We start from the raw sequence: 258,327 nt of genomic DNA, 5'->3' as shown, positions 1-258,327 counted from the left end.
CTTACGTCATCAAGACGTTTTTGAAATTGAAGTTGAGAAGGATATTCAAACGTACATCATTCAAGAGGTGCATTTTTATTTGAATTTTTTAATAAAATAACAGGACTGAGTGACCCATATAGAACCACAGAGACATTTATTTCTTTTATAAAACATTTGTATAATTTTCTTGTATTCTCTGTCAGTGGACTTTAAGTGCGGTGTTTATCCTTGCGGGACATGAGCTACTGGCTGTGTAGTTTCCTCTTAAAGGTCAACACACATAGCCACACTCAAACACACATACTCTCGAAATGCTTCACACTCTCCCTTGTCCAATCGACATGCAAAAGAGGCATATTCTAACATCTCTAGAAGGTAAAAATAGCGACCTTATGATAATGTTTGGCTCAACATGGTAAGCATTAAAGGTAGCTTGGCAGCTGGTTGCTAAGGTTACATTCTTTTTCACTTCACTTTTGCCTGATTAGATTGGAGGATTGTAGCCGGGAAGATAAGACGCTCCTGAGAATGGATTTCCGGCCAGGTGCAGTGGTGCCAATCCTAGTGTTGATAAGCCATCTTTTCAAAAACTGAGGTGTCATTCAACAAGATGAGGCTGCCGACAGAGTCGTGTTCGTCAGCGGCCCTCGCTTTTCTACCATGTGCCCTTGGCCTTCAAAATGCTCAATATTAAAAACTTAATAACACATATCCATTATGAGGGTTAGATCTAAATCGTTTTTTTTTTTTTCTGTTCCATCTTTTGTTCATTCGGTGTGCGTGAATCACCCACTTATGAGTAACTGTCAAAAGTCATTTCCATAGAGAGCTGAAAACAGATTTTCTCTCTAAGAGAGAGTGGCGGGCAAGCATGCCGAAGTGTCGGGCCTTGACGGAGAAGATGGACAGATAAAATTAGATGAGTTCCTCAGAACGGGAAGCAGAAACACTTCATCAGATTTGCTTATCACCATCTTCCTCTCATTTCAGCTCTCTCTTCTTTTCTCTCTCTCCGATGGCATTAGTTCACAGATCCAGCTGATGATGTCAGACGCCCGTGAATGAATCCTTTCATCACTGAAAGCCACTGTTGAAGACAAAATACCTGCTCTTGCGAGAGGAGATGGCTATGATCTTGACTGCCCACGTCCCATTATATTACATTCATTTTTGTTTTTGAGTCTTGTAAACTAGGAAGAAGACAGGGTTATATATTTAGCTTTTAAGATTGTCACAGTTTAAGGAGTCCAGAGATGAAGATGAATAGTCCAGAGATGAAGATGAGTCAAAAGTTCCAATCTAAAGGTATATATATGTATATATATATCCAATCTAAAGGTATACAATTATAAAAGAATAAACTCATATAATCCAACACAGTGTAACAACATGTCTACACACAAACAATAGCCGACAAAGAACAGAGAAAATCAAGGAACTTAAACAATGATAATGAACTAAAAGACTAACAGGTGTGATGATCAAATGAAAGGCCATTATAAATTAGAGCGGGAAAAGTGAACAAAGACAACAGGAAGTAATGAAAAGCAAACTAAAAGTCTGTGAAGATGATTAAATATATGATAGATAAAATCGTCATATCAAAGTAAAGCCTGTTCAGTTTTTGTGAACTACGCATCAGATTATATACCATGTGACTGAGTTCTAAACTATACCAAAATAATCTATACCATCAATTCTTACACATTGTTATATTTCTATACAAAAGTGTGTTATGTTGATAAAAGTCGACATGAAATAAAAATGTACCCTATTTACTTTGTTAGCGCATATTACTAGTCTTGTGGTGAACAATTAATCCGTGCAAGTTAATACACAGAAAAAAATTCTTTGCCCTGGTAATCTTTAATAAAAATCTGAAAAGTTACTTCCAGTCTGGAATGGCGTTCCTTTTCTGATGACGTCAGTTTGACGGCTTGGGTTGAAAACGCTTAACCACTCACCACAAACCGTTAGTCTCATAGACATCATAGAGAGTAGACACCGCATCAACCGCTACTGCCTACTGGCGCTGACAAGCCGTGGGGCCACCATCTTGGACCGGTCACCCGCTCCACTGAGTGTAAGGTGCAATGAGCTGTCAGTGCATTTAATTAATACCCAACTGATTTTCACACCTTTTTTTTTTTTCTGCAAAAGTCATACATGTAGACATGACACATGGTTCGGCATATTTTAATATTCATAGTGGGCTTAACAGCAATAGAATATTCTGATATATTATGTAAAGTGACCAGACGTCCGAGATCAAAACTGGGAACATCCCCGAAAAGGGGGAAAAAACGGGGACATTTCCAGTTTGACTATCAATCTGATTGAAAAACCTTATGTTGTGTCTTTTTTTCTGTATTTAGCCATGCAGGGACAGGCAACCAAAAACGGGGACATTTCCAGTTTGACTATCAATCTGATTGAAAAACCTTATGTTGTGTCTTTTTTTCTGTATTTAGCCATGCAGGGACAGGCAACCAAAAACGGGGACTGTCCCCTGAAACCGGGGACGTCTGGTCACCCTATCATATGTGATGTAGGCTATGATAGGTATTATTCATATTCATTATTTCATACATTTAGTGTAATTTCAGGCAATTAGTTTTAAATGGGCAATTTGTCTGTTCAATTGCACTAAGGAGGTGAGAAAAAGAGCCTGTCATCCTTTATATAAAAATTACAATAAAGATATTTTTGGACTGACTTTTTTTTTTTTTTTAGCAGTACAGTCATATTTTATATTTTTTATTAGAATAATGAATTTTCACAAACCTACGTGAAAAATCGTTTCATCTTGCAAAACAATTATCACTTATTTACTGCAAATTAAGAACTTAATATTCACTGCCAGTCAAATAGATGAATCGTGTTGTTGTTGTTTTTTAATAATCTTGTCCCACTGTGCTGAAATATCATTATATAATGAGGAAGAAGAAGCTAATGTTTTAGTGGTCTTACACTTGCCGAATGAAAGTGTGCTTGCTTTTATATACAGTTCAATAAACAAAATGTTAGCACAATATTGTCAATTTCCATTGAACCGATATCGAAATAGATCCAAACAAAGCCACAACAACATAATGTCATCTTTGAATCAATTTTTAAATGAATAGGTTGAGTGAATGATTCACCACTATTACAAGACTGACAAACAATGCTCAGTAGACTCATAATCATAACAAGACATTAGACTAATCAGAACTTCCCTAAAGATATTCATGAGAAATAAAAGTGACATTTGCAGCTTTCGAAACATTGCTGCCCTTTTCAAAAACGACTCACAGTTTTACATCACAGCAAGACTGATAACCTATATTTTTTCTTTGTCTAGCAGTCAGAAACATAAGGAAAGAGCCCAAGAAAAATGAAATCTATGATTTTGTTTTGATGGTGCTCTTTCAAAGAAACCATATCTGCAGACTGGAGTATCACATGTTCTTGCTCTCACTAAAGTCTTTGCCCTGTCAGATTGCTCGTATCTTTTGGTAGAAAAGCTCAGGATTTGGTGGAAGATCAGACTGTGAGGATAAGCTCTCTGCTAACCATGACACAGATGAAATGATCAAATCTTAGCAAAGGGATAAAGGAGTGAAAGAGACATGTTGAGCTAAAAGTGTCACACACAGAGACATCACACACACACAAAAAAAAAAGGATTTAATCTCAGTCCAAAAAAGGTTCAATTACTACAGTGAACTGTCGTTACTTCATCTAACGGCAAACGTAACCTTTCCTTTCTTTTTTACCTTCCATATGTCCAGTGATTTAAATATCTGAACGCCACACTGATTAACTTTGAGTACTTTATAATTAACATTTTCCTTTCAGCAACATACTTCGTGTATTCAATTTATATCAATAAGTTCAAAAGTCTAGGACCACTGCTTATTTAGCATTTTACTAATTTCCTAAACGTAAAGGAATTTTTATTTAAATATTCTTAGATATTTCTTATTCATTTTGTCAGGTTGTCTTTGTCCTAGTGAAAATGCTTCTATTTTGCAGTTTTGCTCGTTATAATATTTTTCATTGCAAATTCAAATTCAAATTCTAAAACATGAATTCACCCCAAAATGAATTAACATGAACTTCAGAATGCCTTAAATATTCTTAATTCTTAAATGTTCAGTTTTACATATTTTTTGTGATAACACTTCACAATAAGGTTCCATGTGTTAACATTAGTTTAACTGTAACTGCATTACAACGAAAAACACTCCTAAAGCATTTTTCAATCTTAGTTTTTGTTCATTATTTACTAATACATAAAACAAATAAAAATCAAAAGGTGTATCTGTTAATATTATTTCATGAACTTGAGTTTGTATTTTTATTAAATAACTTTAACAAAGATGAATAAATACTATAACGAATAGCTTATTTATTGTTGCATTAACTAACATCAATTGGACCTTATTGTAAAGCATTACCATTTTTCCTTCGTTTTAAATATTTCCAAATAATCGGTATGGGACCTTATTCTCCAGTGTTACCATTGTTTCTTTGTTTATATATTTCAATATCCTAAAACTTTTATTTCCAGTTTAAAGTGAAAAAAGAAAAGAAAAGCATCCCCATTTTCATTTTGGACCCCTATGTATGTAAGTTTCTTAGACCAATTACAGCAGAGTTGATGTCTGTAGTGTATAGGATTCTAAGGAACTTTATATTCCGAGTATTTTTCCTACTGTTCTCATTAGCTCCGAAGGCATTCCTGCCCTCCGTTAACACCGTGTTTCATGTGTGTCAGTGTGAACAGGCTCTACACGCCGCTGCTTAATTTGTCTTTTCCAGCCTCCGCAGGGTGCCGAAAGCCAAATCTGCTTGGCCATGATACTACACCGATCACACAGTGACTGTGTTTCCTCTATATCCGGTGTGTGTGGAGGCGTGTGGGTGTGTTGTTGTGTTTAAACATATGTTCCTTCTTCTGCGAAAAAACATCTACAACCTTTTAGACACTGATCATTTAACCCATCTGAGGAGTTTGGCATGAAGTGTGATGTGTTGCTTTATAGGGAATGTGGAGGGTGATTGATTACCTCTCCTGTTGTTTAGTGCTTGAGGCGGGGCAAAACTAATTTGATAAAAGAAATGCTAGTCAGTCTTGTCTAATCAGTAATATTGATCAGTACCCATAATTACAATCCCGGCCTAGTCAATGGGAAAGCAAATGACCATAAAGGTGTTCCATTCCCTAAGGCTCAAAATGATTCATACATTCCAAGAAGCAAATTGCAATGCAGCATTTGCTTAGCAATTGTTCATTGTTAATAAGACAGATTGCACCTCAGATTGCAGAGGGTAAATAATGCTAACAATAGTATTTACATTTTGCATGCAATTCTCAACAAAGAAAGTTCTTTTACAGTAATTCACACACATGTGTTTACAGATTTTCTTTTGTGGGAACTTTGACTAATTGATGCATTTCATTCGCAAAGAAGTGAATGTTTATCGTTAGCTGTGTATCATTAGTTGTGTATCATTATCATTATCTCTCTGGGTGCCACAGTGGTTGTGTGATGTCAAACCCCCGCATCTCTTGAAATCGGGCATGTGGATTCACAAGTTGCCGTTCAATAGGAACTTTCCATGTTGAATGTATAAGTTGCAGAAACAATACAATCTAAAGAGGAAATACACACTACCATTCAAGTCAGTGAATGGGTCAGTAAGATATTTGCTCACCAAGGTTGTGAATATTCTGTATCTAAAATATAAAGTATATTATTGAGAAGTATTAAAGGGGTCATATAATGGTAAATGCACTTTTACAAGTTGATTGTACTGAAATGTGTGTTGGCAGTGCCTGTACACAACCATCATGAAATGATAAAAATCCATCCAGTGTTTTTTTTAAATCTTCTTATATGTTTTTCCCCATCTCAAATCAAGCCGTTCGATTTTGCGACGCCACACGGTCGGACGCCCCTCCCACGATTGTTGATTGACAGCAGCGTTTCAACACAGACCCGCCCTGGCTCGTGAGCGAGCTGTCAATCATAGTCCGCGTGGACCGGCGCGGTCATTGTTGATACGCTGGAGCACTGTCTATGAGCAGAATGGCGTCTAAGCGATTGTGGTGTTCTGTTCTTGGGTGTAATAACAAACATAGCAGTCATTTTGATGTTCCTAAATCCGAACCGCTGAAGACGCAGTGGCTGAGTTTGTTTTCGAAGGGAATATTCCCCACGATCAACGTCAATGCTTTCATGTTTGCGAGAATCATTTCACACACCAGACTGCTTTACAAACAAGGTTAATATAAAGCTGGTTTTGCTAAGAAGCTGCTCCTGAAAAAAGGATCGGTACCAACTATTCGTGTTCCTGCTGCACCTCCAGAAGAAGAAGTGAGTGTAACGTTTTATTAACCTTTATATTAATATTTATATTAATCTTTGCAAATCGCTTGCTGCACGCTTCACGATGAATGCGGCTGTTGTACATTACGGCATGTTTTCTATGTACGACGTTCTCAATATAATTCATAATCCCACGTTTATAATGAACAACGCGTTATGGTTATTGTGTTATCGCACAGAACAGAGGGGCGGGGTGAGCAAAGCTCATTATCATTTAAAGACACATGCACTTAAACGGCGTGCAGGTAAAATGAGTGTTTTCTTACAATACTAATGAGAATTTTTAATTAAAGTATATTACAAACTTTTAATTTAGACCCTAAAGAATCATATTAGCTTGTACAAAAATGCCATTATATGACCCCTGTAAAACTAAATACATTTAAAAAAGTTCTTTATTCCTGTGATGGCAAAGCTGATTTTTCGACAGCCATTAGTCTTCAGTGTAATCCTTCAGAAATTATTCTAATATGCTGATTTGGCGCTCAAGAAACATTTCTTATTTTCCTCAAACAGCTGTGCTGCTTAATATTTTTGTGGAACCTGCGATAAGTTTTTCAGGATTCTTTTATGAACTTTTTTTTTTTTACAATGTAAAAGTACTTACTGTCAGTTTCGATCAATTTAATGTATCCTTGCTGAATGAAAGTATTTTCCTTTCCTTCTCACTGACCCCAAACATTTGACCGACAGTGTATTTCAATGCTTATCTGCTTAGTTGGATGCTCCACTATAAGGCCACAGCTGCTCCCATGGCCATTTTTAGAAAAAGAATCCAAACTTGTTATTGTGAACATCTTGTACATGTGCACTTGTCTTGCGCACTTGTACAGAGGTCAGAAAATAACATGACCTCTCTTTTCATGGCAAACACAAGTGCACCTGTTTCTCTCTCTAAAGGCAGTCAGTAATGAAATAGCAATTGTTAAAGCTGCTCACCTGTTCTTGAGCTCAAGGTACACTCGTTTGATGTCCACACTTGAATGATCTGTTTTGGATTCCAGTGTTGATTACGCTGCTTGGATCACAATAACCACGTTGATGGCAAGACAATGAGTTGTATGGTAATTTTAAATAAAGTGTAGGAAGAATAAAGGACTGTGAGGGTGAGCTGAGAGCCTGTGTTTTTAAATGTGGAGGACACAAGCTTAGGGGATACATGTGCTTTGTTAGGCAACAGACGGAGGATGGCACTTCAAACACACGGGCGATGTGCTTTAGGGAAAGCGTACACACACAAACCCAGTACAGACAAACAAAAAGAGCACTTCACGTGCTTGCATCAGTCGTATGATCTCATACTGTCTGATTATACAGATGTATTCTTGGTACATTTGCAATAAAGAAATAAGGTATTGAAAGGAATTATTAAGCCTATAGCAATTAAATAACAATGTAGAATATACCCGTCTCCAGCAGACTAGCCCTGAGAGCCCATGTAAAGCAAAAGCATTAAAGATTAAAAGCATGCCGCCTTTCAGCTTCACAGATAGATATTACAGCAAAATGGATCTGGATGAATTTGAAAAGGCCTTCTAGAAGGAATAAAAACTTAGAAGACTATTTCCAAGCAGGAGTTTTTTTTAGGCGTGTGGCAGAGAAATATTTAAAATATGAGATCAACTCTCACAACCTAAAAAACAAGGAAGTGACATTAAATATTAAACTGCTGACAGACAAACAAGAAGGGCATTCAATGCTTCCAACAAACCAACCAAGTGATTGCACACAAATGACAAAATAATTTGCAGTTGTTTAAAAGTAGCCTAATCTAAACAAAAATCATATTCAGGATGTAGGCTACTAAAAAATAATAATTATAAAAAACGTATAAACAGATCATTTTTTTAAGCAGCACTGAGCAAACTATTGTGTGGAAAGCTGCATGACTTATTCATTAGGTTGTTTTTGTCAAAGTAAGTTAGATGTGATTTCTGTCTACCTTCTGTTCCACACTGATTTAGCCACACGTTGACAAACGCAAGGAGCGGACAGGCTGTGGGGGTGTTTATCGTCATGGCGATGGACAAGGTTACTTTAGTCACGGATTGTGTGCAGGTTGAGAAAACCCCATGTGACATTCTTCTACATGGAGTGACTTGAATGTCAGACGAAGCCTACTGGGTAGGCAGGATTTTTCTAAAAAACTTTTCCCCACATTTGTTTAAACTGTCTTTATATACCAATACATAATTAAAATGTAAGTACTCTGAAAAAGAGAGTATAAAAATCGAGTGTCTCTAGTCCTCTCAGGACTGCAATAAACACAGCTACTTATTCCATTCACTCCACCCCCTCCCTTCTGGGCTCCTTCCAAAGCCACGCCCCCAAAACATATGAACGCGCGATGCCGACCGCTCAGCTGAAGGGACGCGTTTGCCAGCCCTGAGCGGAGAGGACATCATGTCAGAATCACATGTAATAAAATACCTAACTTTATCATTATGAATATAAACAACTACCATGGCTGTTAGTACTCACTGTCAAGCTAGCATATCGATACTGGTCAAGTTTAAAATATATTGAGTTTGATTCGGTAACGAGCTAGTAACTTAAGGCAAAGCTAAAAACAGGTTGCATTGATACACGTTTTGCCATTACCATCAGTTACACTGTGATGAAGGTGAATTTCGTGTAAGATTCATAACATATACGGTGTTTTGCATGTAAGAGCTTCCACGATGAAACCACTGTTGGCTCTGATGAGGACTAACGTTACACTCTGGTGACAAGTAGCCTACCTTTCTACCTTACTAGTTCCTTTTTTTGCATTGTTTGCCTTCGCTGACTGTATATGCAGGTACTGGGGATTTTGACTGCTCTTGTGATTGTGATTCTTCCTAGCTTCCGTGCCTCTTCCTCTCCGCGAGTCAAACAGGTGCGCGCATGTGGGCAGCTCCTGTAGCGGCAGGGGTGGTAGCCATGGTAGCGAGGGAGAGTGACAGTCGCCCAGCCAATCATTTCATTCGTTCTGAATGGAAATAAGTAGCTGTGTTTATTGCGCCCTGAGAGGACTACAGACACTTGATTTTTATACTCTCTTTTTCAGAGTACTTACATTTTAATTATGTATTGGTATATAAAGAAAGTTTAAACAAATTTGGCGGGCGCGAGCAGCTACAGTTGGTCTGGGAACGCCCCCGGGAACGCCCCGTCACGTGATGTGAATTTAGCCCGTGGGGGAAAACATTGCCTTGGGGCTAATTGAAATACACAGGACAATCATGCCGAAGAGTTGCTGTGTCGTTTTCTGTCCCAAGCCAGATTTGTCTACATCTCTTATGAAAAAGAACTATAGTAATCCTATAAGATTTCTATAGTAGTGTAAAATACTTCTGTGATGTTCTGTAATACCTCTATAGTACTTCTATAATATGTCCCAAAATACTATAGTATTCCTATAGGATTACTATAATATTTTGTCCCAAAATACTACAAGATTCCTATAGTTGTTTTTCATAAGGGATGTCTCATTCACATTAGCGTTATCAGCTGAAGGCTTGCTTGATAGGCCAATCGCTACGTAATGACGCGAGCCTTGAACCTATAGTTCGAGGTCTGAGATAACTGTCAGCACAGTCCCTCGGCAACTTCGTACTACTGATCACCGTTTTACAAAAGGATTAATAGTTTGGAGTGAAGCATACGTACAATTGGTAAGTGACAAGATTTTATGGAGTTATAATATGCAACGTTACCGCGATGTCTTACCTGGAGATTCAACCAGATAACAAAATATGTCTGGAAACGACACCTCCGGTAGGGGTGTGCATTGGCACTGCCCTCACGATTCGATTCGATTACGATTCACCAGGTAACGATTCGATTCAATTCGATTCTACGATGCATTGCGATGCATCAAAATTCTACTGCACACAACAAGGCAACATTTTCATCAGTCATGAGGCAATACAAGCAGTCAGATATTGAACAACAGATTTTATTGGCTGCTATGTGTGTATTATCACTCTCCTGTATCTTTGACATAAATGTCATTAAATAAAATAAAATTGAATGGTACAGGGTATTGGATATGGCATTTTCAAACCTGAAAAAGAAAGCATAAATCACTGCTTTCAGTGCTTTAAATGAGAAATGTTTCTCTTCTCTCTGCTTGAGAACCATTTGAAATTAAATTTCAACTTTATTGTCCAACTCAAGGCCAGAAAATAAACAGTGTAGGGTGTAACAGTTCACAAAATTCATGGTTCGGTTCAATACGATACACTTGTGTCACGGTTCGGTACGTTTTCGATACAGCAAAAAGAAAGAAATGCCAGAGAAATTTCCTTGATTTTTTTTTTTTATTCTTTTTTTATTAGAACTAACATCATAAAGTATGACTTTTTTTTTTCTTTGAGCAATGATGGAGCTATAATTGACTCTTCTTAGGAGCATATAAAACAAAACAGCTCCTTGGAAAAAATTAAATGTAATATTTTGTGCTTATAAACAAATGTTTATTTTAGTTCAGATTAACATTTGAGGGCAGCAATGTTATTCATAATGTCGAAATAAATCCGACATAACGTTACTTGAAAGCATTATAGCCTACTATTCCTGCCAAACTTCCAAAGTTGCAGTTAGTGTTACTACAGTAAATCCATGGTGAATATTGCAGATCTGTGGACACTGGATAGTTCATTCATGTCACAATGTTTCTTCCTGGTTTCCACGTCAGCGCTGTTTGATCCGTTAATAACGGAGAAATGTGAATGTTTCTCACTAGATCTCGCAGCGATGTTATTACTTTAGTGGCAAGTTCAAATGCTTTCTTCACTGGATCTCTTAGCGTTGTGTAGTAGCCTATAAGATTGGCTCGCGCTGCGTTGGTCCAAACTGATAAACAGTCCGTCACGAGTAGCTCAGTTTCGTTCCGCTTACATTGCGTTTGCCATTTGATGTGGTCGCGCCAGCGTCTACATTATGAGCGCGCTCGCGACGCGCTTACATTTGAAATAACCGTTGAAAATGTGTGCCTTGTACCAAACGGTTTAGTACGAATACGCGTACCGTTACACCCCTAAAACAGTGACATAATCGATTATGGCACTTTGCCGCATCGATGCTGAATCGTGCATGCCCCGCATTGCGATGCATCGCCGAATCGATTATTGTTGACACCACTAACCTCCGGCCATTTGGTTGGGTCATTGACCCAGTTTTTAATTAAATAAGGGCAATCATAACCTATTGCAGTTAATTTTGCAATGTACCGTTGCCGGTCGGCAGGCGTCAATGACTCGCAATATGACATTTTTGTCATTCAAATACACACGATGTTCGCAGTGTTTTCCCCCGTGCCGACTCCACCCTCGCCATGCCCCCAGCTATGACTAGATGCCGAGCCTATATTAAAGCAGCACTAGGAACTTTTCTTCTTCGGTCGCCCTACAGGTTGGAAGCGGAATTGTCCATTACCGCTGTCGTAAATAATATCGCCGCCCACAGCCTACTGTCGCACGCACACTCGCTGTTTTTCTAGCACCTGCTTTGGAATGAAAGATGTCCACTGACAAGGTAGAGTATGTTGCTTGATTTCATGAAAGTATGATGTATTGCGACATCAGAAACGAAGGAAAACTAAATAATGACTATTGTAACGCTTGACGTAAAGCAAGTCAAATTTGTAGTTTTCTTATGTCTCATTCGAACTACAGAAACGCAAACTTTGTTTGGCAAAAAACCCAGTTTGGCAAACTTGCATGGTGTGGTTAAAGCAGATATAGGTCTGCAAAGCGAATACAGAAGTGCCTTTCACCCTGTTACGACTTGATGAACCACTGATACGATTTTGGGAACATTATTTTAAGGTAAAAAAATTTCCTTAGTGTTGCTTTAAGTAAAAACGAGCGTACGATTGAATCTGGAAATAAATATTTTATCATTTACAGCTCAACATCTAGCATTAATTCGATCTCAAACGGATTCATTAAAATAAGTTATATTACTCATTGACATCATAGCCAACGTGGTTGAACAAACAACAAATTTGCGATGATATGGTTTCGGGAAAGAGTCGTGACAAGCAAGTTGATTCCTTCAACGATGCTATGTTCGTACTATGGTTATTAAGCAGCAAGTTACATCGTTCGTAGGCTACGCACCCCAGATCAGAAGCGAACACTAAACACTAAAACACTTTAAACCTGCACAGTGCATAGGGCTTTGTGAAAAGTTGCCATGTGAAAAGTAGCCATGGAAACAAGTCTAACCTATTTCCTCTTTTTTCACATTTTATCTTTCAGATTGGAACATTTTGCTGCTCCTGACAAAATAAATCATAATCAAATTCCTTTAGAGAAGAAGCTCATTTTTTTTTGATCAACTCATAAAGAATGAATTGAGCAAATAAAATGACTCACTTAAATCATTACTAATGTTAATTATTAAATTAGCCTATAAAAACAATGCACGTATTATAATATTCATACTTAATATATTCATATGCCACAATTAATTTTTAATCAGCAGCAAAGAAAATTAATCTTGCGAAGCAGTGTAGAAAAGAATGGGTTTAGTGAATGAGGACACCCCTTTGAGAGATGATGAAAATATCAGAACAAGTCAAGTGAGAGTAGCCTATAGTAGTGCATTGAGGAGGCTTGCTGGAGAGCTTCAGGGTTTGGAGTTGTGTGTAACTAAAGGCAGTCACATGCCAGACTGGCTCTATGAATTAAACATGGCAGAAACACTGGCACAAAGACAGCTGCATGCCCGTGGAGTGGTGATAACCATGTTTTGAGTAGGAGAACGACCTCCAGAGCCCTTTAGCAGAGCCAGACAGAGGAAAACATCCATCAGAGGCAGGAAGGCTTCATGACAGTACATCAGCAGCTCCTGTTGAGCATTTCCTTCTGACCGAGTCTATAAAGGTGTAGCTGATGGAATTATATAAAAATAAATCATACTGATATACTTATGATAAAAATAAAATGTCCAAAACTTGTAAACTACTAAAATTGTTTATTAGTCAACGTTTTTATTTATAATAATTTCAGATGTCCGTCAATTTCATTTTTAAAATAGGCTAATTTAGTGCGGTGGAGTGTAAATGAGTTTGTCACACCTATGCATGTGCATAAATACACTGTACACTGTAAAAAAAAAAAAAGGCGCCAGAAAATTCCTGTTAAAAAACAGAAAAATACTGTAAAAAAAATGGTCTTTCTACAGTGTATTGGATTTCGGTAATATGATATAATGTTAATTTGCCGTCCTATTGAAGTATTAATATCTGTTTTTTACACTGATAACCACCAATCACTGCAGTGATGAGAGTCACATGATCAATCAAAGCTCAACATAAGCAGTTCTTCCACAAGAGAGTTAATACTAATATATATAGAAGCTGCACAGTGTCATTCACACAAACATTAAACACCATCATGGTAACACATGAAATTTTAAAAATGCAATAAACATTAATTTAACAACATTAAATGTAACATAAACCCCTAATGTACATAACTGATTAGAAAAAACGAAGAAAACTATGAAGAAACAAACATAGTTATTTCAACAAAAATACATCAAATGTGAAGTGTCACAGGGAATTGTGGGAATGTCAATTTACGGTTTTTCACTGTAAATGATACAATGAGTTGTTTTTTTCACTTTCAAAAACTGTAAATTTAACGGTATGTTACAGTAAAATTACATTAAATGTACCGTTAGATCTATCACAGTTATTTACCGTATATAGTACGGAAACTTTCTGTTAACCAATTAACAGTTTTTCACTGTAGCATTTTTACAGTCTTTTACCGTTAAAATTACGATAATTTTTTACAGTGTATATACAGTCAACACTGAACTGCTGTATAAAGGCATTGGCTTGTTAGAGCTGCTTTACAGCAGAATTTAAATTTGTTACAATTGTGAATCTGTATTGTATAAAGGGCTATAAATAAAGGTGATGACTTTATGTATATGCTGTAGCCTATATATTTACAAAATAAACAGAAATGCAGGGGTAAAATCTTTATTTGTTTCTCAAAACATTGAGTTTTGATTTCTAAGTGAGCAAATTATGTTTTCACACATGATGGTAATCGGAAAATGAGTGTGGCATTTGGCAGTGTTTCCCAAATTAAACTAAAAAGATGTTAGTTTTGCGTGATGTATCTAATGTAGGGATTTATTTTTTTTCCAATTGCAAACTGAGTGTTAAGCATATAATGTGCTTGCAGTTTTGCGTTTTGCAGGCTTGGTCTGAAGATTAAGTCATGAGTGAATGGTTTTGTGGGTCTCAAGTACCATTTTTAGTATATAAACAATTAAAAAAACTTTAATATCACTTTATTGTTGCAGAGTGTTGTTCATCTTTTTGCTAGGCCAATTATTTTGTATATTGTAATGGACTATTTTTTGTGAAAGCCTTAATATAATGATTTCAGATTAAATTATTTTATAATTTTACGTAAAAAAAAATCATGTCCATTTGGTGAGTACTTAATCAAATGAATGGATAAAAACTTCACAAGTCCACAAATGAAGATCATTTAAAGACATTACAAAATGCCAGATGTAAACATTGAATAGATATAAAAATTCTTTAGAAGTCAATAGCTAGGCTATATGTTTTATTTTCAGATTTAACCTAAACCTAATCCATTTGCCTACACATCGATTTGATCTGTCCGTGATGTTAATGATGTTTAGTAACAAAAACTTGATGAAAAATCATAGCTGCGTATTGCATTCACTTGAGGAAAAAAAAATCTACTCTGTTTTTCTGAATTAATGACTTAATTATCTCAGAATTACGAGATAATTTTCATGAAAAAAAATTTTTTGCTCTGTTTTTCTGAATTAATGACTTAATTATCTCAGAATTATGAGATAATTTTCATGAAAAAAAATTTTTTTGCTCTGTTTTTCTGAATTAATGACTTAATTATCTCAGAATTCTGAGATAATTTTTTCTTGAAATAAAAATATTTGCTCTGTTTTTCTGAATTAATGACTTAATTATCTCAGAATTCTGAGATCATTTTTCATAAAAAAATATTTTGTTCTGTTTTTCTGAATTAACGACTTAATTATCTCAGAATTATGAGATAATTTTTCATTTAAAAAAAATTTGCTCTGTTTTTCTGAATTAATGACTTAATTATCTCAGAATTCTGAGATAATTAAGTCATTAATTCAGAAAAACAGAGCAAATATTTTTATTTCAAGAAAAAATTATCTCAGAATTCTGAGATAATTAAGTCATTAATTCAGAAAAACAGAGCAAAAAAAATTTTTTTCATGAAAATTATCTCATAATTCTGAGATAATTAAGTCATTAATTCAGAAAAACAGAGCAAAATTTTTTTTTCATGAAAATTATCTCGTAATTCTGAGATAATTAAGTCATTAATTCAGAAAAACAGAGTAGATTTTTTTTCCTCAAGTGAATGCAATACGCTTCCGTAGTACGGCCTTAAAATTAGGGCTTAATTACATTTGTAGCTTGGTCTGCCTCGGATGGCCAATCAAATCCAACTATAGGAGGGGTTTACTGTTTACAGAAGCAGAGTGTGAATTTCCAGCGAGCGAGTCAGTTTAACGTTGGAAGAGACTGGGGCAAGATCGTAAATAGCGAAATATTTAATACATGTAAAATGTTATACGATAGAAATGTTAAACGACCGACAGTAACATCCAGTGATGCAAACTTCTCGACTTTGTTTTTTTCTCAAATATGACCGTTTTGAATTGAAAATATGGTAGGCTATCTTTTAGGCTATACGTAATTCAACTGAGTGTGACGAGGCAAGAAAGGTTGAACGTTTTCGACATATTATTAGGCATACAGTGAACTAGTGAATGGTTTCGTGCCTACACGTGTGCACGTTTTAATGCAAATTAATGCAAATATTATTTGAAAATAGTTCAAAATTATTATTTCCCACTAGAACCGAATTTCCCCTTCTCGAATTTCCTGCACTGCTCAGTTTCTTTATGCTTGTCAGTCTTGGCTGAATGTTTTATTTATGGATGAAATAGAATTGACCTGGCAAATTATTATGAAATTTTATGCAGTTAGTTTAGCAAGTAAAGTTCTGTCTTATACTAAGAAGTCCTTCCCATTTTTATATTATATTCTATATTTTGTTTTATAATTATGCATAACGCATAATTAGGATCCAAACAGAGATGAAGCTAGAAGCGACCAAACACCTCCACGTTTTCCCTATTTAAATACAGTTACACGAGTAGTTACACGACCAAGTATGGTGACACAAAATAAAACGTGGCGCTTTTCTAAGCGGGTAAAAAGGATAACTATAATGTATGGCGGAATAGCACTTGGGAGCACTTCGACTCGGCATTTCTAGCTTCATCTCTGTTTGGATCCTAATGAATGAACTGGGCTAAGCTAAGTGCTATCAAAGTGTCGCAGCATGCCAGAGCGATTGAGTGCACGCACTGAGACGAGAGAGGTATGTATCAACTCGTCTTAGTTAAGGGAATAACAGTTTAATATGAAAAAACGGTGGAGTGTTCCTTTAAACAGGTGTATAATAATTTGGGTAAATGTGTAAGCTAGATTTATGCCTATTTCAACAGATCTGATATGCCTATCTTCATGGACACAACAATGATTTCCCTCGTGTGTTAATATTTTTCCTTGTAATAATGTATGGTTTTCTAAAAATGAGAGCTGCTGCGTCTGTGTGTAGATGAGATAAGCAAAGTGTATGCGCGTTGTGCACACGCTACATTGATTATGGCCAAGCATGCGCCCTTAAAATAGCATATGAATAACATGCGCAACGCACCACTGACTTTAAACTAGGTGGAATTGTTTTCTAAACCTGCAAAATAGCACCAGGGAACGTTTGCGCCGCAACACACCTCCTCTTTGCGCTGAACCGCCCCCGGGAGCGTAAGTTCATTTCCTAATTTAATGTAAGTTTTACTTCTAAAGATGTGTTGTAATACTGTCTGCCTAGCTTGACTTTAAAACAAATCAGTTTGCGACATGCTTTTTCCTGAGACACACTAAACCCAGTATTTTTTAGTAAGAGAGAGATGAGGTATGACTCACTGTTGTGAATCAAAATAAATTAATCTATAAGATCTATATGACTCAGATCTGTGGGCAGCACAGGTGTACAGTAGTTTTGTGTTCTTTCTGAAACAAATGTTACACACTCCTGGCGATTCCTGATGGGAAATGGATGAGCCTTTCCGCTGTGGCGGCAGGGAAATTGTCACACTCAATCTCACGGTTCAGCTCTGCTTTTGAGGAAATCCTCCTTCTGGCCCCCAGGATATGCTGAGGTGAGAGGGTGAGATTGACGGCTGTTGGGGAGTAAGTAATCGTAGATCAATGACACCTGCTGTCAGTCAGCGTAATGTGGGTTTTTGTCTGCCTCTGTTTAGGTAGGAAAATACCTAATGTTGTTTTAATGTTGTTTATATGTCTATGTGGTGTTTTTAATATGCTCTAAGACAAACGATGTGCAAATTCATCAGTCAACACCATTGCTGAGTCTCCACCATCTCCTTAAAACTGCAGTGAACCAAAGACAGCCTCAAAAACAGAGTTTGATATCACCCCTGTTCTCTATGTCACAAATATGTTGGAACCAATCACGTTAGGGTGACCAATGCAGGACAGTCCCGAAATTTGAAGCTTTGTCCTTCGTCCCGCAAGTCATAAGTCACAGGTGACCCTAAGAAAGGAGATTGCAGTGTATGCCACCGAAGTTTCACCATCATGCATGGAGGTGAGGGGGATATGCACAACAAAGAAATGCTAACGCTAGCATGACAAGTTTTTTCTCTCCACCGAAAGATAGCAACCAAAATAAAATCACAGCAGCTGAAGTGACAAGTGTCTACCATAATGTGCAGCATGGTTTATCGTATAGGTCAGGCGACTGTACTAAACTAGCCCCAGTCATTTTCCCCAATTCAGAAATAGCAAAGAAGCTGGCTTGTGGAAGAACGAAGAGTGCATCCATTGTTACGGGTGTGCTTGCACCAGCATCTTTAGAAACATGCTTGAAACAGTTAAATACACCAGATTGCAGATAGACCGGATTCTCTTCCACACCTCTCCATTGCGTCTGATGCATCAAACCATGGAAAAACCAAGTTATTCCCGTTAACATAAAGATATTACACACCCGACCTAGGAGTGCAGAACAAACTGTTGGACTTTTATAATGATTGCAATGAAAACTCTGATGCGATTTTCAACCAGGTCGTTTCAAGGCTTGAGGAGAGAAACCTGGGGTTAGAACGGATCTCTGCATACTCGGCTGATAACGCTAGTGTCAATTATGGTGTGCATAACTCTGTGTGTAAAAAACTGACGGACAAGAATGCATCAATTATCAAGGCCAACTGGCCCATATTCTGCACAACTGTGGGAGGCATGCAGGCGATAAGCTGAGAATTGACATTGAGAACATAGTCACAAAAGTTTACAACCACTTTTTGTCTCACGCTAAACGTGTGCAAGAGTTAAAGGAAGTGTTTGAGTTTGTGGACGAGGAGTGCACGGCTCTTTACAAGAATGTGCCAACACGGGTGGTGGCTAAGTTTGTGGCCTGCTGTCAAACGTCTGCACGACTCCTGGCCAGATGTCAAAAGCTATTTTTTATCTCTTGGAGAAGAGCGCTGTCCATCAGCACTTTGGAAATTGCTCGCAAATTGTGAGGATGGAGAAGAAGTGCCCTGTGAACTCCAGGCATACTTGTTGTTTTTGAAAAATAGCCTCAACATTTTTTTCTACGCAGTGCTTAAAGGGATACTCCACTTTTTTCGGAAATATGCTCATTTTACAACTCCCCCAGAGTTAAACAGATGAGTTTTACCGTTTTAGAATCCATTCAGCTGAACTCCGGGTCTGACGGTACCACTTTTAGCATAGCTTAGCATAGATCATTGATTCAGACGAGTCCAGTAGCATTTCTTTCAAAATGACCAAAGAGTTTCAATATTTTTCCTATTTAAAACTTGACTCTTCTGTAGTTAAACCGTGTACTAAGATCGACGGAAAATGAAAAGTTGCGATTTTCTAAGCCTATATGGCTAGGAACTATACTCTCATTCCGGCGTAATAATCAAGGAACTGTGCGGCCGTACCATGGGTGCAGCAGGCGTAATGATATGACGCAGCGCCTGAAAATAGTCCCCAGCTCGGTAACTTCTTCCAACGTGACCGGGACTAAGTTTGTCTAACCTATTAGACCTATTTTCAGGCGCTGCGTCATATCACTACGCCTGCTGCACGGTTTAACTACAGAAGAGTCAAGTTTTAAATAGGAAAAATATTGAAACTCTTTGGTCATTTTGAAAGAAATGCTACTGGACTCGTCTGAATCAATGATCTATGCTAAGCTATGCTAAAAGTGGTACCGTCAGACCCGGAGTTCGGCTGAATGGATTCTAAAACGGTAAAACTCATCTGTTTAACTCTGGGGGAGTTGTAAAATGAGCATATTTCCGAAAAAAGTGGAGTATCCCTTTAAAGTTGAAGGAGACGATACAACTGTGTGTGAACTTTTCGAGTTGATGACCAATCTCAATTTGAAACTAGCGCAAAGGGAAAAGGATCGAGACCAGTACTCTCCTGCAACAGTTTCCCACCGCACAGGTTGCTGTTGTAGAGCAGGACTTTCTTATGTTCTATGAAAGAGTGCTTGCTTACCTACACAAGTGGTTTGATTTCACTGATGGCAACTACCTACACTCTTAAAAGAAATGGTTCTATCACCCGCTTCATATATGGAACTCCAAAATGGTTCTATATAGAACCATTTAAAAGGGTTCCATAAAAAGAACCCCAAATGGTTCTTTGAATCCTATTCTAAATAGAACCATTTAAGGGTTCTTTATTATTAAACGAGTTATTATTAAATAAGAAAATATAAACAATCCAGAACGCAACGCATGTACGCCACCAGGGAGCATTTTTACGATTATTTGTTTTAATGTTCCCTTCGATAGATTAAAACCATCACAATATGGTATACAAAATAAAGAAAACTCCTGGTTAGTTTATTTTTTTCTTCACAAAATGATTTGTCAAAAAGTTAAACTATAATATATTAGGAAATATAAGTTTCATGCTAATGTACAGCTCATATTAATATTTGTTTACTCTTGTTTTTGACTACAGCAGTCATTCTCATGGGTCTTGACTCAAAAAGCTTTGTGAATGGGTTGTGTAATCTTTAGTTTACACTTCAGTCATAAAACATGAATTATAGAACCATTTTAATAAAAAAAGGTTCTTTGCTATGCAAGGGTTCTACATAGAACCATTTTTTTGGTAAAAGGTTCTATTGGTCAAGCACTGAACCCCAGGGTTCTATATAGAACCTTGAGGAACCCTTTTTTTTAAGAGTGTAAAGCACATCTCATGCCTGGCTATCAAGAGGGAATTTAGCTTCCAAGACCTCCATGGAGCAGCTGAAGCATTAAAAATGAGCTTTAAACTGGACATGAACCAGTTGCATGATGAATTCTGTGTTCTTATGCCGCACGTAAAGGAAATCGCAACAACAAATCCTGTTGCATCTAAGAGGACAGCTCTGTTGAAGCACGTCTGTGCCCCAAACGTAATAGCTCTGGTATCTTTGGCTTTGAGCATTCCTGTCACCAACATGTTCGTGGAGAGGGTGTTTTCTCTGATGACTGCTGCATGGACAGAGACAAGGAACCGCGCAACTGTGGACCTCATAAAAAGTGAACTACAGTTCTACAGGCACATAATGAATGAGAAGGCCCTACTCGAAGCTGCCAGTTCAAGATGCACTGAATCCGGTAAAAATGCATTTAATCTTTCTAGTCTTTCCTAATGGAATTTATGAGCTTATTTGGAAATGTGCTTTTTAGCAATTGGATTATTATTTTCACTTAATTATTTAGATTGAATAGACACCTGCTATTATTTGTGACGTTCACAGCGCCGGTCAGCACCGTCATTAACATTTTTATAAAGTCTATTAGCAATTTAAAACATGTTAACATCACTGCAAAAAGACATCTAATATAAAATCAATATTTATTCACCTAGTATAATAATAGTAAGTTCTGTCCCGCATTGTCCCGCAAAATCAGGTCTGCTGACCTGCAACAGAGCAATAGCCAGGTGGTCACCCTAAATCACGTCAACATGGGGGCGGGCTTTAGCATATCATCGACTATGCTGCGAAGCAGGGGAGTCTCAAGAGAAGCCAGGCTATCCCTGTATATTTTTCTGTTGATATGAAAAATCAGGTACATTTAGCAATATAGTGAGTGAATTATGTATATGATGTATATTACGATGTTATGATGAACTATATGCCAGTTGTTCAAAGCATTTCTAAGGATACTCATTTTTAGTACCATTCTGATACATCGACTTGTAGACGAGCTTGCATAATTCACTCTTCCACTTCTTCTGAATCAGTTTCTGGTTCAAACATATTTGGCTGAATTAAACCAGTATTTCCACTTGCCATCGTGTAGCGTTTACTACAGTAAAGTTGACAAAGTGGATCTCTGAGCTTGTGTGATTGAGTGGAGGTAGGGACTCATTACATATTCATGGTTCCGCATACTAAATGAAACAAGGGTGTAGAGTTACATTCAAGCTGTTTTAAGGCATGAATAAATTATTTTCACAAGAAAAAAAACGTTAACATATGTCATTTTGGTGATCAAAGATGAGTTTTACGGGATAAAATGATTGACTACAGAGAGACTTAAATAGATCAATTTCGATGCAAAGACCCACACAATCTCATTCCTAAATGACAACGATTCGACTGTGTCCATTAAACCTGTCAAAATCACACTACGGGACAAAATAATTTACGCTGCTGCTGAGCCAGAGAGAGGAGTTATCATGTAGCGTACAGTATAGGTATGAAAACAGCTTCAGAAACTCTTTTCAACCACACAGTTAGTAATATTATCACAGAAGTACTGGGATAAAAGTTTATAGTTCGGATATAAACACTGATGTCTATATGACAGTGATCAAAATAGAGCAAATCCAACTTTTGAAAGTAACAGTGCTTCAAATAACGATTGTATCAACTACATCGACAAGTTACTTAAAATGTATATCACTGAATCATTCATTCAAGAGATTTGTTCAAAAACGCTGATTCATCCAGAAATTAAACGAGTGAAATATTTATGAGTGAGTCATTGAATCATTCATTCAAACATAGATATACATAAATAGACTGCAGCAATTAACATTTTGTCAGAACCTCTAGTAAATTACATGATATTTTGTTTAGTTTCTGTCCAGAATCGTGGGAGAATCGTGATCCCTGTTTGAAAAAAAAAAAAAAATCATGATTCTCAATTCATAATGCAGAATTGTGCAGCTCTAAAAACTATTAAATTCAAGTTGCCATAAATTAAGGTTTAAACATCTGCTGACAGTTATGAGGGGCAGAAACACATCAGCTGGGCTCTGTCGCCATTTATGTGTGCACCAGAAACGGGTGTGATAAAATGATGGCTCAGTGCCAGAGTCTGATGTTATTACCATTGTTTATGTGCTCTGGTTGTTTTTATGTCTGTATCGAGTGGTCAATCTGGCGCAGGTTTCGTTTGAATATTTAGAGACACGTCTATACCCTCCCTCCTACAGTTCCTCCTGAACCAAAACAACTAGCCTATGCTACTTTCATGCTATATCCACTGTCATTTGGAAGAGATGGAAACCCGTGCGTTATACTCGGAGCGGTTCTTGACTCAGATTTATGCGTATCATTGGCAATTCTATCAATGTCTAAATCTGCAGCACTGGTGATACAAGTCAGCTCTTTAAATTTGTTTATGTTTATTATTATTGTAATGGTATGTGCTTTCAGACATGAGGTAGTTTAACACCGTCTCTCCTGATGCTTGTGTTTGCTCCCTGCTGTTTTGAAGGAGGCGTGCCTTTGTAGAGCGCTCTGAAGGGAGGGTGGGATCTTATGCTTTCAAAGCTAGCTCGCTATTGCTAGCCTCTCCGAAAATTGCCTACCCTAATGTGTATAGTGAGCTACTGAGCTAACATTAATTTTTAGTTTGTGCGGAGGCCTCTATGACTTTAAATATAATGCATGCATTCAAAAATCCATTTTGTAAATGAAAATACAAAAATGTTAAATTGCCTGTCGTGTGAACCTCAAAACATCACCTACTTCTTGAGTTAACTCTCCCCAGCAGCGTGTAATGCATTGTGCTCGTGAGTGGTTGTCATGCCAGCAGGTAGATGCCTTGTGGGAGATCATCAACTCTGTGGTGGGGCCGACCTCTCGCTGCTTCATACTGATCTTTAATTGCCCTGTAATTAAATTAAGCCCTGTCAGAGAGTCTACCCAGATTATCTGGGTCATGTGCAATTTTCTCTGTCTCTTTTGCTGTGTGCAATTGGCTTCACTGAGCACTCGAGCGTGGATAAATATGATGACAACCCCTTCCACGTGAGCAGAATGTCCTGCATCTACAACACCTGCTTTTTATGGACTCAAGCTGCCTGGGATAAAGTGGGCCAATGAATAAAATAGTAAGACATGGCTGGGAGAAAGAGAAAGGGAGTGTAAATATATCAAATACATGGTACATATATAAAGACAGTTTGTTATGTATGTAAACTTGGGGGTGGACTAATACCAACCACATAGCAACAACTCGGCAACCCCTTAATCACCCAGAACGTGACAATTCCCGGGTAACAACCTAGCAACTATTAAAAACACTCTAACATGGTTTTAAAAATCTAGTTATATTTACAAATGCCTTTGGTGCAGCTAATAGTGCGGAAATTATACGTGGCACATATGAGCCGTTTAGTGCAATAGTTTTAAATAGTGTCCATCATTGTGTGCAATATGCTTCTTTGCTTCTGCCAGGGGAACAGACTGTTAAAGTGACCTTTGCCATCAGATTTATGTTCCAGAAGGGTCTCTCTCATAGACCTCTGACCTCTACCCTTATGTTCGGGTCGTTTTGACCCAGAGAGGATTTTCTTTTCCCTGAAAATGTTAGTTAATCTTATCGCATTGAATTAAAACTTACTGACTTCTCTCATACAGTGTATAACTACTTCCCTAACTACTTTTTTTTACTTTTTGGGGATTTTTCCCCACCTTGTTTACACTTGTGTTCCCATTCAAACATGACCGGCCTCCAAAAAATAGCTTGTAACTCTAGTTATCTTTTGTATTTTGTACTAGGTTTTGTATTTATTTTTTGTGACTGACTGATCATACGCCTCATTAATCTGAGTTTAGGCACCTCTGTTTTTTGAATGAAAAAAGCAGTATTTCTAGATAATTTTGACAATATTCAATAAAATATATATATATATAATAAATTGCACTGTGCTTTAATAATGTTTAACCAGGAAGTTTGTTTTGAAATGCTTTTATTTTGTACAAAATGGCACAAAGTCACACTTGTTGTGAATGACCGAAATAGCTTAGAAATCTCTCGTTATGCAATATTATCACCAAACATTGGATTTGATCTTTTTGTCAACTTGTTTTCTTTCAATTAGGACAGGTTTTGTATTTATTCTTGTAACTGACTGATTGTAAGCCTCATTGACCGGGAACCAAAGGTGTTCCAGGGTTTTCAACGCACATAAGGACTTAGCAACCACAAATTTCTTCTGATACCGTGCTTTCAGAGCTCTTGTTTGTGTGTACTGTTGCATTTGTTCATAATGGCTTAATGCTTTCTGATCTGTAGAAAATAACTGATTTATTTACTTGTATGCCCATGCAATTCTTCATGGTAGGTAACTATTCAGAGTTTAAAATGTGTGTCACACCACTCTCTCAAACAGCGCAGACAAGAAAACAGCAATAAGAGCGAGAAAACCAGCAGTTTTCTGACTGCTCTATTTTTGAATTGGACTCCAATTATGTTTCTCGCTCTCCACAGAAGATGACTCTCTCACTCTTTTTTTCTTTTCTGCATGGCCCTCGACATCCAACACCCCTTTCTGGCTCCATCAAATGGCTCAAAGAGATGCATGCAAAAAACAAATTCCCTGCATTTGAAAGAATAGAGAGGACATTGATTTGGGGATTGAGCTGCTTCAACTGAAAAGAGGAGAGACAAAGCATGTGAATTGACTCTGAGTAACTGAAAAGATGGAGGGAAATCGGGGACAAAGACAGCATACTGATCGATGGATGGGAGAAAGAGAGAGAAAGTGCCTATGATTAAGGGGAAAACAGCAGGTAGAAGGGGTGCCATTCTTTAGTTATCTGAGTGTCAGGGTCACAGTGGCTTTGAAAAATAACCGCACAATGCACTCATACTGTAGCCCATAGTGAGGTGAAAGAGGCAATATAAACCAAATCATTCCTGAAAAATAAGCCTCATTGGGTCCTCCAACCCTAAGAAGTGTTCACCTTTCTCAATATCTTGGAAAAGACAACCCCAAATCAGACCGAAAACATAGCTGTTAGCACTTGAGAACGTCTCAATTTCCAAACGTCTGATATGTCTGCCAAAGTCTGCCTGTCTGCTTATGCTGAGAAAATTGCTGTTTTTAGAGCTTTAAATGTACAGTGAGTTCCACGCTGAAAATCTAAATCTAATTTAAATGTGAAAATAAATAAAGTTTTGGGATTTTAAGCCATTTTAAACAAAAAAAAACATTGTGATGGAAAGCGAGTGAGAAATGTTTAATATTCTGCACTATTTTTAGGTCACTAGCCTAAATAAAACTTTGAGCTACTTTGTACAAAAGTGTGTGCTTGCTTCCACTGAAGCTCTTTGGATCATTTGTGAACCATTCTGAGAACACGAGCAGGTTTTACACTAACTTGTGGAGCTGAGGGAAAGGGAAAGAGGGAATTATGTATTACAATTTAAATGAGTTGTTTTCTATTTTATAATATTTATAAATATATTTTATAAATCATTTGTATTATTATTATTATTATTATTAATTTATTCCTGTGATAGCAAAGCTGAATTTTCAGCAGCCTATACTCAAATCTTCAGTATCACATGATCCTTCATAAATCATTTTAATATGCTGATTTGGTGAACATTTTTTAAATGTTTAGGAAAAATTTATCATTATTTTCAGGATCCTTTAATGAATAGAAAGTTCAAAAGAACAGCATTGATTTGAATATTATATTTTGTAACAATGTAAATGTCACTTTTGAACAATTTAAATCATTCTTTCTGAATAAAAGTACTAATTTCTTTCAAGAATACAACATAATGACCCTAAACTGTTGAATGGCATTGTATATTAAGACATTGTATAAAATAATATAAAATTTAGTGAAGAAGTGTATTACACTATAAAAATGCAAAACGGAAGCATTTTCACTTCTGGTTTCAGACATTTTGGACCACATTGTATATCACATTTTATACTGTAAGTGATGATCACTTTTCAAATGTTCAAATGCTTATCATTATCAGTTTAGAATGAAGACAAAACCAGACTTTTCACATGTTTATATCGTGCACACACAAGATCCGGAAAAAGGTAAAAAGTTGTGATTTGATGAGAGACAAGGTTAGTTTGGTTGGAGGAGATAAAGTCTGAAAAAAGTGTTAAATGACATGAGGTAAACTGATCATGTTGTGATAGGCAGGATTATACAGTATGTCCCTCCCATTTCTGTCATTTAGTCACTCTAGTCTAAAGCATCAGATAAACAATTGTCTACAAAATAGGAAACGTTTCTGATATGATTGACTCCATAAATGGAAAAAGAACTGAGTGAGGGAAAAAGAGAAGCTCATATTGGTATGCTAGACAGGGATGTTTGGATTTACCATGTCCACAACCAATGTCTCATGTTTTCCATTGCTGAGTTCCCAAACTTGCCTACTAAAATTTACTGTCTCATAGGGTTACATTAAAAATCCTAAACTATAACTCAGAGCTCTAGTCAGCTTGTATTCTGCAGTCTGCGTAGTGAATGTAAAAAAATACACTACCGTTCAAAAATGTGAGGTCAGTAAGATTTTTTTTTTATATTCTTGAAAGAACTCTTATGCTGACCAAGGCTGCATTTGTTTGAAAAATACAATAAAAACAGTAATACTGTGAAATATGATTCAAATTTCTATTTGAATATATTTTACAATGCAATTTATTTCCTGTCACCTTGACAGTAAAGCATTGTTCAGGAAGCAGACACTCTGTCAGTTAAAATCTAGATTCAAGACCAAGATCTCTTTAACCTGGCATACATAATATCACATTTCAATAATTTAAATCCCTTAAGGATTGTTAGGCTGCATAAATCAGGTCAAGCGGAACCGGGAACACTTCCCATAACATCCAATGTACTTGTTACATTGTAAGAGGAAAGGGATCTACGCTGATATTAGTCTCTCTGTCTCATTCTTAGCCCGAGGTTATCGTAGTCAGCCGGGAACTGGTCCGTATCCAGACCAGATGGTGGACCTGCACCTAGACACAACCACAACAACCCTGAATGTCAGCTGAGACCATGACAACTAGACGAGCCCTAGAGACAGACCTCCTGTGAAGACCTCATTGACTCGGCAGCCATTGGTACAAACCCTCAGCAAAGACCAAAGGAACCAGACATGTCCTCTGCACAGACCCCTATGGCCAGCTTCAACTCCTCCTCCCATCGGCATACGGTGTACCCCAATAATGTATCCCGATCTTCAAGCAGAAGGAAACTGGTTGATATCGATCTACAATCTGACTTGTGATGCAGCCTGGAATCATAACCACACCATGTTTGTTCGTCTGGCCAGAGGAGAACTGGCCCACCCAAATGAGCCTGCTTTCTCCCAAGATTTTTTTTCCCCTCCATTTCTGTCATCTGATGGAGTCAGTTCCTTGCCACTGTCGCCTTTTGATCAATGATTAATTCTTTAATACAAATCTTTCTAACCCAAAAATTTTGAATACAGCATGAACAGTATTTACATCTGTGTTCCCTTTGCTCAGCTAAAATATATACAGGTAAAGCTGAATTTGAACAATGTCTGAAAATAATGAAGAAAGTCATTAAAAACCTAATGGTACAACATCATCCCTGTAGATATAAAGACTCCCTGAAAAATCCTCACTGACAGAATAACGGGTCCAAGACTCCTGAGGGATCATAAGTCAAACTCAGTATAGAAAGGATGTTCTTGAAACTTAAAATGTCAGAGCGAACACAAGCAAACTTGAAGAGCTCGCTCCAAGAGGAAATCCTTGACCCTCCCGAGCGCTTTGCACTATTGCAGACAGAAAAACGGCTCTAATACTTATCGATTTAGAAAATCTGAACCCTCCTCTTCCACAGACACTTTCAGATTGTGAAATACTGTACCACACGTAATATTGTCATTTTTATGAATTGACTGTCATGTGTTTTGTTGCAAGTTTCTCAGTCATTCATGCCAACCAGCTGACTCTTTTCCATACAATTAAACTGAGTGGTGACCAGGGCCCAGTTGTTCAAAAGTAATATGATCGGTTTTCAGCTATCGGATTGGATCAGATATTAAAAAAATGTGTTGTTCAAAAGAATTCTTCTGATATCAGATTAGATTACAAAATCAAATCTTGGTTTTGATCTGGATCAAATAATCAGTTTGTGTTGCTCAAAACTTTTTAGTAAGACTGGGATACCTTTGATCCAAAAAAAATTGCAGCAGAAGAGGGGCTACGGAGCCCCTAAAGGGACAAAAAAATATGAGATGGGAGGAAAAATGTATTATAATGTTTGCAATGTCTCTGTAACGGTCACCAGCTGAAGTGCCCTTGAGAGCCACCAGCGGGTAACTCCACATCAGAATATTGTCATTCCCTCACAAACTACATCTCCCATCATTCTCTGCCTGGACTCATCAGCACTCTCTAGCCTGGTTTTCACATTCATTCCCTGCGAAGTCTTGTTTAGTGTTACACTGCAATTCCAAGCATTCTGTCTGGTTTCATGTCTCTTGGTTTTTGGATTTCTTGCCTGTTCTGTGGATTACTCTTTTGCCCGTGTTCCCTGCTTTGTGTTTGTTTGTATGGACTGCCTGCCAGTGTTTGACCTTGCCTGTACTTTGGATTATGTCTTTGGATTAACCTGTTCAATAAATACTGCATTTGGATCCTCAACCTTCATGTCTCAGAGCAGTACGTGACAGTCTCTCGCAAATGTTTTGCATTCCCCGAGAAACTGCGTTGACAACTTTTGAGTTATTTGCGAATGAACGTAAAGTTTCTTGGATGAATGCAAAACTTTTGTGAGAATGCAAAAGCATTAAAAAAAAACAATCTCCCATTTCTCATATATATGCAATTGAATGCAAAAGAGCAGCATCAACATCCAAATGAATATCTGATTTTGTTGTACAAGTCAACATGAATGTAAGTAAAAAATGTCATTTTTGATTGCACTATCCCTTCAAATCAGCATCCATTGTTTATATGCATATTAAAAAAGGTTGCAATTTCATGTGGCTTAACATCATGGACTAGCTGTGACCTGTTTCAAAATTTCAAAAGCATAAATGCACTTACCTGCTTCTGATTGATGTTGTAAAAGGCATTTGGAAACATATTTGAGGAGAAAAGGGAAACAGCAGAAGAAATGTGATAGAATCAGAATGGGTCCTCTGTAGAGCACATGAATGGGCAATAGTTTCTAAAACAGTGGCCTGTTGGGAGTCTAAAAAGCGTTTAAATGGCCCCCAATTTTAGAAAATTTGACCACTGTGTGGCAAGATGTTTTTATGCCATGTTGGTCCATCACTTAGGGCCAGTTGTTCAAAGGTAAACTGATCGGATTTTGGTTATTGGATTGGATCAAATCTTGAAAATGTTGTTCAAAAGGGAAAGAAGGAATCTGAAATCAGATTAGATCACGGAATCCAATCCTAGTTTTAATCTGGATCAAACCTTCAGTTTGTGTTGTTCAAAACTTGTCAGTAGGATTTGGATAACTTTGATAAAAAAAAAAAAAAACAGGATTATTCTGATCCCAGGATTTCAAGGTGGATTCTAGGAAGAAAATGTAGTAAACCTTTAAAATTGGCCAAAAATACAACATTTGTATCATGTAATATACACACACACTCATATTTTTATTTTGCTTTTGATTAGCTTAACTGTTAAAGTAATACATTAGAAGTAGACATTAGGCTACATATTAAGCCTTTCGGTAGCCTACTGTAAAGTAAAAAAGAGATTTTGGCGCCATTAAATAATCCCCAAACAGCTGTAAAAATCAAACAAAAATATTATATTTAATTCAAAGTGTTTTATCACTATTTCTAAACTACACTGGCACAATCATAAGAGATGAACCAGTCAAAAGATCTTTGCAAGCGAACACAACGTTTTTTTGGTGAACGCAATACAAAACTTTTCTCATATTTTTTACATGACCATGTCCCTTTGGGGGTTCCGTAGAGCACCAGTAATCCAGATTTGGTAATCGGAAAAAGTTTACATCCAGATCAGGGTGATCCAATCCAATTTTGCTTTGAAAAGCCGGCACAAAAGTAAGATGGATTACCTGATCCTGGATAGCAAAACATGGGATTTCCAAATCCAGATCATTCTGATCCAGATTAAACTTTTTGAACAACTATTGGGATAGTTGGCCCAAAAAAATTTAATTTTGTCATCATTCACTCACCATCATGTTGTTCCAAACCTGCATTCTTCTGAGAAACACAAAAGAGACATTTTTAATAATTGTGGAATTTATATCTATTTTCAGTTACACTGATTGGGAACCAATGCGCCTTTTTGGAAGTAGTGGTTGACCAATATATCGCCAAGGCCGAAAAATCATTTGTCGATATTTGGCATTGTTAAAATATCGGCCAGTAAGTTTTTCTCTTTGGACGATGTGTTAGAAGTGGGACTTTTATTTTGATGGTGTGCCAGACTTTTATTTTGATGGCGCTCAGATCAGTCGACCACTATTCGGAAAACTCACGATGACCATTTTCAATGGAAAATTGCGACTGAAACAATTCACAATTTCTTTTTTTGTGGTTACGTAAATTTAAATGACTGAATTTTTTCTTTACTGTTCTTTAAGCCTCCTATCAGCAAGAGACCAGCAAAAACATATTCATGACTGCTCAATTGTCTGAGGATGACAAGATATGAGAGTTTTTGGTCCCTTTATTCTCATAAACACTTTTGGACTGACAGTCAGAAAAAAAAGACACTTGACTACTTGTATAACACATAAACTTAAATTGACCTTTAGAGTTCAGATAGTGGTAGCCAAGGTAGTGAAGTGTGACAGACAAAATGGCCAGTCAGTGGCAGCTGCCTGCTGCGCCATTGAGCCGTTACCACACGCTGAGTCACTGGGGAAATAGTGGATGGAAAATATCATTTCAAAATATGATAACAAAACCTGACACACGTCCAGATGACAACTATCAAGAATACAAAAGCGAAACAGAAGCAGGCAATGGCCAGCTGATTGACAAGCAGGTCCGCAGAGAGACAAGTAATTTCAATAAAAGGAAGTAGCCTATACACAAAATGCACAGACTTTATTTAGTCTAAATTATTTTTTATCAAGAGAAATCAGGAGAATGTTGCGGCGAATCTTTTGAGCCTTTGAGGAGCGGGCTTCCGTAATTACAAGCCAGATAATAACCTGTGTGATATTCTCAAATCGTCTTTAATAATGTCTCATGAGGGAGCGTTGATGAGCTGCAAATGTGCAGAAAACTGATGGAGAAATTCCAGAGATGGAAACAGGGATGAAACGAAGCGACTATCAGTGAACTTTTCACACGAGGCCGTTCCCAGATTGCATGTCACTCTGTGCCTAATGAAAATTAGTTTTTATCTGTAAGAGCCTGGTTGTCATGGCCTCTTTTTTCTCTTCTCCTTTATGTTGTTAATTAGATATTCCACCGACAGACTGCAGAGATGTCATTCCTAACGCCCCACGTAACATGCTGGCGAGATATTGGTCATGATTGTGACTCAATATATCGCAACTGTAAGGCTGCAGAATTAGACAGAAAAACATTAATTATGATACGAGTCTTTTTTAGTGAAATTCACAGCCACTGATAAAATGTATTATCTGAACTCCTGGCTTGTCAGTGAGTTATAAATTCTGTATTTTAAAATAAAACATATTATTTTAAAATATACATATTATTTTATACAAATTTCCATTCATTATTAATATATATACATGCATAATTTTTTTTTTACATTGCAGCACGTAATATTGCTTTAAATGATGCTTTAAATTGACCATAAAAGAAATGTATAATTTTACAAAAGATTTCTATAAAAAAATCCCTTTAAATAAAAATAAAATAAAATAATAATAATAATAATAATAATAATAATAAATAAATAAATAAATGTATGTGTATATGTGTGTGTGTGTGTGTATATACACTCACCTAAAGGATTATTAGGAACACCTGTTCAATTTATCATTAATGCAATTATCTAATCAACCAATCACATGGCAGTTGCTTCAATGCATTTAGGGGTGTGGTCCTGGTCAAGACAATCTTCTGAACTCCAAACTGAATGTCAGAATGGGAAAGAAAGGTGATTTAAGCAATTTTGAGCGTGGCATGGTTGTTGGTGCCAGACGGGCCGGTCTGAGTATTTCACAATCTGCTCAGTTACTGGGATTTTCACGCACAACCATTTCTAGGGTTTACAAAGAATGGTGTGAAAAGGGAAAAACATCCAGTATGCGGCAGTCCTGTGGGCGAAAATGCCTTGTTGATGCTAGAGGTCAGAGGAGAATGGGCCGACTGATTCAAGCTGATAGAAGAGCAACTTTGACTGAAATAACCACTCGTTACAACCGAGGTATGCAGCAAAGCATTTGTGAAGCCACAACACGCACAACCTTGAGGCGGATGGGCTACAACAGCAGAAGACCCCACCGGGTACCACTCATCTCCACTACAAATAGGAAAAAGAGGCTACAATTTGCACGAGCTCACCAAAATTGGACAGTTGAAGACTGGAAAAATGTTGCCTGGTCTGATGAGTCTCGATTTCTGTTGAGACATTCAGATGGGAGAGTCAGAATTTGGCGTTTAACAGAATGAGAACATGGATCCATCATGCCTTGTTACCACTGTGCAGGCTGGTGGTGGTGGTGTAATGGTGTGGGGGATGTTTTCTTGGCATACTTTAGGCCCCTTAGTGCCAATTGGGCATCGTTTAAATGCCACGGCCTACCTGAGCATTGTTTCTGACCATGTCCATCCCTTTATGACCACCATGTACCCATCCTCTGATGGCTACTTCCAGCAGGATAATGCACCACGTCACAAAGCTCGAATCATTTCAAATTGGTTTCTTGAACATGACAATGAGTTCACTGTACTAAAATGGCCCCCACAGTCACCAGATCTCAACCCAATAGAGTATCTTTGGGATGTGGTGGAACGGGAGCTTCGTGCCCTGGATGTGCATCCCACAAATCTCCATCAACTGCAAGATGCTATCCTATCAATATGGGCCAACATTTCTAAAGAATGCTTTCAGCACCTTGTTGAATCAATGCCACGTAGAATTAAGGCAGTTCTGAAGGCGAAAGGGGGTCAAACATAGTATTAGTATGGTGTTCCTAATAATCCTTTAGGTAAGTGTATACACTGTATATATATCTTAAGCAGCATTTCAACATTGGTAAGTGTGTGTGTGTTTATTAAAAGGAAAGTAGCATATTAGAATGATTTCTGAAGGATCATGTCACACTGAAGACTGGAGAAATTATGCTGAAAATTCTGCTTTGCCATCACAGGAATAAATTACATTTAAAAAAATATTAAAATAGAAATCAACTGAAATAATATTTTACAGTATTACTGTTTCATTGTATTTTTTTACCAAATGAATGTAGGCTTTGCTCAGTGAATGACTCGGTGACTCGTTCATAAAGACTGTCACTTGTATCTTCATGAGATGCTGTGTCTCATTGTGAAGGATGCATCCTAGACAATGAGGATCCTAGACAATGCATTTGTCGGCTGCATACATCATTGAGGTTCTCTAATTTCAGAAAAGTAACCATTACATTCCAATGGAAGACAGAAATTACAATAATTCACACCTCACAAGGAAAAACAATTTCATAATGGTTACTTTTCTGAGACGGGATATCCTCGATGGCGCATCTTTCAAATTGAGACAACTACTCAGTGTTTTTGAAGGAATCGGTTAAATGAATGATTCAATGACTCATTCATAAAGACAGTCATTTGCCGCCACCTACTGGCTACCAATGTAGCCTACAGAAAGATTCACTAAAATCCCCAGTGGACAGACAGGATTCTGTGCAGATTCAAAGTGTGGAACTGTTATGTATAATAAAATAAAAATATAAAAATGTAGTGATCATGTACAGTATTTAGCAGTATTGCTGTACAATTACAAACAATTATAAACTCTTTATTTTATATTGTGTATCTTTTTTTCACAGCTACTACAACTGATCTGTTCTCTGTCATACAAACAGAGCCAAGGAACAGCATGGTGAAATCATTCCTGCCAGCATTCAGCTTCTGGATGTGACCTCGGGTCTCTGAACAAATATAACTCGGAGGGGGCGAGAGATAGAGAGGAGGGGGAAAATGAAAGAAAGTGTGCAAGAAAGAGAGAGGAAGCATCTGTCATCTCTTTAGCCAAGAATTTCTTTTAATTCAAAACTGAGTTCTCAGGATTCCTGTTGAATTGCTCACTCATCTAGAAGTGAAAGCGTATGGTTTTAGAGCGTCATCATTCTTGAAGGCCAATGCAGTTTACCATCAGCTAAATCTACACTTGAAGTGCTGATGATTCTCAGATTTGTGGTTCATGGCTGACTCATCTCCCCTCAATCAGTCTTCACAGATCTACTCTCATCCTCCATCTTTAAGCCAATTTCAGACTATAAGGGTCCTCATGGTACAATTTAGTAGTGATTTATGTCAAATTCACACTGCATTCAGCATTTTTCAACTGGTGCACATAATTTAGATCCAGAATAAAACGGGCAAAATCGAGTCAGCAAGTGGATGAGAGTTTTATAGTGTTTTGATGTCCAAAAAGGGCAATGGCCATTTGGCAATCTTGAAAAGACTTTGTTTTAGGTAGCCTACTTCATGCCTGAATCATAAAAAACAGAGTAATAGTTGATTATAGCTACTATACAACACATTTGAAAGCACAACTGAGCTTAATGACAAGTATAAAAAGTATAAAATCAGTAATCTTCAGTATTAAAAAAAATCTATAATAAAAAAAGAAGAAAAAAATCACTTATTTTGTTATTTTTTTCTCCCACCAATGAGCACTAAATGGCCAAAACCATCAGGTTGAGTTCCACCAAGAAATACACAGTCTGAAAGCCTTTAGCCTAATAAACATAAAGTTGGGAATAAATTATGTATTACCTCTCTGTTTAATGCGTTTACAATCACTCACTTAAAAGCACTCTCAAGCCATTCTGGCTTGTTCAGTTCCAGCTCATTAGTCACTGTTTTAGGACCGTTCACACCAAGGACCAACATAACTAAAGATATAACGATAAAGAAATAGTTCTAAAAATCGTTCACAATATTAAAGAATAGCAGAGTTCACACCAACGATTACGGCACAGAGAAACAATATCGTTGGAATCACTTTCAGAATGATTTTATCCAGTGGATGAACCAAAGTGAACTTTAAAGTGACAGACAAGCACACGCTAATATATCTTTATAGTTATCGTTCTTGGTGTGAACCGGCCTTTAGGGTAGCCTACATTTACACAAAAACGATGTACTAAAAACTGAAACGTTTTTCCTTTGCGTTTTTCACTTATACAGGCGACAAGATTATCAAAACAATCCCGTTCACATGGACTTGTGAAAACAGATAAAAAACGCTACATGCTGCCAGGCAGTTGGCGAAGTCACTTTGTAAAGAAACACTAGGCACCTAATAGACTGAACACATAATACGCATGCGCATGACGTCACCATTTTCACAAATGCGTTTGCATGTTATACGGAGACGATAAAGTATTCAAAAACTTCCTTTAAAACTGTCCTTTAAAACCAATTTTCAAAAGTTTGCATTTTCAGGCCCCCAAAGCGCAGTTGTCGTGTAAATGAACAACTAAAATGAAAAAAATAATCATTTTACGGTGTCGTCCCAGCGCCCCTAAAAAGAACGCGCTCCCAGAGAATGTCTAATAAGGCGAGAAGTTTCACTCTCAGTAAACTTCCGGCTTCTGAAATGGTTGCAGTTCCACTCTGGCCCCATATGAGGGCGCTCACAGGACGAGTGCAGAATGAATGGAGGTCTATGGCAGTATACCCATCAAAATCCACTTTTCTCAGTATATAATTTTTTGTCTAGTAATTTGAATATTGTATTCGAAAGGAGATGCAAAGAAATTACACATTGCTGGGTTTTTTAGAGTCACTTGTTTGCTTTAAAAAGTCTTTTAAAGTGTCAATGACGTCATACACATCGTACGCCCAGAGCTACTGCTTTACGGCAATCCTTCAGTCACTCTGGTGCTTTCGCGCTCTGCACTTTCTTTTCTCTCCAGGCATCGACAACACAGCTGACACAGGTAAATACACGTGCTAGAAGAGCTTTTGTTTTGTTTGTTTCTGGTCCCGCTTCGGATGCCACGATGCCATCAGCGGTATCTCTGGTCGTAATCAGTCCTTCACTGACCAATCAGCGTTCATTAGCAGAATGCTAGCGTGTTATGGGCAACAACAACTCAACCTGTAAGAAATCGAAAGGACATAAGTACTCGTTCATTCAACTTTCGACCTATAACCCATGTTGAACTTGCAAAACCTACTATCGAATCTGAGATTTCTCAACGGCAATCGGGTGAAAGAGACAAATTTAGCCGTCTAGCCCCATAGACTCCCATTCATTCTGCACTCATGGGCGATCGCCCCCAGTGGAACTCTGGTGGAACTACAACCAAAATTCGGTACAATAGGACTTAATAGGGAGTGGGCAGGCTCTCCGTAGACGGGCTCTGGCGCTCCTCACTGCAGTCAGTTTCAGGGGCCATTTACATTCAGTGCTATTACTTCAAATGCACTAGCCCACAATGCATTGCGTACTACAGTACAAAACCGTAATCCATAAATACAGTATATTAGCGTTGAAAATGGGCTGTAATTAACAGCAGTTGCTTTCTGTGCAAAATATTGCCCAAAATGCATTGTTTTCCACAATACATTACTGTTTTAATGGAAAACACTAGCTATGTTACTGTCAGAATTTGGCAGTTTTTTTAGTGTTGGCATGACTCACTGCCATGGCAACCACATGGGAAAGAGAGAGAGGGGGGAGGGAGGTTCCGACTGGTTCTGCAATTTCCGTGTGAGAAAAGGGCAACTTACTGACATCAACACTGATGATTTCATCAATTTCAGCACTGAAGGGATTAAAACAGGTACTGGTTAATGAAAACACAGTGTAGGAGTGAGGGTTTATACCACTGTACACACAATCATGAGACAAGCCATGATTATCACAGATTGAGTCATAGTTGTCAGAGAACGTACATGAGAGCTGAATTCACGTTGTCATATGAAACTCAAGTAATATGGCTAAAGCACTTTTTGAAAGTCCTCCCAATAGTGTCCTCAGAAAAGTGGGCATCTGTTCATTTATTCACATAGTTTGGAATATCTTATAATGCGTCACAGTTTTAACATTAGCAGAAATCATTTAGCAGGCACTTTTACCTATAGCCTACATTTGTTTATTCATTTTTTACCATTCAGGAATACTTTTATATTGTAACAAAAACAAACAAAGGTAGATAGACCCATTCAACTTTGTGAGATTGGTGTTCCCAATGTCTAAGTGAAGACTGAACAAAGATGGATGGATGGTTGGATGGATAGACAGATATAGATAGGTGGTGATGATACAGCATCAAAATGTGCATTTCTAAGTGAAGACTGAACAAAGAATTCAAAGACTACAATCATTATCATCCTTCTAACTAATCTATTGCTAAATAAAGCATCAGCAGCAGATGTAATATAAAGCATTGTTCATGTGAGTTAATTGTATCATTCATTTTCAATCACAGCCAGAAGTATTTAAGTGGCAACACAGTCTCTCCAGCCTGTGAGTTCACGTTTGACCCTGAAGAAGAGACTTCCTCGCAGAAAGACGCTCTCATGTAACGTGAAGACCCCGAGGTCTTCAGAGCCCAGGGAACTCAACGGGCCTTGCTTATGGCTGATAATTTTCCAATCAAGCAGTTCAAAGTAAAGCATCTCCTGTAGCTCTCAACTCAATTTGGCTCAGGCCATTATAACAGTTCAGAGCTTTTTCTATCTCTTCCCTCATTTTCCCACGTTTCTATGGAGACATTTAACAACCAACACTACTGTAATTGCTTTAAACATGTTTTCCTTCCTTCCACAACATTATAAACACATTTAAGCAATAATTTGATTAACAATATTTGTTTAGAAAATCCAGTGAAATACCGTTTTCCCAGGCTTTACAGACATCTGTCACTCTACTAGCTCTCACTGGAACGTCTGCCATGACAATTTATGTGCAATAATTAATCACTAATGATATTCATGAATGAAAAGAATAAGAACTGTGAATAATTAGTTAACCTTTCGAAAATCATCCAGCCATCCGTTATAGGTTTTGGTAGGAACATGCACGGCAGATCTGCATATTATATTGCTAATTAGCAGTGCAGAACCCTGTAACATTACCACCAAAAGTCTCTGTTTACTTACGAGTAATCAAATAATCCAAGGAAAACATAAATAAATAAATAAAAAATATTTTCTAAATACTTCTAGTAACAGTATAAATTGGGTTTTTATCCATAACAGCCTTTTATATTTGAAGTCTCTCAAAGATCATTTGAAAGGTGATCATCATATTTAGTGGCATGAAAAAAGTTTGAAAACCATTGAAATAGGCCTACTATTTGATAGATAAGCCTGAAAGAAGATCTAATTTGAGAATTATAGAGCAAATTAGCACATTTTAGCTATGACGCAGCGCCTGAAAATAGTCCCCAGCTCAGTAGCCTATTATCAGGCGGCATGCGCTGCGTCATATCATTACGCCTGCTTCACCCATGGTACTGCAGCAAAGTTTCTTGATTATTACGCAGGAATGAGAGTATAGTTCCTAGCCATATCATTTACATTTACATTACATTTACATTTAGTCATTTAGCAGACGCTTTTATCCAAAGCGACTTACAAATTAGGACTAAAGTTAAGCGAGACATCATGAAGAGGCAAAAAACAACAACAACGCAAGAAGTGCTCAGAATACGAGGTTCAGGCATTATTCAGAGTAGCATAAGCCCGATAAGGGAATTTTTTTAATTATTTTTTTATGAAGGTAAGTGCTCACGGAAGAGATGGGTTTTCAGCTGTTTTTTGAATGTTGTCAGGGATTCTGCATTCCGGATGAGGGTGGGGAGAGTGTTCCACCAGCATGGAACTGTGAATGAGAATGTTCTGGAAAGTGATTTTGTGGCTTTCTGTGATGGAACCACGAGACGTCGTTCGTTCAGCCTAGAAATATCAGCCTAGAAAATCGCAACTTTTCATTTTCCGTCGGTCTTAGTACATGATGTAACTACAGAAGAGTCAAGTTTTAAATAGGAAAAATATCGAAACTCTTTGTTCATTTTTTTGAGAGAGATGCTAATGGTCTTGTCCGGTTCAATTCATTACGCTAAGCTATGCTAAAAGTGGGACCCCCAGACCCGAAGATCGGCTGAATGGATTCGAAAACGGTAAAACTCAACTGTTTAACTCCAAAAAAAGTGGAGTATCCCTTTAAGACAAAACAATAACATTAAAATATTTTAAGATATGTAAGTGCAAGTTGCTTTCAGTTAAAACAGCTCAAGCATGCATTTTAGTCTAGGACTAGGCTTTAGGCTTGTCCTTGAAACCGGGGCTTAAAGTTTGAAAGAGCTGTGCATTTTAAGCAGAAAAGGGAAGTACTGTCAAAGTCTCACACCCGATTTACATGCTTATCGGCTGTAGGAACATTCAACCCAAATTTAACAAGAATTTTACATATTCTGTTAATCCTTATTAGTCGTATAACCATGAACTCTGAGGGCAAGTTTAAGCCATATTTATGACTGGCACCCACTCATCCTTTCGGAGGTGAGATCAGTGCTCTGTGATCTGACAAATATAGCAACCCGGTGTCTCTAATTGCTCCATCATTTTGAGATTCAAACCTGCTCAGTATAAATCTCTGGACCAACCTTTTCTTCAAATGGCAGAAGGCAGATTTGTGTCTAGTGGGTTGTCTGATACAGGTCTAACTCTAGTTTACATTTCAAACAAATTCATTCATAATTCACATTACTCTAATCAGCAATACACCAAGCACTCAACAAAAGGCAATCTTAGGATTTTGTAGCACTTACCACCACTCATGATCACTTAATGTCCATTTAAGTGCAATACTGAGTGAGCGCATCATAACATCTCCAGTCACAGAGCAACTTGTTTCTGTCTGCTCTAGTTTAGCATCCTTTTCTGATTTGTCAAATGTTCTCATGCAGCATGAAGTCTACGGTAAAGCTAGTAAAAAATCATCAGTAGAAAAACCAATCAGAGCCAATCGCCTCCTGCAGGCTCAGCGGATTTTGATACTCATTGGAGACCTTTTATAAAATAAACTAAGGTCTGTAGTAGGCCCTGCTGAAAAAAACAACAACCATCTTTGCTGGTTTAGTTGGTCTGGTTTGAGGAGTTTTTGGCACTTTACCTGCTGCTCAAGCTGGTAGAGAAGCCGGCTGCAGCTAAACACCATCAAAAATGGATGGATGGATGGATGGATGGATGGATGGATGGATGGATGGATGGATGGATGGATGGATGGATGGATGGATGGATGGATGGATGGATGGATGGATGGATGGATGGATGGATGGATGGATGGATGGATGGATGGATGGATGGATGGATGGATGGATGGATGGATGGATGGATGGATGGATGGATGGATGGATGGATGGATGGATGGATGGATGGATGGATGGATGGATGGATGGATGGATGGATGGATGGATGGATGGATGGATGGATGGATGGATGGATGGATGGATGGATGGATGGATGGATGGATGGATGGATTTAAATGATTCTGCTAACGCTAAAAACATGCTCCACTAACAGCCAAGTGGAGTTTGCTCATGACATTTCTCTTTCAAAACAAGTTCTGTGAAAGCCCTTTTTTCCAAATATTTTGAGATTGAATGTTACAGGGTTGAAAGTCACTGGATAAATGCCCGATGACATCCAACTAGCAGACATAATTGCACAACCCTTGTGCCACATTCTTGTACTTTGTGCCAAGAACAATATGTTTTCTGCAAAAAAAAAAAAAAAAAAAGAGAAACCAGTGGCCAAAAATAGTTTGAACAATAATATCACTCCTTAAAATGTGATGTCAAAAAGGTGCTTAGAAGATATGATATAATATTGGGGAAGTATAACAGTAAGGTTTGAACAGAAAGTGAGAGCAAACAAATGTGTAAAGCATTTAAGGAGCTACATTAGAGTGAAAGCATGATGTTTTAATGTCTGTACATATACAAAAAAAATCTTTTACAGTCTTTTCTCAGTACTTCGCAAAAAAATCGCAAGTCGCTTTGGATAAAAGCATCTGCTAAAAGCATAATTGTAAACATAAATTGTACTTAAACTTTTTTTCAAATTTATTTTTATAGTTTTACAATAACACAACAATGGTACAGGTATCTCATGGCAACATATCCAAGGGTATAGTGAAGGGCGATTGCACCAAAATGGGCAGAAATCACGAGATAAGGACATTCAACATACATTCTCAAGAAAATTCCAAAGAGGAGACCATAAATCATAAGTTAGTTTTTCTAATGGTAAAAGGGAGGCAACAACTTAAACTTAAGCTGTTAACTTAGCACACATCTCCAGTACAGTACGTAGAGACATCATCACATGCCGATAAAGGACTGGAACGATAATAGTGTAAAGATCTCTGGCTGAATGTGAGAGTCAGAGGTGTTCTTAAAAGTGTGTGTTGGACTAATGAGGGATGCTGTGAGGAAAGAGTGACTCACAAACGCCCCAGATGGTGGTCAGACACCTTGACCTTGCCAGCATCTGTTTGAACACAACATTTCTTGTATAAATGCACCTGATTTTACCTCTTCTTTTTCACTTTGTCTATTGCTGTGAGACCAAGGTTTGGCCTTTCAAATCGTGCACTTCTGGGGGCCTACACATGATTGGTTGTATATTTTTCTAAGCAATGAATCATCTGGTCAGGATGGTGGCTACTGAAGAGCCCATCATTAAAGCCAACATTGCAAGATGTTTGAAAGAAAGGCCTACTCACCTCTCCTGCAGACTGTGCAGTCTCTCATCTTAATAAAGCATACCTCTGCATCACTAATAGACATGGACTTTAATGCCTGCCTGCAGAGAATACATCTAGTACAGAAGAAAGATGAGATAACAAGGGGAGAGGTCAGAACTATGTAGACAGTACATTCAGATCACTCCTGGCGTGATGCTCTGATCATTAGTTTATCAATTTCGAGTGGTAAGACACCTGAGGAGATGATAGCACTTTTGTAGTATAACATATTCATCCATAATGTTCAGAACCTGGGCATCTCGTTATAACAGCTCTTTGAACGTTGTGGGAATGCTGCTTCGAAGCATTCATAAGAAAGGATGTGACTCTGATAAAGAACAGCTCATTAGAAATGCTGACAATTGGTTGTTAAGGAGCTGATTGTCTTGACACTTTAGTGTGGCGTGTGTGTGTGTGTATCTATCTTAAAACCATAACTATTAGCCTCTCACGACAGTCTTTAGTGCTAACTCTCTATCATCTCATAATAACAAATAGTCATCTCAGCAATGATTAACAAACTTTTCAGAGTTCTACATCTCTGATGATTCATTGTTACAAATAAAACCACCCTCTGCACACACATACCACATAGTACTTCTGCACACACATGCCATAATTTAAAATAGAAACTCCACATAATTCAAACTAGTTCTACAGTGGGTACGGAAAGTATTCAGACCCCCTTAAATTTTTCACTCTTTGTTATATTGCAGCCATTTGCTAAAATCATTTAAGGTCTTTTTTTTCCCCTCATGATTGTACACACAGCACCCCATATTGACAGAAAAACACAGAATTGTTGACATTTTTGCACATTTATTAAAAAAGAAAAACTGAAATATCACATGGTCCTCAGTATTCAGACCCTTTGCTGTGACACTCATATATTTAACTCAGGTGCTGTCCATTTCTTCTGATCATCCTTGAGATGGTTCTACACCTTCATTTGAGTCCAGCTGTGTTTGATTATACTGATTGGACTTGATTAGGAAAGCCACACACCTGTCTATATAAGACCTTACAGCTCACAGTGCATGTCAGAGCAAATGAGAATCATGAGGTCAAAGGAACTGCCTGAACAGCTCAGAGACAGAATTGTGGCAAGGCACAGATCTGGCCAAGGTTACAAAAAAATATCTGCTGCACTTAAGGTTCCTAAGAGCACAGTGGCCTCCATAATCCTTAAATGGAAGACGTTTGGGACGACCAGAACCCTTCCTAGAGCTGGCCGTCCGGCCAAAATGAGCTATCGGGGGGAAGAGCCTTGGTGAGAGAGGTAAAGAAGAACCCAAAGATCACTGTGGCTGAGCTCCAGAGATGCAGTCGGGAGATGGGAGAAAGTTGTAGTAAGTCAACCATCACTGCAGCCATCCACCAGTCGGGGCTTTATGGCAGAGTGGCCCGACGGAAGCCTCTCCTCAGTGCAAGACACATGAAAGCACACCTGAAGGACTCCAAGATGGTGATAAATAAGATTCTCTGGTCTGATGAGACCAAGATAGAACTTTTTGGCCTTAATTCTAAGCGGTATGTGTGGAGAAAACCAGGCACTGCTCATCACCTGTCCAATACAGTCTCAACAGTGAAGCATGGTGGTGGCAGCATCATGCTGTGGGGGTGTTTTTCAGCTGCAGGGACAAGATGACTGGTTGCAATTGAGGGAAAGATGAATGCGGCCAAGTACAGGGATATCCTGGACAAAAACCTTCTCCAGAGTGCTCTGGACCTCAGACTGGGCCGAAGGTTCACCTTCCAACAAGACAATGACCCTAAGCACACAGCTAAAATAATGAAGGAGTGGCTTCACAACAACTCCATGACTGTTCTTGAATGGCCCAGCCAGAGCCCTGACTTAAACCCAATTGAGCATCTCTGGAGAGACCTGAAAATGGCTGTCCACCAACGTTTACCATCCAACCTGACAGAACTGGAGAGGATCTGCAAGGAGGAATGGCAGAGGATACCCAAATCCAGGTGTGAAAAACTTGTTGCATCTTTCCCAAAAAGACTCATGGCTGTATTAGATCACAAGGGTGCTTCTACTAAATACTGAGCAAAGGGTCTGAATACCTAGGACCATGTGATATTTCAGTTTTTCTTTTTTAATAAATGTGCAAAAATGTCAACAATTCTGTTTTTCTGTCAATATGGGGTGCTGTGTGTACAATAATGAGGGAAAAAAATGAGCTACAAAGTAGCTAATATTTACAATTCTTTACAATCAGGGCATTGCACTGGATATCTATCTGGGAAACAAAAATGATCTCCATTAGGCTCATCAGTTTACACCAATGATCCTAAGGACTTTGTTAGAAAATAATTTTAGGTGCTATTAATTAACCAGCCCCATTTAATGAAATATTATATTGATTTTTAAAACGATTCTCTAATAGTATAATTTGGCATACTGTTTTAGTCAAGCGTGTTTTAAATATTAGGTTACTTCAGTACACTCGACGTGTACAATATAAAGTAACAAATGACAACGATGTCATGCTAGACATACAATCAGCTGGAAAGCTTGTTGCTGACAACGCAACGCTACTGCATTTTCAGTGCAGCTGACCAACTGTCACACTGCTGATAAATGTGGTTCCCTTTCAATACGGTTCACTCGCATTGCGTTAGTTGCTAACGCTTTGGGGAAACCTCTGTTTCTTGAACAGCTTGAACAGTGCACAAGTGAGTTGCACAACCTCTATTCAGTGAAGGTGGTGCAAGTGCCGGGCGGATTTGAACCAAGGGATGGACATGCTGTCCTAGAACAGAGTATCTCCAGGGGAATGAAGATCCCACCCCCAGATGGTTCAGATGATCTGGAGTGTCTTCAGGCAAGCGGAGGTTGAGAAGAGAACTCTCACTGCCCAATATTCTTCTCAAGGGAGAAGTATGCACAATCCCACAAGTGGCCCAGCTCACACTTGTATGCTTCCCCCTGGTAGCTCTGCTCCCTCAGGTCATCAGACGAATCAGGGAGGACAGACGCTTGGTTTTTCTAGTGGCCCCACTCTGGCAGAACCAACATTGGTTCCCCGAGATGGTGCAGCTGCTATCAGCAGCCCCTTAGTCAATCCCAGTGAGGAGGAACTTGCAGGTAAAGGGACAATTTGGCACCCTCAACCCAAGTTGTGGAGCCTCCATCTATAGCCTCTTGTCGGGAGCCTTTGTGCCTTCCCCAGTTTCATGAACACCATTTCAGAGGCAAGAGCGCTATCTACTAGGCGTCTCTATGCCCTTAAGTAGTCGGTCTGACGTTTAGTCGATCCTGACATTTTTACAAGAATTGCTGGATGCGGGACGCACCCCATCCATGTTCCAAGTATATGTGGTGACTATCACGGCCTACTATACCACGCTAGCCAGCCAATCGGTCAGAAAGGCTGACTCAAAAGTCAAGATCCTGAGGGGGGCTGGAAGGATGAACCCGCTATAGTTGATGCAATAGCGTTGGCCTATGCCTCCTTGGGTCTGCAATGCCCTATCGGTGTGAGGGCCCACCCCACCAGGGGTATGGCCTCTTGGGCATGGTAAAGGTCACTGACCCTATCACTAAACTTCCTGCCCAGAAGGATTGGAGAATGAGTGAGAATATAAAATGTAAGAAGTGCAAGAAAGGCTGGATTATGATCTTTTGTTGTTTTTATTGTTAAACATGCTGAAACAACATTTGAAGAGCATTTCCATGTGCATAGATTTGATTGTTCATCTCCACTATTCCTGTCAGCCCTAGATTATGAAAATGAAAAAAACACTGATGAAATAAAGTGGTGCCAAAGCATATTCAGAGATGAGCTCAGCCAAGGTCAGGGGAGGTTGCAGAAAATGATCTGTCACTTGATGTGTATTGGGGATGCCAAAGTGGACAGCTATCTGCTTTGGGGTACTTCAGGTACAGCAACATCACGACATGATTGAAAAGCCATTCAGAAAATTCAAAACCGACTCGAGAATACACAGCATCTGAAATTGCATTCATTGACTTTATCTGCATTTCCAGCTGTCACACTAAAGGCTGTGCCATTTTACAGCATTCAAACAACTAAAAAGAAAAAGAAAATTACCCAAACAAGCACCGCTAGATATTAAAAGCATGAATTATGACCACCTAAAGATAATCTGACCTTCATAAACATGCACTTGATTACATGTGCCACTTGATTAGAATCATCACTGTCTGTAACATGCTGTGCTAAATTGCATTCTTGCACGACAGGTGTCTCTTTGTTTTCATATTTTTTTTTATTGATTGCTGTATTTTGCACTGACAGACTATTTTCACTCTTTGTCTCCTTTCCAAAGGAGATCCATATGCGCCAGAACTACGATAAATGGTGAATACGTAAACTGAATGTTAAATGAGATTTAAAAGCACTGCTACAAGGAAAAACATGTCAGGTTCTTTGTAATTGTCCCTAAAGAGGAGACCTCTGACTCATTCTCTAATCTCATTTTTTAATTCTGTTTTATTGGACATGCTTGACTACAGATTAATCAAGTCAGTATATTTTATATAAGGTTGCATGCTCATACATGCATCACTTCATGAAATGGAATTAGTAAACAATGGCTACCCTTGGCTTCAGTAGGTGAAAACATGTTAACCCTTTAAGAATGTGTGATTAAGAGTATACCTCTAAAATGCTAAATAATACTAATTAACTAAATTCCTACAGGAACTGTGTATGCAGAAAGGGAACATTTACGAACCCAACCCCACAATTTGTGATGTATTATGTCCATTAACATACGAAATGGAATTTAACTATTCAACAAAACCTTTTCATTAAATATCATTCATTATGACCATGAAAACTGAAAAGGTAAAATTGAGCTTGGCTCCCTCAGGACACAAGTTAAAGAAACCGTTTATTCCCTAAACCTCATTTTGATGTGACTCAGTTTGTGAAACATGTCTTTCCTTTTCCACACAGCTTCACCATCAAGTGAGGCTCAATAGATGACAAAATAAAAGCACAGAGCCTTGAAATGATATAAGATGTCAAGAGGACACAGAGAGTCTCTCTCTCTCTCTCTCTAAAGTCTTTTTAAAGAGCAGGGCGGAATAGCCTTGATACTCAAGGCAAGAAAGCTTCACTTTATTCAGATAATTACAGCTTGGTTTTAACACGTGTGCTGTAAAAGCATGTTGCTTCTGGAATGGCTGTGTGAGCAATACTTTTATATATATTCAAGAAGGCTTGACCAAACCACCACAATAATAAAAAAGTGTGTGTGTGTGGGGGGGGGGGTATAAATAATGAGAAATAATTTACCTTGTACAACAACTCTCAGACTGTGAATGTAAACATTGATGTGAACTTGTTTGTAGGCTAGTGTAGAACAGAAGACTGTTAGCAAGAACAAAGACTATATTAGAAAGTTACGTCAAAGATGTTCAAGCATTCCTTTGAGTATAAAAAAGCACTAATTTCAACATTTTACCCAAACTGATTTTTTAAATGTTCATGATTTTTATTTTCGATGCCCAAACTGCCATTTTTCTACTGCCAAGTTCTAAAAATCCCCCAAAAAAAGGAAAAAAAGAAAAGAAAAAAAGCACAGCAAAAGGCGAGATAGTCAGTTGATGGCCTGGTTTCACAGACAGGGCTTAGATGAAGCCAGGGTTAGGCCTTAGTTCAATTAGGACATTTAAAGGGTTAGTTCACCCAAAAATGAAAATTCTGTCAGTAATTACTCACCCTCATGTTGTTCCAACCATGTAAGTCTTTCGTTCATCTTCGGAACACAAATTAAGATATTTTTGATGAAATCTGACAGAATTTTGACTCCTCCATAGACTCTTCCATTGACTCTTCCAGTGTGACCGAAACTCACCGGCCCAGAATAGTTATTAAAACATCGTTAAAATAGTCCAAGTAACTACAGTGGCACTACATTAAGTTTATCATGCGACGAGAATACTTTTTGTGCACAAAAACAAACAAAAATAACGACTTTATTCCACTTTTCATTTCCTTCTCTCTGGGCCTCGTAGTGTTTTTGCGCTGCGCGTCTGTGTTGCACGTCATCACGCAACACACACATGACCGGCGTCGACCAATAGTGAGCCTACGTGGTGACGTGTAACACAGACGCGCTGCGCAAAAACACTACGCGAACCAACTAGAGGTCGAGAGAGAAGGAAATGAATAGTGGAATAAAGTCGTTATTTTTGTTTGTTTTTGCGCACAAAAAGTATTCTCGTCGCTTGATATACTTAAGATTGAGCCACTGGAGTCACTTGGACTATATTAACGATCTCTTTAATAACTTTTCTGGGCCAGCAAGTTTCGGTCACATAGAAGCCTATGGAGGAGTGAAACATGGCTCAGATTTCATCAAAAATAGCTTAATTTGTGTTCCGAAGATGAACGAAGGTCTTACGCGGTTGGAACAACATGAGGGTGAGTAATTACTGACAGAATTTTAATTTTTGGGTGAACTAACCCTTTAAGTAGCTTTTATAAACATGCCTTAGAAAAAATATGACTGGTGTGCAAGACTTGGAATTGGGCTTTTATCTTCTTTTGTAGAGCTCGACAGTAGAAAACACCACTCAGAAAACAAAGCAGTCTGGATGTTCTTCTAAATAAATATTTTCTTTAGTGTTTCACTAAACAACAAAAAACATACAGTGCTTGAATGACATGAGGACATTTTTTACAAAGAACTATCCCTTTGATTATTGTTCTCACACACATAAAAGTAAAATGTGCCTCCAATATAAACATCGTGTGTCAAACGGTTAAGCCGAAGGGAAAAATAAACAAGTCTCGTCATTAAAAATTGCTATGCAAAGTTCCCAAAATGCAGAACGCGTGTTGCATCACAGTCTAGAAACCACTTGGAGAGAGAAGAGTACGACAAGTTCTCTTGCACTTTGAATGTCCTTCTGGACTCTTTATTTCCCATGCATAGTTTGGACAAGTGTGTAGTGGAACTTTTTGTAGCTGAAATTAAAATCAAAACAAACAAACAAAAAAACAAAGAAAAAGGTTGACATTCATTATTTTTCCATCAACATTTTTAATTATTCACAAAGTATTTTAATTACCTTTCACTTGTGTTAAAATGTTCTAAATTCACGAGTAAGTCCTTCGGGGATAGGTTTGGACAAGAAAAAGTGCTGTAAAAACATAAATACATACAAAAAAGCTTCTATAACTAAAACATTCAGTATTTTTGTACAACACAGTGCAATAGAAAAGGGATCTGGAAAGGTCAAAGGTTTTCAGCACTGGTCTTTTGGACTTGTGACAGTCGCTAAATGATAAAACAATGGAATTGTAAACGCCCCTGTATGTGTTGATGACGGTTGCAGCACCGTTTCAAACCACAACAGCAGAGAGAAATTTAAACTTTTCTCATTTGCACGCAGTTTTGCGCGTTCCTGTTCTTACCGCAGAGATGACTGAGGTTGTTTTTTTGTAACACAGGAAATGGGAAAACACCACTTGTAACATACACAAAGTCCACTTAGTGGGGGAGAGTGACGAGCATTGTGGACATAAGTGACCCGTTGTTTCAGACATAGTGACGAGAGTCTTTGTTAAGGCTTTGCCAAGGTAGCCTGCACAGGAGAATAGATTGCATGACGCTGTTCTTTTCAACATACACGCACATGTAGAGGAGCATAAAACGTCACTGAGTCAACATTGAGAATGAGAGAAACAGAGCAAACGAGAGAAGGACAAGAGTGACGCTGCGTTGCCAGTTTAAGAAAGAAGCAATACGAGCAATGAGTCAGTTTCCAATTCTCTTGCTTTCAGTGGCCTTCAACATTATTCAACAGTGTGAAAGACATTGATATGAATCTTCTATGCTATACTTCATTTCAAGGTTAAAAAAAAAAAAGAAAAAGAAAAAAAGACCAAACAAACACGCCTTTCTTTGCATGTCCATGACAGTTTGTCAGATTACAGATGGCACTTTTCAGCAGGTCAAAAGGGTTTTGGATTTGAAGCAGTGAAGGTTTTTTGTTGGGGACAAAGACAAGGTGAGCTGGTGACTAGAGACAGAACAAACATCTTACACTGTTTGAAATCCAAACCCTAAAACCCTACGACAGTCCTTAGATCCGAAATGTACATCCATCTGATGGAAAACGTCTGTCTGGGAGCCAAGACCAAATACTGAGACAGAATAGTTTGTGCCGTCTTCTCCCGTGCTAGACCAACACTTACAGAATTACATCTCAAGTCCCATTGATCAATGCAAAAAAAAGTCAAATATGACATTCAAGAACCAAGAAAATACACCACGCTGAAGATTGAAATGGTTCCTTTTGACAGTATTAAAACAAAAAAGTATTTCTTTAAAAAGAAACTAGGTAGTATTTAACTCTCATGAAATGCATTAGGAATCAAATGATAAATAGTTTCTTCACATTTTTTCTTTCATCTTGAACTGGTAACCAGGCGACATTTCAACTGGGTTACTCAGTTTTTTACAATTTTTTTTTGAGTCAGTGTATTGACAAAAATCTGCAGACTGGGTTCTATAGAGACCTCCACTAGGGGTCAGAATTTACCTCAAATCAGCAATTTAGAAAAAAAAACAAAAAAAAAAAACATGGCTCAGAGAAACTTTGAAATCTTTTACAAATATACAATGCCATCATTGATTAGAAGGAACATAAAAACATAGGAGTGATTAAAACACCATTTTCAAAAGCTAATTAAAGGGTTACTTTCCATCAGCAGATTTCTAAACTTAGAAGTGAAATGAGAAGTCTGCAGGAATGTGGGAATAGGTCAGTGGGGCACATTCTGTGTGCAGGTAGTCTCATCTCTTAGTGTGATAAAAACTTGACCCATAACATGTAATAAGTTACCATAGTAACAACTCCAGATAACATGGTCGGCATGAAGACCTCTGTATCTGGCTAGTAACAGTCCTGCTATCATGCTCTGTCCAGATCAGGTCGGGCAGTGCCGTGATTGGCACTTCTATGCATTAGAGGAATGGCAGAATTGACTAGGTAGAGGGCTCACTTGACATGTTCGGCACTGTGAGAGGAACAGTAGTATTTTTTGTGTGCAATGAAAGTGGAAAGGCTGCTGAATTTGATGTTACACAAACGGCAGTAGCGCGTGTTCCCATTCTGCACGGGTGAGGCGAGGGGTGTTTTAGGCATGGCCGGAGTTGTGTGGGCGTGGTTTATAGCAATGACCGCCTTTTCAGGGAGGAGTGTGGGCAATGGGGTGTGGCCTAGCTGCCCAACCTCTCTTAGCGCTTCAGGCACAGGTGATACAGTTACTCCTGTAGGGGAGAGGGCAGGGGGTACGGCTTTTGGAGAACCAGACCCCACAGACTGGGGTTCTACTGGACTTCCATTAAGTACAGGTAAGGAAGGAGAGGTTGCTTCCAACTTGATGCTCCGGCCATTCACACTGTCCTTATGGGGCCGAGGGCTTGGTTTAGGAGGGGTGAGAGGAGCTCCTTCCCTAGGGCTTAGGCTAGAACTGGGACTGACTCCAGCGGACTGCGCCTCGAGATGTTGCTGTAGTGTGAGCACCAGACCATGAGTTGTTTTAAAATGCTCCATCAGATCACAGGTCAGCAGTTTGTTGGGAGGGCAGTAGGGACACATCACTGGGGAGGTGCTTGGAGTCTTTGCTCCCTGCACATGTGGAGGGGTGGATTCAGACCCAAGCAAGGTGGATGGATGCGCAACCACTGCAGTTTTACCTGTCTGAAGTACTTTGGCATCAGAGTGCAGGTCCACAGCTCGGTTCTTCGGTGAGGTGGAAGCGGGTCTCTTTAGCCGGTTAAGCTGCTCCATAGTTTGCGGTTGCAGGGTAGTTGCCCGGCAGTAGTAGGTCTTGTGGGCCAGGTAGTTCTCAATGCTGTTGAAGCTAATGCTGCAGGCGGTGCACTTGTGGTAGTCAGTAAGGGGGAGAGCGGGAATGCTGCCCCCACTTTGGCTTTCTCTTAGTCGGGGTCTTTTACTTAAGTCGATGGGTCCGTCGCCCTCAGGACTTGAGCTTTGTGTTGGTGTGGACATTTGGGGCAATGGAGGAATGGAAGGGCCCTCTTGTTTCACCCCCAGACTTGTTGCTGCCGGCAAAGCAGTGGCATTAGCCAAAGCCTCCGTTTGAGCCATGTGGATCTCGTACATCTTCTTGCGCTTGCGTGTGCGGATAGGTTGGGGAAGGAAGGCAGTCTTGCCAGAATGGGGTCGCTGGTTGGAGGGATCATGTCTCGAGGCGCAGTAGAATCTCTTGTGGACAATGTAGTTATCATGACGACTGAAGCGAATGTTGCAGGCCTGGCAGAAGGTGCGAGTGGGATCGTCGTCTGCATCTTCTGCGGAGCCACTAGGACTTTGGCTACCCTCGCTGGCCTGCCCACCCCCAGGTCCCTCTCCCTCCGAGGACGACGAGCAGGTGAGATCTTTCATCCCTGAATCCTCACTTTTCACCTCCACTAACTTGGGCTCAGAGGCTGTGCCTCCTGTTGCAGGGTCGGGGTAGCTAGGAGATGCCGAAGCTGCACGACTGACCGGTCTGGCCTGGGGTGAAGCAGCGTGGGCAGCAGGAGGAGCAGCTGCAGTGACCGCCCCTTCCTTCGTCAGACCTGCTGCCTCTCCTTGCTGATGCCTGCTGGAGCAGTAAAGCCTCTTGTGGACGTAGAAGTTGTTGATGTTGTTGAAGGTGATGTCACATTCAAAGCAAGTGGCTCCCTTTTGAACGCTGGCAGGAGAGCCTGGTGGATAGAAGGTCTGCTGTCCGGCTGCAGGTCCTTGTCCCTGTTTAAGCCTACTGTGAACCATTTCAGACATCTTTGCCAATATCTCAGACGCTTGTGGCATTATGGCAGCCTCAGAATTAAACATGTACTGTGGTAAGAACAACGCCCCTCCAGATAGAACTGAACCCCCTGTTCCAGAGTGTGCGGGACTGGAACCTGGGGTGGGACTGGCCGGCTCGGTCTTAACCGCCACCGCGGTGGGGCTCTTAGGGGAATTAGACTGAGATGAGCTTGCCTCCACAGCATTTACTTGAGGACTGCCCACCTGTTCTTCTTCCTTTGCATCGGTTTCATAGTCTGAACATGGCTCCTCTTTGATGATGAGTTGGTTGAGGGGACTACAGCCTTGAGAGGCCGAGCTGCCATTGGCTCCTGGGCTCGAAGAGTCGGGTCGGGGCACGCAGGCAACAAGCTCCCTGTCTTGCAGGTCTGGGAGCTCAGAGGAAGGAGGACTGCTCTGGCGAGGAGTGGGGCTCCTCTCAGCTGGAACCCTCACTTCCAGGTGTGTGTGGACATGCTGCTGAAGTAGGGCAGGTGTGTCAGCAGAATAGCCACACACTTGACATTTCAGAACAATGCCAGAGTCTCCTGGACTCAAGCCTGTCACAAAGAAATAAATGACAGACATTCAGATACAGGAAGACTCCTTTAAGTCTTATGATTAAGAATACTTTATACTTCAATATATTTAAAGGTCACGAGATATCTGATGAATAGTTCTGCAATCTATTATACATTTTTTGTATGTATACACATTTTTGTATATAAACATATACACATTTAACAAAATATATAATAATAATATATATATAAAAAAGAGATATTAGATATTAGAGCTGTTACCTCCAGCCAGTGCTGGTTTGGGTGAGTACACCTCACTTTGAGAGCCAGGCTGGCAAACCATGTGACTAGTGACCAGGTGGCTATACAGGATGTCTCGCGTTGTGGAGATGAAACCACAGCCATGACACAAACCATTCTGAGAGTCTGTGTGAACCTTCAAGTGTCGCTCACAGTTCGCCTTAGTGGTGAAAGCTGACAGGCAAATCAAACACACAAATGGACGCTCTCCTGGAAACACAACACACACGCACATAATTACTTACAAATCAGACATAAATGACACTTTACTAAAACATTGTTAATACTCAAGAAGTAAAAAAAAAAAAGAAACTGTCAGGAAAGTGTCTCACCGCTGTGTGTTCTCATGTGTATCTCCAGAGAGCTGGCACTGGGGCAGCTTTTGTTGCACTGCGGGAAGGGACACAGCCTCTCGTTAGGGTATGAATCTTTAGGCTTGTCCTGTGGAGGAGAGGCAGCGCTCTGCTGCTTCTGGCGGCTTGCGCAGTAGTACATAAGATGGGCCTGAAGATTCCGCTCACTTCTGTACCAGATCCCACAGTCTTTGCAAGGGAAAATGTCCTCTGCACACACAAACACACAAAATACAACTAGTAAGAACAAAGGTAACAAATGATTATCCTTTCAAGATAGTTTATCACAAATGATGTTAAGTGAAGGTTATCCATTCATTTCATGATGTTGGATTTTTTTCTGCTTTGTGTGTACATTATAAAAGGACAGAACATGGATTATGGAAATAAAAACTTCAATTAGAATTGCATAATAGCAATAATGTTTTTCTGACATGATATTTATCCCATTTATTTTGCAAGCCTACTTTTAACTGATATCCTCTATTTATTTAACCATATGTGAGATATTCAATGTTTAGTAATGCACCCACTGTATATATAATCGCACACAAACATAATACACTCAAATTTCTAAATCAGAGAAAGCAATCAGAAGTGTTCCATCATCTCCACGGCAACGGGCACATAGAGTATGTGATGTGCGCAAAAGTGTGTGCACGTAATCGGGCTGATCTGGTGTCAGGCCACATGTTGAACAGGCTATATTTGATAATGACCGTCACATCCCAATTATCCATCTACCTGCAGCCCAGCTAATGCAGTGGGAAGCGCAAAGTTGGGCTGATCATGTTTTACCCTTAAGCCTTATTTACAGTGATTCATGTCTTCATCATGGCATGTCCGTGTGCACTCCCACTCCTCATGCAGTTTAGCTGATGTTGCAGATAGGACTGTGAGTAACAGCCAATTAACTCCTCCGCTGTCGGAACTGACACAACACTGCCACCTACTGTCGATGGGCATGAATGACAAGCAACTTATAGGTGAATTCTTGTCCTTTTTCAATGGTAAAATAAGTTGCCATTGTGAACTTGTATGAAAATTATCATTATTTTTGCAGTTTTGTTTGATGGCTGAACTAATGTCTTCTCGGTTGTCAATTCATTTTGCAACATCCAGAAACTTAAAAAAATGCAAAAAAATATGTATTTGTCTCATTTTCAAAGTAAATGCACAATGACTTTTTATTCACCATTATTTACCATTGAGGTAAAATACAAAACTGAACAAGTCAGTGATGATATAACAAAATGTATTCAATGAGTCTCTCATGTTCACCAAGGCTGCATTTATTTGATTAAAAACAAAGTAGAAAGTTAGAAACGGTAAAATATTTTTTTTCAATTTAAAATAAATGTTTTCTGTTAAATTTTAGAAAATGCTGAACACAGTTCTAATGCTTATTATTTTTGTGGAAAGTTTTCAGGATTATTTTTTATGAATAGAAAGCTCATAAAGGACAGCATTTATTTGAAATAGTAAAGACTTTTACATTTAGTTCATCCTTGCTGAATAAAAGCATTAATTTCTTTCAAAGCAAAAATATATCACATATACTGTGCTACTGAATGATTACCACATTTATATACCATTGTATTTACATGGTATATATTAAAAAAATATTATATATGATATGATCAGTATTAAATCAGTATTAAAATAATATTGCCATGTTATATTGTCTAAAAAAAACCCCAGGTACTTCCAGTGGAAGTAGAACTAAATAAAACTGACAATTAATTTCAATCTATTACGCATTATGTGTCATGATTTACGCACATATGCAAAAACACGGCCCACCATCCCTAATCACAGATGTAAACACACTCATAAAAATGCAAGAAACTGTGAAGACATGTTGTGTTTATCAGCAAGCAGTGACTCACTATTAACGACAGCAGTTGCTAAGATGGCAGCCATGCCAGCCTGTTGTGGGAGGAGCTGGATCTCAGTGTGCAGAGCAGCGGGATACACAGGCTCCTCCTTCACTCGCACGCCGTGGGTCTGAGTCGCTGCCGAATGATCCGCTGTGGAGCAGGACAGCGTTGCCAGAAGAGCATCTCCACTGGACAGCTCCCGTGTCAGCTTACAGAATAACGCTCCTCCTGGAAAACAAGCTGTCGCTGTTAGACTCTCCATCTAATGCGGTAGTGAATGTGAGAGGTGTATGCGTTTTTTTTTTGTCATACCCTGACTGTAGATGGTGCAGTTTGACACAGTGAGGCTTGAGGTCACAGGAATTCTTCTGAGCCAGCAGTCTGGCTCCTCACACTCCAGAGACATTACAGGGCTCTAAAACACACAAAGGGAAAGAAAAAATCAGTCAGCCTGCAATTTTAAAAGAACAGAGATAGAGGTAGAGGAGGATTCAGTGGGACACTTACAGCAGATCCAACGGAGAGGTTATAAAAAAAGACCCTATTATACTAAGATGAAAGATATTTCTGCTTATGATTTCTCATTTCCTTTCGAAAATTTTAAATGGGTTTCCTTTGCATCCTTTATAAACATGAAATGACTTTGTAATCATGCAATTATCAGTCAATATGCTGGAATATATAATACAGCACTTTCCTAAGATGATTTGCTTTAAAAACTTTAAACTGAATCCTGAAATGAAGTCAAATCAAGTATATGTAAAATACACAAATATCAAAGTAATTAGTACTTATTGTATTTAACTAGTTTGCCTTTATTCTAAAGCATAGCACAGCCGTAAGGTTGAACCACTACTAATTCCTATATTACACTACTGTTCCTACATTTTTCAGCTGTCTATTCACTACAAAACCGCTTTTGAATAGCACTTTCCAAAGAGAAAACCACCTGTTTATCTGTGAGAGACACTGTGACTTTTTTTTTCAGCTTAAGAAATGGTTTTTAAGGAATGTTCAAAGAAATACAAAAAGCACATGCACGTTTAATCCCTTCTTCCTGATACTGTGTCATTAAAATTCAGCATCCAGCATACCTCTTTTACCTTCAATATCATACAAGCAGACCAACACTTCCAGACCAATAAACAGCTTTTTAATAATTAAACTTCTGACCATAGGGGACTGGGCACACAGGGATGCCCTGAGTGAGAAAAGAAGGGGGAAAACCCCCAGAAAATCACAAGAGCGGTTGGAAAGGGGATCTCACGCGGGTATACTGGATCCATTTCAACTGAACATTTTTAGTAAACTAAACAGAGTATACAAAGGTGTGTATTGGCACTGGCAGCTGGCATATATCCTAATAAACACACCTGGACTCTCCCACACAATCATTTCATTGTTCAGCTCAAGCACGCGTTAATAGGTTTAATGGGAAATTGGCGGGTAATTTTTAATGTCAGATTTAACAGGTATTCACAATGAGCAGCAGAACGACTGACAAAGTCTATCCCAATCCAACCACAATAAAGCCATTATATGGTGCTGATAACATGCTGTACATGAACTGAAGGGTTGATTTAAGGCTGAAATTCACAAAATTGCACGTCTCATTTAAGAGCAGATTATTTGAGTGTGACTGATCCATTCCACTAGGTGGCAGCATTTCTGCAGGCCAAGTTCATTAATAGCCTAATATGTAAGAAAAGATTCCCATTCCTTCATTCACTCGGCTACACTAAGTTAAAGACATGCCCTTGGGGAGACTAGTCCTTATATCCCTGACATGCTACCAAATCAACTTTAAAGACGGGAGAAAATGAAAAAGACATTAGTTCAACTGTGTAAAGGAGGATAAAAAAGCCACCAGTCGAGAGGATGAGGAAAAGAGATGGGCCGCAGAGGAGGACAGCTGAAGGGTTTCTTTCTAATTCTGTCTGTTCTTGCCTGAAGATACAGTCCGTATTGTATTTCATGGGGAACTAGTGCTGATAAGGAGATAGGGCTCCTTTTGTTTTAATTTGAAACCCAATGCTGGAGCCGTCTGTGGCATAAGTGCTGCGTGCTTCTGCTAATTTGTTTCAGACTCATTTAACACGACTCGACTTTAAGCTTCACAAAAGGAGAGGGCAGCCTGGTCAGCCCTCGCCTTTGACAAAACACTTCCAGACAAACGCGCTCTCTAATTAAACACACACACACACACACACACATATTGACACACAGACAGATCTGCACACGCAGATGCACACGGAGAGTAAGTGAAGATGTAAATGGTTATGACCCATTGTGAATAGCGAACAAGAACCGGTTCAAATCGATCAAGACAAACACAGCGGGTCCTCATTTGTATTTGGAAGTGGCGAGGTGAACAGACATCATTCGGGCAGAAAATTAACACAAGACTAAGTAGAAAATGACCAATATTTCATAAAGATCATCTGACGCGCACTGAAATATGTTGCATAGGCAAGTCTACTAAAATAAGTCTACTTAAAGTAACATCTGTTGTGACTTGCTAATTAAACATTTATTTAGATGTTATTTTTGCAGTGCAATGATCATTTCTAAAAAAAAAATATCCAGTTAATGTATCTGAACAACTTTATAAACCATGTTTAAGTTGAAACCAAATGTTAAAGACTGGGCAGACAGTGTTCACACTGTTTGGTTCGATAAATGTGAACGCTGCCATCCAAACCCTGGTGCACACCAAACAAGCAAAGAGACCACTAAGGTCCACTTCCAAACGAACTCTGGTGCGGTTCGAATGATATACGAACGCAACACGGACCAAAGACACGTGAACCAACCAAAAACTGGAAGATGAGACCCTAAAAAGGACAGAATGCTCAAGCACACCTGTTTTATCTTGTCATAGTCGCGATGTTGCCCATCACAGTTCAGGACAGGCATCAGAACAGTGTCTTCTCGCAGCATATCTTCGTTTATGTGTGTGACGGAGGGATTCCTGCCACTGTTTTGACTCCTTTACACATTTTACAAGCTCTTCACGAGTTCTCAGCTGGTCAAAATACCATCATATGTAGCTACACACATACAACGAGCGCATTTATCCCAGCACACAGCATTGTTTTGGATGTTCGGTAAGTTCTGTCAAAAAATACGCAATATGTCATAAAAGCCGACCATTTGTGAACATATCCCTATGCCTTTAGGTTCGGTGATAAAAAATGCCAATCTGAACGCTAAGCGGACCAGGACTAAATCCGGACCAAAATCCGTGAAAACACCCTAAATGTTAAAGGCAATAAATAAGGCTCCACTTTGAAAGAGGAAACGTTCTTGCTGTGACAGGCCTAAAAACGCAGGTGACATGTAGTCCTGCCACTTCTGTTCAGCATGGGTGGCTGAAAGACAGTGTGGAGAAATCAGAAAGTCGACTATTGTGAAGGAGGAACGGCACATGTTTTAGTGCGTAACCCTGGTGTTGCTGAATATGCCCCCCACCCCCTCACACACAAGGAACTAGGGTACTTTGAGAACGGCTCTTTAAGCCCCGCCGAGTGCGGAGCTTTGAGGAACAGTCTAAGCCCCCTCGTCCGAGCCCTTCTCCCTCATGAATATTAATGACGACGGCCGTGCTTTAATCTGCCTGATCCCCGCACTGCTGCCGCCGCCCTGATAGCGAATCTAATTATTTGGTCTGATATTAACCAGCCCCCTCCCTCCCTCTCTCCTCCTTACACACGCACGCCATCAGGAAAAGAGGTAGATGCACCTTTCCACACAAACACACACTTGTGCACCACCATCACAACACAACACCTTTAACACACTCACACAGTCAAGCCTGGTGCGTGCCACTCGCGGCGTTATCGTTCTAAAAAACGTCCTCCTCTCGCTCTGATAAAAGTTGAATGCAAATGATTCTTGGACGATTTTCATTTCGCATTTTTTCTCCTTCCGGTGGGGGAAAAAAATACTTCGCCGTCTCCTTTAAAGAGAGAGAAACAAGGCCGTATCTCCCCCCAAACCCATCAAACTGACTGAACTCATCTTCCAGCAGCCAAAAGGAAAGGCCGGTCTTTCTGACATTCTTAGAAATAATGTATGCGTGTCTCTGGAACGCACACTCCATATGCTTCGCATGTAAATGTTTAACGCATTAAACAGTGTGCAAATACACTAAAACCGATGCTCATTATGATAGTGTGGAACAAGGTTTTAAAAGGTGTTTGCTCAAGATATGACAGTATGTATCTCACAATGTGTAATCCTGCAGTGGTCTGTGATGTAACACTTGCCAGTGAAAAAAAAAAAAAAAGAAGCCCTGGTGTGGACCAGCACAAGTCATAAAAGAGCCATTGTTAAATGAGGCGTCTACTCAAGTGTTAATTGTCTCAATTTAGCGATAATAAATATAAGAGGGAAAAGATTAATCAAAACTATAGTTCAACGAAAATTACCCAAAAAAATTTAAATCGAGAAGAAAATGATAAAAAGACCTGATTCAATTAATCCAATCATAGTATGTTGGGGATTGATTTGCTGTAACTGAAAGAGCGAAGACTGGGGTCGGTTTTTGAAAGAAGTCATCACCAAAGCTGCATTTATATGATAAAAAAAATACAGTAACATTGTGAAATATTGTTACAATTTAAAATATGAATATATTTTACGGTAAACGTGAATTTTCAGCATCATTACTCCAGTCTTCAGTGTCACATGATCCTTCAGAAATCATTCTAATATGTTGTTATGGTGCTCAACAAACATTTCTTCTTATTATTATTATCAATGTTCAAAACAGTCGCACTGCTTAATATTTTTGTGGAAACAGCGATATATTTTTATAGAAAGTTATTTTATAACATTTTAAACTGTAGTGTATGTGAGAATAATCACTGATATCGTTAATATTACAACTTGTAAAACATTTTTTTGAAACAAGCTAGTCAGAGTGTGTAATTAATACGTACATTATTAAGTGCAATGTACTAAACAGTATCTAAAACCGAAAATTCGTAAAACATGATCATAACCAGGCATTCTGGGCATTCCTACATTTCACACCATCAGTCACAGCCCTGATAGAACTAAAATTTCATTTTTGTGGATTAAAATTATATGTCACTTCAGATTACAATGGACTAAAATTGATACAATACAATGAAATATGAACAAAATTGAACAGATATGTTAAACGAAAAACTATGACTAAAATGAAAACCAACTCTTCTCCCACTGTATGTTTTTTCAGTACCGGTCCTCTCTACCTCTCTTTCTCATTTTTCTGCTTTTTACTCCAGCGTTATCTTCTTCTGTTCCTGTTTCTCTACTATCTCCACCTTTATCCCTCTCCTCATCTGTCCATATCCCTCTTTTCATGCTCCGCCACACTCTTTGTCTCCATCTCCTTCTCGCTATCTATTCCTCTCCATATCTCTCCACACATCCCTTTCTCACTTTTCCAACCCCTTCTCCCAATCCTATCCCTCTGTCTATCCCTCTCTCAATCTCCTTTCCACAGGAAATGGTTTCTTTCCCAAAAAGGGGGGTGGGGGGGGTGAAAAAGGGGTTCATACTGTCCCAAACAAAGAGGTCAGTGTGTGAATCCTCCAAAAATACAGAGAAGAAAAGGAAGGGCGATAACAATCGGAAACCTTCTCTCATCCGCCTCTCTCACACACATATCCTTTTTTCCCCTCTCCTTTTCTCCATCTTTCCCTTTTTTCAGGCCTCGTTCGCACACATACAACCGAAAGCACTTACGCACATGTATTCCTATGTATGAACCCAAAGCAAACAGCAGCACACCTCCGCCTACACATCCCTCCAAGAAAACAGCATCCAGGTGAGATGAGCAGCATGCAAATGACATGTAAAAATGGGAAACTGTGATACTTAAAAAGGTGCGATAAGAGATTTGAAAATGAGGCACTCTTGGAAAGCGGGCTCCTGATCTGCCGGTGATCGGGCTCGGAGATAGAGGAAGGTTTCCTCTCTCCACTCCCCACCCATCCTATCTCTCTCTGTCGCTTTCTCCACCGTAAAGCCTGCAAAGCCAAGTACATGACGATGCAAACTGTACGTCTTTACACATATCTGAAGTGATGAGTGTTGTTGCTTCCCACAAAAAAAATCTTTTATTAATCAGTATTTTTGTGTATGTGCATGTATATGTATATATTAGTGTTGTCAAGCTACTGGAATTTCCACCTTCGATATGACACCTTGAAAAATATTCTATTACCATTTTTGATACCACATAATTTTTTGATAATGCTCTCAATTAAAGTTACAAAAGTTATTCAGTCAAGATCAGAGATTGATTTTCTTTGTCTTTTGTTCTTTGATTAACCTGACAGACAGCACTAGGAATATTAGGCTGCTGTCACTTTAAGAGCTTATGCACAGATCCAATATGCTGTTACACAATATGTGTTTTCTCTCAACTATTTTTGTTCCAAAACGAACTGTATTTACCTAAATACTCGGCAAGATAGGCATTGTGACATGATTTTGTACGTATATGACCATTTAAGCGCAATAAGCCACGAAAAAGAAGTCAATTTGGTTCTCGCAAGCGGTTTGACTGGCGGCTTTGAGAGCTCCACTAATATAGATCAGTGGTGCACACGTTTTAGGTGTGAGCGCGAAACCTGCGGGAATGAGTAAAATAATGCGCAATACAATCACTATTTAACCAGAGTGAATGAGACGAGTGAGTGAGAGGAGGCGGGTGTCTGTCAATTCGCCGTCGGAGAGAAGAGAGCGAGAACGTGCAGCTGGTGTATCAATACTGCAGAAAAGGAGTATATCTATATCTATATCTATATCTATCTATCTATCTATCTATATATTTATTCACATACACACAGTATATATGTATAAATATACACATACACAAATTGGAGTAATTTTTTAAAAGAAAGAAATTAATTTTATTTATTGTAAATTCATTTAGTTATTGTAAATTGTAAGATTATTTCACTTTTTTTATATATTTTTGATTTTCTTTTTAAAGAAGAGACTTAAATGAAAAAAATCTTATCAACCCCAAACTTTTGAACAGTCGTGCATTCAATTGAGAAAAAAAAAAAAAAACTTTTTAAATTGTTCTATATTTGTTTTTAATTGAAAAAAAGTGAGGTTTATGTTTAAAATAAAAAAGAAGATTTTCTAAAAAGATGAATCTAATAGAATTCTTTTTTTAAACTAATTTTATTAATATTTACATTTTTATTAAACAACAACACAAAAACACAAAATCATTTTGTCGTAAAATCTCTTTACACTTTATGCCTGTTTTGTTAAATTCTCATTTTTATTTTTTGCGAGTGTTCCATTTAAACATCTCCTTTTGATGTTCCAACCTATTCCGCTACATTTCTGCACTTCTGTGAGTGGAGAGCAGAGAAGTCCACAGGTGCCAATGTGCGATGCTCTCAATTGGACTCCCATTTGAAGCTTGACTTGCTTTCCCTTTTATCATTATGCAGATAATTGAGAGAGCCAATAATTAAGGGTATTCATGCATTCCTTTCAGGGAAAAGCATGTGTAGCGAGGGGTAACTCTCTGAGATCACTCTACTGACAGATGTAGATAAACCAGAGATTGGGATGAGGGTAAACAAACCCTATTGGTGCGAGAAAGAAGGGTGGGCGCGAGAGGAAAAAGAGAAAGATGAAGAGCGCTCACCTTCACGTGTCCTTTGTGGGGTGGCAGAGGGGGTGGGGGAGTGGGGCTCCCCCCAAAAAAGTGGGCTGGAGAGCAGTGGGTGGCGGGGCTTATCTGAGCAGTTCTCCTGGAGAGATTATTGGGGGATTAGTTGGGACGCTTGTTTCTAAAACATGATGAAAAGGCGCTCGGTGCATGATAACGCTTTGAACTCCCTACCCGCTACCATCGTGCCTTCGGGCGGCGTTCCACGAAATAACAGGAGAGGCGAAGTGGAAAGAACAATGGCGACGTGGTAGTGGAAGTCGTGCTGCACTTGTTTGCAACTATAGCGAACGTTTTTTTTTTAACCACCAAAAGTCTGACTGACAGTTCTGCTCATGTCAACATCAATAGTAGGCTAATCACAGCATCAATCATGTCCTTACATGTTTACAGTATATGAATACATTAAGCTATGCAAAATATTGTTATAATATCAAATCTAATACTTTACCCTTCATAAATGTGTTTTTTTTAAAAGAAATGTATACTTTTATTCAACAAGGATGCATTACTGATCAAAGACTTTTGTTACAAACGATTTCGATTTTAAATAAATGGTGTTCTTTTGAACTTTCTATTCATCAAAAAAATCCAGATTTTTTTTTTTTATCATGATTTCCATAAACATATTAAGCAGCACAACGGTTTTCAACATTAATAATATTAAGAAAATACGTTTCTTGAGCACTAAATCAGCATATTATAATGATTTCTGAAGAATCATGTGACACTGAAGACTGAGTAATGCCTGAGGAAAATTCAGCTTTAGTAATTTTAAAAGACATTAAAATTGACAGTTATTTTAAATTGTAATAATATTTCACAATATGCCCCTGTTTACACTGTTAAAATAACACTGTAATAACACTGATTAAAAAAATCTTACTAACCCCAAACCTTTGAATGGTAGTGTATATTATAACACTATATAATATGCATAATTTGTATAAAAGTACATATTATATTTATATTATCCATAAATATGATAATATTTAGTAAAGATGTTTTGATCAAATAAAATAAACACCAAATGTCCTGCCATTACATGTCTATTAAAACACAGGTGTGTGCATAACTGCTATTTAAAAAAAAAAAAAACGGATCTGTATGGAAACTGTCCCTTATCCAAAACAACTCTTGTTAAAACAACTCATAAAACTTTATGAAATCAGGAAATTGAATGAAGACACCTGAACAACAAAGAGACAATCGTTCATATAAGCTTTTTCAGTCTTTGAGACATATTCAAATAGATACAATGTTATGTCTGTTTTGTAAATATGCAAATTAAAGATTTACATTAAACAGACAGATCAAAGTGATAAAACCTGTTAAAACAGGACGTTTTACACAAAATGTTAAGAGAAGCTTCTCTAAACATCTTAACGCCTATGAATTCCTCATGGACACAGTCAAAATAAACAAATTAGATGTGAATTAGATGTACTCTTGAATGACCAAAACCAATACAATTCAGTGTGAAATAGGGGTGTGCGATATATATCGTCTTCCGTAATATCGTAATTGTTGTTTTAACGATGTGTGATCTGACATTATTGAGTATTTCCATCACTTTACAAAAACACACCTAGAGAGCGCACGCATACACTATACATCTAGTTAGACTAGTGCACTTGTGCATTTACAGTCCACGCTTTCACTACGTGATTTAGTCTATTAAAATGCATTAAAGGTATAGCAGAGGATTTTCCCGAATTTTAGAAAAGAACCGCCCTCTCCACTTTTTAAAAAAATGCACATGCGCAACACTCTACCTGTTCCCGAGAGGGAACGCCTATTAAACGTGTGCACGAGAGAGCATGCACGAGCTAATCATAGCTTACATTAACTTTTACTAGCAGTGATTTTAAATGGATTTCTCCAAATAGCATGCCAAACTTTACCTGTCAAGTAGAAACTTCGCGACTGAGGCATCAGTGGGAAGCCCAACCTGTGTTTTGAGCGCACGCCATCGTGTGAATCGTGTGCACGAGCACGTACGACGGCCTTACGTAAACATATCACCAGAATGATTGACACTTAGGAGGACCAATAGTCTTGATGATCCACCCGGAAAAAGAAAATCCTCCGCTATACCTTTAAGAATGCCCTCAATATTCAAGATAAGGGAGCAAAAATAACTGTATGTCTTTTATATTTATATCACACGAAGAGTGCAATTTAAGCTTATTGCAAAAGTTAGTTTCTGTCCACTGCATTTCTGCGAACTGACCACCACACAGAATATGAAGAATATCAAAAACTTAGTCTACAGCAGTCCTAAACCTGCCAAGGTACCAAGTTAAAGGGATAGTTCGGCCAAAAATGATATTTAACCCATGATTTACTCACCCTCAAGCCGTTCGAGATGCATATGTCAATCTTTTTTCAGACGAACACATTTTCAGTTATTTTAGAAAATTTCTTAGATCTTTCAGTGGTTATAATGTGAAGCAATGGGGTCCACCTCCTTCAAGTCCCAAAATGTGCATGCATCCTCACAGAAGTAATCCATCCGGCTCCAGGGGGATAAACGAAGGCCTTCTGAGGGTAATCCGTGCGGTTTTGTCGTAAAAATATACATATTTAAAACTTTATAAACGAAAATAACGAAAGTAGGACGTAGCGTAAGAAGCGTCGTGACGTAGAACGAACGTGACAGCGCAGCCAGAGAGCAGAGCAAAACAAAACTCTACGTTCGTTCTACGTCACAACGCTTCCTACGCTACGTCCTACGTCATACGCCAGCATCCATCTCCGTGAACGTGCGTCGACCGCTACCGGAAGCCAGTTATTTTCGTTTATAAAGTTTTAAATATGTATATTTTTACGATAAAACCGCACGGATTACCCTCAGAAGGCCTTCGTTTATCCCCCTGGAGCCGGATGGATTACTTTTGTGAAGGATGCATGCACATTTTGGGACTTGAAGGAGGTGGACCCCATAGCTTCACATTATAACCACTGAAAGATCTAAGACATTTTCTAAAATAACTGAAAATGTGTTCGTCTGAAACCCTTTCTGCCTATCCCTTTAACAATAAACACTCAGCAAAATATTGTCTAATTATCATTATTGATAAAATTGATATCATCTTATGTCAATATCGCATGCCCCTAGTATGATAGTGTATCTTGTAAGAAATACAAATAGCACACTTTGCTGTAACCCAACCCATTTCATGTCTCACAGTGTCTCAGATTAAACTCTAGGACAGGGAGACGGAGAAATACACAAGTACAGTCGTGACAGGACGGACCCTGACACCCAGTGACCCCAGCAGCTCCAGACTCAGGAGGATGTGGAGGGACGGCGAGAGATGCCGTAGGAATGTGAGATTCGACACACTATCTCTTGCCAGATACACACTCCTTCAACGAAGTGATAGCGGAGCGAGAGCAAACGCGATAGAATGCGAATGTGAAAGTTCTGAGCCGAAAATCATCAACAAAGCCCTGCCTCGATAACGAGATTTTTTTTTTGTAAAAAGAGAGAGAGCGAAAAAAAAGAGGAAGGGAGAGAGATTAGGAGGAGGTGAAGGAAAGGTGCAGGGAGGGGAGGGAGCGCGGGGTGCACGGCCTTAGAAATTCTCATAATAAATGAAATCTTAGAAATGAGAGCCTATCAAGTAGAAATCAATCACTGGGGTTTGTTGTCCAAGAGGATGGCGCCATACTGAGATAAAAGAGAAGCGTCCGTCTGGGGGGTGGGGTGGGGGGGTCTAGCCAATCACGTGCAGGGGCGGCCGAGCGCAGTTCAGGGGAATAAAGATGACACTCGCTCAAAACCTGCACTTCCATTTGCATACACCCATACTCCCGTGGATTACTCCTCACTTTGAATCAGTGCAAAGCAGCCGTCTGCTCATTCATCCTCAATTTAATAGGTTAGCGCCAAGGGGGGTGAATGATAAATTCATTCCTGTTTTACTTAATACACAATACATTTCACTGACTACCTACTCTTGAATCAAACCAGTTTGGAAAACATGCAACATTTTGTATGCATCCATCTTTTATGGAAATCAGCCAAGCGAGGAACTTTGCCTGTGTGTAAGTGTGTACGGGTCTGTGTTATCTTTCAAATGTTTGAGAACACAGCATGAGCCAGGAAACCTCTCCCAGAGCTCACATCACATGATCATCAGATGGACCTACAGCACATGACTGATACTCTAATACAACACAAGGCTACAGTATATGGTAACGTGTCCAAAAACACTGATATTACCAACTCCAATATGGTAATAACATGTTATTTGTTTCTAACTGTAATGTTAGAGTTATGATAGAACAGAGGTGGGATAGGAATCTTAACCAAATATCCTCATGACACGATCGCTGACCCCTCAACCCTTACCTCACTGGCAGGTCCGTCTGCGGTCTCTCCTGATTGGATGCTGCCAGAAAACGGACCCCACACGGTGTCACCTGACAGGTCCCTGAGGGCCAGGACCTTGAAGTCATCAGCACTGCCGCTTAGCATAAGATCATCTGTTTACACACAGTGGGAGAAAGAGTGTAAATATATCAGCACAACAATTAAAAAGAGGAGTGTTCGTTTGTTTTTTGTTGATCGCTAAGGTGATAGCTATTGCTCATACTTAAAAGAATAGTTCACCCAAAAATGAAAATTCTGTTATCATTTACGGAAGTCAATTGGACCCATAAACTGTGTGGCTAATTTTTTTTTTTTTTTTTTTCAGCAGAAGAAAGAAATTCATACAGGTTTAGGGACGAGTAAATGATGAGAACATTTTCACTTTTGAGTGAACTATCCCTTTAAATAGGGAAGCATCGATATTAAAATTCCAGCTGATAAGCTGATAATTATTTTCATGTTATGGACGATAACCGACAAATGGTCACCGTTCAAATTTTGTCTAAATAAATAACAAATAAAACACTAAAAACCAATAGGCATCACAAATGTATAATGTACAGCATGAAATCATGCGGAGATAACATTTAACAGTGTTATTCAATTTGAAGTGTTTCTAAAGATTAACTTTCAGTGAGAATTAGATCAAAATTCAATAACATAATATGATAAATAATAATACAGGTGAAAAAGATCCCACAGGAGGGATCTGAGCCATATCTAGGAACCAGAATACCAGAGACATGGAGGCACTTTTGACTTTGTTGAGCCAGCAAGCAACAACCTAGCAATCACATAGCAATGTGCAAAAAGAACACCTTAGCAAACCAGTCATTATCCTTAGTATCATTTCAAAAACAGACTACCAAGTCTAGTACCACTAGGGGGAGTTTGGCGCTCACTGAGCAGTGACACTGGCCCAAAACAGGGACAACTTCTGTACTTCCTATTAGAGATAAGTGCAGTGTGATGGGAGTCAAGGCTTTGGTGAGTCACAAACACAGGCCTAACACAGGAACAAACACAGGCTCCACAAATAGAGATAGCCCACGACAAAGCTGACACAACACCCAACCGTTCACTCGACCTAGCATTTATGTTTTACAATATACATTTATTAGAAAAGCTTTTCCGCGCACGTCCCCTCTACAGTTGGTAACTTTAAAAGTAGAGTCGCTGGAGAGGCCGACCTGTGGTGGTGCTACAGTCCATTCCAGCATCTTCATCCCAGTACAGCTCTGTTTAACTACCCCCCCTCCCTTTAGCAGCCTCGCTTTTGGGGGTCGGGCTAAAGTGCTGGGACCGATAAGAGTGTTTGTCTAACACTCTCCATGTCAAAACACTCATCTATCTTCTCTGTATCTATCCCCACCAGAGAACAACAGACAGACGCTGATAAAATGGCTTTCCCACAGCCAAGACGTGGAGCGGGGGAGGGCGTGAGGGAGAGAGAGGGCAACAGGAGCGAGAGAGAGGGGTACATAGGTGGAACGGGACGGATGCTGGACAGAAACACGTCACTGAGTGAGAGAGAGACTTACCAGAAAATAGGGTTTTTCCTGAGTCAAAAACGGTCATCCACACACACGTGTTCTCTAGTTTGTAATATTTGCAATATGTTTATTCATAAAATAAAATATGTTCACTGTCAGGACTGATCATAAAACAAAATGCCTAGAACTGTTTTATACTTAAAAATCTGTAAATTTAGATGTAAAAAGTCACTGTGACAGATTGGTTATCACTGTCAATCGGTGTCAATCGCACATTTGAATACAGTTGTTAATACTTTGCTATGTATAGTTAGCAGCATGAAAATAAAGTGAGCAAAGATCGCTGCCATTACAATCACTGAAGCTGTGAGGTACACAAAGCTGCACTCTTGCGAAAACTCTCGTCATAATCAATGAAGCGGTCTATTCTGCGCACTGACATTTCACATCATGCTTATACTTTGTTGGTTATAATGAAAAGATTTGTGAGCGCGCAGATCTCATCCTGAACAAAAAACTCAGCCGTTTTGAGTGGTGTTCTGACTAACTTAAACACATCTGATTTGCCATTGCGTTCACGCACTCAACAGATATGTCTGTGTGTAATTTTCTTTAATGCTCAATGCTGCAAAAACTCAACGCTGAATCGAAAACACTCACGGGACCGTTTAATAAGCAGCCGGCTATCAGAGGGTACCAGTACAGCAGAACAGCAGGTTAAAATGATCAAATATATCTATTAATTTTAGGTGCCGTCAAAATATTTTCAATGCAGGAAAAAGCCTTGTCTAAAAGGTAGTATTAAATGATTAGTTATAAATCAGTCAGTGGTGGGTTTGGTTCATTATTAATGAGAGGCTGGGCCTCTATCAGCGGTCTGAAGTCCAGTGTCATACATCCGCAGCACAGAGTCAATGACTCCTATCTACTGCATGTCTTCTAATCTAAACCCAGCATCAGTACCCACCCTGACCTCTCACATGACCCAATCTTATCACTGCAGCAGACCTTATTACCAATATATCACTGGCATAATTCCTACATAAGCAATTCCTACACCATCTGTGCTCAGCAGATGGTGACTGCCAACAGGTAGATTGTCAAGAGTAAAATCTCAAAATTCTCAGTCTGAATTAGTGAATCAAACGGAAAAAGGTCCAGGGTGACAAAATAAACAAAAAAAAAAAAAATACGATTTTAAGACCCTTTAAATTCTTGCTTTTTTAAAGTGGCAATTAAGCCCGTTTTACAGAAAATTCTCAACCCCAGATGTTTTTGCCATTTCTCAATAGAATCTATACAAAATTCCTGTAAGGCAATGGCAAAAAAAAAAAAAAAAAAATTGACAAAACTTTAACAAAAAGTGTAAAAATTAAGACAAATAATATATCAAATTAATTAATTAATTAATTAATTAATTCATTCATTAATAATACATACCGGTACTACTTCTACTGATAATAATAATAATAATATAATTTGACATTAATAATAAGTATTATAAGTTTTAACAATACATGAAAATTATTAATGGTAATATTAAATGCTATACATAAAATAATATATAAATAAATATATATCGTTTTTTGTTGGAATAATTCAGTATTTATTGTAAATGATTTATTCGTAAACATCATTGTCTTCAAAAAAGTGTGCCCTCTTTATCTTTAATCCAATCCCCCTTTCAGCGATATCGCTTCTCTTCTCTGATGACGTGGCATGAGGGCGGGACAACCTGTCAGTCACATGAGATTGACCAATAGCAAACCACAACAATTCAACCATCCAATCAATTCCCGATGGACAAAATCAAGTCCCGCCCTACACTCTTTCTTGTACAAGAAGCCATTTAAAATGGCTTCTTGTAAATAAATACTAAATTATTCCAAAATATGAATTGTCTATTTTTATTTCATGGTGACTTTAAGGTAAACAGTTCTGTTGAACTTTAACTTTAACTTGTGTTGAACTTTCCATCAAGCTAATTGTTCTCAGGGCCTCTGCTGGACAATTTATGAGAACAACCCTTTACGAGAAACGGCTTCTCTCGAGTCTAGACCAAGAAGTCTTATCTTTAAAACCCTACCATTTTCCCACACAATACACTGACACAATTGTGACGCTGCCCTTGTGTTAGGCCATAGCAACTTCCCTACAATAACCCCCATCAACCTTATCGATAGCTCTGCGTGACTGGTTCCCAAAAATATACGCCACTCTTATCGATAGCGATGAGTCCACACAGCTCTTATCAATAGCTCTACACACTGGCAGTGTCCACACAGCGCCTTATCAATATGACTGCCTCCGCAGACACCAAAGCGGCCAGTGTGCAATATAAAAAAGAAAATCACCCCGTCATTAACACAACACCATCAGACAAAACACAGACATAAAGAAAGAAAGAAAGCAAAAGAAAGAAAGAACAAACGAAAGAAATAAAAAAGGATGAATTCAGTTGCATCACATACAAGAGGGAAACATCCCACAAAAGAGCAGTTCTCGAGCAGCAGTGTGGTAAACACCCTGAAGGCAACACAAATCACTCAATGGTGGGAGTTGAGCAACTAGTCGTACTCACAGTTATCACAGCCACGCGCTTCCTTTTAAAGGGGATTCACCTTAGCTTAAAAGGATAGTTCACCCAAAAATACCCCAAAATCACCCTCATGTCGTACCAAACCTGTATGATTTCGTAAATCTTCGGAACACAAATGAAGGTCTTTATGAAGTCTGAGAGCTTTCTGTCCCTCCGTTGAAAGCTACGCAACCACCACTTCAACGCTTCAAAAAGTTCATAAAGAAATCATAAAACTAATCCATATAAATTGAGTGGTTAAGTCGCTTTATATGATGAACAGATTGAACGTCGGCTTAATATTCACATATAAAAACATTCATCATCTCACATATCAGTCATGATAAACAGAAGCTCAAGCACGTTCGCTTGACGTGCGAGAACCAATGAGGTTTGTTCTCGTGTTGAGCAGCCGTCTGAGCTTCCGCAAGAACCAATGCAAGTTTATGTTCACTGATCAATGTTTATATGTGGACAAAAGCCTAAATTAAATCTGTTCACCATAAAGCGATTGAGTCTCTTCAGAAAATTTGGACTAAGCCAATTCGTATGGATTAGTCTGACGATCTCTTTATGAACTTTTTGAAGCGTCAAAGTGGTTGTTGTGTAGCTGTCAACGGAGGGACAGAAAGCTCTCAGATTTCATCAAAAAGATCATTTGTGTTCCTAAGATGAATGAAAGTCTTACGGTTCATGAATTTACATTTTTGGGTGAACTAACCCTTTAAGGAAACCCAACCAAAATGTCCTTCTTAAAACAAACTATTCTAAATGAAGCCGTTTGTGTTTTACTTCTTACATCATTTGCATGACGGGGTTGTTAATCCCAGATATTTTGAGTGAAGCTGGCAGTCAGGGTTAGGGTGAGTCATGTTTAGAACAATACTGATCATAAAAAAGCTCAAACTGCCATAAAAGAGACAGAAACAGAATTCAATGGAAAACGGTTACTGATGGGCTGTGTCTTTAGCTTTTTCCTCTTGGAGTATTATGTATAAAACCCAGACACACACACACACACACACATAGAGGGGAATTGAATAAACAGTTGCAGAATTACATCACGCAAACATCCCAGATTTTCCAATCATGTTGCAATCATTACCTGCGGCATTATTACTACCATTATGCCAAAACAACTAGGAATGCATAGTACACCGGGGCCATTTTGGTAAAGGACAATATTCAATATATTTAGTCTAAATTGTGCATGTGTCATTTCCCTGTTTTTACATTTCGGTCGCCCTTGCCGTCATCTAAGCACTTAAATCTTTAAAAATCACTACTAAATTAATCATTTTAAATGTAATGTTTAGAAAATCTGAACATGAATATTCATTTTTCGAGGTGTACATTATAATGTTGTGCTACCTTAGTAGCATTTAAAATGATTGATTTAAGTTATTTTATTTTTTATTTAGACAAAACCGTATAGAATTTTAATATCAGCCAATTATCAGTAATTAGACATGACATGATAAATTATTGTCAGCTATTTAATATTGATGGTATCCACCAGGATTTAAACATCAATGCATCCCTAAAAACAATGCATGGGATTAACCAACACTATTCATTCTTAGTGAATTCTCCTCTCAATATATTTTGATATTTGACAGGTAACGGCCTCATACTTAATTTTCCTATTGGCTTTAACGTTATCAGACATGTTCCTGAAAAACACAAACAATATTCTCATAACAGCATCATTGAGTGAGTTCATCTTTTAAAGCTCCAGTGACTCCTCTTTATTGGCTAAAAAGAGCATGTAGTTATCCAGTCGGGCCCTATTCAGGTTTTCCGTAGCTCTTTGGGCTTCTCTATCAGGACTAATTGATTTTTAAAAAGACTATTGTTGATATCAAATGAGCAGATCGCTCCACAGCCATTGATTTTTTGACACAGTACAACAGGAAATCTTTATCGGAGCCACACTCCGACCCTACGCTAATAGGTGGGGTTTAACCTCTGCTGAATGACAAATCCCACACTTTCCTAACCCATAAAGAGTGAAAATAGAGTGTGTAAGCGTGTTTGTCAGCGAGCATGAGTGTAACACTAGTAGAGGAGTGGCTATTCAGCAGTGATCAACACACACACACACTCACACACAGTCCCTGATAACTCACCCAAGCGTCCGTCGGTCAAAGAGTTCAGTTGAGAAGATACAAATTTCTGGGATAGGCATCGTATATTCAGCACGGCATCATTTCCATTTTACCCTTATTTTGCTGGGTAGAGATAAGACACCTGCGTTCGCCACTCTCATCAGATGAGCTTCAACAGAACTTTATCATTGACATTTACTACTGTTTACACAACTAATTTCTCTTAACTGTACTTCTGAACTTTTATCTGACCAACACAAGGCCTGGAGAAGAGCTGATGCCAAACAGCAAATATGCAAAGGAGTAGGGAAGATGAACTATGCTCAAATAGAAAGCGTTGCACACTGCTGCAAATATGTGGCTTTGAAGACACACGCCTGGAGAGACAAATAAAGACTTTAAGTAGCATCTTAAATTCCACTGTGGAGAAAAACTTGAAGTGCTGGAAAGGGTTTATAATAGAAATGAGGAAAAAATGCAGGTCTGCACAATGAGAAATATATTTAAATCTAATGTTTGACCAAGATCATTTAACCAGATGCAAGGAACCAAGAGGATAACTACTGTAAGTGACAGCAGAACAAACCGTTGTGTAATGAATCGTGCTAGATAATTCAACTTTAGCCTACCTAAAGCAGGCTAAAGTGGAACAAATTGAAAGTTTAGGTGGGAGTCAGGGGGTTAGTCACTTCACAGTCATAAACTATGATTCGCTACAGAGACAGAGCTTTAGATTGGACAAAAATCTGGTCCATTTTCCTTCACGTGGAACAATGTAAATTTTATATGTGTATTTATCTGCTAAAAAGGATTTTAGCTTAGAAAAGCATTTAGATTTGCTTCATAGCTAATAGACACATAACTCTATTAACTCACATAATTTTGATTTCATGGGGTTTTTAAACTGACGCTTAAACAGGTAATACGTTGCTTTAGGAGAATAGTTTTGTGTTCAATTCTCACCCTTAACGCTGCTATGTTAATTAATTTACACATTTGACTGTCCTCTGGTTAAGAGACCATATAGATGCTCTATAATCTTCTGTATGACTGCAGGCCTGATCTTGTGTGTGTGCGCGTTTTCAACTGCTTTTCCTTGTCTTCCACCACCGTTACCCTTTCACAAATTGAAAGTGAGGACCTTCCAGAAACTCGTCCTGATAATCACACATAAATTAATTAGAAAATGTTTCTTGACATTCTCGCTGCATAGACAGGGGAAAAGACTCCGGGAAAAGCCATCAAATTAATTGTACGGTATGTGACTTTGATAATTAATTCAATAATTATTTCATGTCTACTTTAGCAACTCCTTCTGGCTGGAAAAAAAGGACAATTTGACGATAGCGGCGTAAGGCTTTAGATTCTGAAAGAAAAGTGTTGGAAATAACACTGAAATACAGAGGTGAGAGAATTTAAACACTAAAAACATGACTTCGGTGAGTGCATACACACATTGTGAACATTTAAAATGCATGAATATCACTGCATTCAATAAAATATCTAAATAAACAAGTGGAATCTGCAAACAAATGATGCTAAATGAACATTTTTCAAGCCATTTTAACTAATTGCAACAGCTTTAAAAGTGTGCTTGTGCTATCTTTCATTACAAAAATGCCATTTGCCTTAATACTTTACTATTTGAGGACACTGTGTGTGTTGTAACAAATTCACATACAATGGAATTAAAAAACTGTCTATGACTAAAAGTCTGAAGGAAATAAACTTTAAACTAAACTAAACAAATATTTAATCTAATTGGATTTTATCCAACCCTTAATCTAATATCAATGCAAAACAGCAAAGCAGCCCTTTGCTGCCCGTTTCTTCACAAGCGGCTATAAAATATTTCTCGCGCACTTAAACATGGCACAAATGACAGATGCAAGTGGCACATAGAAAAAGCAAGGCCTGGCGGAGGAAAGATATAGGGCAGGAGGGAGGAAGGACAAACTGAAATGCGGGGCAGTGAAAGAGAGACAGGAAGCGGCAGGAAAGCGCAGGCATCTGATAGGGCTGGTAATCGGCGTGGCAGTGTCCCGTCTGCAGCCGCCAGTTCGTGGGCCACATGGAGCAGCTGGGCGAGATAGCAGCAGGGGACGGCAGTGAGAAATGTTCCTCTAGATTAAAGCCCACACCTCTCAATCATCAACAGGGTAAGAGAGTGACAGACAGAAAGGGAAGAGTATGTTCTTAATTACAGATAAATGCCCCTTCCTACAGTCAATCATCATTGCGTGAGACACACGACACAGGGAAATGCTCACTTATTCACACGGACGGTTGTTCTAAACAGTCTAAACAGTTTTCATGTGACGTGTATTAGGCTGCCGTTGAGCTCCGTTTAACCACAAGCGTGGGACGATTGTCCCGCAGTCTACTGTGCGCAATTGAGTTCCAGCAGGTGTGTGGGATGTACGCCAAGAGCAATAATACAACAAATGAAATTCAAACAGTGAGAAAAAAAAGAAGAAAAAAAACTGCCAAACTTAAGACACATTTGTTACTGTTAATTTATGAAATAAGCTTTAACTGAATCGATTATAGCCCATCAGATATTTTAATTCTTGAAAAAACAACAATAAAAAAAAGCATGCATCAATTTTTTTTTTTTTTTCAGTTTGTCAATCTGGTTCGCCATGACCAAAGTGAGGAAGAAAACGTTTCTTAACAATTTAAAGACATGTTAGTCCAGTAGTAGGGATGCATTTACAGCATAACCTTTATGAGTTTGTTTCTTCTGCTGAACACAAAAGATGATGTTTTGAAGAATGTTGGTAACCAAACAGTTGATGGACCCTGTTGACTTCCACAGTATGGGGGGGAAAAAAATACTATGGAAGTCAATTGGGAACATCAACTGTTCTTCAATAATTCTTAAAATATCTTCTTTTGTGTTCAGCAGAAGAAAGAAATTCTTGAAACGTGAGGTTGAGTAAATAATGACAGAATTTTCATTTTTTGGGTGAATTATCCCTTTAAATTTCAGGCTGATACACATAAGCCAATTATTATTTTCATGTAATGACTAATAGCCAATAAATTGGCGATATTAAAATCTGGTAACACTTTACAATAAGGTCCCATTAGTTAAAGTCAACATGAAACAGAAGTTGCAAAAGTCTTTTCTTCTCTGTTGTGATGTATATCCAAATGAAACGGCTTCACGTACAAGAAAAAACGTAGGGCGGGACTTTTGTCCACTGGGAATTGCTGTGATCTCATGTGAGTGACAGGTTTTCCCGCCCCTCACGCCAGTAAACACGTCATCAGAGAAGAGAAGAGATGTCGCTAAGTGGGGAGGAAAGTTATTTTGATTAAAGATTACAAGAGCATAAGCTTTTCTTTCTTTTTTTTTTTTAAACAACAATATGAATAAATCAAATGTAAATTTTGATTTCATGATGACTTAAACGTTAATATATCAATTAACATTAACTAACAATGAACATTTGTTACAATATTTATTAATCTTTGTAAATGTTAGTTATTAAAAATACCACTGTTCGCTGTTAGTTCATGATAGATCCGGCCCATTAAATAATTTAACAGATGCAATGTATTAATTTAGTACATGTCAAAATTAGCATTAATTAAGACGGATAAATGCTTCAGAAGTATTTTTTATTGTTAGTTCATGTTAAATGATATTGTAAAGTATTACCTAAAATGCTATAGGCAAATTCGAAATAAATCACTCAAGTAAATGCTAAAAGTCGTCATATAATTATAATTCGCCGTATAAAAAAATGGATAATGATGTGATTTTAAGATGTTATTGAATTATAAGTGTTGTTAAAGATAAACTTAAAGGGAAAGCGAGATGACAGCAATGTAAAATGTTACAACATTTTACAGCAACATTTAATTGTAAAAACAGAAACTGAGCATGCAGATAAATATCCAATATATAATCAATATAAACAGATCATTTACAACTCCAACATGTCAGGTCAGGAATCTGGGGAACACGCTGTGCTGGGATAAGAGGGTAACGTGGGGAAGTGAGAGCGATTGAGAATGGATGTTAACGGTCTGACGCTGGTCCCGCTCTGCTCAGCCTCAGATAACAGCTTCGCCCGAGTCCCTCATAGTGCAGCACAACCACAGCCGGATCTCAGGAAGAAATAATTTAAGATTGCAAAAGAAGGCAAGATAATCAGAATAACTGAAAACCATCGAGCTCACAGGCGGTCTTTCTGATATATCTACACTGCCAATACATTCTCGCCGACACAGGAATGAAGAAGAAAAAAAAACACATTAAGTTTGGTACACTGGCAAAATACCAGGTGCTGTTGTACAATGTACTGTCACTCTCTTAAAACACCTGCTATCATGCTCCTTTTTTACCATTAACCTGTTACATCATTAAACTTGTAACATTATACAGCACTCTCTCCCTATTGCATATTTTTGCAGCATTACTTCTACAGCATGCAGAAGATTAATAGTCAGTAATACACAATTACAGATCCGCTTTAAGTTTATGTACTGGAGACGTTTTATGATTAGTGTTTATTTTGCATTTGTATGTGTAACCCAAATCAGCTTAACCACACTAACCACATAACTGACAGCACGTCAAGATTATTAGCATGTTAGTCTGAGCTGAATTTGTCTGGACAGATACCAGCAAAGTGGTTTCAGGTTTCCACTAAATTTCGCTCCCAAAACACATTCAAGAAATTATGAGAAAGACACAAATCAAGAAATTATTTCTTGCACAGCAGGATATAGATCATTAAAGGTCTAGCAAAGCATCAGTGCCACCAATGCCCTTCCATTGAGAGTGACAGCAGATCAAAATAAAACTTGTGAATGAATCTTTTGAATTAACTTTGAAATGCTGAGCACAATTGGATATTATATCCATACACTGCAGCGGCTCTGATCTAAGCTTCCTCATTCAGCAGCGAAACAATGGGTCCAGGGATGAGATTGAATGACTCGCCAGTGAATTTCACTCTTGCAGTCGGGTGTTGTAGACACGTCTGATAAAACCTCAGACTCCAGGCGCTTTTGTCTCCCTGAGAACAATATAAATATGTTTAACAAGGACTACCACACGCTACTCTGTATAACAATTAAATTCAACTCACTTGTTTGAACAGTAATATTCAGTTTTCTACTTCTAGGTTCATCTGATTTAAAGCTGATGTGCGAGTATTTTACCGTGAAAAAAAATAACGGCACTGTGGCACTATCAAAACACGGATACCCAGACTTAAGGTCCAGTCACACTATTAACGATAACTATAAAAATAACTAAAGATAACTATATTAGCATCCACACCAGCGGACAATAGTTTTGTTTATTCTAAGCGTGTGCTCGTCTGTCACTTTAAAAGGCTTGAGCTTGTTACAGCAGGATGGATTCTGATTGGCTGTCAATGTTTTTAGCGTTCATCAGCTGGATGAAATCATTTTGAAAGTGATTCCAACGATATTGTTTCTCTGTGCCGTTATCGTCTGCTATTCTTTAATATTGAGAACGCTTTATAGAACTATATCTTTATTGTTATCGTCCTTGGTGTGAACCTTTTTTCCCAGAGGTTAGCGTATTTTTGTTTTCAATGTAAGGGGGTCGTTTTTAAAACACCAGCAGCGTGACAAGGCGCTGAGCATCTATTTCAAGCTGGTGCTCTGCGTTTTCTACCAGTCGCCGAGAGTTGTAAATGTTCAACTTTGGGTAAAACGAAGCTCTCATAACTGTCACTTTTTACCCAGTCGTCCAATCACAGTGGATAAGGGGTGGGACAAATACCACACCGACCAACCGTCACATTCTGCTAGTACAACGATAACAAACGACGACAACAAGCACTTCTCGTCTGCGTCTTCAGTAATACGTTACATTGTCTCGACAGAAACAAACTATTTGCGAAATCAGATACTAGTAACAGTTCCGCGAATATTCCATATCATAGCACATATAGAGCTGGTAAGTCCCGCCCCCTTCGCTAACCCCACTGGACCTCTAGGTTGAAAAATCGTCAATGCAAGTGAATGGGAGAAAATAATTATTTTCTGGTCCCGTTTGAATTGTGCAATGAATGTGAACATATGTTGTCTGTGAATTTTTTATATAATCTTTCACGTTACGAGTTTGACAGTATATGGTATGATTCTTCGGCTAACAGTTATTCGGGAGATTATTTTCTCCCATTCACTTGCATTGATTTTTCAACCTAGCGGTCCAGCGGGGTTTTACGGAAGGGGCGGGACTTACCAACTGAAAAGAAACCCGCAACCAGAGAATGTCTAATATGGCGAGAAGTTTCACTCTCACTACACTTCCGGCTTCTGAACTGGTTGCAGTTCCACTCTGATTCCATATGAGGGCGCTCACAGGACGAGTGCAGAATGAATGGAGGTCAATGGCGATATACCCCTCAAAATCCACTTTTCTCAGGATATAATTTTTTGTCTAGTAATTTGAATGTTGTATTCGAAAGGAGATGCAAAGAAATTACACATTGCTGGGTGTTAGATTTTTTAGAGTCACTTATTTGCTTTAAAAAGTCTTTCAAAATGTCAATGACGTCAGAATGCTGACGTCATTAGCAGAATGCTAGCGTGTTATGGGCAACAACAACTCAACCTGTAAGAAATCGAAAGGACATAAGTACTCGTTCATTCAACTTTCGACCTAAAACCCATGTTGAACTTGCAAAATCTACAATCAGATCTGAGATTTCTCAACGGCAATCGGGTGAAAGAGACAAATTTAGCCGTCTAGCCCCATTCATTTTGACTCCCATTCATTTTGCACTCATGGCGATCGCCCCCCAGTGGAACTCTGGTGGAACTACAACCAAAATTCGGTACAATAGGGCTTAATAGGGAGTGGGCAGGCTCTCCGTAGACGGGCTCTGCCCGCAACACTCTCAAGATCCCACAGCAAGGCGTTTTCAGAAGAGTGTTGGAAACAGCCAGCTGAAAACAATTTGGTCGACACACGGCCTAATACAGCTACACTGGTTTGGGGCGAGGCTATATCTTTATCCAACCAATGGAAGAAAGGGAGTGTAGCCTACGCAGGGAAACCTGTTTAAAAACAATCACTATTTTGTAAGAATTTATATTAATATATATGCAAAAGCCTCTAAGTGATATCTGAATTTTTTTTTCAAGCTTGTATATTTAAGTTCAGTAATTTCACTTAAATGACAATTAATAGGTAATTTTCATTGCCATTTAATTGAAATTACTGAACTATACGAGCTTGATAAAAATGATCATTCTAGAAGAAAATTTCAGATGGCACTTAGAGGCTTTTGCATCTTAACTCTTCATATATATATATATATATATATATATAGAGAGAGAGAGAGAGAGAGAGAGAGAGAGAGAGAGAGAGACACACACATATACATATATGTAAATAATATTTGCAGCAACACGTCCAATATGTGTATGTATTTGCACAAACATTTCATGACATTGGACTGACATCCGCAAATACACTTCTATTTCAATTTAGTTCCACTCTCTCACTCTTTCTGAGCTGTGCTGATATGTTTTTAATTTTCCAGCGCTCAGGACTCTTCAGGAGGTCTATGCAGATTTTCCTGCTTCTCTGCTGACGCTGTAAAACCTGGCCAACACCTCCGCACCTATCAGCATCCCTGCAGCCCTCTCATCAATGCCAGTTCCAGCACCCGCAAATAATTTATCAGCATTTAAATGCCACTGATAATATGCACACGCTGCTCCCTCCGATCCCTTATAATTAAATATGATAAAATCCCACCGCACCAGGTAAATAATAATAATCATTATTATCGTTGCCATTATAATGCTTTATTGGAGTAATTTGAATAACTTGTGTGGATAAGGAATGCTGGTGGGGAGGGAATGCTGGCCAAGCAGGAACGTTATATGCGGAGCTAGTTTAGTCAAGGTCCTATTCCATCCTGTGAAACTCTAAAAGAGCAAGCGAGATGGAGAGAGAGAGAGAGAGAGAGAAAGGAAGAAAGAGGGGGAGAAGGGGAAAAGGAGCAACAGTCCGCCAGCTAGAAGGGATTACTGTGACGGCCATTTGCATATCAAGAATTTTAAGCAGAGAGGAAAATATCAAACCCTCCAGCCAGCAAGGTCATTTTGAAGATAATTTTTTTCTTCATAATTTATTTTGCATATCATGCAGCAGGACACGTTATAGATTAAAAAGCTGCTTTGCCATATCAACCCATTCCTGACACTTCTGCCTCACCACTGCCTATCAATTCATTCAACAGAACCCCACCCTGAAAAATATTCTATAAAGATACAGAAGCAATTAACAAATAACAAGCAAGAATATTCCACGGATGTTACGTATGGATGCTTTAAAGGACGGATAGACCACCCGTGCAAATTCAAATGTGGAAGGTGTCGAAAAGCGATATGCGCTATCCTTTGATGATATGGTGAATTTTCCAAAAAAATAATAATACCCATATTTTTGAGTGACAATTCTAAATGGATGTATAATACGCTAAAAGGCTCATATCCATTCGATTTTTTGTTCACTTTTAGACAGATTTCAAAGTAAATTGCACCCAGTGTAAAATCATACACAGATGTGAGTTTTACAGCTTCAAAACTGATAAGGAATATATAAATAAGCATACTTGTTTATTTATGGCCCATGTTCTCTCTATCTCTTTATCTATGAGTTTTATGTATGCGTATACAATAAAGCTTTATACAAACTGATAAGAATGACATTGGATGGGAATCTGCCAGCTGAGAACTTTCAGAAACATTAGGTCAATATATGAAAGGTCAAACAGAGATAGAAAACAAGAGAAACTGTCAGCACAGAATGACAAAACACTACATAATGACTGAAGAATATGCAGAAATCATGGGTTTGGCTGCCACTGCATACCCAATTCCATCCCCTAACGCCCACAAGAAAGAGTAAAACAGGATGTGACATCATCAGAAATGGCCCAGTCCTCTCAAAAAGAAGTCAGTCTGGTCGTTAACACCAGAACTCTGCTAATGACAACAATGCAAAAAAATTTTTACCTCAGAACTGAACATTCAGCTCCCAGAGGATTATGAGGAAAAAGAGGCAACATACACCAAATGAACGCATGGATAAACACCCTGCCACTCCACTCCTGATGCGGAGGGGCCAAAACAACAAGAAACAAGGAAAGAAGTCTGCATTCTGCAGGGGGGTGTTAGTGGGGATGGAGAGACCAGTGGTGGGATGTGGGGTGGTGTGTGTGTGGGGGGGGGTCATGATGATAAGGGAAAAATTCAGACCGGTCAAAGTTTCCCTTTTGCCAATCGTGCTCCTGATAAAGGCAGCGCCTGCTCCAGTACTGATAGAAGGCCTATCTCTCTCCTGCTCCCCCTTCTTTATTTCTCTCTCTCTCGCTGTTTCTCCCCCCCTCTTCCTCTCTTTCTCATTCTCCTGGCAGTTAGTTTGCAAAGGGAGGCGGGGGGGGGGAAGCCTATCGCACTCACATCGCCAGCGCTGTCATCAAGCGGCAACCGCACAGCAATTAATATCACTCCAATTACTGTTAAAAGGACAGGCTGGAACAGGACGATAATAAACACATCCTTGACGTGAAAAATTAAAACACACACATGCACACGGGGAGACACACATATTTAGGCGATTTCTAAATATTCGAGATAAAGAAAATGCCTTGCATATTGAATCATGTCATACTCTACTAGATCCCCACTATCGTTATAAGCTGCACTGCTCAGCTGTGTGGTCCTGAGAGAAAAAGATGGAGAAAAATGATAGAAAAAGCCTTATTACGCTAAATATTAAAGACTACTAATTTGTTTTTACAGTCAGTGCAGTGCAAAATGTTCTTAGGATGTTTTCGATTTTAGGCAACCAGTTTGAAGGCAAGAAAACAACACAAAAACAAAGGTTGATGAATACCTTTTTTCATACTTGTCTTTACCAGAGTGATTGATGGATCTCTGCTGAAAAACCTGTTTAAACTAGCCTAAACTAAGCTGGTCTTCATCCGTTTTACTGGTCTCCAGCTGAAAGAGGGCCAAAACGCCTTTAAAACCAGCTAAGACCAGCATATCCACTTAGGCTGGTCTTTTTCTTCCAGCAGGAATGGCTGTGGTTCTCAAATGGTTTTGCTTTGGGACCCAGTTTGAACATGAAGTGGCAAACCCAATAGAGGACCAAAATTATTTATCATAAAAAATTTAATAAATATGCCCTTGAATTCAAACATTTTAGCTAAGTTATTAATAACTTATCAAACCTGAAATTGCATTTTGCACTCCTCGTAAACTTTTTTATTTATTTATTTAATATACAACTATATTATACAACTACTATAAATAATTATGAATATGATATATTATATATTTGCATAATATTATGAAATAATAAAAAATAACATTAATGTTAAATATTATATTTATAATGTTATTAATATTATTTTTATATAACATAATATTTATCATATAAATACAGCAAAATTCTTAATATTTACATGCATGTCAAGTTGAACTATTTAAATTCTGTCCTTTACATGTAAGCGACGGATTAACCTGCATGTTCTCTTCTGTTGTTAGCTCCTTTGTACCACAAATAACCAAGAACATAAAAAGATCAATGGTAAAAATGCTTATGAATTCATTTGCACTAGTCATATTACTTCAAATCAGGGCCGTCTGCCTGAGAGAGACAAGTCCCGACTCTCACAGAGACTATTAGAACATTTCTGAGACATTGTGTGGAGATTTTTCTGAGCTAACAGTCATGCATTTACATGACAACTTTGACCCTGGAGTTAAAGCATCGTTTAATGAGGCTCCATTGGATACAGATTTGAAAGTGTATCTGAATTCTCAGACGTGCCACAAGTGTGATGTCACGGGGTTGTTGAAAAGTTTACAGTAGGTTTCCCCCGCAAAGTGGTATGGGAATGACAGTACTTTCTCTGAAATTTACAGGCAGATCAGACTGAATCATTTCTGGTTTGAACGCATATCTTGATAAAGTCGTGGCCTACATTGTTTCATGGCTGCCAGGCTGACAGTATGACTACGGCTGGCCCTTCCTGAGGAGCCAGTGACTCATGCATCAGTAAAACACTCCTGGAAGAGGGACAGATAGAGACTGACCTGGGCCGTTCCACTGGGGTTCCCCTTCCCCATCTGCCTCTTCCTCCTCCTCATCTTCTGTACAGCGTTTCAGTCCTTTCTCATCTTCCTCACCCTCATCCGGCACCGCCAGGGACTCGTGCGTTCTTGGCTCTGTGGCAAAACAAGTGGAACAATTTGATGACAGGGAATTAATACTCAAAAATCACACATATTCTGAAAACAATCAGAGTTTATGTTTGTGCGATATTTTAATTTTTGTGCAATATAATTTTTTTTTACATGACCAGCTAATTGCATGTTATTCCTTACTTATGTAATTGGTACCATAAGTACACTGAGAGGTACATTTTTATTGTATTCCAAAATTTTAATAAATATAATATTTATTATATACAAAAACACACTACTGTTCAAAAGATTGGGATCTCTTATGTTCACCAAGGCTGCATTTATCTGATCAAAAACAGTAAAAACTAATATTGTGAGATATTATTAAAATAACTCTTTTCTATTTAATATATTTTAAAATATAATCTATTCATGTGATGCAAAGCTGAATTTTCAGCATCATTACTCTAATCTTCAGTGTCACATGATCCTTCAGAAATCATTTTAATGTGATGATTTGCTGCTCAAGGAACATTTCTTTCTTATTATCAATGTTGGCATAGTTGTGCTACTTAATATTTTTGTGGAAACCATGACAATTTTTTAAAGGATTTTTTGATGAACAGAACATTTAAAAGGGCAGCATTTATTAAAAAAAAAAAATTAAAAAAAAAAATAAAAATTAAAGTGACTTTTGTACAATAGTGTATATTTTTACATAATATAAGATTAAATAAATATTAAACATATTATAATTTTTTTTTTTTTTTTATAATATTAACTTGCATTTAGCATGTGATGGTTACACCGAATCCTGAGTCCCATGTTTAATTCTTAACGTTCTACCATTCTCTTTAATGCTCAACAAATGAGTGTGATGGTCTCGCACTGATGATCAAAAGTGGTCAACAGAGAGGCCTGTGTGATTCGGCAACACGACATCTTAGGATAAACCCGACCCATACGCTTTTGATTTACCAAGCGAGAATTGGAAACCCCAGCCAACAGACGGCCAGCGTCTTCCTTTTATTAAGGCCGATCTTTTTCATCAGTGTGAAAGACAGAGTACAGATCTCCCAGACATTGATGCCAATGATTACCAATTCTCTTTGATCAACGTGATCACCTTGCCGATAGCGATCTCTCTCTTTCGGTTGGTTGAGTGCCAGTGTAACATGTATGAGTAAATTGACATGACTTCTTGTCCTCTTCTCTCCCCTTCCCCAACTCCCTCCCCTTCACCCCACCTCGATTACAGCTCATCTGTGGTGCACAAAGGGCATGTTTACCCTTGCATTCCCGTGGCGATAAACAGAGATAGCTACCGATCGATACGGGCCATAAATGTGACGTGGTGAGAGCATGCTGTTATTAATGCAACAGGTTGGAGATTAGATCTTCATCATCAAATAAATGACACACGCACACGCCCTTCTCGTCAGCCCCGACAATTCCACCCAGGCCCAACCGCCATTCTCAGCCCGTCCCAGCGCATGCCGTCCCATGACGCGCCTCCCTCCCTGCCTAAGAAGCCCTATTATTTTCAGCGATAAATCACATTGAATGGCACATTGATTTTATCCTGCAGCGCTCAGCGTGGGGAGAGGAGCTGGAGCCACAGTTATTGCATTTAATATTATCAATATAATCTCCCATATCATCTGAGCAGAGACGACAGGTATCAGGAAAAGAGGGCGGGGTGGATGGGTGCTGCCACCATCCTGGCTCCCCGGCAGTCTCCTTAGTCAACCAGCACATGCAAACACACATACTGACGCACACACACACACACCCCGTCGCCAACCCAACAACCTCCTTTCATCTGATAACAGCAACTTCCCTTGTCACACCTGGAGGGCAAAGTCACCCAACTTGCTCCATTCTTCCTGGCTGGCCTCATTTTTTAGAGTCAATTTTCTCCAAGTTCTTTCTCCCAAACAGATCATCATGGCAGGGTCAAGTTCTTTTCTTGTAAGGCTCAACTATACCAACTCTGAGTCCAACATGGCGCCCGAAGTGGGGCTAGCTGGTTGTGCAGGCTAAGATGTTTCCCATCCAGTTAAATACTGCAGCCTTGGTGAAACCATAAGCCAGATCAAGCCCACGATCAGACCTCCTCACCGGGTTTGAGATAACAAAAGGTGTTCTGGAACACAGAGTCATCTTTGCTTAAGGTTTATCAGCTTCTCTGCTGATATGGATGACGACTTCACCATCAGATCTTCCTTCGGATCACTTCAGACTGACCCTTTCACGTGGAAACCAGCGGCCGCTTTGCCATTAATGATTATTAAAAGGTGGTACTTTCATTTATATTTATTTTTTACAGGTGGTTATCGACACTGTGTGTCCTGTGACTGGTTGAGTGTTTTTCTGAGGCAGTTATCAGTTGGTTATCGCCTGTCTTTTTCTCTCCCAGATGGTGGATAAGGGAGCTTGCCTTTATTAGCCACTGCTGGCCTGATAAAGACCTGGTATTGATCGCAGGTTGAAAGAGCAGGTTCGTCAAACACGGCTGATTTACAGAGGCTGATAATAGCAGCACCGGGCAACAGTGGAGCCCCGAGGGGTGGGGGCGAGATTGGTAGAGGGGAAAAAAAGAGCTAAAGAAACACCGTTAACGCAGACCCTCTTTTCACACCGGAAAAGAGGAGGATGACAAACATCACCTCAAACTCAAACTTGCGAATGCCACATACTTACATGTCTAAACGCACACACAAACAAAACAGGACAATCTCTAAACTATTCACGATTAGCACCTGACAGAATTTCCATGCGTTTATCAAACGCAGCCAACAAACCAGCTCTTATCTTCTCAGTCCCCAATTTCACAAGAACAGGAATTTTCCAGATTAAAAAAAAAAAAAAAAGAAGAGGAAAAACAGAAATCTCAACTAAGAATGTGACTTAAATATCTTACGGCTGGAAAATCTGACAGAAAGTGCAACAAGGCAACCATATCCATCCGTGTCTGCAAAAATTACATATTACCTCATTTAAAATGAAATAAAAAATAAATAAAAAAAATCACATAATTTGTTTATTTAAGTCTATAAAAGATATTGTATAACACTTTCAGGAACTAAACGAGGTATTAAAACAATCTAATCTTAAATTGTGATGAACTCTCTTCTGATTAAACAAAGCTTTGTATCTCATTCAGCAAGAGTTTCCTTTTCCTGAACAGAACCGTTATTTCATAAAGTAATAGTTCTGTCACTATTTACACTCTTTTGTCTTTCCCAACCAGTATGGCGTTATTTTTTTCAATAAAACCTAAAAACTGAATTTAAGAATCTTCACATTGCTTTTTCATACAATGACCACATCAATCAAAAAACTAAACAAAAAAACACTAAGTCTAAAACTATAACAAATACCATATATATATATATATATATAAAAAGTTAAGTAAAAATAACCAAAATAATGATAAATTCTTACTAAAATCTCTTTAGCTCTCAAGCCAAATATGGCAGCTTTAGATGCATGGTGTCAGGTTGGACATCAGCGGCGGAAAACATCAATGTCTTGCATGTTCAATAACATTTATTAGAAAGCTCCAGTGGATTTTCATTGAAAAATTTCAGTCTATACTTCAAACAAGCTATCACATGGCGCCAGAAGTTCACAGATTTATGGTTCTTTGATTGTTTTGTGGGGGTTTTTTGGTCCTTTTTTGAGCTTGATGTGAATGTTCTGTAAAATATGATTAAAAAAAATCTCCTTTTGTGTTCCACCAAAAAAAATGGCAAATAAGTTTAGAACGACACGAGAGTGAATTTCAATTATATCCTTTAACTATCCATTAAAGTCATATGGCAAAAGGAAGCTGTTTTACGAAATCCAGACGATCAGATGTGAGTGAGATGTCTAATACTGTTATCAATATTAGTATCAGTTTCATCACAAAACAACACAGGTTATGTTAGAGGAACATTCAGGTGGTTTTGACTCTATTTGCATGAAAGCCGTTTTAGCACGCGCCGTTTCACCTTCGTTATAAAGTGGTGTAAATGAAGGTGGACTTGAACCGTCACACTCTGCAGAGTCCTCCTGGTCTGAAGCTCCGCCCTCCTCTCCTGACATGCTTACATCATCAGATGGATCCTCACCTCCATTAAGATCCCCAATAGAACCTGCAGAGAGAAAGAGAGAGCGCGGTCATAAAAAGAGGAGCAATACAAAATAAAAGTCATCTGACACTGAAAGGCCTTTGAAAAGATATCATATCATGCCAAAGCCTCAGTTGAGAGGCTTAAGATAATGTGAATATACCCTGTTAATATCTTCAAGGAAGTAGGGTGTTCTGTAAATAAAAAGTGATAAAGTACATGATTAAGCAAGAAAATTCAGATTCATTTCAAACCTTCTTGCTACAAGCCTTTTACAGTTTTAATTGGTTGGAAATCCCAGAGCTTCAGACCACAAGGAAGTAAATGAACAACGGTGTGTGTGTGTTGTATCACTGGCCAGGGTGATTAACTCATTTGTATAACTCAATACATTCCCAGTTGGCAGACGTTTGAACAAAACCTTACACTTTTCAACCATGATGAGATAACCAACCATTGGTGTTTAAAAATACCAATTTAATTAGTTGATATTTAAAATAAAAAAAACCTTTCCAGAAGCAGTAGTAGTAAAACTATTTTTTGACATAAAATCAGTTTTAATTCATAATATTCTCTGAGAGCACGTTTATTGTATGGCTTGTTCCCTCTAAAATAAACTAATGCAATGCGTGACAGACAAGGGCTTCTGTAGTGGACGCCACAGCGGTTTGCATGTTAATTCAACCTCCGTCGACCGCATTGTTATTCTAATGAGGTTTAAGATGAGCAAAACTACAGTTTTCACATAAATTCATCAAACACATTTTCACTATGCTAAACTCAACCAGAACACCCACTATTTTATGCATCTGCATCTAAGCAAAATTACCAGGGGTTGGAAAATCGGATTTTACCACAGGTTTTTCATAAATTAATTTTCATTAAGTTGTGATGAACAGAGAGGGGATTGTTAGGAGCTAAAGCCGTGACTGGAGGCGTATATATTTACACTTCCTAGAACAAAGAGGCCTATAATCTATACAAAGCACACAACAATACCCGTGAATAAAGAGCCTTGTAGAAAAAGGCAAAGGCAATTTTTCTAATTCTGTTAATTTCACTTCCAAAGCAATTAAAACGAGGCGGAGATAATGCTTGGAAACAATCGCTCCCTGACAAAGTGTTTCTGTCTTTGTAAATGAAACATCTTTAGGCTAATTTCGACTTCCACGCCTGCATGGTTCACTGTAATTTCAGATAAAATTAACACACTTAGATTTGGACCTTAGTAATAAAGGACGCGAGAGAGAAAAGTAAAAAAAGATCGATCCCATACGCCATATTTTTAGAATGTAGTCTGGGCATTGCTAGATCTAATTTTCTATATCTGTGGCGACATTTTCATACAATTAATTTTCCTTTAATCATAATTGTACAAAGGGGCTCCCTCTGTTTAAAATTCCAATTACATTTTGTGTTTAAATGTAAGTCTGAATTATGATTTTCTTTCCTATTACCGCTCTGGTTAAATGAATAAATCGCCGCATCACTGCTTACAGACATCAAATGGCGCGGAAAAAAGTCTCTGCTCTCCCTCTTCATCTTATACAAGGAATAATATGCATTTTACACGGAACCGACGACAGAAAAAGGGTTGTCTACATTCAGAATGTCAGCAGACAACTTTGTTTGCCATAAATTTTATGAAAAAAGGAGGAGAAAAATGCATAAAAGTGATTTTCACATTGAAATATAACTTAAACCTGTAAATTTATAATAAAATAAAAACAAATTAGGATTTAAAACAAATGACATAAAATATAAATTACAATTATATTGTTTAAATGATAAAAATGACAACTTTTCCCAATCCACGTTTAAGGACTAAAATGTCAATTGTAAAAGCCCCTATTTTGTCTATTATACAAAGCAAAAGAAAGGAGATCAACTGAAAGAAATACACTTTTGAGTTCTAACTGGCACTCGAACAGACAGAACAAAGTGAGAAAGCTGATGAAGGCGGAGGAGATAGGGCTTTATTAAGCAGCCCCCGTCCACATCAAACCAGTGTGCTTAGCGGCAGTGATTAAACCAAGAGACAACACATCAAACCTGAGCCCTGATTAAACGAACAAACTTCCTCACCATCACGTTAATCACCACATTACCAAACAGCCCAAACACAGTGAAAAAAAAAAAAAAGAACACTGCTTGTATCGGGAAATCAGGGACTTGTGAAGAAAGATACTTCGAGGAGAACAGTGAGCCTTTGGTGAGAGTCTACGTGTGTGTGTGTGTGTGTGCCAGCGTTCAAGGAAGAACTGCGGTACCTGCAGTACTTGTAATTTCAAGCACAAGTGGCTACACACATTGATCAGAGCCAAGGGCATTAACACGCTCTTAGTAATTAGATGGATCCAAGGGTTAGACCGGATCCCGGGCACTTGAAAGCACAGCGGCCCACATAAATCAAAAAGGAGACTTCAAGTCCCCCTGTAGTCAATAATCTTATCCCTTAAAACTCATCTTTGATCACCAAAATGACATATTTAAACATTTATTTCCTGTGAAACAATTTTATTTATACCTTAAAACAGCTTGAATGTAAGTCTACACCCTTCTTTCATTTAGTATGCACGGAATCATGAATATGCAAATGAGTCCCCGCCTCCACTCAATCACACGAGCTCAGAGGTCCACTTGGTCGACTTTACTGTAGTAAACGCTACACGATGGCAAGTGGATTAATTCAGCCATATATGTTTGAACCAGAAACTGATTTAGAAGAAGAAGAAGTGGAAGAGTGAATTATACAGGCTCGTATACAAGTCGATGTATCAGAATGGTAATGTATCGTTCTCTACAACGCCAGACACATAACAGTAATTAATATGATTAGCCTTTGGCTTGACTACGTTATCAAACAGATGTGTGTTGCTAATGTTACGCCATCTCAGTCATGCCTTCTAAAAAATCATCATCCTTAGAAACGCTTTGAACAACTTAGAATGTCAGTGGAGAAAGGCACATGGTTCATCATAACATCGTAATATACATCATATACATAATTCACTCGCTATATTGCTAAATGTACCAGATTTTTCATATCAACGGAAAAATATACCGGGATAACCTGGCTTCTCTTGTCTTGAGAATCCCCTGATTCGCAGCAAAGTTAATGATATGCTAAAGCCCGCCCCCACGTTGACGTGATTGGTTACAAGGTAGTTTATGACGTAGGAAACACCAATGATTTCAAACTGCGTCTTTTTCACTTCAGTTTTAAGGAGAAAAATCTCAGCAATGGTGCTGACTTATGAATTTGCACATGGTTTGTCTTAAAGACACCCCATAGACATATAAACAACATTAAAAACTTGACGGGACTCGTGTCACCAGCGTCGCCGAAGATAAGCTGGGAGCCTCTGGGCTTGCGCACCACTGGCAGGACCTCTGCGGACACACTGCCGTACAGGAGTGGACTTTCAACTGCTTTGCCAAAGACCCGCTCATTCTCGGGTTCTGCCAACACAGCATGCGGTGTGAAATGAGGTAGTGAATAGCACTCTTGTTTTCATTCAGTAAAACAGAGTAACTTCATCCACACAAGGCCAAAGAGTCTTGTCATTGACAAGACACCATTCACAATTAAAACAGGCATCGGTGTAATAATATTAATCATTGTACTAAATTAACATCTTCATTTCATAGTGTCTAGGCCGCAATAAATGTGCTTTAATACATGGCATATTGTTCATTTTCACAGTTATACAGTTGAAGGCCATAAAGCAAGCTTGTCCCAAAGACTTCCATTGCATTTCTGTACACGGGTGGTAATCATTAAATTGTAAAACAAAATGACCAGAGGTGTGACATGCTATATTCCATCTTTTTCTTTTTTTATATCTTTAATTAAATCACGGACGGAAGACTTTTACTTTGTCACATTGCAGGACTGTTTAAAAAGGTCTATTAAAGGTAATTCATTTATTTATTTTTTTAAATAAAAATAAATAAATCTTGAGCTTCACCCAAAAATGAAAATGTTGTCATCACTTGTATGAGTTTCTTTCTTCTGTTGAACACAAAAGAAGATATTTTGAAGCATGTTGGTAACCAGACAGTTGATGGTAGCCATTGACTTCCATTCTTTAAAATATCTTCTTTCAGAAGAAAGAAACTCATACAGGTTTGGAACAACTTGAGGGTGAGTAAATTATGACAAAATGTTCATTTTTGGGTGAACTATCCCTTTAACTTCTTTTTAAAAGGACAGTTCTATCATCATTTATTCATTTTCATGTTGTTCGAAAGCCATATGACTTGTTCTTCTGTGCAGCACAAAGAGAAGATGTTTCAATGAACGTTCACGCTGCTCTTCTCTATATAATGGAAGTGAATGGCTGCTTCCATTACATTCGATTGTATTTTGAAGCCATACCACAGTTTTATGTGCGATATAGACCGATATTTAAAGGGATAGTTCACCCAAAAATGAAAATTCTATCATTGTTTACTCACCCTCAAGTTGTTCCAAACCTGTATGAGTTTCTTTGTTCTGCTGAACACAAAGAAAGATATTTGGAAGAATGTTTGTAACCAAACAGATCTCGGTCCCCATTGACTACCATAGTATATTTTTTTCCTACTATGGAAGTCAATGGGGACCAAGATCTGTTGATTACAAACGTTCTTCCAAATATCTTCCTTTGTGTTCAGCAGAACAAAGAAACTCATACAGGTTTGGAACAACTTGAGGGTGAGTAAATGATGACAGAATTTTCATTTTTGGGTGAACTATCCCTTTAAGTCAAACTCAAAATATTGCCAAACAGTTATGGTCACCATCCATTTTTATTGGAGAAGAGCAGCTTGGCCATTCTTCTGTAAATAACTTGTGTCGCATTCCACGGAGGAAGTTGTACAGGTTTCAAAAGACATGTAACATTCCTTTAAACTCTTAACTGAAATATTAAAGAGAGAGAGAGAGAGAGAGAGAGAGAGAGAGAGAGAGAGGGGCTTAAAAATAAACACCACAGTATATTTACTTAATATCTTTTGTATTTGCCAAAGCATGAACATAAAGAGTAAGAACGCCAGCCAAACAAAGAAGAATAATTATCAAAATTCTTAAGACAGAGCACGAACACAGAACAAATAACATAGCTATACTTGACGAGGCTCGTTAATAATGAAATAAAAAGAGTAAACAGCGCAGGAAGATACTGTTCTCATTTCCATCAGTCAAATCACACGAGTGAGTGATTATAATACTTATGATAATGAGTGATTATTGTAAAGTGATAATGTGTGGTGATGGTATTCATGTGCGCTGGGCATCGGAGCACTTCAAACGGGCCTGACTGATCCTCGCCGCGGATTTGTCAGCAGGTTGTCAAACATCAAACAGCCGTGAGCCCGGGACACTGCAAAGAGGCACATTTTAAAGACATCCCTCGATTTCCTTATCTTCTTTTCTCACTCTACGCTTCCTTTTCTGCTTTTTACATCCCTCCATCATGTTACTGTCTGCACCTTTTCTCTGCCTCTCTCTCTCGCCTGTGCAAGCTCTTTCCTTTCCCTATTACTCTCTCCTTTCTTTCACTCTTCATCTCTCTCTCTCTCTCTCAGAGAGTGACTGGGAGCGTCACTCTGTGTGGATAGCTGCGAGCCGTTCCCGGTTATCGCCTCCTGCAGACTCTACCGGTCTGATCTGTCTCCTCTTCATTAAGCAAATACGCCGACGTGGAAATGAAAACATAATAGCTATTTGATTTCCAGCGAGATATTTTGCATATTGGTTCAGAGCTGATAGTGGAATTTCATCAAGTCATTTTTTTTTTTTTTTTTTTTTTCATGCTTTAAAAACTGAATTACTGAGCTGGGCGGCTTCGGCAGGATTTCTTTACATTGCTGGGAAGAGGGAGGGGAAAAAAAACTGAAACGGCAGAAGCAGTTCCCCAGGAAGACTACTTAAACGATTAAATATCCCCCCCCCATTCCCCTTTTTCTCCTTTTGATAACAGGGAGGGAAAATTTAAAGAATTCACAGTGCTTTAGGTTCAACTATACTAATCAGAGATAGAGAGGAGAAAATTAACTCCTTAATGAGCAGGAGCTGTCTGCCAGATAATGGTCAAGGAGAGGCGATAGGGCTGGAGACTGAATGAGAGAGAAAGAAAAGGAGGAATAAAAACCGAGATGGATTCACCGAACAGGGGAGAAATCAGATTTTACCCCTGCTCTGGAAATTGTTCTTTGTGTCCACAGAGGGCAGGTGCGATTGTCGGCAACGATATCTCTAAGGTTACAAGCCGGTCTAGTCGCTACAGAGATGAATGGTGCGTCTGAGGGTATTTCTCATGCCCCTTTGAGAGAAAAACTACCCCTGCAAGTACAGATCAACAAACTTGCTTTCACCAATTTATCAGACCCTTCCTGTAGAGGGGAAAAAAGCCCAGCCAAAATACGTCTGACGTCTATTTTCTGTGTTGGAACAATTACACTGATACCGTTCTCGTACAACACATAGCCTATATGCCATATCTAGGGGGAACAGTGCAAAACATTTCAAGTTATTACATAATATTGAGGCTCAAAAATCCACATGAAAGGAGTGATGCTTTCAGGGTTCTCACACCTTTTGACCAACCAATTTCCATTTTTCTAGCCATTAAAGGGATAGTTCACCCAAAAACGTTATTACCACTTTTAAGGCCCAGAAAGGTAGTAAAGACATCGTTAAAATAGTCCATGTGACTATAGTTAAACCTTAATGTTATGAAGCGACGAGAATATGTTTTGTGCAGTATTTATTCAACAGTTTCTTCTCTTCCGTGTCAGTCTCTGACGCTATTCACGTGAGCATCACGACACATGTGATGCTGATGCAGGAGCCAGCCAATCTTGAGCCGGCGTTCTGACGTAGAACCAGGAAGCGCCGCACTGTTTACAACGTGAACAGCGTCAGAGACTGACAGAAGAGAAGAAAAATTTGATATTTTTTATATTAGTTTTTTAATTATTAAAAGCATAACACATTCATTATAGAAATGACCATGATTTATTTTGATTTTATTACATTTACATGGCTTTTCCAGGCCAGTTTTAATATCCCGTGTTGGTTTTGCATAACAATGGGAACCCGGTACAAGACAAAGTCCTTTTTTTTTTTTTTTTTTTACTGGAAATGTAATGGACGGACGGAATCAGAAAAACATCTATTTGTTGGCAATTTGTCAGAATATGTACAATACCACTCAGTATGTCATGTTTTTGTTTTGGTTTGGTTTTTGAAGAAGGAGAAATGAAACCTTTTACTCTGCAAGATACATTTAATTGATCAAAAGTGACAGTAAATACATTTATAATGCTACAAAAGATTTCCATTTCAAATAAATGCTGTTCTTTTCAACTTTCTATTCATTAAAGAATCCTAAAAAAAAGTTTCCACTAAAATATTAAACAGTACAACCGCTTTCGACATTGATAATGATGATAAATGTCAGCATATTAGAATGATTTCCAAAGGATCATGTGACTTAAGTCAGGAGTAATGGCTGCTGAAAATTCAGGAATAAATAGCATTTTAAACTATATTTCAACAGAAAACAGTTCTTTAAAATATTTAGTGTTTTTAAACAAATACGCAGCCTTGTTGAGAATAAGAGACATATTTCAAAAAACCTTACCGACCCCAAACGTTTTAATGATAATGTATGTCTACTACATAATTCTCAATAATCTAGAAATATGACAAGAAAGGTCAGAACACTCTCTGAGAAATAGAAGCACTCTTTGGCCCCTTTTTCTGGAGAGGTGAGAAGGCGCATTTTCCCTCTTGAGAGAGAGTGCTAAACACCCTCTAACTGGTGCTTCATCACACACACTTCTTACCAAGCCACATCTCTACTTCACCCCTCCAACCTTCCTCCCATCGCTACAACAGCAGAAATAGACTAAACAGATCATATGTGTGGGTAAACAGACTCATATCCGAGCATGTGCGCCTGTGTTTGTTTGCAGAGTGAGAAAGACACGATAGGAAAGAGGGGGCGTGTACGAGTATTTATGTGAGAGAATGATTGAAAAGAAAAGCTAGGGGTAAGTGAGTGCATAGTGCATACACACACAAAAATCCTATTGTTTTTACAGAAAAGAGCTGGCAGCTGTGGTTGCCAGAATAGCGATGTAAAAATAGAAACAAATGTAAAGATATTTACAGAACTAGAAAAAAATAATGTAATTTGCTAAAAATCCAACATTTTCAACTGTTTCATACTTTCACTGTACTGGCATCCACCATAATAACACACTATACTGGCATCCACCATAATAGCATAGAAAAAAATGCATTAAACATTTATTTACCAACGTAAGATGCAACATAAAACCATAATGTACATAACTGACAACAAAGAAACTAAGAAACATGATTATTTAAATTAAAAACCATCAAAAGTGAAGTGTCACTGGGAATTATGGGAATGTTTCGGGCTTATCACTGTAAATAATAAGATGATTTGGTTGCTCTTTATTTTACAGTATGTACTTACAGTGTACTTACCTAAGAAGATACTGCGTAATATAGGGTAACTACAGGGGTTAAAGGGATAGTTCGGCCAAAAATGATATTTAACCCATGATTTACTCACCCTCAAGCCGTTCGAGATGCATATGTCAATCTTTTTTCAGACGAACACATTTTCAGTTATTTTAGAAAATGTCTTCGATCTTTCAGTGGTTATAATGTGAAGCAATGGGGTCCACCTCCTTCAAGTCCCAAAATGTGCATGCATCCTTCACAAAAGTAATCCATCCGGCTCCAGGGGGATAAACGAAGGCGTTCTGAGGGTAATCCGTGCGGTTTTGTCGTAAAAATGTACATATTTAAAACTTTATAAATGAAAATAACTAAAGTAGGACGTGACGTAGAACGAACGTGACAGCGCAGCCAGAGAGCAGAGCAAAACAAAACTCTACGTTCGTTCTACGTCACGACGCTTCCTACGCTACGTCCTACGTCATACGCCAGCATCCATCTCCGTGAACGCGCGTCGACCGCTACCGGAAGCCAGTTATTTTCGTTTATAAAGTTTTAAATATGTATATTTTTACGACAAAACCGCACGGATTACCCTCAGAAGGCCTTCGTTTATCCCCCTGGAGCCGGATGGATTACTTCTGTGAGGATGCATGCACATTTTGGGACTTGAAGGAGGTGGACCCCATTGCTTCACATTATAACCACTGAAAGATCGAAGACATTTTCTAAAATAACTGAAAATGTGTTCGTCTGAAAAAAGATTGACATATACATCTCGAACGGCTTGAGGGTGAGTAAATCATGGGTTAAGTATCATTTTTGGCCGAACTATCCCTTAAAGGTCAGGTTTATGAGTAGGTTCAGGGTTAGTAATTACTGTAATAAGTACATCATATGTGCATGAGGAAAAGGACTATATACTTTTTGAAGTAATAACAATAACTGGATAAACCTAATCTTAATCCATGTGGTTACCTTATATTACTCAGTACTTTCTTAGTAAGTACACTGCAAGTACACTGAAAGTGCACATTCTGTAAAATAAAGTGCAACCTTTGTACCTTTTACTTGTCTTCCAAAAAACGGTACATTTAATAGCATTTTACTGTAAAATTACATGAAACTTAAGATTAGATCTTTCACAGTTTTCCCCCAGTACTTATTAAGGGAATTTACCGTTAACCAATTAACAGCTTTTTGCGGTCACATTTTTAAGATTGAACGTGTGTGTGTGTGTGTGTGTGTGTGTCCGCCTTCTCAATAGCCTTGCAAGTTTTTCGTGGGGAAAGACAGATACGGATGGATGAAATAAGTAGTTGATTCAGCCGCCCCTCCTCCCCGAGAATCTTGGATGGTGGGAAAGTTGAAATCTGCTGCTATTTTCTATCTTTTATCAGGCGGCTTATCTTCTGGCTCTTGTCTGCGTGCCTGGCTTCGATAGTCCAGGGTCTCCACTCCGGCTGCCTGGCAACTTCACTCCCCCCCCAGTTCGATCTCTCCTCCTCTCTCACGCCACGCTCACCCCACCTTACAGCAAGTGCAAAACTTCTGTTTATGATTAAAAGCGGAAACGTTCATAAGATCTGAGGATGGACAAAGAGGTTCTAAATCCTAGATAGTTGACTAACAAAACAAGATGGCCGGATATCGATTCATCGATTTCTAATCAATCTTCATTTTGATGAACCGATAACAATTCTTGAATTCCAAAACTGATCTTTTAGTCCATGCTGTTTTCTGCTGATGCGTGAACAAAACTTCACCAAACATTTTTTGTGGCATGCCTCCCATCCAGTAATCGCAATAAGCTTGTGCTTGGTTACTTTTGATATAAAAGTAACAAACAGCTTTCAAATTCTGAAACTCAAACAATAAATGTTGTTTCAACAACAAATTTGAGCGAAAACTTAATTATATCATTAAGTAGTAGAACAATGTAGCCTATACAATGTTTTTATTTGAGTGTGATCATTATATCTAAAACTAAATAGCAATTGAATATGGGCAAAATTATAGTAATGTACCAACTGATATGTTGAGAGATTGTTTTCTGAGAGAAAGTAAAATGTATATGTACTGTACATGATATATATCCAAATAAATTGATACTGAACTGAAATTTAATTGAATCAGGAGCTTGTGAATCGATTTGTCAAATCCGTTTCAATACCAAGCCCTAATGAAGCAAACTTAACCTTTGAGGGCAAACTCTGAAAGTATGCATAGTGTGGTTTAAAAAAGTACATACAGTACACCCATACCATGCTGATGATGAAATCTACATCACATGCACTGGATGCTTACCTTTGCGTACATGCAAAAACCAGTTAGACCTAATTCAAGGCTCCAAGTATAATTCAGGCTTTAAAATTCCACATAAAAAATTTTTTACTATTTGAACCCATTATGTGTGCTGTGTAGTTTTATCACTTATTAGCAGAGCAACATGCAGTTAACAGTAGGCAGATCAGAGAGTAACAGAGTGTGAAATCAGCATAAAAAGAATCTGACAAGCATATGGACAGCATTATCATGCTTATTTATCTGACACAGATTTTGACACTTCTTTTGTATAAAAGTACCCCTCCCCCCACGGAGGTTCAGATCAATACGCAAACGTGCGTGTGTTAAGCAAAAGAGTCTCCAAGCCACATCAAGCTCTGTCTATTCAAAAGGGGTCAGGGCAACAGCTGCCAAGACGCATCTAATGGAATAATGAGCATCGGTGCAAACAGTTCCGTAGGGTTACGCAGGGGTCACAACCTGTTAACACACATACAAGTGTATTACAGCCAGGCACGCACACTGCTCTCGGTTTGCTTACATTCATGTTTTGGCAAAAGAATGCTTCCAAATTGTGCAATAAATAGAAGTTAAGCTCTATCTTGACTTGTCTGTCAGCAGTGTTTGCAATTATGCACTTACAATGGAAGTCTATTGGGCAATATAATCCTTAAACTGCCTTGTAGACTTCTATTACAAGTGCATTTCTGTTAGTGTTGGGGCGATATACCGGTAGGCACTGTTAACCAGTATTCCTGAACCGGAAAAGATTTTTGACTATTGTCTCTGTCGCGGTTATGCACTCGCGTGACTTTGAAGTGCTGCGCCGTCGCAAAAGCGTATCATTTGCATGCATTTTTAAGCATTGCTATTTAAAAACAAGTGATTTTAAACTGTTGAAGAGCAATTTGCAGAAAAAGAGAACTCATTTCATTATGTGCGCATGCTGTGGTTGTTTCTGAGCGCTGTCTGAGAGACGGTTGAGAAAGAAACAGTTGAGAAAGAAAGCGCATGTGTATCAGTATGTTAGATCAGTGCATTAGGTCTTAAAGTGACAGCAGCATATACCGGTGTTAATGTTAATGTTAATATAACAACAAAAGACAAAGAGAAAAATCACTCAATGCTTCTGATTGAATCACTTTTGTAACTTTAATAAGAATAAATTTATATTTAATTTATATTTAATTTGAAGTTTTTCGGGTAGGTCTATTTCATTCGTGCCTTTGTTCTATCATATTTTTGTCCAATTGCTTGTGATTTGTTTCCTTGTTCTCATTTTTCACTGACTTTTTACTATTATTTTTTTGTGATATTGAAATTAGTGACAAGAATTATGAAAATCATAATCAAATCATATCAAAAATGTATTTATGAAAACCTTATTTACTATTAAATAACTTTATTATGATATACATTATCATGAAATAAAATTACTCATATCTTGGTATAAGATTTTGGTCGTATCGCCCACCACTAATTTATGTAATTCTATATTTTTCCCCTATAAGCATAACTAAAGCCAAATAAAAGACCTTGACATTGCTTTATTTAATGACACTCACCTCATCAAATACTGAACAAGGTAAAAGAGACTCCCATAGTACTAGCGACCGGCCTCTCAAAGACATTGTTGCATTTGTTATCAGACCCTAACTTGATTGATATAAGCTGTCCTTGGATAAGCCTGAGGCAATATTCAGACACATTCTTTTCCCATGAAAACTCCTTCAATTAAAGCAGCGCGAGCCAACAAAAGAAACGATCGCAGATTAAATGAATATCAAAAGTATACATTAATATCAGACGCCGTAACCTTCAAGACACTATGCACGTTTTGCACAAACTCAGTGTTTGCGTGTGTGTTATATACTAAATCTTACAACGAATGAGTCAGCGAGAGAATGCAAGGCAGAAGAGTTGAAAGAGTAGAGGGAGGATGAGAGCCATCCCTCTTAAGACACATCTTCACCCAGAACGCTTCTGAGACTCTTCAGAGGAAAAGGGAGAGGCAGCCGTCCCGACGGTATGTGGAGGAGATGCCTCTCATCCTCTTCTCCCTCCCTCTTTTCACCGTTCCATCACTTTCTGCTCTGACACAACGCAGCAGATTCATCGTCATCCCCTTACTAGAGACGATTCTCATTCTTCACACACATATTCTCACACACACAGACGTGCACACGGCCTTCACAGTTTATCCAGACTCTGACCCTGAGATCTGAGCATCAAGAAGACATAAGTTGTACAGATCTTTCAGCTCCCCCCGTCCAGACACATCCCCAGCTGTTCCAGTCCAGAGTAAAGACTAAACATGGCAGATCACACAAACACACTGCGGTTAGACCACAAGATGCCCTAAAGAAGAGCATTTCGACAACATTTTACTTACGCAATCAAAGAATTACAATTGCTTGAATTGTTTGATGGCAGTTCTATACTAGGTTGAACCCATCCAATATCCTGCACAGCTTAAGTGATGTCAGTGGAAAGGGAAAGTTAACAGGTTCTGATGAATTATTTCAAAGATTTGAAAATGTGCACTGATGAAATGTTCAAAATACGACCAGGAATACGCATTAGGAATGTAAACACGGTCCGTTTGAATTTCATGTTATAATATAATACAACAGATTCCGGGGACGGTAACTGACAGAGGCGAAAGGAAATTGTTGCACACAAGTGACACGATTTGGACATTGTTATATTTTTTCTCTTTTTTTGAAAGAAATTTATTTATTCATTCAGCAAGGACACATTAAATGGATCAAAAGTGACACTAAACCCATTTATAATGTCACAAATCACTAATGATTTCAAATAAACGCTGTTCCTTTGAACTTTCTGTTCATCCAAGAAACCTGAAAAAAATTGATCATGGTTTTCACAAAAATATTAAGCAGAACAGTTGTTCTCAACATTAATAATAATCAGAAATGTCAGCATATCAGAATGACATATTAAAATTGCTGAAAATTCATTGTCACCAACACAGGAATAAATACTTTATATAAAAATATAAACTTAGTAATAATATTTCAGTTTTACTGTTTTTACTGTATTTTTTATCAAATAAATCCAAATTCAAAAAAAACTTACGACCCCAATCTTACGACTTTTGAAAGGTAGTGTACATTTAAACTAATACACGCGTTTTATATATGAATATTTTGTAGAGTGAGTGTGTGAATGTGTATATTTCTTCAAGAAGCAGAGAAAATCCCTTTATGGCTCTTGTATAATTGTTATGACTTAATCACCATAAAAGCACATAAAAACAGACAACACAGTGAGCTACTGGCCAGGAGCTGAAGCAGACAGACAGAGGTTAACCGTTACACACACACATACTAAAACACTTCAGCGGCCAGCACTGCTCCCAAACAATTCGCTCCTCTCACTGATGTCATGTAAACCATTAATCGATACTTAATGGTTTAAATATCTTCTTGATATTCTTTATATAAGACTATGAGGGACATCAAATTATTTTTTTACTTTCCCACTCTCAGAAAAAAAGGTACAAAAGCTGTCACTGGGACAGTACCCTTCAAAAGGGTTCTAATATGTACCATTTAGGTACTAATATGCACTCTTTAGGTACAAAGGTGTACCTTTTGAAAAGGTACCGCCACAGTGACAGCTTTTGTACCTTTTTTTCTGAGAGTGAGAGAAAGAGAAAATCGAGAAAACTTCTGCCTAATCATAACACCATCCTTGCAAGCTTGCAGAAAAAAGACGATATTTTGAGGGGTTTTTTTTTTTTCCATAGAGAGGAAATCAATGGTAACCAGAAATGTTTGGTTAATAACATTATTCAAAATATATTTCTTCACATTCTGCAGAAGAGAGACAGGTTTGGTATGACATGTGAGTGAGTCAATGATGACAGAATGTTCATTTTTGGATGAACGAATGATAAAAGGCAGTCACCTCAGGCTGCTCAAACCCACCAGAACAGTTGCACAGGAACCTAATCAGAAAGAATTCACAAGCTAGACAAAAGACTTTTGTTCACTTGCATTCACATTGTTCAGCTGTGGTCAGATGTATGCATGTGCCACATCTAAGGTAGAGGCACACAAAAACGTATCTGCATGATAGTAGAGAAGGAAAGAGGCAGGATTTGCTGTTGAAATGTTATCTTTCACCATTGTCGCACAGGCAGAAAATCAAAAAAATAAATAAAAATACAGCGATGTGTGAGGGTGGCAAAGATAAGTATGGCGAATGTAGAGTGGGGGCGGTGAGGGCAGATGAAGTAGGTACGTTAAATATAAACCAGCTCACAGCTGGCAGCAGGAAAGAAAGGGGGTATTTTCAAGAGGCAGGGCATCACTGGAGCCCTCAGTGCCTCCGATAACATCCACGTTGAGAAAGAAAGAGAGAGCGGTACAGAAGGGGGGAAGCGGAGATGGGGGAGAACGCAGGGAACGCAGCCCGGGAAAGATACGCACAGAGATGCCGTTTGTGAAAGGAAGTATCACCACCCCTCGAACGCAAAAGTCACAACGGGATTTCTGATGGGAAAAATGTGTTCTTTTCAGATGAGAGGAAGATAGAAGGAGCACAGCCAAATGTCAACGATGATAAATGAAGGAGTGCATCAGCATACTCTGATGTGCATGTCTAAGACGCGAACAAACAGAACATGTCTGTTTGCTCTCTTTAACCAAAACGTACAACGATAAAAAGTTGTGTGCAAAGAACAGAAAATGTAAAGGGATGGTTTAACTTAAAATGAACATGTACTCACCCCAAGTCATTGCATGCAGACCTGCATTACTTTCTTGAGGTGAAAGCAACAAAATTTTAAATTAAAAAACTTTCCATGCAATTGCAATAAATGGTAGCTTTCAGGTATTTAAATAAAAGTAGTCGATACCACTAATAAATATATAGAGTATTTTGAAATCATATGATAGCTTTGAATGACAAACAGACCATAATTTAAGCCTGCAATTTATGCATTATTCAAAAAGAATCAATTACAACTGAACCAGAGTCAGTGATTGATGAACAAATCACTCAGACCAGTTTTGTGAACGGGATCAACAGTAGGGAACTCAAGTACTCGGACGTGACCGCGACGATCGGTCACGAAAACGATGATCACTGTGACTTTAAAAATAATTGTCTGATTGGTTAATACGGTATTTTGCCGGTAGTGATGCCTGGAATCACTTTGATCATGAAAATACATAAAGTGTTATGTGCAGCGCCAATCTACAAAGAAAAAAATCAACAGATTCATCCAAAGAATCCTACTCACACGAACAATTCATTTCCTAATCAGTCCTAATTTCCCTTCATTATATTAACGTTGTCCATGATTCACTTCTAGTACTCTAGATTTACAGTTTTTGACACAATGAGTAAATAATGACAGAATCTTCCCCTCTAGCGAGCTGTTAACAGTAAAAGCTGAATCATTGAGTCAGTGATTCATAAACAAATCATTCTGACTAGTTCTGTAGACTGGATCAACAGACTCATCAAAAATATACTCTCAGTTCTAAACTGGTAGAAAGAAATTCATGCAGTTGTGAAATAATGTCAGATTCTTCATTTTTGGGTGAGCTAGCTTTAGCATTATGTGTGCGGATGCACGTACACAAACACCTACCATTAATTAGCGTCGTTATCTCCACAGCCTCACTAAATCTAATTACAACTGGTTTGTCATTAACCGCGAATGATGGTAAGGAAACATTAATGAGTGCGACTCGCTTCAGAAGAACACTGGTAGGCCGACTAAATGAAACAGTCACTTTAGTTTGGGTCAATAGTTCAGTCAGTGGTTACAAAGCCAGGTCAGAACGTCTTCTCGCCTCCGAACAGGATTCTGTTGTCAGGATGTTAGGTATTGGTTTCACGACAATTACACTAATACAGCAAATATTTGATGATGATTTACTTGAACTGATAAAGGTTGCACCATTAGTGTGAAGCATTAATGCTATTTACGCTAGGTCTTGTCATAAATCAAAACTAGCAAGTACAAGCTTTTCTAACTAGCTAGCTAGCACAAACGTTGTTTATCAGTAGTATTAAGTGCAATTTGTGAATTAACAGGGTTAATGGACATTACAGAAAGCCGAGGCCCATCTCATCAGATGTGTGCCAGGATGAGGTGTGTCTGCGTGTGTATGTGGATGACTATAGATAATTTTAATATCTGGCTGGTGTGGATTGCTGATAGTGTTCTAAGGCAGGGCCCTGTGGACTGAGCACTGGTAGTACCTATCTGTAATTAGTAACCATTCTCTATCGCTGATAAGATAAACTCACCCTGACCTTTTCCATTTGGTCGCCATGGTAACGGGCCCTCTACCCCCCCCTCTTGATATTATTTTAGTGATTAAACAGCAAATAGCAGGGAGATGGAAGAAACCGATAGGGATGATTAATAATGGTGTTTGGTTGAAGTGAATGTATGTGAGCGTGTGTGTGAAGGGGGCCGCCGGTGTCAGAGAGGAGTGTGAATGGGCTTGGCTTGGCTTTTCATGGTGAATAATGGAAATTTAAGATGAGGCAATAGGAAATAAAAGCATGGGGTGAGAGCGATAGATGTCTCATTTCTTTCTTTTCCCTTTTTTTCCTGCGAAACACTTTCACTGGGAAGAGAATATTAATGTGTCTGTCTGTCTCCTCCCTACCTAGAAAAGCCCTTTACCCACAATTCCCTCGTTCTCATCATTCAACTCTTAAGACATGTCGCTATTCTGATTAATAAGAACTCCTGGCCTTTTTCTTTTTTTAACTCCCATTGACTGTTATGGTTTTTCCTGTTAATGTGAGAACATGGCACAATCCTTAACAGCAGTTTGGATCATAAGAATGAAATTTAATAGATTTTGCATGACGGCGGGGTGAGGGCCTTGCATTCCTTTCCAAAGACTTCGTAACCATTACATATACATTTTAAGGATGCACTGATAAATATTCTGGCCAATAATGATAAGCCAGTAATTATTTACTAGTTATGATGACCAATGAAAGATAAATGGCTGAATAAATTAATATAATTAAATGTAAAAAAAAAAAAATCTTTTAAATAATACAAGTAAATTTAGGCATCACATTATAATATACAGATTGAAATATGCATAATACTGAGATTTGCTTATACACTATCATAACAAAAGAAAAAAATTAAATACATTTACAACTATATAAGCTATATTGTGCATGTCTAATTAAATAATATATAAAATATTCAATAATGAAAAGTAAATAGAGTTTGTTTTGTAGTAAAAGATGATGCAAATATTCATTTTCTGGTCAGTTAGAAGATAGTGATCAAAAACCAACTTCATTAAAAGTGAAGATTTGATATAGATATGTATATCGACAGATAAAATAAATAAAGTATGTTATATAGTTTAAATATTATTTAAATACATATACATACACACACACACACACATATAGAAATATTCAAGAATAAAATGTAAATTGTTTGTTTTGCAGTAAATGACAATATAGAAAATAAAAATAACCTAGAACAATTTCATATATATTTGAATTGTTAGTGATTTTCTGGTCAGTTAAAATATTAACTTTATTAAAAGGATTAAAAAAAATATATATTTTTAAGAATAAATCTGGAAACCTGAAATATAATAGAAACAAAAAACAACTTTAAGTCATCACTAAACCTAATATACAAACTTCAGTTTCTAGGCAGGGCCGAGGCTTCTCTCAGCAACCTCTGAGAGCGCATTTGCATAAAAAGGAAAGAGCAACTGTGCATGCAAACCGGGACCAGTTGACTGAAAGGTCACAGGGCGAACAAGAGCAGGGCATGACAGCTCGTATCAGGCTGATCTCTGTTCTGATAGGCACTAAGGGACACCTTCCCGAACTACGGCCAGGGGAGAGAACATGGACCTCACACAAACTGACGACACTGCCGTAGATTCGTACGATAGCACGCCTTCTCTCAGACGCAAGCCTGTGTGACTACACTGACATCTCTGCAACCACTGACCCGAGCGGCCCTCTGGAATGTGGCTGTCATCAAGGATTTTGGGCAATCTGATGAAGGTTAGCCATTCCGAGATATTATAGAGATAGACTTTCCGCCATATCTGCAGAAAGGAATGCCTGGCCTCTCGGAATGGATAATGGATCCCATACTTCTTCAAGTGATTATGAGATCTGACAGAAGAACGCCCACGTCCAAAAGAAGATCCCCAATAAAACCTGGCACTTTACGAAAATGACAGAAACAGACTCCCGTATTGAACACCTTTAGCGTAAAGTCAGATGTCATGCTGTAGTGCTAGAGTAAGCGTTCTTAAAACAGGGCCACAAGACACACACACTTGCACTGTAAGTCTGCTCTATTGCTTGAGTAAGCGAATTAGCCTCGGCGACGGCTGAGGAGGCAGTAAGGCGACAAAAAAAAAAAAAAAAGGGATAATCTTTTATCTCTCAACCCTCCCCAATGATTTTTATAGTCCATATCACTTCCCTGACAGTTGATGTTCCACTTTTCTTTTTCATTATTTATTTATCTATTTTTGCTTTGTGTGAATTCAGCTAAAATACTTCTAAAGCCCTTAATGGTGCTATCGGGAGCCGAGATCTGCTGCCATGCGCTGCTTTTCATTGGAGATATTTGCCAGGCCGACCCTAAAGAAACGGGACATTATCAAATGTCTAACGAGACTGACACGGCCAATTATTGACAAATTATTCCTTCAGAGCGCGCCCGACTCCCTTGATGAGCAAAGACTTCCTTGATGAGCGCGCAGTCCCCCCTCTGTCCTCTGGGCCCGGGGACTGACGCCTATCAGATTCTATTAAACGCTCTGCACTTCTGCGAACAAAGCTGCTCGCGCCCTGCGTCACATTAGCTTCCATTATACGCTCATGAACTTTGTCGTGATCACAATGGTGTACCCGTCTTTTAAGAGCTTTTAAGACCGAGAACTCTTTTCTATTTATCAGAAGACTCAAATATGACTTTGCACGAGGAGGGAACGAGAGGCGTGCTTTTATTGAGGTCCGTCGTGGTCTAATTCAGCAGACAGTCGGAGAATTCACCAAGAACTAATTGTTCTTACTATTAGCGCAGTTTATCTGCACACACTTTTGGCGCGGTTTAAGTGCTTGATTCACTAGAAAAACGAATGAATGAAAAAACACAGCCAAAAAAATTCATCACTGCAATCCAAGCACATAGTTTTCATAGAAATGAGGTGTGTTTGCAATGAAAAGAATGACACTTCATTCATTTATATTATATTATATTATATTATATTATATTATATTATATTATATTATATTATATTATATTATATTATATTATATTATAATTCACCGATATTAAAATTCTGGCCAAACGTAAAAAAGAAATTTCATGTTATGGCAGATAACTGATAAAATGGTCAAAATTCTATACTACTTTATCTAAATAAAATGGATTAAAACTAAAACCAATTTTAGTGGATTTAGGCATCACATTATTTGCAACATTATATGAGATTTGCTAAAGATTACATTTAAAGGCCTTGCATTTTCGAGTCCGAAATTCGCGCCCGAAATTTTCGCACGTTAAAAAATAAATACGACCTCGCGTTATGTCAATCACGTTCGAATCAGGTTCGATTTTCTGCGTTTTTCGCATCGGTAGCAAGCATTTTGAATGGTGTTTTGACAATTCAGAACCACCGAATCACGAAAGCAAAAAAACGCATGCGATAATTTGTGTGTGCAAATTATCTCAGTGTGCAAGGGACTCAAGACTCAGTGTGCAAGGGCCTCAAGTCTTAAGACTCAGTGTGCAAGGGCCTCAAGTCTTAAGGCCCTTGCACACTGAGTCCGAAATTTTCGTATGCATCATTCGGCGGCTCTGAATTGTCAAAACACCTCTCAAAATGCTTGCTACAGATGCGAAAAACGCAGAAAACCGAACCAGATCCGATTTTTTTTTTTATGCCGGACGAAAGTTTTGGAGGCAGTGTGTAAACGTGAGGTCGTATTTATTTTTTAATGTGCGAAAATTTCGGACGAGTGTGCAAGGACCTTTATGGTCTTAAGGCCCTTGCACACTGAGTCCGAAATTCGCGTCTGAAATTTTCGCACGTTAAAAAATAAATACGACCTCACGTTATGTCAATCACGCTTGTACACTGCCTCCGAAACTTTTGTCCGTCAAAAAAAAAAAATCTAATCAGGTTCGATTTTCTGCGTTTTTCGCATCGGTAGCAAGCATTTTGAATGGTGTTTTGACAATTCAGAGCCACCGAATCACGAAAGCGAAAAAACGCATTGCGATAATTTCGGACTCAGTGTGCAAGGGCCTTTAGTGTTTTTAAATATTAATTTTACGTGTTAGATGACAGCAAAGGTCATCCAAATGTAAAAACTTAGGAAATATGCATGTACACAGTTAAATATTAAACATTGATAAGTAAATAAATAAAAAATCCAATATAGGCCAAAAACCCGTGGTACTAATGTATCGTTAGTGTTTTTAAGTAAGTGTTAGATGGCAACAAAGATAATCTAAATTTAAAAATAGAGGAAATGAGCATCACAATTTAATTTCCAACATCAATAAATTAACAAATAAAACCTATATATAGGCTGTTAACCAATATGGGACTATTACCACCTAGTTAAACTGGACTGAAGGCGATTAGTGAATAACACGCAGGTTTCTACGTTGCCGAAGCGTCGCACATCTCCTCCCGAGAGCAGAGCTATTTCTGTTACACCACAACAAATCTTGAGTAAAGACTCAGAAAAGCTATTAGCCTGAAATTTGAACTCTAAGCACTTAATATCTGTCAGGAAAATAATGCTTTATCGGCTATTTGCACTGTGCACTTCTAAGTACTGCGCTCTTATCAAATGCATCGTCATCAGGGGACTTTGAGGCATGATACGGACTGATAGATGGGAGCAGTTGATGTGCTGGCTTTAGGCAGAGAGGTCACTGGAAAGATGGGCCAGAGGACATTACTAGGGCAGGACAAGCTGTGCACTTGGTCTGGGTCCAGTTCTGCAGTTCTTCTCGGGATTGGAGTCTGGATATGAGAAGCTGGTTCTTCACAAGCTCAAAATAATTAGTTAGTTAATGACAACAAAGCAGTCACTCCAGAAGACATCCAGCTGTCCTCTGTAAACTTTCTCATGAGGGAAGCGACTGTACTAGTTTATTAGAGGCAGAGATAAGCACTTTCAATCTTCAGCTAAGACAGCAATGCTAAGGCAGCAACTTTATCATCAAGATATCGTGATATAGGAGAAATTTAAATTAGGGCTCAGTGATATTGCAAAAACAATTAATAATAAAAAAAAAAAATTCAACCTTCAGTTGAGATTGAAAGTATATCGCAATATTAATATATGCTCTGAATTAATTAAAAATTAATTTTTTTTTATCAATCAAAGGAACAATTTCAATTAAATATGTTTGCCAAGTAGATTTAGAAAGTTTAATGTAAGTAGTAACAACAATAAAAAACAAATCTCGACAAAAATAACCAATAAATGTTTTCTGCTATATTCTTCAAATGAACAAAATTAATATTTTTATTTTTCATGCCCCAACATATCAGCAAATAAAATATTTATTAGCCCTACACATATTTTACTAAAACATTTTAAAATATTTTAAATTCAGCACCTCAAAAAGTATTTAAATTCAAACACTTTAAAAATGATTTAAATTAGAATCAATAACAAAACATTTGACCAACTATTTAGTGCCACTTTCCTTAAAATAAATGAAATTTGGTAATATAAAGCAACAAAAAAAAAGTGGCTTAGGTGTCCAAAAACTTTTTGAAACCACCGTATAAATATTTGTGCATTAAAACGTCAGAATGTTTGAACTGAAAGAAGGAAGGGGAAAAATAAAAGACGAACGAGAGAACGTCTGTGCAATAACAGGGTTTTGACCTCTAACCTGACGACTAGTGCGGGGTGCCAACATTTTCCTTTCTCTCTCTGCTTTCATGTGCGGCCCCCTTCATGGTCCCTGCCAAGTCCACATCCTCTCTAACGAGGGTGTAGTTTCTTAACATTCATCATCGCTGAACTCTGAAACTTTATCAGCTCCGGAGCACGGCGCCATGGCCCCGGCCCGGCTCGCTCCAGCTCTCAGATAGGACCGATAACACACTGATAGATTACAGCAGATTGTTTTACTTCAGGGGACACTGCTGCCTCTAATACTAATACTTAGACAAGACTCACCGCTTATGGAGGGAGAACAGAAAGAGGGAGGGATAGACACAGCACAAAGAGGAAAGGGCAAAGGAGCCAAGTGTGTGCGTGCGCGAGTAAGGGATATTCACAAGGAGATTGTGATCAAAATGGGCTCTAACAGTAGCACAGGTTTAAAATGACAGTTTTCGTAGAGATTATACATTCCTTTCACTCCGCAATCTGATTTAATAATGCTCAATATCACAGAAACTCAAATGCTGCATATTGCCTTTGTGTGCGACTGGGAAATCTTAACATTAAAAAGTGCTGAAGTATGTTTCAGACTAGTATGCATGTACACGACGACACAATAAGTCAAATATTAAGCAAAGACATTGACTGAAGTTATACAGTTATGCAGTTGAACATCTCCAGCTAAGCAAAGTCGAAAATGAGAAATAAAGATATAAATAGCTTTATTCGACATGCCTACAGGCCATTCATAGTCCATCCGGCATGTATTGCACATAAAAAAATGGCAATCACTGCCTGAAATGGCCAGATCCAAACCTGTCTGTCACATTATCACATTCTGTCTTTTTTCCCCATAATGCGCTATTTCACCCATTCATAAAAACAAAACTGCGGTCACTTAGCATGTCATTTACATCATCTCTACCTAAAGTAGGTGGTTCTTAGACAGGAGAAGCTGCAAAAAGATCTAAAAGTAATATGAAAAACAATCATGCTAATAGTTTACTTTGTTAAAACTATCTTTTGTTGCATAAAAATGGAGGACCAATCATCCAAGGAAAAATGCTATTTAATGTATATATGTACATATCAAATTTTTAACGCGTGCACATTTTATTATACACGTACGTGTACAAAAATATACACATGAATCTTCTCACACAGAGGCCGCTCTCACACACAACACAGCCTGAGGCACAAAGGCAAGAGGAAATCTGAAGCGTCCGGGCGAGCGCAGGACTGGAGTACCACCTGACCTTCAGCTAAAAAAACAGGGTCAAGTGTAAATCACAAGGATTCCACAGAAAGACTCCTGACTGGACCATAGTCAGATGTGAGAGAACAACATTGTACCCAAAGGGATAAACGCAGAAGATATATTGTCATATATTGAAACAACATCAGCATATTGGAATGATTTCTGAAGGATCATGTGACACTGAAGACTGGAATAATGATGCTGAAAATACCGCTTTGCCATCACAAGAATAAATACAATTTTAAAAAACATTATATCAATATAAAAACAGTTATTTTTAATTGTAATAATATTTCACAGTATTACTTTTTACTGTATTTTTTATCAAATAAATGCAGCTACAGTGAGCATAAGAGATCTTACCAACCCCAAACTTTTGAATGGCAGTGTAGTGTATTCACTTTTTGTTTGTTTTTTTGCAACACAATGGTAGAAATATTTTGTTAGGTAATTAATTAGTGGTTCAACGGGTCACAAAACTCATAGTTTGGATCATATTACGTTTTTTGAGTCACAAATCACTTTTGAGATCAGCATGAAAAAAATATATATCGCTAAAAATATTTTTAATACATTGATTACCCCAAACTTTTGAATGGTAGTGTAGTGTATTCACTTTTTGTTTGTTTGTTTGTTTGTTTTTTTGCAACACAATGGTAGAAATATTTTGTTAGGTAATTAATTAGTGGTTCAACGGATAACAAAACTCACAGTTCGGATCATATTACATTTTTTGAGTCACAAATCAGATCACTTTTGAGATCAGCACGGAAAAAAATATATCGCTAAAAATATATTTAATACATTAATTACAAGCATGCATATATATATAATTCAATATAACAAAGTTACAAATAAAGAAAGGGCTATAACTGTAATATTCAGGTACAGAAATGTAATAATTAGGCCTAAATGTAAAATAAATTAAATCTAGATTAATCTTTGTTAAAGCTGTGTTCTGTTGTTTGATTAACATTATGACATAGACAGCAACAAGTATTTATAAGCTGCTCTGCACGGATCCAGTATGATGATACAAATCAGATTTCTTTCTCAACCGTTTACGTTCACTTAAGACATAACCGACTGTGTTTGAGAATACTTGCAGAGACGGGTATTTTGACATAATTTTGTGCGTGTGTCTCCGTTCAAGCGCAAGGAGATGTGAAAGAGAAATCATTTCGGTCTGAAACGCGCCTCTCTGCGCGAGCACTCCGGGTGTGTGTGGCTGTGCCCACAGATAACACTACTAAATTGGGCGACCACCATCAAACAAACCAAATGTGGGACGATTATAAGTTTGTGTGGGACAATGTGGGACAGATTACCAACACTAAACCATAACCTTAAACTGTTACATAATGTCTTTCTAACTTAATAAAAATATTTGTATTCTGCCTTTCAGCTGATAAAAATTCTTTAGTCCCTTCCAGAAAATAACATTACATCACGTCTTTATTTTACATGTCATTTAAATTCAACATCACTGAGCCCAAAGGCAGCAAGCATCATGCAGATAACTATTTTTGAAACAGTTCTGACCAAGTCCAACTAAAATCCAACAAAATAAACAATGAACAAATAAAATATAAAATAACATGAAATTAGATCATTGACAATCTTATATATTAAGAATATATTAAACCAAAAACTTTCAGATTTTTAGAAAGGATGTGAATTGCCAACCACAGCAGGCAACAATTTGATCAATTCTGTAAAATAAACATTTTAATTGACCGAATTATCCAGTTGTTTTCTGACAGGGAACACATGGAACGAATCACCGGTCCACATTTTGATTGACAGCCGTCACAACCTACTAGTGACTGTGTTAAGTCCTTTATTTTCAACCATTGGAAAGGATTTTAAAAAAGGCTGTTGTATTTGTACGAAAAACGTTGTCGCAAAAATAATAAATAAAATGCTTTCTTAAAAAGGCAAAAGAACGCATGCACGTTTTCTTAATATGATCATTAAAAACCAATAGACTGATGAAAATGCGGGACATTTTCTCAATATGCGACGTGCGGGACAAGGGGTGAAAAGTGGGACGGGTGGTCACCCTAACTCTATGATGGTTAAACTTTGCAATTAATCACGTGTGCCGAACCTACGATTGGTTAAACCCCTACTTGCCATACACATTTATGTTGTTGCCGCCATTTTGTTTTGTGCTGCTTTCAGGAGCTTGAAACCCTCTGGCCACTATGAACTATAGCTGTATGGTAAAGGCTGCATGACAATTATTTAGAAATTTCATCCTATAAAAAAAATAACAACAGCATACAGGTTTGGAAGCAAGTAATCAATTAAACAACATTTAGATTTTTTGATGAACTGTCTCTTTAAGACACACACATTTTTAGAAGCTCTGAGTCATAATACAACTTTCAAAATGAAAAGATTAATAAATTACTAAGCCGTTGAACTGAGCCCGCCAGAATGGATTTAGAAATCACACTACGTGTAACAGCCAGTTCATTCTCTTTTTGCTGGAAGTGAACTCGACTGTCCTCAACAACAGTTCGATTTTTGGATGAACTGTCCCTTTAAGACACACACGTTTAGAAGCTCTGAGTCATAAAACAACCGTCAAAGTGAATGAAAAGATTATTAGCCAGGTAATAAATTACTAAGCCGTTGATCTGAGCCTGTCAAAATGGCTTTAGAAATGTAAAGCAAAGTCAATTACATGTAACGCCCCGTTCCTTGTCTTTTTGCTGGAAGTGAACTCAACTGTCCTCAACAACATCAGACGCCCGTCTCCCACTGCAACACGCCTGTCCACTGTGTCCAGCCTCTTTATTTGGGTCAGACTGAGGTTAGCCTTATCAGAGGCCAGCAGCTCTAAAAATGCTGAGGTGTGTGTGTGTGTTTTGAAGGTGTGTGCGTCAGTCTAGAAACAGACCAGAAATGGTTAACACTGGCCAAATCACTCACTCTTTGACAGATATAGAGATACAGCCACACAAACTGATCTTTTCCCTCATAAATCAAATCAAACAAATAATTATAATCCTTCAAAACAACTGCCATCTGAAAAAGCCAAATAGCCCCGTCGTATATTCTTAATTTTTGCATCACCCGCTTTATCAGCAGGCCCCATGAATAATCCGTACGGTAATTTCTTTTCTTTCTCCCTTTTTGTTCCTGGCATTTAGGTAGAGAGAGATAAGGCATAAAAAACAACAGAAGGGCTAAGAGAGTGAAAAAGACAGATAGATAACATTGATATCAACTCCTACACAACACAGTCATTCCGTTATCAGAGCTTTTTATCATGCTTTCGTTATTTTTTCTTCTTCTTCTTCTTCTTCGCCTCCACTCCCTGTTCTTTGTAGCCCAACTGAAAAAAAGGTCTACTGCCCTTAAAAATCTAGGCAAGGTTTTGGTATCAAATTAACCTTATGCAGGCTTTTTACAGGCTCGCTAATGTGAATAATTCAGCACGCAGGGACACGCGGCTGAAGAGATTGTGCGAGCGCAGCCATGTCAGAGGGAACGTCAAGATTTGGGGAGCAAAAGCCAACTCGCGAACTTTTTTTTTTTATGTCCCATTTATATAAAACCTTGTTTCCTAGACCAAACGATGTGGGGAAAAACGGACATGTTTAAGACGCAAACTAATAATTTCGGTCTAACGTGCTCAAACTCTCACAGAAAGTAAAAAAGGTCTCTCTAATCTATCAAGGTCAGTTACAGTGCCCTGAACAAATACTGCATTGTTTAAGAGAGCAGTTTAAGTGAGCTCTCTATGTAAGCAGAGAACGGACGCTTGGACAGAAAGACAGGAAGATAGAAGGACAGATAGTCGGTTAGACGGTACAACAGACAGAATTTTAATGCCAATCACCCCAAACTTCCGGTATTAAGTGATTGAAAAGCTACTGAAAAACATTCTTTTGGGATAATGCTTTGCTAAATTTGTTCATATGTTTTATATAGAGGTCAATGAAGATTTTCAGTAAGGTTTCAACAGGAGGACAAATTCATTTCTGTGAAGATAATTATGATACGACATCACAAACTTAATTTCACGTTAACGATATATATTACGATAGTTATTTTTACTTTACATAAGGATTTTATGATATCAAAAAATTTCATAATTCTCATCACCGATTTCACTATCACCAAAAAAAAACGAATAGGCTACTAGCATAACAAAAAAAAAAATTAAAAAAAAAAAAAATCAAGCTAGAACAAAGAAACTAAACAACAAACTACAAAAAAGACAAAGAACGAATAAAATAGACCTACCTGAAAACCTTAAAACAACAGAAATAAGAAACACTATATAACAACAAAAAAACACTAAATAGTCTTCACGGTGTAAATTAAATATATATTTATTCTTATTAAACTTACAAAAGTGATTCAGTCGAAGCAGTGAGAGATTTTTCTCAGATTTCTCATATTCAGGTTTAATACGCTGCTGTCACTTTAAGACCGAATGCACGGATCCAATATACTAAATCACAAGTGTTTTCTTTCTCAACTGTTTACATTCGCTGCGTTTTCGAGGACACTTAAAAATGCATGCAAATGATAAGCTTTCGTCACAAATTTCTACCAGTTTATCATGTCTACACTACTGTTCAAAGGTTTGGAGTTTTTTCAAAAGAAATAAATACTTTCATTCAGCAAGGATGCATTAAATTGATAAAAAGTGAATTTTTACATTGTTACAAAAGATTTAATTTCAAACAAATGCTTTTTTTTTTTTTTACTTTTCCACAAAAATATTCGTTTTTATTAATAATATTAATATTAGTTATTTCCACAGGTTTCTTGAGCAGAAAATTAGAATTTCCAAAGGATCATGTGACTCTGAAAACTGGAGTAATGATGCTGAAAATTCAGCTTTGCCATCACAAGAATAAATTACATATATTAATACCAAATATACTAAATAACAAATATACTAAATAGAAAACAGTTATTTTGAATTGCAATAATATTGACAATATTACAGTTTATTATTGGATTTTTTTTTATCAAATAAATACAGCCTAGGTAAGCATAAGAGACTTAATTCAAAAACATTAAAAAAAATAGTTTCATTACCATTTTAACCTTGATATTATTATTAAAAAATATTGATTTATTGATAAAATTTTGAATTAATTTTTTACCAAACTTTTCTGCAAACCACAGTTTGAAAATCTACTGTATAATTCATCTAGAAAGATCAACTAAAGATAATCAGATGGTGTACAGAAAATGCATAACAAAGATCAAATTACTAAAAAGAGGCCTAAATCACCAAAAACAACATCCCTCATCTCCATCAGCAAAAATATTGCAAGTCATATTAGACATCCTTGATTGCATCCATATAAAAACACATGTGAATGACATCATCACTTGTGGGCAGAGCAAGAGGAACCCTTAGATTTGAGGTGTGCCACTAGATTGCATCATTAATGACACACTAGTCCCTCTGACATCAGCAATGTGAGACGAAAATCCAGTTTACAACTGGATGGGTGGAAAACACAGATGAGAACTAAAAAGGAAGTGACAGAGCGGACAAGGTTTACTGTACACAAAAGGACGTAATCGGTTTGATCAGCACGGTATCTCTGTGGAGCAATCGTTGATAAAAAAAAGCACCCTGGAAGAGCGTGTTATTAAAGATCATGAGGTCATCAGCACAGATAGGGCTACCCACGCGCTACCTGGCTACTTCCTCCGGTCGCCGTGGGAAATCAGCGATCGGCCCGGACGGCCACTAGCCCGTTCCCATGAATATTCACAGCGGTTGGGTGACCCAGTGTTTCAGAGCGAGAGAGAGAGGAACGAGAGCGTTTAGGCAGTGCTTGTTTATGCAGATGGCGATGTGATTGCGCGTCGTAGAGTGTCAGTCGACAAGATTCCAAATGTAATAGTCCCTGAGAGGCACTTGAATGGAGTCATTCCCCCATCACACCCCGAGTGCTCCCCCCGCCCTCCAAAACTTTCTTATTAACCGCACCATCTCGCCATCTCTCCCACATACCCCTCCTTCCCCATTCCTCCTCTCTCCTTCTCAAATAAACCTACAAAGAAAGAGAAATTAACAGAGGAGACGTTTTTCTCCCTGCCGCCCCTCTCCTTTCTAGAGAGTGAGAAAAACAGAGGGAGAGAGAGAGAGAGAGAGAGAAAGCGATAGAGACAGAGGAAAGGAGCAAAAGAGAAAGAGGGAGAGAGAAAAAAAACATAATTTATCTGTGTATTATCAAGAAAGGCAGACACTTTAATCAGTCAGCTATGAAGTCAGTATTTCCATTCTTATCTGTTGCAGGAGTGGAAATGGAGAGCAGATAGTGTGCTGGGAGCCCATCGGTGGGCAGGAATGATAATGGGAGAGAGAGGGCTGGCTATTGGACCGCTGTGTCAGCTCTATCTGCACCCATTATCAAGGGCCTTATCGGCGCTGCCATCAGCCAAGCTGTAATGGGGCCAGTTCAACTTTCCACATTATCATACCGCTAAGACCTGGTTCAGTGAGGCTAGAGGTCTGACTGGAGACAGGGGGAGAAGGGGGCGGGAGGGGGGTTACAGAGAGACAGTTGTTGGGGGGGGGGGGGCGGGTCGGGGGAGAAAGAGTGAGATAGCGGTAGATATCGAGGACGAGAGAGAGGCGAGTAATGGAAAGCGGCCCAGAAATGAAGGGGGAGAGATGGAGGAGGGGCTTACTTGAAAGGGTTGGGAAGTCAGGACTATGATTGACAGAATGAAACTCCGGGTAAAAAGTAAGGTGAGGTCAGGAAGGCCTAGAGGAGTAAAGTCCGTTGATTGATGATTTTATACCACCGGTCTGATCATATAATCATCTCTGTTATGATAATATTTTCATTGTGATTGTCTGCAGAGATAACGCACTGAGGGGGGAGGGCGTACGTACCGGGCAGGACTTTGATTGACAGGTTGAGAAGTACTCTTGACTTTCAGAATGCATTCTGGGTAAACAAGAGAACGGGTAACGTCCAAAAGTCCACAATCATGAAATCGCAATGATTACCGCCTATAATGTACTACCGAGTCTTATCATTTAATAATCATGATAATGATCATATTTTCATTGTGATTGTTTGAAAAGATTAAGACCCTTTGACAGGCAAGATTTCATTTTAGATACTGCTGCTCATTGGAATTGGTGCAAGTTTACACAATAAATGGATTCAATGAAAGTCATAGACCAGACAATAAATTCCTAAACAGCACTGTGGAGTCCTAACTGAATAATTTTAACACTGCAGGTTTATAAAACACAATCTTTCTGATCCCCTACTATGCCAATGCTTGCATGTAAGCAATGCTATTAGATGATTACGTTAAAATAAAAAGCTAATATTAAAATGATATACCGTTTTTTTCTATTTAAAAGAAAAAGAAAACAACAGAAACTGAAATCAATTATTTAAATGCTACAAATGAATTAGTGAATAGTGAATATATCATTAGCATTAATTAGAGTTGCGTGATTCTGGATAAACTGAGAATCATGATTCTTTGTTTCAAATAGAGATCACGATCAGACAACTAAATAAAATAACATGTAAATTACTAGAGGTTCTGACAAAATATTAATTGCTGCAATCTATTTGAAAAAAAAATTTTTTTAATGGTTTGAAAGATTGATTCAATGACTTACTCAAAGACTTCACTTCACTCTAAAAAATGCTGGGTTGTTTTAACCCAATGTTGGGTCAAATATGGACTAACCCAACGTTGGGTTAGTCCATATTTGACCCAACATTGGGTTAAAACAACCCAGCATTTTTTAGAGTAATTGTTTCATTACTGGATGAATCAGTGATTTTGAAAGAATCTCTTGAATTAATTATTCAATGGCATACCTTTTTTACCAAGTGGCGTAACAATGTAATCGATATAGTTATTTGAAGCGCCATGTTACTTTCAAAAGGGGATTTGCTCTATTTTAATCGCTATCATAGACATCAGTGTTTATATCGGAAACTATATCCTTTGAATTATTGTAAGACAGATAATAACAATACTGTGTGGTTGAAAAGACTGTTTGTGAAGCTGTTTAATACCCAAACATCAGCGCGAACACAGATTTGAATGCTCCGTTAGAATTTTGTCAAAAGTTTGATAGACACATGCAAATCGGTGTCATTTAGGAATAAGATTGCGTGGTTATTTGAATCAAGATTGCTGTCTTTTAACGATTAATCGTAGAGCAAATAACCAATACGGTACAAATACATCATGCGAACCTGGCTATTTGACTGGTTATGCTGTAAGAAATGCTGAGTATTATAAAACATATAAAGAACATGCTAGCACCTGTTGCAATAGAGATATTCCTATATGGCCTTGCAGAAAGGAACAAATAATCTAATGAGATACGTGTTTGCAACTTGATAAAGGGGTCATATAAGTCAATGAAGGGGCAAAAGTAAAAAAAGAGGAAGTGAGAAACCAATGACCAGAAAAAGCACAGAAGAAGAAACAAGATAGGTGGCAAAGGCAAACTATCTATCGCCTCAAGACAACCTCAATGTAGTCTTCCATGTCACTGATGTAGTCTAGATTTGCTAATTAAAAGGATCAAAAAGGCAAAAACGCATTGTACACTGTTAAACAGGAGTTTCGGCTATGTGTCTAAAATAATTTGCAATGAGATTAGCCTACATGTGGCAATTATTAGCAACATGCAACATGTCTGAGCATCTGCAACATTTTATGTGGCTAATAACACGATGTGATTCACACTTCACACACATATATGTATACCCCTCTCAGACAGAAGCTGAAAGAGGTTGGATGCTGATCTCTGGCAGTCTCCCTTCTCTTTCTAGAGCAGGCCAAGTGGAGTGTGTGAGAGCAGAAAGAGGAGCCACTCTGGTCTAGACCACCTCTGTTCAGGGGTGGCTCCCTGGAGGCGGTCTAACCTCTCCTCTTTCTGGGGCCTTTGTCCCAGCTGCCCTTCTGTGCTTATCTCCTCTCTTTCCGCCTCTCCTTATGAAACATGCCCGGTGTTCCCTTCCCACAAGAGCCTCCTGCCTGGCATATAACACCCAAGCCTGAGCTCTCTGCACCGTGAGCAATAGGGATACTCAGGGCAGCATTTTTTTTTTTTTGTAACATTGTACCTATAGGTCAGTGGTAGTTTATAGTAGAGATGTGCTAACTACATATTTTAAAAACTGACCACTCAATGGGTTGTTTGATCAAATAATTGACCATTCTGTATATAATTAGACTGATTAAAGGTCCAGAAACCAATCAGATGCGTTTCATATTTTATATATATATACACACACTTATAAAATTATATTGTTATATGTAAATATATTATTAAATTATATTTATATGCTGTCAAATTGATAAATCGCAGCTAACACAAAAAAAAAACCATTATAAAAATATAATTATATATATCTAATTATATTTTTATGATTTTTTTTACATCTTTTTTTTTTACACATACATGATACATATATATATATATGTGTGTGTGTGTGTGTGTGTGTGTGTGTGTGTGTGTGTGTGTGTGTGTGTGTGTGTATATACTGTAGCCTATATATATATATATATATATATTTATGTTAGATGCGATTAATTGTGATTAATCGATTTGATAGCACTAATTTATAGTTAAATACATAAGAGTTACGCATAAAATGTTACATATTCGAAATATATTAAAATGGAAAATTGTTATTTTAAATTGTAATGATTTCATAATATTACTGTTTTCACTGTATTTTTCCTGAAAGAAATGCACAGGAGACTTCTTTAAAAAACATGCGAACTGAACATCCAAACTGAACTGGCTAAACAATTCAACCGTTTTAAAGACTATCAGCTAAATCTAAAACAAGTTAACCTCTGGTCAGTTTTTGAACTATTCAACCTTTGTGACCCATCCCAGCTCACTATCAAACTCATTAATCCCCTAGTCTAGCTTATTTTGAAGTCTGCGGTGCTACGTTTATAAGTGTAAAATGAAGCACAAACATTATATAAGTAGTAAAAAACCTGGCCTTGTGCATTTGATTACACTTAGCAAAAAATTCAGCTCTTGGCAGCCATAACAAGTAAGCCAGTGAGAACTGTTTCTGTCCCAGAGTGTATTTTTTACACTCTGAGACAGAAACTCACCTGAATGCCGTTGGGATGTGACCAGTAGATGTAATCTACGGCCTTATGGTTCAGACAAATACACCCAGATGAAATGTTTGCATAAAGCACCCCTTGAGATATGTGCACTGCAGCGATCCTTCTAAAGGAGTGAGCAGTATACAGTGTCACTCTTGAACTTTATGTCCTTAGCGCTACATCAAATTGATGGCCCACACCCCCTACCGTGCCAATTAAGCACATCAAATAAAAGAACATGACATCAAACCTCAGCGTGGAAATCAGTCAATCTAATCAACCCTGTTAGCCGTGATCCACATCAAATACGGCTCCTCCACATCGGACAAATTATCATATCTCCATTCTCCTTAAGACGCAACTCATTAACTCCAACCAAAAAGCACAGAAAACTCTATTACACCAACCTTCTGGAGAAAAAAATATATCTCCCTCCTGCGATGGCAAATCTCACCTCGGCCGTTCCTATCAAAACGGCACATAAAAATAAGTCCTCTTCATAAGATGCTATGTGATAACGGTGCATTAAAAGATTACTGCCCTGTTCCCATCTTGTTTTTAATTGCATTGGGGCCAGAGGCTACGGGATCCTTAATAACACATTAATATTTTATTCTCATCCACCGCTCCACAATCACATGCAACTGCAGCTGTGTTTAAGACTTTTTATGCTTGTCTTTACATTTAGCAGGGCTGTGGTCGGTGGGGTTGAGGAGGAGATTCACAACTTTTATGGCATCCGTCTGAGTTGTGCTGTTATAAGAAAGATGGCGCACTGAGTGCTGGAACTCTGAGGTGACATAATTGACATCAAGTGTCATTTACATATATTTACATAATATAAATGTGGTTGACTTGATAGTTGTTCTGTTGCACTTGCAAATATTAGATTGTATGAAAGATAAAGACAGTTTAAATATACTCGCTGGGACGTTAAGTTTCTGCTTTACGCAATCATCTTAGATGAAACTTTAGTATTTCTTTTCTTTTCTACGTTTTTTTATGAGCCTACACCACAAAAGAAGTGAGGATTTAGGAGTGCTAATGGGTCAATGAGGGATCAGTTATCATAACTCACTCGACTTCCTCTGGCGTAAACATTAGGAAAGAGCAATAATTCATCAAAACACCTAAAAGCTTTTCCTTTCACTGTGGCAACCAACAGACACTTCCTAAACAGTAAATTCTAATCTACAGTTACAGCTTTTTGACATCACTTTCAGCCCACATATTGCAAGCTCTCTCATCCAATCAGGAGAGCTCATGGGCTGAACCAATCAGAACATCACCCAGCTGTATGAATCAACATACTACACAAACCTCTAATAAATGAGCAGTGAAAGATATAATAGGATACATTTTGAATAAATACACCATTTTCTATATTGAAAAAAGTGTATTTAAGGACTTGGGTTTTAGATTAAAATTTGAGGTTTCAGCAAGTTGGTGATTGAGTGAGATCTGTCTGCAGAAAACAACACAGAGATACATAAAAATCCTTACATCAACAGATTATGTCTATCAGTTTACAAGAATGTGGTCAACCTAGATACACAGCATCATATACTAACATAAAACAACATATGTCACAGCCATTAGAGTAATCTGTAAGAATCATTAATCAGAAGTCTTTATGCCCATTTCTGAAAAATAAGAAATGTTTCCATATTAGAATGATTTCTGAAAGATCATGTGACACTGAAGACTGGATTAATGATGCTGAAAATTTAGGAATACATTTTGAAATAAATAAATAGTGTCAGACTGTGTGTATAATATTAATTATAAATATAAATAATTGGCTTAGTCTTCATTCTACCATCATTTTAATACCAATAAGCACAGTTAGAAAGATGCATTATTAAATAATAATCATTAAAAGCAGGACTTTGAAGACTTTAATAACAACCTTGCTTTAAATATTATCAGATACTAGAAACACTGATTATCAAATTCACTAAAGTCGTCCTTGGTTTTGCAACTCATTATAAAAACTTTATGACTTTCTCACACTGCACACACTATCACTCAGTATCTAATATCTCACTGCAAATCAACATTTCAGCCATACTGCTGACGCCACATTCTTGTTTCCTTTTGCAAGGCCTAGCGCTGAATACTTTTTTTTTTTCACTGTTTTTCACCAAAACGAACCCCACACAGATTAACATCGATGAACAAAAAAAACAACCTGCATCTCAATGCTATCTAACACAAGATCTACAGTGAGTAATATGCGGAATTAGTTTTAATTAAATTAATCAACTACAATGGTTGTTAGGAGAAAACACAAGTGTGGGAACCGAGAGAAGGTGGGGAGTAACTAAAGGGGGGGGAATGCATTCACACCTATCATCTAATTATACAACAACATTAATCACATTAAGGCTGGAACTGATTGCCAGGGTCCGGGGCCCTGCTGCTCTTATGTGTAGCTTTGTTATTGCAGCAAAGCCTCAGCTCCTGCCTGCTCTGTGCTGATAACAACTCTTATCGCACTTGGCGATCTCTATCTGTACCGGAGATCAGGCCCCAGGCTTTATCAAAAGTTCACATCGAGCTAAAAGCAGAACAAAGAAGGAAAACACACAAGCAAAACCACCGCGACGCAACTGCGTGTGCGCGTACGTGTGAAAATATGTGAGCGAAAGCCTGTGATCTCTCATTCTTTTCAATATTTTTGGCCTGAGCATTAAACTAGCCCTCGGGTCAAATGACCCCCGAGACTCGCTGAACCTGACAGCGGCGAAAGCTCTGAGAACCGTTTCAACAAAAACAGGAAGAGATCCCATCAGTTGTCCACACTTTCAAAAGTGCAAGCCCAAGGTACAGGAGGTGGTAACTCAAACAAGTGCATTGTCTGGCCCCAGCTTCTCAAACATCCTCCGGCCGCTGACGCCAAATTCTGGGAGCTCGTGAATAATTCACGCCGACCTCTGAGCCGTTTGAATGATGTCACTCGGCCGTTATCTGTGAGAATCTCCTCTGTTATCTCCCAATCATCTCAACGGCTCTCTTATCGGCCCCTGCCATCTAACCGAGGCAGCTGCTTTTAAAACGCGGCGTACACCCATCTACCATTTCTGTATTCCTGCCTCTCTCCCCCAGCCCTTATCAGCCCTGCCATCCTACTCTCCCCTTATCTGCTTTTCTCCTCTCTCTTTTTTTTAAAACTTATCTAGAGATACACCCAGCCAGTCCCAAACAACAACACAAACATGACAAAGATGAGAATGCTTCAGCCAAATGTAATTATAATCCCAATTTCCCCCCAACCCCCCTCGACGTTGGCTCTATCTCCACAGAGATCGCCGTCTCACCTATCTTGTCTCTCATCTCAACTGCCAAAATATAAGCCCTGGGATGTGGCCCCGCTAGGCCGCGAGCTAATCTCGCCATCAGGGAGGGATGGATAATCTATCAGCACGATCTTTACCATTGGGAGAGTGACGCACAAAAGACACACAAAAATATTTCCTCTCAACACAGACTTCCATGATACCGGATACCTTCTTTTAGAGGGGCAGGGATTGTAATCCTTCCAGTAAGAGTGTAACAAAACAATGCAATCGCGCATTTATTACATTATTCGCCATTGTCTTGACGGTTACATATGCAAAAAAGGGAAGATAAGAGGGGCGACGTGATGTTCACATGCGTTCCAGAGTTTTTTCGTGGTGGGGGAACTCACCTTTAGGGAAATCTCTAGCCAAATCTGAGATGCTTTCCCACCATCTTCATCACTGGACTAATGAGACGTCAATGGGGGGCTCGTGGAGTTGGCGATCCGTACTTTAAAAGCCACCAGATATGAAATCTAGATAAGGAATGTTTATTCCGAATTGTTCAAAACATCAGCTACGACTGGCTTGAAGTAGTAAAGCTGGTTCCACCATTCGCAGCTGCCTCTAGGTAGGAATATGAGTTCTCCGGAAACCAACCAGAGATAGCTTTATATCAGATAAGACATCTCAATTAAGAGAGCGACTTCATGGGTCAGCGGGTCACTGGCATTGTCACTGGCCAACGTGCTCGTATAACTCTCCAGTCACTTAAACAAAACCTTGATACCGCCCCGTTTACACTCAGTGGTATATGCTAATGTTGCCTTATCAGACCATTTTTTCTTTCCTATTCAAGAGTCGCTTTCTGCCTTTGAATCGCATTAATATTTATTTTTTTTGAGCAGCCCTTTCAAACTCAACCTCCAAGATATTGCTACTGTGCTTATCGCCTGAAAGCATCTCTTCTGGATGAAGAACTGAAACAGCGCCTGGCACCAGAGCAAAACGACTTTTCAGCACTGTTGGTTCTTTTCAGAGAAAGAGAGGGAGAGGCAGGGGTCAATGAATTTGATTTTTACCTTATGATTTTATTGACCGCAAAATGTTAAAGGTTACTTTGACCAAAAACTTCGATGACCCTCATGTTGTTCCAAACCTTTATGACTTTCCTTCACCAGTGGATGTCAAAAAAATGCTCTTTTTTAATCACAATGAATGGTGACTGAAGATGTCAAGCCTCAAAAAATATAATAAAAGACTAGCACACTATAGTCCAAGTCTTAAGTCTGAGGCCCTAATTATTGCTTTGTGTGAGAAACAGTTATTCCCAATTAATATTCCCGTCCAGTGAGCTGTTAAACGGATCAATGAGCCAGCTATAGTCAGGTTGATTCATGAACAAATCATTCTGACTGGTTTAATGACGTGTATCAACGATTTCATAGATACTCAAACATTGCTACTTTTCTCAGTAAAGTGCCAACAGTTCATATTGAATATTCAGCTTGAGTCACATAAATTGCTTTCATGATTATTTTGTGTCGTTCTAGAGGTTTTACATCTTCAGCCACCATTCATTGTCATTGTATGGAAAAGAGCAACCAAGATATTCTTCAAAATGTATCATTTTGTTTTCCACAAAAAAAAAAAAAAGTCAGTCACAGGTTTGGATCAACATGAGGAAGTGCAAATAATATAATATCTTGCATTCAATCATAAAAATTCCATTTTAAGTCCAATTAATGTGTGCCTGAACATTAGAGTTAAAATGGATAGATGAAAAAAAAAAGATCCAATTGTAGTCCACTATCATGTGGAGAGATCAGCTGGGCGCGCTATCTGACGTCTCATCTCTGGAAAGAGAACTGAAAAGCCGAAGGAAAATGCAACAGCAGCGTCGTTGCAGCCACAGACAGAAAACAAATAAAAGATCCAATTTTAATCCTTATCTCGACTGGGATCGGATCACTGTTTATCTGAACTCATATCGTCTTTTTCAGAGAACAGTGACGTTTCCACAACAGTATTAAACAGGAAGCCACGGTTACACTTCGGTTGGAGCAGACGAAAGCACTTTTGCAAATGAAAAAGTAAAATAAAACGGATTTAAACACAATTATGTCGACTGGGTTTGAAAAATGAAGCGCGAGTTTGTTCAGCGCCGTTCACGTGCCGTGCGCTTTTACGAAAACAGCTGCGCGTCTTAAAAGCTATTGGGGTTACTATGGCAATTGTAACTAAATGTTGCCATTTCAAATTTTCTGCTGTCTTGAAACCATAACAACACAAGGATTATTTGAACAGACCGGTCACACATCTGAAGTGTAGCCTACCATTCGTCTCGTGTTATTGGAAATATCTTGTCAGTTTCCACGAAATTGTTGAGCTGCGCTCAAAAAAAACCATTGATATCCCGTCATATGAATAATGCCACACACTTTTTACAATGAACCACCATTCGCAACAACAGCACTGGTACTAGTGAAACTTTAAACGCTTACGTTTGATCTGCCGGGGTTTGCTCTGCTTTCTTCGAGACATCCTTATTCCGTCGTTCCTGCTCAGCTTGCGGCAAAAGCGATCAGTCCACCGGGGAGACTAGCAGTAACAGCAGCACTGGATCACAGCTCTCTGCCCGGCCGGAGACACCCGCATGACCTGTACTTTGATATTCAGAGCCGAAAGAGCTACCTGTGGCCGAGTGAGCCTTAGTTACTTTTCGACGTCTTCCCAGATTCGCGATCTATCCTCTTCGTTAACCAAAACAAACTCTGCCGGTACAGCCCTGACAGCGCATACGCTGCTGGAGGGAACTAAACCTGTAGCTTTTAATGATTTGTTTATGTCTACTCCGGTGAAGCACAGAGAGAGCGCAGTTCTCAACGGGGCTCGATCGACACATGAAACAGTGGCGCTGTAATGTTATGACACGCCTCCGTCACGCCCCTTGCGTATGATGCCATGCCGCACGCTCCTCACTGCGCCCGCGCTCTCAAGCAACTCGATCCCCCGAACATCACACTTCCATGAATGCAAGGCATGAAATGTATGCCTCGTGTCGTTTGCATGCAAAACTGTTTTCTTAGTTATTATGAGCATGTACGGAAAATTTTAAATGGGCTATTCAAAATATAATAAAGTATTAAAACTACTCATTTTAATAACAACAGTAGGCATAATTATTATAATTGTGTATTACTTCAATAAACGATTATATATTCATAATAATGATGATGAATTAATTATAAAATATTGTTAATAATATATTATAATACTATCCTAATTATAAATAATAATTCTTACTATTATTATAACAATTTGTTACCATTGTTATTATTTTACTCATAAAATGTGTGTATATATATATATATATATAGGCCTAATATATATTTTATAATATTTTATAATATAATGTTTTTATAAAATATATTACAAATAAAATTCTATATTATTATTAAATTGTTAGTATTATAAAATATATGATAATATAGGCATAGTCATATTATTATTATGAATATGACTAATTATTATATGTAAGTATTATTATTACATGAATAATATTATTATTTAATGTATATTATTATTATTATTATTAATAATAATATTAAATAATAATACAACATTTTATATTATTAGTGTTATTATTATTATTATTATTATTTCTGCCCTTTTGTAATTTCTTAGATTAAGATCATAAATATTTTTCTTACAAATATATTTTTTTAGTTTTATTTAGGTTTTATTATTTTGCCTTGTCTATTGTATAATCTGAACACTTAATATTTTTGATTATTTTGTATTGTTTTATTGCCCTTTTCCCTCACACAGGGATCAAAAATCCTATTCTATTCTACTTGTCTACTTTAAATGGGATCGTGACTAGAATCTCCACGTAAAATGCTCAGTGGTAGTTACTGAAATGCAAAAAGTCATACAATTATAGCTGTCATTCATGTTATAATTACCAAAAAAGTGAGAATGGTGCTAGCAGCACATATGCTGACACTGTGGCCTCCTCAAAAACTCACTGCTTCCATCTAGTGACCAACAAAAAAGCTTATCTTATCCTTCACGTTCACAGTAGAAGCCACCATGGTTGTGGTGAGATGACTTAATACACACATTCCTTGCAGACCCCAGCATTTGAACATAAGTCAAGTTCATATGCAGCTAACCTGAAAGTTGTGGAGCAACCATAAATCCAAGTCACACACAAAAAAAAAACACTACCCTGCATTTCTGTGTTGTCAATCATGATTTATTAAGATTTGTTATAAGGACTATTAACTAGGCTATTAATAAGATCAATGCTGGTTTTGTTATCTTGATAATGGAGAGTCTTTGTTAATCTTGTCTTTCATGATTAAACATGATGAAATCAAGACATAGAAAAGAATTCCGCACTCATAATGACAATAAATGATGACATAATACAATAAAAATAGAGACGTTGAACACAAACACGCTGTTCCTAAATCAACATCTTTGTTGATCCTGGAACAACATTCCAATCAACGAATCAGATTTTAATGACAAGTTTACAGTTTATGTCAAGTTAGGCTTACAACCAGGGTTAGGTGCTTCTACATCCGTGTTATTCACCTATCATTTCCATCTCGTTTTAGGGATAACTTATGGCTAGGTTTATGTTTAGGGGTAGGGATATGGTTAGGATTACATTGTTGGACAGGAGTGTTGTTCCAGGAACAACAAAATATGTTGACCCAGGAATGTGTCTAATAACTCAGGACGTGCAACAAGATGAAGCCACTAGAGTGCGCTCTGCCTCTATAGAAGGTTATACAGTAGTTTTAACTAAGAAAACTTGATAGCAATAAATGAATACTGGACATAGACAAACCCATGCATACCTCAAATTATATTTAGTAGGTGAGTAAAATATAAAAAGACACTCTTCAAACATGTTTTATAAAAAAGTATAATAACCAATTAAACATTTAGAAAGGAAAATAAACAAATTGATTTACCTGTAAAGTATGGCCATGTCCACAGCAGATTCATTACAAGCCCACTCAAAAAAAGACAGTCATGTAGAATAACAAAATAAAGACAACTAGAATAAAAAAATAATTTAAAATGAAGTATTTGACTAAATAATAAACAGTGTATAGGCTATGTATACTCCACGAAGGCCCTTTAATATCTACTATGAATTTTTGTTCATAGCCATAGTTCATTGAATGTTCATAGCCTATTGGAAAATAATTCTTCAGATTATTACAATATTCTTCACACTAAGAAAAAAAAATTCTTTTAAGAATTGTTTGCTACAAGATTCTTAAGGTAACATAATATGGTTCTTATATAAATGGCATCATTATGAAAACCTCCTTTTGTTTTTAAGAATGTAGCTTTGAAAAAACACAGTAGCACCTCACTGCAGTACACGGGATCCAGGGGGCGGAGTTGGATCCAGATATAAGGGGTGGAGATTGGTAGGTTTAGGGGTGGGTTTAGGGATCAGGGGGTGGAGATGGGTAGGTTTAGGTATATGTAAGGTGGGAGGAGTTGGATCTGGATCCAACTCCTCCCCCTGGATTTCGTGTTCTGCAGTGAGGACCATCTCAAAAAAACAAGAAAATTAAGAGTTATTTCAAAAGCTGCAGCCACATTTTTCCTTCTTTGTCATTTTTGTAATCACTTCTTGTTGTTTTGTTTTGTTTTTTGGAATGGAGGAGTAGGACTAGAGAATAATTTTAAATCACTATTATAGTGACCAAAATGATCATGGTTATCAGGGTATTGTTAAATGTGATGGACATGTTCAAAAAGTACTGATACCCTAACGAAAAATATGTTTTTTCAAGTGTGCTATTAGTAATATTCTTACTATTAGTATACTACTTTTAAACTAAAAATAAGAAAGTCTACTTTCAGTCTACTTTTTATGTTATTCTCAAAAGTATCCTTAAAATTGAACTTAAGTGTACTTGACTTATACTGACAGAAAGTATATTTGGCCTATACGTGTACTCAATATTTTGATCGAGATATACTTAAAAGTATAATTAAGTATTCTAAGTGTACTTGGCTTGTGGTTGTGTTTAACCTTCTGATTGAGTAGCCTATTAAATACTTTTTTTTTTACATAGTTTTACATCCTGTGTTATAAACTTACGTATTTCAAGTATAAATATTTTATACTAAATAGGAACATAGTAGTATACTTAAAGAGCAAAAATAACATATAAATAGCAAACTATATGATATAAGTATCAGTATAAAACTCCTAAACTAGAACTTTACTGAGAGTATACTTCAAAGTGTACTTTCATAAACAAAAAAATGTGCTACAAGTATTAAAATAGTATACCACTATATTTATAAGTTCACTTGTAGTACAGATGCAGTACAAATGAGAAATGTGGTTGTGTGCTCAAAGTTTCCTACTGTTTGTAACGGAGGCCAGCTAGTAGTCGCTGTGCGAGTAAACCTCACTCCTCTGATCTCAATAGGCGCTCTAGCAACAGATGCGAAAATGCGTCTTTAGCCTCCTTGTTAGAGCGCCTGACTCTCACGCTGGAAACCCAGGTTCGAGGCCTGCACAGAGCGGGGCGAGTAGTACCCGGATGGAGGGGTTACATGTTACACTTAAAGTATACTTAAAAGCAGTGTTGGGGAAAGTTACTTTGAAAAGTAATGCATTACAATATTGCATTACTTTTTATAACAGAAAAGTTATATTTTTGGGCAAATGTAAAGACCCTATCACACCAAAGGTGAAATAATAAGCCTCAGGCTGAAGGAAATGCAGATGAACTCCTGTACAGTAGTGGGCGCCGCTCAAACAAATCGTTCAGCTTCTGCTGTTCTGGATAACGGAAGAATAGGATGCTTATTTGAAAAAGTAACTCAGATATTTTGTGGTAAATTTTGTGGTTTAAAAGTAATGCGTTACTTGAATAGTTACTTGAAAAAGAAATCTGATTACGTAACTCAAATTACTTGTAATGAGTTGCCCCCAACACTGCTTAAAAGTGTACTTTTATATACTAAAAAGTGGGCCAATTTAGTCCCAAGAAGTTTTGAAATATACACTACCAAAAATACTTCTAGTACATAGAAATATTACTACATAAAGTATACTTACAAATTTACTTGAACATTACTATATACTTAATGAAATTAACTTGAAGTATACTTGAAATCAAACCAACAAATAAAATAAATAGCACTATGCACTGCTGGTTTGCAAAAACATTAAAATAATAACAATAGCAACAATGACCGGATTTTAAATTAACATAAAATGTTGGTTAAGTGACTTACAACATAACCTAAACCTCACATTTTAGCCTTTAAACCATTTTAAACCAGTCAAAATGACAAATGATTATTCTACTACTATTCTATTTGTTTCCTTAAATAATTCTAGATGCCTTATTAACTGAAAAGTTGACATTTTTAGAATGCACTTTGGCTGGTTAAAATTTACACCATAAAATTTCAGTTTGATTTTCATGGAAACTTCATACTAACCAGTTCATCCCTATGTAGGATTGAGCTCTCGATACCTCCCGTTTCTAGACCAATGCCTCTCGAGCTTGAACTTGTAGTCTTTATGTTACCAACCCAGACCTTGGACCGTTAAGCCAGTTAGTCAAACAAATGTTTATAAAAAAGGGGGAAAAAAGACACAGACTAAGTGATTGTCACTGGAAACAGCTTTTAACTTTGTAACCTTCAAGCTTTCCTGGAAGCTTTGTTCAATAAAACCAGCATAAGACATGAATTATTCATCTATACCTGTGAAGAATCTGAGCCTCTGTGACACTTTTTTATTATCGGCATGAAGATTTTGACAGAAGAATTTACTGTGGTGGCAAATAAATGATCCATATTGGAGAATAGCTGAAAATAAAAATGTTTGAGGTGTCAATTTATGACTTTTCTTTGATATGTTGATTCATTTTATATATTTGGTTCACTTTACACATACATTTAATATTTCAGAAATCTTTATTCTAACAAACACATCAGGAGAGATATTGTCACGATCTGGTCAAGATGAAGATAATGAAAAACAGGTTTCATTAAACAAACTCAGGTCATTCAAATGCAAGAAGGCAACGTGACATAATATTTCACACTAACAAAACAATACCAGACAATAACTGAATCATTGAAAAGGAGGAACTTAAATTCACAAGGTGATTTAACTCAAATGAGGAACAGGTGATGACTCATTATTCAGAAACCATAACAAGGAGCAGAAACTGGAACAAATGAAAACAGGTATTTACACGACACCATTTTCAACTAAAAACGTAAAACTTTTTATGCGATTTGGCCGTTCGTTTACACGACAATGGTGTTTTGGATGCCTGAAATCGCAAAGTTTTGAAAAAGCAAAGTGCAAGTAAAAAAAAAAAAACCGGTCTCCGTGTAAACAACAAAAACGCGAATCTCTGAATACGATGACGTCAAGCACATGTATTACGTCGTGTTCAGTCTATTCATCGCCATGACGCCATCTAATGGCCTGGCAGCAGAATACAGGGTTGTTGTTTTTTCGCGGATCCGTGTGAATGGTGATCGTTTTGACAATAGTGTCATCTTTACGCGGAAAACTCAAAGGAAAAACTTCTCCGTTTTAAGCATATCGTTGTCGTGTAAACGTAACAGGAAGTTTGTGAAATACAATTCTAAACTAGCCATTATTATTTACAGGGAATAGATTTTTTTTTCTCCTCAGTCCAGGGATTCCACTGTGTACACAGGTAACAGTTGATTTGTTTTACTTAGGGGGTAAAGTAGGAACAGGTTAAAGGGCAGTATTTTGTAACTGAGCCTGTTTTGTGAGGTCTTCATTAGCCATTAACGACAGAACAGCTATGAGGAAAGAAGTTTTGCTCTGCCTGTGCTTGGCCATGGCCCCTGTTTGGACAACCCCTGTCCAGACAGGCAAGTATTTCATCTTATTATATTGCTTTTTAAATAATATTGGAAAATATACATTGAATTAATATTTAACTTGTGGGAGTATCGTCAATGTGTGTGTGTGTGTGTGTGTGTGTGTATAGGATATATATATATATATATATATATATATATATATATATATATATATATATATATATATATATATATATATATATATATAGGGCCTATATATATACACAGTACAGGCCAAAAGTTTGGAAACATTACTATTTTAATGTTTTTGAAAGAAGTTTCTTCTGCTCATCAAGCCTGCATTTATTTGATCAAAAATACAGAAAAAAAAGTAATATTGTGATATATTATTACAATTTAAAATAATTGGTTTTCAATTTATTATACTTTAAATTATCATTTATTTCTGTGATGCAAAGCTGAATTGTCAAGATCATTACTCCAGTCTATCACATGATCCTTTAGAAATCATTCTAATATGATGATTCATTATCAAAGTTGGAAACTTAATATTAATATTTTTTCATAACCTGTGATACTTTTTTAGGATACTTTGATGAATAAAAAGTAAAAAAAAAGAAGCAAATGTTTTAAAAATAGAAATCTTTTGTAACAACAATATACACTAGCCTACTGGTCAGTATTTTTTTTTTTTGTTTTTTTTAATAAATCAATACTTTTATTCAGCAAGGATGTGTTAAATTGATAAAAAGTGATAGTAAAGAAGATTTATATTATTAGAAAATATTTTTTTATTTTGAATAAATGCAGTTCTTTTTAACCTTTTATTCATCAAATATATTAGGCAGCAGAACTGTTTCCAACACTCATAATAAATCAGAATATTAGAATGATTTCTAAAGGATCATGTGATAGACTGGATGTCACATGTGACACTGAAGACTGGAGTAATGATCCTGAAAATTCAGCTTTGCATCACAGAAATAAATTATAATTTAAAGTATAATAAATTGAAAACCAATTATTTTAAATTGTAATAATATATCACAATATTACTTTTTTTTTCTGTATTTTTGATCAAATAAATGCAGGCTTGATGAGCAGAAGAAACTTCTTTCAAAAACATTAAAAATAGTAATGTTTCCAAACTTTTGGCCTGTACATGTAGGCCTATATTATTTTTTCAGGACATATCTTTGTACATGTATTAAAGAATTTGTGTTTATGTCAGATTTCTGTTTGCGTGTGTGCAGACTCTGGGCCGGTGGTTGTCCTGAAGCATGGCAGTGTCCGTGGGCAATATATGAAGGTTAAAGGCTCCGAAAAGGTGGTGGAGCAATATTTGGGGATTCCTTTTGCACAGCCACCTGTTGGTCCTCTCCGCCTCGCTGCACCTGATCCTGTACAAGGATGGGAAGGCATAAGAAATGCCACTCAGCCCCCTCCCATGTGAGTACTGCTATATAGTCATAACAGTATCTTAAAAAAGATATGCCATATATCTGTACTACTAGGCTTTATAAGTGACAAACGAGTTAGATCAAAAGTAATCTAAAAGTAGTCTGATTTTAATGTATAATGTAGCCTAATAGATTATGTTAGTAAATTCAACTTTCATCACATAATTTTTATTCAGTAATTGACTACAGTTATATATAAATTCCTTATTTACCACTATATCTGGGGTCTGCAAGACGTGTGTCAACGTTGAAACGCAGAGGGATAATCACAGGCACATGACAATAGCTAAAGATATGCATCTATTTAACTTAAATCACCATAAATTGCGTACGGATGTACATTTAAGGTAATTTTTCCTCATAGTCACACAGCCTGTTTTATTAAATTAGGAGGATCTATAAATACTATTAAACAATGAGATTATAACAGATCCTACAACACATTAACACGACCAGAGGTGCGCGCTTCTGTGTTTATCCCTCCGCGAGCCATAGGTTGCCGACCGCTGCACTATATTAAAGTGATGTAAACCATTTCTGAGCTCAGATGTCCTTTTACCCCGTCAACTATCTTCTCTTGCTGCATTGTAGGTGCCTTCAAAACCCAGATATTGTGCCTATAGTAGGAGAGGCCATGAAGTTGAATATCACCGCCACAGGCTTCTCAGAAGACTGTTTGTATCTTGACGTTTACACTCCTTCTCAAAGATTAAAATCAGAAAAACATTCAGTGAGTACTGAATTATGGCTACTCTCATCTAAACTAGAGGACAGCTCTTGTGAATTCACAGTAGAAATTTCCTATAGTTTATTTATAATTTCCCTAACCCCTCTGACAAAAGTAATGCATGCCAACCAACAGGTAATGGTTTGGATTCATGGAGGAAGCCTGGTTTTTGGCGGAGCTGCCATGTTTGACGGATCCCCGTTGGCGGCCTATGAGAGCATAGTTGTGGTTGTCATTCAGTACCGACTTGGAATGTTAGGATACTTCAGGTATTCGTTTATGGATCAAAGTGTCCCTTTAAGAATGACATACTTACTACTTCTTACTGAAGACACTGATTCTGCTGGGTGGGTTATAATCATATATGCTTCTGGTTTTAGCACAGGCGATAAGCTTGCACAAGGAAACTGGGGCTTCCTAGACCAGATTGCAGCTTTACAGTGGGTGCAGGAAAACATCGAGAGTTTTGGAGGAGACCCCCAGTCTGTCACCGTAGCAGGAGAGTCGGCAGGAGGAATTAGTTCCTCTTTTCTAGTCAGTCAATGTTTGTAATGCAACATTATCATACCTATTTTTAAGTATGTTCCTGTCTGGTATATTGTAATTAATCTTATGATTTCTGACCAGTGTTTAGAAAGCATAATAAAACAGTAAGTAAGTTCTTTGGGGTCCTTCGGGCTTCCTCTGGGCCCCACTCTTCAATGTGAAGACAAGATGTTAAAACAATATAAGATATTACCCAACAATAGATTCTTTGTAAAGTTAAATGTATTCTAAAGATGTATTCTTATGGATTTTTAGACATTGTCACCCATGACCAAGGGTCTGTTCCACAGAGCCATCTTTCAGAGTGGAATAGCAACCACGATTGGTTACACCATCAAAGACCCATTGATGTTTGCCAAGGTATTTAACCCAAATGCAACAATCAATGTGTACTGCTCAATAGTTCCTCAAAGGGATAGTTCACCCAAAAATTTAAATTGTCATCACTTACTCGCCCTCAAGTTGTTCCACACCTGAATGAATTTCTTTCTTCTGCTGAACACAAAAGACGATATTTTGAAGAATATACCAAACAGTTGATGGGCCCCATAGCTGGGGGAAAAAATACTATGGAAGTCAATAGGGTCCATCAACTGTTTGGTTCCCAGCATTCTTCAGAATATCTTCTTTGTGTTCAGCAGAAGAAAGAAATTCATACGGTTTGGAACAAGTGTGTAAATGATGACAGAATTAAACATTTTGGGTGAATCATCCCTTTAAGGGAGTCTGTAATTATGTCAGATATAAAAAATGTTAGAGCCTTGTTAAGTTCAGTTTAGTTAATTTCCCTGAAGGCAGTTTGGTTTCAGACACATAAACAATACATAAATGCATCAAAAAAAGTAAAAAAACCCAGAACAATACCCAAATTCAATAACAGGAAATGTTCTCTGAACTTTGGCTAATGTTCTGGCAGGGTTCTCTCAAAGTTATGAAACATTCTTTCATTAACATTAATACAATATTCGTTCAAAGTTATCTGGTATTATGACAAAAACATAATTTAGCCTATATATTGTTCATGGAACTTTCTTTTTTTTTTTTTTTTTTCGTCCATCCAATTCTTTTTAAATGTTAGTTCAAAGAACATTCAAAAGTAACGTTTCCATAATGTTTTCAAAATGATACAATGGAATGTTCACAACGTTTACATAACAAAAAGTTTTGAACATTCAGAGAACATCGAGAAATAACGTTTTCATAACTTAATGGGAACATTAGCAATATGTTCTTGGAATATATTTTTGTTAACTGGATCAGTTGAAAATGCATATTGAAATGACATTATGTTGGATCATTTTAAATATTTTTGGAAGAAAGCTGATTGTCTGTAATCTGTTTGACCAGGTGGTAGCAAATGTTACTGAGTGTGACTTCAGCTCTTCTGAAGTGCTGGTCAAATGCATAAAAGAACTGACCGAGGAACAGATCATAAATGCTACTAAAAAGGTAGGAGCTGAGAATTTGAAGTAAGATGCTTTCCAGTATTTCATAAAAAAAATTGCTAAGATCTATTGGTGATAGTCTTCATAAATATACAGATTGAAGAGAGAATGAATTAATTTCTTAGACCAAGTGATTTCCTTAGAAACACATTTTCCCTGGAGCGGCAGTTGATGGGGTCTTTCTTAAAGCTCCACCAGAGGAGATACTAAAGAGCAAAGACTTTCAGAAAGTTCCAATTCTTGTCGGAACAACAAACCATGAATTTGGATGGATGCTCGCACAGGTAAGTATCATAATATTTTTGTATGGAATAGTGCAATGAAACAATGGTCAATGAACCTTTATGACCATTATGAAATAGGAAACACACAAACGATACACGGTGCTGAACAGGATGTGCTCATTTTATTTTTATATTATTATTTCAGGACGTGGTCTCAGAAGGATGGGTTAAAGGGATGGACGCAAAATCAGTGAAAGCAATTTTGGACATTGTCAATAAAGCTGGTGTAAAGCTCAACAAATTCTTCCTTCTTTTTAGATTATGTCTAGTGATTTACCTGTAGCTAAAATATGCCAATGCATTTATTTGGATTAACTCAGTCTGGCTGATTTGTTAGTATTTGTCTCACTCTAGTGGACATAGTACAAAATGCCATTCAGAAGACTCGGTAGAATATGCTTTCTCTCTGTCGTCATAGACATCAGGAGTCAATGAATTCATTGTAGAAGAATACTTGAAGGATGCTAAAACTCCTGAGGACATTCGCGACGCATTTACTGAGATGATGGGGGATAGTTTTATAGTGATACCCTCCATCATGGTTGCATCTCAACACAGAGGTTGGTTGCAATGTTACCTTCAAAATTTCATCTCCAGTGAAGTTTCATTGTTGGTTGGCTTTACTATTAACCAACACCCTATGTTATAACTTCACAGATGCTGGAGTCCCTGTGTATATGTATGAGTTTCAGCACCGGCCCAGTATATTTAAAGATATCAGACCCAGCTTTGTGAAGGCTGACCATGCTGATGACGTTGGGTTTGTGTTTGGGGCCTGCTTTTGGGATGGCCATGTCAAAACTGAAGGTAAGCAGATCTAATAACTTGTTTGCCCAGGCTAATTATGATATTGGACAATTATTCCGGCAGGGGTTTGAAACCGCAAATGATTGCTACAAAAGTGAAAATGTTTATGATGAAGTGTGACGTGGTTATGGATATCAACTCTTTATCATCCACAGGAACACTCAGTGAGGAGGAAAACCAACTATGCAGAACCACCATGGGATACTGGGCTAACTTTGTTCGCACTGGGTGAGTACATTAGAGTGTTAGGATCTGTTACCGATGATCCTTTATTCATTAAATTAATATTTTATTTCTACAGCTCACCAAATGGGCCCAGGCTGGTGAATTGGCCTGTATACGACCAGTCTAATAAATACATGAACCTAGGATTGCAGCAAACTGAGGGACAGGGTCTGAAGATGGGCAAGCTGCTCTTTTTCACTGTTGAATTACCTAAGAAACTTGCTGAACTCCACACAGCCTAATGATTTATCGCACCAATAAACATAGTGCTGTGCAGTGTGCATAAATGATTTTGTCTCCATACATGCAGTGCAATTGTTCCCAGAGAAAACTTTTGCATTGGATATAGATTTCTGCAAGCATTTCAATGTTTCTCAAATCTAGCCAAAATCTGGATATTGGTATCAACCATAAAAAGTATCAGTATCCTACATGGTTAGAAAATGCATACTTCATGGATGTGTGTAATAGTTTGAATGTGAAATTAAAATGAATGTACAAAACTGTTATTTCATTTAGATGGAAATAGGCTACAACAATACATTCATAATGAAATCAAGTTACAAAAACGTGCAAAAAAATGTCAAGGTAGACTGCTTAATCATAAAGTAAAATTTATATTGCTATTTACAAATTAAATATCACATTTGTAACATTTTAATGTTTATAATATATATATATACACTTAATAATGAATTAATTTAATATATTAATTGCTGATTATTTTTTTTTTATTCTTAATTGTATAAGCGTTTTCGTATTAATAATTATTTAATCGGTTTTATGCAAAAATAATTAACGAAAGAGCAGGTGTATGCACATTTTTGACTGACACTCAAAAGTTTCTACCTAGGCTTTCTGAAATACACACACACACACACACACACACACACACACACACACAAAGATACTGAACTGACAATAAACGTGAACTGTAAAAAATGCGCAGTGTGCAGTCACGTGTCATCATGGCTACGTCACTGGATTCCCCCATCCGCTACTGATTGTCGCGCATGCGCACACTTAGAGTGTTTATTTCAGAGCAACCTGTGCGTCGTACGCGCTGGGAAGACGAAGCTCCAGCTGGAACATCCAGGGTAAGTGTCATCTACTAACAAGACTTTATCAGGGGACTTGATGCTAACATTCGGAACATAGGTGCTGTCATGTCCATCATCATGCCATTTCTTAAGTTCGTAGCCTGAATGAACATGATTTTACAATAAAATTGTATTTATCATTATTGATATTCATTCATACGTTGCAAGCAGAAACCCGTATACATTCGCGCGAGCCGTTATATAAATGCAATTAGTACCAGAATGAATGAGACTCCCCTACGTAGGCTACTTCAAGAATTTTCCGCTTTCCTTTCCGCATGAAAGTGCCATATGATTGCACAGTGTTGTTTACAATAAGGAGGTGGAGTGGTGGAGGTTTCATTTTTCACGAGTGCACTGAGCTATAGAGTGCTGGTATGAAAAAAAGTATGAATGATGAGCTTTAAGAACATGGCTATGTCTCAAAACCCAGTATTTTTATAATGTGTGTGCCATATAATGCCCAAATGATTCTCACAACACAACCACTGTTTCAGATCAATACGTGACTGCTTATTTTATTTCATCAGTGTTTCAAGCAACCAGAGATGCAGTCTATGCATTTAGAGATATTAAATTAGTGCTAATGAAAATGGGCACTTATTGTGGAGGCTAAAAATAGGGCTTTTATGACTGTAGGAAATGTTTCTGATGAAGCCTGTGAGTTGTCTTTTGATAAGCTGGTATTTTGACAGGTGCTATTTTGAGAACCTAAACTAAAAGGAAAGGTCTAAAGCACTGGAGCAGAAGTGCCATTGTTTTCAATGGAGAAATCCATGCGATTTCCTGAAACGGCATGGAATCTAGTTCCTTCTCACTTTATTAAGATTTCTATTTCCACTGAACTACATTAGCTGGTATGACACCATTGTTTTTCAATGTGTTGTTAAAGTCAAAGTCTCTGCTTGGATTAGTGGTTGATATATGCTTAGATGAATCTACTTGTGAAATAATAAATATCAGCCAAAGTGTTAGGAATTTCATTACCTGCATTGTCCCCCTTTCCCATTTTTAAAGTCACAACCATAAGTGCGTTTCTGCCATTTAGCGTTAGTCAGATAAACCTGGCATCCATGCTTGACTGCAGGCCTCATGAACATGACTACATATTTTTAAACTCAAGTGGCCTGAGATAAGAGCGCTCTTGTTTCCATCCAAGCCCGGGGATCGTTTTTCTTGTCCCGTTCAAGTGCAGGCTATTGATGAAAAGCTCACTGTTTGAAGCAATTTTCATTCTGTGCGCTCTTTGCAGTGTCTCAGTAAAAGGGTAATTTTATGTGACTTTTATTGAATCTGATGCTCTCTGGTTAGAAGCATTGATCCATTTAGACGTTGTTTATGTGTCTTGATTGTGCAGCATCAGTCAGCGGCTAGATGATCAAGCTCAGTGAGTGGATGACAGTCTTAAGTCCACAGCATCTGATGCAGTGACGGATATGAGTGAGGTTTCCCTTGAGGAAATAGCAGGACATGTTGCATAATGATGCAAATGAATCCGCCTCACATTAACCTCTCTGTGGCCTTATTTTCACACAGTCTCTCACACCGCTAATACAGCCTTATGCTCCTGATAGAGATTTCTGCAAGCTTTTGCATGTTAAATCCAGATGATGTCTTGTCTTTTTGTTTTGTTTGAGGGTTTTCTCTGGTAACTTGTATCACTATCCTACATGATTAATAATTATTTTCTTCCCTACAACAGTTTTACTCTTCGGTTCTATATCTCTTTGTAATCTAAATCAGTCTCTCTGTATTTGCATTTTGCTTGTGATGCAATAAACAAGTGATCTAATTCATTGGTTCTCAAAGGGTTGAATACAGGTCAGATCTGATAGCAGGGACAGCAGGGGGAAAAAAAACACAATGCCAAATGCAAATAATAAAATCGAATCGTGCATAGATATGATGGCAAAATAAACAGACTTTTCAGCTTATCCAAAACTTTTGTTGTCAAAGGTTGTGGATCTAATCAAACTTGACAGTATTTTGGCACAGATTCATCTGTTGCTTGGTAGAAGCTACCCAGATTAGGCAATGTCTGACTTAACCCTCATCCTGTCAGAAAAAGAACAAAAAAATCAAATGCAACCTAGATTACATTAAATACGGGTTCACTTTGACTTGCCTTGACTGTTCTAGCTCACTAGGTTTTTTTTTTTTTGGCCGACTTGACCTTGCCCACAAGCCAACCCAATATCTCCGTCCCTGAGACATTTATCACCCATGTAATTATCTTTCTGTCTGCACTGCTGACTATTGCGATATCACTGCTGTGCTTTGGTAACCCCGACCCATTCAGTCTCTTAAACCATTGGACCCACTCCCACTCATCTGTGTCCCATCACTCTGACAGCAGAACCTCTGCGTTGAGCCTCGAGGCTCGCGATGAAGGGGCGTTTTGTTGCATGGATGGATGGAGTAGAAAGAGGGGGAAGTGCTCCAGTGCAGGGAGGAAGGAATATTGCAGCATGTGCATTTACCCTCGAATGCTGAGATTTATTAAGCTCAAGAGAAGCAGCAATGTGTAGAGGTTTGGTATCTTTAGATATGAGCCTCAAATCGTAAAAAAAAAAAAAAAATCACTAGATGCTTGTGTGAAGCGTGTAAGTTAAGTGATTGTACAGTATGGTTTTCTTATTTTTACATTTGGTGGCATTTTTATAAAAAAATTTGGTTTGTTGTGTTAGTATTGGTTTGTATTAGTCTTCATACTGCTCACGCCAACATACAGTTTCTTTTCCGCCTTGTGCCTCTTAAAGATAAGTGTGAAAAAAAAAAAAAAAGAAAGTCTCTGACTCTGGTAACGGCGTGTTTGTGTGCACTTGTGAGCGCGTATGCCAGCCAAGTCACGCTCCTCCAGCTCTGCATTACATAACCATCCTCTCAGTCCTATTGCTTTTCTCAGGGTTTTGTCAAACCTGAGGGAATGTAGTTTCTGGTATATAGCATGTATTGATTTGCTCTTCTACATTCAGAATTCATTCGGTTTTCATTCACTTTGACTTCCTGAAGCCACTGTTTAGAAAAGCTATGGCAGGCTAGCCTTGCAAGGTCCACTGCATCTTAGGCTGGTTCACACTGGATAATGTTATAACCAATAGCCAAATAAAATAACTACTATTCATGATCCAATCTGTTCCTAATGGATTTTTTTCTCATATCTGATTTCATTCATGCTAAGGAGTGGTTTGCAAATAGCAATTCAGGTTGAATTTAACACTAACTATTAGCGTCTGTTGGGGCAGAGCGAACTAGCCTTTCGTTTGAGAAGAAAACACGTGTCACTCGTATTCAGTTTTATGAGAAGCAGATGGTATTTTCACAGAGGCAAGATTAAGTGCTTGTGTAAATTAAATTTAAAGCCAATAAGCATTACCATATTTGATGGGGCATCTTTTATATACTGATCTGCTTGAGAATATTTTTTTGAATTTGAGATTTAAAAAAAAAAATTCTTATGTTTGTTTTCTGCATGTTTCTGAGAGTGAAAGACACAGACGCATTATTCTGGTGCTTCATTAGCAGGACATAGAAACACATGATTTTGCACTGAGATTCTGTGCATTGGATTTCATAATCTAACATCATATTAACAGGCTCTGACTGACTCAGCGTTGCCTCATGCTGTGGTCACTCTGTATAAACACAGCTGCAAGGAAGTTTATGACAGAAGAGGATGTTAAAGTACCCTTACCGTAATGTTACACTTCATGAAAATGTTTTGAATAGTTGAATTTTTATATATATTTAGATTTTTACATTATATATTTATTTATTATATATACGTATATAGTATGTCATTTATATATAATACTTCTTTTTTTTTTACATTAAAATATGAAATAATGTGAAATATGAATATTTTTTTATAGAAATGAATACTTTTATTCTGCAGGGATGCATTAAATTGATAAAAAGTGATAGGAAAGACCTGTATAATGTTACAAAAGATTTTCATTTCAAATGAATCCTGTTCTATTCTTTTTGTTAAAAAAAATTCAATTATGTTAAAATATTTAAATATTTTCCACACTGATAATAATTATAAATGTTTCTTGAGCACCAAATCAGCGTATTATAATGATTTCTGGAGGATCATGTGACTCTGAAGACTGGAGTAATGATGCTTAAAATTCAGCTTTGCATCACAGGAATAAATGTCACTTTAAAATATTAAAATATTTCAGTTGCTTTAAATTGTAATATTTCACAAAATCCTGCTTTTATTTTTGATTAAATATATTAAATATATATATATATATGGGGTTTGCAAGATTTATGCTCTCCAAGGCTGCACACACACATACATACATACATACATACATACATACATATATATATATATATATATATATATATATATATATATATATATATATATATATATATATATATATATATATATATATATATATAATATATAATACATATATATATATATATATATATATATATATATATATATATATATACACATATACATATATATACACATATACATATATATACACATATACATATATATACACATATACATACACATACACATACACATACATATACATATATATACACATATACATACACATACACATACATATACATATATATACACATATACATACACATACATATACATTTGTATGAAATGTAATAGATTTAATCTTTTTTTTATTTGTTTATAACATTAAAATTGTTATTTTTTTTAGGTCCTGTTGTGAAGAAATTGTGGAGCTACAAACGACTGTACCATCCGTGGGTTTTTGAGCTGACATCATCATATCTCACCTAGTGACTGAATTACCCCCATAACAAAGCATGGAGGGGGCCGTGGTGAACAACCTCATAGAATTTGACTCGCCCCCAGAAGGGACAGCGCCCTCTGTTCTCGGACCCTCCAGTGGGGCGGACTTTTTCTCATCCGAGCCTCTCGTCCCTGAGCCTGCGAGCGACGTCACCATGGAGCCCCTTCTTCCAGAGCCCATGGCCCCCACACACACTTCCCACAGAGAAGACGATAGCGATGCCACCGAATCTGCCGACAGTGAGAACGAGGGCACAGAATCGCCGTCACACCCGTCGAGCACGCGGCGGTCCTCGTCTTGCTCCAGTCACAGTACTGAGGACGCGGAGGAGACGGAGATACGAGCGTTCATGAAAACCTATGTGGCGAAGCTTTTCCATGGAAGGTGATTTGCTTCACAAACTAAAGCTTAAAGGAATGCTTCATACCTAGAACAGAAAAAGAGATATTTCACAGAATGTTCATGCCACTATTTTCATTATAACTACAGTGACCAGTGGATATCAAACTCCAGAAAGTACAAAAAAAGTACTTGCGTGCCTTGCTATATTCTAAGTTATCTGAGGCCATAAGATAATTTTGTGTGAGGAACAGGCCAAATGTATGTTTTTATCTACTGAAAATTTCTGCAGTTTCTGCAAATCTCATTCACACCAGATCAGAAACAACACCACTGATAAGACGCACTTAAATTTCTCAGTCTATTCCTCAGTCAAAGCTATTGTTTAGCTTTAGAAGGCTTAGTGTATGAGACTGCTTTTATGGGGCTTTTTTGGAGCTTGACAGCCAGTGTACTTTTGTTGTATTGAAAATCTACTTTTGTTCTCCACGGAAGTAAGGTTCGGAACTACACGAGGGCGAGTAAACGATGACAGAATTTTGAACTATTCCCTTGAATGAGGATGAAACTTCACAGTGAATTATAGTCACATATCAACTGATGCATGTGTATGCGTTTGTTCCTGTTGTTTCAAGTGCTCTCTCGCTCTCCCTACCCATTTGTCTTTCTCTTCCTCCCACTTGTTCCTTTTATTCTTTTTCCCTCTCTCAGGGAGGACTTTGATCAGGAGGAGAAGGCTCACTTTGGAGAGCTGTGCACCGGAGAGAACGGGAAAGGCAGGGAGTGGTTCGCCAAATATGTCAGTGCGCAGGTACGAGAGGCGCAACTGTAATTAATCATTGCTTCTAAATTCATTTTGTAATTTTGGGATTGATTATGGTGACATTTTAGGTGAGGGTTTAGACCTGTTTCACACATTCTGCACCAGAGGTAAACCTAAAATTATTTAAAAAAATCATATAATTAAATATATCAATAATTAAAATAATGTGGGAAAAACTTTTCTTTTTTTAGTACATTGTTGTTTACACCTTATGTGTGAGTGCCGTAGCGCCGTCTCAAAAACAGCACTTAAGAGCCTATTATTGCTGTGTCATGCTAAACATAGCAGAAAACATGTTGCAAATGCACTGCAAACCTATTTAGCAACACACTTTTCTGCAATTTAGGATTTTATGAAGCAACACAAAATAATGGTGTGAACTACACACCCATTGCTTGAGAAATGTGTTAAAAATTGCTTGACTGTTAAAATGACCAAAACGTAGTAGGGATGCACAATATACCATTACCATTATGGTTATCATCAGCCAATATTAAAATTAATCTTTAATAGCACAATTAAATAAACCTGTTCAATGTAACTTTAATGTAACAGACCTTAAATTGAATATCCATTTTTGTGATGCCTAAATTCATTTGTTGCTTTTAAAAGCAACATTTTAGGTTTTTCATTGATTTTATTTAATTATTTAGTCTATAATAAGCTTTTATTTAAATAATGGCCCATTTATTGATTATCTGACTATTATTATTATTTTTAATAGTACATTTGCAAAAGATTTTTTGGCCATCTCTATAAACGTCAAGCGCAGTCCATGTAGACTCAATGTCTCATTCATTGAATTCTCATTCAAAGCTCATTCTTTCTGAAAGATCAAGAAAACTATGCAGTAAAATACATATGCATAAACAAACGCAGTTGTGATGATAACCGTGCATTGTGTTTGCAGCGCTGCCACTCCAAATGTGTGAGCGAACTGACTTTCTACAGGCTGGTGCAGTCCTTCGCTGTTGTTTTGTTTGAGTAAGTACATCAGCGATAGTATCTAAGGTTTATGTTTGACATTACATGGAAGCCACTCCAAACCGTCTGAGAACCGCTTCAGTTTTCTGTAGAACTCCTGGCGAGTCAGTAGCTGTGTCCTAAATCGCCCCCTATACCCTCATTCACTATTCCCTAAATTACTCCACTAACATGCCTTGAAGGAGTGAATGAAAACAAATTCGGACACTGAGTGCGCCGGAAGGGCTGCCGCTTTTGCGTAGTTTGTGCTTGCTGTTTAATAATCATTTGAAACTTAGCAAACTGGCTGCTCCAGTAGTAATGAAAACATTTATCTTGACTCTGTCATGGAAACTAGCATGTATAAACCTTAATTAAACAATTTAATAGATATTACGCTGTACCCACATTGGATGAGCAGTTTTGAAAATGAATGGCTGGATGATTCAGCTGTGGGCGCCATCTTCTGGCGTGACACTCACTACATCAGTTGTACACTTGTTGTGGTGCATTATGGGATTGAATGAGTGCACTCAATAACATCCAGTGTGGTTTCAGACACCACTACAAATTTTTGTCCGCTCAAATAGTGCCTTATTTAAGGACATGGGGGTGATTTCGGACACAGCCAGTGTTTTTGCATGTGTGTGACGCATATGTGACCCAGATTTTATTGATTGACAGATGTCACCAGGTGGATGATTATGCTCCCGCCAAACACCTCATGACCATGTGCTTCACATATTACTACATGGGTAAGAAAGCCGACCTTTAATATTACCGTAATCATACTGTGTGGAATGTAATCTGAAAAAGAGACGCCCTCCAACTTCCTGTTACAGTGTATGACTCAGACATTACTGGCACTGCCGCTTATTGTTTCGGCAAATTGGACAATGCCAATTTTTTTTAAACACAAAAAACTGGGGATGGGGGAAACATGGATACATTTATAGTTCAAAAAATTTGGCTCAGTAATTTTTTGTTTTGTTTTATGCTTAAATTGACAGTGAAGACATTTATAAAGTTGCAAAAGATTCTATTTAAAAAAAAATGCTGTTCTTTTCTATCCATCAAAGAAACATGAAAAAAGGCATCATGGGTTCCATAAAAATATTAACTGTTTTCAATATTGATAATAAGAAATGTTTCTTGAGCACCAAATCAGAATAATTTTTAAAGTATCACGTGACACTGAAATGACTGCTGAAAATTCAGCTTTGCCATCACAGAAATAAATTACATTTTAAAAAGTATTCAAATCTAAAAAATAGATATATTTTAAATTGTAGTAATATTTCACAATTTTACTGTATTTTTGATCAAATAAATGCAGCGTTGGTGAGCATTAGAATCTTCTTTCAAAAACATTTAAAAAATCTCATCAACCCCAAACTTTTGAATAGTTGTGTGATTTTACTAGTTTTAAAAAAGTATACACAGATCCATTATATTCAACACTTGTAATGTTTAAAGATTTGACTCCATGTCATGAATGTTGATAATCATTTTGGAATGGCTAAAGATTCCTACTCCTAATATACATGTACACAGAGTGTGACTGCCTAGTGTGCCTATTCAGTTCATTTCATTTTAATTTCTAATGAATATATGTGTGTGTGTGTGTGTGTGTGACAGGTAAGTCCCAGCTGTCTCCCACAGAGCTGTTGGAGAGGCCCAGCGGGGGGATCGACTCGTACCTGCGCAGTGGAAAGGTCTGGCTCTCTGGGAAGAAGGATATCGCAGAGCGAATGCTCAAAAACACCTCCGCCAAGTCTGACGTTAAAGGATTTTTTGGGGGTCTGGAGAGCAAACTGAGAGGACCCTTGGGCCGAAAGAATGAGTGAGTGATTTTCTGTCATCGCTAATAATAACACTTTTAATTAATCAAGCTTCTTCCGCTCACAAACTCGTTCTGTTCTTATTCTGTCCTCCTCAGAGACTCAGACAGGCCTGTTGAACAGAAAACCAAAACTCCAGGTACAGTAGTTCACCATGTACCATCACTGTGTGTTCTCTAATTCCCTCTTCTCACCTGTGGTTGTGTCGTTTTCAGTTTTAAGATATCTCACTTAGGGTTTTTTTTATATTTATAGTGGTGGTGAGACTTAGTGGTTAAGAATCTGGGTCGGTTACCCAAACGATTCAATGGCAACCACTAGTATGCCGTTGAGCAAGACACTTAACCCACAGGTATCGTCTCTGTGGACATGTGTAGGTGTTTGAGTTATTAACTGTGCTCATCTCTGCTTGCGTACCCTGTAGTTTCTCCCCCTCTCTCCCCGGATAGAAAAGAAGAGGAGAAAATTTACCTGTACACGCACCTGAAACAGCAGCCCATTTGGTAGGTTGTCAATAATCTTTCTTTCCCCGCAAAAATGCTGAAACGAACAGCTGAAGTTGTCTAAAATGTATCCTTTCACAATATCAGCACTTTAAAGGAATATTCTTGGTTTTTACAATTTATTGCTTATGGACTGTGTTTGTGGCATAGTGTGGCTGTCCAAATCTGAAAGATTAATGGTCTGGCATCGAGTAATGAAAATCTGCCAGCTCGAGGGGCGGCACCTGGAGGGGCGGCATTTGAAAATCTCACTGCACGCAATTGGATAACACTACGACCAATCACAACAACAAGCCCCATACGCTTAGCTACCAGCGGAGCTAACTGGTAGATTAGACTCTTGCCGTATCCGGTCGGCAAAACAGCAAAAACACCCTTCTTGCAAAGGAACAATTCGAGCGGCATCTTCTGTTCCTCTTTTAGATAAAAAGCCAAGTCTAACTCGTTCATTGTAGCGGCCAAAGCCGTTTCAAACAACTGGTGTTCATCCATAGCCATCTTGCAATGTTTACTAATGACTTCGACGTCACAGCGCTGCCGTCATCTGTTTAGCTCGCCTCTGGCCCGCCTATATAAGATAGCCCGATGTGATTGGTGCAGCTCGGATACACACAAGGGCATATTTAATGAGCATCATTACTCAGTGTCTACCAAAAATTACTGTTACATTGTTTCAGACAAATTCATCAGAATCAATGAATTTGCCAATCATGTTTCGTGCCAGAATAAAAAAAGAAATTGGATTTTGTATAATTTTTCAGTATCAGTAATTGGTAATTCTCTGTAATGTTAAAAAAAAAATACAATTGGATTTTCATTCAAATAAACCAGTAACGAGAAAGTCGTGAGGGTAATTTTTATTTTATTTTTTGTGACTGTAAATCATTGATTATTATTTTATTGATCATTATTTAATTAAATTTACTAGTAGAAAAAGTACCATGATATTTAAATATTTTACAATTTAAGTAATATATAATTTTTTCCGTCACAGTAAATTGGGAAGAGAAATACTTAATTGTCATAAAAATAATGACAGTGTTTAAAATCTTTATTTTTACTTTTAAGTCTTTAAAACTTATCCTAAAATGTTTTCATTTATGGCATTTTTATTTATTAAATTTTAATTTATTCCTGTGATGGCAAAGCTGAATTTTCATTATCATTGCTCCAGTCTTCAGAGTCACATGACCCTTCAGAAATCATTCTAATACGTTGATTTGGTGCTCAAGAAACATTTCTTATTACTGTCAAAGTCAAAAACAGTGTTGCTGCTTAATTTTTTTGTTACAGTTGTGATACAATTATTAAAAATCAGCATTAAATAAATGTACTGCAACAAATAGCACCACAGTATTAAAGTATTTTACAATTAAAGGAATATTCCTTTTTTGCCTTTCAGTAATGGGAGTTGGGCAGAGAAATACTTAATGGTTATGAAAATAATGACAGAATGTCGCATTACCGCAGAAAATATTTTAAGTTTGTAAAACAAAACAAAACGTACAATGGAAGCCTATCAGGAAAGGAGGCTGGTGTGTTTAATGTACAATGTCATTCTAACTTTGTTCAGACACAATGTCAGATCATTTGTCACATATACTGTATGCTAATGTTGGTCTGCTTGTATCTATTTTTTTTAAAGGCACACTTTGAGGTTTTGGAACGCAGCGTTTTTTGATGCCGTCCATTGTGAGAGAAATAAAAGATCCCCCACCACGAGGTGAGAGAGCGCCGGGTTTTAACTATGTGATTCTTATTACTTCTATAGTGCGTTTCTTTTCTCTTTCTCCTAATATATCGTGCTATTAAACAAAACAGACTTTGCACAGCACCAAAAGCACATGTTAGATTGCCTGTTTGTTTAGACTGCGTGTTTGTTTGTGTGTCTGTTCAAGCCAGAGGGAGAGATTGAGAGTTTACAGTGTGTTTGATAGATTGTTAGTGATGCTGAAATAAACTAGCTAGATGTTTCAGCCGAGGTGCGTGACAGCGTTACGGTGTGTTTGTTCTGATGTCTGGATTCCTCTCTGTGCTCTTATAGTTTACTCTTCCACACTGCTCATCATCCTCTTTGTCTTTTCTTTCTCTCTGTGGCTCTTTCTCTCTCTCTCTCTGCATGTGACTTTAACCCTTTTTCTCCCTGTGCCTTGCTGCCTCGCGCAGGCGGACGGCTGAGGAAGAGAAAGATGAAAGGTCTGTCCTTCATTCCGTCTGCTGCCCTGGACACTGCTAGACGGGAAAGGCGGATTAAAAAGGAGAGGGGAGAAAGTTAGATCAGTGAACTGAGAGTGAAAGATGAGCACAGAATAAATTAAGGGGAAAGTGGAGAGAGTTTAGGAAAAGGATGATACACTGACAGAATTGGAACAGCGTTTTATATACGTACAATATGCGTAAGGTTCTAACAGCCATGGAAAGCTTGGCAATATCAAAGAATTTAGCTGATTTCCATACCTAAAAAAAAAAAAAAGAATAAAAACTAAAAATATAAATAATGATAAAATATCAAAACATAAATTTATAGTTATTTATTATACGCTACCGTTTAAAGTTTTGTGGTCGGTAACATTTTTTAAAATGTTTTTAAAAGAAGTCTTATGCTCAACATTTATTTGATAAAAAAAATACAGTAAAATATTATTACAATTTAAAACAATTGTTTTCTATTTAATATATTTTAAAATGTAATTTATTCCTGTGATGGTAAAGCTGAATTGTCAGCATTACTCCAGTCTTCAGTGTCACATGATCCTTCAGAAATCATTCTAATATGCTGCTTAAGAAACATTACTTATTATTATCAGTGTTAAAAACAGTTGTGCTGCTTAATATTTTTGTGGAAACCATGATACATTTTTTTCATGATTCTTTAAAAGTTCAAAGGAACAGCATTTATTTGAAATATAAGTATTTTCTGTTAATGTATATGTTAACTGTATTGTTAACTATACTGTAACTATACTGTAACTTTAGATCAATTTAATGTGTTTTTGGTGAATAAAACAATTTCTTAAAAGTAATCTTACTGACCTCAAACTTTTGAACGGTAGCATATGTAAAAATTCTATATTGTACTATTTTCTAGTTATGCTTCACTAAAAACAACTATAAAAACTTTACTTTGAATGTAATTCTTATCACGTCTGGGAAATTCATGGGTCAAAAGATTAGGAACCCTTGTTTGACGTATTTCATCTAGATATTCACAATAAGCAGTCTCTATCAGCGCAGGATCCAGTCAGGAAGCTGTGTAACATTCTGATAACATTTTTATCAGTACTCAAAGGAAACTTCACAGTGTTTGAGGTCCACCAAAAAAGTACTGACTCGTGTCTCATTTGCCTTGACATAATGCTTTGTCTTTTTTATCATGTCGTCTTGCACAACTTAAACTTTGCTCTCGAAGACACACTGGACCTTATATTAAAAATTATTACATGGCTTGGTTGAATTCCAATGTAGAATGCGGTCTGTTGTTTCTTGATAACAGACCGCTGCGAAGTACACACCGTTGCCATGAAAAACAGAGCGTTGTTATGGACGCGGAACGGACTATTTTCTTTAGCGGAAGCAATACAATCGTTTTTAAATCAATAAACTCCTTTTAAAATCAATATTTTGTGTCAAATTATGTATTTATTTTGTAGGTAGCCATGTAATAAGCGGGATAACGTATAGCGAGGCGGTTGTTATAGCGAATAACAACCCCTTCAGGTTGATTCAAGACCCCTCCGCTTCGCGTCGAGGTCCCGTTCAGCCTGTCGGGGTTGTTATTCGCTATAACAACCGCCTGGCTATATGTTATCCCTTACGTAAAATACTACTGGATTGTGACATACCGTGTCATATCTATTCTGACAGCAGGGAAAAACATTAATAAAGCAAACAACAGTACACTCATGCAGTCAGTAAAATAAATAGGCTCTTTTTTTAAACAGGAAGAGAAAATGCCTTTTTGTTGTTGATTTCAAAAGCCTCGCATCCAATCTAACACAGTATTTTGGCAATGTATATCAACTTCATCTGGTCAGCATGGACAGCTTGCATGACATGCCCTCATTATTGAAAACAATAATATTAATACATTTCAATGTTTAACCGGGGACATTTTTGTTTACTTTGAACGATAAACAATTTTGGAAGTGTTTTTGGGTCAACACTTGATGTCCAATGTAAAATGGATGTCTGCGATGTTCTGGAACCAGTCGAGAACCGCTGATTCGCTCTTTGACTTTTCCTGCATTATTTTCTGTATCATTGCATGCATTCAGAGTGTATTATATTCCTATTCACTGCAATGTTAACCGAGAACAGCTTGAATTATTAGTAGTGTTGTTTGCTACAGTAAGAGAAGCATGACTATTGCTAGTGCTCATACTTGCTGTTAGGGGTTCGTTCAGATCCCCAGCCGTAGATATTAAACTTTGGCATTGCATGTAATTCGTCCCACACTGTTTGTGCTACTGACATAAATGATTCCTCAAATCATTTGGCTTGTTGAAGGGAGGTGTGCTTTTACCTTTCTAAGTGTTCAGACTTAAGATTTTCACCTGGCAGGCAATAAAACAGGCTAATAAAAAAGGAGACTTAAACATCTATTTTACATAGGAAAAAATGCATATTGGTTTGTTTGCCTGAGCATTTTTTCCTGTTTGTGAGCCGAATTATACCGTGGTTCTGTGTTGCACATTATGCTCTTTATTATTTAAATTATTGTCTTGTTTTTGTTTTGATTTATTGTGAATCATGGCTACAGCTGACTGCTCACTAATACTTATTCTGAAATGTTTGTTGGATTTTGCATGAGCACCAATGTATGGCTAATACACATTTGTCCTTTTGTATGAATGTTTTTACACATTTTTAATTCTATAACCTCCCAGTATTCATTGTAATGGGTTTATAATTGATTATACATGTATTATTGATGGTCTCTCGTGCTTGATGAGAGGAAAAAAAGGTCAAATATCATTGACCTCTGACCTTGACCTCCATGTTTTTTATACCTTTTAGAGAAAAGTGGTGTCACATGACCCAGGAGGAGAAAGACGATAGCTCCAGATTTAATGAGAACATCACCTTCGGTCAACTGGGGTGAGTCACATGGCATTTGTCTCATTATATACAACATTGACAAAAACAATGTTCACTGCATGTTCATATGCTCATATTGTTCTATTTGTCTAGGACGTTCACTCATAACATGGTGGCATTTGGACTGAGCAAGAAACTTTGCAATGACTTCCTGAAGAAGCAGGCAGTCATTGGAAATCTGAATGAAGGTAATAATTCCATTTTATTCCGTTTGAAAGCTTAATTACAGTACTGTTCAAATGTTTGGGGTATTTTTTTTAAATGTTTTTAAAGGATATCTCTTATGCTCACGAGGCTGTATTTATTTGATCAAAAATACAGTAAAAACAGTAATATTGTGAAATAATATTATTACGATTTAAAAGTGTTTTCTATATTAATATATTTTAAAATGTAATTTATTCCTGTGACCTGTGATTACTCCAAGTCTTCAGTGTCACATGATCCTTCAGAAATCATTCTAATATGCTGTTTTGGTGGTCTTATTATCATCAATGTTGAAAACAGTTCTGCTGCTTAATATTTTTGTGGAAATTGAAATTGAGAAGTTCAAAAGAAAATAATTAATTTAGAATAGAAACATGTATTTACTGTCACAATTGAATGCATCACTGCTGAAAACATTCTTGACCCCAAACTTTTGAATGGTATGTATGTATTAATACGATTTACACTTTTTATTATCTCCTTTCAGAGCAAAACAAGCTGCTGTGTGATCACATTGAGCAGATGGCTGCAGAGTGAATATCCAAAATCATCTAAACTCTACCATCTACATCAGCTCATCCATGATCTCTAATGACCAGTATTCCACAAATGCCAACACAGTTTCGCCTCTATCATCACCAAAAAGTCATACTACTATTCTCACCATTTACAGAAATCATGCAACTGAAATGGTTGGCATAAATCAGCCAAATCCCATGATGCTTCAGTGTCCAGCTGCAGTGTGGAAACGGTTCATTTTTGTTGAAAATGCAACAATGTGTCAAAATATGCACCTATACCGAAATAGCAATATGGCTCACAGTTTTCAAGCATCATAAAACACAGTATCTGTCATTATATATTATACGGAATTCATGTTGTGTGACGTGAATATGATGCAAAACACATCCTCGGATCCAGTCAGTTAAAATATTCCCTTAGTTTCTTTCCTTTAAATCTTTCCTGCTACTTTTATGTACTAAAAGTGTCCTTTGAGCAAGTTCAATGACAAATAATGATCAAAAATACAGTCTAACAATATCAGTATTTCAATATATCAATGTTTTAATATATCAATATTTCTTAATCCATCTGCTCTACAAAATTCTGTACTGGGCCTGTTCCTGTCGTATGTTCCCGTCTATTGCACTTCTCTGGTTTTGTGTTCTTCCTGTATGGATAAATTGAGTATTAATAGTGTTTTTTGACATCCTCACACGTGGACACTGGAACTATGTCTCTTCCCCTGTTTAAAGTGCCTTTAGTCATTTAGTAAGCAGTGATCTTCCTATTTTAGAGCGAGCAAACCTGTGTCAGCATGCTGTCATCCTCCCATGAGACTCTGGGGTTAGCGCTCATAAGTTTGTGCACCCTGTCAGTAGATGTGTTGTGTATTAGAGTCAGTTAAAGAGAAGTATCATGCTGCAGTTGTTTGGATGTCGTACAGTGTTGTGTCTTTAACGCATGGTATGCATGCACATTGTTTACCATCAACTTACACTGTTGTGCAATTAGATTTCAAGCCAATAGAGGGCAATCATAACCCTCCGCTTTGACTGTAGATCAGTGAAGGTGAATGTCAACCACTGAGTGGGGTCTCCAAGAGCTTGTATTGAATCAAATGTCCTCCATGTGAGGAAGGAAAAAAAACAAAAGTTAATATATTTGGTTTGTAAATACATTGTTTTGTTGACAGAATAATGAGGAATATGGGCTGGTTTAAAGGGATTGTCAGATTGTTGGGGATTTATTTATTTGATGTCTGTATGTGTTGTACATGGGCGCATGGTTGTATCAGAAACTAGTCATTGCATTTCAGACGAGGTTGTTAATATTGTGCTGTCTATGTAAATTAATGTTCATTCATAGTAAGCTCAGTGTTCTGCATTGTATTTTTCCCCAAGTGCCCTGAATTTCCTATATGAACATACCTGGAAACCAACGAGAGAGGTGTTGTCCTGTCTCTAATGTGTAAAGTGTTTATAATAATAATAATAATAAAAAGTAATAAAAAAACACAACTTTCTTGTACTGTTTCTATCCTTTGTGTCATTAAAAAAAAAGTATAAAGTGATAACCTCTTTAACAGAAATAATATACATACAGTATATATTGAATTAATAATAATGAAACCGATATTCATAGGAAAACATGTTTTGTTTGAAACATTTTGATCATGGAAAGGAATTAAGAAATATCTGGAATTGCCATTTTTTTAATTTGAAGGATTTTTTATTTATTTTTTCTTAGTATGGGCTTGTGTTGCCAAATGTGTCCGTGCAGATTCAGCTCAATGTGGGAGTGTTTAAGGCTCCCCAGTGGAGAAAACTGCCAAATGGCTACCATGGCCGGCTGTGTGTATAAATAAACAGCAGTCACACTGGCCTGCACTGATTGGACACACAGTAATGAGCTGTGAAAGGCCAAGCACTGGTGTCACACGCTGAGAGCTCTACTGCTAATTAATCCCAGACCCCATCAAACAATATAAACTCTCCTTATCTTCAACAGTTGGTGATTGATCACATCCTTCTTCTCTTTCTTACTTCCTTTCTTCTTTCATATTTTTTTTTTTTTTTTTTTTTTTGGTCTTTCTTTTTGTCCGGAAATTGTGTTAATTGTGCCAGAATTATTATTATTTTTTTCTGTCTCTTTCTTTTATCATAATTTATACACGCGACACAGTGATTTTCGAAACCGGCAGTTTCAGTTCCCATTGACTTCCATTGCATGAACAAAAAAATACTTATTTTGTTTGTCCTTTATAAACTTTCTGAGATTAAAAATCTCTTTTTCATAAGAGTCCTGGCAAGGGAACAAAGACACGATGGCAGTACACCCAAAATAGATTTGTAAATGAACAGGTGCTTTAGTCTGATAATGAGGACCAACATATTTTATTATACAGCTCACAATGATGAGTTTGATGAAATTACAATTTGTTTTAAACCTGAGAGCACCATGATAAAGAATGTCAAAGAAACATAGGTGCCAATTTGTACTAAACATCACCATAATCAAGAATTAGCATGAAGGTGGCGGCAGAGGTGGACAGTAACAAAGTACATTCACTTGAGTACTGTACTTAAGTACACTTTTTGAGTATCTGTGTACTTTACTTGAGTACTATTTTTTCTGGAAACTTTAGGCTTCACTACATTTGAAAGACAAATATCGTACTTTTTACTCCACTACATTTCTGTCAAGGTCCTTGAGTAGAACGTAGTAACGTCAGTCAGGGGTTGCATTTTGGTTGGGATTCTGGGAATGTTGACGTCAGAACCCGACGGAAACCGACTTCGGATTTACATCAGAACCCGACATCCGATTGACGTACGTCAGAACCCAAATTCGGATGAACGTCAGAACCCGACGTCATATTGACAACAGAACCTGACTTATAGATAACAGTAAGGCTAACATATTCATAATAAAAGCCAAAGTCACTTAAGTAAAAATAGGTAGTAGGTAGTAAAAAAGACCAGTAGTATCTCTACATTCACTCAAGTAAGGAAGTTGTGTACTTTGTCCACCTCTGGAGAAACTAATCTCTTTTTTGCCTCAAATGAAAAACAGGCTTTATTTCTAACTTTATTTTACTTTATTTATTTTTTTATTCCATCTTTAACTTGAGTTTAGCCATTAAAAGAAAAAGATTAATCAAATACAAAACCAAGATTCTTGTATTCTGCCGCTTGAATGTAACTGTAACTGATAATAGATTTGCTGCTTGTTTCTTTGAATTTGAAAGAAAAAATCTAATTCAAGCAGAAAAGCCTTTGAAAGCAGACTGTAAAAGACACAGCTTGATGCAATTTGGGTGCACTACAATAAATCACTGGGTCATCAGCATTAAAATGAATTAAAATCAAGATAATTAATATAGATAATAATAAAAAGTAGAGACCCCAGAACAGACCCCTGAGGAACACCCCTCATAATCTGTGTCCTTCCATTCACACCCATTGTGTCCTGCATTAAATCATATATTTTCCAACCTCAGGCTAAAAGTACCTGGGCAGGGCTATAACCCTCCATAGAAATATGTTAATTTTCAGTTTAATAATTAATAATGAGATTAGAAATATGGGTTTTCAAAAGACTAGTACTGTTTACAGCCTTACCAAGTTATTTGTTGTTAACCCTGAAGCGCTACCTGATTTCAGTTTTGTTGCAGTTTGGAATTCATATCATTTTACAATCAAGCAATCTGGTAGACCTAGTATCACTTAATTTTGATGTGAAATGAATCACATTAAAGTAGAAGATTTTATAATATTAATAGGCTATTAAAATATGAATTACCCATGACATTTTTTCTTTAAAAACATGTTTTGCACCAACCCTGTAAAGCTGAAAATGCTTTGGAGTTTATTTTAAGGGGCATGAAGTACAGATCATGTAAGGGGGTTGTAAAATGGGACACAAATGGCTCTGTTTCCTGACAATAAGTCCTATGTTTATCCTTAATATCGCTGTCTACCCATTTTCAAACACAGAATCTCATAAACACACATATACATCCTCTCATGCATCTCTGTTTAAATCCCTTTCCGTGTTAGTGTGTCTGTGTGATGTTTGGCTGGCCGGTTACAGACAGTTTGCTGTAGTCGGTCAGTTGGAGTGGACCTCTGAGGCCAGTGCACTTTTCAAACCCTCTTTGGGAGGCTAAACTGGAGTCAAGTTTCTCCCCATAGGTTAAGTGTGAACCAGACAGCCGGGTGGTCTGTGACAAGGGCCACAAAACCCACACTAATGGGTCTTGGGAGCTTTCACAGACAAGTACACACAACTGTAAGGGTATGTGTAGACACGCATAGACACTTTCATTCAGACAACATTTGGCCGGCACATCTGGCTCTTAGAACTTGAAAAGATTGTTTTGAGGATGGCTTATGTTGCTTAAAAAGATCCCTTGTTATAAGAAGTGTGTGTAACACATGTGGGTCTTCAAGATAATCCCACCAGCAGATAGTATGGCAGATTTAATGTCCTTTGAATGTCTGCTTTCTTAGATAGAGTTGCACAGTGGTCCGTACAGTTATGATACATTTAACTTGATATCCTCAGGTGATGGTATTGTATAAGTAATCCAAATAAGTTGAAGGATCACATCTCCTTTAGATTTTAATTGTATATAATAATGATCTTTATCATGTACAGTGGGTCCAAAAGGCTGAGACCACTAGTGGAATTGATTATGTTTTGCATTTTTCTGATTTAAAGGTATAGCGGAGGATTTTCTTTTTCCGGGTGGATCATCAAGACTATTGGTCCTCCTAAGTGTCAATCATTCTGGTGATATGTTTACGTAAGGCCGTCGTACGTGCTCGTGCACACGATTCACACGGTGGCGTGCGCTCAAAACACAGGTTGGGCTTCCCACTGATGCCTCAGTCGCGAAGTTTCTACTTGACAGGTAAAGTTTGGCATGCTATTTGGAGAAATCCATTTAAAATCACTGCTAGTAAAAGTGAATGTAAGCTATGATTAGCTCGTGCATGCTCTCTCGTGCACACGTTTAATAGGCGTTCCCTCTCGGGAGCAGGTAGAGTGTTGAGCATGTGCATTTTTTCAAAAAGTGGAGAGGGCGGTTCTTTTCTAAAATTCGGGAAAATCCTCCGCTATACCTTTAATTCATATCAATTAAGATCATCAAACTTGAGTGTAAAGAAAAATGTATATGAATTTGTGTAATGTGTAATTTTTAGCGGCATCTAGTGGTGAGGTTGCGAATTGCAACCAACAGAAGTTACGGTGGCTGAGTGGAAGAGATACAGCAGAGAGTAGCCAGTTAAGCAATGAGGTCTTTACAAAGATAAATTAAGAAATTATATTTACTTAATTATTCAGTAAAACGATATGTTATTGCAAATTTTATTGTTACTTGTTCATCATTGTGTCAGTGTTTTATTCGCTGACTTTAGCTAGCTTCTTTGCACGAAGAACAACATGAGACGAAACGCGTTTGTCCGTAAGGGCTACTGTAGAAACAGTGACAGTTGACTGAATAAATACATAATAAAAACTACATCAACGCATGCTGTGAGACAATAAAGCTGTATAACTCATAGTAAATATTTCAGCATAGCAGGTTGGCATACTTAAAGCTATAGGGTAGACACATTTCGGAGAGGCTAGCAATAGTGAGCTATCTTTGAAAGCATAAGATCCCACCCTCTGATGACGTGTGATGTCTGCGCGAGCAGGGTGCACAGAGATATGGAAATACATACGTTGACAGGCAGGAACGACATCGTATCATTGTATTCGGACCAAATTCAATGATTGGACGAACATTTTATGGTCCTACCAGAGCCCGTCTACGGAGAGCCTGGCCACTCCCTATCAAGTCCTATTGTACCGAATTTTGGTTGTAGTTCCACCAGAGATCCACTGGGGGCGATCGACCATAAGTGCAAAATGAATGGGAGTCTATGGGGCTAGACGGCTAAATGAGTCTCTTTCACCCGATTGCCGTTGAGAAATCTCAGATTTGATTGTAGGTTTTGCAAGTTCAACATGGGTTATAGGTCGAAAGTTGAATGAACGAGTACTTATGTCCTTTCGATTTATTACAGGTTGAGTTGTTGTTGCCCATAACACGCTGGCATTCTGCTAATGAACGCTGATTGGTCAGTGAAGGACTGATTACGACCAGAGATACCGCTTGATGGCATCGTGGCATCCGAAGCGGGACCAGAAACAAACAAAACAAAAACTCTTCTAGCACGTGTATTTACCTGTGTCAGCTGTGTTGTCGATGCCTCTAGAGAAAAGAAAGTGCAGTGCGCGAAAGCACCAGAGTGACTGAAGGATTGCCGTAAAGCAGTATCTCTGGTCGTACGATGTGTATGACGTCATTGACATTTTAAAATACTTTTTAAAGCAAATAAGTGACTCTAAAAAATATAACACCCAGCAATGTGTGTATTTCTTTGCATCTCCTTTCGAATACAACATTGAAGTTACGAGACAAAAAATTATATCCTGAGAAAAGTGGATTTTGAGGGGTATAGCGCCATAGACCTCCATTCATTCTGCACTCGTCCTGTGAGCGCCCTCATATGGAACCAGAGTGGAACTGCAAGCAGTTCAGAAGCCGGAAGTTTACTGAGAGTGGAACTTCTCCCCTTATTAGACATTCTCTGGTCCTACACTTTCCACAGACTTTACATATAGGCTATAAATACATTTAGACCACTTAACTTAGTGATTGCTATCAGGATGGGAAGAGACTTTCAACTAGCTTAACAAAAGAAATTTCTGGAACAAATCACCTACCCTGCCTTAAAAGGGGTCATCGGATGCAAAATTCACTTTTATATGGTGTTTGCATATAAATGTGTCTTTGCAGTGTGTGGACACAACCACCATACAATGAAAAAATCCATTCACTCCTTTTTTTCTATCCTCAAAAAGCCTAAACACTCTCAATAATCAAGCCGTTTGGATTTTCTGAGCAATATGATGTCATATTGCTCATGCTCCGCCCACGACCACTGACGGACTGTCCCGTATTAGCATTTTCCCTCAGCCATTTGTGTACTGTCTGCCAAGGCAGGTTGCCAAGGCAGCACTTTATATGTCTTGTGTCCACACCCCCCACGGAAGAGAGGGGTGGGGTGAACAGTAGCTCATTATCATTTAAAGAGACAGGCACCGAAACGGGTCGCTGTGAACAGAGCTGTTTTTGAGGAGGTAAAAAGGGTGTCGTTTTACACAACCATTGAGGAATTTTAACCAAAGTATGTTACAAACTTTACACGAAGACCCTAAAGAATCATACCAACTTGTGGAAAATGGGCATCCGATGACCCCTTCAAAGCTACACTGTGTAATATTTTAAGTTGATTTTTAGCAAAAAACACATTGTTATTTCAAAATTATACGTTCTCATTAATGTGTAATCACTTCAACCGACTAATTAAGTATTCTCGTAAGTGTATAATCTGCCATTTAGAATACATATGAGCAAGTCGCTCGAATGGCGGAAGCAGAGAATGTCTAATAAGGGGAGAAGTTCCACTCTCAGTAAACTTCCGGCTTCTGAACTGGTTGCAGTTCCACTCTGATTCCATATGAGGGCGCTCACAGGACGAGTGCAGAATGAATGGAGGTCTATGGCACTATACACATCAAAATCCACTTTTCTCAGGATATCATTTTTTGTCAATGTTGTATTCGAAAGGAGATGCAACGAAATTACACATCGCTGGGTGTTAGATTTTTTAGAGTCACTTATTTGCTTTAAAAAGTCTTTTAAAGTGTCAATGACGTCATACACATCGTACGACCAGAGATACTGCTTTACGGCAATCCTTCAGTCACTCTGGTGCTTTCGCGCACTGCACTTTCTTTTCTCTAGAGGTATCGACAACACAGCTGACACAGGTAAACACACGCGCTAGAAGAGTTTTTGTTTTGTTTGTTTCTGGTCCCGCTTCGGATGCCACGATGCCATCATGCGGTATCTCTGGTCAGTCCTTCACTGACCAATCAGCGTTCATTAGCAGAATGCCAGCATGTTATGCAACAACAACTCAACCTGTAAGAAATCGAAAGGACATAAGTACTCGTTCATTCAACTTTCGACCTATAACCCATGTTGAACTTGCAAAACCTACAATAAAATCTGAGATTTCTCAACGGCAATCGGGTGAAAGAGACAAATTTAGCCGTCTAGCCCCATAGACTCCCATTCATTCTGCACTCATGGGCGATCGCCCCCAGTGGAACTCTGGTGGAACTACAACCAAAATTCGGTACAATAGGACTTAATAGGGAGTGGCCAGGCTCTCTGTAGACGGGCTCTGGTAATATTCAGTTGGTAGTCATATACAATTTCACCGCTAGATGGGAGTAAATCCTACACAGTGTAGCTTTAAACAAGTGCCATAATAATAAATAAAAAACGCAGAAAACAGAAACAGAAAATCCACTCAGTTAGTTGAAAAATGCAGGTGCATTTAAACAAGGAAATACCTGAAAGACTGTATTTGAACTGCTGGTCCTCAGTAATGTATACGTTACTGATTTAGTTTAGGTTTAATGATGCACAAGGAAAGGGTGGGCTATTGCGAAAATCACGATAAAAAGTGTTCATTCAGCAGCTGTTAGTTAATTTAAATTCCTTGGTTTGAGTGAGCTAAACTGGAGGAAAACGACCATATCCAAGCCAGCTGGTGCATAATCCAATGAGATGACGGTTATATGTGTAATATTTAGTTTGGCCCATAGAACAACACTTGAGAGTTTATTTCTAAATGCCTCTTTGTTATTCCCTCAAAAATTGTATTTTCACGGTATGAGTCACATGAGTAATCATGTCAATTACTGTGCGCTGCCATATGTGCGGGTGAGAGAGATATTTATTGTGCTAACCTCCTATTACAGCTTCTCAGTCAGGCATCTGAAAAGATATGTAAACACACAATCATCATTAAATACTTCATGACATCATTCCAAATCAAAAAGCTAATTTTACATTTGATTCAAGAGCAGTGGGTGTCCATTTGTGTTTTTCATGTGTCAGTTGCAAATTTGCTTGATATGAGGATCACTTTTGCATCAACTACAGTGTGTCTCGCAAGGCTATATGAGGAGAACACTTGCATTTAATGTAATTCTCTGCTGAAACTTATTTTAATTTAACTTTTTTTAATCAACACTGAACTGACTTCAGCTAAATAATGAAACTTTTGAGCAGCTTTACAGCATAATTGAACTCTGTTTGCATCACTGAATCATTATTTTCCTGTTTATAACTATAAAGTTGCTTTGACATACACTGTAAAAAGTGAACAGTTGGATCAACTTAAAAAAATTACTTCAATTGGTAACACCTAAAGAAATTAAGTTTTCTCAACTTAAATTATCACGTTTTATCGTGAAAAACGTGATAATTTAAGTTGAGAAAACTTAATTTCTTTAGGTGAATCGTATAATGCGCTATATAAATAAAGGTGACTTGACTTGACACTATGTATTCATTTTAAATAATAATAATAATAAATGTTATTATTGGGCTATTATTTATTTTAGAATTTGTTCACGTTTATTTTCTTAAATTTTGCAGTACTTATATTGTTTTTAAATTTGCTAAGAGAAAATGTCTGTTTGTTTTTTTTCAATGCAGTGATTAGTTAATGCACGAAGGTGTCTCCTATACTCCTGCTATCTGGATGGACAGCTCTGACTTGGACTGAGTGCGTTTCATAAGCAGGCTTGATAGAAAACATGGATCTTGCGCTCTTCGCATGCAAATAGCGATGTATAAAACTGAGCTCCAGGAAACATAACTTGATTAGCAGCTAATGTTCCTCCCAGAGAGACCATCAATCTTCATCAGAGCCCCACCCCTCCCTAGGCGTTGAGAGCGTATTTGGACAACTGAGTTTGGTTTACGCTAGGAGTGAAAATATATAATAAACACACAGATTAAACTCTTTTGATGCCGGCGGCTTGAAATGGTTTGATTTAGTGCTGCTTGGAGACGTGATTGCACATGAAACAAGGGTGATGACGCTTCTGCAGTATAGCTCCTTTCTCTCATTCTTGATTTGACCCCTTTCTGATATATCAGGCCTTGTCAGTTCAGTCTCAAATGAGGAGATCCAAGTTTAGAACCATGCATGGCCGATAGACCTCTTCATGACTGGGCTCTTGGTAAATGGTTCATTGTGAAAATAAAATAAAATAAAATTTAATAAAATTTAATTTAATTTAATTTAATTAAAATAAATTAAAAATAAAATAAAATAAAATAAAATAAAATAAAATAAAATAAAATAAAATAAAATAAAATAAAATAAAATAAAATAAAATAAAATAAAATAAAATAAAATAAAATAATGAATGATTAAATAAATAAATGCATCCATATACATAAGTAATCCTTTCAGGTCAATGTTTCTTACAATTTTCTCACTTTATCTATATTTATCTAAATTTGTCATTAGGGGGTGGTCATGGCATTTTACAGAAAACAGCTGACAATTGAAATGATATTTGTAGACATATTATTGCATTAATATCTAGCACCTCACAGTTTTAGGACCTTGAGCACATGGCTTATAATGTCACATTAAACTGTAAAATCAACACTATAATTCTAAAGGCACAATCATATTTATATATATACTGTACTGTATACTGACATGTATTAATGGCACAATAAACACCAAAATACATAATTTGTCCGATATAATGTTTACAATAATATATAAAAATACAACTGGTTTCATACAATAATTCTTTAAATAATTAAAAATCATTGCAAGGCAGTGTGTCATTATCATTTCACTTGTGGTCTGAATCAACTGTTTGTGGATCTGAATCAATTTAGATTGAACTTTAATTCAGCTAAACAATATGTTTGTGTGACAGAAATGTTAGTTTTTTCTTAACTAGGAAACTGCTGTTTATCAAATACTGCTTTATAATGGCATCTCTCACAGTAGAGCTCTTGTGGTCACGGCCACAGAAAGTGTGCTCCATTTCCAGTCAAAATAAATGAAAATGAGTGTGATTTTTTTTTACACTTTAAACACTAGGAAGATAATCTTTCTTCTCGTGTTTATTTTAATATAATGCCTGAGACGGACCGAACACAAACTGAGAATGTTGTCATTAAAAATTCACATCCAGCTCTGCGGTCCATCAGCTTCAAGCTGTTGAGACAACATTTGCCTTCTGTGATACTGTTTTTGTGGTTACCAAAATATCAAAAAAAATGCCAGTCTAGCCAAATATCCAACAGTTAGACATTTAGCAGTCCATCTGTATTACATCACTGGATCTTTGCAGAGATGAAAATGAAAATGTTTTTATAAAACAGAGACTGGTAACTTAACCATCTATGTGTGGTAGCCTAACTGAGGTTGAGAATTGTAATACATTATAACACTAGAGGGCATAATTATCTTTAAAGAGACAATCAGAAGTTTATTTTTGTATGCATTTCACGTATAGTGCTTAGTGTGAGAATTTAAACGTCAAAATTAGCTAATTATACATTCAACTATTTATTCCACTTATTTGGGTTTAATGCAATAAAGCTGTATCGGTAAAGGTCATGCTTAAAAGTCATGGTTGAATAATTCACTTAATATCCTATGAGGTAGGAAATGATGCCGTGATGAAATCCCGCTGAATATGAAAGAACGTTCTTAAAGATCACCTTAGAGATAGCAGTGGTCCGTTATGATCACGGGGCTGCGATCCAGCAGAGCCCTTGCAGACTGCTCCATCTAAGGAGCCCATCTGTGAAGAGGAGGACAGATGGAGGCAGCAGATTGAGAGATGTAGTCTCTTTCTCTCTACAAACCTTCAGATGGATGACGCTCTATTTACACTTCTGACCAAAAGAATCCTATACACAGGAAATGCTTGTGGATGTGAGTTCCTCTGCTCGAATGTGGGGAAGCTTATTTATTTCCACAAGCATTCCTGATTTGCACTCACTGAGGCCTAAACCTTTCAGTTCAAAAACCACTTATGGCTATATATGGTGGCAAGGAATACATGTGGTAGACTAGTTTCACAGTTCAGGATTATGCATAGTCCTGGAACAACAAGTAGTCCTTTATATCCTTTATATAGTACAGACATTGCATTAATAGCATATATATATATATCAGTTTCGGTAAATCAGATTGTTTTGTGTAGGAAATTGAAGGCATCCATTTCAACAAAAGCTTTACTCATAATCATTGTTTATTTGAAGAATTGAGTTCTCTGTTTAACTCAATATAAATCTCTCATTGAAAGTCCAAGGTACAACCAAATAATTTCATTTTCTTTCCATTACTGTGTCTTTAAGCAGTAAATCAAGTTTCAGTTTGTGTGTATCTATAGTTAGAGGAGAGGACAAGAACAACAGCCCAATGCAATTTGTCAAGTATCTGTCATAAGCACTGAGAGGAGCATATAAAACTCTTGTTCATATAAACAATAACATTTTACAAAGACATCTGTATTTTGGATGGTTTGCAAAGAGTTCAATCATAGAATGAACTACTGTCTGTGTACAGTATAGGCCTGCTCTGTAGATAGGCCACCCATGTTGAATCCCATAACGACGACAACAACAACAATTATAGTAGTAGAAGAAATAATAATATTATCCTGAATTCTCGATATATGTTTTAAAACGTTTTGTTTGCAATTAATAATAATAAAAAGAAAATAAGAATGTTAATGAGACTGAATTCATTTAATATTTTTAAACATAAAACTATTTGCTAAACAGTCTGTGATACGTGAAGCCGTGATAAAAGAGTCGTCAAAAGAATAATTTCTCGCCTGTTTTCTCTCTGAAGTTCAGCGTTTTGTCAGGACAGGTGAGAGACAGGTAGGAGCAGAGCGGGAATGCGCGCGGGTACAGCTGTGGGTGCGCGTGTGCGATCAGCGAGGACGTGAGCGCGTAACCGCGCGACTCCACACACTCGACCGGCGCTCCTCCAGAAACCCCGCACCTCCGCTGGAACTGGCTCTCCTTTTTCGACAGAATACTGTCAATGCTAAACTCCTTCGATTTGTCTGTGTTTTTTCGAGGTTGCGTCTGCGCATTTATTACTTTGAATTTGGCGTCTCCATTTTGCGCGCTTCCGATGTCATTCTTCACGGGTTCCAGCGTCTCTTGCGCGCTTAAATGCGGTGTGTTTGTTCGAGTTTGGGTGTTTAGAGACACTGTGCTGGTCTGTTCATGCGTCGGGCATCCCGGGTTAGCGCCCACTGTGGTCGACGGTGCCAAACACCAGTCTCTCGTGGAGTCGGAGGCGTGTGCGCCCACGTTTGCCTCACTATTTTGTGGTTGGGTGCCGTTAAACTTCTCGTGGACGTTTATATCGGTTTCAGGGTGTTTTTCGTGTTGCTGTTTGCTTAAATCGGACTCTTTCTCCACATGGGAACTGTGGTGAAGTTTGGAAGTCGTTGCTCGTGTTCTCTTGTGAGCGACTTTAGTCTCACCCGTCTCCTGACCCCTGCACTTTCTCTTTCGCCGCCTGTAGTTTCCGTTCTCGAACATGTCCAGACATTTGGTGTCCAGCGTCCAGTAGCTGCCCTTCCCTGGTCGCCCTTTTTCTCTGGCCACTTTAATAAAGCAGTCGTTCAGCGAGAGGTTGTGGCGGATTGAGTTCTGCCAGCCCTGCTTGTTGTCATGGTAATAGGGGAAGCGGTCCATGATGAACTGATAGATCCCGCTCAGCGTCGCGCGCTTGTCCGGCGCGTTCTTAATTGCCATGGCGATGAGCGCGATGTAGCTGTAGGGAGGTTTCTGTGGAGGCTCCTGTCGACTGGACGCGAATCCCAAAGCGGGAATGATGCCTCCAACTTCGCCACCGTAAACATAGATTAGGGAGGAATTCGATAGACTGAGAGCCGATGCAGCCACGCCGGGCTGCGGCACTGGGCTGTGGTATAAACTCATGACTTCGGAGGACACTTTCAGTCTGTGGAGATCGCCACGGATGTGTCCGCTTCATGAGTCTAAATGTTAAATAATTGTTGTCCGGTTTTTTTTTTTTCTGTTTTATGTTGACTTAGCGCTGGAAAATAAATTGTCTATGATAAACACTCGTTGTGTTCCCTCAGCCCACCCACATTAATTAAATTTTCATTGCAGAAAGCCTCGAGTGTCTCTCTCTCTCTCTCTCTCCGCGTGTCCCCTGCCTACCAGCCAATGGTGTGCTCGGTTATTCCTTCATTTGTTTATAGAATTAGTCTGTTGATAAGTCTGCCCACCCAAGTTGAATCAAGCTGTGTTTATTTGGAAAAATTTCCGGGCACCCAATACATAAACGCACTGATCTGATGTTTGAAATATCACGTCCACCCTTAACGCTGAAAGTTGCTCGCACAGAGAGAACAAGCAAACATGACAGAGCTCTTTTGGGGAGTTGCTTTGGGTTGCTAGAAAAGAAAACAAAGCTGGCTAAGTAAAAGAAAATGACGGTAACACTTTACAAAAAGGTTTCATTTGTTGAGATTATAGTTTACATGAACTAACAACGAACAAAATTTCAACAGCATTTGTTAATGTCAATCTCAACATTTACTAATACGTTTTTAAAATCAAAACATCAGTATGCACTATGAACTCACATGAATATGAACATTCCATTAACAAAGGTTAATACAAAAAAATTTTGCTCATTGTTAGTTCATGTTAATGCATTAACTAATGTTACCAAATGTGACTTGCCAAAATAACCTTTTTTGGTCACACTTTAGATTAGGGTTCAATTCCCGCTATTAACTATAACTTTTGCCTCAGTAAACACCTAGTTATTAAAAAATGCTGGGTTGTTTTAACCCAATTTTGGGTCAATAGGAACAAATCCAAACGTGGTTAAAAATGTAATTTACAAATTTAACCCAGTGCCTGGGTTTGTCCATAGTTGACCCAAATTTGGGTTGGAACAACCCAGCATTTTTAGAGTGTACGTTTAGGTATTAGGAATAGGGATGTAGAATAGTTAATGCAGAATATGGGCATTAATATGTGCTTTATAAGTACTAATAAACAGCCAATATCCTAGAAATATGCATGCGCAACTATTAATAGTGAGATGAATCCATTTTTGTTTCAGATGAATCTGTAATTATAAAGTTAAACAGTGGATGTTTGTTTAGCACTGTTTGCAATTTTGATTGCAAAACTTTATATAAAATATATAGCTTAGTAAAAGACAATACATAAACTATTGTTTTAGTAAAAAGTATGAATTATTTTATAATTTACATAGAAAGTGCAAAGGGCAATATCTTTTAGATTTTTTGTAAATTGGATCATGTGCTACTAAGAATTGCCTTGGATAAAATGGGAATGTAAGATTCATGAGGAAAATGGTATTCCTATTCCCTGAAATCATCTAATTTATTTAGATTTCATTTAACAGTTCTTCTCGGTGCATTGAAATGTTTTATGGTGTATTTGATCTTTATTGTATTATTTTATTATTGTGTGTCTGGCCTTGATCATGTTTTGTGTCTTTGAACTTTAAGACATCATGTGGTCTGCCAACCACCTGTGCTGTTATCAGTGTGACTAAGACTAAAAAGATTTTAGGTTCGTTATTATAATATCCTCAGTGAATTTTGGTAATAGACTGGCAACCACAGCTGCCAGTACAAAACCATTTTTACCGTATAGCTTCTTTATTGTATCATTTAAAGATTTCATCAGTTTGCTAACAATAGATAAAAGAGCAGTGATATCCAAAAAAGGAAAACTTGGCTGGACGTTAGGAGAAACTGTATTATTTGTGAATGCACGCATGATGCTTTATATTATGTATTTTCCTGTTTATAGGACCGAGAGGGATTATAACAACTTTACAAGTGCACACAGCTGGCCTGTGATTACATTATGCGTTTGGAGGTTTTTGTGGATAAACTTAAAAGTTTTTCCTGAGTTTGTACTTTCCCTCTAAAGATGGTGATTCATAAAGTTTTAGACTAAAAACCCAGACACGCCGACAGCACGCCACTCCGATAATGTTGCTTCTTATGCTTGCTGTAGAGGTGTTGCCGTTTTCTTTGAGCATGTCTAACCTTTCCATATTGTTTTATTGTGCTATAATAATTAGAGAAAGGGCATGTTTTGTGTTTCATCAAAAGGTATGTTGCAGTATATGAATTGCCTTTGTTTTCATATACTATATCTTGCATCATTATTGACCGCTCCTAAAACATTTTCATCCAACATGAATTTTTAATCAGCGAATCTGTCTTCTAGACTCAAAACAAGGAGAGAAATGTGGTTTTAGATTGTTTGTATAAGTAGACACAGATTTTTTCTGTTATTTTTAACTGTTAGCAACATGTGTTAAAATTCCTTACTTTTTGTTTTATTCATCATGTTCCCATCTGAAGGATAAAAACAAACAAAAACCCCTGTGAAACAGACTGGCAAGGTTTGTTACCAAACACAATAAATAAAATCAGGGCCAACAATGTTTCCACAAACAATGTAATTGGAGTTTTGATCTGGGCTATTGGTGCAGAGAAAGTCAAATTATTCACAGAGCTTTGCAAATCATTCACAGTGTCTCGGTCCGTCTTTTCAGTCAATTTATGTCAAATGTGAATATATTGCATACTTTTCAGAAGAGTTGTATGTATCTTTCATTCTGTTTGGACAGTTGTTGTTTACTAGGCCTTTTCATCCAAAGCTACTTACAAAGCTACCTAATTACGGGAAAAGGCCCAGTGGGACAATATGGGGTTAAATGGGGTTTGCTTATAGACACACAAAATCATGTTCCTTATAATAAACAAACAATAGTTTGTAACATTTACAAACTATCATGAAAGAACACTGACCAACACAAGGAGGTGCATCTGGATCGTATATAACGATTTTCATCCAAACGTTGATTATATTATACATTTTTCAGATCATTGACACACAAAATAAGACTTCTAAATGCTGCCGTTATTCTATTGTGTTCTATATGCTATATTTCATTATTCCATTCTATTTGCATGCATATGCCCAACAAATATTTTGTATTATTTTATTTTTTAGTATTATATAACAAGCATTCATCCAGGGCACAAAACGTTTTATAAAACCGTACAAACTGTACTCACAGAAAACACAGACAAATGTAAACTCAATGAGAGCAAAATAGTCAGACACCAGGTGAACATTTCATGTGAACATTTTGAGTCATGCTTTTGAGATTAAATAATAAAACACAGACGGTATGCTTTATCTCAGCGTTTACCTCTGTGTTATCATCACTTGTAGGCCTACTATTATGCAAGCACTCAATAAATGACGCCATCTGGTGGCTTTTTTTTTATCAGTATTCTCACTGTCCTCATTGGTGTGGCTTTTCGTGCGACCAGTGGCTCGGTTTAACGGATTTAGCTGTCAGATCTAGACAGGGATGAACAAGAAAAAAGTAAAGAGATCCATATTTGCCCCTGCCCATAACACCAACTCCTTATCTCTCAACAGTACAGTACAGACACGGTAAAGGCCTAAATAATTTTATGTACTTCTTTTTTATTTATTTATTTATAGATACTTGTAGTGGAAAATAAGTTATAACTTTTGTTTATTTCCTGCTATGTCACTTGAGCTAAAAAGTAAAGTTTAATAAATACTAGCTCTCTTGAATTAATTTAATTACATAGTCCGGAGGCTATATATAATTACACAGAGTAATACATATGTAATACAACAATTAAAACAGTACACCTCTCAGAATTATTTTCTTTACTTCAACCACCAAATGAATTGGTGTGACGCTATTTGACTTTTATTTTGGAGATTGCCGCCAGGAAGTGCTATGTCGTTCGCACCGGAAGTTGAATTATCAGCTGATCATGGTGTTTTGGATGGAAGTTGTTTTCGGCACGGAGGGGCTCTTTCTTTATCATCTTAAGCCAATCTTAAACGTCAAAGACACCGGAAAATAAAGCTGCATGTAACAGTGCGGCGCCTCCAACAACCGAAACGGCCGAACGCGGAGAAATCCGTGTTATTATGAACAGATGGTCATAAGTGATGATCTGTTTGCTTGCTGTTGAATCATCGGAAAGAAAGAAAACAACGTTAGGCGAAGCTCGAACGAGTCACTGATAGTCTGATGTGTGTGTCTCGAGTCATATAGACCGGTCATAAAAAGCTTAAATGTATGTAATGTAACTGTTTGGTTACGAAACGGTCTTCGTTCGCTGTAATAAATAGTAGCTTACGTGTTTTATGTGATTCAGGAGTAAGTCAAAGGTCAGATCAGAGTGTTTTTTTTCTACAACAGACATCAGTTTTATAAATACTTTAATTCCATTTATGTGAGTTATAAGATAATTAACGCCTTGAATTAATTCATGCTTAAGAAAGTTGATAAAAGAGCAGCAACCTGTAACCAATTCTTCCTTCCTGACATCAGCTCGCTGTGACTGACATACAGTTTACTTGTCTAATTTATTTAAGCTTAAGTCATATTGACCTTTTATACGTGTGTATCTGTTATTCGTTTTATAGTGTTATTTATAAGTATGGTGACAGTGGAATGCGTTGATAGCCGGATTGCTTCACTTGTGTTTTGACATTTCTGACGTCAGGGTGTCGTGTGTCACTCAAACTGTGTTTAAAGTGTGTGGGAGCTTTTTAAACGTACTACTTCGTTAAAGTTGGACTCGTTGATTTAACGGTGGATTATACAAGATTTTGGGAAGATTCAGATCTGGCACAGTCAGAGGTCCTCGTTGATATCCCCAATTTCTCCCCGCCAATGCTGGATCTGGAGGTCGTTCCTGAGCGATCTTTGGGAAATGAACAATGGGAATTCGCATTAGGTGAGTGTGGAATAAGTTCAAAATCTGAAGTAACATTGCATGTTGCACACAAATTTAATTGTTATTGACAGGATGTTTTTATTTGAATGTATAGTCAGTTGCCATCTGGATTTCACAATTGCACCACATGCCTTTTGACACGTTCACGTCTGAGGTTCTCTTGACCCGAAAAAGGTCTCTGTTACACTGAATGAATTATTTGTCCTTTTAGATTTTTCACTGGGGCTGGTACATGCTATTCAAAGATATTCAAACATGATACTCATCATTATTTTTTTGAACTCATAAGTGAATTTTTCAAATTCATGTGCCCTTGTAATCTGTAACCAAAAAAAAAAAAAAAACCTCTCTCTTGCATCTTTTCTGATGACGTGTTTACTGGCGCGAGGGCGAGACAACCTGTCACTCAGCCTTGAGCCGACTCAGCGCCATTGGTTATGGAAGAGTTTTTTATTTTATTTTTATTCATTTCAAGTCTTTGTTAAAGGATAACAATCCATGAACTAAGCCAATGAGCGGCGTGGTGAATCACAATATTAAAAATTTTGATTTTAAGCACAAAAAAATTGATAATCGGACAAAAATACAATGGACTTTGCACTTAATGGCTTTAGTGAGGGAAAGAACTACAATCCCACGAAGCATTGCGAACAGCCTAATCAAATTAAAACCTATGGAGATTGGAGAAATATAAAACTACTAGATAATTAAAAAAACAATGTTATATATATATTTACACACACAAATATTTAAGTATTTTGAGATCTTATGGAGACTCAATTACATCATTTGCAGTGCTTAATGGGATTTGGCAGAGCTAAAGAGCTCTTTTTCCATGTTTAGCTTGTTTCTACTTGCTGATTGGTGGAATTTTCTGTACAGCATAATGGTGGGTAATGTAGTTTTTCACCACCAATTCCACTGTTCAGATGGAGTGATGAATGGAGTTTTTACTTCCAGATCCTGACTATAGCAAACCCCAATGATCCAATCTAGTCCCGTGCTACCTTTTTTTTCTCATTCGAGAAGCCGTTTCACTGGTATATACGTCACAATAAGCAAGAAAAGATCACCGCTTCCATTTCATGTTGACTTTAAAATAGGAATTATTTTGATTGGCTGTCAATTTTATTGTTTGTCAGCTGGGGGAAGAATCACTCTCAAAGTGATTCCAACAATATTGTTCCTTTGTGTCATTATTGTCATAGTTTTGGTGTGGAATCCACTATTCTTTTAGAGTAAGAGGACATATTTTTGTTCGAGCAAGTAGCTACTTCATGGTTATAGTTTTCGTTTTTAGTGTGAATGGACCTTTAATGTTCAATTTAAGTAATTTTTGGATGTACTAGGAGCTGTGTTGTTATTTGACCATAAAAAAATTAAAATAAAACACCGACCAATACCAATCCACTATTCCAGAAAGCTGATATTCTGTTATTTTCTTACATACTCTACATGTTTGTGTTATATACCATGAAATTATTATATTTTTACTATAGCAGCTTCTAGAGCTGTTGACTCCACTTCTTTTATCATCATGTGAGCCGAAACCTGACAATCTATTTGTTTGTCTGGATTTGTTTCCAGGGATGCCATTGGCCCAGGCCATTTCCATATTACAGAAACACTGCAGAATCATCAAAAATGTCCAGGTGCTCTACAGCGAACAAGTAAGGATGTGCTATTACTATTATTTGCTATAAATGTCAATGTGCACTGAAGTTAATCATACAGATTTTTTTTTTGTATCCTTCTCTGACCTGTTTCTCTTCCCCGAACAGATGCCACTCAGCCACGACCTCATTCTCAACTTGACTCAGGATGGAATTAAACTGCTGTTTGACGCCTGCAATCAGAGACTGAAAGTGAGAGACAGCATCTGTGTGTGTGTGTGTGTGTGCACACGCATGGTTTATTTCTTACACCCGTTACATTATGTTCCTAATATATCTCCATCGTTTTTCAGGTCATTGAAGTGTACGATTTGAGCAAAGTGAAACTGAAATACTGGTAAGTGATCTTATGTTTTGCCACAATAGTTGCGGATTACATTTTGTGTTTTACTCTTTTTCTAGATGTTGTAGATCTACCACTAACAACCATGTCAGCCACAGAAATGTAAAATTACCATTTTCTCTGTTCATTACAGTGGAGTACATTTTAACTCTCAGGCAATAGCACCTACTATTGAGCAGATTGATCAGTCCTTTGGCGCTACTCATCCAGGAGGTGAGATTTATTGTCAGCGTCAGTTATTTGTCCAGACCCCTCATTGCTGTGTATGTGTGTGTGATTGCTGGGGGATTCATGTTCTCTCTTTCCAGTCTACAATGCTGCCGAGCAGCTCTTCCACCTGAACTTCCGAGGGCTTTCCTTCTCCTTTCAGCTGGACTCCTGGAGCGAAGCTCCTAAATATGAGGTGAGACTATGGTCCCTCCCTGTGTTGTTCATGCTCTTATAAAAAAAGTTCTGTTGTATTACCATTAGATGGAGTACCATGGTTCTGAAGGATACCATATTCATCATGGTATTTAGATGGAGCTTCAAAGAATCCTATGGTATTACCATGGTACATATCCCAAGAAACATGGTATTGGTATATATCTGAATAAGCATGATATTTTCAATTTTTTTGAAGTGTTTATTCTCCCTTCTGCTTAGTAATTGTTCTGTGCACAGACAAGTAGAAAATAGCCCACTGCCTTAAAAAATGTGACTTCTGTATTGTTACATGTGATTTAAAATACATTTAAAGCTAAATATTTAGAATGGTTGCAAAAAATAAAGCACTACTGTATTACTAACGAAGTAAACTACAAATAAATTAATAATAATAATTAGCAGTCCTGGCGCCAGGATGCAGTTTTGTGAGAATCATCCTTCAATCTGATAGTTTACTATAGCAAATGATGACAAAATAAATTATCTTAATTTCACGATAAGTATGTGATTAATTGCAATTAAAAAACAATTAAATTTATTGACAGCCCTAATAATAATAAATAATAAGATACAAAATGAAGCATTACTTTATGTAAAATAATACTACTAATAAATGAATGAAATATTACTTTATTATTAATAAAGTACTTTAAATAAGATAAATTATTGCATGTAATCCAATTATACCAATGTCAGTGTTATGTTAGTATTATTTATATACTATTATAGTTTGTATATAATGTATTTATATTTTTAATTAGGTAATTTTATGTTTTAAGTCTTCATTTTATTTTTAGTACATTTCTAGTCATTTTTTATGTGCTTTTGACATTTTTATTCGTTTTTAATTAGTTTGAAATATTAGTAATTAGGTTTATTTTTTTGTAAATTTAGTTTTAGTTCAGTTTTAGTGCTTAGATGCTCACATCATCTTCACAGTAACATATTTTGGATAAATTCATACATCAGGCAGGGTTTATTTTATCATGAACTGAAACTAAAACTATGAAAAAAGAAATTCTGCATTGAAATAAAGCCAAAATAAAAACGTTCAAGTTTTTAATGTAATATATTTTTATTTTTTTTTATTTTTTGGGCTTTATTTCAATGAACAAAAATGTTTTAATAGTTTTAGTTTCAGTTAATGATAAAATAACCCCTGCCTGATGTATGAATGTATCCTGTGGTGATGATGATGTGAGCATGTTCTCACCAGAGGAGACACCTGCACAGACACTGCATTCTACTACTAGCTGTTTTGCTTTGACAGCCTAACTTTGCCCATGGCTTGGCCTCCCTGCAGATTCCCCATGGGGCCACTGTCAAACGGATGTACATTTACTCCGGAAACAACCTTCAAGAAACCAAGTAAGATTTGTGCATTTGTTCGGATAATTGAGGCCTTTGTGTGAGGATAAAAATGTGTAAAAATGCCACCACTAATGAATGATTCTATGCATAAGACTATTGAGCATGGATGTGTTTACTAACAGACCTTCAAAGTCCACAGTCATCATCTTATTATGTCCATTTGTAATGTTGATGTGGCCCAAGGGGAGCGTTAATCTGCATTTAGTCTGTTACCTTGGGTGTCTAAGTTTTGATTGTTCAGTTTAAGTGTTTGATAAGAACCTCATGGGTTGCATTTCCACAAGCAGCGATCATTGTAAATTATATATTTCTTCGCAGGGCTCCGGTGATGCCTCTGGCCTGTTTCCTTGGTAATGTGTATGCAGAGAGTGTGGAGGTGATGAGGGATGGGGCGGGACCCATAGGTCTCAAACTTCGCCTCCTCACCGCAGGTATTACAAGCAACCCAAACTCATTCACTAATGTCAGAAATCATTTCGCAATGGCTCTATTAAATATGCACATGACTAAATTCATTGGAAGCATGCACACCTTTTTATAAGAGTTTCATATTCTCATGAACTCCCAGAATGCAGAATACGGAGATTTGTTTAGATGCCTCAAAGGAAACTTTTCATCACCAGCTCTTGTCGTCATCGCCCTCATCCTGTACTTTGTAACCACTAGAAAACATCTTGTAGAAAACCATACTTTGATCATTCTTGATTCCATTCAAATTTCTATGTATTTTAATTAATCATAATATGCCATTAACGAATATGTATTGTTTTAATGAGGGCAACACAGTTTCTTGTTTTTGCCATGCTTCTGTGTTTAAAGGCATGCCATGACATGTTATTTCCTAAGCTATGCTGTGCTTAGAAAACTAGCATTAGTAATGTGTGCTTGTGAGAATTTTTTTTTTTTTTGCTGATTATTGTTTGATTGTTAGTCATCACCAACATAAACAGATAACATAGGTTTATTTAATCACTTTAGCATAAACCAGAGCTGGAAAAATCATAAATGTATTGAAAGATGTTTATATAGCTTCTATTATCCATTCTTTGGTCATTTTCCTGAATAGTCAGTACTGTGTGACTTTAAAGGGATAGTTCACTTTGAAATTAAATTTTGGTATGTTTTAGCTTACCTTAAGGGCATCCAAGATGTAGGTGTCTTTGTTTCCGCAGTAGTTTCAATTTTGATATTTTTAGGTCAAACCGTTCTTGTCTGTCAGTCATATAATGCAGGTCTATGGTCACCACCTCAAAGAGCATGCACAGAGAAGTCCAAATTAAACAATTCCCCATCGTAAGTACACATTGATGGCCTAAGACACGAAACGAGCGGTTTGTGTGAGAAAACGAACAGTATTTATATCGTTTTACCTTGTACACAACCACGTCTAAGTGATCTGAGGGCGCGCACGCTTACTGGTGTGTGACGTGTGCGCGCGTTCTGGCTTAGTCTGCGCAAGCGCCGGAAAGCGCCGTGGTTGTGTACAAGAGGTAAAAAAAACGATATAAATATTGTTCGTTTTCTCACACAAACCGCTCGTTTCGTGTCTTAGGCCATCAATGTGTACTTACGATGGGGAATTGTTTAATTTGGACTTCTCTGTGCATGCTCTTTGAGGTGGTGACCGTAGACCTGCATTATATGACTGACAGACAAGAACGGTTTGACCTAAAAATATCAAAATTGAAACTACTGCGGAAACAAAGACACCTACATCTTGGATGCCCTTGAGGTAAGCTAAAACATACCAAAATTTAATTTCAAAGTGAACTATCCCTTTAACTACTATTAATAGTCCAGTGGTTCTCAGCTGAAGGGTTGTGACCCAAAACTGGAGGTTTGTGATCAATCAGACTTGGATTTCAATTCTGATAGGTCTGAAGGGTCACAGACAGCAAAGAAAAACAATCAATGCAAACCATAACCTGCAACTATGTAATCATGAATTGTAAGTATAGCAAAATACTTACGTTTTTAAAATTATATTACTGTTAATAAATAGTATTAATATTACAACGAGATCAGGATTCAAATTGTTCGTCATAAGTAAACAAAAATGTCTTTAATAAACAAATCATTTATTAAGATCTGTTCCTTTTTTTTTCTTTTTTTTTTTGCAAAGATGTATTAAATTGATCAAAAGTCACAGTAAGACATTTACAATGAAATAAAATATAAATTTTTCTAATAATGTTCTTTTGGAATTTCTATTCATCAAAGAATCCTGAATTTGTTTTATCACGGTTTCCACAAAAATATTTTATTTTCAACTTTGATGATAAGAAATATTTCTTGAGCACCAGATCAGCATATTACAATCATTTCTGAAGGAACATGATGTAACACTGAAGACTGCTGGTTGGAAGGCTGCTGAAAATTAAAATGTAATAATATTTTAAAAAATTACTATTTTTACAGTATTTTTCATCAAATAAATGCAGTCTTGGTGAGAATAGGATTACAAAATCTTACAGGCCCAAAGCATTTGAAATGGCAGTGTATGTTTATTTATTTTTTTTTTTTTCATAACCGATTTTGCTACTGCGTTGGGTGTCCAAAGTAAAATATTGGTGCTGTAATCCAGTTAATAAGTGATATCCAGTGTTCCAGTGTTAATGGAAATTGAATTGGTAAACAAATATGCTGTTTTGGAACGCTGCTTTGTCACATTGTATGTGTTACTTCACTTTCTCAGGATGTGGCCCGGGAGTGTTGGCTGATACGAAAGTGCGGGCTGTTGAGAGAAACATCTACTTTGGAGATTCTTGTCAGGATGTTTTGAGTGCTCTTGGCTCCCCACATAAGGTCTTCTACAAGTCAGAGGACAAGGTAATGACCGATCCAATTTATACACAACACACAGTACATTAATCTCAAGATGAGCAAAGCTACATTCTCAGAAATAAACCCGGACATTCCCTCTTCACATTTACTCTGTTTGTCCTGACATATCTTTTCCTTTTGTTATGTCTCAGATGAAGATCCATTCACCCTCCCCTCACAAGCAAGTCCCGTCCAAATGTAATGACTACTTCTTTAATTATTATATTCTAGGAGTGGTGAGTATTAGCTTTAAACAACTCCATTACTTAAATTACTATTTATCATAACATGCTGTTAGTGTAGCGTTTGTTTGTTCAATTTGCATAAAGCCATTGACCTTTGAGCATTATGTTTCTATATATCTTTCAGGATATACTCTTTGACTCTTCAACCCACCTGGTCAAAAAATTTGTCCTTCACACCAACTTCCCTGGTCATTACAATTTTAACATGTAAGTCTCATTTCTTTGCTGCATTGCATTGGTCGCTGCTGTTTGAAAGGTCTGGAAGGTTTGCAGTCTGGACATATTGATTGAATATTGATTTTCATTTAAGTGTTTAGAAATGTGTGGTTTCAGTATCACATACCACTTTATTTACACACTTTATTGCCCCTCACTCCCATCTCAGATATCATCGGTGTGATTTCAAGATTCCTCTTGTCATTAAAAAAGGTTAGTCTATATCAGACTCTCTGGACTAGATCGTAATTCTCTGTTGTGTGTCTGTGGTCTTTTGTGTTTGTCTCATTCTTTAAAATTCTGTTTCAGATGGGGCGGATGCTCAGAGTGAGGACTGCATTCTGACCACTTACAGCAAAGTGAGTTCATAGACAGTGTTACATTCTTTATGTAACACTTTATATACACATGCATTGGATGTTATGTAGTACTGTATGTGATAAATAATTAAAAAAATTGAAGTAAGTGAGTACTTATTATGTTTTCAACCTTTGCACCCAGTGGGATCAGATTCAGGAGCTGCTAGGACACCCCATGGAAAAACCAGTTGTGCTACACAGGTGAGAAACGTATATTTTGGCCACATATACCGTACAAACTGTTTTATTGACATCTTCCATGGCTGAAACACTGATTGAGCCATTACATGAGACGTGATGCAATTCAGTAAGTTGTACTGTATCTCAACATACCTTTTGATGTTTATGCATATTCATGTGCTATAACCTGTATTAAAGTGGAAGAAAAGATTTGCGCTGCCGCTTGAACTAGGGCACTACAGCGATCTGTTATGTCACATTCAAGAGCATCAAAACACCATTTATTGTTTGAATTTCATGATCAAATGGACAGAATTTGAAAGCTGAGACTTTGTTTCTTATCAGAAGTAACAAAGCTTTGTTGGATGCGAGGCGAGTGTTGGGAGAAATCTCAGACCTGGCATCCCTGGCTTGATTCACAGGGTCAAATAGAGCCTGCTTTAACGTCGCTATTTAAAGGCGTTATTGTCCTAAATTCAACACAGGAGACATTTTCTTCACACAGTATGGTAATCAGTCTGACACGTTTTTCCGCCTCCTATTGATTGACAGGATGTAATTGGCCCTGACAATTGGCCGATAGTGAAAATAATTGCTTTTAAAGGTGCTTTAAGCGATGTTGGGTGACGTCACTTCTTGTTGACGTTCGAAGTATTGTCAAACAAAACGGAGGCATAGCTCGACCCTCCCTCCTCCTCATCCCGTCCCCTCCCCCTCCCCTCCATGCTTCCTGAAACAGTCATGAACGCCAGCCTGGATTTACCCACCTGTCCACCAAAAACAGAGCCACCTGAATGTCGGATTGGAAGCCCTCCTGCCTGCGGAGTTCTCGGCAACTTTCGAAGGCTTTTCTGATGTAAATTCGGGACTTTGCGCGTTCCTTCTCCTTTTCCCTCTTCTTGCTATTTGTTCATCGGAACGTCATCTCTTTGGTTGTGTGTCGGCCATATCAAAATTCAAGAGAATATAATTCTAACGTTAGTCATTGTCTAGGACATCCCTCCTCTAGCTAACTTCCCTCGTCATGCTTCTCTCTCCTCCACTCCCCTCCCCCATGTGCATGTGCACGTGCACTAACCCCCCAACCCCCACCCCCAAATCATTCTTGTCGGTTATTGGCTGGAACACTGTTTTTTATGTTTCGTGGTCCAGGCTGGCCCAGTTTGTTTTTGTTGCTGTTTGTGGAGCCTGGGCTGTCTACAGAGACCGCGTTTTTTTACAGTGTGTTCAGGGGACAGGCAGCTAGCGGATAGTGAGGAGATGTTTGCTGTATGTGACAAAAAATGTTTCAGCCTAAAAAACGCGTGACATCACTTAGAGCAGTGGTTCCCAATTCCAGTCCTCGTGACCCACTGCTCTGCACATTTTGTATGTCTCTCGTATCTGACACACTCAGTTCAGTTCATGGAGTCTCTCTTAATGAGCTGATGATCTGGTTCAGGTGTGTTAAATAAGGGAGACATACAAAATGTGCAGAGCAGTGGGTCACGAGGACTGGAATTGGGAACCACTGACTTAGAGCACCTTTAACGGCCGATACCGATATCCCTACTACTAACCATAAGTAACTCTGCAACTACATGTTAACTAGCAGCAGTCATTAAAGGGCACCTATTATGACTCTTTTCACAAGATGTAAAATAAATCTCTGATGTCCCCAGTGTGTGAAGTTTTAGTTCAAAATACCCAACAGATCATTTTTTACAGCATGTTTAAATTGTCATTTTTTGGGGGCTCAGAAAAACGCGCTGTTTTAGTGTGTGCCCTTTAAATGCAAATTAACTGCTGCTGCACGGCCCAGGGGGCGGAGCCTCACGAGCTCGCGCTCAGAAGAACCAGAAGGACAACCTCAACAGAAACTCTGAGTTGCGGTGTTCATTTCGACTCGGCGTCGGACAATAATGCCCACAGAGCCAGAGAATATATGCTGTATGAGATAGAACAGGTATAGTGTAGTTTAATTATGGTTATAACTTATTTGTCATCTGCTTTTATCCACTATTAATACAAGCCTGTTGAAGCGGACCCCGTCCGAATGATGACCAAAATAACGTTATACTGATGAGTTCAGTGAAGTTTATTGTACATCACACAAAAGATGAGCGTTAGTTTTACTCCAGAGAATCACTGTAAGACCTGAATAAACACAGTATAAGAAGTGCGTATTAAAGTCTTATCCATAAACTCTCGCTCTCTCCCTTTCATTATCAACAACATACACAGCGAGGTACACAAAACACTCGTTACAACTAACAGTAAACAAATATATACACACCTTTTCAGTGGGTGCTAAATAAACTGGTAAACCTTATATCCGTAAAATGACTCGATGAGCTGTCATAAAGTGCGCGCTCTCACTTTCATTTCTGCGTGGTCAGTAACGTTAGGCCTGTCGCTCCGGAGACCGTAAGCTGGATCACAAACAGTACAGATCCATCCTTGAGTAACAACGAGAGTAAATGAAGACTGCTATGTTCATTCTTACATCCAACAACAGCACACCTCAATCGCTTAGGAGACATTCTTGTCTACAGCTGCTCCAGCTTCGAACAATGGCGGACTCTGTGTCCAGCTCACTCAGGGCGGGTCTATGCTCAAAGAGCAGTGTCAATCAAGGAGTCGTGGGAGGAGGGGCTTGCGCAATTCTACGTCACATTGCACCGAATCTGAGAACAGCTCATTCTGAGACAGTGCTTATGATTTATTGAGATTGTAAAAAAAACACTGGGTGGATTTTTATCATTCTAGGGTGGTTTTGCTCACACACTGCCAACACACATTTATGTTCAAACACCATGTAAAAGTGAATTTTGCATAATAGGTGCCCTTTAAAGTATTAATACTTAATCTGCTTAATATCTGCAAAAACTTGATTTTGATGGTCCTCCAACAGACATTATACTGACCCTAAGTAACTTGGCAACTACATGTCTACTTATTCTACTAACCCTAACCAAACAGCCTATTAATACTCTTGAGTTAGTTGGCATGTAGTTGCAGTTACTTATAGTTAGTAGAATGTAGTTATAGAGTATATATAGCAATAAATGGTAACCTTTTATTATTTCAGCTTTACTTCAATTGACAAAAATATTGTATTCGTTTTACTTTAAAATAACAACACTGCCTGAATTAGGTCATTCACATGCTTTAATGCAAGCTACAGCACAGAGGCACCGCTGCATATGAAAACCTGTTTATAATGCTCTGATTAATGGATTTATTGTGCACTGCTCTGCAGGTCATCCTCTGCAAACAACACCAACCCTTTTGGTTCCACATTTTGTTTTGGACTGCAGAGAATGATATTTGAGGTATGTGACTGGGCCATCTGTGTGTACTGTTTGTTTTACTTACTTAGCCTGTATAAAAAGTTGCTTTTAAAAATAAATAAAGATATTAATTTGACAAATAAATGGCAGATTTGGTTTTCATGTTTACAGTCCAGTGAAAGTATAATTTGCTTATATTAAGGATGTACTGATATTAACATTTTGGATGATGCCGTTAAATGCATAGTTCACCCAAAAATTAAAACTCTGTCATCATTTACTCACCCTCAAGTTGTATGAATTTCTTTCTCCTGCTGAACAATGAAAACAAAAGACGATATTTTGAAGAATGCCGGTAACCAATCAGTTGATGTCCCCCATTGACTTCCATAGTATTTTATTTTTTCCCCATATTATGGAAGTCAATAAGGTCCATCAACTGTTTGGTTAATCATATTATTTTTCATAGTCCGTAATATTGGCAGATAACCATAGCTCATACACAGCTAAGCACTTATTGGATCTCATCTCCATACTGTTGCTGTTGTTACAGGTCATGCAGAATAACCACATAGCTTCTGTAACTCTCTACGGAGCGCCTCGCCCAAGTAGCCTGGCCCGTGCCGAGCCCGGTGCCCACTGAGGAATCCGCCATGCCCACGGTGCCCGTCCAGCCCTGCAGAGCCTCTGACCTGACCAGTAGAGTGTGCCTTCACTCGCTGCTGCCATCACACAAGCTAAAGCAAGACATGCTGGGAGTTTCTCTGGAGTTAAACTCTTCCCCCCTCAATTCGGTCTCCTCAATAATAGCATGGAGGCTGCCCTCAGCCTGCTAATAATCTCAGATAACCATGCAAACCTGGCTCTGCCCCCAAAGCTTTAACCCAGACATGCATCAACGTCATCATCGTTATAGTACTTGTGGATGCACGGTGATTCATTTCCACACAAGCATATTTGTGTATTCTTTTTTTTTTTTTTTGCCCAACCTTCTAAATTTCCATACCAGACGCACCAAAGGGCGAACATTGAACCGATTTCTCCTCTGCACGCTAAACACTTTAACCAAAACGCACACGCATTCAAGTTCATTTGCTTTCCTACGCGCAGAGGATGAGAACAAAGTCAAATGAGGACAAACTTTTGCCGCGTAAAATTCAACGAGTGTGTTTTGTATGCATTTACGGAAGGTTACAAGCACAAGCTTGCACAGTGTGGATCCAGTGCTGTGAAAATGTTCTTGTGACACATGAGCAGGCTCACATACACACATAACGATTCATAAACCCATTTCATACCAAGACAGTCAACAGCACAGATTACCTCCCATTTCGATACCCTACACCCCGCTTGTGTTGATTCCGTTATTGTCTTGTTGTTCATGAGCTCATTAGTTTTGAACATTTGCACTAAAATACACCTAATTTACTTGATAATTGTCTCCTGTCCACTAAGGAACATTTTAATTGCGAGTCTCAGAGAGAAAGAACGGCGGGGGAGGGAACGACGATGTGCAATCTGGATTTCAAAGCTAGTTGCAACCCAGACCGGAGAGAAAAGCCATCCACCCATCGCTGTTTCTTTTTCCCACTGGATGTCATGCCGTCAGTTCTGTTTGCGTCCTTTTTATTTTGTTCCAAGTAGAAAGATGTGAAGTTCTTTTCCCTTGTTCAGCATCTTAAAGTCTTAACTGCAGAACTGTTTTGTCACCTGATTGCCAAATCATTAGCCAAAGAAGAAACAACAGTTAGCTCTTTGACATTTTTAACACCCACATTCCCTTTTGATTTGATCTATTAAGTCCCTGAATTGTTTTTAGCATAGCAAATTTTATTTGAAGCTTTCTCTCTCTCTTCAAGATTTGTTGCTGTTGTTTCCATAGCAAGTAGATGTGATGTTTTCTCAAGCACGGTGTGTCCATGTCTGTACAGATCTGTAAATAGCGTGCAGAATATTCATCGTTTTGTTGCCCTAACGGTACCGTATCAGATCAGCTGATGTTTGGAACTCCCCAGACTGCTACCATTCTGAGAGTTTCTGGTTTCCTTTGCCAGCTCTTGAGGGACAATATAGCAGCTTCCCTCGAGTGTTGTCCTAGCCTACATTTGACCACTTTCGGAGATGACTAGAGCATTTTAACTTCAGTAGATGGTTTGTTCACCCTCTAACTACTGTTCATTGCTTTGCTTCCTGGCAGCGTAACCACCAATGGCTGTCAAGCTCCACACCTCTGGTGTCATTCCAACCTCCCGTCAGGCTTCTGCACTGTGTGGTTCAGGCTAATTCGGGCATTTAGCTTTCTGTTACATTAACTTCTCATTAACTCCGCTGGAAGACCGTCAGTGGCGTATTTTAATATATTTTACCCTTAACTTTTGGTCTTTTACAAGGAAGATGCTTTTAACATTGTGCCTCATCTCCCACCGAGCCTGTCTTGACTTTTTTCTCTGTAAATGAAATTGTTTGAACTGCTTTGTGTATGTCTGAGCATGTAAAGCTAAATTAATAGTCATAGTCCTTTTGTTTCCGGAAACGTACCTGAATATTAGAGGAAGAAAAAAAACGACTCGTTGGGTATCGAACTCTTTTCATGAAGCGCTAGTTTAACGTGTTCAGTGTATTTAAATTGATTATTGCAGTCTGCGTACAAATATGTTACAGAACATGGAGATTGCCCTTCGTGATCTGACGTTCACAAAGTGGTTGTGGTGTTTCTGTCTTAATACAATTTGTACTTTTTGAAATGGATGTGGAGTTCCACTTTAATATGGTTAGATCGTTAAGCAAACTGTTAAGATGCACAATTGGAATCTCCGTTGTCGATAAGGAACAACACAACCGCTTTTTCTATTGTCGTTTAGGGATTGTAACTGAGGGGGGGGTGTGTGGTCTGATGGGCTGATTGCCTGCCCAAACTCAGGTGGATGTTTTTTTTAAATGCCAGGAGCAAGTGAATGCTTTTCATCAAATGGGTTTTGGCTGTATTGTTTCTTCTTCAGACTTTATCCTATTTTTGCATCGGAATGAATGAATGAATGATCATCCTGAGGATTTTAATTAGAACAGTGTAATGCGCATATTAATGCTATGTATTGTATTCCTCTATATTGTATGTTCTTCCCCATCCTCCAAAAAGTGATTATTTTTTGTGGATTCAGTACATTTAACCCATTTCTGGAAGTGGGATTTATCCTCGATTAAAAAAAAAAAAAGTGTGTATCTAAATCGATTGCAATGTGGTGTTTTGTATCACAGATATTTTTACTTCTGTAGGTTTAAGGAACATGTACACGGAAGATCAACATTTATCAGGCAATTTTTGTTGTTGTTTGTTTCTTTTTGTTATGTTTTCAAAGCAATAATCATTGCGTTGATGGAGTATAAATTGGAATGGTCTGGTTTGTCAAAAGCTCCGAGTGGGGCAACAATGCTGTGACCATTGGATTTTAGTTTCCTTGTTCAATCTACTGAAAGCATTATCTTTTTTTTTTTTTTTTTAACTGCTAATTTTGCATTTTGTTCATTAAAACTGTTACAGTGTGTTCAGCAAAAATATTTAAAGAATGGATGTAATAAATATGGGGGGAAAGAATGGAGGCATCTTGTCTTTTGTTAAAAAAAAATTATTCATGTTCACAGGAGGCTACTTTCAGAATCATTCAATTCAGTTTAATGTAAATCTAAAAGACAGCAGGTCATCCAAAACAATGCAGCACACTAATCAAAGAAAAAAAAGTGGTGCCATTTGTCTAATAAAGGATATGCATACAGTAATAGCCTGTTCTATATTACATAACTCAGTACTTTAACATTAGTGTCCATTTTGTGCATACAAAATGTGTCTGATTCCCTTACACTTCCTGTACAAATTTTTTATCATTTAGACAAATTCAGTACAGTAATTTCCAAAAAAATAGAGAATAGTTTGAGTTGGAAGCTTTTGTGAACCTTTTTTCTTAGATTTTATATTTGAGAACTTTTTTTTAAGCAGTCCAAAAGCCTGAAATGTTCAGAAACATTCAGATATGTGTCAATGCAGATCACTTCAGGAGATTTTCAGCGAATAATGACTTAAATATCTCACACAAAGCTATCACATGGCTTCAGAGCATTTGGAATATAGATGTATGAGTTGTACCTTTGGAGCAGGACAGTTGATGGTCATTGGATGTTTTCTTTGTGTGCAAAAAAGAGCAGCATGTTCAAAAAACAATCATGAAAGGAAGTCATATACATGGAGCCCCCATACGACGTGGTGAAAAAAAAACCTGGCCACGAATTAATTGATTTCATAATTTTAGGTAAATTGTGGCCATGTTGTACTGATTCATTCCCTTATTTTAATTTAGTTAAAGACCCCCTGTGGTGAAAATATTTTTTTTAATGTTGTTTATATGTCTATGTGGTGTTTTTAATATGCTTTAAGACCAACCATGTGCAAATTCATGTCCATTGCTGAGGGTTTTTTTTCCTTAAAACTGCAGTGAAAAAGATTGCTGGTCTTTCTTACATCACAAACTACCTTGTAACCAATCACGTCAAGTGTGGGCAGGCTTTAGTATATCATTAACTTTGCTGCGAAGCAAGGGAGTGAAAAATGTTGTACATTTAGCAATATAGCGAGTTAATGATGTATATTACGATGTTATGATGAAATATGCCTTTCTCCACTGACGCTCTAAGTTGTTTAAGTAAGATTTTCAGAAGTGTCTGACTCTAAGATGGCGAACGTGAACATGGTTTGTGTAATATTAGCAGCAACACATTAGCTGTTTGATAACGTAGTCAAGCAAAAGGCTAATCATATTAATTACCGTTATGTGTCCGATGTTGTATGTAGAGAGCGATACATAAAACGCATTACCATTCTGATTCATTGACTTGTAGAGGAAGCGCGAGTGAGTGGAGGCGCGGCTCATTTGCATATTCATGGGTCCACATGTACTAAATGAAGCAAGTGTGTAGAGTTACATTCAAGCTATTAAAGTAAACCATTTTGGTGATCAAAGATGAGTTCTAAGGGACAAAATTATTGACTACAGGGGGACTTTAAATCACGTCCATGACTTAACTAAACGAACAGATAAGTACAATGTGGCCACGATTTAAATAAAACAATGGAACGAAATAAAACATGAAATATTAAGTTGTGGAAACTTAATTCTTAATTGTATCTATTTTTTCTTCCACGTCATGTGGGGGTTTGATTGACATGCCGGTAAATTATTGCTTTCGTTTTTCCTCATATGTGATCCTGGATCACAAAACCAGTCACAAGTAGCATGGGTATATTTGTGGCAATAGCCAACAATACATTGTATGGGTCAAAATTATCGATTTCTCTTTTATAGCAAAAATCATTAGGATATTAAGTAAAGATCATGTTCTATGAAGATATTTTGTAAATTTCCAACCGTAAATATATAAGACATTTATTTTTGTGAGTGAATGCAGCACAATCGTGAACATAAATGGACAAATTTAAAGGCGATTTTCTCAGTTTCGATTTTTTTGCACCCTCAGATTCCAGATTTTCAAATAGTTGTATCTCGGCCAAATATTGTCCTATCCTAACAAACCATACATCAATGGAAAGCTTATTTATTCATCTACATTGATTGAAATGTACATTGAAAACCTATTTGATGGTTTTGTGATCCAGGGTCATATATTCCCTGTCCGTTTTATGTTTTATTTTCACAGTACAGTCATTTTCTAGGAGTTAATGCTCCACAAACACTTTTAACCCATAGTCGTTGTTCCTAAGCTTCTCCTTTGCCTTGTTCTTAGCAGTAGTCTTGTCTCTCCATTGAAAGGGGAAAACCGTAGGATCCTGACTGCTGTGACACTGAAGGTTAGGGTCATGCAGAAGGTTCCACATGAGCCAGATCTGTGGGACGGTCAAGCTGTGCACCACCATCAGCTCTCTGTAGAAGCAGGGGTCAAAGACCTGGAGGTGGGGGGCAGCGGACGGTCTCACAATTCCAAAGGTGCGGAAGCCTTCGTGGCGAGTCGGCTTAAGGTCGATCCTCAGCAGACACATGCCCAGAAAGACATCATCAATGGGGAAGAGTTCCACCTCTTTGCAGGCGAGGTGGAGCTTCAATGCGGTGTATCCCGACATGACAAAGCCACCTCCGCCAGCATAGGACGGGTAGATCCCCTGGCCGTAAATAAACTCGGGGATGAAATACTTACTGTTGCGCCTGCGAATTGGTTTTGCGTGGACAATGATGTCGCCGACAAAAAGATCCTTATTGATCTTTTGACCCTCAAGCATCTCCAGGATATTGTCGATGTTCACGTACACATCTGCGTCACCCTTAAAAATAAACTTTGCTTTGGGACAGCTAACATTGATCCACTGTAGGAAGTGGATTTCTTTTAGTGTCAAGTTGAAGAATGTGTCTTCAAAGTCCCACAGGAGGATGTCGTGAAAAGTGTGGCTCTCATATCCCAAAAGTTTGTCCCATAATGGAAGCGCTGTTTGATTTTGGGGTACACCGAGAAGAAAAACTCTCCTGACGTTCACGTCTTTCTGGAACACACCTTCTCGTCCCCATGTGCGTCGAACGACCTGACGTTTGTCGAAGTCCGTTGCTACTGATTTTATGGCGATCAGCATGTAGGGCGCTCCTTCTGGTCCAGAACACTTTGCAGGCTGATCGATTAGCAGCTTGAAGTCCCGGTGGTCTTTTTTTCTAAGGTAATCGTAAAAGTCAAAGGAAGCCTGTGTTGGTAGCAGACTTGCTGTCGTTGAGGGTTGGAGAAATTTAGACTTTGCTTTCTTAGATTTGACCTTTGATGGTCTTTGTGCTTTAGGCTTGATCTGAACCTCAGGCTTGCAAGGAGGTATGTCTGGAGATTTTGAAGGGAACGGCTTTGTTTCCAGTCCCTTTGGTGCTCCACTGAGGGTTCTTGAGCTGGTGGACCCATGTTGAATGTGCAATGTCCCCCATACGGGTGTCATACTTTGATGGGCGTATAACAGCAGAAATAGCAGCACCAGCAGAATTAGGGAGCAAAGTATATCTCCCTTTATATAGACCCTTCTCATGGTGTGACCGGTTTTACTGTTATACTCCCATGAAATTCGGTAGAAGTCTCACATTCTTCTTAAAGTGTTCGGATTTTCTCACGCCCGTAGTAGGTTTTGCTAAATAAAAGTACAAAAAAAAGTCAGTTAAAATAAATGCACGATAACTGCTTGAAAATCATCATTTAGGTTGTATTTTTCCTCCTAAAAATAAATGTCATGCTACGTTTAACCTCTTAAAACACATAACTAAATCTGCAGTTATACTTAAAAACATGTCCGTAAAACCAATTTCCTATTGTGTAAGATATGTCTGTATTTGAGAGGCATCACAAATACTTCTTACCACAGCATCCTGGATGTCATCAAACAACAGGAGACACAGGATATTACTTGACTAAAGTTATGCTTCATAAACGGCCAGGACCGCATACTTCTACGAAACAGAATACAGAAACAATTTATGACAGGAAACACATCTGACCAATTTTGGATCTTAATAATCTTTTCTGGCACAAAAAAAAAGGTTAAAACTGTGGAAAGAGCTTAAGTGTCTCTTTCATGTGTTATTCACAGAAATATACCTAAATACAGTTGCTTTTCCAAGTCATCAGTTAGTTAAAAAAAAAATGCATATGCAATATATCAATATATCCAATTCGTCAACACCACATAATGACACATTAATAAGAGATGTAAATACTAATGTTCACTAAAATTATTAGCTCAATTGTCTATTCTGTAACTACATCGTTAGTAAGTATGAGTTATGAGTCATTGAACCATTTAATCAATTGATTCGTTAAAAACACCAAAGTCGAGTTGTGTGCCTACAAGTCTCCCGAAGGAGTGTTTCTAAGCATCCCCCCAAATATGACAACCCTGTACTGTGTTTGCTCTACAGTTGGCTTTATTATACTTTTAACGAACAAGATCTGGTTCAGTTCGTTAACGAACGAGTTTATTCTGACACGCTGAGCCTCGAAACCCAAAACAGCGACTCGTATTTGAATCTGTGCACCCGAACAATTCGTTCGCTTAAAAGATTCATTCAAAAACAAACGCGTCACAACATCCATATATTTTATAAGCCTAAAACAAACTTGTGTAATTTAAACATTTGAATTGTAGAAATTACACTAAATAACTACAATTACATTTTAGTGACAATCTTTTAAAATGTACTAACATTGGCTCGTGTGATAATTATTGTTACCCTTCAGGATCGTTATTATAGTGCGTCTGCTTTCTTTTTTAATTACATTTTCGCGTTCAGCCTTCTTTATAACGGCCTTTCATTGTTTCAAACATACATTTACAAAACTTACCCAGATGACGGCGTACCAGGAGAGCAATGACAAGACAGCACTGCAACCAGATCCAAACATCTGCTTCCACTATTAAAGCTGCTACACGAGACTGTTGCGTGTGCATGTTTCAGAAAGGAAAGAAAAACTTTTCCAACTCGCTGAAATGCGCTACGTTAAAGACATCTCTGATCGCATTAGTTATGTTCGTAAGAATGTACATCAGTTACAAGCTGAAGAGTTCTTGCACATTTTTCATTTCAAGTTATTTCATTGATCACGTGACAGCTCGAAGTTTGTTGGGATGCACCGCGCGCCAGATGCCAGCGCAGCAACTCCTCGCGAGCCGGGAGCGAGGACAGGAAAGCGAGAACGCGCAAGAGAATTATGAATTCAGGAGAGCTGCCCCTTTCGCTTTTCCATAGTGGAAAATAAAACTAGATGTAGCCGTTTAACAGCACAGATAGAATGAAAACAGATACATATAATAATTTAATATCCTGTTTGAATACAGATAAAAACCAGTCGATTTACAAACACATTGCCTTAGTACACAAAATACAGTCTCTTTGGCTATCACGTTTTGGCTAAGAATTTACAGTTACTGACAGACCAACCCAGTTACTCCTCTAAAACAAAACTGCAGCCAGTGAAGGCAGCATTCAAAACATATCCCCTCATGCAGGCCTTTTCATTTCCCAGTAAGCTACTGGGTACTTTCCAAGCCTGTTTTGGGGGTTCTCTCCCAGGAATGTGGTCTGATCTTCCAGACTTCTGCTTAAGGTCATTTAGGACCAGATGTTCCTCAGGAGGAAGTAGTCCCTGCTCTCATGATCTTGAAAAGAGCATTGATGTTGTTGTTCTTGATGGCATCTCGACAGGCAGTGATAACCTGAGTTTTGGGTTTTCCCACTGAAAAGCATAATTGGAAATTAATTAATTATAATCGTGATTACAATTAATTGCCAAAAAAACAACTAATGAGCTGAGAGACCATTTAAGCTATTCATAGTTTTCAGTCATATGACTGGCACCTGGAAGGCAAACATCCATAGAACTGCAGCACAAGCCTGTCCATTTTCCATCCGTTTCAAACCACAAATATTTAGATGACCTCTCAAAAAAAAAAATATATATATATATAATATACTGTATATACACACTCACCTAAAGGATTATTAGGAACACCATACTAATACTGTGTTTGACCCCCTTTCGCCTTCAGAACTGCCTTAATTCTACGTGGCATTGATTCAACAAGGTGCTGAAAGCATTCTTTAGAAATGTTGGCCCATATTGATAGGATAGCATCTTGCAGTTGATGGAGATTTGTGGGATGCACATCCAGGGCACGAAGCTCCCGTTCCACCACATCCCAAAGATGCTCTATTGGGTTGAGATCTGGTGACTGTGGGGGCCATTTTAGTACAGTGAACTCATTGTCATGTTCAAGAAACCAATTTGAAATGATTCGAGCTTTGTGACATGGTGCATTATCCTGCTGGAAGTAGCCATCAGAGGATGGGTACATGGTGGTCATAAAGGGATGGACATGGTCAGAAACAATGCTCAGGTAGGCCGTGGCATTTAAACGATGCCCAATTGGCACTAAGGGGCCTAAAGTGTGCCAAGAAAACATCCCCCACACCATTACACCACCACCACCAGCCTGCACAGTGGTAACAAGGCATGATGGATCCATGTTCTCATTCTGTTTACTCTACCATCTGAATGTCTCAACAGAAATCGAGACTCATCAGACCAGGCAACATTTTTCCAGTCTTCAACTGTCCAATTTTGGTGAGCTTGTGCAAATTGTAGCCTCTTTTTCCTATTTGTAGTGGAGATGAGTGGTACCTGGTGGGGTCTTCTGCTGTTGTAGCCCATCCGCCTCAAGGTTGTGCGTGTTGTGGCTTCACAAATGCTTTGCTGCATACCTCGGTTGTAACGAGTGGTTATTTCAGTCAAAGTTGCTCTTCTATCAGCTTGAATCAGTCGGCCCATTCTCCTCTGACCTCTAGCATCAACAAGGCATTTTCGCCCACAGGACTGCCGCATACTGGATGTTTTTCCCTTTTCACACCATTCTTTGTAAACCCTAGAAATGGTTGTGCGTGAAAATCCCAGTAACTGAGCAGATTGTGAAATACTCAGACCGGCCCGTCTGGCACCAACAACCATGCCGCGCTCAAAATTGCTTAAATCACCTTTCTTTCCCATTCTGACATTCAGTTTGGAGTTCAGGAGATTGTCTTGACCAGGACCACACCCCTAAATGCATTGAAGCAACTGCCATGTGATTGGTTGATTAGATAATTGCATTAATGAGAAATTGAACAGGTGTTCCTAATAATCCTTTAGGTGAGTGTATATATATATATATATTTGAACAAACTGCAAGTTTGGGGCACTTGTAATCCATATAAAACACCAGGCACAGTATTTCAATCACGAAAAATAGTGGGACATTCTAAAACGCTTAATGTGGCTTAATATACTTTTTAAAAGATCAAATTCAGTATACTTCTTATTGATGATGCATACAGAATATAGGCAAACAGAATATGAATGCAAACACGCTATATTTCATGTTAAGTTTTTACTTGAAAAAGGTTTTATATGGGGAAAACTCACTGTTTTAGTACATTAGTACTCAGTATAAACTTGGTAAAAATAACTGCCGGGCAGTGGAGGAAAATCTTGTTTTGCCCTCCAGGTGGGCGTTCCTATACAGTGTGACGTCAAGTGAAAACAATGAATACTTATTAACTGTGTTCTCTTAGTAAAATCCACCCACCTCTCAATCTCCCTGCCCTTTGGATGGCCTGGTTAACTGATTTCAGCCGTGCGAGGAGGGCATTGTGATTATTAGACCTGATTTTATATTCATTGATCAAATCTCTGTTGAGGTCATACAGCTCAATGTAGCGTTTCTTCATGTTTCTCCTAAAAAACAGAATATAATTTCTGTGAGTACATGATTTTGAGAAAGCGAGAGGACTGATCAATCAAACTAAGATGCTCACCAATCACCCATGAGTCTGGCATCTTCCGCCTGCACCAGCATATTTCTTACGTAGTTGGAATGATCTGCCATTGCCGCTGTGAGCTTTTGATGCACTGAGTGAAAATCATCCACCTAACACGAACATAAAAGGATGTTTGCAGCTAAAAGACTTCAAAAAAATTGTATCTTAAAGGTGATGTTGCTATTCCTAACCTCAGTGAGAGTGGTTCGTAGCTCTTTGAAGTAGACAGGGAAGTCAGCTTCAGCCTGTAAGTCTTCAATGGCCAGAAAAGAAGCAAGTGACTGGACCAGATCTCCAGCCAGATCAATGTCATCTGTTCTCAACGTGATCTGATGAGGAAGAACTAAGTTAGAGATTTTTTTGAGCAAGTAGCTCACAAATCTATCTATCTATAAATTACAGAAACGTCTGTCTGTCTGTCTGTCTGTCTGTCTGTCTGTGTGTCTGTTAACTGCATATCTCTCGAACCGTTAGTCCGATGGATTTCAAATTCGACAGGTGTCTCGCTACGGGCACGAGTAAGTGCGGCGCCAAGTTTGATGTTGTTTGGATGAGAAATGCAAAAGATATCGTTAAATATATCATTTTTATAAGGTTGTGGTTTAAAAATAAACATTCTGACATTAGAGGGTTGTATCGGTCAAAGAAGCCCCAAGAAGGTTGTGGTTTAAAAATAAACATTCTGACATAAACACTCAGTCAGCTACACTGTTTACTTCTGAATATTATAGTTTGGTTCCAGAATGTGATAAATCCATTTTGATTAATTTGAGTAAAAATGTGTTTTCTTCACCAAGAAAGTGGCAAGATGAAAACCACTATTTTCTGTTTCAAACTTTCACATAGCATCTTTAGGTTATAATAACATAACAAATTCAAATCTTTTTTTTCCCCAAAAATGCAATAATTTCTCCCAAAAAAATGCAATAAATTCATGACACTTTTTTTTTTTTTCAAAATGCAATTAATCCATTGAATCAATATAAAAGTAATGTTTTATCATATTGAAACTGTTGGAATCAGCCATCGCTAAGAAATATCTTCTGAACTTTTTTGACGGCAATCAGCTCACAAAAACTGATTTTGCACGGGCACTTTGCACTGCTCCCTGAATCGACGCGCTTATTCATTTGTGGATGTTAAGTGAATCTGTAAGTCAGCTATGCTGTTTACTTCTGAATATTATATTTCATTCAGGTGCGCTTAACGTTATCGCTACTGTGTAATAGTAGCCTATGCGTTCACAGTCTCTTTCACGGGCATCATTTAAGCATAGCGTTTTCTCTGAGTTCACTTTGTGCTTTCTACCATGCACAAATAAAATTGTCACTGAACTTTTGCTGTGTAATTGTAACAATGAGCACTCAAACACACCAAACCAACAATTACTAAAAACACACACAAAAACTGATTTTTCAAGGGTATTTTGCACTAGTACTGACAAACACACAATAAAAGCACCTCTCCACTATGCTGCATATTGATTCTCAGGAGACCTCCTCCACGCAGCGCGGTGAAGGTGATGTCTGGACTGTCAATGCCCTCGGGCAGCAGAAAGTTCTGGTTTAGCCACATGACTACCTGCAGACATAGATGCATGCCTCATATTTCTTCAGCACTATGATAAACAACACATGGCACAATTTTTGAGACGTCATGCACACACAGTTCCATTTTGAGTGAGTGTGTCCTTTTACCCTCTGAGGTCTGTCACTGATGTTGAATGTGACTTTTCCTGTGGGTTCTGTGGCTGAGGAGTCAACGCTAAGGTCATACATCGAGAAGCGAGGCAGCTGCCGTGTGATTTCAAATACGTGGAACTGTGTACTGGAGTAAATGGGGAAGGAGAACAGAAAAATGCATCGTCATCGTCATGAGATTTCTTTGAAATTCTTCCACCATATTTTTTCATAATACCTTAATTTTAAACTTAAAATAAGTAGTTGAATGAATCCTCATAATCCAAATAATGAAGTTTGACAATCGTCATGATGATATTCCACATTTGTGTACCTTGTCTTTCCTCCCACAAAGGCTTTGATGTGAAGGTCAACTGGAATGTCTTTTGGAGGAATGATGGGGACACGGACACAGCCAGAGAGATTTTGAGCACTAGGGTGAACCACGTGACTCTCACCTTCAAAAATCCCCTCAGCAAAGATCAGCACGGCTCTAATGATTGTTTCTGAAGGAGGGCAAAAAAAGAATATCATAATATTATCATTTAAAACTTCATGTTGATAGAGCCCAAAAAACGTATATTAAGGCCATGAATTGTACAAATTTGTTCCCTTGTTTTAGTAAATCATGACCATGTTAAGCTAATTTGTTTCCTTGTTTTAGTTAAACCGTGGCCACGTTTTAATAATTCGTTCTAATTCATTCTAATTGTGGCTACATTGTACTAATTCATTCGTTCGTTTTAATTTAGTTAAATTGTGGCCACGATATCTTGTTTTTTCCCCCCATATGTTATGCGTGGTGCTCTGTACAGGTCAAACAGATTTTACAAATTTTAATGTGGCTTTTATGACAGGTCTATATAATTGAACTAAAAAACACACATAATAGATCAGCTGTAGTGCAGGTGAAAAAAAGTGTTGCAACTGTGTTAAGATGTTTTAACTGTACCATTCGGAGTGGAGATGTTGAGCTCTATGTGTGCTCTCTGGCTCTCTGTGGCTCTTCGTACAGACAAGGCTGTCTGGAGCTGCGTGTTAGCTGGAATTACACCCATCTTAAATTCCCCCTCCGAAACTCCAGGAAGAGCCTATGTCACACAAATTTCACTCACTAAAAACTGCATTTTGAACATCAACATAAAATCACTAAATTTGAACTAAATGTGTAACCTTGGAATTTTCCTCGTAGTTTCGTAATTCCAGCATCAAGTTCTGTTTACGTTGGCTCAGCTCCCTGATCAGGTCTTGTTCTACACTTGCATCCATTAGGTTTCCCTTCATATCCTTACTGGCAGGCAGATAGCCACGTACTGTAGGACGACACATATATATGATGAGCCAATACTCAAGGGCAACATGCATTTACAATAAATGTCCGTCATCTCACCCTCTCCCTCCACAGAGGTGCATATAAGCTGAATCTGTCCATCCATGCGGTAGTCTCCCTCAACAACCCCAGCCACAGAGGATGAGAAGTTATCCTTGAAGATCACCTCACCAGTGCGATCACTGCGAGCATCAATCTAGACATGGAATCACAGGGAATCCTCTCTTTTTACATGTACAGCAAAAACCTTGGTAAGTAAAATGTGAGATCTGCGAAAATGACTAAAAACGCTGTATTATGCATGCCCGGCCAGTAGTTGTCATTTTGTAAAGGAATAATACGCGCTTATAGACTGAACATTGTTTTCACAAATTCGCGGTATCATTTTCAAAAACTTGCACTTTTAAACCAGCTTTCAAAACATTGCATTTTCAGGCCCCCAAAACGCTGTTGTAATGTAAATGGATAGTCAAAACGTGTACAAAGTTTTCAGTTTTTAGTTGAAAAAGGTGTCGTGTAAACAGCCACTCTAAAAGACTGACCTTTCCATTGGACCACCCAGTTATGAGCTCAACAACACCATCAGCATTAAGATCAAAGGCATGGATACTCATGGCGTGATTTTTAGACTGTGAAAAAAAAAAATCGAAATTATTCTTACTCATTTATGTTGATTAATGATCATTTTCCTCTAGGAAAGAATGCTGATTCAGGTATAAATTTGAATGGACCAAAATGCACTACCTTGATCCTCCAGTAGCGTGCAGTGCGGTCATACACTCCTACTGTGCCATTGGCCAGAGCATAACCAAACCTGCTGCCGTGCATGTGACAAAGCGATGTGATTGTCTGAAAAAAACAGAAAGCAATAACTGTATATAAAAAGAATTATCCAACTATCAACCAACAATGTCATAATTCATACCTCATTTTCAGCCATCTCAGTCACCAGTTCATCCTCTCTGAACACCCTGATGTCAAAGTCGTCTGAGCCAACAAGCAGCTGGAAAGATAGGATGTGTGGTCAATTTATAATAACTTACAAAAGTATTTTGTCATTATGATGTGAAAACGAAAAGAATAATGCCTCACCTCATTCTTGCCATCTGCAGTAAAGTCACAAAGCACAAGTGATCGCACATTATCTCCAGTGACCTTTAAAAAAATAGGTATACCTATAAATATCCTTCATAGGTTTGTTTCTCAAATATATTTTAAATATAGGACGCAAAAATGATCTTACTGTCCAGAACTGGTCATTTCCCTCATAGTCAAAGCCTTGCAGAGCACAGTTTCCACCAATGATGGCAAGGGTGGACTGGATATCTCCTAGTTTTCCCAGAACAATGGCATTGGCCCCATCAGTCACCTGTTATATAACAAGCATGTGATAAACATTTCTGTTTTACTTGGATAAGAACCATTCAATCACCTGGTATCAATGTCTTAAGAAATCCATTTTATTTTAAGAATCCACTGCAGCTTTATGTATACGAGACACACCATATAAACCTTACCTCCTTGTAGAAGACATCGGTGTTGTCATGCACATCATAGGCCAACAGGTTAGTCTGAGAGCCTACGAGCAGCGTGTGTCCTGTGGTGTTGGGTCCCAGAGTACCAGCCGTCAGACAGCTGACTGCCTGGTTGATATTGAGGAGCGAGATATCGGAGTCCTGGGTACTCTGACTCAGCCGGTGGGCTTCTGGCCTCTGGCCTCGAGTGTGAGGGTTATGGATAAACACCTGGATGGGTTTAGAAGTTAAACTGGATTGTACCGTGTGTAAAAATCCTAATGGATTAATATGTATTAGATATAGTTTTTGAAAGTTTTTCAACAAGGCACACCATGTGTCCACATTACAACATTTTTATGTATTCAAGTTCATATCCTTTATTGTATAATAAATATCACAGACTTTGTTACTAAAATAGCCAGTGAAATCAATCCAGCTTGTCATTAGGACCACAAGGAGCTGCTTGTGTAAATGTACAACAAAAAAGGGCTAAATAGAGATTGGCAAAGCCATGAGCACTATGAAGTCCATTGTAATAAAATACAACAAACAAAGCTGGCTATGCTGCCAACCGAGCTTAGAAAAAATCCTGTCAGAGGAAAAAAAAATTGCCACTTGTCAGAGAAAAGAAAAACAAGAATGCAACTACAACAATGGCAAGAGCAGCAAAGCTCTCTACATGAATATTCTTGAACAAAATGAATGAATATTCTTGAACAAAATGAATTCTTGAATGTGCTATTGATGCCAAAGGGAAGAATAACTATTACAATGAGAACTATAATATAATAGAACATATTGTAATTCAATCTAATATGATATAATTTTAATATATAATACCTTTTAATAGGGATGCACCAATAAGAATTTTTTTCTGGCCGATCCGGTTATAACTAACAACTATTGGTGATTCAGATACTCTCACTTTCTCTCTTATTTGAACTTTTGTTATAGATTAGTCCTTATTAAAGTTACAAAAGTGTTTTAGTCAATAGTAGTGAGCGATTTTTTATGTCTTTTGTTGTATGATTAAAACACAGACAGCAGCACAGCAGGAATATTAGGCTGCTGTCACTTTAAAAGCTGCACGGATCCAATATACTGGTACACAAGCGTTTTATTTCTCAACTGTTTACATTAATTTAAGACATAACCGAGTATGTTTACAAGGATACTCGCCAAGACAGCCATTTTGATATAATTTTGTATGAATTAGAAATGAAAGAGAACTCAATTCAGTATTTGTGTCCAAAAGTGGCTTTTTTATTATTATTTTGTTTTAGCAAGTATTTAATTACTTTATCTAGAGAAAAACGTTGGATTATGCAACAGACATTATACAGCTTAGAGCCTTCATTCAGTTAATTAATAAGCATGTTCATGCTATAGCTGATATGGCGATGGTTTAAAATTGATAAAAAAATCAGCCGATACATCGGTGCATCTCACTTTTCACTTACCTTGCCTGCTTGCGTGGCTGCAGTGAGGCATGGATGTATCCCATCGTACTTTCCAATAGCAACCATTCGAGGGTTAATCTTATGGTTCAGTTTAAGGGTGAAGATGGGCACTAACATGGTGGCACAGCTCAACAGCAAAATCAGATGTTACCAATGCAAACTTCCTGTGAAAATACCATAAACAGATGTTAAAACAATGACTCTGTAAACATTCACACATGTACTAGAAAACCACAAGAATCTCCTACATGGATCGCAAGTCAATGAAGCATTATTGTGAAATTATATATATATATATATATTCTACTCAGTTTTGTATACATTTTCCGGTTTTGATATTGTTTTTAAATGTTTAAAATCTACAGCTCAAAAATGTTATGTCAGTATTGTCACTGTCAAATAAACAAAACTTTTACATAATTATAACTAAGTTAATATAAATGAAATGAAAAGGCTATTTTGGGTAAAGGGGAAATGATCCACAACAAGAGACTGTATTCAGGCTTTAGCCCATCTAACTACCCATTCTCTCTGGGTAATAGAATAAACAGCTTACTGTGCTTCTCGCCCGATGGGGCTTCTGTTGCCTAGCAACAGTGGGCAGCTTGACACGGCATTACCAAGCCACTTCTGCTAGCATGCTATTCTGCTAATCCTTTTAGTGTACACGTCTACTCACTATGTTTAAAAAAAAAATAAGTTTTTTTCTTTGTACTTTTTTTACATATTAATTATGCGACGCCATTTTCAATCAAAACGAAGAAATTTACATGCTATCGATATAATATTAGCCAGATCCAGGCAACTCAGTGTATTCTCTATGCGCTGGCTAGGGGTGCTGCTAACTCTGCGTAGCTAATTAGCAGAAACCCTTCATACTGTGCTTGGAGATGATAATGTGTGCATAATTATATTCCCTTTACTGCAATAAACATACGAGTTACAATAAATGGAAGTGTCTTACCGCAGCCGCTAGCTTGTTCACTGCCAGGTGTTGTATTCTGCTATTACTGACAGGACAAACTGATGCCCATGACTTGGAGAGGATTGTTTCCAGCAGGATGTGCAGTGAGCACGCGCAGGGTCCTGATTTAAGAACTTAAAAGAAAGGCCGAAATAAAAGTTGGCAGTTTGGCATCAATAATAATAACTATAACTACTTGAATAATATCTGTAATTATCATTTTGAAGAAAAAAAACCCAACAACAACTAAACAAAAACTCGGCACACCACGGGTCCAACAAGTAGAAATTTATTGACAGACTCTAAATTTCTACTTTTTGGAGCCGTGTACGGACTTTATCTCTTTATGATTTTTTTTTATTATTATTTTTTTTTTATATTTGCACAATAACTTAATGTCATAATGTTATGCCTATAAGTGCTTTAACAAGTTTTGGGGCTGGCCGATATATAACACTGATACGAGAGATCATCTAGATCTACCTAAATTATAATTATCTAGTTTATTAGATTAGTTTATTTATCTAAATATATAGCGTTGTCTAGCAGGTAAAACATTTGCAGGCTTTGCTTTATGTATTTTGGCATTTTGATTGTTTAATTTATAAATGTATTTAAAATGAAAATATAGGCTATATGGAGGCACACGTGTAATATAAAAAGGAACATTAATTAAATATTTGAATATGTTTCAAAATAGATTTACATAATACAGAAAACGAATCTATATTAACAAATATTAGAAATTAAGATATGTAAATATATTGCACATCTAAACGTTTTTACATGTAAAGGAAATAAATATATGTAAATATTTCCAATAAAAATATATTTACATGTTTAATATATGTGAAAAAAATATTAAAAAGGGGCTAAAATCAAATATTTAAATATATTTTTAATATATATTTCAAAATATATTTGCATATAAGTAGGCCTACAACAAATATTTTCTTCTATTTAGATTTAAGACATTTAAATATGTGGAAATCCATGTATTATTAACATTTTAATATAGGTGACTTCTGTTGCCTATGGGTTATGGACGTGCACTTGTTGAGTGAGCAGTGTTCAAAACGTGCGTTTTTTTTTTTTTTTTGGCATTTTAACCCTTTAAATGGTTTATCTTCACCCCCAAAATTCAAAGACACTCTGCACTCGTTACATCAGTTCAGTTGTAATGAATAATTGGTAATGGAAAAATACGAGAGAGTAAACGAGTGCAAATCAATTCTTCTGTTTACTGAAGTTTCGCCCGCATCTCCGCCGAGTGCAGACAGGGAGCACGTGATGAGGCTGTCGCACACACGCACGCAGTTTGTTTCACTTTAGTGCCGTGTGCAGAGAGGACAAACAGTTGACAAACAATTATGGGAGAGAATAAAGCTTTCATAAAATCTAAAATTGCCTCTAGGCGAGCATCATCTGTGTCTTTAATGTCATCTATGGGCCAATATCTCTTTAAGTTGGGTATAAAACGTATTTAGACTCTTATACGTGTTTACTTTCATATTTAAAGGTGTCGTATTACTTTGCCTTTCTCACAGACATCTAAAACCATTAAAGAAGCTCAAAGACTGGGCAAGAATGACAAAGTATGGTATTTTATAGACCTCTTAGATTCTAACAAACTATGCTATCAAACAAGAAGGTCTTTCCATCTCCCAAAACCAAAATAACAAAGGCATCTAATTATATAATCACGTAAACAAACAGCAATCAACATTCAGCCAGTGGAGTGGAATGGTAGTTATATAATCGTAAAACCAACACATTGATGAGACAGGGTGGGAATGATGACTCCTGATTGTTTGATAGTTTGCACCCAGTGTGATTAAGGATGAATGACCGTGTGCAGGCTGAAGCGGGCTGGAGGAGGGGGGGTGTTTTGCACTCGGTGTGTGTGCAATCAGAGCTGTATAAAAGCAGCGCGCGATCAGTTCTCTGGCACCTTCTACATCAACTCATTCACTGACCGAGTGAAGCGATACTTCCAAAGGACTTTCGGGCTCTTTAAAGATACTTTGAGGAAAAATGGATCCTTGTGATTGCGCCAAGAGTAAGTGTTTTAGACATTGAATTTACAATTATGTTGAATTTAGTTTTCGAATCACGTTACTATACACTTACAGATGTCCTGACGTCTCATTTTACCGGTCAGATTGTTTTACCAGGGCTTATTTAATTTTAAAATATGTGGTGTTTTAAGCGTGTGTATATAGGTGGACTTTAATAAAGCCTCAAACATAAATTATGCTTCTAGCACAATCTGATAGTTCTAGTTTTATTGAATTGGTTTAATGGGAGTTATATCTGCAACGTTGTGTCTTTTTGTAGCTGGAACTTGCAACTGTGGTGCCACCTGCAAGTGCACTAACTGCCAGTGTACAACCTGCAAGAAGAGTAAGTGAACTTAGTAACTGTTTACTATAATTTTAATTTTTTATTTCTTATTTCTTAAACTTATTTCTCTTCTATTGTCACAGGTTGCTGTACCTGCTGCCCATCTGGTTGCAGCAAATGTGCCTCTGGCTGTGTCTGTAAGGGCAATTCCTGCGGCTCCAGCTGCTGTCAATGAGGAGGTCAACGTGATGTTTTGCTACAACAATGTGAATTTGTTCATCTGTATCTGTCATCGTTTTGCACCGCATAATGTTGTCTTTCTATGAAATAAATGACCTCCCCAGTTGTTCTCCAAATCTCACTGTTTAATGTTGTGGAATCATTTAACAAAGGCTAAAGAGGGAAAACAATGCACTGATTTGTATTGCTACAAATAAGATTATCACAAGATGTCGGTTCTTTATTAACAGACATTTGTAAGTCTTTCTGCCATGTACCTTGTCTACAATATATCAATGTCAGCAGTTATTGGTGTGTGTGGCTTTATTTCATACCTCTTGTTTTTGTGAGCTCTAATATACATTATGCACCTTAACTTATATAATGAGGGATGGCTCTTGACATGCTATTCAAGTGCTTTATTGGTAATGCAAGTTTTAGAATGCATAAGATGGCAGTGCAATCATTAAAGGGATAGTTCACCCAAAAATGAAAATTCTATCATTGTTTGCTCACCCTCAAGTTGTTCCAAACCTGTATGAGTTTCTTTGTTCTGCTGAACACAAAGTAAGATATTTGGAAGAATGTTTATAACCAAACAGATCTCGGTCCCCATTGACTACCATAGTATATATTTTTTTCCTACTATGGAAGTCAATGGGGACCGAGATCTGTTTGGTTACAAACATTCTTCCAAATATCTTTGTGTTCAGCAGAACAAAGAAACTCATACAGGTTTGGAACAACTTGAGAGTGAATAAATGAAGACAGAATTTTCATTTTTGGGTGAACTATCCCTTTAAGACTTTTATTTTGATGGTCCCTTTTACGCATTAGGTACTTTGCAACTACCTGTCAACTTTAGAGTAATAGCCTATCTGTTAACTCATTATTGTGATGGTCCTCCAACAGACATTATACTGACTATAAGTAACTTTACAAGTGCATGTCAATTTATTTTAACCCTACTAGTTTACTTCACACTCCTAGTAAGACAGTAACACTCATTTAGTAGACCTGTAGGTGCAATGTTACTTAGTCATCAGAATGTGAAACCAAAATTTCTGGTGTTAAATGTGGCATGTGTGAGCACATCTCTCTTGGAAGCTGATAACTGCAGGAGGCATAACTTAAAGCTGACATTGTTTGAGTCAATCATTGCGAAGTTAGGTTTGTTCATATCTGGAAAAATAGTCACCATAGTGAAGAGGAAAAAAATAAATGGTTTTCAATTGTTGGGTTAAAGCAAAACAAAAAGTTTTCCAAGCTGGGAAATTACTATTTTATTTTTATTTATTTTATATGCCAAAGGCTGTTTATCCAAGCATACTCTGCATTTTGGCATACGTTCATTTGTCACTTGGTAGGTAGGTAGTTTAATGAGGCAGATGCCAACATGTTTTACCCTCATGGTGTGGACTTAATATGAATTTAATATTACTGTAATTTAGTACTAGCCTACTATTATTAATAATTATATTGTACAAATGTATATATAATTTAATTTATATATTATATAATGTTTATATTATTATTAAAACATTATATTACATATTTAAATGCTATTATTGTACAATGTTACTAGGCCTACCATGATTTTTAGACATTATATAGGCTTAACGTTAAGTATATCGGACACCTCTGTATCTTCACCGTCATGTTTCAGTCAAATGGATTTCCAAGTAATTATCTTCCAAGTAATTTGTAAACAGAAACATCTGAATAAAGTTCTATCGAGGCTCTAGTCGCGGGTGTTTTTGGGAAAAACCGGTTTGAACCAATCAGCGCTCGCTCTCACAGGAACCCGGGAGTTCACGAGGGGGGATGTGTTTAGCATAGCGGCTAAAGTGAAATCATTCTGTAATAGCCGCTATAAGAATACACATTCAGCGAGGTGGGTTGTTACATATGCGTTAACTAATTAACTATTTAATAGCTTGTTAATTGTAGTCGCATTTGACAGGTGTCTGTTTGGGACACGTTTACCGACAGCACCTCATGTCAAGTTAGCTTGCTAGCAAGTGACAGTCATTTCTGTTGACTACAGTTGTTACACAAGCTAAACAACCATGAAATTCATTCAATGTAGTACTAATATCTATCTATCTATCTATCTATCTATCTATCTATCTATCTATCTATCTATCTATCTATCACGAATATTCGTCCCAGAATAAATGCGAATGTATGTATATCATGTCACTGACTTACCTAAGTAAGTTAATCATGAACGTTATATATATATTTTCAACAAAACTCCCACAGTTACTACAGTAAAATCATGATAAATGAACCTGGAGTCTCTTTCAAACTGTAGTGTTATCAATGTAAAAAGCTTTCAGTATTATAGTGATGACAAGAACTAGTATTTGATAATATGCTGGGTGTTACTGTTACTTTGGTAACTGATATACTGAATACAAATGATGTGCATATCACCATGTGTAACAGGCATACTGCTCTTGTTTTGCTGTCAGGTGGAACAGGTGCTGGATATGGATACTGAGGGCTTCGGGGAACTCCTGCAGCAGGCAGAACAGCTCGCAGCAGAGACAGAGGCCGTGTCCGAGCTGCCCCATGTAGAGCGAAACCTACAGGAGATCCAGCAGGCAGGAGAGCGACTACGGTCCCGCACTCTCACCAGAACCTCTCAAGACACAGCTGATGTAAAAGCGTGAGTTTTCAGTTTGATGTGTTCAAATGCATTTAAAAGTCATGGCAATTCATATAAAGTCATTTAAAAAAAGCATGCTCTTTAAATGGTGTCATAATTTTTTTTTTTACTTCAGCTCCATCCTCCTGGGCTCTCGTGGCCTTGACATCTTCCATATCTCCCAGCGTCTTGAAAGTCTCAGTGCAGCCACTACATTTGAGCCTCTTGAGCCAGTCAAGGACACAGATATTCAGGTTAGTAGGTGTTTTGTTTGGGTGGGAGGCTGTGTTTATACTTTATACCTCCCCATTGCATCTCATGAGATGCAGCTGTGTTATGTCATATATTTAGCTGCTGCTTACATTGTTTAAACTGTAGCATTTTTTGTTATCAAAGTGCTCTAATTTTCTGGATGTACACTACAGTTTAAAATAACTTATATATTATACACCAAGTTCTAAAGTTTGCGGTCGGTAAGATTTTTAAAGGCTTTTTAAAGAAGTGTCTTATGCTCACCAAGGCTGCATTAATTGATAAAAATATTCAGTAAAACAATATATAACAAACATCATCATATTATATTATATAACAATATTGTAAAATACTATTACAATTTAAAAATGTTTTTGTAATTTAATATTTTTAAATATTCACATGATTCTTCAGAAATCACTCTATTATGCTGATTTGCTTAATTTTTATTTAAGTTTATCTGCTTAAAGGCACAATATCCAAAAACCACTAGAACAATGTTATATTTTGTTGACTTGTGTACTTGCATTATTCCAAACGTTTCCAACAATGTATAGCTCAACACGGTTAGTCTTATCCCAGGTGAAAAATACGTACTGTTAAATGTATTAAAAATGCATTAAAGTATATTTGTATTGTACTAAAAACAGTACATTTTTTATATATTTAATAGTATGTCTTTTTCACCTGGGATTGTTTGAATCACTTGTTTTCTTGATTTACCTACAACAGCCTACAATGTTTGTACCATGCCTCAGAGACAACACTATTTTGTCAAGTGGCTAACAAGGCATAATCATAGAGAGATTTCTCCACCACACATTATATTTAAAAATTAACATGTCATTTAGCAACACAAGTCATCCAGTTTTTATTAATGTGATATTCTAATATCGATCTAGATTACTGCAAAGTGCACCAAGTCTCTCATAGCAGCCACCGAGCGAACGCATTATAATATATCATTCAACACTCTCAAATGTATTTAGTATGATTGTTTTCAGCATAAGCATAATAAAAGCACCGCTGGACTCAATGCCGGTGTGTATCGCAGGTCTCTCTCATTAGCATTCGCTCCAGCCCTGCTTCATACCACAGTAACGATAATAAAACTTTAATACGTTAGCTCATCCATGAACATGATTTCTGCCCGAGTCCGTCGGATTCTTCTCCATCGGTGAAGGTAAAGACAACAACTCCCATGAACCCACGCTAATTCACGGCATCATCAAGCTACGCCTTTGTTTTGAATAAGCGACCTCTAGTGGCCTAAATTACATGTTGTGCCTTTAAGTAGCATTTCTTATGATTATCAATGTTTAAAACAGTGCTGCTCAATATTTTTGTGGAAACCACAATAATTTTTTTTCAGGATTCTTGGAAAAATAGAAAGTTCAAAAGAAAAGCTTTTAAAGGTATAGCGGAGGATTTTCCCGAATTTTAGAAAAGAACCGCCCTCTCCACTTTTTGAAAAAATGCACATGCGCAACACTCTACCTGCTCCCGAGAGGGAACGCCTATTAAACGTGTGCACGAGAGAGCATGCACGAGCCTAGTTCTCCTCGTGCACGCTCTGTTTACAAGTTGCTGTTGGCATGGCTCATACAAGCCTACTTTCCTTTACCTGTCGAGTAGAAACTTCGCGACTGAGGCATCAGTGGGAAGCCCAACCTGTGCTTTTAGCGCACGCCAGCGTGTGAAAACATTCATGCAAGACAAAATGTCAAATGCCCTTCCGTGTTTTATTTACTTATTATACTGATCGATTGAGTGAGGACTCAAGACATGATCTGCAATGGAGAAGTAGCTTGTTGCATTTGTGTAATAAATACTATGTGAACACATTGGAATTATCAGAAATGAACACACAAGGTTTTAGAACATTTCAGCGTGATACCTTTTACCATTTGGTCATAATAACTTTAGACAAATTGAGATGTTTACCGTGTCTGCGTGGTGCATGACTTGTGCCAGGGGCTAGCATCGCTAATCATAGCTTACATTAACTTTTACTAGCAGTGATTTTAAATGGATTTCTCCAAATAGCATGCCAAACTTTACCTGTCAAGTAGAAACTTCGCGACTGAGGCATCAGTGGGAAGCCCAACCTGTGCTTTTAGCGCACGCCAGTGTGTGAAATATTCTCCCAAAAACACTCTTGTTTCTTTCTTCAGAGGCCTTTCTCTTCTTGTCATCCGCAGAAAATCCTCCGCAATACCTTTAAGAGCAGCAAATATATGGAAACCAGCCGTTTCATAAAATTGCCTTGTAAAGTACAGTTTGCTTGAATATTGTGTTGTGATGGAGTTTTTCCAAAGATTTAGTGGTGTTTTTTTGTTTGTTTTTTACATAGAAAACCAAGTTACTTTCTTTCGATATGGTCAGAAGGCAACAGTGTAGCATTTCTCGTTATATTCTATATTTTATAGTCTGAGTCTGTCATTGTCCTCCTTTTTCTCATTTTAAAACATGTATGGGTAGTTAAATCAAGCTTTACACCACCATTTGATGCAAGTTTGCTTGTCATATACATGGACATCATCATATACATATCACTAAATTGCTAGTCTGGTCTGATAAGTGTTAAAAAAATATATTTTAATAAGTAACTCATTTCTGTGCTGTATTGTCTGTAAGTTAAACTTAACCAGATACCTAGTTGATTTTGCTTTTAAAGGTGCTTTCAGATGCATTTTTTTTAAAACTTCAGTCTGTAATTGTTAATGTAATATTTATTTTAAGTCGTTATTTTAAGTCGCTTCAATTTGTAACCATCTGCTGTGCATGTAAAGGATTCTATTTTAAAAAAAAGATTATTTAGCTTGTCAGTTACAACAAACATTTTTAAATGTAATTTTTCAACATTAATGCTAATTGTATGCATGAGATTTTTATTGTATCAATAGTTTTTATTGGGAGCAATTTTATGTGTAACTTCAGACTTCATTGTCACATGGCCGATGCTGATTTTGTGCTCAAGAAGCATTTTCTCATTATTATCAATATTGAAAACAGTTGTACTGCTTAATATTTTTGTGGAAACCATGATACAGTCTGACATTTATGAATAGAAAGTTCCAAAGAACAGCATTTATTTTAAATAGAATTTTCTTTTAACATTATAAATGTCTTTACTGTCACTTTTGAATAAGTGAATGCATCCTTGCTGAACAGAAGCAATTAATTAATTTCTTTAAAAAAAAATTAGGACAGACTGTCCTGAAACTTTTTTGTTGGTAGTGTTTGGTTTTTGTTATTGCTTTCCCTAGTGATGTACTCTGCATCGACTTAGGGTAATAATTTGATGAGACATTCCGCATCACTGCCTCAGTAGAAGCCAAATAAACATTTAAACAATCTCCACACTCAGCCCATTTATAATTAGCACTATGCTGTTGCCTTTAGAGCTTGAGAGACAGGATGGGTCTAATGGGTTTTGGACAGTCCATGTGTATGCGTCTATCTTCATGGCAACAGGTTTTCCTGCTGTTCATGTTTTTGTACGTTATCATTGCTCCTGAGTGCAACTTTTCTTGTGTGTGTACCACCATACCCCATGCATTTCCTGCTGTTTATTTTGATTTGGGAATTTGTAGATAGTAACTTTTGGTAGTCACACATGCTGTGTGAATTGATTATATGTGTTTGCTAAGGCGTGACTTTGCTGTAGCAATGAGTTACAATTGAATTCAGCTTCATCTGTAATAGTAAGACAGTCATGATGGCCAAGAGGCGTGACGTGTGCAAAACTTGAGTCAGGCAATGCATTGTGTAATTCTTTAAACCTTTTACAAACAAACATTGAAATTACACAGCCAAGAGCATTACTGCGTAATAAAGAGTTTAGTGTTTTTGCTGACTGCTGCCTTTGTAAATCAAAAGAAATAAATGTAAAAAAGGTTTTAACTTAGTTATGTTTATTACTTGATGAAACTTAACAGTGGTTACTACGCCCCCCTGTGGATGTTGTTGATACCAGAGGATTATTCAAATCATGCATATTTCCAATCCATGTTTGTTATTTTGTTCTGGCACACAAAGCACCTGAAGACAAACAGAGCATGTGGGTTCAGAAAGGGACAGAAGGGTGATGTTTATGGTGACCGCATTGTGATGCTACAGGTTTAGTGAATTATTGTGAGCTCACTAGAGCCAGGAATCAGCAGTCAAGTCAACACTGAGCTGGCAAACCACATGAAATTAAAGTTGGAGACCTCTTTCTGGCTTTTGTCCATGTCTGCACACCTCATAGCATTGTGAGCTACTAAGCTTAAATTAGTCTGTTTGGTGGGACGTTTACTGCATAAGTGGAAAATGTTTGTACTTTTCCAGTGTGTATACATTTAATGCTGCAAACCAGTGACATAAATGTATTTACACAAAATCACAGGAAGTAATATATCATCACATACTTGAATGTTGAAGTGGATTTGGGATAAACTAAAGCCCATTTCTTGGGGCTTCATCCGTCATCAAATAATAATAATAATAGTGAATCATTAATTACATTTATATAGCGCTTTTCTCTGCACTCAAAGCGCTTTACATAGAAGGGGGGAATCTCCTCAACCACCACCAATGTGCAGCATCCACCTGGATGATGCGACGGCAGCTATATTGCGCAAGAACGCCCACCACACACCAGATTATTGGTGGAGAGGAGACGGAGTGATGAAGCCATTTAGTGTATGTGTGAAAATTTGGCCAGGATGACAGGGTTATACCTCTACTCCTTCGAAAGGGATTTTTTTTTTGTGACCACAGAGAGTCAGGACCGGTTTAACGTCTCAGAAAGGACGCTGCTTGTTACATTATAGTGTCCCCATCACTATACTGGGGCGATAGGACCCACACAGACCACAGGGTGAGCACCTCGCTAACACCTCTTCCAGCAGCAACCTGGTTTTCCCAGAAGGTCTCCCATCTAGGTACTAACCAGGCTCAACCCTGCTTAGCTTCAGTGGGCAACCAGTCTTGGGCTTCAGGCCAGGGTGATATGGCTGCTGGCTATGTAAGATCATGACTAACATTGTCTTTAAAGGGATAGTTCACCCAAAAATGAAAATTCTGTCATCATTTACTCACCCTCAAGTTGTTCCAAACCTGTATGAGTTTCTTTGTTCTGCTGAACACAAAAGAAGATATTTGGAAGAATGTTTGTAATCAACAGATCTCAGTCCCCATTGACTTCCATAGTAGGAAAAAAATATACTATGGTAGTCAATGGGGACCAAGATCTGTTTGGTTACAAACATTCTTCCAGAACAAAGAACAAAGAAACTCATACAGGTTTGGAACGACTTGAGGGTGAGTAAATGATGACAGAATTTTCATTTTTGGGTGAACTATCCCTTTAATGATTTCTAGCTGTGGCTGCAACTGATTTTTATATTTGCATTTGAGACATTTGTTATGTGCGGTAAAGGTTTGGTAAATAATTTAATCATTATTGGGAAAGATGTCAGTTTTACTTTGTTATTCAAATTTTTTGACATTCTGTTAAAATATCCCTCAGTTAATTTGTCTTAAAAAATAATAATATAAAGACTCTAAACAGTAGTAGGTTTGCTATGTGCATTTCTCAGTTATAAAATATATTCCTTATTTCTCAAACAGTGGGGATTTCTTGTAAGACTGCAAGGGAAGCTCAGCTTCCCCTATAATGTCAAAAAATGAATAGTCAAATATGTACTATTGTGTTAACATTTTATTGACTAAAAATGCTTTAGAACACGTTCATCTTAAAGACGAGTTCGTTCAGAATCAGTTACATACAGCAGGTTGGCTGACTCGATTTCCTTCTCATACTTTCCTGTAGCGTCACAGTACATTTCCCTGTTGAAGCCCAGCGTCCATTCAATGGGGCTGCTTTGAACAGTTTTTTTCAGTGCTACGAAACTAGACGTCATTGGATAAATGCTGCGATTATGTCCTGCCCACGGACGCTCAGCGTCTCTGGGGTGAATGAGGAGTGGGCTGGCCTGGACTCCGGGCTTCTGCGTGATGATTGGAGGGTCTGTCGAAAGGCTGCATCTCCTTTTGATTGACAGCTATTTCATACAATAAAAAGTCGCTGACGCTGAAGCTATTCGAGCTCAGTCCCATCGCGGATTTTGCAAGTGTACTCAAAAGACAAACTGCAGCAACCTATTTCTTGGTATTTGCTTGTCGAAATTGCTTGCCAATTTTCATAATACATTCCACACATTTATATCTTTATTATATTATTACTTATTATATTTTTTATATTATTAGTAGTTATAATTAAAACATAATTATTAAAATAATAAAAAAATATTAGTAGTAGTATTATACTTTATTATATTATTATTTATACCTTTATTATATTATTATTTATACCTTTATTATATTATTATATTTATACAATTATACCTAACTCTGCTGGCCATTGAGAGGACACTGGTCAAGTTACTGGAAAAGACGCCTAGTTGGTACGACAGGGTCACAGAGCATTTTCTTCAAAAGGAACATAGGGCAGACTTTACATATAAATAAATGGACAATTTTTATGATGTAGGTCGAAAATGAGCTTCCCCTCTTTGAAAGACCAGCAGCCACCACTGTTCTCAAAGTGCTTCAGTTTGAGAGGAAGCTACTTGTATTGATTGTTTTAAGTTTTAAAGTGAGTCATTGTAATAAATGGCATCTTAACAATATTATTGACAATGCTAAATGATGTCCAGTATAATATGAGTTAAAAGGAGCACTTTTGTGTCTTTATGTCGATGAAGAGGTACTATAAGTCTTACTGAAAGGTCACTTTATGTCTTACTGAAGGGCTTCCATAAATTGGGAAACATGGATCTAAACTGGTGATTATCTTTAAATTATCCAAATCTATGGCCTATTTTCAGTGCTGTCAAAGACGAGGCACAACCGTAGTGCACAGATTTTGACTGTTTTTCAGAATCAAAAGATATTTAGAATTTTTTTAACGATCACACAGCCACACCCGTTAAATGTCCAGGAGACGTTTAACAGATTATGTCCTGATAGTAGCAATTGGATGATGTCCTCAATTACTTCTTTCCATTAAGGATAAACAACATATTCTCGTCTGTTCGAATGTTATAGACACTCATTGAGAATTGGCTGTTGACTCATCAGGTCCTGTAATGATCTACTTGGTTTTCGCTTCCTGAAGGTTCGAAACCATCTACCCCCACCCATCTTTTCCTCTGATTATCTCTTCTCTCCTTCTCTTTTTCACTGTCTCTATCCCTCCCCTTACTCTCGTCTTTTTTGTCAGACATATTTTTGTGGTGGGCCTGTCAGAGTGCGGCTCGACTCTTACTGGAAGTGCACTTACTGCCTGGCACTTTCCTCACCTCCCTCCCTGCCAATGTATGTGTGTGTGTGTGGCTGACAATCTCTTTAGCATTTTCAGTACAACTCTGATTGACTCTAAGGGCTATGAGATTTAATATCTTCCTTTTGTCGAACTTGTGTAACTGCTCTTCCATTTATCATCATCTTCATTCTCATTATGTATCGCCGCCGTCTCAATCTCCTATTGAAAAGACGTTCAGAATCACATTAAACGTGCTGCTGAATAAAACAAAGATGCTGCAGGTGCCATGCTCAGAATTGCATCAGTACAATTGTGCCGAGATATCCAGATGTGCATCGACCCTGCGAGGTGGCGGCAAAGTGTAAATTGTATATTGTGCGTGCTCCATAAGGCTGCTGAGCTGCCTGCCTGAAGACAAAGGAAATGCTTGCTGCTGATGAGGCGTAGTCTCTTGCCTTTCTCTCGCCTTCTGCGTTTGTGTGTGTGTGGGCAAATGTGCAGCCTTCTGTAACCCACGTTTCCTTTACAAAAGCTAAATAAAATATAATTTTTTTAAGGCACAAACTCGATTTAGGTGCCTATGTCCTGTAGTCCAAAAGGCAAACGCCTTAAATGACAGACTGAAAGCAGGAGATGCTTTACCCGAGCAAAATGGCGCCGAAACAGGCGATGCATCTCATCTTTTTCTTTAACTCTCTCTTCAACTTACTTCCATCTTTCCTGCACCATACCTTCTCACTAGAGTGTGTTATCTAAGCACACAATGGTAGGTGTGGGATAAGTGCAAATAGCTCTACATGTGGAGTCTGATCTCTGGTCAGTGCACTCTGTTCATTAACTAAACATGACTCTTAAGAGGATTATTAGCCCAGTTTCTGGACAGGATGTCGAAATCCATCAGGAGAGTGTGTGTGTGGGGGGGGATCCATTACCATAATTGCATTGCGCTAGCAGAAGTGGAAAAAGGAAGGATGCAGAGATGTTTTAAAAAGGAAGAAATGAGTGAGAGTGAACGAGGAGGCTGGCAGGGATGCTGGAGGAGAGATGAGGAGGAGGGGTGGACGGCTGATGGTAAACAGGCACACGGATCAGGTTGAATAATGACTTCTCAGATTCCCCCCCCGTGTCTCTGGGCTGACTTGGTACGCTCCGCCTCCGACAATAAAGCAGCCCACTGTAACCCTGCTCGTGGCTCATATCTAGGTTCAGACCACTGGGCCGCCTTGAGGTAAAGAAGAGTGCATGTGGCTGACAGAGTGGGCCTCTGGTAAAAGAGGTCAGGAACGCCCCAGAAATGCACTGGTCCGCTTCTACAGAACGAAGAAGATGGAGAGAGCACGAGCAGGGGACGGGCACACCGCTCCTAGACAGTTTCACCTCCCAGCAGCACTTTCCCAGCAGGTTAAACCAGAGCATGAGTGAGTATCACCTACACGCACATGCATTCAACACCTCGCTATAGGCCACTACATGCGTCTCAGTCAGTCGGTTTAACCAGGAAAATGAGACGATCGCCTTCTCCGAAGGGATGATGAAGATGGCGAGGAGGATGATGATGAAGGCTTGTCTGTCACACAGGAAGTGGTTGGGTTAGGGTGGGGTTCCTTCACTGCTTATTGTGCTGAAGTAAATGGAAGAAAAGAAAAAGAGAGGGATGTGTAGATATAGAGGGGGTGTTTTGTTTAAATCAACTGCCGTGGGTTTGGTTGGCGTATGTATGCATGTCTTTTGTCCATCTCTTGAATTCGATGCCAATCCATGTCATATTTTCTGCTCTATGCTCCTGCTATTTTCACTTTACTTCTCAATCTGTGATGGTCAATATCAGTGCATTGCGTTATACCTGATTTCAAAATATAAATGCATCCAAAAGAAGGTGTGTGCATCATGAACATGTATGTATTTTATATGTTGGATTCATTACTATGGCTTTATTGAGTATATATGTATGTATGTATTTCATATTGTAATGACTTTTTTTTGCCTGTAATGATGCACCGTTTTTATCTCTATCAAACTCGCTCAATATTCGCTGTGCTTTGAATCTTCCAGAAATCCACAGTGCTTAATTGTAGGGGATATGATAACCTTCCCTTTCAGCATATGAGATCTGCACTTTTTCTAGCTGCTTTTGTGCCAGCCTTTAGTCACGCATTTATTTCACCGTGGTCAGATGATTCAAAATGTGCATCAGAAGATATGTGAATCTTTGGTATAAATTGCACATCTGATCTCCTCTCAGAACTTTAATTCGATGTGACTAATAATGGGTTAAAATGACATATGCAATGACACGCATCACAGTATGTATTAAGCATGTTCTCAGTTTAGGCATGACCCAAATGCATCCATTTAAAATGTTCCTTTTGTCAGGTAGTGGGTCTTGGGTACTTGATGCAGAGCATGGATTCCTGAAGGGGGCACTGTTCTGTAGCTAGCGGTTGGAGGCACAGTGACTGAGCAAGAAATAATGCTGCTAAGTACGAAATGTTGGCTGCTCCCACACCTTAAACCCCCACCCACTTTCCATCTCTGTATCCATTAGCTCGGCTTGTTCGTTCAGATGTGTCATTTAGACGTTGCGTTCCCCAAATCAGAATAAATCAATCCTCATTTACAGCTGTCAGTCAAAGTGTGGATGGGGTGATGGGGGTCGTGCGATCTCAGAGGGGGGAGGAAAGAAGTGAGGAATCATCGGGGGGAGGGGGGGTCAGGATTCAACTCTGTACTTAACACTTGGATAAGAGAGGAGTCAAGGATTTAATGATGGAGTTCAAGGAAACATCTCGAAAATCAATGTAGTGTCATGTTTTTTATGACATTACCGTATTCAGTAAAAAATCAATGGAAAATGTACTTGATGCTTTTTCAACTCCATCTATGTTACAATAATAAAAGCAGATGAGTGCAGGTTCCAGTTCAGAGGTCACGTTTCTCTCCATCCTTCAATATTGGCTTTTTAGCGATTTGATGATCCTCCAAACCCATCAGAACTAGCTTTCTCCTTCCATCAGTACCACTCCCTATCCCAGCCCCCACTCAATGTGTGTGTGTGTGTGTGTGTTGCACGCCATTCCAGTGACTTCTCTGTCCTCAGGATCAGCTGCTGGATCTTTCTGTTCTGTGTTTAATCAAAACGAATGCGGGTATGTGTGTGTGTGTGAGTGTTCGTTACCCTGGTGTACATCAAAAACGAGTGCCTGTAATGCATCCATACAGGTTGTTCGAGCTGCACACTCGTCATCTAGTCAGAAAAATGTATCCGTGGAGGCTACTGATGTGTGCGTTTTCCATCTGTGATCGAACAAAGATGACGTTTTAGATGATGATGGTCCATAATTAGATATAAGCAGCTGTTAGCTTAATGATTTGCAGTGGGGAACATTCAAATCAGGCTTGTCTCTGGTTTTGTCAGTGTCATAGAGATTGGTCCAAAAAGTCTAGATATGTGGAAACCAAGCGGTTTGAACCACATTTTCCAAACCCGTCCATGAACTTCTGTGTGTTGCGCGAATGTGGGGTGTCTTAAATGCACAGTACTTTTTGTACACTCAAGAACGTATTGAACCAAAGCTTTGCTGAACCAGCTCTGACCAGTCGAGAGCCGCCATTTTGGGTGAGCGATCTCGCATAGGGTCGATTCTAAGCACATTTTTAGCAGTTATTTCAATAATGATGACAATTCTCCATCTCTAGCCTGTGGTGCTTGCGTCTTAGAGGAAGTATGGAGGGAATGAGAGAGAAAGGGAGAGAGGGCGTGTGCTCTGCATGCAGAAAAGGGGAAAGTAGGTTGCAGTACGTTTAACCTCCATGCCGTGTCTCTTGTTCCAGGGCTTTCTCAAGAACGAGAGAGACAATGCACTGCTGTCAGCCATCGAGGAATCACGCCGCAGGGTGAGTGTCTTCCTTCACTACTTTTACTTTATTTTCTTAGTCGGTCAGATTATGCCTTTATGTCCATTGGAGAGAAAAGGAACGTGATTTTTAGCAACATTAAACCTCAGTGTAACTATATCCCGTATTGTCCAGACATTTAAAATCTGCACTATTCATCTGACAGCTCCTTTAAAACCGTCTCCTTCCGAGGGTCACTCTTTCTGTTTCAGACCAAATCCCCTTTTCCCCTTATTGCCTCTTCAGCCACTGTCAGCAAGGTAAAAACAGGCCCTTTCAGCTGTTATTACGGTATCAATCTCTCAGCAGCAGAGAGCTCAGGTCAATATCCATCCATCCTCTCAGTCTAGTCATCAAACCTCTCAGGAGGAGGAATGTCAGCAAAGAGACGGAGAGGATAATTTGCTCACCAAAGAGGAGGTGTTAACCAGTGACCCAGATGACCTGCATGTGACAAAATGTCGCTGGTGAAAGTTTTGGGTCCTCAAGCACTACAGTAAAATTTATGTCCATCACAGACAGGATCAAAAGCTTTTTGACACAACTTTTGCTGATATATATATATATATTTCTTACAGGCCAAAACTGTTTTGCATGATTTATATTCATAAAAAAATAATAATGGCACCTGTCTGGAAAAACATGACAACTCATCTTGATTTAGTTCCTCATATTTTTATTATTGTGGCTTAATGGGAGGAATATTCCACATATTTGTTGCCGCATGGAGAGCTGGGCAGAAATGAGGCTAGACGTTTTAGAAGTAGAAGTTTTCTTAAGCAGACCATTTATGTGTTTTTGAATCTTGCACGTGACTTACATCAGCAAGTGTCAGACAATAGTTCTTAAAATCCTACATAAACTGCAGTTCCTAATAAAGTTACCGTCCAACTGGCAAGTACTTTATTCACACTGCTCTCCAAAGCCAATTTTCTTTGTCAATTTTCTTTCTTTATTTTATTTTAAAGTGAGAATGGAGTAAACTGCAGGATGATTAATGGCTTTTTTGACCCAGCAAAATCATCTGGAGAACAGTTAGTTCCTGAAGTGCTTATAAAGCCATGCGCTATTATTTCCCACCCTAAAACAAAAAGCCCCTATGCGTCTTTTCCTCTCTGAATTTTACCTGATTCACATTAACTTCTGCACATTGAACTGATATTATCTCACTCCCTCCCTCATTAAGCTTGATTCCAAAATCTCTTCCTCCAGAGTTCAGAAGCCTTTTTAATTAGAACGCTTGCAATTATCACACGTCGATCCGCCGGGACCGAGAAAAATAGACGAAAGGTCTTCGGATTCAATCAGGGTATGGGCTAAATCGGTAGTAGGCGTGAAGACAGACCCAGATAGCGGCACAGTTCCATTAGCGAGGCCTCCGCGCATCCAGGCTTTTGCGGGCCAGACCCAGTTTGAGTCTCCCCAGGCCCAGCTCTCGTTCCTTGTCCCTCGGAGGTGGGATTGGGGGAGGGGTGAAGATAGTGGTGCCCGTTAGCGCTTATTGTTCACAGCATGCTTCCCAGATCCAGGCTGCTCCCTTCTTACTCCACTAGCTATTTTTAATGCGTCACATGTTGGGTAACCTATATATTCACTGAAGGCTTTATAGTTTCACTCATTTGGCTCTCTTTCATCACATGTAGTCTGTTTTTCATGTGTGATTTGTACCTCGTCCCCTCGATTTTACTCGTTCTCTCCTTCTCGCAGACGTTTCTGTTGGCGGAGGAGTACCACAGAGACTCTATGTTGGTGCAGTGGGAGCAGGTGAAGCAGAGAGTGTTGCACACCCTGCTGGGAGCTGGAGAGGATGCACTGGACTTCAGCCAGGAAGTGGAGGTCTGAGGAACATCACGCCACATAAAACACAATACACACACAGTACAGATATGACATAGCTCCCTTGTATTGTATTATATATATATATATATATATATACATACACACACATAATACCACACACTCACCTCATGTGACGTGTTCTGACGTCTTCATGAAGCACAAATTTTCTTATAGCATCTAAGGAGCTTGTTCAGATCTGTTGCTGTGATACGGCCAGCCTGTGGCTACGTTTGGCCTGGATCTGAGTGTTAGTGAAATCTTATCTGGCAAGAGCTTTTCTAGTAGTTCTTTTCAGACAAGGACATTTAGACCTGATTGTCTTTTTATTGATTGTCTTTAAATGATTTATAATTTGAGTTCAGATGCAAAAGCCTCTAAGTGCCATCTGAAATTTTCTTCTAGAATGATCATTTTTATCAAGCTCGTATATTTAAGTTCAGTAATTTCACTTAAATGACAATTAATAGGTCATTTTCATTGCCATTTAAGTGAAATTACTGAATTTAAATATACAATATATACAATAATATACATATACTAGTACATATTAATAAAAACTATAGTGGGAGAGTGAGAGAGTTAGCTTTATATATACACACTGATATTTTATATAACATTATTAATTGCCAATAAATATGTTTTTTTTTTTTTTTGTTAGCTGTGGGTATATTCATATGTGTGTATATTTTATATAGACAGAGTTGTATATGCTCTCAGCATACAAGAGGAGGAAAAAATCATGAGAATAAGATGGGATGGCTGGTTGTTTTTAGAGGCTATTATTCATAAATAAAAGGGTGTTTTGGCAGCACCGCTCACATCTCTCCTGTCACAAAATGGAGAGGTGAGCAAGAGGAAAGGATGTAGAAAACATCAAACATTGAAGATGACAAGCACTCCTCTTCTGAATAATATATACCCAAAAATGCATGTTTCACTATTATGTCCTCAAGTATAACAATAGTCTGTGTACGGCAAATAATGACAGTCTTTTTGAGATCGTCGAAACCTCAGAATATGCTTTTGTCTTTCCTTTTATTGTCCTATAAAGGATTTGAGAAGTGTTGTGTTTGTGTGTATATTGTGTATTTTGCTCTAGGAGATTTTTGACTGCTGTCCTGCTGCTTTAATTATTAAACAGCAGTTAAATTTTCCATGTGTGACCTGCTGTTCTCTTCCTATGCCAGGAGCTCACTCTTCCTTGTACCACCAGCCTGAGTCGCCCCTCCCTGCTAGATAGTCACACAAACTACAACGCCTCAGTGGCTTTCTTGCCAGGCTGTTCATGGAATTTGCTACTAGGAGTGTGTGTGTGCACGTGCGTCGTGTGTACGAGTGTCTTTGAAAATAATTTCAATTAAAGCACCATATGCTTTATCAATGTCAAATCTTTCTAAATGTGATTTTATTTTATTTTCTCTTTAGAACAGGTTTGATACAATTGTCCACATACAAAATTTAAGGTTTTCGTGTGTGTGTTTGTGTGTGTCTCTCTGTATCTCTGTATATTCACAGTACTGAGCTGTGTGCTCTCAAGCGCGAGTTATGTTCTTAACAATAGCTTCACGCTACATTGGTCGCTGCATTTAGATTAAAACAACTCTGCGAGATAAACGCAGCTTGTGCACTTGTCAAACCCACGCTTTTAGAGGCACATATGCACACCTACACATGTAGAGAATATTAATACGGTCTTGTTGTGTAGACATCCTTGTTTATGCCTTAACGACTGTTGCTATGTGCCCCACAGCCCAGTTTCGTGAGTGAGGTCGCAGTTCCAGGACGCAGTGCACTGGACAGTGTGGAAGTTGCCTACAGCCGACAGGTTTGTAGAAAGCCACACATATACAAAATAAATATAATGATAAATAAAAATTATTTTATATATTAAATATATGATTATGATTAAATATATACTGTATCTATAAATAAGTAATTTTATTTCTAATTTGCTATTTCTATTTATTTATTTGTATGTATGCATATACATTTAAAAAGTATAAAAATATATCTATTATATATTTTAAGAAATCATTTTAATACATAATATAAAAAAAAATTTATTAAAGCTTTATCATATAATTATAAACATGAAATCAGTCATCTACACATTATAATTTACAGTAGAAATGTTAACTCTCCAGAATTTTTAAACATCACATAGAAAGAACAAACTGGCCGACAGCAATATAATCACTAATAAATCATGCAGACATGTTGAAAATAAACGAGTGGCTCATAGTTACTCAGAGTACCTTTTCATTTAGTTCAGCTTAGCTTTTCTCTTGGTCCGTGATCTAGACACAAGAATAAATGTGTTTTGTTTTGCGAGCCTAGCTCGATTGATCTATAAGATTGATTGGCTGGATGATGGCATGATGGGTAAGCTCCCAATCTATCCATAAAGGGGAGGGCCGTTTCTCACTCTCTTCTCCTTTGTTCTCCTTTGTTCTCCTTTTTTCTATTTCCTTTGTCTTTTTTTCTCTAATCATGTGTCGCCACATCGCCTGCGGAGTCATCTTTCTAGTCTTAGCACTCTTTTTTGAAGACCTTCTAAACATTTTTATCCTGTTTGTTTTGTTTTTCATCGTCCTTCATTTCACCTCCAGATCATAGTGGATCCAGCTGCCCAGAGCTTGGCCTTAGACAGCAATCAGTCTTTGACCATCATTCTCAATGTGCATTTTTCCTCTTTCTTTTAGATCTACATCTTCAATGAGAAGATAGTAAATGGGCATCTTCAGCCCAACCTGGGAGATCTCTGTGCGTCAGTGGCCGAAAGCCTGGATGATAAGGTATATCACATTTGGCTTCTGCGTGTGTGTTTTTCATCTCAGAAATTTAGGGAAGCGATTGCATTAATAGTAAAGTTGTTTGTGCGTGTGTGTGTAGAATGTTTCAGACATGTGGCTCATGGTGAAGCAGATGACAGACGTTTTGTTGGTGCCGGCAAAGGACACTCTGAAGAGTCGAGTGTCTGTGGACATGCAGATGGCCTTTGTCAGACAAGCTCTACAGTTCCTGGAGAACAGGTGAAAGAAAGGAAATGCAGCTTGCTCTTTGATTAGAGAGATAATATTTAAAAACTGCACATTTCATTCAATTCACATTTATTTGTATAGCGCTTTTCACAATACACATCGTTTCAAAGCAGCTTTACAGAAAATGCACGAGTCCACATTACAATTTAGAGTGATCTGTTATCAGAGGTAACTGTCTAAGATATGTATTTCAGAAATGTACATATACAAAATCACAGTTAACTAGGAATATTTTAATTTAAACAATGTAATCATTTAAGGCAGAAACAGTGAGCTCATTGAAGTAATGAATGTTTCAGTGTACAATTGTACAGTTTACTCTTAAAGAAATTGTTTGTATGATTCTGCAGTTACACTAAATGTTAAATGCTTTTGAAATAAGTCACAGATTTATTTTTAAATAATTTAATATTTTTCTTTTTTTTAATGTAATTTATTTCTGTGATGGTAAAGCTGAATTATCGTCATTACTCTAGTCTTCAGTGTCACATGATCCTTCAGATATCATTCTAATATGCTAATTTGGTGCTCAAGAAATATGTCTTATTATCAATGATGAAAACAGTTGTGCTGTTTAATATTTTAGTGAAAACCTTGATCCATTTTTGTCAGGATTCTTTGATAAATAGACTTCAAAAGAACAGAATTTGTTTAGAATAGAAATCTTTTGTAACATTATAAATGCCTTTACTGTTACTTTTGATCAATTTAATGCATCCTTGTTGAATAAAAGAAGTGCCTTTTCAATTGTACTGTATGTTTAGGGTTCCTATGGTCCTTAAACCTGAAAATATCAGGGATTTCTCACCCACATAGTCCATCACTTGAAAAGTCATGGCAATTAATGAAACAATTTCATGAAAATTTGTGAATATCGATTTTATGCTGTATGCATTTCATCGGCTTGATTTTGCTCTTGTGTAGATTAATGCGTGCTTACAGGCCGTAGAGATTTCAGTTTGTGAACCAATGATTCTTTTAAGCCAATGCTTGTGTCTCTCTTCTACAGCTATAAAAATTACACTATGGTCACTGTTTTTGGGAATCTGCACCAGGCTCAGTTGGGTGGTGTACCTGGCACTTATCAGCTCGTATGCAGCTTCCTAAACATCAAGCTGCCGACCCCGCTGCCAGGCATGCAGGTACTGCAGCAAAACGTGTCCACACCGCACAGCACAGGCAGCACTACATCATACAGATTAGACGCCATCACTGCAGATACTCTCGTCTCGAGCGAACTGCTCTGAGTGTGGCTTCCGTAGTTTAGATAACAGCAGTGGATTCTCCCTGCATGGGCTAATAAGCTACTTATTTCAGACTTGAAAGTAAAAAGGGGGTAAATGGACGCAGTGTGACCCGAGGATAAACCTTGCTGTGCGTGCATGTGTGTAACAGGACGGCGAGGTGGAGGGACATTCAGTGTGGGCTCTGATCTATTTCTGCCTGCGTTGTGGAGACCTGTCTGCCGCCATGCAGGTGGTGAACAGGGCACAGCATCAGCTGGGAGACTTTAAGATCTGGTTTCAGGAGTACATGAACAGCCCCGACCGACGGTGAGAACGCACATACGCACACCCCAAAAACTAGATCACATCCTAAGAGAACTATTTCTCCTCTGCTTTTGGTAACTACTTCTCTCTGGTATGCTTGACCCAGCTTGCTCCCTTTTTGTATCTCATGCATAAGTTTATCTTAAAACTGAATAATTCAGTAAATCCGTTTTATAGTTCTTCATAAATTTACTCAACTGCATTGTTCTTCTCAGTTTGTCTCCAGCCACAGAGAATAAACTAAGACTTCATTACCGACGTGTGCTGAGGAACAGCGCAGACCCCTACAAGCGTGCAGTCTACTGCCTCATCGGTAAATGCGACATCGCCGACAATCATGGAGAAGTGGCCGATAAGACCGAGGATTACCTGTGGCTCAAGGTCAGATATAGTCACTGATCGTATATCAGAGTGTACGTTTGTAAGTTATCTTTTACTGATGAGTTTAGTTGCCCAGTTTTTGAGTCGTGTTCTGTGTCCCTACCAGCTGAATCAAGTGTGTTTTGATGAGGACGGTAGCAGCTCCCCTCAGGACAGAATGACTCTGGCACAACTTCAGAAACAGCTACTGGAGGACTACGGTGAGACCCACAGTCATCATTATATTTACTTATCCAAACATAATTACATAATTATTCAAAAATATTTAACAGCTGTTCTGTGACGGGCAGGTTTCAACTAGATTCGATCAGATTCAGAGAAAAAGAATTATGAAAACTGGGATCAAATTGGTCAAAATGTGTTAGTGACAAGGGGACCCTAACCATTTCTGTAAAACTGGATTAATCAGACTACACTAGTTATAATATTACAGTTACAAAAATATGTTGTCAATATGTCTTAATTGCTTTGCGAGAGGGATCTCAACTCTATAAATCAAGTGGCCTCTGGCAATGTGCAAAACTCAGGTCAAATTATTCCATAAAGCCAATAAATCTTCCCACTTATCTTTTAGATTCACTCCAGTCCTAAAGGAAGAGATTTAATTGGGCATGTGAAAGACTAGGAAGTTAGTCAGTATGCAAAACCCCCCTATTCAGTCTTTGCCAGTGTGCCTACCCCAGATAAAACTGTATGTCATTGTGCTGTTTTCTCATGGCTTAAACTTCTCCTCGCCCAGTTTTAAAAAGGCATCCGCTTAGTTTCTTCCACCTGCCTGATGAGTCAGTCTTATCTCTCCAGCACTCCTGCAGTACACCACATTAAAGACTCCCTCTATTGCTGATAAGACTCCTTCACTCCCAGCTGGGCTGCCACTACGCTCCATGCAAAGTCACAGCAGGTCTTTTCAATGCTGCTTTAAGACGTCAGTTTTAATGGCAATTTAAATAAGAGGGGATTATTTCAACTCATGCAAATGGAAATGAAACAGCCTATTTAAGCACTTCACAGCTGAGGAAGATTTATGTGGAACCTATTACTCGCTTAAAGAAGCATTCGAATTCCTTAAGTTACAAATCCTTATTGGCTGCATGTGCACATTTCCAATATGTGGTTTATATTGTTTTGTAAGTGGTTTTGGATTATCCCAAATGTTCATGAATGTGTTCATAAAGGTGTGTGGCATTATTTGAATTGTTTTCCGCAGGTGAGTCCCATTTCTCAGCCAGCCACCAGCCATTCCTGTACTTCCAGGTGCTTTTCCTGACGGCACAGTTTGAGGCGGCCATAGCGTTCCTTTTCCGAGTGGAGCGTCTGCGCAGCCATGCGGTTCACGTAGCTCTGGTGCTGTACGAACTCAAACTGCTGCTCAAATCATCAGGCCAGAGCGCACAACTCTGTAAGTGTTGATCATTGAGTGACAACTCTAAATTGTATCTAGTTTCTGTTCTAAGGAGGTTTCTGGTCTCTTCTCAGTGAGTCAAGAGGCTGGAGATCCTCCAATGGTGCGAAGGCTGAACTTCATCAGGCTGCTTATGCTCTACACCCGCAAGTTTGAGTCCACTGACCCACGAGAGGCTCTACAGTACTTCTACTTCCTCCGGTAATGGTCATCCTAACCCCAGCTGATGCTTTTGGGTCATGTGGGGTAACATACTGAAAGAGCTGATCTCAAATCAGTCAGGTTGAACAGCTATCGAGCAAATCTATACTTCATTATACCAAACCTGTTCTGAAATCACCTCGTTTCCTGTTTGATGAGTGGCTGAACTGTAAGTCATGACTTTTTCCCTGAAAATTCTGAGCGGAAATCCCTCTCTGAGAAGAGATTAATGTGTCATGAATAACTCAGAACCTTCCACGAATGATCCATGAATAATTAAACCTGTTCCATGCACACTGTGAATTCGACGCTAACTTGCCCCATTGTTTTAAGAGACCTCACAGCCACGGGAAACAGTTGATCTTCTAAAGGTCTTTTATCTCTGGGTTTCCGTGCGTATCACAAAGCGAGCACGTTCATTCGCAGGTCAAAGTGATTTTGTGCTACAAATGGCATAATTGCTGTACTGCACCGAGTGCAAACTAAATCGCTGTTCTCTGATTCGCCACAGGAATGAGAAGGACAGTCAAGGAGAAAACATGTTCATGCGCTGTGTCAGCGAGCTAGTCATCGAGAGTCGGGAGGTAAGAAGCGTGTGCGAGCTCATTGGAGGAAGAGTTTCTGCATACTAATTGCTGTTATCATTACATAATTTCTGTCAATTCTTAACTCTCTCCCTGTAGTTTGATATGCTTCTTGGAAGACTCGAAAAAGATGGAAGCAGAAAGGTATGTTGGAGGCTTTTGTTGTTATATCACCTGACTAGCAGACAGCGAACGTGCCACTTCTTTCTCTGTAACTCATTGTGCACTGCACACATTGATTTTGCTTTTATATTTGGTTCATTCAGCCGTGCAGGGTTGTGTAGAATGTGCTTTTGTCTCTGAGGTCTTTACAACACAGTCTGGCCTTTCATGCTCAAAGCCATTTTGACAACACCATTGTGCATTCAAAGTCCTCTGCTCTAAGCAGTGCTTGTTTGAATCCCTTCAGCCCGGCGTGATTGACAAGTTTGCCGGAGACACGCGGGCCATCATTACCAAGGTAGCCTCGGAGGCCGAGAACAAGGGATTGTTTGAAGAGGCCGTCAGACTGTACGAGTTAGCCAAGGTAAGATATGCTGTGATGTGCCATTTGGGTTTATTAGTCTAGTGATGATTTTGTGCCTAAAAACATATTTTCTTTCCTGCATCAGAACTCTGATAAGGTCCTGGAGCTGATGAACAAACTGCTGAGTCCAGTTATTGCTCAAGTCAGCGAGCCCCAGTCCAACAAAGAGCGACTCAAAAACATGGCAGTGGCTATTGCTGAAAGGTACGTGTTTTGTACATTATGGAAGCTAAAAAAAGTTCCCAATTACGACTATTTATCGCGATTAGACTTGAAATAGTATCTGCCAATTGCGACTTTATTTCTTATTATATCTCACAATTACATTCTTTTTTTTACAGGCATTCTTTCAGTAGTATCTAAATGGTGCATTATGGGTTTTATGGTCTTGTAGTTTCAATGAACACCTTTTGTTTGTTTGAGCACAGGTACCGTACCAACGGTATAGCTGGGGAGAAGTCTGTGGACAGCACATTCTACCTGCTTCTGGACCTCATGACGTTCTTTGATGAGTACCACGCCGGCCACATAGACCGAGCCTACGATGTAAGTCGCCAATAAGACACCTGCTTACCTTGGGCCCATTCTGCTAGAGCTAGGTATCTGACTAATCTATATTTTTGTGTCAGGTTATTGAGAGGCTAAAGTTGGTTCCCTTAAGTCAGGACAGTGTTGAGGAGCGAGTCGCGGCCTTCAGAAACTTCAGTGATGAGGTAAGAGATCATCTCGCATTAGCATAAATTGCCCACTTGCTGTTATCTCAAATGCTAAGCTGTTGTGCCATTTCAGGTGACCCCAAATTAACAAGTTGTTAGTATGTGTTTTCAAATCTCTCCTTTTTGGTTGAGTTGACCAAAATCCAGTCTATATTTTTTGAAAAATTGTGTTTATTTTAAATGGCCAGAATGGAGGAGACCTTAATTCACATGACATTCTCTCCATTATGTCCTAATATTTCCAGGTCAGACATAATTTGTCCGAGGTTCTTCTGGCCACAATGAATATCCTGTTCACTCAGTATAAGCGTCTAAAGGGGGCTGCAGCAGGCACACCAGGAAGACCACAGCGTACCCTAGAGGACAGAGACACGGTAAGATGTATTCTCTAAGATAACAGTTATTGCTTATTCAACTATAAAACTAATCCTGAGACCATTATTCACTGGACATTTGACACACACTGTGACAATACATGTTAATCCTGATTAGCTCTTCTCAAGTGTGTGTGTGTGTGTGTGTGTGTGTGTGTTTCTCTGTAGCTGCTGCGCAGTCAAGCCCGGGCTCTGATCACGTTTGCGGGAATGATTCCGTATCGGATGGCTGGAGATACCAATGCCAGACTGGTTCAGATGGAGGTCCTAATGAACTGAAACGCCCCACCCCACCCTTCTCTTGCAACTCTCCTTTATTGTCCTCATTCCACCATTATTTTGTCAACTTATATTTGTATTTTTTCCATGATTTGAAATAAAAAAAATTAAGTTCAGTTTTGTTTCAATTTAATTTTTTATCATAAACCTCATTTTTACTTTGACGTGACGTTATTGTTTTGTCCTGCATTTTCTGTTTTAGTTTATTACATCTCAGTTGCTATGATTTTTTTTAAAAGCCCTATCAAATATACAATTATCTCTCATGACATCCAATATCAAGCAATCAATTTGCACATCTCATGGAGATTATATTCTTTATTATATTAGTATCAGTGAGATTATTCACTTTGGTAGATTTGGTTGCAAACAGCAAACTGTACTATACATTCAGGGTTCTCACAGTCCTGGAAATATTAGGGAATTCTGTTTTCCAGGTCTGGAAATGGCATGGAATTTAATTAGACAAATTTCAATAGTGAATATACATTTTTCTAGTTATACATTCCTCTCAAATATTGTATTTATTTATATTGCTCTTCATTAGAGGTTATAAATATTGGTAACACTTTATTTTACACTGTCCTTGTTACACTTTACATGTACTTACTATATTAATGACAGTAATTATTATGCATAATTACATGCAACTAACCCTAACCATATAGTAAGTATATGTTGTTTTTTAATATCACTCACTGTAACAAAGGCACCTTAAAATAAAGTGTAACCAAGTATTTCTTTTAAGGGAACACTTTGCAATAAATTTCCATTAATGCATTAACTAACAATGAGCAATACATTTGTTACAGTATTTATTCATCTAATGTTAGTAAAAAATGTGTTCATGTTAGTTCAGGTCCATTCAATTATATTAACAGATACAACTTTTTATTTTAATAATGTATTGAAATGAATTTATTTTATTAAATGCTTTAGAAGTATTTTTCATTTTTAGTTCGTTAACTAAAGTACTTTTTTTTTTTTTGCCTTTGTTTTGGTTCGCTCACACTTTATTCATGTAATGTATGTTGTGTAACACAATCCTACTGTACAAGTGTCCGGGCGGTCAGGGAAAGGTTTAAATCTCTCTCAGAGAGTTCTGAGAGCAGGGGTGTGTGTGTGTTTGTGTGACATTGATTCTCTCAGCAGATGCTGGGTTATGGAGGAAATGCCCATAGAGCACACAGATGGACGTGTTGGCTTCGTCACGGCCGGCTGCAGTGTCTGCTTCAGCTCCCTCGAAACTCTGCTTTGCATTTTTAACCATTAGCATCTGGAGCTAAATATTCCAGTGCACTGTCCTATTCACAATAATAATCAGGCTGTTTTAACTTTATTTCACCCTTTAAACAAAAGCTCTCCTGCAAGGACAAATATGGTCCACATTCATTCAATCTTCCATATCGTAAGTGTCAAAATAGAAGTGTCTTGGACAGAAGAAGAAGAAGACCTGGAGGGCAAATTTCCGTCTTCACACCGCATGGACTGGTGTGTGAGGTGTGTGTGCTGCAGCTGGTGTTGTGAATCAGGCCGATGTCACACGTCCGCGATAACCCGGCTATTTCACAACACCAGGGTGGCACCACACCGCTGCCAACAGGAGCTCTGCTAACGGATCGCCTCATTCATCCCTTATACAAAGCTTAGGCTACATATGTAATGTATTATGCTCAATATGGAAAAATATGGGAGTGGTTCTTTGAAAATAAAACTTTGTACAAGCAAGATGAAGTTTCCTTTTTATGTTTAATGTGAAGTATTACAATTTTAATAAACTTTTTTTGTATTTTACTATATTTTAAGACGTAATTTATTCCTGTGATGACAAGATGAATTTTCAACATCATTAGGCTACTCCAGTCTTAAGTGTCACGTGATCCTTCAGAAATCACTCTTAATATGCTGATTTGGTTCTCAAGGAACATTATCTTTTTATTATGAATGTTTAAAACTGTTGTGCTGCTTAATTTTCCTGTGAAAAACACGTTTTGAATTTGGATTATTTGATGAATAGAAATTTCAAAAGAGCAGCATTTATTTGAAATAGAAATATTTTGTAACAATGTAAGTCTTTGTCACTTTTCATCATCTTTGCTGAATGAAACCATTAATTTAATAAAAAAACTTACTGACTTCAAACTTTTGAATGGTGGTGTAACCTAACCTAGTAATAATAATTTTTCTTTACAAACTTTCATCATTTTAGAAATTTTTTACAAATAAGCGTCCATCTTATTTTTTTTTATAAATGGCGCAAAACAATCAGTTATTTGGTTTTATCTGATTAAACCTTTAGGTGTACACTATCGTTCAAAAGTTTGGGGTCAGTAAGATTTTTTAATGTTTTTTAAAATAAGTATCTTCTGCTCACCAAGGCTGCATTTATTTGATAAAAAACAAAAAACAAAAAAAAAACAGTAATACTGTGAAATATTATGACAATTTAAAATGACTGTTTTCTAATTTAATATATTTTAAAATGTGATCAAAGCTGAATTTTCAGCATCATTACTCCAGTCTTCAGTGTCACATGATCCTTCAGAAATCATTCTAATATGCTGATTTGATGCTCAAGAAACATTCATTATGAAAACAGTTGTGTACAATTTTTTTTCAAAATTCTTTGATGAATAGAAAGTTCAAAAGAACAGCATTTATTTAAAATAGAATATTTCCTAACATTATAAATGTCTTTACTGTAACTTTTGATCAGTTTAACTCATCCTTGATGAATAAAAGTATTGATTTATTTAATTTCTTTCCCCAAAAAATAAAATAAAAATTCTTACTGACCCCAAACTTTTGAACGGTAGTGTTTAATGTTACAAAAGCTTTCCGTTTCAGATAAATGCTGTTCTTTTGAACTTTCTATTCATCATAGCATCATGAAGTAAAAATGTAAATAACTGTTTTCAACATTGATAATAATCATAAATGTTTCTTGAGCATCAAATCAGCATATTAGAATGATTTCTGAAGGATCATGTGACACTGAAGACTGGAGTAATGATGCTGAAAATTCAGCTTTGATCAAAGGAATAAATGACAATTTACTGTATATTCACATAGAAAACAGCTGTTTTAAATTGGAATAATATTTCACAAAATTACTGTTTTTGTTTGTATTTTTAATCAAATAAATGCAGCCTTGGTGAGCAGAAGATACATCTTTTAAAAACATAAAAAATCGTACTGACCCCAAACTTTTGAACGGTAGAGTAACTAAGAATTGCAGTGTTTCACACAGTAGGCTCATTGTAATTTCAATTTAAAACACTTTATACAATCTTCTACTCCTTGTTATGACAGTTCCCCTCAGGCAGCATAAGGATTTCAAAATGACCATTTAGCAGTTGGTTTTCTGCTTAAGCTTTGTGTCTAATAATAGAAATTTAATCAAAACTCTGCTTCAAAGGAGAGCACCTGCGGGTACGTTTGCAGGGCCCGCACTAATTACACTGAAAAGGCTCCACCTTTGGGGCTTCCAGACCAATTTCTGCAGAAATAATTACTTAACCCGATGCTGCTCCCTGGGTCACATGCATTGGCGGACATTGGTGTTTTAGTTAATGAGGAACTGCTTCAGCAATGATCAGTCAACGCTCAAGGCAAAAGTTTGTCAGTTGGAACGACTGTGAGGTGCTGGCGGGTTAAAGCAGCTAACATGAAGGTCACTACAGGTTGGAAAATACACTATTAAATACACCGTCTCAGTCAAATTACAATACAATTTCTCCATATCAGTTGTATCTCAAACAAATATTTACAAGCCATTGTTCAAAGTTGAAAGTTTTGCCATTATTGTAATTTGTCAGGCTGAAGACTTATCGCTGTAAAACATTACCAAAATTAGGCCTAGCTAATCAAATGAAATAACCGAATAATAAAATTAAACAATCAAATCAAATAAGCTGACAACATTGCCAGTGAAATTCATCATTTATTGTTTCTCATGCATGACACAGGACTCTCAAACCATGCATTTGTCCTTGAGAACCTGTGTCAAGGATATCTGACTAAAGATCTGAGTCATTACATGTTCTGATGATGTTTACAAGTCCCAGTACAAACTAAAGGCCCTGCGGCAACAATTAAGAATTAACGACCGTTACAAAAGCTCCAGAATATGTTCTCCAAACTAATCACACATCCATAAGTGGTTCCTTCCGGCTCAGGTATAATATAACCCTTCGAATCAAGCCTTGGCTTTACTCAGACATCTGTTGTTTCACTTGTGCCGGAGGTACCGCAGGCCAATGAAGGGATGAACCTCACAACCAGAAGCCCGTTCTCGGTCTCCTCACTAAACAATGGAGATGACCGTAAATTCAGTTTGGGGGGATGTAGCAGTTTTGATAGCGACAGCGTGGCATCCCGCAGCTCTGCCGTCTTTTCTGGATATGACACATTGGATACACCGCCGAGTTATGACTTCTATACTAACACTGAGGTTTTTGGGAGAACAAAGAAGTCAAGACCGTCCCTCTTTCAGCTTCACGCCAACCCTCAGGTAGGAACGAAACTTTTTCCCTAAGAAATCGCTCATATAACCGCACTGATAAACTTAGAACCGATGCTGAATGATGTCTGTTCCTCTAGATAAAAGTGAAATGTTGATAATCTTCATTAGGAATCAATAGGATAAAGTTTATTCTAAATAAATACAAATAAATGAATCTTCAATCCAGGAATCCACAAAGAAATAGTCATGGTTTCCACTATTTTCTCTTAGGATGACCCGTCTCCACCTCCTCTATATGAGGAGTCGAGTGTGGACAAACAGAGCCTGGATGATGATGAACCCACAGAACCTCCACCAGAACCGGCTCGCTTTGGATGGGCTCAGGGAGTCATGGTATAAGAACATTAAAGATTACACAAAAAAAAATAAAAAATTACTTTTTAAAACCGCACCAGAACATGCTTCTTGGTGTATAAACAATAATAAAAGCATTGACACAAAACCGTATTGGGGGCCAAACTTGAAAATGCAAGAATTTTATTCCATTAAAAACTTTTATTACAACTAACTTTCATTTTTAAAAGGCTTTTTTTATTTTTATTGAAAAAATATGAACTCAACTCTCGTAAAGTTTACACTAAACACGTTCCACTAATACCAGACCCTTTCCAAAAAATTAGAATATCATGGAAAAGGTTATTTATTTCCATAATTCCATTCAAAACGTTAAACTTCCATAGATTATAGATTCAGGGCCCACAACTTAAACGATTTCAAGTATTTAGTTGTTTATTTGTACATAATTTGGGCTTCCAGCTCATAAAACCCACGAAAACAGGATTTCAAAAAATTCGAATATTACATGAAATCACACAGTAATTACACAGTGATACCATGGTCATTGAACCAGGTTTTGGTTATTTTGGCAGTGTGGGCAGGTGAAAATCCTGCTGGAAAATGAAGGAAGCATGAAGTGCTCTGAAAATGTCCTGGTAGACGGCTGCGTTGACTCTGGATTTAATAAAGCACAGTGGACCAAAGTCCTCTTTTCTGATGAGAGCAAATTTTGCATCTCATTTGGAAACCAAGGTCCCAGAGTCTGGAGGAAGAATGGAGAGGCACACAATCCAAGAGGCTTGAAGTCCAGTGTGAAGTTTCCACAGTCTGTGTTGGTCATCGACTGGTGTTGGTCCACTGTGCTGTCCACTCAACGCAGCCGTCTACCAGGACATTTTCAGAGCACTTCATGCTTCCTTCAGCAGACAAGCTTTATGGAGATGCTGACTTCATTTTCCAGCAGGATTTGCACCTGCCCACACTGCCAAAATAACCAAAACCTGGGTCAGTGACCATGGTATCACTGTGTAATTACTGTGTGATTTCATGTAATATTCAAATTTTTTGAAATCCTGTTTTCGTGGGTTTTATGAGCTGGAAGCCCAAATTATGTACAAATAAACAACTAAATACTTGAAATCGTTTAAGTTGTGGGCCCTGAATCTATAATCTATGGAAGTTTAACGTTTTGAATGGAATTATGGAAATAAATAAACTTTTCCATGATATTCTAATTTTTGGGAAAGGGTCTGTATATGACAATCAAAAAGTGCCCAAACACTCTTAAATTTGAAAAAATATATGTCTTGTCTTGTTTTAACATTTTAAACCTAAAAATAATTTTTTGTAAAATTGTAGCTTGAAATTTTTTTTTTTTGCTTCTATTTGTGTATATATTTTTATAGGCTACATACAGTATATATATATATATATATATATATGTATATATATACATGCACTAATAGAACAAAAACAAAATTTTCAAGCTAAAATTTCACAGAAAGATATATAACAAATATATGATCAATAAGTTATGACAAACCATCAAAATACTGTACTTTTTTTTGTATAAGTTATACTAGATTCAACTCGTTTTAAGTTTATGTAATTTAAGTTGAAATGACTTAAACATCCAAGTTGATTGTACTTAAAAATTTAAAGCAGCAACCGTTAGTGTACAAACATTTTTAAGTGTCTAAACTGTGTCTTTTTTCTGCCTATGGGTAAAATACTCCAAACATCTGAATAAAGTCAAACAGAAAGCATTTCTACATTGTGTTATCTAAATGGATCCCATTGAAGCTTCACTGTTTCTTGAACTCTCTGTAGATCCGCTGTATGCTGAATATCTGGGGTGTTATTCTGTACCTGAGGCTTCCCTGGATCACAGCGCAGGCAGGGATTGGTATGTCAATCTATGTTTTTATGTCTTTATCCCTTCATTTTTATGTGTGTGTTTTACCGCTAAATTCCCACCTGATGTTTTGTGAACCTGAGGGCTGTTACGTTACAGATCTCTGTGACTGTGTGTTTTAACAATGCATAATACGAACATATTCCTCTTCACTTTAAAGGTCTGACTTGGGTTATAATCTTGCTCTCCTCTTCTATAACGGGCATCACTGGCTTGTCCACATCAGCCATTGCTACTAATGGCAAGGTTAAAGGAGGTAAAGACAATGCATTACATGTATGTGCTGAGTAAAATTGACTAACATGATTAATTACTTGTCTTTAAGCCATTATCAGACTTCTTTCCAGGATGCAATATTGCCTAGTCATGTTATTTAATAACTATCAGATATCAGCATTGATATCTTTTTATTCTTTGTAATTCTTTCCCCAGGTGGAACATATTTTCTGATCTCTCGTAGTTTGGGTCCAGAACTTGGGGGCTCGATTGGGCTTATATTTGCTTTCGCTAATGCGGTGGCTGTAGCAATGCACACAGTGGGTTTTGCTGAAACGGTACAGGCACTCATGCAGGTGGGTGAAATGGACCAGTATACACAGAATTCACTGGATATGAAAGAAAAAGTAGGCCTACACCCCACAATTTAAATGTACTGTTTTTCCAAACTTTTTTCTTCTTTGGAACACAAACCATTATTAAAATTAATAATTTACTGGTTATCTGGCTACCTTATTAAGTTTATTTAACATGAAGTTTGGGAGGAGCACGTTCATGTAGGCTAATCCAACCAATCAGCGTGGGAAGAGGCCTCTGTAGACCTTATTCAGAGCAGCGCCATGACAAATATCACAGCGAGGCTGTGAGGGATCGACTTACCGTGTTTTCAATGGCATCCGCTGTAAAAAGCTGTAATGACGAGAGTGAAGAGGAGGAGAAACATCATCCTGTCAAAACTGGAGAAAAAAAATTGCTCACAGACTGAAAGTATTTCTTTAAAGCTCCTAGATCACTTAGCTATAGCCTAATTTTCCACAGCGCATGGTGTCTGGAGTTTATGTCTACTGAAGTGTCTTGTAATTATATTTTTTGCAATGTTTCGTCAGCAGATTAATCCAAAAACACATTAAATAACAATACAACCCACTGAAGAGATGTGTGTCTATCCCTCAGCCTCGCTTTCATTCCCGTTGAAAAAAAACAAAGATGGCGCTGCTGTGAATAAGGTCTATATAGCCGTCCCTCACCTCTGTCTGTCCATATCTGAGTACGTGTGAACTCTGAATTGTGTTCAATGGAAGTTTGCGGGTTTAAAACAACACGAGGGCTAGTAAACGATTTTCTTTCTTTTCTTTGCTTTTGGCAGGCTAAACTGTCTCTTTAAAGTCGGCGTGAATCGGAAGTTTCGACAGACTTTTCTTCCATATTATGATGTAGGTTATATCTGAGTGAAACGGACAAGAAACAATGTAGGGCGGGATTTGATTTAGTTTATTGGAAATTGATTGGACCATTTGCTATCGCCGAAATCTCGTGCTGCTCTTGCTCCAAAATTAAAATGTCATCTGAAAAGAGAAGTGGTTTGCAAGAGGATCAAATATTTCAATCAAAGAATATGAGGGCACATGAATTAAAAAAAATAGTGATGTGCAGTGCACACATAAATCATTTATAATAGGCTACTACTGCAATAGGCTATTTCATAAAAAAACAAGAATTGTCCATTTTGATTTCATGGTGACTATTTCTTATGTTTGAACCATGATTTTGAGACATAATAATAATAATTCATTACATTTATATAGCGCTTTTCTCTGCACTCAAAGCGCTTTACATAGAAGGGGGGAAATCTCCTTAACCACCACCCATATCTTTTTTCTGATGCCCATTAGGACACTGGGGTTAGCATGGTAGACCGACTTAATGATATCCGTATCATTGGAGTGATTACTGTCACCTGCCTTCTGGCCATCTCAATGGCTGGAATGGAATGGGAGTCCAAGGTTTGTTTCACAAGCAAAGCGATTTTAAGCAATTTTGTCTGGTTACCTAAGTAAGTTCAGCTCCTAATAGTTTACACTGGTTTCGTTACTCTCCCAGGCCCAGGTCTTGTTCTTCTTCGTCATCATGATCTCCTTTGCCAGTTACATTGTAGGAACCATCATGCCAGCCACTCCATATAAGCAATCCAGAGGATTTTTCAGCTACCGAGGTCAGAGAGCAATGCAGTCAATATGTTCCAAAAATATGCTAATAACAACACTCCATCTTCATTTTCTCAGTGCTAGTCAGATTACACTACCATATGTCCCCATAAAGTGTCTCAATTTGTGCCCAATAGCTGATATTTTTGCGGAAAACTTTGTGCCCGGCTGGCGCGGACCGGAGGGCAGTTTCTTTGGCATGTTCTCCATCTTCTTCCCCTCAGCTACAGGCATCCTTGCGGGCGCTAATATCTCTGGAGATCTGAAGGCAAGTTGAGTTCCCAGTCACAGTAATGTTTCCTCCAATAAAGCATTTCAGAAAGCATATTTATTTGCGGGAAATCAAGCCTCTAAAAGCTTTCTGTTTATTGTTCTCACACACAAAACCTCCTGTAGGATCCAAATATTGCTATACCCCGTGGTACAATGCTGGCTATTTTTTGGACCACCATCTCTTATCTCATTATCTCAGCTACTATTGGTGAGTATCAGAAGTATTAATATATAAAAATGAAAAAATCTAATTCACAGTAATGTTTAGAACCAACTGAAACCCCACATAGTCCAGATGACCTTAAAGTCACGATGAAACGGAAGTAGCGACAAAGTTTTTCTTCTGTACTTTTTATATTTATTCCCTATTGTGTATCTGAGTGCAACAGATTATTGTAAAATACAAATGGACTTGTAGTTGGTGGATCCAATTATGACATATTCATTTAAAATTATGAGGACAAAAAAATGGATGAATCACTCGTAAGATCTTTAACATGCATTTAGGAAATACTAATCATTTTAATTTCATGCCTGCTTTAAGTAAGGCAAGTCATTTTGTCAGTTTTCTAAATATACATTTTCGAAATTGAATAATTATGTGACTCTACAAAAGTGTTCATTATATGCAAGTGATTTGAGCGTATTTTACGTAAATTACAAGCTGCCAGCACACGCTCACTCATTTAGCATCCTCTGGATTCATCAACATTAGAGCTAAATTTTGCGAGATATCAGTTACTGTGCACATTAATATGCCAATTGTATGTAGTTATATGCCAGTAAGGCTCATTGTATTATCCAGTCTCACTTACAGCTGTCCCTGTTGTTGTGCTCTTTAAATGCATTTCAGGCTCCTGTGTAGTGCGTGATGCTTCTGGTATTATGAATGACACCATATCATCTTTGTCTGGGGAGTGTTTGGGAATTGGCTGCAACTATGGCTGGGACTTCACTGACTGTATCAACAATAAGACCTGCCCTTTTGGACTCAGCAATAATTACCAGGTGACCATCATGTCTAAATGGTCATTGAGTAGTTGGTCATTGTCAATGAGGTCATTGAGTAATCAACGTGTCGCTGAAAATATGAAAACATGTATACTGTATAACGCATTGTTCTGGCCCCTAAACATGAAATGTTCCCATATATCAGCTCAAAAATAACCCTTTGGTGGTCATCAGTCATTTTAGATTTACATTTTTTTCATTTTTAATATTTAAATGTATGAAACTTGGTGACTTTTCTGGCACTTGCTAATACACACAAATTATAGACATGATCAGAAAAGGCAAAAAAAAATGTTTTGTAATAGTCACATTTTGAATGGGAAATGCAACCATTTTTGCAACCATATATTGCTATACAGATATTTAGGGTACGTTTACATGACAACGATGTAATTAAAACGGAAACATTTTTCCTTTGCATCTTTCACGTACAGACGACAACGTTGTCAACATGATCCCTGTTCACTAGCATCCACGAAAACGATTAAAAACGCTGTATTATGCTGCCAGGCCAGTAGTTGGCGATGTCACTTTGTTAAGAAACCTATAGACTGAACACATAATGCGTACGCGCTTGACATCACTGTTTTCACAAATTTGTGTTTTTGTAGTTTACACAGAGATGATAATGGTATCGTTTTCAAAAATATGCACTTTGAATCCAGTTTTCAAAAGTTTGCGTTTTCAGGCCCCCAAAATGCAGTTATCGTGTAAATGAACGGCCAAAACGCATTAAAAGTTTTCCGTTTTTAGTTGGAAAAAGATGTAGTGTAAACGGCCCCTTAAATACATTTGCTCGATTTTTAACTTAAAGGTATAGCAGAGGATTTTCTTTTTCCGGGTGGATCATCAAGACTATTGGTCCTCCTAAGTGTCAATCATTCTGGTGATATGTTTACGTAAGGCTGTTGTACGTGCTTGTGCACACGATTCACACGATGGTGTGCACTCAAAACACAGGTTGGGCTTCCCACTGATGCCTCAGTCGCGAAGTTTCTACTCGACAGGTAAAGTTTGGCATGCAATTTGGAGAAATCCATTTAAAATCACTGCTAGTAAAAGTTAATGTAAGCTATGATTAGCTCGTGCATGCTCTCTCGTGCACACGTTTAATAGGCGTTCCCTCTCGGGAGCAGGTAGAGTGTTGCGCATGTGCATTTTTTCAAAAAGTGGAGAGGGCGGTTCTTTTCTAAAATTCGGGAAAATCCTCCGCTATACCTTTAATGTATTCATAAAGAAAAATATATACAAAAAATTCTAATATTTGTATTATTTTATATAGAAGTAAATGGTGCATAATTTGAAGGTGAATAATATATCTCAAAATACTAAATATTAAACAAACAAAATGTAGTACAATATTTAAAAAATATATATTTTATGACCTCTAGGTGAGGAATACCAGAGGTTAACAGAAGTAATATGTTGTTCTGTCATATATCACTTCAGACTATGAGCCTGGTGTCTGCAGTTGCTCCTCTGATCAGTGCTGGCATTTTTGGAGCCACTCTTTCCTCAGCCCTGGCCTGTCTGGTGTCCGCTCCTAAGGTTTTCCAGGTAACGAATGAGCCCCTGAACATCTTTATCCCTCTATTATAGAGTGCAAAACAGTCTTCAGTGTTATTTACTAATTCAAACACTCCTTTAACATAACTCTCATCCATTCCCCTTTCTGATTCCTTCCATCCCTTGTCTCACTATAGTGCCTTTGCAAGGACAACCTCTATCCAGGCATTGGATTTTTCGGGAAGGGTTATGGGAAGAATAATGAACCACTCAGAAGCTATCTGCTAGCCTACATCATCGCTATATGCTTCATTCTTATTGGTAAACCACCACACATCAAAATTTGACCATGCAATTGTTGGATGCTCTCAAAAAAAGTGCTTAATTTTTATTATAGAAATTTCCTTCTGACAAACAAATGTTCTAATGTTTCAGCTGAGCTGAACACCATTGCTCCCATCATCTCCAACTTTTTCCTCTGCTCCTACGCCCTCATTAACTTCAGCTGCTTCCATGCATCCATCACTAACTCTCCAGGTGAGCACTTAAACCCATACATCAAGCCATGATGGGTTAAGCTAACAGTTTATCATGCAATATTTGCTTATTTAATGGTGGTTTGCTATTCGGATTAATGGTGCATACTGTAACCACCACAGGGCTCTTTCTTTAGATAATGACAAATGCAAACAAAATATGTTTTAAGGCACTCAAAAAACGCTGCATGCTACTGTAAATTCACACGTCTCAGAATAGCTATATTCCGCTCACTGAAGCATTTCTCATTTTTCTTGTGTGTGAGCAGGCTGGCGTCCAACTTTTCGATTTTATAGCAAGTGGTTGTCGTTGCTCGGAGCAGTAGTGTCTGTGATCATCATGTTTCTTCTAACCTGGTGGGCTGCTCTCATAGCCATCGGCATAATCATCTTCCTGCTGGGTTATGTGCTGTATAAGAAACCCGGTAAGACGCCCACACTCTTAATAGAGTCTTTGTCAGAAATAATTAGTCTTATGAAGCTCAAATTATTCCATCGAGCATTTCAACTTATCCCAAATACGTATAATATTGCCAAGCTTTCATTATGTGCTTAGTGCATGACTGTTTTTGTGTTTTTATATTTCAGATGTCAACTGGGGTTCATCAATGCAAGCCAGCTCATATAACATGGCACTGTCTCAATGTGTAGGTCTTAACCAAGTGGAAGACCATATTAAGAATTACAGGTAAATAACACCCTGTTCATGTTGTTATTTGTCTTTTGCTCACTTGAAAATGTTCCATTTGTGTTTTTCAACTCTTTTTATATTCTCAATTTTCCTCATTTCTTCCTGTGTCCTACTTTTTTCCATCTGTTCTTTTTCTCAGGCCACAGTGTTTGGTCCTCACTGGGCCTCCCTGTACACGTCCTTCCCTAGTGGATTTCATCAGCACCTTCACCAAGAACCAGAGCCTTATGATATGTGCGAATGTCATTACAGTAAGTTAACGCATAGAAACATTAAACAGGGTTGTGAAAAGCGGGGGTGGTCTACACAACAAATGTATAATTATTTTTTTTTTTTCAAAATGTCCTTTTCCAAAGAAATAAATAAATCATTGAGGATTCTCACAGTCAAAGAAAAGCCTATGAATATCAGGAGGTATAAATAAAATATAAATATTGAAATATATAAATATGGAAATATAAATGTCATATTAACCCCTTACTTGTCAGTCCCATTTTTGGGACATAGACCCCAAAATTATATTTCCACTTTAAATTGTTATATGCTGGTTGCATAAACAAAGCCCTTATGTTAAGACTGTGTCTTAAGTACTAGTATGACCAACTAGTCATATCAGTCTTAGTTTCTATTATCAAACTTAACCAATCTACGTTTTTATATAACTGACTTGAAACAGTTATGAACAGTCTTAAAGAAAAAAATGTGATGACTAAGCTGTAAGACTAGTCTTAACCGTTTATGCAACCGGAATACTTTTGGACTTTAGTTTGGTCTCTTTTTAAAGGAGTCACTTGGACTATTGTAGATTATTGTAGGAATGATTTAAAAAAAAAATCATAAATATATTTTACAAAACATGTTTTACTTTAAAACTGCAAGAAAATTAAAGCCATAAAAGTTGTGTTCCAAATTTGAAGTTGATATCTCAAAAAATGAGCTTTCAGGGAAATTTTGTCTGGGCACCGTACTAAACTTACATACTATTTATTAAGTAGACATTTGTCAGTATTTGGTTTGAATTCAACCTTTAATAAACACAAAAAAGACATGACGTGTGTTATAGCTCACAGACGCATTGCAAATGAAGAATCTTTATATTTATGACATTTTCAGACCCTTTCAGTAATAATGAACCACTGGAAAGATGTGGGAACCCTGCTGTAATATAATTCTCATAATAATAGATAGAATAAATTTGGAACCATTTTTCATCTTGGTTGTTTCTTGGAAACATAGATTGCATATTTTCTCTTTTCCATAGACTTCCAAATCTGTTTATCACTCACTGAAACTTTGTGTTAAACAGTTTTTCACATCTTCGCAATACATCAAGTTTTAAAAGTTCTTTGCAACTCTGAACACTCTTTCATCTTTTCTCCTGAGCACATATTCTGTGTTTGACTGACTGTGTGTTATTGACAGGGGGAACCCTCGCCTGGCCCTGTGGACTCAGCCAAAAGCAGTCCTCATATAAGCTGGCTAAACAAGCGGCGCATAAAGTCTTTCTACCACACTGTAGTGGCCGATGACCTTCGTGTCGGCGTACAGATGCTGCTGCAGGTCACCTATGTCCCACAATGCACTACGCTTCATGTTCTAACCTCAAAACAAACATCATTTATTAAATTTTTTTAGAGTCCCATGAAGGTATACCAGCAAAATGTAATGTCTGTTTATGGTGGTTCTATTCCAGAGTACGGGTTTGGGTCGGATGAGGCCCAATGTCCTAGTGATGGGATTTAAGAAGAACTGGCGTAAAGCTCAACCAAGCAAAATTGAAAACTATATTGGAATTTTGCAGTATGTATATCATAGTTTAATATTCCCTCAGTGTTAAATTCTGATGAAGAAAAGTCAAGGCATGTGACAGTTCCATGTGATTTTAGCGATGCATTTGACCTGCAATATGGTGTATGTGTTCTTCGGATGAAGGAGGGTCTTGACATAAGTCGAACAATGCAAGCACATGGTATGGACTCTTTCAAAAATCCCTTTCGAACAATTTCTACAGTTTATGTGCAGTGACGGAATTTTTCAATATAGTCAATCTAGGGTTCGAGACATCTACTGAACAAGGACTTGACACAAGGAGCTCAACTACTGCTACAACAGCCACAATGGATACATCACGTGTGTATCCAAACTCTTAATTACTGAATCTATTCAAGGCTGTTGGACTCTTTTCCAAAACATGTGATCTCCTGTGTTTCAGTGGACCCTGAGGCACTAATGGCCATGTCCCAGCCCACCAGTGTGTTTCAGACTAGACAGGGAAAGAAGACCATTGATGTGTATTGGCTCTCTGATGATGGGGGTGAGTTGATATTCCAATAATGTGTTATTTTTTAAAGATTTTGCAGTGGAAAAACATGGTTTAACAATTCATTGTGTTGTCAGGTCTGACACTATTAGTGCCGTACCTCCTTTCCCGTAAGAAACGCTGGGGCAGATGCAAAGTGAGGTTGTTTGTTGGAGGTGAAGCTCAAAATATCGATGAGCAGAAACAAGAGTATGCATAACCTTTATTGTAATATTATTTGTGGTAACACTTCATAATACAAAGTCCATGCCACACATATTACATGATATAAATATATTTTACCGTTCAAAGGCTTGGGGTTGGAGTTAATGATTTTGAAACAATTCTCTTATGCTCACCAAGACTGCATTATATTTAAACCTAAAAATATAGTCAAATATTATTACAATGTAAGATGGCTCTTTTCTATTTTAATTTATTTTAAAATGGAATTTATGCCTGTGATGGCAAAGCTCAATTTTCAACACCATTACTCCAGACTTTAGTGTCACATGATCCTTCAAAAATCATTCTAATATGCCGATTTGGTCCTATAATTTTGGTTTTATGATATTATCACAGTTTTTGTGTGGAAACCAAGATCATTTTTTCTAGGATTCTTTGATGAACGAAAAGTAAAAAAAAAAACATTTGTAACAATATAAATTGTCCTTGAAAAATGTTCTATTTCTTTAAAAAAAATTACTTCCCCAAACTTGTGAATGGTAAAGTGTGTGTAATATATATATATACAGTGCTATGCATAAGTTTAGACACCCATGCTAAAGTTGACTAAAAAGAGGAATAAAAAATCATCTTTTGGAAACTGAACTTAATGCCTTAATTAAAAAAATTAGGAAAAATCCAACATTTAAGGACACCAATTTTCTTTGTGAATGAATAATGCATCGTAAATAAATAAATGTTCTTCCTTAAAATACAGGGTGCATAAGTTTGGACACCCCTATGTTAAATTCCCATAGAGGCAGGCAGATTTTTATTTTTAAGTATTTAAAAAAAAATTTTTTTTGGATACTATGCATCCTGATAAAGTTCCCTTGGCCTTTGGAATTAAAATAGCCCCACATCATCACATAGCCTTCACCATACCTAGAGATTGGCATGGTTTTATTTCAGTTAGTCTAATAGCTGGTTTGATTTGCATTGAGAGATGATCTTATGGAAAGTACCCCATGCCAATCTCTAGGTATGGTGAAGGCTATGTGATGATGTGGGGCTATTTTAATTCCAAAGGCCAAGGGAACTTTATCAGGATGCATAGTATCCAAAAAAAAATTTTTTTTAAATACTTAAAAATAAAAATCTGCCTGCCTCTATGGGAATTTAACATAGGGGTGTACTCACTTATGCACCATGTATTTTAAGGAAGAACATTTATTTATTTACGATACATTATTCATTCACAAAGAAAATTGGTGTCCTTAAAGGTTGGATTTTTCCTAATTTTTTAAATTAAGGCATTAAGTTCAATTTCCAAAATATGATTTTTTATTCCTCTTTTTAGTCAACTTTAGCATGGGTGTATTCACTTATGCATTACACTGTATATATATATATAATAAAACACTCTCACATATATATATATATATATATATATATATATATATATATATATATATATGTGTGTGTGTGTGTGAGTGTTTTATTTTTTAATGATATATTGATGTCTTATATTATTAAACATAAAACGAATATTTAATCACATGATGCATATAATATATTAATAATATATTTATTCATATATATCTGTAAAACTATATATCTTTGAAAATTAATTGATTTATTTAATAATTCTAACAACATTTATTTAATTGGTCCTATGAATGTCAAAGTCCGTTAAGACGAGCTTGCGTTTGTATTTTGTCAGGCTCAAAGCTTTGATCAGCAGGCTCCGTCTGGGTTTCCAAGATATTCAAGTTCTTCCTGACATCAATGGAAAACCACAGTCTGAGAAGTACAGTCTCATTTATTCTATTCAACTTTCTGCACTGACCTCTTAAATTAATGGACTGTATATTCCTATTTAAAAAAAAAAAATTCTGTCCTTAAATTATTGAAACAGCATTAGAAGATTTGAAGATCTCATAGCTCCGTATAGAGTAAGTTCAGTCCAAAAGGATGGTCAAGAAGCCGACGAGACAACAAAGGAATTCTCCTGGATGGTGTCTGATGAGGAATTCGAAACGTTCAGAGCGAAGGTAATTTAGGTCAAATGATGGAGTTAGGATACGAAGCCTTTAAGAAAGTTGGTTGCCTACTTTCATGCATGCTCTGGTTAAACATGTTTGTCCTGTGTTTGTGTAGTCCCTTCGACAGATCCGCCTGAATGAAGTTATTCAAGATTACTCTAGAGATGCCGCATTGATCATTGTGTAAGTGCTACAGTATACAGGATGTTGTGCCATGATGTCATTTAGATTACATTTAAACAAAACCGAATGTGACTTTCTGATATCACCTGTAATTTTTCTATATTTTGTTGTTTGGCAGAACTATGCCCGTGGGGCGAAGAGGGGCATGTCCTAGTCCCCTTTACATGGCTTGGCTAGAGATCGTGTCACGTGACCTTCGACCCCCAGTTCTTCTTGTCCGAGGCAATCAGGAGAATGTGCTGACGCTCTACTGCCAGTGAACGCCACCTTTTCCTGACAGAACTGTTCACACGCGTACATCAGATGAAAAGAAACTCAACTTGTCAATGACATGTTAAAATTATGACAGATTTACATATTTTCATATTTGGTTTCATATGTCTTGTGGTTAATAGGGTGTTTATCCTAATTTGTTTAACTTTTTAATTCTCAATTCAGAATATATTTTATTTGTTTTTGCTGCTTTAGTTATGTTATGCACTTTCTCCAAAGTAATAATTCAAACAAAAGACTATATTCAAAGAATTTCCTCTCAAATTATGTGTAATTAGCCTATTTTACAATAATCTTAGTTGATTCTGATTATCTTAATTCAGCAATTGAAACAGTTTGCATATGTATATCTCTGAATGTTTAATAAATTACTACTTATGTTTGAAATGTTTATTCTTTTATTTTATTTTTATTTTAAAATATCAAAATCAACTCAATTTAATTAAAATTAACCTATTTACAACACTGATTTTGAGGGGAGACAGTCATTTTATGTTTAAACTATAGCTTCAAATTAAGTCTTATGTTTTAAATTGATAGCAGTTAATCTCAAATAAATCTAAAAAACATGGATTTGAGCCTCAACGCCCTTGGGGCGTCAAAGTGTCCCATATTCGTGAACAGACATGCGCATATTTCTGTAAAACTGTACTAAGATAATAAGAAGCTCTCATAATAGCCATCTGACGCAATCACAACATTTACAGGAAACACAGTGAAAACAAGTTCTGAAGGCTGTTTCTCAGTGCGCGTGCGCAGTGCGTGGGGCTTCAGGACAGGCTCCACGTCTGAACGCGAGCTCGTCCCAGCCAATCACAGGCGGCCACAGTGTGTTTGGGAAACTACACGCAAAATACTTCATGGCTTATGAGCAGCCCGAAACTTCTTGAATCAGGAACCTCTACCTTTCCTTATCGTGTATTGTCCTTTTGACTAATCGAGTGGCGAAGTCTTCGAAAATTACTGTAGATATTTTATGCGACCATTAATATAGTTCTAATTGCGCAGGAAAAATGGAAAGTTCTAAGGTCTCGGATAAAGAGACCATCTCGCTGGTTATTAAAACGCCAAATCAGTTTCACGGCGATCAGCTGATCGAGGGAGTGCGCGTGGACTGGACCGTAAAAGACCTCAAATGTCACCTCTCCGAGGTTTATCCCAACAACCCGGTAGGTTTGGATTGGTTTCTTATTCTATGGGTGTCGGGTTACATCTAGCGAGTCGTAAGCATTCCTCAACATACAACACCCAGCTAGCATGGCTGAGCAACGCAGGAAATATCTTTATGTCAATAAATCATTAGCACTCTATAAACAGAAGATGAATTTCCACCCCATTGGTCTCTGCTTTTATAGTGTTAGTAAATTAATAATTTATCACATTATTCCTCTACTGTGTAGTTATTTTGCATTATACGGAAGCAACTACTAGGTACGTTACATGTGAAATTTGTTTATGTTTTTACTTCTCACAAACATCTGTCATTTCAACCATTAGATTAATATCATTGTGCAAAAACAGATGGTTACACTTTATTTTAAGGTAACGTTGTTACATTGTACTCAAATAAGTATTTAGTAATATTAATTAAATACATGTTCTTACTATAGAGTTAGGGTTTGGTTTTGGTTTCTACTTGTAATTATGCATAATTTACTGTTATTACTATAGTAAATACATGTAGTAACGTGTAACTACGTCACCTTTACATAAAGTGTTACAAAACGGACTTTCAAGGTAACGTTAACGTACACTATCTGACGTTTGGACTCATTTTCTTTTAGGCTGAGAAAGACCAGAGACTCATTTACTCAGGCAAGCTGCTTCAGGACAACCTGCTTATGAGAGATGTTTTCTCGAAGGTGAGGGACTTTACCATCTATGGGGTGCTTTTTTGTGTTTATTTCAGGGTTGACAAGTGACTGCAAAAGATACACATGGGTTGCCATGCATGAGGCTTACACTTGTTTACTTTCTACAGTATCTTATCTTTACCTGCTTCCAACTATGAAAAATATTTCTTTGTTAATATTTACATGAAAAAAAATCAATGATTTTGAAACTTTACTATCAGGCAAAACACACACACACACAAAAAAAAAAATAATAATGGGTGGACCCACAGACACCTCTTGTACTGTATCCTCAGCCTGATCTTCTTATCATGTGCTCAAGTGAGTCTAATTTAAAGCTGCTCAGAGAAACAACACTTAGCAGCCTCTTAAGAAGCGAGTTGTGAATTTGAAAAAAGGACATTTGTTGTAACATGGTGAAAGCCTGTCACCTGATAGATGTCATGCCATCAAGAGCGTGACACGGAGATCGAAAACAATGTGAAAGTCTCATGGTTTATCCAATCTCTCAAAGCTTTCTCTTTTACAAAATGAAAGTTTCTTTGGTGTATGCCTTTGCCACCTCAAAAAGCATGTTACCTCTTGTTTCTGTCAAAAGAACTGAAAAAAACCCAACTTTTTCTGCAGGTTCCTACAGATACCAAGCCCACGCTTCACCTGGTGTGTGCTGTGAGACCCCAACCTGCTGCCCAGCTAGGAGCAAGACCCAAAGTATGTTATTCCAATCTACTGTTTATATTAGGCTTTTGGCATGTGGTAAGATCTAGTGCTACATGTAAAAACAGACATTGGTTTATTTATAAGTTTCATGTCCTGAATTTAGCTCCAAGGCAATATATTTGATCACCTTACATTATGGTTCAGATGTGGCGGTTTACTGTCTCTCAGGGTAATGCTGTGCTTTTTCAGTTGGGTGGAGATATCACCACAGAGCTGCTTACTTCCTGTTCCTCTCTGCATCCTTGTTTGCATAAACCAAATCCTGTTTCATAGTGTCTTAGCATCTGTTCTGGTTTTCCTGCCTAATAATCAAGTGTGTTTCTCTTTCGTATCTTTGGTGTAGGTGACATCAACACAGCAGCAGAGTTCCCAGCCCTCCCCACTAACTGCTACCCAGAGCTCAGAGTCTCCAGGACCGTCCGTGACCTCCACGGATGGCCTTAGACAGCGAGGTCATGCCGTCTGGCCTGGCACTAGTGCTGACACATCTACGTGAGTTCTTGTCTTTTGTCAAATTGATATTCAGTGCTGTAAGTGTTAAAGGTGTATGCATGTTAATGTGTAAGTTGAGTTTAACGTTAATGTTTGTCCTTCATTCACAGTCCTGTAACAGCAGCGATGACCCACCCAGCCTTCCCCACGTACTCCCTTTACAGTCCACAACAGCTTCTGTGGTTGCAGCAAATGTATGCCCGCCAATACTACATGCAATAGTAAGTACACCCTATATAGACATTACAGTGTTGGGCTGCACGATTAGGTAAAAAAATGTAGTTGCACACTTTTTCCTTCCTTATCTAAATTGCGATTGTAAAATGAGATAATAAAAAAAAAAAGCGCCAGGTTTGCATGTTTTTAGGGCTTCACAATTTGGCCAATTGTTTTATTATCATCAAAGTGCTTCTATATGCTTTTTCGAATATTACATTTCATGCAATGTGTAATATAGCTGTTTGTGAACGATCAAAGTGTCTCCTAAAAGAAAGAATCGATTCTGAACTGCTGAAACGAGTCTTCAACAATTCCAGTCTCACCTCCTGTTACACACCCACGTAACAATGTGACAAAGTTACATAATGGCAGCCTATAGTCTTCATTTGCTGCCCGTGAACAACGTGTTGTCAACATGTCGAGAAGACACTGTTTCAGCGCTGCAAATCCACTTTGCATGCAGTTCAAAAGGATAAGGACTCACACTGGAATTGGTACGGAAAAACCGATGTCATTGTGCTTCCGGAGCTAAAATTCATATCTGGTGATAAGCTGTAGACCAATCACAACAGACTGGGAGCCGTCTGACCATTTAGAGCGGAGTACGTTCGCAGAAAGGAGGGGTTTAGAGAGACTGAATCTTTGAACAAACTGTTTTCAGACTCTTTGAGAAATGTGATGCATGTAAACCTATTTTAGGAGACCTCCAAAACAAAATTAGGAGCCTTTAAAATTGCACTTTAAATGTATTATTACTATTAAATAAAAAATATTAGCAAGATTGTACAACCTGTGAATGAAACGTCTGTGTTGTTTCAGTCACGCTGCCATGACAGCCGCCGCCTCCGCTCCGATGGCCGTCCCTGCCGCTGCTACCTCTCTGCCTGTCGGCCCTCATCAAGCCGCTGTACCTGCAGCTTTACCCAATCAAGGTCCCATCAACAACCTGCCAGCCAATCAGAACGCCCCAGGTCCTGCGTTCATCAACCCAGAGGGAGCAAATCAGAATCTGAGAATGAATGCCCAGGGTGGCCCTGTGATGGAAGACGAGGAGGACATAAACCGCGACTGGCTGGACTGGGTGTACACAGCATCCCGATTGGGTGTCTTCCTGAGCATTGTGTACTACTACTCCAGCATGAGCCGCTTCGTCCTGGTCATGAGCAGCCTGGTTATTATGTACCTGTAAGTTTAAACTGAACGCCAAACGTCTATTTTGTAATTTTTGCAAACATAATATTCAGAAACATGTGGTTTTCGAGTCATTTGTTCTGGGATTGGACTATACTGGTCACACTGTATGTTTTTAATTCACTAAAGAATCAGTTCATAAGAGTCATTTGTTTGGGAGTTGGACTTTTCTAAAAAGAATAAGTTGAAGTTCGCGCTGTATGTTTTTGAGTCACTAAAAAGAACAGGTTCATGCAGGTTATATGTTTAGGGAATTGGACTACACTGGTCACACTGATTGTTTTTGTTTCACTAAAAATAACCAGTTCATAAGAACCATTTGTTTGGAGAATTGGCATACACTGGTTGTGCTTTGTTTTTGATTCACAAAAATGAAACGCCTCATAAGAATCATTAATTCAGAAATCATTCAGTTTGGTAGCACTGTATGTTTTGTGTTGCTGCGCCCCTGAATTATAGAGCAGGTATCTCTGTTTGAGTGTTTTAGTATGTTCTATTGTCCACGTCAAGTGTGAGATCCGTTAATAAACACAGATACACACTCAGTTAGATAACTGCAGGCTTTGAGCCATTTGTCAGTGTACAAACTATCACACATGCATTCCTGAGCAGTATGAAAGGAACGAGTAGCTTATGCAAGCAAAAATGAGCAGATAGCACTTCTGATCCCTAATCAGAAAGAAAACATCTTCCTGTACATGACTGCTGATTGGTTGGTGGCATTCTGAGACTTATTTTGTTGATCTCCAGCTGTTAGAACTGATAACAATTAACTTCTGATACTTTATCTCTGCAAGCGTAGCAGTTTGACTAGTGCGTAGCACTCCAGCAATATTCAGCTTGATCTAGACCCACCCTACTGTACAAACAGTTTGGGCGTCCTCTCGTGATTTAGTAATGTATGAATGAGCACAGTTGAGTATTTGAAAATAAAATACTGACTATTGGCTGACTATTTGAAAATAAATTGTGTAATTTTAATGGAAATGGAGCTCATGTAGGCCTGATTCCCTTTTTGAAGCTATTCTTATGGTTCTTTTTCTCTCTTTCAGACACACAGCAGGCTGGTTTCCTTTTAGACGGAGACCCCAAGCCAGGCCTCACAATCAGCCAGCACCAGAGGTCATACAGAACCAGCAGAACCAAAATGAGCTCAGACATCCAGAACCAGTGAGTCATAGTTTTTGTTTAAGAAGGAAAATAAGAACTAGTGTTGAAAGCAAATTTTCAGTATTCGGTACCAATACCAGTGAAAATCCACGGTTCTCTGTACCAATTTCGGTACCAAAGGGCTAGAAATCAATAAATTCTTTGCCGATACTTCCTCGTCATCATGGAGAGCGCAGTTCGCACCGTTTCAAAAATAGTCGATCTCCGAATGCGAATGAACTTACTCTGAATTTTAGTATTGTTTCTTATATGAGGATCCTTTTTCAAATAAAAGGTCAATATTGATTTTGGTACTATACGGTTATCCGGACCACACCTGACCACACGTGACCACAACCGCTCTTGGTTGGTCGTAACCCCAGTGACGGGTAGATTTAGGGGTGGGGTTGGGGTAGGTCATCACATGTGGTCCGGATAACCGTATAGTACCTTGATTTTCACTAACGACAAAACAACAAGTTATCCGTGAATTTATATGGAACTAATCTTTAAGAGCTTTCCATCTTTACTCTCCTCATGTTACGTTGCATTCGGAGATCTACAAGTTTCTCCTTTCCACAAGCGCTTGCTCTCCCGTGGCGTCTGTCGTTGCTATGCAACCATGAACATAGGCGCGCCTTGAAAAACGAGCGCGCCGCGTCGCTTTTATTATGAGCGCGCTTACCGCGCGCCTACATTTGGAATAATGAATCTGCACGCGCAAAAAACGCGCTATGTGAATGGCCACTTATGGCAACGTGACATTAGCCTAATCCAAAATATTTCCATATGTGTCTCTTTCCTCCTTTCTTATCAACAAGTGGATTTACAGCCACCACACATAGACAGTATATAAACTGGACACAGCGACCCCATTGGATTCAACGGAGACAAGTGAAGTCAATTAGAAGCTCTCGCTTCCTGATGGCTGAGCGTACTGCGCAGACTCAAACTGAGCTTGACGACGTAGATGTGACGTGAGCAACCCGTCTGTCTTCTAGTAGCTGTGCCAAGAGAAATCTGAATCATTCCCTTCCGAATCTTGCAGAGACGGAGAGTGTGAGTAGGAGGTGTCCATGAGCTAGGAGCAGGAGCAACTTTTGCTAAGTATTCGGATTAATTATTTCGTCATTTTGCCTCCACGTCCCCCCGATTGCGCGCGAGCTTCTCCTCCTG

The 258,327-nt window shown here is 37.9% G+C and overlaps 11 protein-coding genes across 15 annotated transcripts in view; 7 read left to right on the top strand and 4 right to left on the bottom strand.

The window, feature by feature from the left end:
* Window positions 1–49,705: 49,705 nt before the first annotated feature.
* On the bottom strand, window positions 49,706–130,434 carry zfpm1 (zinc finger protein, FOG family member 1). Its single transcript, XM_084408954.1, has 9 exons — window positions 129,968–130,434; window positions 89,999–90,142; window positions 85,911–86,042; window positions 68,596–68,729; window positions 56,858–56,960; window positions 56,555–56,773; window positions 54,645–54,875; window positions 54,295–54,522; window positions 49,706–54,051 (listed from the first exon to the last, which is right to left on the bottom strand). Exons 1-9 carry the CDS (start codon window positions 130,005–130,007, stop codon window positions 51,689–51,691), a joined length of 3,594 nt encoding a protein of 1,197 aa, XP_084265080.1. The 5' UTR covers window positions 130,008–130,434; the 3' UTR covers window positions 49,706–51,688.
* A 5,171-nt stretch (window positions 130,435–135,605) lies between these two features.
* ces3 (carboxylesterase 3) lies at window positions 135,606–142,113 on the top strand. Of its 2 annotated transcripts, XM_084408480.1 has the most exons (14): window positions 135,606–135,722; window positions 136,158–136,391; window positions 137,597–137,792; window positions 138,395–138,533; window positions 138,666–138,799; window positions 138,911–139,064; window positions 139,332–139,436; window positions 140,424–140,525; window positions 140,665–140,805; window positions 140,951–141,031; window positions 141,224–141,365; window positions 141,463–141,612; window positions 141,768–141,840; window positions 141,914–142,113. In XM_084408480.1, exons 2-14 carry the CDS (start codon window positions 136,322–136,324, stop codon window positions 142,077–142,079), a joined length of 1,653 nt encoding a protein of 550 aa, XP_084264606.1. In that variant the 5' UTR covers window positions 135,606–135,722; window positions 136,158–136,321; the 3' UTR covers window positions 142,080–142,113. The 2 variants fall into 2 exon arrangements, with proteins under 2 accessions (XP_084264606.1, XP_084264605.1); XM_084408479.1 differs by lacking the exon at window positions 135,606–135,722 and having other exon boundaries at window positions 135,960–136,391.
* A 743-nt stretch (window positions 142,114–142,856) lies between these two features.
* On the top strand, window positions 142,857–159,519 carry kiaa0513 (KIAA0513). 2 transcript variants are annotated; one of them, XM_084408735.1, is made up of 13 exons: window positions 142,857–142,934; window positions 147,647–148,126; window positions 148,793–148,892; window positions 149,815–149,888; window positions 150,552–150,622; window positions 151,506–151,710; window positions 151,807–151,847; window positions 152,133–152,211; window positions 153,857–153,934; window positions 154,378–154,407; window positions 157,228–157,308; window positions 157,402–157,496; window positions 158,003–159,519. In XM_084408735.1, exons 2-13 carry the CDS (start codon window positions 147,756–147,758, stop codon window positions 158,050–158,052), a joined length of 1,275 nt encoding a protein of 424 aa, XP_084264861.1. In that variant the 5' UTR covers window positions 142,857–142,934; window positions 147,647–147,755; the 3' UTR covers window positions 158,053–159,519. The 2 variants fall into 2 exon arrangements, with proteins under 2 accessions (XP_084264861.1, XP_084264862.1); XM_084408736.1 differs by lacking the exon at window positions 154,378–154,407.
* Window positions 159,520–170,224: 10,705 nt separating this feature from the next.
* foxl1 (forkhead box L1) lies at window positions 170,225–172,029 on the bottom strand. The gene has a single exon (XM_084409623.1). It carries the CDS (start codon window positions 171,944–171,946, stop codon window positions 170,801–170,803), a length of 1,146 nt encoding a protein of 381 aa, XP_084265749.1. The 5' UTR covers window positions 171,947–172,029; the 3' UTR covers window positions 170,225–170,800.
* Window positions 172,030–175,825: 3,796 nt separating this feature from the next.
* Window positions 175,826–191,330, top strand: phaf1 (phagosome assembly factor 1). 2 transcript variants are annotated; one of them, XM_084408729.1, is made up of 16 exons: window positions 175,826–176,832; window positions 178,420–178,502; window positions 178,614–178,697; window positions 178,799–178,842; window positions 178,982–179,061; window positions 179,157–179,251; window positions 180,545–180,642; window positions 180,964–181,076; window positions 183,341–183,474; window positions 183,621–183,704; window positions 183,838–183,920; window positions 184,099–184,142; window positions 184,239–184,288; window positions 184,431–184,489; window positions 187,710–187,782; window positions 188,294–191,326. In XM_084408729.1, the coding sequence occupies exons 1-16, from the start codon at window positions 176,769–176,771 to the stop codon at window positions 188,381–188,383; spliced, it is 1,278 nt and encodes a 425-aa protein (XP_084264855.1). In that variant the 5' UTR covers window positions 175,826–176,768; the 3' UTR covers window positions 188,384–191,326. The 2 variants fall into 2 exon arrangements, with proteins under 2 accessions (XP_084264855.1, XP_084264856.1); XM_084408730.1 differs by having other exon boundaries at window positions 175,842–176,832; window positions 180,578–180,642; window positions 188,294–191,330.
* Window positions 191,331–191,392: 62 nt separating this feature from the next.
* On the bottom strand, window positions 191,393–196,374 carry b3gnt9 (UDP-GlcNAc:betaGal beta-1,3-N-acetylglucosaminyltransferase 9). 2 transcript variants are annotated; one of them, XM_084408728.1, is made up of 3 exons: window positions 196,105–196,374; window positions 195,123–195,212; window positions 191,393–194,896 (listed from the first exon to the last, which is right to left on the bottom strand). In XM_084408728.1, exon 3 carries the CDS (start codon window positions 194,795–194,797, stop codon window positions 193,463–193,465), a length of 1,335 nt encoding a protein of 444 aa, XP_084264854.1. In that variant the 5' UTR covers window positions 194,798–194,896; window positions 195,123–195,212; window positions 196,105–196,374; the 3' UTR covers window positions 191,393–193,462. The 2 variants fall into 2 exon arrangements, with proteins under 2 accessions (XP_084264854.1, XP_084264853.1); XM_084408727.1 differs by having other exon boundaries at window positions 195,123–195,209; window positions 196,105–196,204.
* Window positions 196,375–196,562: 188 nt separating this feature from the next.
* On the bottom strand, window positions 196,563–206,165 carry bbs2 (Bardet-Biedl syndrome 2). Its single transcript, XM_084408726.1, has 18 exons — window positions 206,063–206,165; window positions 205,099–205,262; window positions 203,639–203,866; window positions 203,365–203,490; window positions 203,214–203,276; window positions 203,047–203,124; window positions 202,866–202,970; window positions 202,664–202,750; window positions 202,182–202,317; window positions 201,965–202,104; window positions 201,744–201,882; window positions 201,126–201,297; window positions 200,810–200,939; window positions 200,574–200,693; window positions 199,304–199,441; window positions 199,110–199,222; window positions 198,881–199,029; window positions 196,563–196,995 (listed from the first exon to the last, which is right to left on the bottom strand). The coding sequence occupies exons 2-18, from the start codon at window positions 205,213–205,215 to the stop codon at window positions 196,889–196,891; spliced, it is 2,148 nt and encodes a 715-aa protein (XP_084264852.1). The 5' UTR covers window positions 205,216–205,262; window positions 206,063–206,165; the 3' UTR covers window positions 196,563–196,888.
* A 1,724-nt stretch (window positions 206,166–207,889) lies between these two features.
* On the top strand, window positions 207,890–208,933 carry mt2 (metallothionein 2). The gene is made up of 3 exons (XM_084409781.1): window positions 207,890–208,121; window positions 208,400–208,465; window positions 208,549–208,933. The coding sequence occupies exons 1-3, from the start codon at window positions 208,097–208,099 to the stop codon at window positions 208,638–208,640; spliced, it is 183 nt and encodes a 60-aa protein (XP_084265907.1). The 5' UTR covers window positions 207,890–208,096; the 3' UTR covers window positions 208,641–208,933.
* Window positions 208,934–210,373: 1,440 nt separating this feature from the next.
* nup93 (nucleoporin 93) lies at window positions 210,374–233,744 on the top strand. Its single transcript, XM_084409037.1, has 22 exons — window positions 210,374–210,518; window positions 211,102–211,298; window positions 211,414–211,531; window positions 222,673–222,735; window positions 224,443–224,571; window positions 226,325–226,399; window positions 227,277–227,369; window positions 227,467–227,606; window positions 228,625–228,757; window positions 229,011–229,168; window positions 229,381–229,546; window positions 229,653–229,746; window positions 230,754–230,945; window positions 231,023–231,149; window positions 231,661–231,733; window positions 231,833–231,877; window positions 232,143–232,259; window positions 232,345–232,463; window positions 232,688–232,805; window positions 232,889–232,972; window positions 233,221–233,349; window positions 233,518–233,744. The coding sequence occupies exons 2-22, from the start codon at window positions 211,120–211,122 to the stop codon at window positions 233,626–233,628; spliced, it is 2,463 nt and encodes an 820-aa protein (XP_084265163.1). The 5' UTR covers window positions 210,374–210,518; window positions 211,102–211,119; the 3' UTR covers window positions 233,629–233,744.
* A 4,126-nt stretch (window positions 233,745–237,870) lies between these two features.
* slc12a3 (solute carrier family 12 member 3) lies at window positions 237,871–251,915 on the top strand. Its single transcript, XM_084409628.1, has 26 exons — window positions 237,871–238,141; window positions 238,364–238,486; window positions 240,260–240,335; window positions 240,505–240,600; window positions 240,777–240,916; window positions 242,234–242,344; window positions 242,442–242,553; window positions 242,683–242,813; window positions 242,942–243,026; window positions 243,672–243,826; window positions 245,279–245,386; window positions 245,533–245,656; window positions 245,771–245,872; window positions 246,141–246,296; window positions 246,460–246,559; window positions 246,702–246,813; window positions 247,985–248,122; window positions 248,256–248,362; window positions 248,449–248,531; window positions 248,606–248,692; window positions 248,775–248,876; window positions 248,960–249,071; window positions 250,750–250,836; window positions 250,945–251,080; window positions 251,187–251,254; window positions 251,373–251,915. Exons 1-26 carry the CDS (start codon window positions 237,896–237,898, stop codon window positions 251,512–251,514), a joined length of 3,039 nt encoding a protein of 1,012 aa, XP_084265754.1. The 5' UTR covers window positions 237,871–237,895; the 3' UTR covers window positions 251,515–251,915.
* Window positions 251,916–252,342: 427 nt separating this feature from the next.
* Window positions 252,343–258,327, top strand: part of herpud1 (homocysteine-inducible, endoplasmic reticulum stress-inducible, ubiquitin-like domain member 1) — a 7,605-nt gene continuing 1,620 nt past the window's right edge. Inside the window, exons 1-7 of the mRNA XM_084409035.1 lie at window positions 252,343–252,696; window positions 253,312–253,389; window positions 254,008–254,091; window positions 254,444–254,592; window positions 254,703–254,813; window positions 255,631–255,996; window positions 257,055–257,172. Of these exons, the coding sequence (XP_084265161.1) occupies window positions 252,541–252,696; window positions 253,312–253,389; window positions 254,008–254,091; window positions 254,444–254,592; window positions 254,703–254,813; window positions 255,631–255,996; window positions 257,055–257,172 (1,062 nt within the window). The 5' untranslated portion in view covers window positions 252,343–252,540. The remainder of the gene's footprint in view (window positions 252,697–253,311; window positions 253,390–254,007; window positions 254,092–254,443; window positions 254,593–254,702; window positions 254,814–255,630; window positions 255,997–257,054; window positions 257,173–258,327) is intronic.

Source organism: Rutilus rutilus (genome assembly GCF_951802725.1).
Source record: "Rutilus rutilus genome assembly, chromosome: 5".
Lineage (NCBI taxonomy): Eukaryota > Metazoa > Chordata > Actinopteri > Cypriniformes > Leuciscidae > Rutilus > Rutilus rutilus.
This window is presented reverse-complemented; position numbering and strand designations above follow the sequence as displayed.

Excerpts from the sequence above, each read along its gene's own strand:
- zfpm1 (XM_084408954.1), bottom strand. The coding sequence starts at position 130,007 with ATGTCTCGAAGAAAGCAGAGCAAACCCCGGCAGATCAAAC. Across the intron at positions 56,774-56,857 it reads CTGCACCATCTACAGTCAGG|GAGGAGCGTTATTCTGTAAG; the intron begins GTATGACAAAAA and ends CTTGTTTTCCAG. Across the intron at positions 54,523-54,644 it reads ACACATGAGAACACACAGCG|GAGAGCGTCCATTTGTGTGT; the intron begins GTGAGACACTTT and ends TTGTGTTTCCAG.
- kiaa0513 (XM_084408735.1), top strand. The coding sequence starts at position 147,756 with ATGGAGGGGGCCGTGGTGAACAACCTCATAGAATTTGACTCGCCCCCA. Across the intron at positions 149,889-150,551 it reads TTCGCTGTTGTTTTGTTTGA|ATGTCACCAGGTGGATGATT; the intron begins GTAAGTACATCA and ends ATTGATTGACAG. Across the intron at positions 153,935-154,377 it reads AAAAGATCCCCCACCACGAG|GCGGACGGCTGAGGAAGAGA; the intron begins GTGAGAGAGCGC and ends TGCCTCGCGCAG.
- bbs2 (XM_084408726.1), bottom strand. The coding sequence starts at position 205,215 with ATGTTAGTGCCCATCTTCACCCTTAAACTGAACCATAAGATTAACCCT. Across the intron at positions 202,751-202,865 it reads CACGCTACTGGAGGATCAAG|TCTAAAAATCACGCCATGAG; the intron begins GTAGTGCATTTT and ends TTTTTTTCACAG. Across the intron at positions 202,318-202,663 it reads CTGGGTGGTCCAATGGAAAG|ATTGATGCTCGCAGTGATCG; the intron begins GTCAGTCTTTTA and ends TTCCATGTCTAG.
- nup93 (XM_084409037.1), top strand. The coding sequence starts at position 211,120 with ATGGATACTGAGGGCTTCGGGGAACTCCTGCAGCAGGCAGAACAGCTC. Across the intron at positions 227,607-228,624 it reads CTACAGTTCCTGGAGAACAG|CTATAAAAATTACACTATGG; the intron begins GTGAAAGAAAGG and ends TCTCTTCTACAG. Across the intron at positions 231,734-231,832 it reads TAGTCATCGAGAGTCGGGAG|TTTGATATGCTTCTTGGAAG; the intron begins GTAAGAAGCGTG and ends CTCTCCCTGTAG.
- b3gnt9 (XM_084408728.1), bottom strand. The coding sequence starts at position 194,797 with ATGAGAAGGGTCTATATAAAGGGAGATATACTTTGCTCCCTAATTCTG.
- mt2 (XM_084409781.1), top strand. The coding sequence starts at position 208,097 with ATGGATCCTTGTGATTGCGCCAAGA. Across the intron at positions 208,122-208,399 it reads TCCTTGTGATTGCGCCAAGA|CTGGAACTTGCAACTGTGGT; the intron begins GTAAGTGTTTTA and ends GTCTTTTTGTAG. Across the intron at positions 208,466-208,548 it reads GTGTACAACCTGCAAGAAGA|GTTGCTGTACCTGCTGCCCA; the intron begins GTAAGTGAACTT and ends CTATTGTCACAG.
- phaf1 (XM_084408729.1), top strand. The coding sequence starts at position 176,769 with ATGCTGGATCTGGAGGTCGTTCCTGAGCGATCTTTGGGAAATGAACAA. Across the intron at positions 179,062-179,156 it reads TGGCGCTACTCATCCAGGAG|TCTACAATGCTGCCGAGCAG; the intron begins GTGAGATTTATT and ends CTCTCTTTCCAG. Across the intron at positions 187,783-188,293 it reads TGCAGAGAATGATATTTGAG|GTCATGCAGAATAACCACAT; the intron begins GTATGTGACTGG and ends CTGTTGTTACAG.
- slc12a3 (XM_084409628.1), top strand. The coding sequence starts at position 237,896 with ATGAACCTCACAACCAGAAGCCCGTTCTCGGTCTCCTCACTAAACAAT. Across the intron at positions 240,601-240,776 it reads TAATGGCAAGGTTAAAGGAG|GTGGAACATATTTTCTGATC; the intron begins GTAAAGACAATG and ends TTCTTTCCCCAG. Across the intron at positions 240,917-242,233 it reads CGGTACAGGCACTCATGCAG|GACACTGGGGTTAGCATGGT; the intron begins GTGGGTGAAATG and ends GATGCCCATTAG.
- ces3 (XM_084408480.1), top strand. The coding sequence starts at position 136,322 with ATGAGGAAAGAAGTTTTGCTCTGCCTGTGCTTGGCCATGGCCCCTGTT. Across the intron at positions 138,534-138,665 it reads TAAAATCAGAAAAACATTCA|GTAATGGTTTGGATTCATGG; the intron begins GTGAGTACTGAA and ends GCCAACCAACAG. Across the intron at positions 141,366-141,462 it reads GGTTGCATCTCAACACAGAG|ATGCTGGAGTCCCTGTGTAT; the intron begins GTTGGTTGCAAT and ends ATAACTTCACAG.
- foxl1 (XM_084409623.1), bottom strand. The coding sequence starts at position 171,946 with ATGAGTTTATACCACAGCCCAGTGCCGCAGCCCGGCGTGGCTGCATCG.